This window comes from Gopherus flavomarginatus, chromosome 22 (assembly GCF_025201925.1).
Source record: "Gopherus flavomarginatus isolate rGopFla2 chromosome 22, rGopFla2.mat.asm, whole genome shotgun sequence".
Lineage (NCBI taxonomy): Eukaryota > Metazoa > Chordata > Testudines > Testudinidae > Gopherus > Gopherus flavomarginatus.
In genome coordinates this window covers 6,122,426-6,404,910 of record NC_066638.1, presented here as the reverse complement: position 1 = coordinate 6,404,910, position 282,485 = coordinate 6,122,426, and the positions used below count along the sequence as shown (strand labels likewise).

The window sequence follows — 282,485 nt, the reverse complement described above, 5'->3', positions numbered from 1 at the left end:
CCCCCCAAGATTCAGGGGGTTAATCCCAGCCACCTGGCTACTTGGGTCGTTAGGTTCTGCCTCCCCCTGCATTACGACCACAGACAGCATTCGTCACTTGTCATGCAATGCTCTGAAATGACTGCCCTGTCACACAGAGGGCTGCATTTCCTGGATGGAGAGTGCAGTGTGGCTCAGTGGATAGACCACTGGCCTGGGACTCGAGATCTGGGATCTATTCCTGGCTTGGACTGCTGGGTGACTGTGGGCAAGTCATTTCTCTGTGCCTCGGTTTCCTCATGTTTAAAATGGAGATAATGACCCTTTGTAAAGCACTTGGACATCTACTGATGTGCTGGGCTCTGTACAAGAGCATAGGTAGAGACCGTGCCAGCCAGGAAGAACTCCCACTCTAATCAGCCAATACAACCAAAGGGTGGAGAGGGGAAACTGAGGCACAGAAGACAGGATTTGCCTACAATCACATAGGAAGTGAATGGCAGAACTAGGGACAAATGCTGGAGATCTGATTCCTGGCCTTTTTTCTAACCACTGGCTGCCTGTTCTGAACACCTGCTGGTTTCACACGTACCTCATTACACAATGCCAAGCCCTTGGCTCCCAAAACCAGGCAGTGCGATTTGGTCTGTATTAGCTTCATACAGTGCTACGTCCAACTGCTCCTTCAAGTCAAGGGGAGTCTATCCGCTGACGGGAATGGGCGTTGAATCAGATCTACACTACCCATGAAACACACCCTGGGGATCCCCTTAGCCTTTGTACTGCGACGATACCACCCTAATAACGAGCGCAGATCCCAGTTCCCGGCGGTGGGGTGGGCTGGAGTTGAGACACTGCTTGTGACAGAAGAGCTTGGTTGTCTCATCAGTGCAGCTGCGAGGCTGATTAAGTTGCACTCTGGGGGACCCTTGGCCACCGGCAGAAGCTGCCAGCTGTGTTGAGCCAGCGTTGTCCTTGCTTTTACGATCGCCAGTGTCTTTGCAGGAGAGGAATGGTGCATTAGGGCTTTGATAGCCTTGGATGCTGCCGTCTTGTGCGCGCAGAGAGGCACTAGATTGTTCAGCATCAAGGACAGCAGGAAGTGGCTGACCACATTGTAAAGAAAAGAAGAAAGACAATTGATTTTCATGCCCAGGAATTCTTGAGTTGCATCAAATGGATAAACAAAGCAGCTGCAAGCAAGTGAAAGCCAGAGGAAAAGGTCCCAAACACATGCCCCTGCTAGCTTGCTGTGCAGCACTGCGTTAGCAGGGAGGAGAGTCTTGTGGTAAAGGAAGACCCAGGGCCAGATTTTCAAAGGGGCTGTGCCTATAGGGTTTCTTTTCCCAGCTGGCTTTGCTGCATGACCTTGGGCCATGTCACTTCCCTTGGGTTTGTTTCAGATTCTTCATCTGTAAAATGGGTCTCACAGGTAACTTCCCCGGTAAAGTGATTTGAGATCTGTGGATGAAAAGATAGTATAGAAGAGCTGAGTAATATTATTACTGCAGAGATAAGGTAGGTCTAGGAATCAACCTGGCTTCTATGCCTGACACTGTCACAGGCACACTGCTTCCCTCTAGACAGGCCACACACACACTTTTGTGCCTCAGTTTACCCATCTTTAAAGTAGGGTTAATAACAATACTTCCCTCCCCATGCATATTGTGAGGCTGAATTCACCAGTCTTTCAGAAGTGGTTCAAAAATCCTTACACGGAAGGTGTGAAAAACATAACAAAATATGATTATTGTCCATGATTTTCATATGTGACTAGTCATTGCACTTTACTCCATTTTGCAGTGACAACATTGAGACACCTGAAAGGGGCTGATTTTCAGAAAGCGTTGAACAGTGGGAGCACACCTATATAGTTTGTGCTAATAAGTTTTTTAAATTGTATTTCTTTAGGATAGAGAAATGGCCTTTTTTCAAAAAGGAAATTTTGACATAAAAAGAGATTGTTGGAAAATTTCTGGGTTTTTTTTTAGAAATTTTCTACGACATTTTTGCTAAAAATGTGTGACTCCATTATTGGCATTTTTCCATTTACCACGTCTTTGTCCTGAAACCAGGTTGTTTTCTGTCACCAAAAATGTTTGAAAATCATTTCAGTCAAAAGCTCTATGTCAATTTTTAGTCAAAAGTTTTGTGAAAAGTCACAGAATCACAAAGTCACAGAAAATATGGCGAGAAATGGGTCCATTTCAAACCAGGCAAAATGAAAACAACCAAATTTTTGTTTGGCAAATTTTCCATTAAATCCTTCCCCATTATTGAATCTGCTATACTGAGCACCCGCCCTATGAAAATCAGTCCCTTTTAAGGTCTCAATAAAAACTTTGGATGAGCTATTAAACCTTATACATCAGAGTTTAAGCCAATCCCTAAGTATTAGAGATCAGAGTGAGACCTATGTGATGGACAGATTATCCCACGTCTGGCTAGTGTGGGGTTCTTATCCCTTCCTTTGAGACATCTGGCACTGGCCACTGTCAGATACTGGAGTAGGTGGACCGGGGGTCTGAGGGTATGTCTACATCTACAATTTTGCAGCACTGGTTGTTACAGCTGTATTAGTACAGCTGTATAGGGCCAGCGCTGCAGCGTGGCCACACTTACAGCAACCAGCGCTGCAAGTGGTGTTAGATGTGGCCACACTGCAGCGCTGTTGGGCGGCTTCAAGGGGGGGGTTCGGAGAACGTGAGAGCAAACCGGGGAAGGAGACCAGCTTCGCCGCGGTTTGCTCTCGCGTTCCCCGAACCCCCCTGCAAACCGTAGGGAAGGAGACCTGCTTGCTCGGGGGTTCGGGGAACAAACCGGGGAAGGAGACCAGCTTCGCCGCGGTTTGCTCTCGCGTTCCCCGAACCCCCCTGCAAACCGTAGGGAAGGAGACCTGCTTGCTCGGGGGTTCGGGGAACAAACCGGGGAAGGAGACCAGCTTCGCCGCGGTTTGCTCTCGCGTTCCCCGAACCCCCCTGCAAACCGCAGGGAAGGAGACCTGCTTGCATGGGGGTTCGGGGAACGCGAGAGCAAACCGGGGAAGGAGACCTGCTTGATTACCAGAGGCTTCCTCAGGTATGCTGGGATACCTGCTTATTCCACGGAGGTCAAGAAAAGCGCTGGTAAGTGTCTACACTTGATTACCAGCGCTGGATCACCAGCGCTGGATCCTCTACACCCGAGACAAAACGGGAGTATGGCCAGCGCTGCAAACAGGGAGTTGCAGCGCTGGTGATGCCCTGCAGATGTGTACACCTCCTAAGTTGCAGCGCTGTAACCCCCTCACCAGCGCTGCAACTTTGTGATGTAGACAAGCCCTGAGACAGTCTTGCAGTTCCTGAAGAGTTGGGCATCTAAAAATGGAAGAACCCAAAATTATGCCTGGACTCATTGAATCATAGATTATTAGGGTTGGAAGTGATCTCATCTAGTCCAACCTCCTGCTCAAAGGGGGACTAATCCCTAGTTGGCCCCCTCAGGGATTGAACTCACCACCCTGGATTTGGTAGGGGAACTACCTCAAAGCACTGAGCTATCCCTCTACCCTAAAAATGTTTCACCTTCACTAGCAGGACCAAGTAATGATTTTGTCCCAGATGGGCCCCTCAAGGGCTGAGCTCACAACCCTGGGTTTAGCAGGCCAATGCTCAATCCACTGAGCTATCCCTCCCTCAACTGACTTTGATTGGCAGAAAAATATGCCGCCGATCTTCTGTTAAATAAGACATGAAGAGACAGAGGGTGTTTGTCAACTGGTTGGGGTTGCTAGAGAGAACCATTTTTTGCTTTCTCTGTGACAAAGTGTATTTATTCATTGCTGCTAAATTAAGTGCCAATTTGCACATGTAATTGTCTTTTAATTGCAATGTGGCTGTATTCAATTGTAGTTTAATTAGCAGCACACCTTATCTCTGGAGCAGCGCTTGAAAACATAGGGCTCAGCTCTGTGTGCGTGCAAGGTGCCTTTTCGGACCTCCTTCATTGTCAGATCCTTGTGTCAAATAATGTAATATTTGATCATCTAAATAGGATTATTTCTACGATCAAAATATTGCACCATACAATAAAAGAGCAACGTATCTTTGGGCTGAGAAAACACTGATACAATATGTGAAAAACCTGAATCGATCGTACCAGGAAAAAACATCAGGTGGGACAGGTATAGGAACTGGTGGTGGTGACCTGAATCAATGCCTCTGCAAGATGTTAGGGGACACTGTGTCTTAGATGCAAAGCTTTTTGGGAAAGAGATCATCTTTTTCTCCTATGCGTGTATAATGCCTAGCATAATGGGACCCTGATCTTGCGTGGGGCTTCTTGGCATAATAATAATAAATAAATTAGAGACTTGTCATGTGCTTAAATTCCTATATTATATATTTTCAAATATAGTGTCAAGAGAAAATGTTACAGAATGATGAAAAAATGTGTGTGTGTGTGAGTGTGTGTGTGTGTATATATATATAAAAACTGCTGAACAGTAGGGAGAATGTAAAGCAGGTGGTGTTTGCATTTTCTTATAATTAAGAACAAAGGCCAATCAATGGCATTAAAAGGCAGCACGCTAACAGAAGTGGCTAATTAACCTGTGAAAATCATTGCCATGAGACATCATTGACACATTGTAGAATTTAAGGTTGGGCTTTTCAAGAGAACCTAAAAGAAGGGAAATCTAACTCCCTTTGCCCTCTTTACAGATTCTAGCTTAACAAAGTATGGGATATTTATGTGTATAATGGGAACATTCAGATACATTAGGCAGGTGAAAACATTGTTTTATATAGGTGACACAGTGAGCCTCCACTATAGATAAGGTTGCCTGACATTTTCCATTATAAGACCCTGCTTTCAGTTGCTTGTAACTGAAAATTTATCATTTGGGCTGATATTTTCCATACCGGGTATCTGTCTCAGATTGATTTACTCTTTAAATGAAACAAATCGCTCAGTCATTTCTGAGAATGAAATTAGGGAAAAATACAGAGTTTTGCCCATGTTAAAAAGTTCTTCAAACCATTTCATTGGCAATCCCCTGCACCTCAATGCTTTGGAGAAGGACTTGAAATTTGGTGTGTGGGTTGTGGGGGAGGGAGTGTTGTCAGGGATGTGTATGTCCATGAAGACAAACTGCCCAAATTTAGCCAAGTTATGAGCCTCTGAAAAATGTCAGTTAGCACATGTTCAGTAGAGCCTTGTTAGAGTTTTGTAGCTTTAGTTTTCCAAGATTCTGTCTGCACTGAGCATGCTCCATCCAGGGGCTACAGGGGTTGTATAGGAGATTCTCTGAAATGGTTCCTCCCTTCACCCAGAGGCACCAGAACTGAGTGTTGGGAACCTGTCTCTCCTGTGCTTTCAATGCTGCCCTGGCTGGAATCCAGGGAGTGTGGAGGAGAAAGACAGCCTGACGTGAATGCAGAAGGGTAAGGAACTAGGGGTGGGATGTGGAAGGGAAAGAGATTCAGGGCAGGAGGAGATAGGAGGTTGGCCTGGGGAAGGAGAGGCAGGAGCAGAGGGGAAAAGAAGGGGTCTTTAGTATTTTTTTTTACAATGTGATCCTGTAATTAAAGACGGTGTCATGATGCATACACACAAGAGGGATGAATTAAGGTTATCCAGGCAACCTTAATTGTCATTTCCTAACTTTTGTGCTCTTAACTTTGTATTCTTATTCTTTTAACATCATTTTTGTGGTGTATTAAGGAATATAAACCCTCCTGCTTCACCATGAACAGACTAAGGCAGATTATTCCAGAATTGTCCATTATGGGGTTTCATTTATTGTCTTCTGCAGCAGCTGGTGCTGAGCACTGTCAGAGACAGCAGACAGGGTTTGATGGGCCACAGGTGTGATCTGAAAACTCTGACTGTTCCAGTTTAACATGGAAACCAAAACTTTAGCCATGCAATGAAATGCCCAGGCTGTGGAATGAAAGATTTGTTTGACACCAGTGTAACTGAGATCATCATCTAGCTCTTTGTCTGGGTCCTGATCTAAATTACATCAGTGCAAATCTGGAGTAGACCAACTGAACCCAAATGAGTTGCTGTGAATTTACACCAGTGTAAGTGAGATCAGAATCCAGCCCATGGTCAAGGATGGAATAAAAACAGAGAAAGGTCTTCTGGACTTGCCCCTCTGAGACTGATATCATAGGCCAGATCCTGGAGCTCCCCTTACACTAGCTGTGGATCTGGTGGTCCAGTGCTTGCAGTGTCCTTTAGAGATGAGCAGCCCTGTTCTGAATGCAGAGGATCATGTCCCCGTCCCCTTTCTAGACTGTGCACAAGTCCCTCAGCTGGAGAGCACGGCTGATCAGTATGCAGCAGGGCTCCTGGAGGAACCCATCAGAATGGCTTGATTTTCATCTCAGAGGAATCTGACAAGCTGAACTCTGGTCTTGTGTGTGTAAACAGCAAATTAATGTGAGCGAAGTGCCCTCCTCACACGCACCGTTCCCTGTATCACAGCTCCCTGCAATGTGATGATGAGGCAAAGGCTCGCAGCAGGCCAGCCATCTCCAGGAAGGCGGGGGAATCAGGTAGGACTGATAGGCAATTGTTTCCTGAGAGTTAACCAGGGAGAATGCAATCAGCTGCTTAGAGGCCAGGTCACCCCCTCGTGTGGGAAGACCTTGGGGGAAAGGGCTCCAAGGAAAGCCGTCTCAGCCAGCTGTGTCCCATCGGGGGTGGGGGATATGTGTGTGTGTGTGGGTTGCCTCCATATAACAGGCTGGCGGCCAACACCCCATCTCTGGGTCCCCAGAGATCGTGTTGGGGGCTTGTGTCTGGCAGCCCCCATCCCACTACCTGCCACTGGAGGCAGGTTGCCGGGGTCTCGTGGTGGTTATGGCTGTTCCCAATGTCCCCAGGGCTCTGTGGGAAAGAGTCTCCTGCCCCATCAGTTGGCCCACTCCTTCACCCAGCCCATCCGGTCCCCTGCAGGGACCTCGTCACCTGCAGACGGCTCAGACGAGCAACGGGCAGTGGATCAGTGCTGTCTCCCACTCCACACTGGAGGGAGAAGATCTGGGCCGGGAAGGTGCCAGCCATGGCTGGTGTGTGTGTGAGGGGTGCGGGGGTGGATGATCTGAGACCAGGGTTTGGAGTCCACATTCTCCATTTACTTGCTCTGGGCCAACCAACGGGGCCACATGGGTGTAAATGGGAGAAGAATCTTGCCCTAGGAAAAACTCTACCCCATTCTGAGCCAAAACCGGTCACTTGAAAAACGGCTGCTCCAGCCCCTTCACTTTGCAGAGGGCTTTGCTCAATCACAGCCAGGATTTGGGGGTGCCTGTGCATGCCTGGTGCTCCACCAGGACTGCAGCACAGAGCTGTCCCCCTCCCCCCACCTCAGGGAGATGGCACACAGGCTACAGGGCTGACTGCAGTGGCCAATTCCCAGCCCCCCACCCCCACCCCATGGGTGATCCCTAGTGCTCAGCCCCACACCCTGGCTGTGAGCCAGCTCCAGGACTTGGCACTAAATGAATGGCAGTTTCTATCGCGTTACCGTCTATTGGATGTGCCGGTACATCGCATAAGCACAAATGGGCTACGAGTACTTAAGACAGTGCTTTCTATTAAGTTCTGTTGGTCTGATCCTGCCGTTCTTACGGCTCTGTAGCTTCCAGTACAGTCAATGTAGGTTTGGTATGTGTCAAAATGGCAAGAGCGATGAATTTCTGTTATCCATCCCTTGGCATGGATCACAGAGGCAATAAATATGCTAAGTTTTTATCTACCTTACGCACTTTTATGGCCCTCATTACCATAGGATCTGAGCACCTCTCGGTCCTTAATGTATTTATCCTCTCAACATCCCGGAGAGGTAGGGAAGTGCTACCATCCCCAAGGTACAGCTGGGAAACTAAGGTACAGAGAGACTAAATGACATGCCCAAGGTTGTACAGGACATCTGTGGTGCAGCAGGGAATTAAATGCAGGTCTCCCAAGTCCCAGGATGGCATCCAAACTACTGGACCATCCTACTTCTTGAAAGGGGGAAGCCCCCAAGTCTTTGAATTCATTCACCCCTGCTAACTCTCAGGCCCTGAAGGCCAGCCCCTTCAGCTGGTGAAAAGCAGCATAGCTCCACTCAGGTCAGTCCGACATCTGGCTCCAAGCACAGTCTGAGCAGAGATACCTGATTGTAGATGCTGGCAGGTGATCCAGGGTAAGGGAGGGGGAGAACAATGGCCAGACGAGTAAGACTGCTTACTGCTTTGATTAGCGATGGGTAATGGTGGCTCTTTCTTTCTTTGTTATTGTCAATATACTTTAAAGCGCAGTGATAGTCGGGAATGTGACACTCCGAAAACCCCATCTCGGGGTTCTCTCTCCATTTCCCATCAGTAGCTCGAACACAGCAAATTTGCCATGTTTACAGAGCAGAAATCCCTCTAGCCTCCATCCTGCTGCCTGTGAAGCTGAGCTGGGTTATTTCTGACTCCTACATCATTGCTTACAATAAAGAGCCGGGAATCGGAACTTAGCTGGCAACTTCTTTGTTGATGCGTGAAGCAGAACGAGCATACATCTTGCTGGTCAGCAGTTATATCGGCTCCAGAGCACGGCTGAGCGATAATAACTGGGGGTTTTTTAATCAGGGAAGAGAGCGGGTACGGAGCACAAGGCGAGCAGGTGTACACTGTTACAACATGCCTTTTCAAGTCAGTTTTTGGAGCATAGCCACCAGTCAATGTTGCAGACGCAAAACTGACTTAAATGGAATCAGGCGAGAATGGCAAGGTACCTCCTAATGGAACTAACATTTCAGGGCCTGATGCTGCTCCTGTAGGAATCAGTAGCAACGTGCCCCCCCCCCCCCATGACTTCACAGATGAGACAGTAATCATGATGGGCAGGGGATTATTGGCAAAATGCAGTCAGATATTACAGCGGCTGTTACACATAGTGCTGGGAGCAAGTCTATAGTTAAGGGTGCCTGATACTTTCTCATGGTCATTGGCTCATTACAGTCCAATGGCTAGAAGTTGAAGCTAGACAAATTCAGACCGGAGATGAGGCATCAATTTTTAACAGCGAGAGTAATTAACCACAAGAAGAACTGACCAAGGGTCACTGTGGATTCTCCATCACTGACCATGGTTAAATCAAGATGGGATGTTTTTCTGAAAGATCTGCTCTAGGGATTATTTCGGGGAAGTCCTATGGCCTGTCTTACACACGAGGTCAGTCTGGTCCCTTCTGGCCTGGGAATTAATGAATCGATGAATTTCCTGTGGTTGCAGGGGTCTCGGGCACCTTGGTCCATCATGTTCTCGGCTTGTGGCATGCAATAATTTAGTCTCCTGAAGGCTGTAATACTTTGGTGTAATTCTGGCTGTGGGGATGGGTGTGGAGGTGGGTGGATGGTGTTCTGTGGTCTGGGATATACAGGAGATCTGATTCGATCGGTGTTGCTCACACCTCAGTGGTTCGGGAGCCAAATCAATGATCAACATTACCCCAAAGGGCTATTGTAGCATGAATCCATTGCTTCATTTCCTCTATATGTGTATAGCATTTGGTGGGGGAGCAGGGAATAGAGGTTACCGTGAGACCAGAGAAGTGTCTTTTGCTGTGCCCATGAAAATTAACCAAAATCTGGCCAAGTTATAGATTGGATTTCTGCATTTTGAGGTTTATTAATTTCAAGGGGGGGAATTTTTAGCAACTTTTGAGTTGTATGTAGGTGTCCAAAATTTGGGTTTTTTTCCCCTGAGGTTTTCTCTTTGTTCTGTCCTGTATTATCTACATTGTTAATTACCGTAGTGTAGCCTGCAATGAGTAATATCTTGGTAGTTTCCACTGGTACGCTTTAAGGTAGTTCTCTCTCACACAGCGCTCCATTAAAGCACGCTAGGGAACCTAGAGTGCGCACCAGCAGGGTGTACGCAGACCAATTAGCTGCCACATGTGAGCACGCTTTAGAAATCGCACCCCTGTTGTGTGCATCACAAGCCTGGGGATGCAAGGAACCATTTCCGGAGTTCATTGGCTGGGTTGATGGATTGATTTGTGGCAGGGCTGTGTTATCAGTGTTTACCCATTAAAATGTAACATCAGAAGCCCTACTTGTTGGCCTCTGAATGTCACTGTTCGTTCATGCTCACCAGAGCTTTGTTAGAAGTGGGCATCAAAAATCTCGGCCCATGCTGTCAGCACTGCTGCTGCTGCACGGGACTGGGGAGGCTGAGCAGGACTTTACCTGGAATGGCTCCTCTTAGCTGCAGGGCTCTGAGCTGAGAATCTTTCCTGTGCTCTCAGCACTCCCCTTGCTGATGCCCAGGCAGACGGGTGAGGGAGAAGGGGATGAATAGGACAGGAACAGGCTGGTTGGGGGGGATAGAAGCAGAGGGAGGATAGGGACAGAAATGTCTGGAACTACGAGAGGACAATCCCCTCCAGAACCCAGATCTGAACCCTGGATTCCTGAATCTCAATATTCCTCTGATGTCTGGTAAATAGCTGTGGCACCCACTGTCACTGCCCTCTAATGGCTGGTCCACATGGAGGAAAACAGCTTACTATTGCTACTGGTTCCTCTATTAGCTTAAGTGGTAGAGGTCTGTATTGTAGATAAAGCTCCCATTGGCCTGGGTGCTGGACAGACACAGAAGTGACATTCTCTGCCCCTAGGGGCTTACAATCCAAACCCTCAGTCCTACGAACTACTTTATGTTGGCAGACTTTGTGTCCTGCAGGGTGTCATGGTGAAGTCACTGGGGCTGTGTATGGGTGGAGGGATCAGCTAGTGCCGTGTGGTTTGCAGAACTAGGATCAAGAAGAGAAATGCGTTGTCGGCCTTGTTTATCCTTTGATGTGCTAACTTGGGGGTTGGACTATTTTTCCCTGCTGTGTTTTGCTGTAAATTATTTTAAGGCTTTTTCTACAGGGATTTGTCTACTGTGTTATTAACCCCTGAGAGCTGTTATGGTGCAAGACACTTTTAGTCTTTGTAACAATCATTTAAAAAAAAAATCAGGAAATCTGGGTCACTGCCTCTTGCTGCATTTTGGTTTCCCTAGTGGTTTTTTTTTTAAAAAAAAAAGGAGAATGAATCTTACCTATCTTTGTGGAGCGGTGAGGATGGAGAATTGTTAAGCATCACGTGCATTACGATCTGCATGACAGGAGCACTTAGATGCCCCAGCTGAGATCAGGGCCCAGGTGGAGACAATCCCTGACCTGAAGAGCTTACAATTGAAATAGATGAAGCATTATCCCCGTTGTAAAGGCACAGAGAGGCGGAGGGACTTGCTCAAGGTCACACAGGAGGTCTGTGGCAGAGCTATGAACTGAACCCCCTGTCCTGAGTCCCTGTCTAGGGACCAGGAGTCTAGCCTTCCTCTGTATGGCTTCCAGTCAGGAACACATCCTTATTCTAGACAAGCATGTGGCTTAGTGGCTAAAGAACTACACGGGAGCTCAGGTGACTGGATTCTATTCCTGGCTTTGGCCTGGTAGGTGACCTTGGGTAAGTCACGTCAGCATTCTGTGCCTCAGTTTCCCCATCTGTAAAATGGGGATAATGATACTGACCTTCCTGTAGGCTCCAGCAACCCTATGCCCCGGATATGGCCTGGTTTACCGCTCCTTCTCTTCAAAGCCCTGTGCAGCCACGGCCTTATTACCCACCTGTTTGCTACCTCACCTCCTTCAATTATCTCTCCATGCCTCTCCCTTTGCTGTGCCTGTATCTTTTGTTCTCTTTACTGCCCTGCTCCTCTCAGAGCTGTGGAAGGAAGCCTCAGCACAGTTAAGGCAGCAGCTAAATCAACATTGAAAGCCAGCTCCAGGCTCTTGACTTCTCTTTTAAGATTTGAATTTCATGCACAGCCCCGGTGCTTTGTTCCCAGGGGTTGCCTTGGCGATGCTGAGTGGTTTGGGGACCAGTGGGTGGGGCGGGGCTGGGCTGGGCGTTCTTTTGTGTCATTTCATGTTGCTTTAGAAATTAAGGAGCAAATCCAGTCTCCTCCCTCCCACTCACACCCCCTTCTCAGGCAGACACTCAGGATGGCCTAGGTGGGGAGAGGCCAAAGAGATGTCACAAGGGAAAGCTGTGAACCCCATTGCCCTGCAGTAGCTGTCTTCCAAGTGCCAGCGCCGTGGGTCTTGTGAGAATATAGACCTAGGAAGATGTGGGAGGGTGTAGATCTACCATCGAGGTGAATCCACTGTTCAAAACTCCTGCCAAGGGGCGCCTAGAGGACTGGATATACCACCGACCACCCAGAGTGACTGCATGGGTACTGTGTGCCTCGACTCTCTGCGGGGGATTCCGACACCCCCGGCCCAAAGCCCATGTCCTTGGGCACTGCGTGGGGTGCGGGAGTGGGGAAAGCTGCCTAACAGGAGGACTAGAAATATTTCTTTAAAAGAAAACAATGAATGCTGGGAGGACCCCTCAAGGGTGAGAGATTGGGCTCAGCTGGAAAAAGCATATTGGGATACTACCACTGTGGCTATGTGTGATGGTGATGGGCATATGGTAAATATTGAAAGATAGATTTAGCTAGCTAGCAAGATTACAGTGTAAGAAGCATTCAGTCAGGCCTCTCTCTCTCTGTCTCCTCACACACTTATCTATCTATCTATCTATCTATCTATCTATCTATCTATCTATCTATCTATCTATCTATCTATCATTGATTTAAAAAAAAGGCCTAATCCAATGATCCTTGGGGCAGGCACCATCTTTTTGTCCAGCGTCTAGCACAATGGGGGGCCTGGTCCATGTGGAACTCTTTGGTGCCACCACAAGGCAAATCAATAATAGTTATTATAATTAACAACCATCATGAAAGGAACCCTCCCATGACCACCAGTGGACTTGGATCAGCCCTGGAGAGAGAGAGAGGTTTGGCTGCCTGTCAAAACTGCCCAGATCTCTTCAGGCTGCAGGCCTATGGGAGATTACTAAGCTTTCTTGTGTCAGCTCAGCAGCTCCCATTCCAGGCCTGGCCAGAACTGGGAACTCCCAGGGCCTAGGGGCTTTGTTTTCCAAAGACTTCCTCCCAGTCTTTGAGAAAGGTGTCAGGGTTTGGTTCTCGGGGCTGACGCAGACCTCAGGGGCAGGGGGGCACAGGCACAGGGGGCTGCTTCATAAGCGTTGCAAATTAAATTGCCTAAAAAGTAGGAAAAAAAGGTGGAAGACGAGTGGCCCAAAAAGAGACGCAGCTGCCATCCCAGGGGTAACTCGAAGATACTTTCCCAGAGGCAGAGCTTAGCGCGCAGCCCTCATGGGCTGGCATGCCTGGGAAGATGGTAACCTGGGCTGGGGGTTCTGTGGATGAAATCACCAAGAGGAGCAGATTCCAGCCTTCAATTTACTGCTGGATTGTTTGAACTCACCTTGTCCTCTTACTCCCTTGAAATTTCAGGCATAGATCAGTCACAAAGGGGCAGGCTTGGTGGGGAGGAAAAAAAGCAACATCAAAAAGCCCCCGTTTCCCCCTCTTTTATAACCTACACATGCGTGACGCGTCAGCTGTCATTTTAGGCGAGTGTGTATTGTGCATGTGAGTCAGGACTACTTGGAAGGTGGTATCTTTATGCCTATAAATACAGCTGACTATAAATCACTGAACCTCACTTATTTCATCCTAACTCCAATGTTCTTCATTCCCACATTCCTCAGGGACCTGTGCACTGCCCGGTTCTTCTCAAGAAAACACAATTTGTATTTATTTCCCCACTCTAGGCATAAATAGTGATTCCCCTCTCCCCTACCCCCCCAATCTTGTAATATTCAAAACTTGCTGCCATCTTCAGAGATTGCTGCCATGTTCACCAGATTGGAAATGTCAAAGAAAACATTTATAAATGCAACATCCCTGCCCTGGGAATGAATCGATTCATTCCGTAGGGTCTATCAGCACCGACGATCTGCGCACAAGTGTCTACTGGGTTTTGTATACGTGTGTGTATTTGTTTTTCCTCCCCCCAACAAACTTTTTTACTACAATTACCCCATTTTTTATTTTTATGGCTGCAGAGGCAGCAGGAGATATTGGATCTGTACTGGCGTAAAAGAGGATGGAAAAAGAGCTGTTAACCATGGAGAGGAAATCCGTCATCCCCTCAGATGAAATACGCTTTTCCGATTAGGCATTCAGCAGGTAACCCAAGCATAATTTATGGCACTTAAACAGATGCACCGTGGATTGCATTTGGCTCCAACAAACATCTCCCTCAAAGCAAGTCGGTTTCATTGTAGCCAAGAAACAAATGAAAACTTAAAGAGGGTTGCAGCAAGGGAGCCCCAGCCTACTTCTGCTCAGGGGCATCGTTCTTATCCCCGCCCCAAAGTGGGGTGAAAAGGTTTTGGTGTGACAACGGATGCTGTCCCATTGGGTGCCCCTGCGACTTCACTTCTTATGTGAAGAGAAGATGAAGAAGTGAGTGAATCACCATCAATAAACACCACAATGGAAAGGGGGAACGAGATCTAATGGCTGGACACTGAAGCCAGACACACAGAGCTTGGAAATAAAGGGAAACGTTTTTAACAGATATGAAGCACTGGAGCAACTAACCAAGGGAGGCGATGGATTTTCCATCACGTGGAATCCTTGCGGATCTGGGTCACAATGGGACAGTTTCCCCTGGGGAACTTAGTTCCTTTTCTTTGGGAGGGGGGAGGGAGAGTCAACTTCTGAGTACGAAGGAATTTTTCATCAAAACACGTCTGTGAGAACGTGCAACTTGCAGAGGCCCTGCCTGATCCCAGCAGGGAAGGGGTTAATATCCTGGTAGGAATTGAGACCGATGTATAGGGCAGGGGCCGGACAACTCAATCGGCATCTCCCATCACACCGAGGACAACTGTCAGAAAGGCTGCCAGGGAAGGTGTCTGTAGAGCCCCTGTCATAAACAGATAGCTAAGGGTTAATGTCTCTTTCACCTAAAAAAGGGTTAACAAGCAGTGACCTAAAACACCTGACCAGAGGACCAATCAGAAAACAAGATTTTTTTTCAAATCTGGGTGGAGGGAAGTTTTGGGTGTGAGTTGTTTGTTCTTTGTCTTGGGTCTGACCCTCTCGGCTCTGAGAGAGATTTTTCCCCTGACTTCTTCCTCCCACCAATTCCCTGGTGAGCTGCTCAAGGGAAATGGTTTATTCCCCTTTGTTGTGAGACTCAAGGAATCTGAGTCTTGGGGTCCCCCAGGGAAGGTTTTGGGGAGACCACAGTGAGCTAGGCACTGTATAAATCCCTGGCTGGTGGCAGCATTATCAGGTCCAAGCTGGTAACTAAGCTTGGAGGTTTTCATGCTAACATCCATATTTTGGACACTAAGGTCCAGATCTGGGAAAAATGTTATGACAGCCCCCCCCTCCTTTCCTCTAGGTGTTAGGACCCCTGGAGCTCCCCACACCATCCCTGGCGCCCCCTCCCCTCCTCGGAGATTGTGGCCCAAGCTGGCGTTTTGCTGTTTGAGCCAATATTTTTGCACAAACCCTTCATTGAAATCTGGGCCCGTTCCTGCTGTGGAGTGAAACCCCAGAGAAATACTGCATGGGCGAGAGGCAGCCTTTGCACCACACCGGTTCACCTGACCCACCAGCACACGGGCCCTCTTTGGAGCTGAGATGGGAACTAGGTGTCCTGGCCTCTCTCTGGGACAGTTTTGCACCAGTCACCCCATCAGGGCTTCCCCAGTTGGGTTGAGGGAGTTCGGACCCTGAGTTTTTTTGGAATAGAATTAGATGCCCTCAGTCAAACCCACAGTATCCATTTATCATGGTCTCCCATCACAACTGCGCCTAACCCCACCCTGTGGCCATCAGCGATGCATATTTCATTCCAGCCCCTCCCAGATCACACCCCGCTGATGGGGACGGGGTCAGCAGAGCGTGGTGGGGCTGGGACTCCCTCCAGCAGAAGCGGAGAGAGCGCCGTCTCTATAGCTGTCCTCTCTGGTTCGCCTGCCGTGCCAGGCCTGGCTGAAGGCAGGCGGAGTGGGGAGGCACTAATGGATCCATTTCCTTGTAATGTGCAGGGAGTTACATGCATAATTCCATTGATCGTTAACATAACTCTCCTTGTGTCTGGCAGAGAGCGCGAGTGCAGGGCTGGGAGACTGAGAAGTCATTCAGCAGCAGCTAATTAAGTGGCCAGAGAGAGGGGATCCAAAGGGAAGCTGAAGAGCGAGAGGAATAATTAAGGACAGCACCATGGAACAGGTCTTAACCGGGTGTCCTTGTGACCCCCCCAGCAACTCCTGGCTGTGCAGTGACAGTGCAATGGCAGCATGGAGAGGATACGGGGGTGGGGGTCTGGCTGGAGGCTTTCTGTCTGGGACTTGTAGGCCCCTAAGATGTTTGTAGAGTGGTCCAGTGGACGAGGGGACAGGAGGACATGACCCCCCACCTTTTACCGGCTGTAAGGAGGCGTGACAGGTAGAGGGGGCAGAGAGGAGTGGGGCCTTGGGGGAAGAGGCTGTGTGGGGGCTGGGCCTCAGGGGGAATGGACAGCATGAGAGTGGGGTCTTGGGGAGAAGGGGCGGTGCGAGGGCAGAGCTTTGGGGGAATGGAGTGGTGTGGGGGGGCCACGGTTTAGGGGCCTGTGGCCCTCCCACTTTTAAGGTGCTTCCGCCGCTCCTGCCAGTGGGCCAGCCAGCAGTGTGGCGTTGAGGGGAACTGGGTTCTACCCTTAGCTCGGCTGCCGTGTGACCTAGCGTGCCTCTATATAGACTGTCAGGTCTTTGGAGCCAGGACCATCTCTTACGGGCGCCTCTAGTGGCTACTGTCATATAAATAATAGTACCCAGGTCCCATTGAACAGGCCACCTCCTTCTCCTAGGTTCCTTTGAAAAATCCAGCCTCTGTTCCCAGCTCCACAGCTGGGCGACCTTATGGGAATCGTACTGCCGCTCTGTGACTCAGTTTCCCCACAACTTTAAAATGGGGGTGATACGTGCCATGCGGGAGGCCTAACTAGCTAATCCCGCGAGCTCCTTGGATGAAGGGTCTGATAGCTGGGCCAGGTCTCCGTGGTCCTATCATCCAGCTGCCTGGTGGCGGCAGTGCTGGAGCAGGAGGGTGCCAGAGAAAAGCAGCCATGCCCGCTACAGCTAAGAAAGCCAACGCTGGCCAGCCCCACCCCCCCAGCAGAGGCCAGGAGGGAGGAGCAGGTTGGGGTCCCTGTTTTCAGGGTGCTGCTTTCACATGACCTCCCGGCACGCTGCCAGCCTCCTGCCTGGCTGGTGCGGGCACCAGAAACGCAGCTCGTTGGCTTGTGTAAAAGCTAAGCACTGAATGAACAGAGCAGGTGGGTGTCCAACCTCCCCTATCCTTCCCGGCAGCTTAGCATTCCCAGCTCCTCTGCTGTCACTCACTGAGGTCGCCGGCAATGCCTGCTGAGGACCTGATCCAGAGGCCGGAAGACGACTCACCCTCTGCTTACTGCAAACCCAGGACTCACCTCGCCCCCTCCCCACACCCTTCTGCCCTGCCATCCAAACGGGCCCTTGGGCTGTGAGCAGGTATCCAGCAGCCCTGGTCGCATGCTGCTCAAAAGGGTGAGATCACCAGGTGGGAAAGGACCATTTATCTTGGCAGTCGGGGCCTGGTTTACAATCCTCATACGTTGTGGGGTGTGATAAGGTCATTTGCAATCCCTCTCCTGCCTCTGTCTACACAGGTAATTGTACGGGCACGTCCATGCCCCTGGTGATGCATGGAGGTGGGGAGGGGAGGCGGTTGCATCCCATCGCGCTGGAGTGTTCATTAGATGGATAAAAAAATCAATAGCAAAGAGACGGCAAAAGTGACAGGCCCCATTCGTCTCCAGAGCAAGGAGTCAGGCGGCGAGTCGGGCTTTTCATGGCCAACACTTATTCAAAACGAGCGAGCTGCAAACCAGAGCTTCAGACCCCATAAATCAGCCCCAATGCGACAGGGTTCATGTACGCATGTCAGGGTCGCTCTGGGGCTGGAGGTGCCTCTTCTCCCACTGCCTTTCTTCCCTCTTGCTCGCGCAATCATTGGCTGGACAGAGCGATCCTCTCCCGCAATGATCCGTCATTAGACCACAGGAATTCACAGGAGTGCTCCGTTTAAAGGGACATCGATTTATGGGTTGGTCTTGCTGGCAAGGCTGGGAGATGGCAGGGCACGGATTGCAGGAGCATGGGAGATAACTCAGCAGCTGTATATTGATAGCATTGCAGCAGGGAGGAGGGATCACCTCCCCTACCGGACAGCGGATGCTGCTGGCTGGTTAAAAAGAAGCCACGTCGAATCCTCCAGGCCCACAAATGCCATCTCTATGGAATCCAAAGAGCCTCTCCAGCCACTCTTTAAGCGTGGGTCTATTTTCCAAACATCAATCATTGCCTGGGATGGGTTTTAAATAAGATCGGGGAGGAGAGGGAATGAACTCAACTTAATGTAGAATAAAGCTGTTTGTGCAATCCACAATAGATGATCAACTCCCCCCACCTGGAATGGGGGGCTGTAGGGTCAGCTCTTGAGCTGGTGGGAGCTGGCACAGCTCCATTCAGCTCAGTGACGCTACGCCAGTTTATGCCAGCTGAGGATCTGGCCCCTAGTTCTTGTTGCAGTTTTGTCATCAGATGTTTCACCTCCATCCCTTGGAGGGCCTGGCTCTGGAAAATGCATACTGGGGACGTCTGCACTGCAGAGAAAACCCCATGGCGCCGAGTCTCAGAGCCTGGGTCAAGTGGATCAGACGCCCAGGGCTAAAAATAGCAGCGCAGACCTTCCCACTCAGGCTGGAACCTGGGCTTTGAGACTTTAAGGCTGGAACGGACGACGATGATCAGCTGGTCTCCAGCCCATCGCAGGCCCCAGAACCTGAACTCCAGCACTGGGCCCATAACCTCTGGCTGAGTTCTGACGCCTGCCGAAGGGCGACGGTCTTAGAGACTATTTTCAGCCTCCCAGCTCGAGCCTCGTGAGCCCGAGTCCATTAACCCAGCAGGCTCTGAGACTTGGTGTTGCAGGTGTTTCTTGGCAGTGTAGACGGGTGGGTGTCCTCAGTGCCGACTGGTGGAAAGATTCAGAACTGCTCATCTGCGTAGGCCCTAGACAGCTACTAGAGAACTGACAATTTCCTATAGCTCTGGTGGTAGGGGCATGATTTTCTGGAGGAGGAAGAGGTGAACTCTAGCCTTGTGATTGGCTGTTATACGAGTCTCAAAGAAGCCCTGGATTTATCGCTGCACTCCGGTGTTCAGAGCGGAGTCATAGTTCAGAAAACCACATGATTGTCAAGCAGAGCCGTGAATTTATGCTTCAAAAAAAATCGGTGACACTGGCATGTTTGCTGGTGGGCAGGTGGATGTGCTAGTATCAGATAAACCAGCTGGGGAGAGAACAGCGAATGCTGCCAGCTCAGACTCTGGGCTGCCGGACAGGGTAATGAGGCATGATTCGACACCTTTGAGGTCAATGGGAGTTTTGCCCATAGAGAGCAGGAGCCCACTGCTTTGGTGACCCACTCCAGTGTGCGGCTTAATTCCCTAGTGATGGGGATGCTTCTCCATTTGCAAAGGAATTAAAAAGGGCTTGCAGAGCAGATCTGGAAATGCACTGATTGCATCTGACTCCACCTTTTGCTCCCGCTACGAGCACCAGGTTAGCTATTTTCACTGAAAGGTCGCTCCTGGGTGAAGAATGGAGACTGTGGCATTTCATGACGAGCGAGATCTGTTCCCATTTCTTCTGCCCTTTTAATCACGATCGCTCTATGTCTTCTCCTAAAAATGCTGTAGCAGCTGTGGATGCTGCATGGCAGGGCTGTGGGGACGGCTGCGACCGGAGACAGACAGCCATGTGGAAAATCATCCCGTTTCTGTCACTGAACTCCAACCTCGGAAAGGTGCGTCACCAGGTTTGAGCCTAGCGAGCTCTGGGTGGACACCCCAAAACCAAGCCCCGCACAGAGCTGCTGGGTGTGTGGAATTCCAGTTGGAATGATGGGGCCTGGGGTTCATCCCGCCTGCTGGCTAAACCTGGGCCGTGTTCTGAAAGAACCTCCATGAGCAATGGGTTACGGACAGTGGGATCATGGAAATGTCGTAATATTTGTTCATTGTTCACCTGGCGCTCCTAGGGGCTGGGGTAATGGAAATAAATAAAAACTCCTCTTGCGGCTTTCTTTCTTTTCTGAATGCTGATCAGGTCAGGCTCCATACTCAGGCTCATGGACTGGTTTGAACTCCAGGGTGGGCTTGGGCTCCCTCCCCCAATTGTCTTGGTTAAACATGTGACGTTGCGCCCTTGGGTAGATAGTCAGCAGAAGGAGTTGAGCCTGGAAGCTCTAGATCTTAAAGCCTGGGCTAAAGAATTAAAGCTATTATTGATTATTTACTAAAGTTATTATTTAGGATCAAATGGCAAAAATGGCAGTTGCATCTTCTGAGCAGCCAATGTCTCAGTTATGCCTTGAAGCGGATGCTCCATACATTTGGACCAGAAATATGATGCACATTTTGAACTGTCGGGGTAATTAATTTGGAGCAACTCACCAAAGGAAGTGGTGGATTCTTTGTCATGTGCGTCTTTAAATCAAGACTGAATATATTTCTAAGGGCGATGCTTTAGCTCCAGCCAGAAGCGATGGGCTTGCTACAGAAATTACACTGGGAGATTGTCTGGCCTGTGCTAGGCAAGGGGTCAGATTAGATGATCATAATTGTCCCTTCTGGCCTTAAATCCATGAATCTAGGCATTCCCAAGCAATGCTGCTGGGAAGCAGCAAAAGATTGCTGTAGATCAGGCTCTTAGATAATCATAATGAAAGTGATGAAGGGCTAATCTTCCCCTATTCTTCCACTGCCAAATAACCCTGATTTTACACAGTTTATTCGCTTCAATAAAATTAGAGGAATAGTTCTGTCTTTATCGTTTTAAATTGAAAGCTAAAGAGGAGCGCCTGGAACATAACTCACTCGAGGCAGACTCCTCATTACCCCCTGCAGTTTCAGTTGGATGCCAGATCTCATCTTTACTGCTGTTATTGCTATTATATATACAGTGTCATCGGTGGGTGGGGCACTTCATAGGCCAATCAAATGCCAGGTACCCAGCTTGGAGATTTACAATCTAAACTAGACCCACCCTGCTGGGGATGCCAATTAACTAAAGGAGGAGGGAAGGGGGATAGCATTTTATGGGTTAAACTCTAGCAACTGCAGTTTAGCTGGTGCCGTGTTGCACCCCAGAGCAGTCTGCAAGTCAGCAGGTGGTGGCATGATTCCTGTGCAATAGTTTGTAGAGATCTGACCCGGGACAAGAGCCAGTCTGTCCTAGATTATGGCTGAGTGCTGGGTAGGTTTGGAAGCAGAGCCATGATCCAAATTTAACACCTGGGCCCTGTCATAAGGGATTGAAAGAAATCCCCTGGATCTGAATGGCCTCTGAAATGTCAGGCTTGAAATCTGGCTTTGAATCTTGTTCTCTTGAAAAAACCCTTTGGGACTCTCCAAGCAGCCCCCTCTCATTCCACAGAGCCACTCCCCAAGAGAGCAGTGGCGTCAGTTCAGAGCCTCCATTGCTGCAGATGAGAGGAGGAAAGGCCTTTGAATCCCATCCCTGGGGTGGCTAATTGCCAGTGGCTATTAAGCAGCAGACGGAGCACCTGAAAGGCAACAACAGACTCCTCTTTGCCCGGTGATGAGTGGGAAAGAGCAGTGAGTTAACTGAGGATTAATTAAAATGAGCGGGCACCCGCAGACGGGATCAAGCTAGCCACAGGATCTAGCCGGAGAAGGCTGTTCTTTGCTATAGCAGCACCGACTGCTTCTCAAAGGCTGTGCAGTGTAATGCATGGGGTGGGGGGAGGAAATGAGGGATCCTCTCTAGATGATATCAACGGGCTCCCAAGGCCCATGTGGAAATGGTCTAATTTTGGCTTGGTTTTTGGAAAGGTCAGTGGCTCTAATCTGGGTCCCTCCCTGCATCTCTGGGCCCATAGGGAGCTCAGAGAAGGATCAGGCCCTTTTCCCAACAACCTCTCTTTCCACTTCTATAGCTTCCATTGTCTAGACACCTAACAGCCCTGTGAGACGGAGGGGGGAGAGTATTAGCATCATTTCGGTTTGACCGATGGGGAACTGAGGCAGAGAAGGACCAAGGCCCAGTGGGAGTTAGCTGCCGACCTACCTCTGAGGATCTGGGCTAAGTGACTTGCTCAAGGTCACTCACACAAAGCCCAGGAATGAAATCCAGATCAATGGACACTGTGCAAGACCTTCCTGTAGGCAGCTCTCCCAACCCCCACCCCTCTTTGTGCTGATGCTCTCTTCAAGAACTAGCTGCACTGTGAGGACGTAAGTGACTCTAGGTGTGTCTGGGAGGAACTGGGGGCTGGTGAAAGGACAAATCGGGCTCTCTGGGGAGGTTCCCAGACCCATCCCAGGGTGAATTAGCCACTGTCAGCTGAATTCTGCTCTCTGTCCCGCTGTTGCACTAAGTAAGTGCAAAGGACGGAGATTTCAGCCTGGAAGAGTGGAAGTCTGCCAGGCTGAGGTGAGGGCAGGAGATTTCCAGGGCCAGCAGCCAGAATCTCGTGAGATCAGCTCACGGAATCTCCCAGATCAGCCCAGCCCAACCTCAGCCCTGCTCCGGCCTCCTTGGCACAGCACAGATCTGGGGACAACGAAGGCATTTGGCCTCCAGCAAAGCCAGACAAGTTGCCAGCACACACCCTCTGGGTACCTTTGCCGACTCTGTAATGACCAATACTGTTAAAATGTAGTCACCTAAATTTGGGTCATTGCTGATTACGCGCTATATATATCTTACGACTTTTAAAGCAAACTTTGTATTTGTGGATAATCTAAGCACTATACTAGGGGTTCTCAGAGTTTTGTACTGGTGACCCCTTTCACATACCAAGCCTCTGAGTGCAACCCCCCTTATACATTAAAAACACTATTTTATATATTTAACACCATTATAAATGCTGGAGGCAAAGCAGGATTTGGGTTGGAGACTGACAGCTCGCGACTCCCCATGTAATAACCCCGACCCCCGGTTTGAGAACCCCTGCACTATACCCAGATGTACAGACACTCTTTTCTCAATCTGTGTACTGTAGTATATTATTTTTTAACATTTGTAAACCCTTTGGCTCCATGTATTTGTACAGTACCTAGCGCAATGAGGCTCCAGTTATGACTTGAGTCCTTGGTCACTTCTTGGCCCATCGATTTGATCATTATAGCATGCGTGATGTCCCTGTAACACTCAGGCTTAGCACCTTGGGGAGGAGGCACACAGAGCCCATGCAGCTGATACCCTAGAGGTCACACAGAGAGTTTGGGGAATTAAGACGCAGAAGTTCTCTGCCAAGATGAGAGGGAGGGGTCCGTTTGCTTAGTTTACCAGGTCTGACTGGTCCAATCCAAAAGGGTCCTGCCAACAGTGCTCTCCTTGGCCTTCGAAAGGTTAGTCCAATGAGATGAGAAGCAAGTAATTTGTCTTGTCCTCATTCTCATCAGTTCTGCAGTGCTGTTGGCAGAGAGACTGCTGCTCCAGTGTGCATCCCTCCAGGGAGCTGCCGTGGCTTTGAATATCTCCTCAGTAGCATGGACTCTTTGTAGAATATCCCTGATCTGGATGAAGGGACCCCTTTAGTATTCATTGCGAGTCCCGAGTTATCCTATAGGTGTTTGGCTGTCATTTAACATCAGTTAATGAGCACTTACAGTGTTATGTAAATTTGCTCTTCTCTCACCTAGATGACTCAAATAAGATTAAGGTTCTTCTTTGTTTAATCTCAGTGAAGACAATCTCAGTTTCTTCCACACACCCCCTTTTTTCTTTTCACTTAGCAGCAGACAGATCATAGCAAAAGGTTGGAATTAAAAACCATATATACATAGTGCGTCAATACCAATATAGTGGGAGTGTTACTGTTGGTTCGGTCTGTGGATCAGATGCGTTAGAGATGGGAAAGATCTATGAGCCTGACTTAATAAAATCAGCCTGCAGGTTTGGGCCCTGATCCAGGGAAGCATCGTGAGTCACGATAGCACTTAAGTGTGTGCTCAGTTCTACGCATGTGTTGAAATCCCATTGAAGCAGAACTATGAGAATAACAGACTTGTCGGTTCACTAGTGATTACAAAAAACAAACGACATTGTTTCAGGTCAAAACTTTTTTGGAACTTGTGGCAAATCAAAAAGATGCCAAACCGGGTTGTTTTGGGTCAAATGAAACATTAGTTCAACCCAAAATGGACGTTTTCATTTCAGTGTAAAGCATTTTAAAATATTTTTAAAGTGAATTGAAAAATCCAAATGTTTTGACTTTTGTCAGATTTGGTTTGACATGAATTTATGAAACATTTTGCTGTGGCCAAAAAAAGAAAAAATTTGCCTCGTTCTACACTGAAGTCAAAGGTTCTTCAGCATGTTCTGAAAGCTGAGCATGTGCTTCAAGCTACCCACAGGTTTCAGTGCCAGGCTTAGTAGGGAAGGATTTGAGCGTGTTCTTGAGTGCTTTGACAGACAGGTTTTTATTATGAACGTTTCTATGGTGGCAGTGCTTAGACGCCTCACCAGGTCAGGGCGCCATTGTGCAAACGGTCCTGTATAGTAATAGTCAGTCTCTGCGGCAAAGGACTTACTTGGGCGTGCAATTAATTTTTTTCATTATTTTGTGCCTCCAGTGGCAAGAAAACTGCAAGAGCAATTAACTGCAGGCCTAAACGGCAGCCCATGGCCGTCTAGCTACCTCACTGCGCAGGCAGCAGAGTGGCTGGCCCAGGTAACCAGAGGTCTGTGGATTGCAGCCATGCTGTGCTAGGGGCTGGTTCCCATGGCTGGGTGCTAAGATGTTAGGGGGCTGGGCACCCAGTCAGAACCCCTAATAGTTTGACATCTGAGTGATGTCAGTTGCACCTGTATTTTGTATGCCGCAAATGGACTGGGAGGGCAAAGCTGTCAGCTGGATTGAAATCCACCCATGAGGACACTGACCTTGTCAGCCAGGGCCGGATCGTTTCCCTCTGGCATGTTAACCAGCCCTTTGTCCTGTCTGACTTTAAATGTCCTTAGGGGTGGAGCTTTTACTGTGTCTCTGGCAGACCCCCCGCCAGCTTAGACCATCTCACAGGTCGGGACATCCTTCCTGATACACAGCCTACATTTTCCTTTCCTTCATTCCATCGCTTCCCGCCTGCTGGACTCTCGTTGATTTCAATGCAAATGCTGATCATAGGATCAGAACTGAGCCAGATAAGGGAATGGGCAGTGGACAAGCTATTAGTGAACTGAGATACGTAATGAGCAGGGACACACAACTGCAACATCGAGTAGTTGGCATGAAGTTTTCTAGCGTTGCCTTTATCTTGTTTATTGATGGCAACGTGTACACTGACAGAGCAAGGGGATACTGTCGATGTATGAATGACATCTCCAAACGGCTAAAAGGAAACAATCTCGCGGTTTGTATACATTCATCTCACAGAACGGCTTTCCGGTTCCTTTACATGGTAATTATTCTGCATATAAGAAAGTAACTCTGCCGTTCTGAGGCCTGTGAAGGAATACGCGTCAGTCATGTGATTTCCCCTCCATACCCCCACCCCAACCCCTTCAAATTAAAATTGGCTAATGGTTCACTTTGGAAAAATAATTGCCACTGATTTTCCCAAATTGCAGAAAATGTATTAATGACATTTTTTCAAGACTGAAATAACACAATTTGCATTTAAATGTGTCTAATCTTTTCAAACTCCATTCTGTATTTTCTAGTAGACCCATGAAACACAGAGCGTCTCAGTACATCATTAAGGACTCCCTGTAATTCTGGATAAATGGAAGGGGAAAGCATGATTCACCAGAGCTTGGAATTCTGTCATGGGCTCTTGTCAAAGGACCTCTCTCGCTAAAGATCATGGACCAGATCCTTAGTGTAAATCGATGTAGCTCCATTGGAGTCTATGAGCTATGCCCGTTCACACCAGCTGAGCATTTCTGCTGGCACACGTGACAGATGTTAGTCATGTTGCTTAGTGCATGATTGGCAGACATGTTGATACTACAGAGATGATGGAGGTATAAGAACCTATACAGAACAGAATACGATCTGTCCCTATTTCTCTCACTTCCTCACGCTAAGCCAGATTCTGATTGCTGCAATGCTACTGTCAATCTGGAGTGACTCCAGGGTACTCACTCCAGATTTACATGCCTGTTACAGAAGCCAGAATCTGCCCCATTGTCTCCTCCTCTCCTCCAACAAACTAGATTTCTCTCTAAGCACTATATTCATTAGGGGCCCAACCCGATGTCTAGTGGAATCCATGGCTGTCTTTCCATTGACTTCAGTGGACACTGTAAATTGCAAAGTGAAATAATTTTAAGGGTGTGTCTAATTAAATATTTAAAGTGCTGGGTCCAATTTTCAACCTGGGGCAGCTCAGTCAGGTGGGCTCAAGCCACACTTGCTTCATGTGGAATTGGGTGCCCCAATCTAGTCCACAAATTTGAAAATGGGGCTTCCCATAAGCTGGTTGAAATGAATGGGACAGTAATAATGAAACACTTCCATAGCACTTTTCACCAACCGAGCTCTGTGATTTATGCAGGCGGGGTCAGTATCATTATTTCCTATTTAATGGAGGAGGGGAAACTGAGGTAGAGAGAGGTGAAGTGACTTGCCCATCTGGGAACAAAACCCATGTTGTCTGGCTCCTAGTCACCGGACCATGCTGTGGCTATTTAAATGCTGTCTGGCTTGCTAGTGTGTATCGATTTGAACTTCACTTTTGTGCTTGCGTCTTGCAAAAAGTGAAAACTGATCTATCCAAAAGGCTGGGCTTAGAACAATTTAGCTTTATTAATTGTATTGCTTGGTCATTGTATTGCTGTCTCATTAGTAAGAGCCCAGGGGGGACTGGAAAACCAACAATGGCTTTATAAACTGTTTGGTTCAACTATTCAATCAGAGCAGACTCCTATCTAATCACCACAACAGACTCCACCTTCAACAGGATGCTCAGCCAATTGGCTGTGAGCTGGAAGCATTGTAGCACCAGAGCAACTCTCATTGGCTAAACATACCGTGTGGGCAGGTCACTCTTGCCTAACAGTTTCTGCCAACAATCCCAGAATAATTAGATGTTTCTGCAAAAATGATCAGTAGTAAAGTAGTTAAGCACTGGGTCTGATTCTGCTCCCACGAATAAAAGGCATAGGGGTGTAACCCTTGATCTTACACTATTGTATGTACAATCAGAATGAGACCCGTTGGATTTTAAATTGTCACACTGCCTCACTGAGAAAGGAGGGAGGCAGCTCTCAGTTATTTCAGGCTCTCAACAGACTCAGGCAGGCATAGGTCTCAAAGTGGTGGTGAGCAGTAGTATCCCAGCTCCCAGTGGAAATTAGAGCAGTCTCAAGGCTGCTCTGGTTTTTAATGGCCCTGGGAAGCAGAGACTAGCCATAGAGCAGCATGTTCTGGTCACACCCGGGTGTGCCCTTGACATGTGCCTTTCACTGATGAGTGCCATCAGTCCTACACTGGATGGAGAGGCAGACCTCCTGCACAGGGGGCCTTTGTGTAATGCCAAATCAGCTTCTTTGTGCAAACCCCCCCCCCAAACCAACGCTTGAAAACTTTTCTTCCAAACCCAGATCCTGCACTTTTTGCAGTGTGTGCTTTTTAACAGTTGTTGTGTTTTACCCCAGACATGACCACATTTCAGGAGCACTCTGGCCCAACGCTGCTCTGAAAGGAGTGAGAGGAACCCTGGAATTGCTGCACCAGATCAGAGCAATGGTCCATATGCCTGGGATCCTGTTTCCTATACAGGCCAATACCAGACACTTCCAACCTCCATAATAGACAATAATGTCATAACTTGTCCTGGAGAAATCTACTTCCTAATCCCAGGCAGTTAGTGTTGCCTTATGGCCTGAAGCAGGAGGGTTTACATCTCTTATAAATTTTTATTCAAACCAGCAGAAATGTGGGTGATGCTCTTATTATTCGTATTAATTTCTCTTTGCTTGGGACCTTGCTAAACTCTTGGCCTTAGTGCCGTCTGGTGTCGAGGAGTTCCACAGTCTAATTATGCACTGTGCATTCATACAGCTAACCTTACGAGATCAGAGTGGAACTCTGTGCCGGTGAAGTCTGAGTCCCATTTGGCTTTGGAAAGGCAGGAACCCTGGGCTGTGCAGAGAAGCTAAAGAGAAAACATTGGTAGCTTCAAAAGCAGGATGGAATGAATTAATAAGAAAAATGATGATGAATCCTTGGGTCCAGTTTTGGTCCTATTGAATAATAATACCTGGCCCTTCTCTAGCACTTTTCATCTGCAGATTTCAAAGCACTTTAGAAAGGAGGTGGGTATCAGTATCCTGCTATTACAGATAGGAAAACCAAGGCATGGAGCACAGAAGTGACTTGCCCAAGATAACCCAGCGGCATAGCCAGGAATAGAACCCTGGTCTCCTGGGTTCCAGCCCAATGCCCTATCTATTAGGAAGTCTATGGCATAACTCTAATGGGAATAAGGCTGAGTGGGAGAGGATGGATGGAATCTTTCTCACTGGACAAAACTGGATCTGAACGTCCCTGAATTTTGGGCCCGGATCTGAATCTGGGTCCAAGCCTGGTGGCTTGGTCCTATCCAGGACTTGCATTAGATCACAGGTTCCATCTCCCAGCGGTGAGAAGGAGACCTGTCCCCATTGGTGGCAACGTCTGAGTGATGAAGGCACTTTTATCTCAGGGAAATAAATCTCCTGTCTTCTCTGTTATCATGGCAGAGCCCCTGAATACATAATGTGCACATAGGGTTGTAGTTATGCACACTCCATTTTTCTGAACTGCCCAGAGACATATATAACTCCTCCTCAGCGACAAGACTCGGATAAATGGCACTTTTACCTGGGAGCTGCTCAGGGGATTGGTAACTAGCTATGGTGCTCTTTTCCCCTTAGGCTGTTGGATCGACTGCAAGGGACAGGTTCTGGTGCCTCTCCAGTCAATGGAAGGCTCCCATTGACTTGATTAGGAATTGGATCCGCCGACAGGTTGGTCCTGAGTGAATGTTTGTATGTCTGGTGGCCTGTTATAACTTAAGTGGAAGAGAGGTGCTGTGAGCCTGGGGATCTCCATCCCACTCCCAGTTGGTAAATGGCTCCGTCCCCAAAAGTGTCACTTCTAAGGGTGGGCTTGGTGCAGGAAAGGTCCTTGGAGAGTGAAATCTCCTCTCACTCCAGTGGGTGATTCCTCCAGAGCAACACTGCTGAGGATTCGTGGTGGGGGCATGAGAAGCAGCTTGTCTCTGCTGTACCTGGGCTTTGGTTTGACAAAGGGCATCAGTTTACAGGGACTGTCAGTCTGGGGTCCACTAAAATCCACATTAGAAACATAAGGATGAGCAGACCCCTGGCTAAAATTATTCTCTCCTGTATTCCAATCAGCCTTCCCAGTACAGACAAAATTCCCAGCGAGGACAGGCCATTCTGCCTGCACAGCAAGAAAACTTAGCATTCAGAGGGGTCTTTTCAACCACAGGTCACAAAGCACTTTGCCATGGTGGAGAAGTGCCTCTATTCCCATTTTACAGAGGGGGAAACTGAGGCACAGGCTTTCTTTATAGGCACCTATAGTCAAGATCGATTTGCCCGACATCTCTTGCACCAGTGGCAAAGTCAGGAGTAAGACCGTAAAGATTCACTATAAATCCTAGTGTCCAGTGCTTTGATACTATGGTGGTAGGACAAGAGGGATGCCTTTGATTAAGGTGTGTGAGGGGACAGAGAGACAGATTATGGAGCAGTGCCATAATTGCACCATAGTTTAGGCTGGGTTGCCATTTCTGTTTAAAGCTGATTTTTTCTTTTTTAAGTGCTCTAAAATCCACCTGTATAATCAGATTATTGGCAAAGGCGCTGTCAAGCCCGCGGACCCATGGGGAGAGTTGATGGCACTAATTTGAGGTCATTTGGCCAAGAGGTTCATCCCCAAAGAACCAATTCATTTTTGTCGGCACTTAGGCGAGAGAGAGCCACAGAACTAGATTAACAGACAGAGCCCCTAGCTGCCTTCGCTTGACTCATTGAGCTCTAATGCAGCGAGTCCAGGTTTAACTGGCTTGCTCTGAGTCCAATAGCTGCTCTGTCCAGTCATCCGCCTTTAGCCATTCACTTTCCTATTGCTTGGACGTGACTTGACGGGCAGCCGTCCCGGCCAATAGCACAGTTGTCTCTTCCCAGGCCTGAGGAGCATTGTCTCCCTAGTGTTAGGAGAATAAAATAAATTTCTTTGAAGAGTGGAAACATTTATTTCAGCAGCAGAAAAATAGCCCTATTTATTTTGAGCAGGCCAGTAACCCCGTGGAGGTATAAATATTTATACGCTATATATTACCCCAGTGCCACTCAGCCACAATTGCCGAGATAGTGCGTGTCAGCACTTCCAGGGGGCTCATTGCTAGGGGTTTATAGCTCAGCTGTAAAAATCAGACACGGAAAAAGAGCCGCTCTGGGCCTTCAGTTTGTGTTTTGCATCACTCTGCGTCTCGGGCTCGGAGGCAGAGAATGTTGCCTCGTGTCCAGGCCTAGCTCTTGTCTGGCCCTGTAGAGCAGGGCCAGCCTTTATGCTCTTGGCCCTGATTTTGCAGGGCTGCAGTTGCGGTGTTCCACCCCAGAGGTGGCTGCATTTCAGGCCAGTTTTCCAAGGACCCCCAATCAGGCCAGGTTTTTGCAAGTCCCCGGCAGCCCCTGGGGCGACCCCCTGCAGCCAGGCCTTTGCAATCAGCTCAACTCCTAGTGTGTACCCTATACTGCTCTCTTCTGAAAAGCTGGCCCGGCGGCTTCCTTACTTCAGTGCCTCAATAGGACTAGCACTCTGGAAACCAACCCTGAGGCCCCTGTGCAGGACCAGGCCCCTCTTGAGTCATAGAATTTAAGGCCAGAAGAGAACACCAGTATATTATAGTCTGGCCTCCTGTATGTAGCAGGCCACCAACCCCATCCAGCACCTGTATGTTGCCTTCCTCTCTGATCCCTCTCTCACAAACACCCTCTTTCGCCCGGTACCCCCCAAAACCAAGCATGTTCTCCATGTACCCCGCTTCCCATCTCAGTGTGTCCCACTAGCGTTTCTCCCCTGTACCTCTCTGCCCTGTGCTAATGAGCTGCCCGTTTCCTTCTGCGCAGTGACTGGAGTTGGGGCAGGGGGGAACCGTTTCCCATCCTGTGAAAATTTTTGACATTTGAAAATTTTTCCCTTCTCCTTGGCAATGAAAATTAAAAAACAAACAAACAAAAAAACCCACCAAAAATCTCCCAAAATATCAATTGGGAAAGATTTCCTTTTGATTTCAATCATTTTTCTTTCGGTTTTGGTTTGTTTTAAACATAATTTGCTTAAATTTCAAAACAAGCAGTTGTCACGAACTGGAAAACCAGAATTTTTCTCTTTTGAAAATGCCAGAATGGGATGTTCGGACAATTTCAAAACCTTTCTTTTTTTCCCTCCCTCCAGATGTTGTTCAGAGTCGAGAAATTTGTCAACACAGCCCCCATCCCGTGAAAAGTGCCCGTTTTGCCGAAGTGGCCTTTTCAGATACACACCAAAAAAAGTGGCACTGAAAAACTCCCAACTACCTCCTAGTGATGCAGCTGCTGCCTCTCTCTGAGAACATCACCTCCTCCCCTCTGGCCTCTGCTTTGTTTCCAAGCTGCTGCTCTGTGTTCCGGCCAAGCTGCTCTCCTCTCATTTATGGTGGGCAAGCCAGGAAGAGGGTTGTGTAGGGGAAATGAGTCCAGCATTAATAGTAATATCTCACAGGGAGATGTCCTGTGTGTGCCGCAGGCTGCGCTGACCCCGCTGATCATCCGCTTGAGCTACTGCCATGTGTCACACCTGCCCGGGGCTCTGTGCGCTGGCTGCCTATCGAGCGCTGCATTGATTTGAAGTTGACCCTGCTGCTCTATAAAGCCCTGGGGCCAGCTTTTCAACTGGTGTCCATCTGGTTCAGTGGAGCTATGCTGGTTTACATCAGCTGAGGATCTGGCCCTAGGTTCTGGCTATACTCAAAAGCTCTTTGCAGATCTGTGCTCTCATGCACCTGTGTTTGTGATGCGCTACCTTCCTCCATGCACGCGTTCAGGTGGAGTGACTTTGCCCTCAGATTAAAAGAGCAGCTAAGCAAAACAAAACCTGGAAATGACTCCTCCAGGGGAGAGCACAGGGTGTGTGTCTCACCTGGGACAGTCTGCACTGAGCTGCCAGGCTGTGCGGACAACAGAATCCTGTGAGACTGAAAGTTGCAGGGCACAGAAAGAGCCAGGATAGTGATGGCTGGGATTTCCAAAGAAGTCTAAGATGCCTAAATCCCCTGTGCCCTTTGAAAATCCCAGCCCATGTGGCTATATAGGCCACACACAGGTCCAATTACCTTGATGTAGGTCAGCAGGCCACTGGGTCTATTGTGTGGCCCCGCAGCTCCTTTTGAGCAGGGCTGCACAGAGGTTTTTGGGAGCCTGGGGCAAAATCTGAAACCGAGGACCCTCACCCTGCCAAAAAAATGGCCTCTCTGTGTGTGTGTGTGTGTGTGTGTCTGTGTGTGTGTGTGGTGGGGGGGACGGACGGACATCCAGTGTGTGTGTTGGAGAGTGAGCCCACCCTACAGCAGCCGTTCCTGTTCCCCAGAGCTGGGCCAGGCCCCTGGCCAGAGCATTGCAAACTGGAGCACAGAGTCGCAGCGCCGTGCATGTTTGGCCTGGCAGCCAGGCTGTCCTGAGGAGTGCCTGGGCCCAGTTTGACTGGTACTGTGACCCTGTGTGGCAGGTTGCAACCCCGCTGGGTTGGGGGGCCCTCTCAAACAGGGGACCAGGGGCCAAATGCCCCCTTTTCCCGCTCCCTCCGGGTGGCCCTGCCCTTGGCGTTCATCGCTGCCTCTCCCTCCCCTCTCATAGAAACCCCTGAAGGCCTGTCTTTTCCAAAGGTGTGGTATATCATGAGTGCTGTCAGCAATCTTGTGCAAACACTTTCCTTCCCTCTTGTGTGCACTGAGCACTCTGTTTCCCTCCGGCTTGCAGTTCAGCTGCTGGGTTGTGATTGCGTTGCCCTTTTCATTGCTGTGTAATATTTTACTGCAATTATTCTTTGCTGTGGACAGTTTGCAGCAACACTTGTTATTATAGGTACCTTCATCTTCAAGGATCTCCAAGCCCTTTCAAAAAAATCTTTATCTAATGCACAGTAGGTGCGTCGATATCTGTCCACATGCACACCCCTCCATCTCTCCACCTGCCTCTCCATCCAGTCCACAGTAGCCAGCTACCTACAGTACTTATGTAGCACGCATGGCTAAACATACACGCAGAAAAATCACCACTGGAATGCAGCCACTGCTGAGGTGGAACAAGGCAGCAGACAGAGCACACAGCAACATCAAGCTGCAGTACGAGATGGGGAGTGTCGGACTGAGCCGACTGATGCTGCTGGGGGCAGAATATGACGTGCCAAGACAGTGGGGTTACCACCAGCCCTTGCAAAGGGCTCAGCGCAGGGCTGGCCTGGGAGGTGAGGAATCGGGCTATTGGCTAAACCTCCCCAGGATGGTTGTAAATGTTCCATATTCTTCCCATTTGTCCCTGGGCTCAGCCTCCCTTGCAGAAGGTTCATCCCTCTTCCCTGCACCCTTGTCTGGTCAGCGGCAGAGGAAGAGACACAGCAAGCCAGACAGCCCTTGTAGCTGTGGGGCCTCGCAGAAGGAACTGGGAAGCGAAATAGATGGTTTCAATTACCCCCGCCCCTCCCTTCACCTGTAAAGCCATTCGGGGTTATTAATGAAAGCAAAAAAGACATTAGCCGGCGCTGGGATCTGGGAGCGACGCCTCTTTAGGGAGAATAATGATGCAGCATGATTAGAGAGAGAGGGAGAATGGGAGAGTGACTAGATTAAAGCTTTTCATAGCCCTTGTTGGGGGGTGGGGGAGAGCCCCCCCCCGCTCCCAGGCATTAAGGGGCCTTTTTCTGAATATTTATTGTGTGGGAGTCCCCCCGCTAGCTGCATGCTCTGACTTGTAACAATAATGGCCTCGTGGTGTGGAAGTATGGGGCAGTATTCGGGTAGTAGCCTAGGATTCCTGAGACTAGGTTTCAGTTCCCTGCCCTGCCACCGACTTCCTGTGTGACTGTGGGCAAGTCCATTAATCTCTGTGCCTCAGTTTCCCCTCTGTGAACTGGGGACCACAGCGCTGTGGGGCTAAACTGTGGAAAGATGACTAGGTGCTCAGATACTCAGGGGCCATATAAATACCACCAAGCGCTAGAGTTTGAAAGTCTCAGTCAGTATCCAAGTGGAGTTTGGGCAGGTGGATCCCCAGACGGTTTGCAAATCCCAGCTATCTCTGAGGTAGTAGCTCGTCTTGGTGCAGGAGTTCGGATCATGGGCGTGACTCTGCGAGGTGCCCAGTGTCTTCTAGTGACAAGTGTGGTACAAACGCTGCCCTACATAGATGGTCTGGGCCCTTGTGTTACTACAGCATGTCTTGTCATTTATGTCTGTGCAGAGCAGGTGCGAGGCTGGATCTCCTGGGTGCTGTGGGGGGCAGAATTTACCCCTTTGAACTAGCTCCTGGCAGCCCCTCAACCCCCGGGCCTGCCTTAGCCCTGATCCTGGACCTGGGATGAATCTGTTGCAGGCCTTGTTGCAGGCCGTGATTGGGTGGTGCTGCCACTCTGATGTGTCTGCCTCCTTCCCACCCAGGAGCGGATAAATCTCAGGGGTGGGGAGAGAGAGGAAGGTGTAGAGGGCAGCACCTGTTTGGGAAGAAGGATGCAAGGGAGGGGAATGGGAAGCGGAGCAGGGACGGGTGATTGATTGCAGCGATCGGGAGCAGAACAGCGGTTCAGCGCAGCTTTTCAAGTGCAATTTAAATTAAATAAATAGAGAGGAGCATCAACTAATAATCATAACCCCCTGGCCCTGTCTGTGCTGTCTCCCTGGAAGATTATTAAGCTAGTGCAATTCCACCTGCGGGCGCTGTCTCCCGGCTAGCACTGGCTTGCCTGCATCTGAAGCCTTCCGATGCAGATCAAGCCTATGGAAATTACACTGGGCACTGATTGAACCAGACGGGATGAGGGTGCCCTATTCATAATGGATGACAGGGGATAATTCCTCACTGCATTGGCACGCACCAGGGGAAGCGGAGGGGATGGGAGGGATCAGACACGTGCCGGCAATAAAGCGAAGAGTGGCACCAGAGCCTTGATATGAGGACGTCAATGTATCAGGGGAAGAGGAGGCTTTAATTAGTCCACGTTGGGCTCGCACAGACCCCTCATCGCTGGCTTGTGTGGAAGACAGCCCAAGCAGGGATGGAGCTTGTGCAGAGCATCCTTGGATGGGAGAGGCAGGCAGGATGGTCCTGCTGAACAGCTAGGGACCCCATCCCCTGGGGCATTCCCCTGACTGGGCCAGGAAAGTGTTTGCTATTAAAAGGCCTGATCCTGAGCCCGGCTGGAGTCTCCCAAAGGGCACATCGATGTCACCAGGGACACAGACTCCCCGTGGGCCCAATCCTCCAGTCTAGAGGGGCGCTTTGCTTGTACTAGAAGAGCAGGACTTGGCGCTGGGTCTGTGCCTTCGTTACGTGTAAGATGAGTAAGGGCTAGATCCTCAGCTGGTGGAGCTCCGTGGGGTGACATTCATCGACACTGGCTGAGGAGCTGTTCCTAGACTTCTCTCCCTCGTTCCATATAGCTGGCAAGCCACCGTCCAACAGGCAGGAAAGTGCCTCCCTCCAACACACCTGACCTGCATGCTTGCCCAGAGCCCGCCAAACTCCCTGTGCCCTCTGCACCAGCGGGGCTGGTGCTGGGAAGGGCTCACCAAAGCCAGCTAAGGCACAAGCCTGGCGCTTCCCCAGAGAAATGCCCCAGTAGTGCCAGCGAGTACTCCAGCCGTGTGAGCTTCCTCACAGCAGTGCCCTGCTGGGGCCACCTGAGTGTTCAGGGCTGGGCTCCTCCATAGAGCAGTGCTTGCACTGGAGCAGCCTGCAGCAGCGTGCGTCTCCACGGAGCTGCGCCCGGTTAGTGCCAGCGGGGCGACCTTTCTCCAGTGGCCGCCAGCTGTGCTTGCCTTGTGGAAGTGCCTTGCCCGACTCGCGTGGAAAGCGAGAACTACAGAAAGAGGAATAAAAGCCACCCACTGATCCGATTTAGTACCTGTCAACTACCTCCAGGGGCAGGTAGAGAGAGAGACTCTTATCAATCGAGCCAATTGTTCTTTACTGGATTCTCCGACGCACCAGCTCCATCTTCCTGGCGCTCTCCTCTGGCTGCCAACCCATTCCCAGAGCAAAACTCCGACCCCAGATCCATCTCTTGTCAGTTCTTCCCGGCCCCTTCCCTCGATGGCACCAGGCTGCTGGCTCAATCTGGAGGAGCAGGATGGCGCATCCTGGCAGCAGAGAGCCTGGTGATGGGTTATTTGCTGGTAAGAATGCTTGTGCTTCTCTCTCTGGATTTTTAATGCATCTGGTTTTGTTTTATCTGTAATGCACTTGGATTCTCACAGGGCCTCGGAGTCCATAAAAAGCCAAAGTCTGCAAAGGTAGCAGGAGGTTCGCTTCATCTCTGCCTCCATTTCTCCTCCCATCTGTATCTGTCGCTGTGGATTACCCTAAAGTTCTCTCTCCACCTCCTTTTCTGGCGCATTCCATGGCTGGGTGCTAGCGTCTCTTCAGCCAGACAGGCTCCCCTTGGGGCTCAGGCAGAGGAATGGCATTCAGGACTTCTGGGTTCAATTCCAAAGGCTTCCAGGGTGTTGCTGGGTGTGTCACGGGAGGGAGGCCAGATTTTCAAAAGAGCCCAGCACTCAGTGGCTCCTGTGCTGGCACTGGAAGCTCAGCAGCAGCTCCCAGCATTCTCGGGGTGTGTGAATCATGTTGGAAGGTCTGGCCATGCCTCAGTTTCCCAGCTGTGAAAACAGGGATAGCATCTCCCTGCTTCGCATGGTGGGTGGAGAGAGCCAGTCTCACATTCGTTTCCACGTGCTACTTACCCACTGCAGGGCAATGGGGAATTGGGCCCCTCACGATGCACCCGTGGTACCAGGCAGGGCTGCTGCCCATTCCTGAGCCACTGGGATCCCCGTCCTGTGATGCCCCCAGGCGAAGATGGTTCTTAGACGAATTCATTCATTAGCAAAGTGAGCAGACCAGGGAACCCTGGCCATGCCTGATAATCAGAAGCTCAGAGACTTCCATATAGCTCCTTGAGGTGAAGTGAATTCCTGTCTTGGATTGTTCTGTCCCCTTAATCTGGATTTCAGCCAGGGCCTGCATGGCACCGATGCTCGGCTCTCACCTCCAGCTGGTGCTACACCATTGCCCAAACCAGGAAGGGGGCAGTGAGCTGGAGAGGGGTTGGATGGGAACCCCCAGCCTGCCATCTGCACTAAGCAACCCTGTCCCCTGAGCCTGGTTGGAGAGGAGAGCCGGCGAGTTCTCTCTCATCCTAAACCAAACCTCGTCGGGGAAATTATCCACCCAGGAGCCTTCACTGGCCTGGGATCGGTTCAATTAGCATCTGTGTGTCACCTGTGGCTGGAAATGAGGCCCATGCTACGGTGTAGATGTGCATTTAGAGTCACCTTTGGGGTCTGCCCTCTGCATTCAGGCTCCTGCCTTGGGTGGGGAGCTCACACCTCTCGTGGATTTCTCTCCCAGTGGTCAATGCCTTCCATTTTCCCTCCTGCGTGGATCCAGCCAGCTCCCCCTGCTTCCTGGCTTCTTTCCTCCTGCCCCTGGGCTGGTAAGATCCACAGCAACTGGCATGGGGAGCGGAGCCCGGCTCTGCCCTCTGCTCTGTGAACATCCGCCCTTGGCCACAGAGACAAAGTTTCACCCTGCAGCCCCAGGTTGTAAGTAAGTTTCACCCTGCAGCCCCAGGCACAGAGAGCATGGGGCTTCTGAGCAGTGGGGCCACAGGGGCCAGCAGAAAGGGGGGACAAAGTGCGTGAAGAGCAAGGAGGCAACAGAGATTGGGGCGTGGGCGGGAGGAAAGAGTCATAGGTATTTTGCAGGGACAAGATCCATTGGGCCACCCCGGGCTCATTCCCTCCCTAAGGGAAGGGGTCGGGGGCAAAGTGGGGAGGAAGAGGCAGTGAAATAGGGAGGCAAAGAGGAAGAGCAATAGATTACAGAGCAGCAAGAAACCCAGTACCCTCCCTGTCCAGCTAGGCCCAAGCGCTAGGCTGACCAGGGAGTGCAGCTGGCTAAGAATGAAGGAGCTCTCCCAGGAACCGTGAGGCTCTAGGCGGTGCGGGGTGCGAGGGGGGAAATGGGCATGATGGGAGGGAACAGGGGAAGCAAAGCAGGAGACCAAATCCACCCCCTCCATCCTGTACAGTCGCCCTCCATCCTGTGCCTGAAACAGAGCAGCTGCTTCCTGGGCTGGGCACATGCTGCGGCTGTGCAGAGATTTGCTAGAGGGTCCTGGCTTTGCGTTCACCCACTGGAAGAGCCTTGCCCCAGCTCCCTCTGCCCCAGATCGCTTGCTCTCGGCAGCAGCTCTTTACTCCTGGCCTCGGGGACGGGTCCCAGCCAGAGGCCGCGCTCCCTGAGCTCCTGCATCCATCTCCATTCATTGACCCTTCCTGGCTGGGGTCTATTGATTTTCCAATGGAAATCTACATTGCTCCAGTGCTTGTAATGACAAGCTAGACACTGCCTGCCTCGACTTGGCTTTTTAATGGGATTCAATTCCTCAGCCAGGGCTGCAGAGCATGTTCTGAACACTTAATTAGCACAAACCTGGGAAAACTCTGCCTTGCCGCCCTGCCTTATTGAGTGGGTGTGCCCGGAGCTTAACGGGCAGGAATGCAGAGAGGGGAAACCAGGCTGGAAGACATACAAGATAAAGCAACCTCTGTCTCAGCACAGCCAGACTGGTCTGTCTGTCAAGGAGAACCAGCTGCTGCTCCGAATGAACAATAAGAGGCAGGCGCGTGCTGCTGTATCACCCGGAGAAGTGCATGGAGGAGAGGCCAGGAGAAAGACACTGAGATGAATATAGAGGAGGATGGGTAGGGAGCAGGCAGGGTAGGGAGGGAAATCAGGGCAAAGGTGGGTGAGCTGCAGATGGCTGGACAGGTGTCTATTGGCAGGGCAACGTGGATGGGTGAATCCACAGAACGGGAGAGAGAGAAGGAAAGGGAGGGAGCGAGGTAGGATGATCTGGGGGACCGAGCAGAGAGCTATGAGCCAGGGCGCCAGGGTCCTGCTCCCAGCCATGGCACTGATTGGCTGTGGGACCTTGGGCAAGTCACTTCCCTTTTTTTGAGCCTCACTTTCCCCGTTGGCAAAATGGGGCTTGTACTTCCCTAATGTGAGACCAGAAAACAGAGACCACGGGGGAAATCCTGGCCCCACTGATGTCAACGGCAAAACTCCCACTGGCCAGGATCTCACCCCACGACGCTAGGACAGGGAGATGAAGTAGGTATGCAGGAGGGGAGTGAAGGCGAGATGAGGTGGGGGTAGAGAACCTTGGAGATTCGTTGGGAAGGAAGGAAGAATGGACAGTCAGTGGTGGACTGCTGTGCTGGGAGACACCTAACAAGCAATACATAGTAATATCCCCCTGCCTTCCTAGAGGGCTTTTCCTCCCTAGAGGTCCCTCGGTATCAGCTTCCCTGCACCTAGCACTGAGCCAGTCTCTAGTGGGCAGACTGGGAGCTTTGCCATTGAGTCCTGGGAGGCCTGGCTTCCCCCAGTAGCTGCCATTCTCCTTGTACTGTCATTCACATTGGCACAAAATGTCTGGAAAATGCCACCCCCTCAGAATGGCAGGGCCAGATTCTCAGATGATTCTCAGCCTGTCTCCGTTCCCTTCAATGGAGCTTTTTCACCAGCTGAGAATCTGGCCCGTGGCCTTTCCCACCTGCTCTGCACTGGTGTAAATGACTGTATGGGCTATGGGGAATCGGGCCCACTGGAGGGCTAGGAGCTTTGAATAGACACACAGAAAGGAGTGGGGAGGGAAGTACGGGCTATTTTTTTCCTTTCCTTTTCGGGCCGGCCATGGCCAAGTGACAGCTGCAGGCAAAGCTGCAGACAGAACAGGTACTGACAGTTGCAGGCAGCTGTGTGCGTCCCTCCTGCTGGGATATTAATAACCGGCTAGGTGAAGAATTGCTGCCCGGGGCCCCTTAGGAAGGCAGCTGGCTTAGCAAGACCAGCAGTGTGGGAGCTTGGGACCCTTCTTCCCCTACTGCTTTTTCAGGCCATATTTATGATTGATGCAAGTTATGTCCGTGTACAGCCGCTGACGTGTGTGTATCACTCGGGCAGGTGCCTGCTTGGCTGCTTGCGTCGGCCCTGGGCGTACTCCCCAGGAGGGCTTGTGTCCATGTGAAGTGCAGTGCACTGGGGCAGCTATCCCAGCATGCCCCAGGCTGCCATCCAGCACAAGGCCCTTTGGAACATTTCTGCAATGTTTTGTTGTGTGAGGGTAATGACTTGCCCAAGGGTCAAAGGGGAGATGGGTCAAGTTCCCAGCATGCAACTTTCTCCGTCCCACAATACCATCCATATCCTATAATTGTCGCATCTTTAAAGAAAAATCCCACAAACCCGCACAACACTTTTCTGTGTCCGCCATCTCTGACAGAAGCCTGGAGCCCCCATGAATGTTGCAAATACAGGATGCGCGATTCTCCTGTATTTGCAGACCTGCTGGAAATACCCCAGCAACCGGGGAACATGAGAGTTTCTTGGAGGACAGTTTTCTGAGAGACATAGAGTAAAACAGTTTGAGGTGATGGTTGGCATTCATGGAGCAGCTGCAGAGGGTAGAGCATTGCTTCTGGGCACTGAGTGGAGGGATTACATTGTAATGCAGGTGTGGGACAACGAACAGTGGCTGCAAGACTTTTGGATGCAACAGGCCACGTTCCTGGACCTGTGTGGAGCTTGCCCCAGCCTGCCAGCACAGGGCCACCAGAATGAGAGCTGCCCTGACAGTGGAGACGTGTGGTGACTACAACCTTGGGAAGAAAACAAAACGTGTTACCATGAAACTTAGAGCGAAATCTAAAATTATAAAATGCTAAAATTCTTATAAATAAAGATTTAAAAGGTCATACACCGTGAAACCATAGATGATTGTGCTACTTGCCTTTTCCTTATCTTAGTGACTGAGTATGCGAACAGAGCAACCACTAGGGTCAGAGGTACATTGTCAGTTCCTAACAGAGATTCTGTTTTCTGAGAGGTCTCTGGGACAGAACCACAATAAGCCGTTTGGATCTCAAATGGTGCTAGAGATTACAGTGTTATAAATAAAGGGGTAGGTCTGCCATCTACCTGAGGGGCGATCTCACACTGATTTGCTGCCGGTCAGTGGGAAATTCTTCTGGAGTTGGAAAACCCACAGAGGGGCAAGTTTGCATAGCCATTAAATGTCTCCTGTTACGCAGGAGTGTGACGCGCAGAAATGTGCAGGAACTAGTGGATGGATTTGCAGCTCTGGGGTTCCTAAACTGCAGTGGGGTGATAGACAGCACCCATGTCCCTGTTTGGCACCAGCCTACCTTGCCACAGAGTACCTCAACAGAAAGGGCTACCTCTCCGTGGTTACCCGAATGTTGGTGGATCACTGGGCATGCTTCACCGGTATCAGTGTGGGCTGGTCAGGGAAGGTGCATGGTGCTTGCATATTTGAGAACACAGGACTGTTCAGAGAGCTGCAAGCAGGGATATTCTTTCCCAGTTGGTGGATTACCGCTGGCAATATTGAAACGCCAGTAGTGATCCTGGAGGACCCAGCCAGCTACTTGTCCTCCGGCTCATGAAGCCATCCAAACAGCACAAAGCTAATTCAGCTACCAGCTCAGTGGGCGCAGAATGACAGTTGAATGGCTTTCAGTAGATTGAAGGGACGCTGGCGGTGTTTACTCCCTAGCTTGGATCTCAGTGAGAAAAATATCCCTACGGTTATAGCTGCCTTTTGTGTCCTGCATCATATGTGTGAGGCAAAGGGGTGCAAGTTGCTGCCATGGTGGAGCAGCTGTCTGCTGCCTTTGAACAGCCAGATACAAGATTTCAACTTGGAACTATTTGGTTGAGGGAGGCTTTGAAAAAGCACTTTAACAGTCAGCCACAGAAGTGTTGTGTGCTGGAGTGTTCTCTGAGCCTGGATCTTTGGGTGCTGCTGGGACTTGGGTAGTGCATGCAGCACTTTTATAGACACGACTGGGTATTTTTCTCAAGTTGTGTGTTCTGCGGTGCTTGGTGTGCAATTACAGCTACTGTTTGCTTTGATAACTGCTCTGCATTCTGCAGTGTTTGTAGTGAACTAAGAAAGATAATTGGATTCTCCAAAAACAGAACACTTATTGAGTGGGAAAAAACAGTGCAGAAAATCAATGTGTAAAAAAACCAAAACCAAACAGCCAGTCCCCCCAGGCAATGTTACATGCATTGTTAACATAACTTAACAAAGTGAAAATTTCAAATTAGGAAGGAAGGAAACATTTCTGTCCATTTCACTGCACAAACACATAGTGCGTTGTAGCTATGCAAACCATCAGTGGTTCTCACAGATCAGCGTAGAGGAAGCTGTGGTTTTCCTTGCTGTCCCCTGGTGTGGAGTAGTCGGGGTATAGATCCCCCCTATGCTGCCACATGGTACATTGTGGGGTTTAGGGACCAATGACCATGGAGTTCTCTGTCTCATCAGGGTCAGGCGTTCTGCGATGTGCAGGGACACCCCTCAAGGCCACCATATCAGAAGCTGCTGATAAAACCAGACAGGTGTACCACTGGAATTACAGTCACAAGGGAAAGATACATTTCAAAACTCCATTCCCTTATTCCTGTAAACACTTTGGTAAGAAATGTTTATTGGCACTTCAGCTTTGGAGTGCCTGGCACAGCACTGCTCTCCAGCCCCAGCCCTGGTGAACGTGAAGCCGCTCAGACGAGCCTGACCCGTCGCTGTGACCCACCTCACAGAACAAAATGGTTATTTTGTCCCAGGCCACAACTGCGAGCAGCCCCCAAACGTCCCGGCTCCTGTCTCTGGAGGCAGAGTGGGGAGGATTGCACATGGGAGACCCTCTGGTCAGGGGCTTTGCTCACAACTCAGGTGGCTGAGAGAAGGGGCTCTAGAAAGCTCCTTGCTGGCTGCCTCCCCCTCTCCAAAGGGTGGGGGATGGGGCTGTCCTGGGGTCCTGGATTTGGTGCCCTGGGTCCTATCTAGACCAAGCATGTTTTGCATGAGACTCGTGAATTTGGAGGTGGCATGAGAACTGCCAAAGTCCCCTCCTGCTCTGAGCTGTGCCCAGGATGGTGCTCGACAGGCCAAGGGGCAGAGGTGAGGGCCCAAGGTGGCAGAGTAGCTGCTGCAGCACTGCCAGGAATGCTGATAACACAGGTGCAGACGGAACTGAGACCAAGTGAGCAGGCTGTGGACCCGGATTGGCCCGATCCCTCTTGCCTGGGGCAGTCCTGTTGGTGCCCCAGTCATCTACTTCTTCCAGCCCCTGGGCTGGCTGCTGTCCCTCAAGAATGGCTGGTGAGTTTCACTGGCATTTTACCCGGCTATGCCAGGCAACAGACAGGTGAGAGAACAGACGGGTACTGGGGCATTCTGCCCCGCATTGCTCACCCGGGCTTAAAGCCAGCTCCTGGCACTCCCTGGAGTGATTCATGGCAGCAGTCACACTGAGGGGCCATGGGCACCAGTGGTGCTGCACCCATGGGACATGGGGCAAGTATGCATGGAGCCCGTGACACGGGGAAGCATACGTGGCACGAGGATGCACACGTGAGATATGGAGCATGTGACACAAGGATGCACACGTGAGACGTGACATGACGATGCACATGTGAGACATGGAGCATGTGACCCAAGGATGCACACATGAGACATGGGCAGCACACATGGGATATGAGCCATGGAGAGACAAATGGGGTGTCACTGGAAACAGAACTCCATGACCTTTGCATACAAAGCCATCAGACTCTGCTCTGAGCTAAGGGAGCAGAATAATCGTGTCTGTATTCCCCTTTGCACCACAGCCTAGCCAAGAGAGGGAGCTGGTCAGGTTCCAACAGTACCAGCCATGCCTCTTCCCCTCTCTCTGTCCTTTGAATGAGAATTCAGTGCTGGCAAACAGCCTGGAGATCCAAGGCCCCTTTAACCACAGAGCCGGTGTGGCACCGGCTACCCTTACCTCATCCAACCAAAGTGGCAGGAGCTGCTGGGTCCACCCGGCTGGAGCCAGCCCCCATGTCAGCCCACCACTTGGCCTCCTTGCTGGTGGTGCCAGTATGCAGCAAAGAGGGAGGGGTCTGCGATGGGAACACTTGTGGTTTGGGAGCTAGGCCGTGGCCCTCTCCCCACCTTCCCCTGCTCATTTCACACCATTAACGCATCCACCTTGGGCTGGATTCAGACAGGTTTGCTGGCGGGGGGGGGAAGGATCCACAACCCCCACTCAAGCCCCTGAGATGTGGGGCTAGATGTTCAAAATGGCCCAGCTCCCAGCAGCTACTGTTCTCAAGGTGAGGGTTGGAGATTCTCCATTGTTCTGAATGAGACCTGAACCATTCATGCCCATGGTGCATGAAGGTGGCTGGGAGTGGTGCCTCCACAGAGGGTCGGGCGGGGGGGATGCTCTCTGTAGCAGGCACATCAATAAATCATTGCCTCCTGGGCACAAGGTCTAGGGCCTTTCTGGGGGCAAGAAAGGGCTAACTCTCCCCCTTCCTTGCACTTCTCAGGAGAAGGGAAGTGTCACAGAAACGGGCAGACCGACTGTGTTTGGGGATTTTACAGGACCAGTGATTGAACTCCTTGGAATGGCTTCTGAGATGCAATAAAATAATCAATTCCAGAATGGACCTCACGTGGTGCAGAATGAAAAGTGAATTCTTTCCACCGGTCAGACAGGTCTGAGAGACAGAGCTCAGACAGCAAACACTTAATTACCCGTTAGGCTTCAGGAGGAGAGTCTGTGTTGCTTTGGATTGCCGGGTGGATCAATAAGGATATTAAATTCTCCACCACCAGTACATGGCCTATCTCCATCGGGCCATCTCAGGGTAGGTTCTATCTAGACACAAGGATGGGGTCAGTGTCTATGGGAGGATAAGTGTTTATAATCGTTAATGATTAATTTGCTGCCAAATAAACTTTCCTGCCCATCTCTGGCCATCAGAGCAGCAGGAAACCATCCGGGCTGTCAGAGTCCAGCTTATGTTTGTTTTTTCTCCTCCGCTGGGGGCAAAAGTCAGTGTGATTGGATCCCCAGAGAGTTTAAATCCCCCTGTCTTCATCATTTATTTTAAACTGATCCTTCTGGTGGCCACCCTCCCATGTCCTCCATCACAGTGACTGGCCCAGCGATCGCCTGCTATTTCTATTTACTGTTTGTTGAGGGCTAACAATTTAAAAGAGATTCTCCAGTCACCTGAATCCCACAGCGAAATGGCTCCCTGCTGTCACGGTTGCTGCCCACCCACAACCCGCAGAAGAAAAGAAGCATTTCTCCTCCCCTGCTAATTCTCTCGCAAATGGCAAAGTTGAAAACACAGTGGCCTGGAGGTTTGAGAAACGATTATCGAGTTGGAAATTGGCGACACATGCTGCAAAATGCTGCCCCGTTTGACTTCTTCATGGCGTGTGTGAAAGCTTGTTAAAAATGTGCAGCATTTTTCCTACCAACGCCAGTCACACCCACCCTCGCCCACACGGGCGCTGCCAGGGTGCTACGCTGCTCTCGTTTACACTGCTGTAAATTTGGGACTAACCTCACTGGCTTTGATGGAGTTATGCTGGATTTACACCAGCGTGGCTGAGAGCAGAATCTAGCCTCTGGTCTTATCCAGCAGGCTGTGGGGAAGATCTAGATGGAGGAAGGGCTGTGTGTGTGCGTGTCTGTTACCGAGTTTTCAGAGCGCCTACATGGAGTCAGCCCCTCATTGCTAGTTATGGACTCACCGCTGAGTTTGGAGGTAGGCACAAAGTTGGCTGAGGTGAATGGGTGTGATTCAGCACTAGCATCTGTCTCCGGTGCTCCGAGCGAAAAACCAGTTGACAGAATTAAGGGCTGGTAACTTTACAATGCATGAAAGGGAATTCCTTAGACTCTGTTCTTAGCTGCACTGGTGTAAATCCAGAGTCACCCCATTGACTTCAGTGGAATGGCTCCAGATTTGCACAGGAGTGACTGAGATCAACATTGCCTCTGCAGCCTGTGCAGCGATTCATTGCCGGAGGGATCCTCCGGCGGAAATTCAGGTAGCTGGTTTTGTAACAAGGCTGGATCATTTCATGACTGGTAACAACATGGGTATTATAGCAATGATGCCACATGCTTCCAAGCCACCTTTCACCTCAAAGCAGCATCGAAATGCAGCCTTCTCTGGGACAGGAGGGGGCACGCTGCACCACAGCTAGAGGCTGGGAAGATGGGAAGTGTGGAGCGTGGTCACTGAGGCAATCCCCCTGCAGTTATGCAAAGTGCAATCAATACACAGATGGGAGCTAGGCTGGAAAGTCTCATGAGCAAGACCTGCCCATATGGTAAGTTGCATGCAACTCGGTAATGTTACTACAAGCCAAGAGGAGGGTAAATGCAAACAGGCTGAGACCTCCTTATTCTGCTTCCAGATCAGACCACCTACACTCTGGGCAAGCACCCAAGCTCCCCCTTTTCCCGGCCCTCTTTGTTAGCAGCCGCTGAAATAACAACAAGGCAGCATAAAGCTCAGCCTACGCTTCCTCCCCCAAGTGAACTTGTGCCTAGGATTTCCCTGCAGAATTTCTGTCCAGATCCTAGTTCCCCCAGCCCAGGCTATGGCTGGCACCTTCCTTGTACCTCAGGTGGGGATTAATGAGCTGCACCTGCTGCAGTGAGTCAGGCAGAAACCCATCAGCACTTCCATGCCAGGCTCCAACAGCTGCTGACAAGGCGGGGTCAACAGAAGACCCCACCCTTCCTGGTACGGTGAACCACCCTCATGCTCCAGGGCGCCAGCTGATCACCACATTGGTCAGGAGGAGCCATGTACCGTATTGCATGGAGGGCCAGATGCGTTATGGGAAAGGGGGTGGGATAGCACCTTCCCCTGAAGCATCAGCTTTTAGCCATTACTGGAGGCAGGACACTGGGTTGGCTAGACCAGCAATCCCTGCCCCACTCAGAATGCTAAGCTAGTGCTGCCCTTCAGCATAGGGCTGGCTGCGGGACCGTCTTCTGTAGCCTCTAGTTCTCCAGCAAACTTCCGACAGCAAGTTCTTCCACGGCACAGGAAGGGGCTTTGCAGCCTTTCCCTCCTTCCCTCTGGAGCCGTTATTCTTAGCAAGCTGGGAGTTGCTCCTTTTTTCTCTCTCTCTCCCCATCGGGCAGGCCCTGGGGAGCCAACAGCTCCAAGGGCTGCGATCTGTCTTTGTAATTAAACAAAGTCGTGCGAGGTTGCCATGGCACCCTGGCGAGGAAATGAAGCTGTACCTTTATTGCCAAGCTGGAAATTCTTGTCATTAATAAACCCGTCTGCTTGGGGGAAAATCAACTCTCGGAAGCCTAGGCAGCCCACCTTGTCCACGCCTGGATGCCCTCTCTTCCCCCTCACCCAGTCTGATTAGAAGAGCGAGTGACATGCTGACAGCAGCAGCATCAGCCACTGGACGACAAGCCACTGCCGTGTGTTGGGTTGGGGCTCTGTAGCCTGGTGCATTGCTGGAGTTGGGAGCTGGCTCGCTGGCTTTGCTTCCCTTTGTCCTTTCCCTGCTGAAGGGTATCCTGGGACACAGGAATTGGCCTTCGATTCCCTGCTCTGTCACCGTCTCCTTGTGTGACCTTGGGCAAGCTGGTGAGTCGTTCCGTGCCTCAGTTTCCCCGTCTATACAATGGATTTCTTTCTGTCTTGTCTACTTTGCTCGTGAGCCCTCTGAGGCCTGGTCGCTGAAGCTGGGTTTGCCCAGTGGGGCCATGATTTCAATCAGGGTGGCTAGGTGTGGTGGTAGTATAAAGAGTAACGATAAATGGTTCGCCCAAGCAGCAGATGTTGGTCTCCCCTAGTGAACAAACCACTGGCGAATTGCTGGGTTGTTTGGTGGGCTTGGTTCCAAGTGGTGGGCAAAGAGCCCTCGGTGCAGACGTCCCCTGTGTCTGTCACCTGGGCGGGGTGGCGCTGCTGAGTCGTGGAGGAGAGAAGCAGTGAAGATAAATTGGCACGGTGCAGGTCAGCACTGGTGGGAGGAGGCCGGGGCATGGGACAGAAACCCTGGTACGGTCTCTGCTCTGACTACAACACTCAGCATGGCATGTTGCCTAGGCAGGTTTGAAACCTTGACTGTGTTCTCAAGCCATGCAGGGAGCGTGCACCCTCAAGCTCCACTCGTCCCCTCTCTATCTTTTTTCACCTAGGTTCCTGCCCTGCCATCGAGGTCACTAGCCACGACTTGGCTGATCTCTGAACCCGACACTCCTGTCTGAAGTCAGGGGCGGGTGGCTGTTGGCTGCTGCGGGTCCAGTGGCATGGAACTCCCCCGCCCCAAATCCATCTCATTCCCTCCCTCTGCAGTTTTAAAAAGCCCCTGAAAGCTTGTTCTCTTCAGCCCCCCCGGGGCCTTTAAAGAGCCTCCTTTGCTGTGTATTTATCACTGTTCCCTTCCTTGTTTGCTCAGGTGTGTTTGAAGAGGGTGTGATTTTTACATTGCATTTGGGTTTATTCTGTTCTCCAGCACCCAGGTGCTTTGGTGCCATGTGTACAGTGATGTGTGTTAATTGTTATTTGTATTATAAGAGCACTATGAGATCTCAATTCAAGGTGTAGCTTCAATGCAATAAACAGCGTGTTTTTCACTTGAATTAAAAGAGCAGCGGAGACACAGCAACTCACCTTTTAACTTGGGGGTGGCAATCCCGGGCTCCAATAGAGGGTGGGTATACACTGCCTAGTAAACCTGGCTCTGTGAGATTCCTCGTAAAAGGGGCAGGGAGAGGGGGCGTTCCCAGAGGTGCTCTGAGGAGCAGCCTTCTGGGACTTAGTCCCGAGTCGTGTGATTTGCTCTCTGCATTGATCGCCGGTCTGGTTGATCCTCAGCTCCACCAGCTGCTGCAGGATAGCTTTGTAACCTGGATCATCGCTTGTGCTCTGGCCAAAGCTGCGTGACTTGGTTGCCTCGCACCAGAGATGAACCGGAAGCTGGCTGTGTTCCTCTGGCCGGCTAGCAGCATGCTTGCTGGCGTAGTTGTTGTTCGTGCTGGCCATAGCTTCTGCACATGAGGGGTTTGTGGGGAAAGGAAGGGTTCCGTGTTGAGCAGCTGTGTTTTGAGCCAGGAGGTTGTTTCCAGTAGGGCTGGGAAAGAAAGGCACAGGGGATTGTGGGATAGCAATGGTGGACTCTTCTGAGGCGTGTCTGGAGACCTGGGTTTGAGCTGTGTCCAGACTGTGAAATGCCAGGGGTTGGACCTGCATCACAGTGGGATACAGGCGTGGGTCCGCAGGCCCAGTTCAGACAGATTTGTGTGTGAATGGGTGCAGGGCTTGGGCTTACACCTGCGTCTGAGCCCAGGTTTACGATGCAGGGTAGACCCACAGGCTTCAACTCAAGCGGCTAAGCCGAGTTCAAACCTACTTGCCAGGTCTTCATGGCTATTTTAACCCCAGTTAAGAACACACCGCAGCTGGAACCTCCCGTCTAGCCAAGGCGTGACAGGTGGATGTACAAACACTAAAGGGCTGGGGCAGGGAGGATGCTAAATGGTGCGTAGCTGGGTTTTTAAAATGTGGAGCGAGAAGTCCATAAATGAGCTAAGAGTGCTCTTTGGGGGCTCCGTACGTTGCTGGATACACATGTGATGAGTCCAGAAGAGACATGAAATAATCACTAGCAAGCCACCTGCCTGGCTGTCATCATTAAGTCGTTTTCCATAGGCACTTCTGGGGCTTAAGAGAGCCACATAATGAATAACAATAGTAATTAGGGAAGGCAGGGCCTGGGGTATTAAAGAGACACCGAGGATGCAGCTTGGCTGGGCTGTTATTTCTTTGCAGGAAAATTGGGACATTCTACAGAACTGCGGAATCCCAAATGCCGTTTCACCTGTCTCGTGCCCTGCCCTGCTGCAACACCCCCTCTTGCTCCTGGCTGCTGCTCGGCGATTGCTTCCTCTCGGGCAGCCTCTGTACTTGAATGCACCTCGGCCCCATACCTTGGTGCCTGTTTTGCCAAAGCCGTGTAGTATGGAGTGCAACTGACAAGCGTCGCAACAGCAGTGAGTCCTGGCATCATCGTGAGCAAGTCGTGGCCCTGGAGCCAATGGGACTTATTTCGTGAGTAAGGCCTGCAGGATTTGCCCCCGGGTGGTAAATGCTTTGGGGGCAAGGACCTGTCCTTTGTAATCAGTGTGTGTAGCCCAGCTCCCTGCCTGGAGCCCCTGAGTGGTAATAATAATGATGAATTAGTAATATTGTCCTTAGTTATTATTAGCTGCTATGGATCCTTTTCCAAGCCCAGGCCCAAACTGATGTAGCCAAAACTGGATAACAAGTGTCCTGATCTAAAGAATTCGTCCTTTCTCCCCGTTATTAAAATGCATGCCCCCCCACCCCCACCCCCACGGCCGCATTTCTCCTGCATCCGAGCACCTGCGATTTAGGGCAGGCTTCAACACCGGCATTGAAAGAGCCAGTTCAAGGCCAGGGGTGAACAGATGTTCAAATTGCACTCATTTGGGGAACTACCCCTTCCCCTCTCCACACACAATTAAAAACCCCCTTGGATAAATCCACTGTGTGTGGCGCTGACATGCCTTTCCCAGCCCCTGTTCTCTAATTAGCCCCAAGTCAAAGGACAGTCCACTGAAAAAGCTTCCCCCAGGCCAGTCAGAACACGTCTGCAGGCAGCAGGAGCCTGTCCCTTTGCACAGCGAAACGTCCCCTTGCAGCTCCCTTTGCCTGCTGGGCCACTGAGAGATTCAATGTGATGCCTGATCCTAGGTCCAGAGCAAGTTGTCACCACCTTGCGGCTGCTCGCTGGCCTACCTGAGATGAGTTTGGTGGGTTTCAGAGCAGTTCCTAGTGGATGGGTGTCCACGTGGTAGAAAGACACCGGCACATCTGGCAGCAGTGGTATCCTTAGCGAGAGGCCTCAGGAGAAAGGCCGGGACGGTTATTTCCAAAACAGCCTAAAGGATTTAGGAACGCACATCCCAGGGAAAGTCTTTGGGTGCTTTTGAAAATCTCTCCTTGACTGAGTAGGACCTGAAGTTGAATTTACCCCATTGGACCTCCAGGTCGAGGGGCGATAGCCACTGGTGGGGCAGTATGTGTCTGGACCCGTCTGTGCTGTACTGTTCTGGGCACTGAGGTCCCCATTAACTTCAAGGCAGCTTGTGCTGGAAGAGGGGCCAGTGCCGAGAGGTTTGGCTGACCTGAGCCAGAGATAGGACCTCAAGATCCAAGGCTGACAGCGGACGTCTTTCCACCAGCACGGATTGCACTTCATGTTTAAAACGGACATTCAGGCTGCCAGCAGCACCAGCAAATAAATCACCGATTCTCTCTGGCATTCACTCTGCACTCATCGCAGCTGCTCCGGAGACCCTCGGCTGCAGGGGCAGAGGTCAATGGGCTCGGATGGAGCAGCAGCTCACTCCCGGTGCCGGGTTGGCTGCCAAAATGGTGCTTCTCCAGCTCGGTCATGCCCAAGGGTGGACAAGTCTCTCCCTTTTTGTATCAAAAAGCCAGTGCTGTTGGAAACGGGCAAAGCCTGACCATGGAATGGGTCAAATCCCCCGAATGCTGGCGGTGCAATCAACTTCTGCACACAGATACTCAGAACTGGGGCAGTTCTTCTCCGTCCTTGCCACTTTCCTTTGCCCCTTTTCCCCCTCCATGACGCCCTGATGCTTGGAACAGCCCCTACCTCTCCTTTCTGATCCCTCCTTCTGAGAAGGCTTTTAGTGATTCCATCAGTAAGTTGTAACCACACGGCCCAAATTCAGGGCTGCCCCCACTGCGTGATACATGTCTGAAAGGTTCCATTTGTGTCTACACTGGACAAGGCAACTGCAATGTGTTCTGGATCAGAGCTTCCTCAAGGTCTGAGTCAGGCCGAGATAGGAAACTTCATGCAGTAGAGGGCTGGTCTCCTATTAAGATTGTGAGTGCCAAGCATGTGGCCACCTCTCCGAAGGTTAAGAATTAAAGCTGGGCAGGAAGTGGTTTTCTTGTCCCACCAAAAAGCCCAGAAAGCGTTTTCAGTTTGGGTCCATCAAGCGGGTTTATTTTGAAATGTTTCATTTTGATTTCAACTCCCCCCCCCCCTTTAAACCTATTTTTAGTTTAATTAGCAGAAATTTCTAAATGAAAAGTTGTTTCGACCTGGACATTGTTTCATTTCAAAAATGTCAAAACAAAATGTTGTGACAATTTCAAAAAAAAAAAATTCAACCTCTTTTTTTCAAATTGGAAGCTTTGTGGAAACCGATCTTGTTTCACAAACCATTTGGGTTTTGACAAATCAGCATTTTACAATGAAAAAACCCATTTCTTTGAAAAATTCCCGACTAGCTCTGTTACTAATGATGCAGTATGCTAAGGAAGAGAGCTTCAGCTGCTCTGAACTGGGTGTGCCTTCACTGAAGCTAATGTACACCTGGCCGTGAAGTCGAGGCAGCTGCACCTTTTTACTGAATCTCTATCCGGTGATAAATACACAGGAATGAGCAGTTCCGTCATGACTGTGGGGTTCGTGACACCCACAAAAGGGTGACTTTTTGCAATGGTGGGTGGCCCTGCCTTCGGGGCCTGATCACTCAATGAGAGGTTGTTCTGGTGATGTAATGCTGCTGACTTGGTGTCTGATTGGCTGAGGGCCTCAGCAGTGCTGAACTTTGCTAAAGTTTAGAGTGGGCTCTGAGACCTGTCTGTGCTGGGTTCTGGAATCTGGCTCCAACTTTCCCAAAGCTGGGGGGTGACCAGATTTGGGCTGACAGCTTGGGCCTCATCGCTTGAGTTGGGTGGACACTCAGAATATTCCTCTAGATCAGCTCTTATTTAAACTCAGTTATTTTCCCAACTCGGTTTCCGATCCTTCGCTGCCATTGAGAAGAAGCAGCTTGAGGTTCTTCTGTCCTGGCTGGCAGGGGAGGAACTCAGCTGAAGCAACGGTGCTGCTCTTCAGAATAGCAACCCACCCCGGGGAGAGGCAGCCAGCTTCTGCAAGCACGGACTCTGTGCTCCATGCACCTAGGGGCTGAATATCAGGTCAGACAGTGGTTCTGCAGGCTACCAATGATGCATTTCGCAGTTCACGCTGCCACTGAGGCTTATTTGCTGTCTATAAGCAGGCCGCTTAGATCTGGTGCATTTGTGTTTTATTTTCTTTTAAAGATCCCCCTGTTACACGGCAAAAATTAATGGCGGGGGCCGGGGGAGGCTACACTCATGAGAAATCAACAGGCTGGTGGAAGGTTGTGCTGTTCTCCGGGAAACTCATTAAGATGGATGGATGCTATTGAATACACACAGAACAAGGGCAATTCTCCATCACCCGACCCCTCCCTTCGCTGCCTGTGTTTTTGGTAGGGCCTCGGCAGTTCGTCTTCCATACAAAATGCACATTCTGGCTGTGAAGTTGGGTATTCATAGTCCTGTGATGTTCTGCAGTACAAGAATTTTTCTGACATATGTTCTCCCCTCTGCTCCTCCTTCTACCCACCCCCTTTCCTTCTCACGTCCCTGGTGTAACAGGAAGAAGAAAAGCTCAGACATCAAATTGAACTTACTTTATCCTAATAATTAGCCAGATTCATTACTACTGTGTTTTTGGTGTTCGCTGTGTCTTGCAATGAATATGCATCTCTGCTACCCTCTGCCTCCCAAGGTGTCTCTCGCAGTTCTGGTCGGCTGCCCTGTTTTTTTCATCTCCTGCCTTAAGCTGTTGCAGTGCGCCGTTAAAACAGCAGCCGTCTCGCATTCAGAAGTAGCTGCATTTCAGTGCTGAGGGAACTGAGTCCCATGGCTGTCCAGGCTGCAGAGCGCTTTGAGATTCTGTGGGATGAAGAGCCCCATAAACGTGAGATGTTGGTATTTTACTGTCACGGCTGGACCAGATTTTCCAGAGTTCAGCACCCAGCTGTGACCCTTGTGCCCGGATTTTCAAAAGTGCTGAGTGCCCATCATGCACTTTTTTTAATGCAAATCCGGCTCCAACATTAGGCCGCAGTTTTCAAAAGTGATAAGTGCTTTGGGGGGATCTCAGCTAGGGTGACCAGATGTTTTGATTTTATAGGGATAGTCCCGATATTTGGGGCTTTGTCTTATATAGGCGCCTATTACCCCTGCCCCCGTCCCGATTTTTCACACTTGCTGTCTAGTCACCCTTATCTCAGCATCTCTGTGTCCAACCTGACAATTAAAACAAGCTTAATTTTCAGAGGGTGGATTTTAAGCTCTTTCTGAAAATCAGGTCCCTTTTAAAATGTCTGAAGCTGGATACTCCAAATCACTAGTTACTTCTGCAGAATCTCTGCCTGTTTGTTTGTTATACTGTCCTTTTTGTATATTGTTGCTCCATTCCTTAGCATAAAAGAGAAGAAATGAGAGAAAACAGAATGGCCAAATCAATACATTCCTGTTCTAAAATGCATGAATACAGCACAGACAGTGGAAAGTTAAATTCCTAGTGGAGGGGATTTTCCACAGCCCTCCGCCTTGCTAGTCTCCATGGCCTCCGACATGTACTGAGAGTGGTAGCTCTCCAAATTCTCTCAGATGCTGTGTCCCAAGACCAGATGTTCCCCCTTTGCCCCAGATTGCATGGATGTTTCTTGCCCTTTCACTGCCTTTGTCTTTCTGTTGAATTTCTGCTGGGGTTAAAAATAGCTAAAGAGATGCTAAAATAGAATTAAGGTGCTGAATAGGTAAACACAGTTTGGGCTTGCCCTGCTGCCTGCTTAATTTCAGCAGAAAGAGGCTTTCTTCCCAATTGCCTTCCTACGAAGGATATTGACGACTAAGAAATGCAAGGGCACAGCACCCGGGCAGTGCAGAGGGGAATGAGGAACGATGTTTCTTGGATTAGCGAGTTGTGTTAGTCACCAGGCTCATCTCACAGATCAGAACAGCATTGAGGAATTTATTCCCAGAAGTTCCTATAAACCCAGGCTTTGGACCTGATCCTGCGGTCAATGCTCAAACTCCTCCACTGAAGCCAGTGGGAGCGAGCATATTTCATAGAGACGTGAAATTAGCCTGCGGAGTGTTTTCCTTTCACAGCAACTGCAGAGTGCTTTCTTGTGCCCAAACAGCTATGTTTGTATGCAGCGAACAATAAGCAAAGTCATAGAAAAGTGTTGGTCACTGCTTGGTAAGAACCCAGGAATTTTAGCACTAATCACATAGGTTTCTTTCTTGTGTGCTATAGGATTCTGTTAGTTGTAAGCAGCAGGCTGTTGTAGATGCCTTGGCCTACCACTAGAGGGCGGAATGATCAGACGTCAGCATGTCATATTTACTGGCCCTAGAACTGATGCTTCAGGGCCAGCAGGGGGAGCCTAAAAGAGGGGCTTTCTGTGGGTCCTACCAAAAAAAAAAGTGGAGTTTAAAAGCTTGCAACTTCTTGATGGATTTCTGTATAAGGACAGAAAACAAGTGGCTCTTCAGAATATAGATTCAAACAAGGAAGGTCCCTTTTTGGATCTTAAAAAACCCCCAAACCTGTGGTTGATTTCACTTTGTTCCGGAAAGGAGGGGGTGTTTCAGAAACGCTGTCACAAATCTCTGGCTGATGTCAAGGAGGCAGAGAGACAGAGAAGGAATTAAGTGCTCTGAAAAGCTGGCAAAGGTTCATCTGGGAACCCTTCTGGGGACTCTTTCAAATCTATCTCCCCACCCCCCATAAAAAATTAAAATTTGCAATGACTGTCTGTCTGCCAGTGACAGCACCTGTCAGTTCTGGGGGATCTGCTCCCTCATTGCTCTTGCAAAGGTTCCCACTCACTGGCCCTTGGGAGTTTATATTTCTGGCAGGGGCAGTCATTTTGGCTTTTCTCAGTCCTCCTCCTCCAGGCCCGCACACCCTCCCCGATGCCCCCCATGTTCCTTGCCAACCGCTGGCTCTTCAGCCACAGGGCTTTGCCGGCTCTGCCCCCATCGTCTTAGCACCATGGTAACTGACTTCCCTTGATCTGCCGCTCCTATGGCAGAAAAATGCCTTGGAATTTAAAAGTAAATGTTGGGCCATGTTGTGCTGGGAGGTGATGTGTAGTTATGTTCACACACACACACGCACGTGCAGACACACCCCTCCAAACACATGCATGGCCCTATGCCCAGACCCATGAACACACACACACACGTGCGTACACTGCTCGGATTCACAGAGACGCTCAGGTGAACAACTAAGCCCCCTCTTCCCAGCAGCTCCTTCCCCACACAGCCTGGTTTATCTCACCAGCTGGGAGGGGAGAGCGCAGAGCAGGTGTCCTTTGCTGCCCACTGACAGGCCGTGAGAGTCGGATAAGGAAGGTTAATAGAAACACAGACAAGTCCCTCCGAGGCTCAGGGATGTCAGCGCTTTGAAGCTGTCACTCAGCCTGCGGAGATCTCCCTGGCCACGCTGAGGGGGGTCCCACTCGCTAGCTCCGCCCTCTGGATACTGCAGCCCATGGCCCTCATCCAGCGCTGCATGAATCAATAGAACATCCTCCGCTGAGTGCAGAGGGGAGTGTGTCAGACCCCGTGTAACTGGTAAAATGTCCGGAGACTCTTATGATAAGCAAATGTAACCCCTCCTCCCCCGGATGATGCTCTGTCTGCCTCCACTGGCACCAGGGCTGCGCATCGTGGCCGATGTTAGCCTTGCCTAACAGAGGCGGGTCTGTTAGCTCGGACAGTCAAGGCTCATGCTTTTAAAGCTAGAGGTCCCAGGTTCAATCCCAGCCAGCAGCACAGAGGAGGTTACATGACCTCCAGGATGTGTCCTCATCCAGACCCTTTGATCTTGATGCCAGGTGGAGCCCCTATTCCTCCCTTGGCCCTCTGTCTGCTAATACTCAACAGTCCCCTAGCCGTGGGGCACCATGTGCAGTAAAACTGCACAACCCTAACCTTATACAGAGACCGCCTTGTTTCCCCCCACGCGGCCTCCTTTTGGGAGCGCCTGCCCTCTAAGAAGGGATCAGCACAAGAGGCCTCAGCTGCTTCTGAAATGTCTTCTGCTTTAGGATATGGAAAACGTCTTCGGTCAGCCGATGAGGCCTTCTGTGCAGACAGCGTTCGACTGCATTTCAACTCCGGCTGAGCGGGGAGTTTAGTGCTGCCAGAGGCTTGGGAAATCTCAGGCAGTAAGTCCAGCAGCAGCAGGACCTAGAGGACAGCTTTGCAATGGTATGTCAGGGCCTAAGGATGCAGCAGGTGCCTCGTGAGATTGACAAAATCCCTTTGATGCCCAACTGCCAGTTGCCTTAGTAAATCCCCCTCGTCACCTGTCTGCATCTGCAAAGGCCTAAACATCTTTAGAGATCTGTCCCAAGATCAGAGTACTTGGCGCTGGCACGTACCTGCCCCCTGGGGAATTTCACCAATGTCCAGCCTGCACTGGTCAGATGAGAACTTCTATCTCATTGTTGGTGTTACAGTGGTGGAGGTCAGCAGAGTTAACTGTACCAGGCCCTGTCTCTTCCCCCCCAACCCATGGCCACTGACACAGACAAGACTCACAAAGGAAGGGTTATCATCTCCCTTTCATAAATGGGATGGGGAGACCCCAAGACCCCAGGGAAGTGACTCACCCTCTCGGTGCGTGACGTGGGCTCTGCCTGCCCGATGTGGAGTCAGCTGAATGTTGTGGGCTTTACTGCTGATTATCCTTGTGGGTCTGCTTTGCCTGCCAGCTCCCAGGGCTCTGTTGTAATGCAGGGATCATGTTCTGGCAGCAGGGGAGGTGAATAGACTCGGCAGGCCAGGGTGATGGCTTGCCGGGGGGCAGTTTTCCCTTCGCTGGAGGGCAGCCTCTGGAGATTCTCTCCAGGGTGCGTGCCCCTTGTTGATCCCGCAGTTAGGAAAGCTGTCGCCTCTCTAACCGACTCCCCGGCGTCACTGGCTGGGCACTGGAAGACGTCGCCTGACCAGAGCGCACAGTGTGGATGGGGATCTGACCAGCGCAGCTGGGAAGCTGCTCCCAGCCCACCGGAGGGTGGGCAATGCCAGGCAGGGCAGAAAGGTAAACTAGGGTGCAGGGAACTGGCTCTCACCCTCACTGTGGGGATCTGTGTTCAGAGCCTTGTGCCACTAGCGTTACTGTGCCATGGACGGGTACCCTCAGGCAGGGCCTCGACGAGCTAGCGTGGCGCTCCGAGTATCGCATGCCAGGCTCTGGGGCACCAGCCTGGGTCTCGGCATGGGCAGCATGGGGCTCAAGGTGGCTGGGTGAGCGGGTTGGCTCCAGCCACTGGCGGCTGGGTGTGGGCAGTTGGCTTGCAGGACACACTCCCCTTTGCAGCAGGCCAGTCCCTGGATCCCTGCACTAACAGCTGTGATCCCAGAAGGCAGAGCTGAGGCCTCATCCTAGCTTCTTGTAAGGGGTGTGGGGAGCAAAGAGGCCAGAGGTACCAGTACAAACTGAGCCCCCCACCCCCATCAGCAATCTGCAGCCTCTGGTCTCCCCCAGCTCCCGGTGAGCCTGCCCCTCATGGCAGCAGGGCTACAGCTTGAGACAGTGAAATCTGCATTTAAATAAGGCTATTTAAAGCCAGTGCCGGGCAGGGGAGTGAAAGAATCAGTTTTCTAAGTGGGAAGGCAGTGAGTTATTTTACGTAGGATTGGAAATAGAGCTTAAATCGGGCCTCGGAAATGAGAGGGAGAGGCGGCAGGGGCTGGGAAATGAAGCCCAAGCTATTTGCTTTGTGTCTAAACGACTCTCAGGGAAATAATTCCACCTCCTCTCTCTCGTCTCCCCCCTCCAGGGATGGTTTTCTGCTGGGTCTAGAAGCCAACTGTCCACTGAGACACTTCTTCTCCCCCACCCCCCTGGCCAATCTTTCTCTTCATTATCATCATATTACGACGGGGACATCTTTCTCTGGTGCTTGTACCCGGTGCAGGTGCCTCCACTTGTAGCCGGCAGGGGATGTCGCTTGCCCGTGGGCCGTCACTGCCCTGGGTCTGGTTGGGGAGGTGCCCCGATTCCGATGCCGCGTGAGACCGCCAAGGTCTAATGGAGAGGGCACTGTGCTGGGAGTAAGGAGAACTTCGTGTTCTATTCCAGGCCCGGCGCTGACCTGCTGTGTGCTGCGCCAGCTTCCCCATCCCGCCTGCTGAGGCTGCAAGCTCTTTGGGGCAGGGCATTTTCAATGGGAGGACGCTGCACCTCTGGGCAGTGGAGTTCAAAACTTTTACCAGACAGGTCCTTGCTGAAGGGAACATTGCGTCGTGGCATTGTTGCTGGAGGACTGCGGTCACCGGTACTGGTAGGTGCACAGCTGTCACTGGCCCTGTGCTGATGGATCTGTGCTGAGGGGGGTTGGTCCCTCTGAAAAGGGGAATTGTACGCTGTCCGGCACAGTGGGGTCCTTGGTTCAGTGTTTTGTTTGTATTGTCAATGTGCTGGCAGCAGTGGAGGGTTGGCTTGGCCGGACACACAGTCAAGAGGGGAACCTGCATCAGGCTGTGGCAACACACAAGAAGAGTTTTGTGGGTAAAGCTCTCTAGTGTAGCCCAGGCCTGAGCATACATGCAGGACCCAGCACAACGAGGCCTTGATCTCTGCTGCGATTGCTAGGTACCGCGACCTGGCAAACCTGGGGCTGGCTCTGCTGATTGAGAAGCTGCTGTAGGATAATCAAATAGACAGGGCAGCAGAGCGTGGAGTAGCTTAAGCCTCTAGCAAAGTGGCTAGTGTATACAGGTATGCTCATTGCTGCTGTCGTGGTGACCAGGTGAGCTGCATCTTAGAATATCGACCTTGCCACTCTCACCCCTCTCTGGGCAGAACCATGCAGTTAACCCCCCAGCACTGGATTTCTGGGCAGCAGCCCTCTGGGTTTCCCAAATGGGTTTGGCACAGGTGAGCCTGTTACAATACAAGTTTGCAGTGACACCCAAACAGCCTCTTCAGAACAAAGCATTATTCATTTACTCACCCAGAGGTACAAAGCGTGCAGAGCAAAGGGTAAAAGTAATACGGGTCTGGATGCATATTTCACCTCTACTCACTCTTGCTCTTTCCTTGAAGCATTGGTGTGTTCCATCTAGCCCAGTTACCTCCGTCTCTGGCTGGAGAAGCAGACTGTCCTGCTTACATGGTCTGTGCGTCTCCTTGCCTGCCTATCAGCTCTCACTGACCCTTCCTGGGCACACCACCACCTGCCCCAGGCCAACATCTTTACAGGTTAAATTCCCTTTGATCCTAGGGGAGTGTCAACCATGCCAGCCTGGTGGGGCCATTCCCCCCTTAATAGCTCCCCGCCACTTCCCTTAAGGAGCCTTATTTTGCGTTGTTTTGGTTCCTCTTTGCTTCCCTCTTCAAAGCTTCTTTTGATGTAACTCCTGGCAGTCAGGCTGGCTAAAAGGGAGGCAGTGTGGGCTAGTGAGGAGAGCACTGGACTACAACTCATGACATCTGTTCTTTTTCCCAGCTCAGCCACTGGCCTTCTGAATGACTGTGGGCAAGTCACTGCCCTGTGTGGTGCCTCAGTTTCCTCATCTGTGAAATGGGAATAATGATATCGACCTTCTTTGTAAAGCACGCTGAGCTCTACGGATGAAATGCCCTGTGTAAGAACTCGGTATTATTGTTAGTATCACACAAATAATCTGAGGGTCCTATAAAAATACTACCCATAATTCCCTCATTCTGCACAGCTGGCATCTGTTGGATGGAATTGGAGCAGCTCATCTGTGCTAAAGGCCCTGTATCATATGCAAGAGACTTGGGGTATTACTAGTCAGCACAGCTTCTGTATCCATGGAGTGGGCAGTGGGATACTTAGTGGGCAGTGGCATGTTTGGGAAAGAAGATGACGGACCCACTCTCCAGCTTGCCTGGGCAGGGATGGTGTCCCTAGCCTCTCTTTGCCAGAAGCTGGGAATGGGCATCAGGGGACAAATTACTTGACGATTACCTGTTCTGTTAATTTCCTCTGGAGCACCTGGCATTGGCCACAGTCGGCAGACAGGACACTAGGCTAGATGGACCTTTGGTCTGACCCAGTATGGCCATTGTTATATTCTTTGTTCTTTATCTTCCTAATTGAAGGAGGCTGATGGAAGCATCCCCGAGGCATGGGAGGGCAGAGCGGAGCTGAGTGAGTTGCTGGGGCTGGGATTAAAGTTAGATTCGATGTTGCAATTGCTCGGGGGTGCTTTGAGAGCACAGCAGGCTGGGGAGTAAAAAGCCCATCTCTCAGCATCAGGAAGGAAGGTCCTGTCGTGGCAAAGTGCTGTGGTAATGGACTGAGGACGTGCGTCCCGAATGCCAGGGGACTCAAACGCCAGAGCAGCCCTGCAGCGCTGAACAGGTGGGTGGGAGATGTGACGCCGGGAGCCCTCAGTGGGGCCTGCTGCGAATGGCGGGGGGGGAGAGCATGTGAGGATGAGTGAGCCGGAGAGGGACAGGAAAAACGGATTTGGTTTGCATCAGGGTCGTTATCGCCATCTCACAAAAGCAAGGCACGTAATCAGCTCCCGGCTCAGCCAGGATTAGCGGTTTCCTGAGGGATTCTCGGAGATTTCTGGGGGAGAAAGAGAGAGACTTTATCAGCAGCCTCAGAGCTTTAGGGAACGGCAAGGAGTGCATGCTGATGAGCAGCCGGGAGCCCCCCCAGTCCTGGCTCTGCGGCAGCCTGGTAAACTGTCTCGTATCTGTTGATTTTTTCTCCCCATCGCATGTCCCTAGTGGGAGCTCATGGGATGTTTTGACACTCAGGTGTCAAAGCTCATTGTTGCAGCCCTATGGGGTCCAGCACTGGGGGGCTCCTCCCAACAGGACTCTGTTGGTTGGGTGCCTCTGTACAGAGCTACAAAGACTTTCCATGTGCTGGGCCCTTAAAGCTCTACGCACTCTGCTTTCTGCAGCGACTGGTGGGCATGGCCACTGTGGCTCCTCTCCAGAGCAGACTGTTAGAGGGAAGACACACACACTGTGCTCTCTCCTGGAGCCTTCCCTTCTGTTCATCCTTATTTTGTTCTCACCTAGAAGAAGAGAAGTACATGCTTGCTCTTTGCGTCTGGAGAAACCGTATATGAGTGCTGTGAACACCACTGCAGCGGTGTCCTCTGAGGCCTAGAAGGTTTGACCGGTATAGCTATCTGTTCGGGGAACGATGGTTTTTATGGCTATAGCTATACCAGTATAAGCCCTAGGGTGGACACAGTTACACGCTTACACGGGTATAACTGTGTTTACACCAGGTTAGTTTATGCCAGTTCCCCAAACCACACCACACTCAGGTTGCTTCTAGTCCCAAGAGATCAGTCAATTGGCACCTTAGGTCTTACACCAGAGACAACGCCTGTAGCCACTCCTGTAAGAAACCATCTCAAGGTTTATTAATTAGGAAAAAGAAATGGAATTATTTACAGGTTAAAGCAAGCGAACATACACACACAATGAGTTACCATCTAAATCAGAGGTGGGCAAACTACGGCCCGCAGGCCACATCCAGCCTGTGGGACCCTCCTGCCTGGACCCTGAGCTTCTGCCCAGGAGGCTCACCCCTGGCCCCTCCCCTGCTGTCCCCCCTCCTACACAGCCTCAGCTCGCCCGCTTCACCGCTGGCGCAATGCTCTGAGCGGTGGGGCTGCGAGCTCCTGGGCAGCGCAGCTACAGAGTCGGCCTGACTCGGTGCTCTGTGCTGTGCGGTGCCATGGCTGGCCTCCAGCCAGGCGGCACGGCTGCCTGTTCTGGTACTCTGGGCTGCGCAGCTGTAGTGCTGCCAGCCACCAATGCTCCAGGCAGCGCGGTAAGGGGGCAGGGAGCGGCGGAGTTCGGAGTGGTGGTCAGGGGGGTGTGAGGATAGGGGTCAGGGTGCTCAGAGGGCAGAGAACAGGGGGGTTGAATGGGGGCTGGGGTCTGAGGGGGCAGTCAGGAAGGAGAGCGGGGTTGGATGGGGTGGTGGGGGGCAGTCAGGGGTGGGGGTTCTGGAGGCACTCAGGGAGAAGGGGTGGCTGGATGAGGCAGAGTTCCTGGGGGTGCGGTCAGGAAGGAGAAGGGGGCTGCGGGGAGCAACCAGGGGCAGGGGTTCTGGGGGGAGTCAGGGGACAGGGAGAAGGGGTGGCTGGATGAGGCAGGGGTCCTGGGGGGGCAGTCAGGAAGGAGACGGGGATGGCGGGGGACAGTCAGGAGCAGGGGTTCTGGGGGAGGTCAGGTGACAGGGAGAAGGGGTGGTTGAATGGGGGCAGGAGTTCTGGGGGGGGCAGTCAGGAAGGAGAGGGAGTGGCAGGGGGCAGTCGGGGGCAGGGGTTCCGGGGGCTGTCAGGGGACAGGGAATGGGGGGATTGGATGGGGCAGGAGTTTTGGGGGGGGGGGGGCCGTCAGGAGGGGTTGGATAGGGGGCAGGGCCGGGCCACGCCTGGCTGTATGGGGAGGCACAGCCTCCACTAACAGGCCCTCCATACAATTTTGGAAACCGGATGCGGCCCTCAGGCCAAAAAGTTTGCCCGTCCCTGATCTAAACCCTAAGAGTGACAGAGTTGTAGTGATCTGTCAATTCAAAGTGTCTTTCAGGGCAGCCCCAGGAGGCAGCCCCCAGGGATCTCTGGCTTCAGTTCACAGTCTCTGTCCCTTCAGAGTTCAAACACCCAAAGGAATGGAAAATTTTCCTTGTTTTATTTCCTTCTTTCAGCTTCCAAGCCCACAGGCCAAGTAGCATTTCCCAGGTGCAATAGGACCATCAACCAGCCCTTTGGATTGGGGTGATTCTTGATGGCCCATCTGAGGTGCATAGTTCTTCTGGATGGGCTGGGGGAAGTGGGAGATGATTCCCGTGCCTGAGTTTGCAAACATGTTTAAAGTTATGAAGCAGAACTTGGGTATTTTTTTATGGCCTGGAATGCCGATATTACAAGTGAGATCAGTGCATTCAGCAAGTTAGACAAGCGTTTCATAAGCACTAAATACGTTCTTATCGCACTGATACCTAGTTTGAGCAAAACTAACACGCAGGTGACCTGATCCAGGCTCCAACTAGGAGGTTGCCAGTTCTCAGCTAACGCCTGCAGCCTCGGCAAGAGTGGGCACTTGGCCTGCCAGCATCAAGCCTCCTGCATTATTCGCATGCTCTGCTTTGTGCTGTAACCCTTTGCCGTATGATCAGAAATGAAATGAGCCTAAATAGTTATTTCAGAGCTTGTCCCCACAGGGTCATCAGGAAAATTCATCTGAATTCACTATTAAAGTGGATTGCTGCATTAAACTCCAGTGTGGACTCTTGTCACGGATCCACATGATCTGTGCTCTGCCCCAGTGTTAAACAGTCCCTTGCAGAAACCCCTTCAGTGGGCCAGACCCCCCAAGAGGTCCCACTCTTACTAAAGGGTCGGCCACGGGGCCTCAATGCCTGTGAGACTGGGCTCCAGCACTGGGTCACTGACAGCTGCCTTTGCTTAAGAGCCTTTGGTGAGGGACTTTGTCAAAGGCTTTCTGAAAATCTAAGCACCCTGGATCCCTCTTGGACTCAGGAGATCTGGCTTTGATTCTCAGCTCTGTCCCGGACGGTGTGACCTGGGGCAAATCTCTTGGTGCCCTGGCCCTCCATTTGTAATGTGGGGCTAGTGACCCGCCACTTTGTGGGAGGTGTAACAATAAATCCATTCATCTCTGTGAGGTGTTTCCCGTGGACAGCCTACAGTGCTCTGTGCTTCAAGGTGAGGATGTGATTCCGCACTCGAGGAGACATACCCGCGCTAGCTCTGGTCGAGATGATGCGCTCAAGAGAGCGTGTAGCGCAGTGGTCCGGGCTGGCTGCTCGCGGTACATACCCCTCCAAGATGCTAGGTGCGTACGTGGGGCAGCTAGCCCCTTGTGCCACCGTGGCTGTGTTCTCAGCGTGCTAGCGAGCATGGATATCTTCTCAAGCTGTCTCAAACTGTAGCCATCCCCTGAGGTGACAGGTTTTCTCTAATGAGCTGTCCAATCTAGTATCAGGCAGATCTCTCCATGGGACTTCCCTCCTTTGCCTTGGGAGGCTTTCACTGAACCATAGGACATCATGGGTTAGCTAGGCTGAGATTGCTCAGTTTTCTCCCGGTCAGATTCTAACCCCCAGGTAATCTCCCTATGCTCTGGGGTCTACACCCTTGGAGGATGTGAAGGTAGGTAGCAGGTCTCCTCTTCCCCACCCCCATTGCCTGCTGCTAAATTGCGCTCAGACCCTTAGATTTGTTCTGTTCTGCTCTGCGTGCCCTTCGATGGGCCCCACCTTTCTGGTCTCGAGGTTCCCAATTCCCAGCACAGGCCGGCCGGGTGGAAAACGGACACCCCTGGGCTTACGGAGCGGGGAGGGGACGAGAAGCATTGTTAAAGGCCTGGTGATCTGAAACTGCCTAGGGCACCTGGTTGTGCCAACCAGGCTGGGGCTGTGGAAAGGGGAGCTCTATCCCTCCCAAGCTGCCCCCTAGCTAGGTGTACACGATACATGGTTCCTTGCAAGCCAGGAGCCAGACTCACCGCTGGGCTGGCACCGGGGCAGAGATAGTGAAGAGGCAGTTTTGTACCTCCCCTGCGTGGCAGAGTGGGGGCAACATGTGCCCCCGTCGCAATGGCCACCACAGAGTGCAGAACGGCCGTGGCGCAGGCTCAGCCCCTCAACTTCAATGAGCGTTGGGCCTATAGAGGAGGGCTGCCCTCCCTGCTGAGAGAGATGGGATGTCTTGGTGCACACGGCCTTTAATTCAGCTGGGTAACCCGGCTGCTCGAGCCTGTGGCAAGCCCTGATGTCACTTGCAGCACCCTGAACCATGAAGGCTTTGCAGCACGTCCTCCGTTTCAGCACTTTCCTCTTATTGAGTATTACGGGTTGCGTCCCGCATGCCCTATCGCACGCAGCAGGCAGATAATGCGCAGGACAGGTGTGTTTTGGTGGCACAATAGTGTCCCCTGTTGGCTAGTCACTTCATGAAGTTATTCTCCAGTAGCATAAAGGAGAAAGACAGATCTCTGGATTCTCTTTTAACTGTCGAAACTACAGCGACGCCAAAACTCCCAGCAAATATATCCCATAATGCCCTGAAATATTCCCTCCCCCGAACCATCCACTTTTTAGCTGGCAACCATGTAACTTTCCTTCCTGAGAAACTCTCCTATCTGCCTTTATATCGGAATTCTATGGGCCAGATCCTCAGCTGCTGTCAATTGGAATAAACACCAGTGACTTCCGGGGGTGGGGTGGGGGGTGGGGAGTTTGCTGATCTAACCAGGTGTGTGGGTAACTTCACAGACTGAGGAGGCTCAGAGATGGCGAATGCAGGACGCAGACGGTGGACTGTACAGTGTTTTGAACATCCGTCAGGGACTTGCCTTCGATCAGCTTTCTAGCTGTTTTGTACTTAATTAATTATTGTTTGTAAAGCTCTGAGATCCTCGGCTAAAAGGCGCTATTTGAAGTGCAAAGGATTATTATTAATAATTTACATAAGCCTTTCTGTCAACAGCATTCAGCTGCAACCTCTCTGCCCTGCTCCTGGATACCAATGGCCTAAAAATATAGTCACAAGTCCGGCTGCCTCAGCGGGCTTTCGGCTGGGTTTGGAACCGGCTCTCACATGATTAGGTCCAGCCGTTCACCTGGTGGGTTTGCGTTCAGGGAGGAAGGTCTGGAAGAGAAAATCCAGCAGTGACAACCATTAGAAATAATGTGAAAATGGGAATGTGTGTGTGTGGGGGGGAAATGTGTGCCCCCCAAAGGCCCTCAAACCTCCTGTCAATCCACTGTTTACTATAAACATTTCAGCAGGTCCTACCATTTAGTGATCATCCAATATCCCTTAAATCAAAACCTAAACCTAATTTCCCCTATACTAATTTTCCCCTACTGTTACTCACACCTTCTTGTCAACTGTCTGTAATGGGCCACTCTCATTACCACTTCAAAAGTTATTTTTCCTCCCTTGGTATCCTGCTGTCAATTGAATTGTCTCGTTAGACTGACCTCACATTGAGTAAAGCAACCCTCATCCTTTCATGTGTTTATACCTGCTCCTGTATTTTCTGCTCCATGCATCTGATGAAGTGGCTTTTAGCCCACGAAGGCTTATGCCCAATTAAATCTGTTAGTCTCTACGGTGCCACAAGGACTCCTCGTTGTTTTTACCTCTGGTGCATGCACTGGGGTGGCTCAAGGTAAAGAGAGAGACAGGCAGAACCTGAGAGAGAAATGCCAACATGACTCGTGCACCTGCTGTTTCCTAACACTCTGTTTACACACACACTCTCTCTCTGGGTTTTTGACTTTATTGGCAATCAGCAGCTACTAGGAAAATTGGGCTTCCCCGGCTGGAGACCAAAAAGGCTTCTGAGCATTACAGGGAGCTTAGATTTTGAGGGCGTGGGAGCCCAGCAGGCGGAGCAGTCATGTGTCAGGGATGAGCTGAGCTGTTCCTTAGCCAGCCCAGCCCTGGGTCAGAGAGTCATTCCAGGGGGATTTCCCCTCCGTCACACAGACCCCTGTTGATCAGTGGTGCTGGTGAGCAGAAGAGGCTGGGATGAACTGTTCTACTGGCGTAGAGGAATCCTGGAGCCATGTAAAGCTGACCCACCTCAGCACACGGGGGTGGTGCTGGAGCACTGTGTGCTCTGGCTAATCATTGATAGAATTGTGATGTTGCACTCTATGATTTTATGAAAATATGCTAATGAATGTGAATATAATGTAACCGGAATATGCTTCATGCAAAAGGTCTCTTGTAAAATATCATTACAAAGCTTATAATCTACTGAGTGTGTTCATCCTATTTGTATGTATGTATCACTCTTATATCTGAAACTAGAAATATGAAATATAACTCTGAGGGCCTATTGTAATTATGCAAAGTGTGGGTCATTAATGGTGGTTTGGAATCTTGATGGCTCCCATTAACCAGGACTATTGATTGTCGATGGCTCTGTTTTACTTGCAAGTCTTCCTGTAGACGTGTGTGCTGCCAAGTGGGTAATGAAGTCTTACGGTGACACATGATCATGTCACCTGAACTGGAATCCATCTTTAACCTGGTGCTTTTCCATTTAGAAGGAGGGGTGGGAACCCAGAAGGGACAAAAGATTCCCGCCTCATGCAAAAGATATATGAGTGGGTGGAACAGAACAAGGGAGGCTGTAATCATGAGAAATCCCCTAGCTACCACCTGAGCTGGAACAAGGGCTGTACTAGGGGAAAGGATGGGGCCCGGACTAGGAAGGCGTCTAATCTGTGATAGAAGCTTATTGAAACATCTCTGAGGGTGAGATTTCATCTGTAATCCCTTTCTTACTGGATTAGGTTTAGATTTGCGTGTTTTATTTTATTTTGCTTCGTAATTCACTTTGTTATGTCTGTCATTACTTGGAACCACTTAAATCCTACTTTTTGTATTTAATACAATCACTTTTTACTTATTAATTAACCCAGAGTATGTAGTAATACCTGGGGGGGGGGCAAACAGCTGTGCATCTCTCTCTGTCAGTGTTCTAGAGGGCGAACAATTTGGGAGTTTACCCTGTATAAGCTTTATACAGGGTAAAATGGATTTATTTGGGGTTGGATCCCATTGGGAACTGGGCAGCTGGGTGTTGGAGACAGGAACACTTCTTAAGATGTTTCCAGTTAAGCCTGCAGCTTTTGGGGGACGTGGTTCAGACTTGGACCTGTGTTTGCAGCAGGCTAGTGTGTCTGACTCAAACAAGGCAAGTTTCTGGAGTCCCACGCTGGCAGGGAAAGTGGGTTAGAAGTAGTCTCAGCACATCAGTTGGCAGCACCAAGGGGGTTTCTATGATCCAACCCGTCACAAGAATAATGTCCTTAAAGGGGGGCATTTCATGCCACGGTAAACCAGAGCAGGTCTTGTGCCCTGTTCTGCTGCCTTCTTCTCAGCTGTGCTGAGCTTCCTCACCAGCCAGTTTAAAAGTCCCTCCTCTGCTCACGGTGACACCCGGGGTCATGAGACTGGAGATAACTGCAAACACTTGGTTTCCTCTTTGCTAGCGGTGCCTGTTCCCTTGTGGCTCTTCGTGCCTCCTGGGTAGTGAAATTGGGCTGGTCAGTTTCATTTTCATGTTTATAATCAATTTCGCTTCCTTGTTCCCCAGGGACATTTAATATTGCACCTCTCATTTTGGTGTCCCAGTGCTTTGTCAGGGTGCTCGCTATCAATATAGGCCCTCATTTCCCCTCTACTCGTGTTCCCTTGAGGGAACTGGCATGGTAGCAATTGTAGAGAGGCATAACTCTCATTCACCAGCCCAGTTAGGATGAGGGATGCAGTGTAGTTTAACAGGTAGCTGGACTGGGACTCAGGAGAGACCTAGGTTCTATTCTCAGTTCTGTTACTGGGCTGCTGGGTGGCTTTGGGTATGTCGCGTCCCCTCTGTGCCTCAGTTTCCCCATCTTAAAACAATCAGACTGGCCGCCTTTGTGCAGCAGTTTGAGATCTGCTGAGAAAACCTGCGCCGTAAGAACTAGGTATTACTATTTATAATAGCCCCATTCTGCTAGCTACAGAACAAACACACAGAGAGACTGGCCCTATCCTCAAATACTTTGAGGGATTTTTGTGGGATTTGAGTTTCTGAGGCCACCGGAGAATGTTTAAAAAAACAATACCGACTACAGTTAATAAAAATGAAAAAATAATGAAAAGCTCCCGCTAATGCCAGATCTTGCAAAATTTGAGGCTAAACTCCCTAACGTCCTTTTAATTTCTGAAGTATTAACCCCAAGTATCTGTGCCAAAGAGAAAGAAGAGTTGCTTTCTTGCAGATTAGCCCTTAATCTGTGCAAGAAAACTGTTTCCTCATGCAGTCACCTCCCAGCAGCATAGAAACATGCTAGCGCTCAGAGAAGAATGGGCATTGGGACCCGCAAATTGGTACCCACAGAAATAAAGTGCTCCACGAACGTGGCTGGAGGTGTGGGGCTTTGGCTGGAGGGGAAATGCAGTGTGCGCTGCCTCTTGACAGCAAAGCATCCAGTGTGACTGGTGCTTGAGAGAAGGGATGGAATTGTGGGTAAAGCCCTGGACCCTGGCTCAAAAAAGTACATTAAAGCCCCATGTCTGCCACAAACTCACGGCCTGGCTCAAAGTGAGTCACTCCATCTGCCTTCTGCCCAGATTCTCCATCTGTCACTTTGGGCTAATGATGCTTCCTTTCTCCTACACCTCGTTTCTGGGCATGTCTGTGCTGCAAGCACCGCTCAGGTAGGGATAACTAAAGTAGCTTTAATCTAGCTAACTTGGGTCCCTGAGCAGTGAAACCACAGCAGCCTGAACTCCAGGCAGGGTCATACCCTGAGAGCCTCTAAGATCTTTGGGCCGAGGCTGATTTTTGGGGGGGTTCTGGTGGTGGGGCCTGATTTTTGTCTTCCACTAAGCCCCATGACGCTCTATTTCCCTGGCTGATAGGGCACTGGCCTTACCCCCAATGTCCCAGCAGAGGAGGCAGGGGGTAGGAGAGAGGGGTGAGGCTGGAGCACACTGCTCTACAGCTGTTTGCTGCTTCCCAGGGGCTGTGGGCAGTAGAGCATAAGTTAGAGTAGCCCTGAGGCTGCTCTGACACTGGAAAAAGATAGGGCCCTAAACATGTCCAGAGTGCATAGGTGTCTTAGTCACCTTAAACTCCAATCCTGCTCCAAGTGCAGGATGAGGAAAGCTGAGAGTTGGTCTTAAAGCTCTGGTCTGGTGCTGAGTCAGCTGGAAGCACCGGGACTCTCCCTGCAGTGCCTGTTCGTTTTCTGCCTCCTTTTCGGCAGAGTGGTCCGTGGCCCTCTAACCTCCCTACGGAGTTTCACCCCGGCCCATAGCTGAGTTCCACACACCCGTTGTACACAGCTTGGTGAGTGCTCTCTGTTGAGCAGATGCACGATCCCTGCAGAACTCAAAGTTGTTCTGTTTTTAGAGCACGGAAAGGGCTTCCTTTGTACTGATTGCTAATTAAATGGATTATTCAAAACTGCTAGTACTGTACTGTGCATTGTCTTCTAATAGGTTAGATTCTGTCCCTGTGCCAGCTCCCATTTAGCAACAAAAACACTTATCTTGTTCTCCGCTATCTCCTCCTTTTCCATTTGTAGCCTTTCCTCTCCCTCCAAGTCTTTTCAGTCCCCACGCTGCAATAATCATTCTACCAGTCATCATCTCCGTTGACAAAACATTGTTGATGTGACAGCTCCGAGCTATGGAATCTCCGTGTCGTCTCGATAATTAATTAACTCATTGCGGGCCCTCCCTCACCAGATTTCTTCGAGAATGAGTCTCAAGCATGGGCAGCCGGGCTTGGCCTTCTCTGCTTGATGTTTGCATGTGCCCCTCTTGGAGATGATGGCTCACGATGGGAGGTGGCCCGCCAGGGGCCCTAAACACTTCATAGGGTGTTGCAGCTGGTATTGTAGTTGCAGTGTGGACAGGGAATTTCCAAGTTGGGATGTCCAAGGCTAGGAATTCAGATGTCAGATGTGCAATGTGTGACGTATCCTCTTCCTAGATGCTGGTCCACCTAGAGGTGAACAGCCTACTACTGCTGGCAGCTAAAGCAGGTTATTCCTTTAGCTCAAGTGGTAGGGGTCTGGGCTGTGTTGCCCAGAGTTCAAACCCTGCTGCTGGCCTGTAGTAAGTGCTCAGATCTGGCGCGCATTCATAGTGAGCAGAGCCAGAGCCTGGGGGCCAAACTCCTCCTCTCCCCCGCAGGAATCTAGGAAGCTTCTGAGCAAGGGCTTCAGTTTGGGCCTGTCCCTGTCTCCGAGCTTTAGGGATGAGGCCTCAAAAATAGCCCTTAGCCTCTCTGAGCCTCTCCCCATCGGCCACACTTGGGCAGAGGGGAAGGGGGCTCGTGGAGCAATTGGAAGCCAGGCCCCCTCTTTGGTCATTCACATGAGCCGCTGAGACTACTTGCTGCCTCTTGGATGCAGGGAGCTTCCTTTCTAGGCAGGGCTGTTTCCTATTGTCCAAACAGCCTCCTCCTCTCCCGGGTTGCAGATTGGCCGGAGAAACCACTATCCGGGTTCGCTGCATCCCGGCGTCATGTGCGACAGCTGAGAACGGAGTCCTGAGCCTCCTACTTCCTCCTGCCTCGAGAGGGTAAATTCCATTGGCTGCCACCGAGTTAGGGTAAAAAGTCCCTCTTGGCCAACAGGGCAGGTGTGTGTGTGATAATCCCAGGCCAGGCGGTACTGCTTTGTTATGGATGGCAGTGCCTGGGATATACCCTTGCTAGGAGCCCTCCCACCCACTCGCTTTGGATTGTGCTGTCCTTGGGGAATCTACCCACATGTCTGCCTGGATCCTGCCTGTGTAAATGGGACGTGTCAATCACCATATGTCCTTTGTCCCCCAAGGACGGACGCTGCAACATAGCCAGAGTCGGGGCGCTGTCAGGGACCGGAGAGAGCAAACAGCCGGGCCTGGGGCTGACTGGGAATGAGTGGCATGGAATTAACGTAACAAATTCCCTGTCAAATGCTGAGTGTCCCACCTGCAGCCAGCCCACAGAGTTTACACCCCTGGGGAGTCTGGCCCACCTGCAAGAGAGATTGGCTGTGCATTTGGCTTATCAGAGGCAGGGAAACATGACGTTGTATTTCCTCCTCCCCCACCCTCTCCTGGGAGAAAAGTCAGGAAAGGGGCTTGGAAGCCAACTGCTCAAACAGCAACAAACTGCCAACTGTGGCAGGAGAGTCTGATGCGCCTGCCCTCTTACTGAGTCTCCACTGGATTCCGGCAGGCATCTCTCATCGATCACCACCAGCTCACACATTGCCTTGATCTTCCCAATGCTGCCTCCAGCCCAAACCTCCACCTTGGCTCCTGGCTCCTGTGTGAATGTTGTAACTGTCCTGTGGCCACTTGGGACATCACCCTTCGCAGGGGCAGTGAAGGATGGAGCTCAGCTCCTCCCGCTCCAGCGGTGTAGGCCCTTCCCTGCCACTCGAGCCAAAGGAGATGCGCTATTAGCATCCAAATGTGTGTTATGATCAGAATTATAATCCCAAGCTCTTACATAACCGTCTTCCTCATGTCTCCAATGCTTTACCAAGGAGAGCAGTATTGTCAGCTCCATCTTACAGAGGGGGAAACTGAGGCACAGAGTGGCAGCAACTGGCCTAAAGTTACTCAGAAGGCTAGTGCCAGAGCTGGGGAGTTCCAGTTCAGTGTGTTATTCACTAGGTGGTCATTGGTGAGTTTATTATTTTATTTATTCCTGTTACCCGTAACACTGTGGAGTCCTGAGCAGGGTCGGGACCCCCTTTGTGCTGTACAGGTGTGCAGGGATTGCTCCCCCGCACACTCCTGGGGCCGTGCAGAGAGCACAGCGCAGCGTCAGGCCGGCTGGAGGCACAGCGTAGCAGGAAAGAGCTGAATGCGCCGGGCCCACAGGAAATCAGCATCTGCAAGGCAGCCCATCACAGAGTAAGCCAATATAAAATACGTTTTTTTTTTACCCTGAAATCTGGTAGGGACTCCACCTTCCCAGATGGACGTCAGAAGCGAGTTTGAGGATTTAAGCCTCAGGAATGGAGCTCTCAGGCCTGATCGTGGAGCGACTGGTTCCTGCCTATTGGGGCATCCAAAGGAGGTGGTGGGATTTGAGCTGGGAGCCGCCGCAGGCCTTAACCAGTGAGCAGAGTAATTAATAATCCTGCCTAGTGCCTTTGGACGGAGGTTCTCAAAGCACTTTATAAACCCTCATTGAGCCTCGTGGCAGGACAGAGAGAAGTGTTGCGGGAGCCTTGCGGCTCACCTCCGCGAGCATTGCTGCCCTCCCACTTTCCAGGAGGGCAAACAGGTGCACGGAGAGATTAAGTGACTTGCCTGCAGAGCCTGAGTCTAGAATATAGGATCCAGGTGTCCTGGCGGCGGTTGTACTACTTCAGCTGCAATTCTCAAACTCGCCAACGGAGGGAGCCATTGAACAGGAGCAGATCCAAGAGGCTTCCTCAGGGTCTGAGGTTCCACGGGGTCCGGGGGGTGCCTGGCAGGGGCTGTGCCGTGGAGGGCTGCCGCGTGGCAGTGTCGCGGTGGAATACTGATCCCCCCCCAGAGGCCGTACCGGGTACAGTGGCCGGCGCTGGCTGCGTTTTGATCTCAGCAGCGGGCACATGGTTCTCTGGATAAACTATCACAGAGTGGAGCTTAGACCAAATGCCACAGCTTTTGAGTGCTCAGAGATACCCACTCCAGCAGCTGGCACTTGCATGGTCCAGTGCGTCTTACCACGCAACCCAGGTATAATGGTCTGATGCGATTCCAACTCATGCCTGCATTGGTAGCCCACAGGGTCCATGGCTGCACAGCTGTGATATCTGTCCGTAGGTCAATGCAGCTATGGGGTATGCAGCAGCTACCCCAGACACTTCATCTGTCTTCAAAGCACTTTCCAAACTAATTAATCAACAAATTGCAGGTTAACTAATTAAACTCTCTGATGAGTTAGGCACGGAAGTCTTAGCCCTGCTTCATAAGTTCAGGAAACTGAGGCACAGCGAAGTGTTTTGCCACAGAGGGAAACTAGTGTCAGCCCTGGGACTAGGAGCCAGGCATTGCTGGCTCCCAGCCCTGTGATCAGATGGGGAGGCCACAGAGCGACACTCCATTACACAACAGTAAGTAAGAGGCAGTCCAGGGTTTTAAGCCGCCTGCCTGTATCTCGCGTCTCTCTGGAACGAGGTTATATTATTTGATGGTAAAACCAATACAAAGTAAATGTAAGCGAGGGGGCGGATTGGGAACAAAGCCTTGTCAGGATTTAAATGTCAATGCCAGGGATTTAACGCAAACCCACCCAGCTCTGTAGTTCGTAGGCTGCGTGCGGATGCAGTGGGGGAATAGCTGCTGAAGGCTGAAAGCTACAGATAGGGATGTGTAGGAGGCAGAGAGGCTCCTTGGAAATGGGAGCCAGAGTCTCATGTGGCGTAAATTGGTGTAGCTCCATTGAAGTCATTGGCATGGCGCTGATTTACGCCAGCTGAGGCTTTCTGAGGGACAAAGATGAGAAAAACGGTCAGTGCTTCAGCTTGTAAAACTGAAAGCCCCGTCCGTGCTAAATAGACCCAGTTGTTGAATACAACAGGAGAGACGTTGTCCCATTCTATGGCTAGTTAACTTCCCACTTTGGCAAGTGTCAGTCATCTCCCAGCAGCGCTTTCATACTCCTATAAATCAAACTGTTTCTTTGAGGCATAAAATGTCTGAATCATCAGCCGTCCCATCGGAGAGCAGATGCAAAACCAGCTGATAGCTTGGAAGAGAAGGGCCCTGGCTGGTCTGTCTCCCGGCCGATAAATTTTGGTCAAGGGAGGAAAAAAAGATGCTTTTTCCCCCTCTCTTATTTTTTAATGTTTTATTGAGCAGCAGAGGTTCTGCGTTCGCCATTGTTCCACGCAACTCGGCTGCCCGGAGAGAGATAAGGCGGGAGGAAATAGAGGGAATGTGAAATGAAATTCTCCCAGGTTTGTAACCATCAGATGCCAGCTGCCTGTTTATTCACAACATGTAAAAGGCAGGAGATGGGATTTGGTGGGGAGAGAGGAGCATTTGAAATGTATCCAGGGAGAGAGGAGAAGCTCTTGAACATAGCAGGACTCTAAGTGTACTGGAGGGGCAGTTAGCAGTGTGTGTGTGTACACACTGGCAGAGGCAGTTAGTTGTGTGTGTGTGTGTACACACTGGTAGAGGCAGTTAGCAGTGTGTGTGTGTGTGTGTGTACACTGGCAGAGGCAGTTAGTGTGTGTGTGTGTGTGTGTACACACTGGCAGGGGTAGTTAGCTCTGTGTGTGTGTGGTGTGTGCACACTGGCAGAGGCAGTTAGCAGTGTGTGTGTGCGCACAGGCAGCGGCAGTTAGCTGTGTGTGTGTGTACACACGGGCAGAGGCAGTTAGCTGTGTGTGTGTGGTGTGTACACAGGCAGAGGCAGTTAGCAATGTGTGTGTATGTGTGTGTACACGGGCAGGTTCAGTTAGCTGTGTGTGTGTGTGCGCGCACACACGGGCAGGGGGCAGTTAGCAGTGTGTGTGTGTGTGTTTACACACAGGCAGGGGTGGGTGAGTGGAGCGGGAGTGAAGCAGGTGGGTTGATTTGGGGATAAGAGGGAAGCCCATGTCCGGCACTAGGAAGGCCGGGGGCTCTGTTGGGCTCTGGCTCTGCAAGGTTCTAGGAACGGCCTCGGCTGGGAACTTCTGGGTTTCCTAAATAGAGCAAAGCCCTGCTTGCTCAGTGCTGTGTCCCCAGAGAAGCGGTAACCTGGATCGACCAAAACCCACCTCCCCAGCTTCCTAAGCAGCCCCCCAACTCCTGAGCTTATCCCTGGGTCTCCTCAAATGCTGCCCCTTCCTCCTTCCTGGGTGGACCCCTCCCAGTTTGGAGAGACGTCCACCCCACCCCAGGCTTGTCGGAGCTGGACTTTGAATCAGACCCCGCAGCCCAGGGCCGGGAGATCCGTGGCCCCGTCCATCATGGCAGGAGGGGCAGCGGGGCTTTAAAAATGGCCTTAAAAGGGACCTGGGCCTGGAGTGGCTCTCCCTGAGTGGCAGGGCCGCAGCAGGTTGGCTGGCGTCCTGTGACGGCCATCGGAAGACGCGGGAAGCGCAGGGATTGATTAGCTGCCTGGAAGCCAAAATTGGGCCTTTATTCTGCGAGCTAAAGAGAAGAGCCAGCTGAGTGTGCAGCATCGAGGAGCAGCTCGGCTATACGGGGTGGGGAACAGGAGGGGAAGGAGTTACTGAGATACGCCGCGAGGGGCATCTTTCCCGAGCTGTGCTCTGGGCACCCCAGGCTCTCCCTTCTCTGTCCCACAGCCAACCTCAGGGTGCATTTGAGCTAAAGGAGTAACTCCCTTAGTTGCCAGCAGGAGACACGACACTCTCTCAGTATGCAAAGGGCCCAATTCTTCTCTCACGTTCTGCTTGTTTTACGTCAGTGAGTTCCGGGGAGTTTCTTCTGATTTCTGCCACCTGCAAGTCGGAAGAAAGGAGCCCGCCTACCCACACATCCACGCTGGGTCTGATTCGCCTCTCACCCCAGATGGAAACCGGAAGCGTTTCCATTGTAGTTAAAGAGACTGATGTGCATCACTTACTCCTGGTGCAAATCAGGAGCAACCTAGGACACTGACGCAAAACTAATGAAGTGGGGTCAAAATCAGGATGGTTGGTGTTAGTGGCATTACTCCTGATTTACACTAGCGTGAGAGCCAGAATCAAACCACATCTCCTTCCTCACTCCCCAGAACAGAGATAGGTGCATTGTGTCCAACGCAGGGACCTACACACAGGCATAAACTCTACTCACCATCGCCATGATGTAAATCCGGAGTAACTCCGCTGCCTTAGATGGCATTACACCATTGCAGCTGAATCTGGCACTTGCCTATTCACCAAATAATATCAAAGTTCCTTCCCATGTTCCAACCCTTTCCCAGCTCCTCCTTCCTTCAGTAAGTGGAAAATGTCCAGTTTCTAAAGCGTTCCGGGACTGTGTGGTGGGGCGGCTCCCTGCCCAGGACACAGATGAATCACCAGGAGCCAAGGCAGCGCTCACACGGCCTGTTTGTTCTCAGCCTTTCCGCAGGCCCCAGCACTTCAAAAGAGGGGAGGACAGGGGGTCCGTTTTGGAGCGATCGCCCCTGTTAGATTCTGCGCTGCTGCACTACCTGCCTCCCCTTGGTGCGGCCTGTAAGAACGGGGGCGACTGAGCGGCAGTGTGCAAATGTCTCTTCGGATCCCAGCCTCCTGATTGATAGAGGGAGCAGCTCCCCGCCACACCTTCCCGCCACGTTGCAATGCACGGGAATGAGAGCTCCCATGCACTGGATCGGGCGCTTTCATTTCATCTTTTGCCTTGAACAATTTACTTCATACTGTGCAGGTTCCCACCAGCTCCTCCTGCCTTCCCGTTGTCTCTTCTCCAGCGAGGCAGGAGGTGGAGGAGTGAAAAGAAAAGGGACGTTGATCAATATATCTCCCCCAAGCACCATTAGCCTGCCTCCCAGGCCACATGGCTTCTTTCCCTGATGCGATCTGTGGGTTAACATTGGAAGTTTTGGTGGAAAGGGGGTGTTTTCTTCTGCCAATTGGCTCAAAGATCCCCATGCCATCTTGGTCTCCTGTGCCTGTCCCCACACGCCAATCTCTAGAGACGGCGGAATTTGTTTTGTGCTTTCAGGAAAATTTCTATTGCCACGAAACATTTAACTGTTCCCGATCACAGGAATCAAAGCGAACGGTATTGTTTTAGGATGACTTCACGGAGAGGATGTTTTCCAGTTTGGCAGCTTGAATTGTTTCATTGCGTTCGCAAAAAACAAAAAAAAAAACTTTGACGCTTTTTGCTTTGAAGTTTCCAATTCAAAACTTTCTAGATTTTTTTTTTCATTTTGTGGAAAAAAAGATGAGTTTCCGACTGGGAATGGAATCAAATTTCCTCATGTCCTAATTTCCCCTGGGATGAATGTTCCAGGTTCTGAATGGCTCTGCTCATTGCATGGCGACGCTCCAAGTGATTTGTTCTCTGCAAGAAGTTTCCCTTCGCACTCAGCCATTCCAGCAGGCATGTCGCGTTTCCTCCACCACTTCACATTAGGGTTTCATGAATAAAGCCAGAAGGGTTCAAAGCTCATGTTGAACTTGCTCTGCCTCCTCCGTGCTCCCAGCTGCACCAGCGCTCTTAGGGGATTTCCTGCAACGAGCGGACTGCCCTTCCAGCAAATGTTCCATGCTCCTGAAAAACCAACTGTGGCAGGGTGCAGCGTTAAGGTGGCTGTGCAGAAAGTGCATGGAGGCTGCATCACTTGTGGGGGATTTGGGTTGTTGTGCCCCTTGTCTCTAGCATTCTTTCCAGGGGTGAGACCTTAACTGAGAGGTTTCTAGCTTTGTAACACTTGAGTCTCTATGTTTCGGGAGTATAGGGAGAGCAGAAGGTGCTGCTATGCAGTGGCAATCTTTGCTCCTGAACAAATGTTTTTTGTAAGTGACCAAGATAAAGGCCAGAATTTTATCTTGGGGTTTATGGGTCAGACCCAGTGTAGCCAATAATACCTGGTGTAAGCAGAAAAATCAGCTCCGGTAGCTGCAGCTGCCTGAGTGAAACGTTACACCTGAGTGGGCCTGTCATTTTTCCAGGCAAAGACAGCAATGTACATGCAGACAAACTGATAGATCTTAGCATCTCCAACCAGGAGAGCTCTAGGGTGACCAGACAGCAAGTGTGAAAAATCGGGACAGAGGATGGGGGGTAATAGGTGCCTATGTAAGAAAAAGCTCCAAAAATCGAGACTGTCCCTATAAAATCTGGACATCTGGTCACCCTAGAGAGCTCTGTCTGGCAACGGCTGATGGCTAAAAGACGGTGAATGTTTTAACCACCTGGATCTTTTAATCAGTGCTGAGTTGCAATGGATCTTTTCAGGAAGATGAGGAGGTCAGGCAGGACCGGCTCTAGGGGTTTGAGCGCCCTAGGCGGCCGGCAATTTTGGCACCCTGCGTGCTGGTCCTGCGGCTCCGATGGAGCTGCTGCAGTGGTGCCTGCGGAGGGTCCGGTACTCCACGGCTCCAGTGGAGCTGCCGCAGTCGTGCCTGCGGGAGGTCCACCGGAGCCCCGTGAGGAGCAGACTGCCCGCAGGCACAACTGCGGCAGCTCCACCGGAGCCGCGGACCAGCAGACCCTCTGCAGGCACCACTGCGGCAGGTCAACCAAAGCTGCCTGCCGCCCCCTCCGGCAAAACGGCACCCACCAATTATTCTGGCGCCCTAGGCGATTGCCTAGGCTGCCTAAGTGGTAGCGCCGGCCCTGAGGTCAGGACCTTAACCTGGCTTCTCTTCCAGTCTTGTTGCTGACTAGCTGGTGACCTTGGCCAACGCTGGAAGGGGAAGCTCACCTGGGCCTGTCTTGCAAGGGGGCTGGGAAGGTGAGTTAGTGTCGGTACAGTGCTTTGAGGTGCTTGGATGGCAGATGCTACAGGATAGCGAAGTACTATGAGACTGGGTTGGGAAGTTTTTGATGAAGCGTTTTGGTGGAAGATTCCCATTTGCCAAACCATGAGGTGCTCCTGGGGGAGAGGGGAGTGCTCCTGGGGGAGAGGGTTGCTTTGGATGCATTTCCCACTTCCAAAAAGTTTTAGGAAATTTTTTTGAACTGGTCAGTGCCCTGTTTTGACATTTTTAAAATGAAAAAATAAATAAATTTCAGGTCAAAACAATTTTTGTTTTGAAATTTGAGTTCATTTAGAGTTTAAAAAAAATATTGAATCTTGAAATCAAAATGAAATGATTCGATTGACCCCAATCCAAACCTTTTTTGGATGTCCCAATTACAAACACTTTCGGGACTTTGGCTCTTTGTCCTCATTTTGGACAGGAAGTTTTTTAAATCTCAGTTTCTCTCAGAGCTGGAAAACGATTTCCTGCCCAGCTTTAATTATCTTTGGTGTCGAGTGGGTATGGCGAGCTCCATTGTTTGTACTTTCCCAAAGACTTGAAGGTGGTTTATAACCATTGACTCACCTGATAGCGAAGCTGGTGCTCGTTTTCCCATTCTTAGCCACGAGTGTTGTACTGCTGCTTTAAAAGGCAACATTGTCTGGTGACTGGAGAAGAAAGTGAGGTCCAGGACTTCTGGGTTCTATTCCTGGCTCTGCATCTGATTCGATCCTGGGCAAGACTCTTCAGCTGTCTGGGTCTGTTTACCCCATTGTGGTAGGTGCTGTAAAAGATACTGAGAGATGGTCCCTTGCCCTGAAGAGATTGTTCTACACAGACAAAGAGTGGGAGGAGAAACTGAGGCATGGACAGGTTAAGTAGTTCCACAGCTGAGAACAGAACTGCCAGGCCAAAGACCACAGTGAGGTGTCTGCTGGCATCTCAGGTCTAGCATAGGAGGAGGGCTGATCCCAGCTCATCCGTACAAGAAAGGGGGATGGATCACTTGAGGATCCCCTGTTCTGTTCATTCCCTCTGGGGTACGTGGCACTGGCCACTGTCGGCAGACAGGATACTGGGCTAGATGGGCCTTTGGTCTGACCCAGTTCTTAGGCTCTTATGTATGTTCCTAACCACAGCTGAGTTAATTGCAAATCCACCAGCTCTGCTCTCCCCTCAAGAGGCTGAGTTGATGCGCTTGCTGCTTTTCTTGAGGTGATGTAGCTCTCACCTGGGTTATTAAAGCGTGAAATTTACATGGTTCTCAGGCTTTTTCTGCTGAGCTGGGAGAAATCCAAGCCCTGGATTTCTACCCTCCCTCTAAACAGGCCCAGCTGCCACTGAGTGAGTGAGAGACGCATTTCAAATTAACCTTTCCCTCCCTGCGATCCTAGACCCTAGGAGCACAGCTCTCCAGGTGATTACCATAAACGTGCTTGGAAGTTGGCCCTGTCTATGAAACAGGGCTGGGGCAGCTGAGAGAGGCCAGATCGCTCCCCCCCACTTAACCCCACCCATGTGCTGCTGGCTACTCCTCCACCCCACTGCCCTGGTCTGGCCATTAGAACATTAGGGCCTTAAGTGTCTCATAGGGTGCAACCCAGAACGGTGCTCATTAAAATCAAAATAATTCCTGAGCAATAGTTACTGGGCAGAATGACCATTTCAGCCCAGAAAGTGAGCTGGCCATGAAGGGAAACAATCTGTGCTCTCCCAGAGGCCTAATCACAGAATATCAGGGTTGGAAGGGACCTCAGGAGGTATCTAGTCCAACCCCCTGCTCAAAGCAGGACCAATCCCCAACTAAATCCCCAAATGGCCCCCTCAAGGATTGAACTCACAACCCTGGGTTTAGCAGACCAATGCTCAAGCCTAAATCATCTGTCTCCCAGATGCCTTCAGCATCTTCTGGCTGGTCAGTTGCTCGCTGTCCTGCAGTCTTTCTCGGCAGGCCTGGAGCTGCAGGTGGGTGGCTGGCACGGCAAAGTTTTCCTGCACTGGAAGGGACGGCTGTTTAATTACACGTTAAGTAACATGCAATGGCGTCAGGGGAACGTGCCGTGTCATTACAAGGTAAAGAAATAATGTATTGGCTCCTAAGCTGCAGAGCAAGTTGTGTGGGAGCTGCAATGACTGACCAATGTGGTGGAACAACCATTGGCCAGACGTTTGAGAGCACTTCCTGCGACACTAACACACTGTTGTTGAAATCCTGGCCAAAGCGCAGCAAGCCTCCAGGCGTGAGACAAAGGCAGTGTGGCCGACCAGGCGCCTGTATGCACAAGTCTGCCCACCGGCTGCTTCCCCAGTGCTGGGTTCCTGGCTGGCTTGAGAGGAAGAGTTGGTCATGTCAAAGTGCTGGATTCGGAGACCAGGGCTTCACCACTGACTCCCTGAGTGACCTTGGGCAGGGGACCGAGGCATGGAGAGATGAAGCCAAGTCAACCCCAAATACGCCAAAATCACACGCCAGGATCCCCTGATATGGCGATTGGCTTAAAACTCTTGAGACTTTAAAAATGCTATTTTTTTTTAAAATATGCCTTCTGTTTTTCAAATCTTCAGGTTCACGTTTTCCAGGTTTTTTCAGCCACCATGAGGGTTAAAAACAGACACTTAAAATCTTGTCTTGCATGTAAAAATAGGACATAACCTCAGGACTGCAGAAGCCTGAGACTTGAAGATCAAAACCAAACACCACGAGAGTTGGCAACACTGGTTCCATGTCCACTCTGTTTCGATTGGGACTCTCTTCGGGGCAGAGGCTCTCACGGTCTTTGGACAGCAGCTGGCACAATGGTGCCCAGATCTCAGCTGGGCCTCTGGGCACTACTGGAATATAAAGACTCCTCTAGATTCCATCGGGCTCTGGATAAGCCCCTGTGTTGTCAATGGTGTTGCTCTGGATTTGCGCTGTGGTAATGGGAGGGGCGGCTGGTAAAAGTGTCAAGGTCCACTGGGCAGCAGTGAGGTGGATGGGTATGAGAGGGCGAAGTCTGCTTCCAAGACTGTAGCTGTTTTGGGAACGTGGCCAATAACTCAAATGGGAAGCCATTGATCTGATCAGACTTGGGAAATTTGCTTTATGGGTGCTAGTGCAGAGGGAAATTACATTAAAAGCTGACAGGGTTTGAAAGCCAGGAGCTGGAGAAACTTGGCATGATCTAATCCTCCTTCCTCCACATAAAAATATGTAATGCGGCAATATTGCATTTCTAGAGCCCATTCTTGTATTTCTGTAGCCTTTAGACACCCCTGCTGGGATTGGGGACCTTTGGGCTAGGGCTGTACAAACACATAGTGAGAGAAAATCCTGACAGTCTACAAGCCAGACAAAGGTTGGGAGAAGGGAAGCATTATAGATGGGTGTGGCACAAAGTGGCTAAATGACATGGCCAGGGTCACGCTGGAAGGCTGTGGCAGAGAGAAATTGAAGCAAGGTGAAGTGAGTCTGAGTCTTTCCCTTCCAAGCAAGAATGTCAAGCCATTTAATCAATTAAACCTCACAACACCTCCCTTCCAGAAGGTGTGGATCATTATCCTGGCATAACGTGGGGAAACTGAGGCACAGAGCGATTAAATGACTTGCCCAAGGTCCCATAGCACGTTAGTGGCAGAGCTGAGAGTAGCTGTGAGCCATGCCATCTCAAGCATCCACTCCCCCTGACTAAGATGAGAAACCCAGCGTGACACATAAGGAGCCACACAGACCCAGTGCCGGTTTGCTCCCAGTAATAAATGAGAGAATTACAAATAGAGGGGAAGTGAGTGACAAACGCTAGGATTTTAATCTCCTCGCCCAGGCCCCATGTGTAAGTGGGATTGTGCATGAGTAATTCCATCCATTTTTAATAGCAGCCCTTAGAGCGAAATCAATCAGGCCGGGCCTTTGAGTTTCCCGAACATGATGCGATTTCATTTAAGAACACGCCGTTCCGAACAGCTGCTCCCCAAGGCAGGGGGCTAACAGCGCTGCAAGGGGGGTGGCGGTCGGGGAGGGGGGCAGGGGATAAAGGGAGGGGCCAAGGGCTGGTGAGAGACAGCACCTGATGGGAGAACTGGTTATGGGCAGTGGAGAGGAGGGGGTATTTGCGCCATCCATTTGAGGCTGAAGGATGCCAGCCTGGGACGCAGGGCTGGAAGAAAGCACTCAAGACGACTGAGAGGTTTTTAATGAAATGTTTTTTTTTCAGGAAATGCCCATTCGCCGGAGCTTGTCCACTTTGTATAAATAATTAAATATTCCTGGGGGCAAAGAAAGAGAGAGCAACTCTATTTCACAGCAGTCCAGGCATTTACCTAGGATATGGGAGATGCAGCTTCAAGCCCAGATTGGGCAGAGCAGGGATTTGAACCTGGGTCTTTCACCTCACCGGAGAGTGCTCTGCATAAGGGGCAAGCAGCTATTCTAGGGTGGGTGTCTCTTGCTCTTGTTTTTGTGTTTTTTGGCACAAAAGGTCTCATTTTCATTCCACATCAGAATGAAAGTAAATTTCGAAAGCTCAAAATTTTTCATTGCACGGAATTCTTGGTTTCTGGCCAGCCCTATAAATCAGCCAGAAAGACTTGCATTATTTAAGAGTGAGGGTCGCTACTGGAGCAGGGTCCCAAAGAATGAGATGGCAACCTTTCCATTCAGAATGGCTGTCGGTCTAAAATATCAGCTTCACCCACGAGGCGTTGGGCTCGGTACAGGAATCTCTGAGGACCCCCTGCCCCCTCGGGCCTGCGTTAAGGAGGAGCTCAGACAAGATGATCACATGATCCCTTTTGATTGTAACCATCTAGGAATGGGGCTGGATCCAGTTTCAGTCCGGCCGTTGTGAACTGAAACGCCAGGAGATTTCAGTTCCCCAAGGGGCTGGAATCGTTTGCGGCTCAATCAGATTCTGCCCTGAAATGCTGCTCAAATGTCAGCCCGGCTCCACTCACAGCTCTGGAGAGAGGGACACAGTGATGGGAGTTTCTAGGAATAGCTTTGAAAGGGGACTGATTGGTATTCTGTCCACTGCCAGCTCCATTCATGGAAGGGGATCAGAACACTTAATAAATATTAGCTAAGCCTTGTGAAACCCTTGGCGCGAGGGAAGGGATATATATGGATCGTGTCTTCTATTGCTGCGCTGGAAAGCGGACACCTCTGGGGTAGAATGGTGGCGCTCTGCAGCAGCATGTGTGAACTCTACACAACAAAACATGAAGAACATTGGATCCAGGGGGAAGTGCTCACGCCAGGCTGGAATCGCCTGAGCTGGAACTAGGCCAGGACCCACTGTGTTTATAATGTCACTAACTGGCATGAAAATGCCCCCTATAAATGGCCAAAAATATTGAGGACCTCGGATTTCTGTGTCCTGTGCTGGGACAGCACTACCCCGGTGTTACCGTTGGTAAGATCACACCCTTCTGAGTCAGCGCCCTCCTCCTGGCATTTCCTTTGGAGGTCTCTGAAATGCCTTGGGAGCACATCCTCTCTCCAGCTCCTCACCAGACTCCAGGAGAGCCTCTGTCGCTGGTTTCACACTGAGCCCAGCGCAGGCTGAGGCCGGGTGCTGGGAATGTGGAGTGGTTCCCCAGGCAGTGCAGGCATGTTGCAAATAAAGCTCTTTCTTATTCACCTCACCAGGAGTCTCTGGTCCAGATCCTCAGAGGTATCGCAGTGCCTAACTCCCATGGAAACCCCGATACCTTTGAGGATCTGGGCCCTCGTGCTTTGAGTTAAGGAGAAGCTTCTACCCTAAGGCTTGGTCTCTCATCCACTAACAATCCTGGCTTTGCCCTCCTTAGCTTAGGAGTTCTCACATGATCACTGCCCAGCTGCAGGGAAAGGCACCTGGGAGAGTGCTAGCTTCGCCCCCGGCTGCCTGTCATCCCAATGCACAAGGCTTACATGGACGTTACAGCCCCGGCAGCGTGGTGTAGATGTTTCCTGGCTGACTGCCCAAAGGTACCTGCAGCCACTCTCTTTATGTAGTACACATGGGTCTGGTTTGGCCCCTGAACCAGCCCCAGGTCAGCCAGCGGCGATCACCGTAACAGCCATCAGTGCCCACTCCAAGCGTAGGCAAGGAAAGCTGCATTCACACCAGCTGAATCTGTCCCAGTTTCAAGCGAGCATACCAGGGTAGTTCCGCTCAGAGTTTGCGTTTGTGCAGCTGCTTGGGTTGCTTGAATCCCAAGCAGAGATGTTCTCCCTGAGCTCTCCCATACCCAGTTCAGCCAAAAGCTTCAGGACCTTCCTTCCCATCCAGAGTGGTGGAAATCTCATGATCCTGCTCCTCAGGGGTCCTGACCCCGTTTCAGAGCCTGTGCCCTAGAGAGAGACAACTTCTTGGCCCAGCCCCAATGGCCCAAATCCTTAAAAGTGGGGAATGATGCCCAACTGGAGACTCTTAAAGGGGCCTAGAAAGGGCTGAGCCTCCATCCACTGGAAAATCAGGGACCCTTAAGTCATCTCAAATTGGGCCACTAGAAACAGAGACACTTGCAGGCCCCAGTCTGTGTGTGTGAGGCATCCCTTGCCTAACGACCTTAGGGGCTGTTCTTTCTACCCACCCACAATCCTCGGCAAACTCTGGCTAACGTGTCAGCCACTTCTTCAGCAAGGGGAGACAGGAAACATTAGCTCTGTCTGGTGGAAATGCAGCCAAGCAGGAGAGAGCAAAAAGCTAATGTTGGCTAGGTAGCTGCTAAAACTTTGACCAGGGCTCTATAACACATCATTTAAGATGATATTCTTTTTTAATGTTGAAATGGAAGAAAGCAGCTGCTCTCTGTACAAACAAAATTAGGGCAAAGGAGGAAAGTCATTTTGTAAAAGATACCAGGAGATGCAGGAGAGGAGATGGAGAGGAGACAGATGAATAAACACAATCTACATAGAAACAGATAAAAAATTCAATTTCTCCGCACACACATCCCCAGTCTCCGTTTCTCTTTCACACTGTACAGACACACTCCTACTTCGGCGTCAGTGCTCGGGCATCCATCTGGAACGTGGGAGGCAAATACAATGATCGTATTCTGTCGTTAACACGCAGCGACGTTTTCTCCAATTATGGTTCTATAATTCCTCAGAATTAGACTTGGTCTTGAAAAATATTTTGTTCTCTTTTCCCTGCTGTTTGAATTTTGTGCTGCTGGAAGGTGACAGAATGACATTCCTTACAGCCATGCTCACAGGCCCAAGTCAGGATCCGAGCCCCATTGTGGTTGGAGCTGTATGCACGACAGCTCTTGCTCTAGAAAATGTAACGCTCTAAATGGACAAGAACTATGAAGGCTGGGAGAAAGCCGGCCCAGAGATATGGAGGTCAGAAATCTCAGAAGGGCTCTACGGAGCTATCAGAATTGCTGATGATCATACAGAAGCCCTGCCTGGGGCGCCCTTCAGTGGCAGGCTGCAGCATGACAGTCACACCTGCCTCAGTTTCCCCTTCAAGGTCCCCAAAAATGGTGCTTAAAACCTCTCTCTGTGTGTGTAGATGGATGGATGGATGGATATCCTTGTAGGGTTAGCTTATTACAAATGTCCCCTGCATATAAATCATAACAGGCCCCACCCAGCATCTCACTGTGCCCCATCCTTCAGCCATCTCTGATCCTCTGGCTTCAGCTCTCTGGCTCAATGTTACCAGGTACCTCTCTCTTTCCAGGGAGGGCCTGAAAAGCTTTTTGCTCTGAGCAGGTTTCCCCAGAGATCTTCTCCAGTCTCCTGTTCGCTGGCCATCCCCTAACTCACCCAGTCTGTCAGACACTCCTTCAGGGACCCACCCTCTCTAGGGCCCAGGAGCCCTCTTCTCAGCCTAATTTGGGGGTAGGATGCACTGGCCTCTTTCCCCTTAAAGGGCCACACCCTGTGCTACCAACTCTCATTATTTTATTGGGTGTCCTGCGATATTTGGTGTCTTAAAGCCCCAGCTCCTGGACTGATACTATTATGTCAGCATCTCAGTTGCATTTAAAACAAAAATTATTAGTGCCCATTGTTGTAGAGAAAAGCTTGAAAACATGAATCCTAAAGGCTCAAAAATCAGAAGAGACAGAAAAACAACCCCAACACCATTGAAAAAAAATTGCATGGTTTTTGAGGTGCCTGGGACATGATTTTTGTAGCCGTGGGCTTGGCAATCTTGCACGGCGCCTCGTACCTTCCCACTTTTGATCCCCATCCCAGCGCAGCCGAGTTAGATGTTGCAGGGTTGGGTGATAACAGTTGTAAGGTAGGTCAGATTTTTGATTTTTGCATTCCCTGCACAGCAGCGTGTTGCACAAATCTAAGTTACATGTAAATGGGAACCTAACGAGACCAGCTACAAGGGTTCATTCAAACGATCTGATCTAGAAGTAATTCATTGGCTCAGGAGCTGTGTAATGGCCATAGCTGGGAATGGCACCGTGTCCTCTGCTCTACCACACACACAGAATAGGAAATTCTAGCTCTAAGCAAGGAGCGAGCTGGGTCTCAAAGCTGGCAGCTGGTATTTCAGTTAGGTAAATGGGTGGAATTGTCAAAAAGCCCCAAAATGATTTAGGAGCATGAGTCCGGTGGCCTTTGTGTGCTTAATACTGGCCTCTTTGTAAAGTGCTTTGAGATCTACTGATGCCAAGTGCTAACGAAGAGAGAGGTTTTACTCTAAAGTCACTTTGGTGCCTTTTGAAAATTTCGCCCACTGGTCCCTAAGTGAGTTAATAAACCCTGCCTCGCTCCATGGATATCAAGGCGCTTAGAAAGGAGGTCAGTGTTATGAGCACAAATCCCATTGACTTCTGCTCCTCGGCCACTTAGTCCTTTTGCAAACACCTCTGATATGTGCTTTTATTTTTCAGTGGTAGCTGCTGTAGGTTATTTCTCCTAGAGGCACCAGCAGGCTCCAGCGGAGATGTGAGCTGTACTGGGCTGGGCATTGTACATGCATGCAAGAGACGATCTCTGTTCCAGGCAGCTCACAGTTTAAATAGATCAGACAGACACAGGGTGAGAGAAAGGAGCTGATGGAGAACGGAGGGACAGAGAGGCTCACACAGGCAGTCTAGGGCAGAACCAGCAATCAAGCCCACACTGCCAGGCTACCAGCTGACCATTTTATCACCATAGACTACCTACGCTAGACAACGGTGGGGTATTAATTAGTAGGGGCCCCATTGTGTTAATTATTGTACCCGTAGTTTTTGCAACGGAGCTGAGTCTGAAGTTTGTGAAGGTTTTTGAAGAAGAGAAGTTTAGCTTGGTGGGAAGGGAGGTGTGGCCCATTCTAATGGCAGGAGCCAGCTCTGAACCTCAGCTGCCCAGTGCCTGTGGGGCAGGACTGTTTGGATCTGTGCATTTGATCCAGGCTGTCTCTGGGAGCAGAAGTCTTTGAGGCCTAGGCCTGGTGGTGATGCTTGGAGGAAGACGCAGCTGGGTTTCATCTCTGTTCCTGAAGTTTTGCTTTCCCTGTGCAGCTGCAGTCACCCTCTACAAGCAGGGCTAGAAGGGGCCGGAATGGAACCAAATGGAAATCAGGAAACCTTGTTAGAGCTGAGATAATTGATTTGCAATGGGTTGGGATGGTGGCTTCCGGAGCCAGCTGGAGACAACGGACTTTGTGTTGTCTTGTTATTTATTCCCCCACTCCCCTCTTAGATGACTGGACATCAAACCAGACAGGCACCGGAGAGCAACACCGGCCCCAGGGCCTCACCTGGCACCCATGCAGGTGGCTGCTTTTGTTGTCCGTTGCTTTCTGTTTGCAGGCAGGTCGCTCTTCTTGTTCCTGTGGTTTGTCTCAGCTCTTCGTGGGCAGGGTATAGCAACCTGTTGTTGTGTGTTTGTGTGTCTGTATGTGTATGTTTGTGTGTGTGTGTTGGGAATGGGGGAGGACCTGACAGATTGTGGATGAACCCGTGGCCAGTGGGACATACCTAGGATGGGAGCTAAGTGGGGCTTTGCTGGTTTTATCCTCCCCGCTGTGTGTGTGTGTGTGCCCCACATTGCACTCCCTGTCCTCCTAGTGCATGGTGCATGTGTGAGAGGGAGGAGCCCCATGGTATGCTCCCCCCCCCCCCCGCATGGGAAACTCAGAAATAAAACTCGATATTGTTATGTGCAAAAAATAAATTAATGAAACCAAAGCAACACGATTTTTCTGATCTGTTTAAAGGGCAGCGGAGCATGGAAATGAGCTCCCTCGGCTGGAAATGCGTGCCGTGTGCCACTAGGAAGGGGAGTTGTGACGACTGCCATCTTCAGGGCATGAGTGGCAGGGTGCGTGGGCTGCCTGCCGTCCCAGGGGAGGAAAGAGAGGGACATCGGGTTAGGGGGAAGGTTTGGGAATAAGGATCAGGGCTCTGCGATTGTCTGAATCTTTGCACCAAAATCTCAGCTAGGTCATGGCAGGGCTTGATTCTGAAAGGTGCTGAGCACCCTGAGTTCATCAGTGGGAGCCCCTCACCTGATCAGATCCTTAGGGTATTCCAGTGGGGAAATCAAGCTTTAGGGGATAGCTCAGGACTCTCCCTGCAAGTGCACTGCTAATAAGGAGCCAGGCAATCGCACAGAAGCTGGGCAAAGAGACTCTAGTCACTGGGTGAGGGCAGAACAGAGCAGGGAGCTGCTGTTTTCAGGCCAGGGTCTGCTTTCATTTCAGTAACCAGGAGTCTGGGCAGGAACTTCCCCAGGACCAGGATAGGGACCTGAAGGGAAACACAGGGGCTGGAGTTAAGAGTAGAAAGGATGCTCTAGAATCAGCGTTGCTGAGTCAAACCAGTCTCGTGACATTTAGTGTTTTTCTGAAAACTCCAGCTGCTGGAGTCATGGGATTTAGGGGGGAGAATCTCAGCTTCTGTTAAAAAAAAGAATAAGTTTCTAGCCCCCGTGGGTGCAGAGAAAAGCTTGAAAATGTGATCCTTAAAAGCTCCAAACTCTGACAGCCGATAGCCACAACCCAGCACTCATGATTTTTAAGCCAGTCGGGCCATGATTTTGAATGTTTGGGGCTGGCAGTGCTGGATAATAAAAGCTGCCTGTTTCCTCCTTTGCACAGCTTGGCTAGCCTGAGTCTGTGCGTGGGCTCCTAGGCTAATCCACGTGCTTCTGTTGTTGGTGGCAATAGTTCATAGAGGGGATTGGACGATGGGACTGCCTGCAATTGCATATGGCCCATCTGTGACTGCTTTGAGCAAATATCTCCATTGGCCAGAGAGGGGATGCTACTGGGGAGGGCTCTGAGTTACTGCGCAAATTCTTTCCCAGGCGTCTGGCTGCTGGGTCTCGTCCACGTGCTCAGGGTCGCTGTATTTGGGGGTCGGGAAGGAATTTCCCCCCAGGTCAGATTGGCAGAGACCTTTGGGGGGTTTTGCCTGCCTCTGCAGCATGGGCCGTGGGTTTGAACTTGAGTCACTGGTAGCTTCTCGGTAACTTTGAAGTCTTTACATCGAGATTTGAGGACGTCGGTAACTCAGCCGGAGGTTCTGGGCCGATTGCAGAAACGGGCGGGTGTGTGAGATTCTATGGCCTGGGATGTGCAGGTTAGACTCGATCATGATGGTCCCTTCTGGTCTTAGTCTGAGTCTGATCTCGTACGGCGGCTGGCAGGCACTGCGACCCTCTCCTGCTGTTCCAGTCCTGGGACTCTCTGCACCACTCTGCCAATAACTCCCCAATCCTAACTACAGCCCTCGCTGGTATCCCAGACCTGGACTTCCCCACTGCTCTGCCAATGCACCTCACTCTGGCGCACCCCCTGCTCCTGGGGGAAGGGTTCTGTCCTCTGGGAAATGGCCAGATGTTACCATGTGATTGAAGAGAGCTTCCTGCTCCCAACCCTGGATCCGGGACTCTGCTAGTGAGTAAATCCATTGCGTTCCCTGTTTCCCTTCTGTCTCTTGCCTTTGCCCCATCCCTTTGGAATCCACTTGCACCTGTTGCTCCTTGCGGGAAACTGGCTGATTTTTGGGGCCTGTGCAAGTGCTCCCAAGTGGTTCGTTAAGAGGCATCGGTATAATTAAAGAGAGGAGAGAGAGTAGAACCGTGTCAGCCAGAGGCTCCAGAACGCTTTTATCTGCCACGTTTAAAAAAAGACAAAAAGCCGTAATTCTACCCTGGCATGGAATTAATCACGCTGCAAAGTAGCCCTATGGGCATGAAGATATTACTGCTCGCTGGACATGGCTGCGGAGTGGCCCATCAGTGATGGTTTATGTGCAAAGGACAAAGACAGCAGAGCTGTGCCGAACTTGTGGGGTTTGTTGCTGCAGCTGGAGCTGTTGTGTAACCGTCCCCTTCTGTTCAGATCAGCCCAGGTTTGTGTGATAACCCCGGCTGGTCAAACATCTTCAGGCAGAACTTCTTTTCGATGGGAAATGGAAGTTTTGGATATCATGATATTTTTGCAGAAACCGTCTGCTTTTCTTGAACTGGGGTTTGGTTGGGAAACCATTGTCTGGAGACTGCCTGACGGTCATTTGAAAACGAAGTACTTGGGTTTAGACAAAAAATAACTCTGGCAGCAATGCACTTTGGGGTGTGTGTGTGTGTGTGTGTGTGTGTGTGTGTGTCTTCAGTTCTGTGATGGCTGATTTTTTCCCCCTCTTTATGTAAAACTAACATTTTGGGTGCAAATCTTTTGATCTCTGTCTGTTGTGTGCAGCCCAGGGTTCTTCTCAGGGCTCACTTTCAGCTGAGTGACTGACACGTCAGTGGGGTTGTAATGTGGCAACTTGCCCCTTTGTGTGCCTCCGTCTGAGGATACCACTCAGTCCTCCCTGCAAAATGCTCTTGGTTCCACTGAGGAAAAACCCTGGGTGACAGCTGAGTATTGATTTAATATTGCTGGTTAAAGTGGGCACCACTAGAAAGGCACAGTTCTCTGCTCCAAAGCCAGATGAGATCTAAAAAAGGGTGGTCCAGTGGTTAGGGCACTAGGCAGACATGGGTTAGAGTCTCTGCTCTGCCACAGACTTCCTGGCGACCATGGGCAAGTCATTTAGCCTCCCTGTGCCTCAGTTCCCCACCTGTAAAACCGGTATAGTAGCACTGCCCTGCCTCACAGGGTGTTGGCAGGGTAAGCATGTTAAAGATGCTCAGCTCCTGCGATAATGGGGGACAGATAAATACCATAGACAGTCAGTGGGAAAACGTGCTGAGCCTGGGATTAGCACGCTGGTGTTGGCCGTGGCTAGGCAGGGCTGTGGACCAGGTCTGCACGTGGCACTGGCTATGCTCGAGTTTAGTCGGGGCTCATGCTGTTCGTTCAGTTTATCTATAGGCTCTGGTAGCTCTGCTCCCTTCCCACTCAAAAGGGATTCCTGCTCTAATTCAGTCCGTCTGAGTGGGAAGGTAAGTTTCATTTTCAGACCCATCGCTGCTTTCCATTTACACCTCCGCCCCTGCAGCTCCCCACGGCTCCATCTTCCCTGATTCCCCCTCCGTTCTCCCTCCTTCCCCAGCCCCGACCTTCCCCTCCTCCTCCTCGAATTCAGCACCACACGTGCCAGGGAGCGAAGAGCTGTTTGCTAGGCTGCTAACGTGGAGAGTCAATAATTTCCCCTTCAAGCAATTAAGACGAAGCCATTTCTCCTCAATCAGCCTATTTGAATATGGAAATGATCTTTAATTACTCGGAGTCAATATCATTTTATCACTAAAATGTGTTTGAATTAGGTTTGCCTGTATTTGCAGGGAACCTAATAAGCTGCATGCACATTTGCTCCAATGCGTGGTTTGCAATGGTCTCATTACTGTAGGAAGGCTCTGCCCTTTGAGGGGGTGGAGCTATTTCATGTCTGAGCTCCTGATGGAGTGTGAAATATCGCCAGTTATTCCTTCTTTCTGAGCTAGGGCATCCCTCCTCCTCCATGCCTGGCGCTGAGAGGGCGGGGGACCCTTTCCAGGGTGGAATTTTCCACGGTCAGTGCTTTGTTCTCTCTGTCCCGCACTGGAGGGTGCTGTGTCCTCGCACCTTCCCACCAGAATCGCACAGGATGGAAATGGGGCACGCTGCCAGCTGGGCACTGTTAATAGGTGGCAGGTTGAAAACAAGCAGAAGGAAGTTCTCGCACCATGCACAGTCAACCAGTGGAACTCCTTGCCAGGGGATGTTGTGAAGGCCAAACATAGAGCTGAGGTCAAAAAAGAATTAGATGAGTGGATGGAGGATAGGTCCATCAATGGCTATTAACCAAGATGGTCAAGGATGCAACGCCAGGCTCTGGGTGTCTCTAAACCTCCAACCGCCAGAAGCGGGCAATGGGCAACAGGGAATAGATCACTTGATTACCAGTTCTGTTCATTTCCTCTGGGACACTTGGCATTGGCTGCTGTTAGAAGACAGGCACTGGGCTGGATGGACCATTGCTCTCTGACCCAGTGTGGCCGTTCTTATGAGGCCCCCACCCCGCCCTGGCAGGGGGCCATTTCTCTGCTTGCTTAACCTGTAAAGGGTTAACAAGCCCACAGGTAAAAGAAAAGGAGTGGACACCTGACCAAAAGAGCCAATGGGAAGGTAGGACTTTTTAAAATTGGGAAAGAAACTTTCCCTTTGTCTGTTGTTCTCTGGGCTGCAGGGATGGAGCGGCCATGCTGTATAAGGTTTGAACCAGGTACGAAAATTCATCTTCCATACCTAGCAGAAATGATTTGGATAGGGAATGGTTAGTTAGACACAATCAGTTTATTTTTTTACTTTGGGTTGTGGATCTCCTCTATGCTAACCCCAGGTACTTTTGTTTGTTTGTAACCTTTAAGTTGAAACCCCCCCCCGCCAAGCTAGTTTGGGTGCTTAATTTTTGGAATTGTTTCTTTTAAGATCTAGCAAAAAGCCTAAGTTCCAGATGTAATTTTTTCCTTTTTGTTTTTAATAAAATTTACCTTTTTTAAGAACAGGATTGGATTTTTGGTGTCCTAAGAGGTTTGTGCCTGTTGTTTAATTAGCTGGTAGCCACGGCTAATATCCTTTGTTTCCTTTCTCAGCTCTTCCCCGGGGGGGAGGGGTGAAAGGGCTTGAGGGTACCCCACAGGGAGGAATTCCCAAGTGCTCCTTCCTGGGTTCAAAGGGTTTTTTTTGGGGGGGGGGGTTGTATTTGGGTGGTGGCAGCTTTTACCAAGCCAAGGTCAGAGAAAAGCTGCAACCTTGGGAGTTTAATACGAGTCTGGAGTGGCTAGTATTAATTTTTAAAATCCTTGCGGGCCCCTACTTCTGCGCTCAGAGGGACAGAGTGGGGATTCAGCCTTGACAGCATCAGCCAGCAAGACAGGCGCAGTCTGCATGGCTTAGCCTCTTGCCTCAATATCTCCCAATGCCCAGCATGGCCAGCCAGCCAAATGTGCTGGGCAGTGAAGGAGAGCGTTGTACACATCCTCTGCAGCAGAGTGATGGTCTGCATGGTCTAAAGCTCCTTGTAGCTAGAGCACTGGGATCCAGGAGATCTGCATTCAGTTCCTGGCTCTGCCACTGCTTCCCTGTGTGACCCTGGGCAAATCATTGTCCCCAATCTTCTGTGTGTGTATTCCAGCCATTTCTCCCATCCTTTAGCTGTCTGGTCTATTTAGATTGCAAGCTGGGACAGGGACCATCTCTTACTAGATGTCTGTACAGCGCCTGGCACAATGGGGCCTGAAGTCAGCTAGGGGATTTCTAGGGCCCAGATTCACAAAGTTTAGCTGCCTAACTCCCATTGAAATTAATGGGAATTAAGTGCCTAAGTACCTTTGAGGATCTGGGCCTACATGCTACCAGAATATAAGCAAATAGGTGCATTTCTCTTGGCCAGCCGGGAAAGCATTACCCCTGTTTTACAGGTGGGGAAACTGAGGCACAGAGCTATGACGTGACACACCCCAAGCATGTGGAAGAAGCACAAACTGAGCCCAGACCCCCGCCTCTTAGCCCGGTGCCTTAACCACAAGACCAGCCTTCCCCACTTCTGCTTGGAGTAACTTTTGCAACATTTGGGATGGAAACTTTTCGGGAGTGAGAAGCATTTAATGGAAACACAGTGATCTTTGTTCCTAGAGTCTAAGGCTGGAAAAAAACCATTCTGACCATCTAGTCTGACCCCCATATAACACAACTTTCCTCAGTTACCCCTTTACTGAGCCCAGTTGTCGGATTGAAGGAGACTCGTGGGAGTGCTTCTATTGCAAAAACTACGCTGTTTAATTACAAGCCTTAAATGTCGGACCGAGGCCACCTTCCCAAGTCGCCTACAGGAAATTCAGACAAGCCAAGGGCAGGCAATGGAAATAACACCGACTGAACCAGCCTTTCCTTGCTCAGGTCTCTACGGTTACTGTGCCTGCGTTAGTCAAGGGCATTTCAGGGGGACCTAAGTGCTTTTGCAAACACATTAGGCCTGAGATGTGGAGAGAGTTCCCAAGGTGCTAGATGAAACCCAAATCCCTCTCCTCGTAAAAGGACTTTGGTTCATGTAGTGTCTTTCCAAGAAGTGCTCTCTGGAGATGAAACAGCCTTTGAGACAATCGAGTGGAGTGCGGCTTTTATATCTGCTGTCCCCTCTCTGCTCCTCCTGGGGGACCAGCTCTCTATACTCCTCTGTCTCCGGCCCTCCAGGTTCTTTGATCCTGTAGTGCAATTAGGGTTAAATAAGAGGAGGGAGAGGGGGCTTGCCCGGAGCAGAGGAAGCCGTTCTGGCTGGCAGGCGATTCAGGGAAGGGGCAGTGAGGAGCCCTGTGCCTGGCTCTGCAGCAGGCAGGTTTTCTGGGGCTCTCCCCGCCTGGCACTGGGGATGTGTGTGTGTGGCGGTCAGGCCTGTGCAGCGTGGGTGTGAAATGCTCCCCCGTCACAGCTCTGCACTCACACCATTTGCAGCCACTTTGCACAGGCGTGAATGATGCAGCCAGGCTGAGGCAGGGAGTACTCAGGCCCGGGGCTGGGCGGCAGGCTGGAGTGAGACCGGGGAGGGTTCTAAGAACAGGGAATCCATCCTTTTACTGGTGCTGAGAGCAGGCGGGAGCCTCCTCTGCCTGGCACGTGCATTGCGGCGCACGGTCAGTCCCGCGCAGAGCTAAGGGCACCTCCGAGCCGTTAGATGCTCAGCGATGGTCCCCTGGTTAAGTTGCTAGTTAGGTTCTCCATTTATCAAGGGGGCCTGGGAGGGATGTTGAAATGTCAAGAGTTTGTTTGGGTTTTTGGTTGCTGGCTGAGTGACACTGCTGCCGTCCTGCAGGGATGCATTTCTGCATGAGATACAGGGGGGCCTGAGCTTTTCTCCTTCCCCTACCCCCAACTAGCTACCATGTTAAAGCCCACGGGTGACACTGCACTTTGACTCACTTCCTGCATGATCCCACTGACTCCTGAATTCTAAACCATAACGGATTTGGCATTTCCATTAAGCAGAGACACAGCTCGGTGCCCACTCCAGACAGGGGATCCCAGAGCCAGATATGCCACCTCTGGGCTACCAACGCACTGCAAAAGGAGCACAGGGCAAGGGTGTTAACATCAGAGACCTCATTTCAGTTCTGAGCTCTGCCACAGACTCCCTGTGTGATATTGGGTAAGTCCCTTTGGGCTTGTTTACATGTGGGCACTCAGGAAAATCAATCCAAATGAACTTAAATGGATTAGTGAAACCGCTGTGTGGACACTTATTCAGAATTTGGAATAGGCAACTAAATTAAGGGCACTTCAATCCTGCATGAGCTACTCCACACAGGAGTTTAATGCAGTTTCACTAACCCACTTTGAATTCATACCTGTATTTAATTTGGATTAATTTCCCTTGTGCCTGGTCTATACTTAAAAGTAGGTTGACACAGTTGCATCAGTCAGGGCTATGAAAAACCCACAGGAGCTATGCCAACTTAAACCCCAGTGTAGACACAGCTATGTCCACGGAAGAATGCTCTGTCAATGTAGCTGTTGTTGCTTGGGGAGGTGGGGCTCCCACACCGACGGAAAAGCCTCTTTCATTGTAGGCTGCATCTACAGTGGTGCTGATGAGCAATGAGATGCTTGGATACTAAATCAGCGAGGGCCGCGAGGAAGCCTAGATACACAGGGTCAAAGGGCTCACCTCACTGACTTGTCTGCCTTGGAAAGAAAGAAGGCTGAGTTGACTCTTGCCTGATTTGATGGGCGTAGGTCAAGGTATGCGAGGGAGGTTTGAGTGCGGGGTAGCAGGGACCAAGTGGCCAGGTAGTGCACAGCACCCTTATGCAGTCTAGATTTACACCCCTTCTTGGTAGGCAGGTAGCGTTTTATGCCCGGGTAGCGTTTTATAACCGCTTTGCACAGGCGGGAATGACTATGAGGCGCTGGGCCACAGAGAATCAGGCTCATAGACGCATCCTGTGATCCAGTCCCTAGATGCAGATACAGCCCCATGCTGACAATAAGGGGGGGTTCCTAAGGAAATCAGTGGGCCACCTTGCGATTGAGCAAACCGGTGCCTAGGACTGTATTACTCTGTCCCAGCCGGCACCCAGATTGGGCCCGTCCCACTTTGATGCAGGCTGGAACAGAGCTGGAGAGAATCCGGGCTTTGGTGTACCTGGGAAACGGTCACAGGAAGGTTTCTCTGAAAGAAATCCCTTCAGTTGGAGGCTTGAAGGTGCATTTTCCCCCAGCGGTGAGCTCTGGGCTGCAGGGGGAAGGGAAAGGCTGCTCCTCCCAAACACTGGAGCAGCTAAAGCTTTGGTTTATTGCTTTGAAAATCTGCTGGATTTCTGCCTTAAATGTACAGCTCCAGCAACACAGAGCTGAAAAGATAACACTTCCCACCAAAGGCTTAAGCGGCGCTTGCTGCAGCCTTCATGTATATTAATTGAGATGAATATTTATGCAACCTTTCCTGCTCTCGAGCAGTGGCTTGTGTTGCAGACATGTTCTTTATCTGAATGATTCGTTCCTAGCACGGGCGAGAGAAAGGCTTAGATGTCCAGTCCGAGGTTGGATTTCTTCCCTTAGAGGCTAGGCGCTCCTGGTTTATTGCATTTTGGACTGCTGGAAATAGGTGTGTTGTGGGCTCTGGGACAAGCTGAAGAGAGAGAAGCAGGGGAATGAAAAAAGGAGCTGGGGGAAGATAAAAAGGGAGGGGGTTACTAGAGTGTTAGAGCAGAGAAATGGGTATCAAGACTCCTGGGTTCCTTCTGCCACTGACTTGTTGTGGGGGTTTGGGGGGAATCACTTCTCTCTCTGTGCCTTAGTTTTCCTGTCTGTAAAATGGGATGATAACACCGTCCTGCTCCCTGGGAGTGCTGTGGCATAGCTGAGGTTGGTAAAATAGTCCTTGATCCTTAGGTGAGAGACGGGGATATGAGAGAGAGAAGGCGAGTGAGGTAACGTCTTGTATTGAAGCAACTTCAGTGGGAGGAGAAGGACCAAGCTCCCAAGCTTCCAACCAGAGTGTCACAGCTAAACACAAGATTAAAAGGCGGCTACCACAACATGGCAAACCAAGACAGCGAGATGTTCTTAAACCCTGGAACGGCTCCAGGGAATTGAGGCAAATGAATCGTGACAAGCGGGAGCAAAGGTGACGGGTGAAGTTGGGCACCCCTTGGGATAACAATCTCCCCACACCCAGCCGAAGCGCGGCGCCAGCACCGAGAGCTTCATAAATCCCCCCCTTCTCGCTGCCAGCGATCGTAGCTATTTACGCGGCCCAGGGGCCTTAGCACCGCAGGCTCTCGGGAGGGAGAGCAGTGCCATTATCTCCCCTTTCCAAATGGGGAAACTGAGGTATGGATGGATGAGGTGATCTACTCAAGGCCAGACAGGGCCTCTGGCCAGTGCCCTAACCAGTAGACTCTCCTCCCCTCTAGGTATTATCTGCACCTTCCTGGACAGCACAGTAGGGATTTGTTAGCCTGCACTGCCCCCCCCCCCCGATTGCCTTTAATAGCAGGAGCTCTGCCCATGCCTGAATGAGGCTGCTAGAATCCCTCCGCGTTCACACCTAGTGTCTCTGCGCCGCTGTGTCCCACTCCCTATGGCCAGGCAAAATAGCTCCTTTTCCATCAAGCTTGAAGAAACATTCTTGCTTTGATAGACAAGCCACTTGGGTTTGGAAAGACGGGATCCTGTATACTGGCCTTGCTCGGGGGAGGAACTGTTGGGGCAGCAAAATGATCCATTGCCAGACACCCAGGCACTAGGGGTGAAATCCAGGTTCCACTGAAGTCTGCAGGGATTCTCAATCCAGGAGTCATGAACCCTGGGGCTGCAGACATGGATGGGGGGAGTTGGGACCCCCCCCTGCCCTGCCCGTATTGCTAAATGGGATTTTAAGGGGTGTCCTGGCTGGTGGGAGAGTGGTCCTGGTATGGAAAAGGCTGGACCCACTGCTAGAGTGAGGATAAGTAGCAGACATGCCCACGGTTGCCACCCTGTGCCTGCTCCAGCAGACACCAGGGGCCTTTTCCGTGGCCTTCAGTGGCACCAGCATCGGGCCCATAAGGTAACAAACAGAGCAAGAAGGGTCTTACTAAGGGCCTGATCCTGATTAATTTCTCTCCCTCCATGGCTCATCCTTGCTGGCAATGCCTGGAAAAAAAAATCCCCTCCATCCTGTGTGCACCCATCCCCCATGCTGTACATATCTCATTCTTTTCATCTCACCTGCTTGCTAAGTACTGCCAGCCTGTTAGTCATCTCTGTGGCTTGTGGCTGTGGTTAGCTGCAATCTCTCTGGCACCAAGGAAGCCTCGGCTGTAAATAGAGGGAATGTGCTACCGATAGCTCTGTCATTTGAGCCCGGTCCAGCCCAGTCTGTAGCGTAACTGCCTCCGTGTCCATCTGCATTAGCCCGTTTCACGGTCCCAGTTCTTCATTTAAAATCTGAATTGCCGGTTTCCCAGCACTGCCCCGCTGAGACAGTGTGAAAGTGGTTGGGGAGAACCAATGAGCCGGGGGTGGGGAGGAAGACACAAGGTGGGAGGCTGTAATGTGGGAGGGGCAGCCTTTCCGATGAGATGTAAAGCAAGTTCTGTCCGTGGGAAATAATTCAGGAGGCTGAAGGCACTTTTTGAAAGAGCAGGAGTGCAAACCTGGGGTCCGGGACTTATTGCAATTGGAGTAATTGCACCTTGTCTCCATATGCAGATTTATTTGCATACAGGGTTCTCTTGTAGCCTTGCCATGTGCTCTTAGGCCACACTTCAGGGAAGAACTAAACCACATGCTTAATTTTAAGCATGTGTTTAAGTCCCAGTGACATCAATGGACCTTAAGCATGTGCTTTAGTGAATTGGCAGCTTCATCAGCCGCCCGCCTTCATGCCAGAGGGGGATGCACACAAGTAGTGGGTTATGGGACTCCTCTGTACATTTGTGTGTCTGTTTGTTCAAAAAGTTTTCCAAACACTTTAGATCCTCTGTGCTGCAGCGCCTGCAACACACAAGCTGTTATCGCTACGTGAATTGTTATTCTTATCCTAGCCAGCCACGCGCTCGGCAAGCTGACCTCTCGAGTGAGGCAAACCACTTGGGAAGTGCTGGGGTGAAAGGTGCTGTAGAAATGTATGTCATGGTTGATATTTTATCCTAGCTAAGCAGGCGTACGACATAAACGGAGGGGTCCAGTCTCCCCGCTGATGTAAATCGGCAAAGCTCTGACTTTAATGCCAGGGAAAAGCGCTGGCTTCAGCAGAGCATTGCTGATTTCCACCAGCAGAGGATCTGGCCCGGAGGCGTGAATAATTCCCTTCAGGCCCGTTCTTGCGCTGTTTGTTTCCTTTCCCTTCAGCACAGAGGGCGGCAGCTTCAACGGCAGCCAGTTCTTCTGGTCATGCTGCACTTGGAAAGGAAATAAACCCTCCCCACCGCTGATATGTACTTTCCTGGCTTAAATGACGGTATTTATGTTACTCTGGAACCACTGGGGATACTGCTGTTGGATCGAGAACTGCAGCAGTGGTCCCTGATCCTTGACAAACACATAAATTGAAATTTATTCTAGGATATTTTCATATTACTGCTCCTCTGTTTAATGTGCACACTTGCACTTAAATGCCTTTGTTTCCCTTCATATTCCCCCTCCCCCACTGGAAAAAACAAAGCTTTAAATCGCCTTTCAGCTGACTTGTGGCCCATAGTGTAGAGCACTGCATGGAGGAGATGCACCAATTTGTATGCACCAACAGGCAGGGGAGTGGTAGTGACCGGGCATCGTAAATTTCTTTAAGGTGCCTTGCAGGACACCTTCATTGGGTCCTTATTACCTTTTTCCATTAAAACAGATAATCTTGCAAAACAAATCTCCCTTTTATTGCTGCGTTTGTTTCTTCATCCGTGCTATGTGGAGCAAAGTTTATGAAAAGAGATTCGAAGAGGAGGTTGCAATTGTTAGCGGGTGGAGAGGTTCTTGGGGTCTGCCCCATTATTGTTACGTCAACTGCAGTAGAGCGCAGAGAGGTCCCATCGGAGAGCGAGACCCCAGTTTGTTAGATGCTGACCTCTTCTGAAAATCTGGCTGCTTATTGCAGTGTCTAAAAGGGGGCTGAGTCCCAGATCCGCAAAGGTAGGTAATCAGTGGAAGTTAAGTATCAGAGGGGTAGCCGTGTTAGTCTGGATCGGTAAAAGCAGCAAAGAATCCTGTGGCACCTTATAGACTAACAGATGTTTTGGAGCATGAGCTTTTGTGGGTGAATACCCACTTCTTCAGATGCATGTGGTGGAAATTTCCAGGGGCAGGTATATATATGCTAGCAAGCAAGCTAGAGATAACGAGGTCAGTTCAATCAGGGAGGATGAGGCCCTGTTCTAGCAGTTGAGGTGTGAAAACCAAGAGAGGAGAAACTGGTTCTGTAGTTGGCAAGCCATTCACAGTCTTTGTTCAATCCTGAGCTGATGGTGTCAAATTTGCAGATGAACTGAAGCTCAGCAGTTTCTCTTTGAAGTCTGGTCCTGAAGTTTTTTTTGCTGCAGGATGGCCACCTTAAGGTCTGCAATAGTGTGGCCAGGGAGGTTGAAGTGCTCTCCTACAGGTTTTTGTATATTGCCATTCCTAATGTCTGATTTCCTCAGCTCTCGTCCACTCATGCCCCTTCTCTACCTACGCTACATTGATGACATCTTCATCATCTGGACCCATGGGAAGGAGACTCTGGAAAAATTCCATCACGATTTCAACAGCTTCCACCCCACCATCAACCTGAGCCTGGACCAATCTACACGGGAGGTCCACTTTCTTGACACCACGGTGCAAATAAGTGATGGTCACATTAACACCACCCTATATCGAAAACCTACCGACCGCTATGCCTACCTTCATGCCTCCAGCTTCCATCCCGGACACATCACACGATCCATTGTCTACAGCCAAGCACTGAGGTACAACGGCATCTGCTCTAACCCCTCAGACAGAGACCAACACCTACAAAATCTCCACCAAGCATTCTCAAAACTACAATACCCGCACGAGGAAATAAGGAAACAGATCAACAGAGCCAGACGTGTACCCAGAAGCCTCCTACTGCAAGACAAACCCAAGAAAGAAACCAACAGGACTCCACTGGCCATCACATACAGCCCCCAGCTAAAACCCCTCCAACGCATCATCAAGGATCTACAACCCATCCTGGACAATGATCCCACACTTTCACAGGCCTTGGGTGGCAGGCCAGTCCTTGCCCACAGACAACCTGCCAACCTGAAACATATTCTCACCAGTAACTGCACACCGCACCATAATAACTCTAGCTCAGGAACCAATCCATGCAACAAACCTCGATGCCAACTCTGCCCACATATCTACACCAGCGACACCATCACAGGACCTAACCAGACCAGCCACACCATCACTGGTTCATTCACCTGCACATCCACCAATGTAATATATGCCATCATATGCCAGCAATGCCCCTCTGCTATGTACATCGGCCAGACTGGACAGTCTCTACGGAAAAGGATAAATGGACACAAATCAGACATTAGGAATGGCAATATACAAAAACCTGTAGGAGAGTGTCACGGAGTGTGGGGGAGTCCGGCCCTGCACCCCTCTTCCTGGGACCCACAGTGACTCTCAGCCAGCCAGTAAAACAGAAGGTTTATTGGACAACAGGAACACAGGTTACAGCAGGGCTTGCAGGCACAGTCAGGACCCCTCCACCGAGTCCTTCTGGGCTTTCAGGGTGCTTGGATCCTAGCTAGGATACCCTGAATTCCACCCACGCAGCCCCAAGCCCAAACTCCAACTGCTTCCCTCCTGCCACTCCCTTCCTTTGTCCCCTTCCCGGGCAAAGGTGTTGACCTTTCCCCTCCCTTACCTAGCTCAGGTTACAGGCCCTGGCATCGTCCATCCCCTAAAGTCCTCCCCTGCTCTCCCACTCCCCACACAGACAGTCCCTACTGCATCACAGAGAGCACTTCAACCTCCCTGGCCACACTATTGCAGACCTTAAGGTGGCCATCCTGCAGCAAAAAAACTTCAGGACCAGACTTCAAAGAGAAACTGCTGAGCTTCAGTTCATCTGCAAATTTGACACCATCAGCTCAGGATTGAACAAAGACTGTGAATGGCTTGCCAACTACAGAACCAGTTTCTCCTCTCTTGGTTTTCACACCTCAACTGCTAGAACAGGGCCTCATCCTCCCTGATTGAACTGACCTCGTTATCTCTAGCTTGCTTGCTAGCATATATATACCTGCCCCTGGAAATTTCCACCACATGCATCTGAAGAAGTGGGTATTCACCCACAAAAGCTCATGCTCCAAAACATCTGTTAGTCTATAAGGTGCCACAGGATTCTTTGCTGCTTTTACAGTGGAAGTTAGGAGCCTACCTACCTTTGCGGATCTAGGCCTGAGTTCTTGAAACCTGGCCCCAACGAGCCAGGATTTCCATCAGCTCAGCTCCCATGGAGGTGGGCAGCTAAACGAGGGTTGGATTTTTAAAAGAACTTGGTATCCAGTGTGCTGAGCTCTTAGGAAAACCTGGCCCCTCCCTGGGTGCTGACCAGAGTTGGAGGGAGAAGAAATGGGTTTCCAGTTCCATGGCAATTTCTCAGATTTTGAAAAATTCTGGTTTGCACAGGGAGGAAACCAAGATATTCTGAAAGCTGTCAAGAAAAACCAGAGAGATCTGAGCTCCAGAATAACCAATAGCCCAGTGGGCCAGACACTCGCCTGCAAGGTAGGAAACTCAGGTGCAAGTCCCTGCTTCGTGTGATTCGGAACAGCGACCCGAACCTGGCTGTCCAACATGTCAGCAGGGCTGTTGATTGGTCTCTCTCTGGTTTGACCAGAAATTCCATCCTGGCCCCATGAAGCCTTCCTCACCGAAGTGGGATTGAATCTAGGACGTTCCCGTGACCAGACTGGGTTTCAACCAGTCAGCATTTTCTGATGTCCAAACAATCCTGACCAGCTCTGGTGCTGAAAATCCTGGTCTTGTCTTTCTGTCTGAGAGAGCCTGGGTGGCAAGTAAGCGGCACACGTTAATAGCAGAGCATTGCATGGAATTTGGATGGTGATGCGGGAACAAAGCAGGGTGGGGGCAAAAATCCCTCAGACCAGCGGCATCGGGGGGACACTGCTACATCTCACGTCTGCGTCCGTCTAGGAGTGCCCGCGTCATCCAGTGATGAGTGCTTTCGAAACGAGTGCAATGAATAAACAATAAAATCAATAAGAAATGCCCAGGCACCGAGGGGACCTGTGTAAACCTGGCTAGTGATTACTGCCTTAATGGACAGGTCCAATTTCCATTAGTCCTGCAAAGCCCTGATGTTACAACCTTTATAATCTCGGCTGCTGCTCTAATTATGCCCTTTGTGCCTCTCTGGTTACACTGGCTGTACAGTACCTTACAATTTGCATTAATTTGTTCATCGTGTGCTGCTGAGAACTTTAATTTTAGGAGGGGAGAGGAATGGATGAGTTGACAGGGGCTGGGAAGGTTATTGAGCCTTTCCTGTCTAGGTCACTAGTGGGAATTCAAGCCGCTGCTCTGTCAGGATGGAGCCCAGAGGGTGAGAGATGCTCTCCCTCCAGGCAGGAGATATTCCTTCCCTGGGAATTTCCTGGGGCTGCTCAAAGTCGAAGGCAAGACACTACGCTAGGTGGGCCCACACGTCTGATGCAGCCTGGCAGGTTCTAGTCATTGTCTAACAAGTTGCATGACCAGCGGCTCCTAGGAAATGAATTTGTGGGATTTCAGGCCGCACTTGGCAGTGTCCCCATCAAGCTAGTCACGCCAGGAGGAGGTGGTGGGGGTGATTTCCCTGCTGCCTCTGCTTCCCTTGCTCTGTAGGAAGAGAGGATGCTGGTCTCTGCAGTTGGCCTGCCAGGAGCGAGAAATTCCCTCCACGGCTGGTCCTAGGAGAGGGGTTTGCAATGGTTCTGAAACCAAGCTGGGACTCTGGAGCAAGCACCCCATTGTCCTGGTAACAGTGAGGATAGTGCAGGGCCCTTCCCGTGCCAAAAGCCACGGGTCCCTCCTCTGCCTGGCTAGGGGAGGGCGGGGGAGTGTCAGGAGGCAGAAATTAGCCTCCACGTCTAAGAACAGAAGGGAGGAGCCTGAGATCTGAGGCCCAATTCTCTCCTGGTGCAAGCTGGACCAGGTCCATTGACATTCTTGTGCCAGTTTGCACCAACAGGGAATTTGGTCCCTGGTCTTTTCTTGTGCTGTATTTCTATGTACATGCGGGGCATTGTGCCAGAGGCAAAAGTGAAGGCTTTGTGTTATCCTCATGCCCAAAGGCTCAGCACTTCCCTCCAGGAATACATGGGGTGAGGGCCTGATCCTGAATGGTGCTGAGCTCCCTGGCCTTGCACCACAGTCAGTAAGAGGGGAGGGTGCTCTGCCCTTCGTAGGACCAGGGTGCTAAGGGGGTGAACGTGAGCATGGATCAGGGACAAGAATCTCAATCCACTGGGCCGTGCCGTCAGCTCCCAGCTGCAGCCCTGGAGCGGAGCACACACAGACCACGCTGTACAATCACAGGCATTGCCTGCTGTGGTGTCATAATGCCTACTTACGGATGGATTTTTTTTTCAGTACAGAATGTGCACCAAATGAGCAAAGACCCTTGTACCTTGACTGAGGGATCATTAATGGTGAAGGCAAGCTGCAATTATCTGTGTGAAAGCGTATTTCTTCCGGGATATTCCCACGTACAATTATATTAATTGCAATGATCTGTATTTGGGTATATTTGTTATGGAGTATTTCCCATCTTAATGACTTTCTCATCAATGCAAAAGAAAGCATAACCTTCCCTGCCCCCAGTCAGTTCATCGTAGTTAGCTGCCTCCTAGGACTTGAAGGACCTCACAACCTTTCCTTCCCTGTGGCCTGCACCTTTGGCAGGCTTGTCCTCTAGTGATCCTGAGCTAGACGGGTCTCCGTCATGCTGCTAGCCAAGATCTGTGAAAAAACTGATTTAGTTGGGGCTTGATCCTGCTTTGAGCAGGGGGGTGGACTAGTTACCTCCTGAGATCCCTTGCAACCCTGATATTCTATGATTCTAGTAATGACCTGCCCTTTGTACACAGACCTCTTCACCCACCCGCCGGCTTGCCTGTCTTCTAGACACCCTTTATGCCACCACAACGGGGGAATCTGCTTGGCGCAAAGAGTGGCCAGTGACGACAGTGGTTAATCACTCCCTTGTCACTGACCCAACCAGCTTTTGATCTGCTAAGGCACCTGGTGTCATCTCTGAACAGGGCAGGGCAGCTGTGTGGCCAATCTCTCTAAATGGTTTTTTTCGAATGCCCAGCGATGCAGCTGCGGTCAACGTCAGACTGTCACAGATCCCTGACATGCGCCCACTGACTTACTTCGACGGCAGGCTACAGGCTCTCCACCTGGCTGATGCCAACATCATCAAATGACTGGGCACATTGTGCAGACGTTGAGAAAGACCAAACCCTGGGTAGGGCTCCCAAAGCTGGACAGGTCCAAAGGGGAGAGATGACCAGGTGCACAATAGGCCAAGAACCTCTCCCTGTCAAAATGTTAAGTTAGAGAAACCCACCAGTGTGGCCTCTCATCAGCCAGCAGGCTCGATGGGGAGGAGGGAGGCCTGGCTCCTGCTCTAAATGCTGTTTGAAGGATTTAAATGGTTGATTGCACCCTGTGAAGTGGAGAAGTACAGTTATCCCCATGGAGAGCTGGGGCACAGAACTTGACTAGCTCAAGATCACACAGGAAGCTGGTGGAGGGAGAAAAGAATCTTGAGTCCCTGCCTAGCACTCTAACCACTGTTCCAGCCTGTCTCTTGCCAGTACAGGGACCATGATACTATTGATCAGTTTGGATATTCTCCAGTAGAGGGCAGCAGTGCCCAGAAATCCCAGCTGTTTCTGTACGCCATGCCTTAATAGCGGTGCACGGGGTGTGACATGCCACAGAGGGAGTGCGGTTTTACTGTTCATCCTCCCGCTGCCTGTGAAATTACTGAGCGTTTCCCCTTGCCCAGCCGTCTAAGTGACCTGTTGCTGTTGGGCCGAGGTCACAAATGAAAGCGGTTTCAATCCGCTGGGGGAGAATCGCTCACACCGCAAAACCATCCAGCTGTGTGCCGTGAATAATCAACAGGGTTTGAATAGCATCGGCTGGGTAGCAAGCCCGGCAGATGAGATGGAGGGCTGGGAAGCTGCCAGCTGAGGAAGTCCTTGGAGATGATGGGGATCTGGCTGGGGATAAGGAATGGGAATCAGTCTAGTTTAAAGCCAGGCTGCTCCCCAGTGATGCTGTTGATGCTTGAGAGGTTTTTGGGCCCTGCTGCAGTGTGACTTCTGTCGCTCCATGTGGTCTGTGCTGAGTGGCCCAGGCACAATTCCTGGCACCCTCCTAGAAACATGCTTCCCGACTCCAGGCTAATTCCTGGCAGCCGGAACTCTGTGACCCTTGTCAGCATCCCCGCTGCAGGGCCGTGTCTTTGTCAGGGGATCGGATTTAGAATGATCACACAACACAAATGTGCACCTAGACATCACACTGATGCACACGGAGATGTTCAGTACATGTGCACACAACTCCGGGCATGCACACACCCCATGTGTGCACGCATTTCACCCTTGCACACCTACACACGTGATACAACACCTGTGTGCCTATCTAAGCACTCAGCACACCAGCTCTGCGCAGTTCACATTTACTCACCTGCGCGCAGCACATGTCAACACATCTGTGCCCCACAGCGCCCCCCCCAAAAAACTATGGGCACAGGCATCCTGTGTGCTCTCTACTTGCATAACCACACATGCTCCAGACCTCATGTGTCCATACATAATCTGCCTACATTGATCTGGGCCGTTAATAGTTACCCTCACCCCCCTCCCCCAACACATGTGGCCAAGCAAAGGCACAAGCCTAGACACATGGATGTGTGCACACACTACAACCGTGCACCCCCCAACACACTTGTGCCCCACAAAGCTCTCCATACCTGGGCACAGCTCCATGCACACTTTTGTGCGTGTGCGCGCACACACACCTGTGCACTGCAAACCTCTGCACACCTAGAGGTGCCTCCTCTTTATATGCACAGACATCCATGCAACACACCTGGGCACACCCCCTCGGCTCCTACAACACAGCGGTGCCCGTGTACACGCCCCCCGCCCCACCTAGGAGCAGAACCTGTCAGCAATCAGGCTGGGGAGGGAGGGGGAAAGGACCCCCTCCCCCCCCGCGGCTATAGTCCCTGCAGCGAACATGCCAGGGTCACCTTAAATCCTGCTGCCCCCTTAGCAGGGCAGGGAGCGAACTCTGCAGCCCGGGAGCAGGGGAAGAGGAGGAGCAGGGATGCACCAGCCAGGTCCCGGCATCTCCCCCGCGCCCAGCCTCCCCCTGCGCCCCGGGCACCCCCCGGCTCTGCAGTGAGCTGCCCGGGGCCTCCTTAAAGCCTGGGACTCGCCTCCCCAACGCTCCCCCCCTTACCGCGCAAGCTCCCCAGCCCCATGCCCGGCGCTGCCGCTGTCACACAGCCCGGCGCGAGCCGCATGCCGCAAGTGCCCGCCCGCCAGCCGCCCCAGCCCTGCTGCAGGGAGCCGGGGCCAGGGGCCCGCCCGCCGGAGGATGCAACCCCGGGCTCCGGGCGCCGACAGCGGCTGCAGCCGCCTCCAGCGTGGAGCCCCCCGCAGGGTGGGGGCGCGCGGCCAGTAGCGGGGGGACGCTGTGCGGAGGAGGGGTTTTTAATCGTGCCCCCCTCATTTCACACTGGGGGGGGAGAAGATCGGAGCGAGCCGCTGCGTCGCACGGAGCCCTCCCCGCACGGCCGGGGGCGCGTTCTCCCCCCTTCCCCAGCCACAGGCCGGCTCCCAGGGATGGCAAACTTCAGCTGCTCGGGCGCCTCGTCTTGCAAGGGCTTAAAGTACTGCTAGCAGAGATCAGGTGAGGGGGGGGAGCGCGCGTGGGGCCCCCCGGCCCCGCGGGGGGAGCGGGCTGCAAAGAGTTAACCCTCAGTGGCATGCCACCAAACTGTCCGCCTCCACCCCCAGCCCCCAGACAGCAGGCGGCCGCCATCACGCCCACTACTCAACTTCGTAACGATCGCAATGAGAGGCTGCCGCGATTTATTGCGGAATAAAGCTTCCCCCCCCCGCTGCTCTCCACCGCCCCCCTTCCTCGGGACTCGCTGGGCACGGGATGCACAGAGCTCGCGGCGTGCAGAGAGCGGCAGCCCCCAAGTTTACTTCCCAAATCCCCTTCGCCCTGGATAGAGGGGGCTGATTTTTCCTTTCCGTGTTACCCCCCCCACAAAAAAATCAATTGCTGCGTGTTCAGTGGGCTCCCTGGAGCGATGGAAGTTTTCCGCTCGGGTTCATTGCAGGACGGGCCGATCGGTTTAGAGGAGGGGGCTGAGGGTAATAAACACTCCCCTGGGGTGGTCCCCCCTGCTTATCCCAGAAGGCGAAGCTTGCAGCTGGCTCGGGTCTTCCTCCTCGCTGGCTCTGCTGCATTTGCCTTGTGCCGGAGTGATGCACCACCTCAGTTCTTTGCGTCCCCGTCCTCTTCGCATCAGCAAACCGCCCCCCCCCCCGCGCTTTCATGCAATGCGAAAAAACAGTCCTGATTTTTATTTGTAATGACTCGGGGGGGGGGAGAAGGGGAGACTGTGGGGGGTCGCTCTCTTAATGCAAACAGAATGCGAGGGGAATCGGTGTGTTTAACCACGCAGAGAACTCCCCCGGGCTTGCATTTTGGGGACGCACCTTCATAGTTTGCATGTTCTGCCGAGCTGATTTTCTCCGGCGAATTTTGGAAATTCCGGTGTAGCTGGGAGACAAGGAAGGATTCTTGCTTATTGCGTTGCTCAGCGACAGTCCCTCCCCCCCTTTCACTGAGGGCCGATGGCTGCCTCATTAGCTGGCTAAGTTTTAATTGGATTAAGCAGCCCCAGTAGTGTAATTGGTTCTCTTTGGAGGCTGAAATATACATATTGGCCTTTTCCGATGAAGAAGCGGGTGAGATGCTTTCCCGGTTTTTTTCATTTGGTTTTTGTTTGTTTCCGATCGGGGGCAAAACATGGAGGGGGCAGCTTTCAAGCAGATGGGAAGTAAAGAGGTGGAGAGAAGGGATTTAATGGACAGTGCATCAGAAGTGCAAGAGACACTAAACATTCTGTGCAGCATAAACATCAAAATGCGGTGGAGGAATTTTGTTTAGAAGAGTGTTCTCTGGCTCCTGCTAGAGGCGACCAGAGAGAGGACACACTCAGCTCTGCAAGGGTATTCTGTTTTTTCCGTGCTGTCCATAACCGCCCATCTGGAAGGGCTCTCATTAGAAGTATTAATCGGATACATTTCTGTTTTGAAAGCAAGACATATGGGAGTGTGCGTGGCCGATCCAGATGAACAATCCCTGGCACGTCACCCGGGATAAGAGAGGGCAGAGTTTTGACACAGCTTGAATCGGGAGTTCTCTGGATGCTTGTGCTTGTACGGCGGGGAGGTGTGCGTTGGTGCGGCGTGCTTTGGTGTGTGGCACCCATGTCCCGCTGCCTGTATGTAGACATGAGTTGTAGCGAGGCTGAAAGTGTCCTGGAATTGCTCTTAATGTCCTGGCACAAGATGAGACAAGGTCAGCCCTGTGTAAGGGCTTGGAACTAGGTTCCAGCCAGGGCTGAATTAGCATGTGCAACTAATTTTCTGTCGGCAGGTAATGTCTTTGCGATGCTGGGTCTATGTCCTTTGCAGCCTGCGTGTTGGAATTGTGGGTTCTGCTCTCATGCGCGTAGGTTGCTGGGTGCAGAGGCACTGGCAGGCAGGTGCGCTGCTGGGGCTGTTTGCACTGCTGTAGTGTGTAAGTGTGCTTTGCAGGGTCTGTACTAGCACCAGGGTGTAGGTGTATCTGAGTAAGTGTATTGTAGAATGAGCTTAGAGCCTTTCTGTTGGATGTGGCAGGTGTGTTTGGGTCCCTTTGCACTAGCATCAGGGTGTGAGTGCCTGGCTCAGTCTGGCCGGTACGTGTGTCAGGGGCATGCATTCCTGGGTTTGTGAATACTGGGTGTGTAAAGCTGGATCTGTTTCGCTGGGCACCATGGGCATATATGTTACCAGGTGTGGGCATGGTGTCAGGTGTGGATGCGGGCATATTGCCACGTGCATGCATGGTGTGTATGTCCGAGTGTGCATACGTATGTGGTGGATTTGTGTGAGCAGTATAAAGAGGGGGCAGGGATGGGCAGGGGAGAGTGAGTTCTCGTTCCAGGAGCGGCTGGGAGCAGAGAGCGATTGGACATGTGTGCAGATCCATCACTGTTTGTTTTCAAGACAGTAACTTGTTGCAGTGTCAGATGATTGTATTCCCTCCAGCCTGAGCCATGCCTGTGGTGAAAGGGTGACAACCGTGACCGCTCGCTGCTCCCGCTTGCTTTGCGGCAGGGATGCTCACTAACGTCTTGCCTGAGCGACCCTTTGGTTTTCTAGGCCAGATTTGAATGCTCTCTGTGCCAGCGCTTCCCAGCCCGCTGCGAGCTCACTGGAGTCCTTGACGTGTCTTGAGACGTGCCGTGTAATTGTGCAGTCAGGGAAAGGACGCTCGTGCACCTCGGTATTGCCCTTGGAGAGGACATCCCCTCCATGCGGGGTGGGGAGGGGGAATTCTTTCCAAAGGGGGGACGCTGTTATAGGTAAAGGCAGTTCGTTAGTCGCATCTTCAGGCTCCTGTTCGGTGCTTCTTAGTAGATCGTTGCACCCTGCACAGATAAGGGGACATGGAATTAACGATGCTCTACTCTGTGAAGCATGCAGCCCAGCTAAAGTGCAGTGCCAGAGCATGGGAGGCTGAAACTCCATCGGTGAAAGGTTCGGGGTGGGTGTGTGAATGTTTTAAACCAACCCTTCCCCCCTTGACAGTAGCAACATCTTGGCAAAAATGCACCATCTGTGCAGCATGGCTCTGGAATCGATTGGGATGGGGGATGCGGCGATCCAGAGGAGTGGGGTGGACACGAAGCGCAGCCGGAATCCAGGCTGGCAGGCAGCATCTCCCGATGTGGTCGCATCGAGTGTGGCTTCCTCACCCAGAGCTGTGACGCTCGCAGAAGCCTTGCGATGCGACTGAGCGTGTGGCCTGGATTACGAATGTGGTTCGTGACCCTGCTGCGTGGGGATACCCGAACCACCAGGGACTTGGCTGGCTGGTTTTCCTACCCTTGTCCCAGATTGGCAGTTGTGATTGGCTGGGGTGGGTTTGACTGGAGGCTGGTGGCAGCAGACCTCTGGCTCTGCGATTTGTCTCCCCTCACAGCCCAGTGGGGTGTTGTCCTAAGATGTGTGTGTGTGTGTGTGTGCTCATTTCCCGAGCTGGGCATGAGCTGGGGGATTGTTTGGCTGACAAGGTGAGTGGGAGAATGCAGTGGGCATGTGCCCATTGCCTTGGCATCTGGCCCCAGTAGAAACCTGCAAAGAAAATGAGGGTTCCGAGACTCTGGTGAGGCATGACTTTGATGGTGCGATTTTGGGGTGAGGAGAATGACTACAGAGGTGCTGGGGGGTGTTAGTCCTGGATGGTACAGTGAGGGTCTCTCTCTGCCTCTGCCGGACTGATAGTTTTAGGGGTTAATTCCTAAAAGTAGTGAGGAGCTTCTGCAACCCTAGCCCTCCCCCCCAACTCCTCCCTGAGGGGGACCCCATTCAGGGTGAGAGGGTGGTGCAGCCTCCAGGTCTCATTTGGCCCTTGGTCTTCTTTGGTGGTGTTTCTTCTGATGGAGACATCTCGCCATGGGCAATGTGGATTGAAGCCTTGCAAACCCATTTCGTATCAGCCACCAGACAGACATCGGATGGGAACAGGACTGCATCTGAGCTGTCAGCTTATTAATAGTAATAATACCTGCCTCTTACAGAGTGCTTTGGATCAGTTGCACTTTACAAAGGATGTCAGTCTCATTCATGATCCCCATTTTACAGGTTGGGAAACTGAGGCACAGGAATGGCAAAGCCACTTGCCCAAGGTTACGCAGCAAGCCATGGGCAGAGCAAGAGCCTCACCAATTTGTCCCTTTGCCCTCTTTTGCTTTCTTGACGTCCTGTCAGAACTTGACCAAACAGCTGGGTATAGCCTGTTTCGTGCAGGCCACTGAATAGCTCATCACAGGGACTTTTGGTCAGTGCTGTGACCAAACTGGGTTGTGGAATGCGGAGCCGTCTACAAAATATACCCTGGCTGAATCCAAGGGGTGCTGTGGGTGCTCTTCTCTTCTGCAGCTCAGCTTGGGGGTTGGTCCGCTCCAGGAATGGTTAGCCCAGAGATCAGCTAGTAGCTTCGGAATGACTCTGATGCAGCAAGCAGGTTCCACTGTTCTGGGGCCTACAGTCAACGGGAGTCTTTCCAACAACTTCTGTGGCCTTTGGATCAAGTCCTCAGTACCGTGTCCCGAGCTCCTGGAGCGGTGAAGAAGGCTTGGAAGATTTCCAAAGGAGGGGTGTTTTGGAGACACACAGAGAGAGAGAGATTATCTAGCTCCTGTGTAGCAAAGAGAATAGCCACATTTCATACAGTTCCTGCTAGCCTATACCCCTGCTACGGACTCTTGGTTAGATGGACCCCCTACCTCCTCCTGTAAATTACACCAGGCACGAGGCAGGGATGAATGGTGTGTTCTCTGGCCCAGAGTAATCCTGAAGCCTGGAGGGGATTTCGTCACTCCAGCTCCCAGCCTCGCGCTTGCAGTGGAGTTTTACCAACAGCCGCTGAGTAAAATAAATAAGAAGGCCTGTGCTTGCCAGTGGTAGCAAGTCTGATCCAGTGATTGGCAAAACAGCGCCATTAATTACCGCTTGGCTTCGCTGCTGGGATGCGTTGCTCAGGAAAGGTGGTGGCAGCGTGCCTGGGAAGCCAGAGGGAGTGGGGGAGTGAGAGCGGAAGGGATGAAAGAAGGAGAGAGAGGGGAAGCAGGCGCTTGTCTCCAGGCACCCTGGAGATACTGCAGTTCCTGCTGGAACCCCCACCGCAGGTGTTGTTCCCTGCCACAAGTACGCACACATGCTCTCCCCAGGGAAGGATGTTGCAGTTTTAGGGGTGGTTTCAGGCACTGAGAATTGGAGACACCAGGCCAGGTTCGCCGCTGGTTTCAATGGAGTCACACCAGAGATGGATTTGGTTCACCAGTAATTACGTCATAGAGCAGCTCTTTACCACGTTAGACAGGCTGTGGGGGTGAGAGGCTGCCCCCTGCACCAACAGCTTACAACCGAGGGTCCCGATTCTACAAAAGGATCTGATGCATGAGCCATTTCTGCTGAGTGGGGTCGGCTTGACCTTTAAGGACCAAGGCGTGTGAGTGTGTGTGTACAGAATGGGGCCCTAATTGACAGTATCCAGGCCAAGGTGTGGAAGTGGAGACTGCACACAGCATCAGGTCTGGGCAGAGAGTTGTTAGGTCCATCTGTGGTACTCGTACAATTGGGAAGGGGGATTTTTTCAGTTGTGCTGGAGGGAGGGAAAATCAGGGGTTTGGAAACTCAGCCCTGTAGGGAAGGCTGGTATGTATGGGCCGTTACCTTTGGACAGCCAGGACGACGGTGCCAGGTGCTTTCCTAGCACCTAGGGAGTTGCACTTCTTGCCCCTAAAAGCACGTTCACTTCCTGTCTTGTGGTAGTGTTGTGAAGTGTTTAACAGCCGAAGTGCTCCACCCCAGGAGGCTGCATTCAGTGGGGAGGAGGAAGAAATTTCTGCCAAGGCAATTTGGGATCCATCAGGATGAAAGGCTCGGTGTAAATGTGAAAGGACTATTAATTATCTCCTGCAACTTATGTCCTGGTCCCTAGTGGTCTCTATGTTAGGAAGTGTCATGGGCCATATATTTTATATGCACTTTAAAAAGAACACTGTCAGGTTAAAAGCTTTTCGCTTTGCTGAATGGGAACCCACTGGTCAGTTTCCCTTTTGTTGCTAGTCAGTTTCACTTTCAGGGTCTCCTCTGCTCCATACAGGAGCCAATTCATCTCCCACTGAAATCTTTGGGAAGGCCCCTGCTGAGTCGCTGGGGCTATCGCTCTTTGGGGCAGAGACCATCTTTGCGTTCTATGTTTGCGCAGCGCCTAGCACAAAGGGCCATGACTCAGACTCCTAGGCAGTCCTGCAATATAAAATAATTAATAATAAGGCAGTGTTTGGATTGCAGTCACTGCAGGACAGGGTTTGCTTTCAAGGGGCACTGTTGAAATAAGCATTGAGGTTTTTTTCCCTCCCAAATTGACTCATCTAAAAAAAATCCCAGTGTCTGACTCAACCTCTTGGACACAGTCTGTCCTGATTTTTTTTTTAAATCCTTAATTTTTATTATAAGAGTTTTTCTGCTCCTCGTGGAGATGTTTGCATGGGCCTTTTTTAGTTATCCAGGTCTCCCTTTCTAGCTGACTCTGACCCCGATCCTTCAAATGTTTCTGATGTCATAAGTAGCGTCTTACTCAAATGGTCCCATTGACTTTGGTCAGCCAAATAGTGGAGCGAGGTGCTGTTCATTGTCAGTATGCAGGCCTGTAACACATGAGTTGTGTCCTTGAGATCACTGGGGCAACTCACTCATGTAAAGTTACTCATTTGTTTGCAGATGTGGGGCCTGTGCAGTGAATCTGACTTGTCCCGTGCACAAATAAACAACATGGAGTGAGATTTGCTCTACCCAATTCCTCCCCTCTCTCTGGAGCCACTGGTAACAAGAGGAAACCCCAGACTCTCACATTGCTGACATCTCCTTAAATTGTTCTCACTGGACTTTTTAAAGCAAAACATCCTGGATGCATTTCTGTTGGTCTTCGCTTTGGTCAGACATTTATAGCACGGGATGAAGGGCATAAAAGCTGGGCACGAAGCATCCTTCTTCCGGGGTATCTGGCCGTGGAATGAGAGAATTGGAAATTTGTCTGTTTTCAGGAAATGCTGCAGAACCTTCCTCCTTGACAAATTCTTTGTGCTATAAGGAGGCTGACGCTCACAGTGCAAACATCCCCTCCTACCTGCCCCTTCTCTCCTGATCCACTTGGAGCTGGGTGTCTGATTCCCAGCTCCAGGGGACACAGCAGTGCTGGCTCTGATTGAGCTTTTGAGCTAAAAATAGCAGTGCAGCCATGGAAGCTTGAGTGGCAGTGGTGGGGGGGGGGACTGGCTGCCTGGAGTACTATCCTGTCCAAAGCCCTAGGCACGTATTTGGAATGCCCCAGCCCCTCCTATCGGTTGCGCTGAACCCCGGAAAATGGCAAGAGAGATGGATTCCTAGTCTGAGTGTGTTAGCTGGTGAGGTGCGCTGCACGATTCACTTTTTCTTTCTGACCCCTGACGGGATGGGTAGATCTGGGGAGTGACAGTGGGGCAGCTTGGGGGCGGGGGGGCATTTAATTTTTCTATATCGATGTGATTTGATTTTGATGGGTCTGTTTGTTTGTACCTGTGTTTTTCAAAGACTGTCAGAGGCACCCAGAGTGCTGACTGCGGCCTTAGTCCAGAAAAATCAAAATGAACCCAGAGGCTCCATGCGCAGCCAGATCCAAGTCCCTGGGGTCGGGGGAATCCCAACAAGCTGAAAGTTCATTGCTGCTGAGTTAACTTTGGGTTTCCTGTGGATGTTTTACATTTCTTTCTCCCAACAACCTCGTGAGTAACAAACCCTGACTGAGGCCTCCGTAGTCATAACCGCCCCTACATGGGAGGAAGGCGTCATCTCTTATTGGGAAGCATTAGGGAACCTCTGTGCAGTTTGAGCCGGAAGAAACCATCTTCTCTGCTCCCCATGCTGCAGCTGGGAATAATCATGTGTGAGGCAGGTATTTAACATCTTCCCTCAAGAGAGATGAACCCCAGAGACTTTTAACTGGTTTCAGAAGGGCTGGGTTTCTCTCCTCCTGGAAGGAGATCTCTGGAGAGATAATGCACGTGCATGACAAATAGTTTGATGATGCATTCTTCTGTCTGAGTCAGCCCTGCGTGATGCTGCTAGAATTGTGGTTCATTTTTGTTTAAAGATGAGATTTATACGGCCGACCTGACCACTTGCAGTCGTTAAAGATTCCATGACACTTTTTGCCGACGCTGGGGTTTTCACTCTCCTAGGTAATTACATTGTGCCTCCCTAAAGCCACCAGGCAGTTTCAGGTGGATAGACTCTTTTGCACTTTCTATGTTAAAACCCCAGTTAGCATCCTATAAAACAACTGTTGCGTTCCACCCCAGAGGTGGCTGCATTTCAGGAGCAGGTAATGAAATTCCTTAGTCTGAAAAGAGCTTTGGGATCCATTGGGATGTAAGATACTATGTCACTGAAGATAATTATACTATGTAATTAAAAGATCGTGAGCCAGATTCTGATCATACTTACGCTGCTGAACCTCTCCCGATGTCAGTAGAGTTACTCTGGATTTACACCAATGTAAGTGCAATATGGGCCTGATATTCAAGAGACTTGTGTGTAAACAGAAGCATCCCCTGATCCTTTTACCTTGCTGCTGGGATTTCAGTTTGGCATCTTGCCTCCTAATTCATTCCTGTAGAAGGTTGCATTTCCCTCCAGGATTTTAGGGAAGGGTGCATGCCTGATGCAGAGCTTCGGCAAGGACAACATAGACAGCTAGAAGTAGGCGTTCGGCCAGGGCACTGTGATGCTTGGGGGAAAAAATGCAGTGATAGCTTTAACGGCCCGGATTAGTCAGGACGTCTGTTTTGTGTCTCATCCAGAATATGCCTCTAGCTGCACCACGCCTCATAGCACTGCTCTGGGGCAGTGGTAGTACTGACATAAGACAGTGACAAGTTCCGCTCTGTGCCATCGAGTGCCACCTGGCAATGTACTGGGGTCAGCAGCAGGGACTCTCTGGGGCAGAGAGTCCCCTCCTGAATTGCTGGCCGTGAGGCGATCCACCCAGTTCTCCTCGGAGCTGAGTGCTGACGAGGCGGATGGTGGTGACTGCCACAGGCCATAATGTGCTGTGATTCTTGCTGTGCTTCTGGAGAGGGCCCAGGCAGCTTCTCATCCAAGTGGAGAATCACTGAGACTTTAGCATGCAGGGGCCTTCGCGGCTTTGCTGCAGACTCTGAGGAAAGGATTCACCCCAGGCACGGGGCCAGTATGAGGCCTGTGCACCTCTTACTGCCCACGTAAGCCTGGCTAGGGTGATGTACGTTGGGCCTAACCCTGGTGCTGCCCCGTGCGTGGGGATGAATTTCACCCCCAGTGCCCAGAGCTGAGGGGAGAAACATCTGCCCAGCCATGGCTCGACAACCCCCTGCCCCTCCTCGTGCTTGGAGCTCACATGGGGTTTGGAGTAGGGGAGGGTATTTAGCTCCTGCCGTGCTGTGATTTGAGGAGCCCACGACCTGCTGTATCACTGCCTGCAGCAGTGAAACTGGGGCGGGCTGGCGCGAACGCCTCATTGAGACGAACGCAGGGGGGTTCTCTGTGCTGCATGCAGACTCCAGAGGAAGGTGCTGCACTGGGATACGGCTGCGAGGTACAAATTCTGCACCAGTTGACGGGTAGGTTCTGCTACAGCTGCCTCTCACGTCACAACGTGGCAGGCAGCCCCTTGGCAGCCCCTTCTCTGCACCCACCTTGCGTGCAGCCTGCCGAGGCGCCGTGTGCGGTGCCCTGGCCAAGGAAGACTTTGTGTGTGCAGATGAGGCTCTTGTGTTTTGTGTGGGGTGTCCTTTGTCCGGGCGAGTAACTTCTCATGGCCTAGCGGAGGGCACGTCACGTCAGGGCTCCTGAGGGCTGCGCTCGGCTCTGCCACTGAGCTGCGGCGTGACCTTGGGCAAATCACTGCCCCGGGTGCCTTGGTTTCTTTGAAATGGGTTTAAAGACGGGCAGCCGCTGAGATCCTGGGGGCTGCATAAGGGCACAATGTTTTAACAGGTGATTTACCACCGTCCTTTTCGATGCGCAGACCGGGGGTCGTGTAGCAGAGCTGGAGAGTGGGGGTTAGAAGCAAGGCTTTTAATGGTTGGTAATGATTCTGGCCAGCCGGGCTAGCAGCACTCAGCCTCCTGGGACCTGCCATCTTTATGGGACAGATCGGTGAAGGGATGATGAGGCTGCTGAGAGCTTGTGTTGGGTCAAACCTCAGCCATGTAGCGTCCCTAGAACGGAGCCCACAGGCTAGGAGCGGGAGGGACAGAGCCCCACAGCGAAGGGGCGTTGAAGGGGCCACATCCAGCCCATCTGTTACACCCAGGCAGCCCTATCGAGGTCAAACAAGAATCTTCTCCTCCAGCATCATGTTCCCCTGTGCTGTCAAGTCCCGCGCTAGCTACCGGCTGCACCGATCCATGAGCTACAGACACGTCTTTAGGCCCTGAAGTAGAGGGGCAGGCCCAGTGGCTCAGTATGGACTGTGGGCATCCAGGATTGAAAGCGGTGGCTGGGGTAGCTGCGAGGAGCCCACACCGCTTATCTGGGTTGGATATTCTGTATGCAGCAGCCAGCGCCGTGGGGCCTTGATCCCGGCTGGAATGTCTGGATCTTTTGCTAATAGAAATAATTCATAAACTCTGGGCAGGTAACCTGGTCTTGCTGTGTGTGCTGCAAGGCTCCCAGCACAGTTTTTGGGCGTTTGCTTTGTGCATCATCGAGGGAGGGGCAGCCAGCTTCTGACGGCAGAGCCTGTGTCAGTGGCGACGTCATAGGAGGTGGAAAGAATCCAGGTGTCCGGCTGAGTTTGCGACAGCAACAAAAAAAAATCACCTTTTTGATCTGCAAACCGTGTGCTACTGATTTGCTCTGAAATTGCCAGAGCGCGAGGATAAAAGTAGAAACCCCAGGAAGCCAGTTTTACACAATTTCTTTCTTGACTCTTTAAATGGTTTTTTTAATTACCTCCCCAAATCCTAAACTGGCTCTGTAGCACAATGGGGAATGAGAGAGGCAGAAGCAGAATGAAAGATCTGAGATGAATTGCGACCACGAGGCAGCCAGCAAGTTCGCCGGCACTTCAGTGAGGAGCCACCGGTGTTTGGGAACTCCTCACGATTCCAGGAAAGAGCGGGCTTTGGTGGCCGTCTGAGCATTACAGCATCGAGGGGACAGAGAGAGCGTCGATTTTCATGCTACTGGGATGTTGAAGGTCAGGAAGGTTGGCAGCAGTTTCAGATTGTTGCTGCTCTGGTCGGTCTGCAGGCTGGGCCGGTTTAATAGATGGCAGCATGGAGAGAGACTCTCAAACGTGCAGGTGCAGGATCCTCAGCTGGGGTAAATGAGTGTAACTCCAGTGAATTGATTGGCGCTGCCTCTGATTTACACCAACGGGAGGGTCTGGCTCCTGGAGGTCAGCAGACTTGTGTCCACTTACGCCTGGCCTGATTCCGGCCCAGGTAGAGCGTTTGGAAGCGACTGGGAACTTTCATGCAGCATCTGAGTTGATTGCTGGTCGGTTTCCTCCGGGGAAGGGCTTTGGGTGGCTTTTTAGCTGGCCCCTCACTTAGGACGCCTTAAAGGGACAGGCCTCCCTCCCTCCAGTGCACGGGTCCTTCCTGCCAAGGCCCTTGCCCGGATCTCCAGGCCACTGTGGAGCTGATTTCCCCAGCAGCCTGTCGTCCCCACTAATGGGATAGTCTCTCATTACAGTTCACGGCATCGCGTAGTAAAACACCCTTTGGTTTGCTCCCCTCCCCCTTCCAGCTGGGCCTTCCATGGCCCTGGCGACCCCTCCAGTGCCACTGTGCATATGCTGTGGGGCTGCCAAGGAAACCCCAGAAATAAGGGGCAGCTTGGGGCTCCAGAGATCCTCTGCTTCCCCTGCTGCCTTGTAGACTCCTGACCAGGTTCCTGGATGTGGATTGGGTAGTGTATCCCTGGGTGGGGTGATGTCCAGCTGCCCTGCTTGGGCTCTCTGATCTTTGACCTTTGTCTGTGCTTTAGCTGCTGCTGTTCCACCTCCAGCTGCAATTTCCTCCAATGTTACAAGCTGAACAAGGATTTAGTTGGGGATTGGTCCTGCTTTGAGCAGGGGGTTGGACCAGATACCTCCTGAGGTCCCTTCCAACCCTGAATTTCTGTGAGTCTATGCTTTAGATCAGGGAGACCAGCTTCTGCAAAGATGATGTGGGTGGCTTGGCGAGGGTCACCCTCTCCTTGGAGTCAGTCGTAAGCACCAGGCCCCAGTGTGGTGCTCGGGGGCGCTGTGCTGCAGGGGAGTGGGGTGGGCGAGTCAGCAGGGGACGCTTTCCTCTGCGTCATTGCTGACAAATGCAAAGTGCTCCACTTAGGAAGGAACAATCAGTTTCACACATACAGAATGGGAAGAGACTGTCTAGGAAGGAGTATGGCAGAAAGAGATCTAGGGGTCATAGTGGACCACAGGCTAAATATGAGTCAACAGTGTGATACTGTTGCAAAAAAAGCAAACGTGATTCTGGGATGCATTAACAGGTGTGTTGTAAACAAGACACGAGAAGTCATTCTTCCGCTCTTCTCTGCCCTGGTTAGGCCTCAGCTGGAGTATTGTGTCCAGTTCTGGGCACCGCATTTCAAGAAAGATGGGAGAAATTGGAGAGGGTCCAGAGAAGAGCAACAAGAATGATTAAAGGTCTAGAGAACATGACCTATGAAGGAAGGCTGAAAGAATTGGGCTTATTTAGTTTGGAAAAGAGAAGACTGAGAAGGGACATGATAGCAGTTTTCAGGTATCTAAAAGGGTGTCATCAGGAGGAGGGAGAACACTTGTTCACCTTAGCCTCCAATGATAGAACAAGAAGCAATGGGCTTAAACTGCAGCAAGGGAGATTTAGGTTGGACATTAGGAAAAAGTTCCTAACTGTCAGGGTAGTTAAACACTGGAATAGATTGCCTAGGGAGGTTGTGGAATCTCCATCTCTGGAGATATTTAAGAGTAGGTTAGATCAATGTCTATCAGGGATGGTCTAGACAGTATTTGGTCCTGCCGTGAGGGCAGGGGACTGGACTCAATGACCTCTCGAGGTCCCTTCCAGTCCTAGAGTCTATGAATCTATGAATCTATGACCCTGTGCCCCAGCCCATTGCTCAGAGATACTGTGCTGTCAGTTTGGGAGGGACCTAAACCCAAGGTAATGCTAAGATGATTTAAAGAGCCCTTGATGCACTTGGCAGGAGCAGGGGGTGTGAGCCATGATGGCCAGTTTGGATAACTACACCCTGGTTGTCAAAATTGCTAGCGTGATTTCAAAGAGAGACTGTTTTCCTCTCCCTTCCTGCCTTAAATGGGTGGGTAGCATTGCTGTTAGAGCTGCCACGTCCCACCCCAGAGGTCGCTGCATTTCTGTGATGGGAGAAGCATGTGTGTGACATATGCACATGTGAGCAGCCGGTGCAGTTTGCAAGGCACTGAGTGACTGACAGGGGCTGTATCGAGGCAGGGTCAGGTACTTTCGGAGAGTGGCTCTGTGCTGCTTCAGACTGTACACCAGTATTATTCTGGGAAGGGGTATTGGGGCCAAGGGGGGTCTGCCCTGCCAGGATGCAGGAATGCTTCTATGCAGTATGGAGGCCAGGGGAGCCCTCTGCGAAGTACACCTCTAACTCGATATAACGCTGTCCTCGTGAGCCAAAAAATCCTACCGCGTTATAGGTGAAACCGTGTTATATTGAACTTGCTTTGACCCACCGGAGTGTGCACCCCCCCCACCCCCCCGGAGCGCTGCTTTACCACATTATATCCGAATTTGTGTTATAGCGGGTCGCGTTATATTGAGCTAGAGGTGTATATAGCGTGTCCCCGTCTGACTTGCTCGTCCTCAGGCTCTCTGCCGCTCCATGGAGTGAAGATGGGAAGTCATCCTGCCAGGTCCTTAATGGATTATTTAAAAATATAAAGAGAAATGAATCTCCTGTGCCCCACATTCCACCCTGTGAGTTCGCTTCCCATTATCGCTATAAAGCTGGCGCTTCCATAGCCATGCCGGGCTGGGCTCCCGTTCCCTTGCCTGCTGCTAGTGGCTGGTCCAGAGAGGTAGAGGCTTAAGGAGAAGTGGGGGACTTGAGAAGGAGGGGTGCCTGTTGAATCTTGAGGGTTGAATTGCAGATGCAAGGGATCGCATCTCCAGCCACCTGATTGGCACCCTCTGCTCGGTGGCAGAAGATGCGAGCGCTGGACTTGGCAACCAATTAAATTGCAGGGACAGCTTTCCCCCACAAAAGTGACATCCCCCCTTTGCAGTTGTACTCTCCTTAGCACGTTGGGGAAGGGGGTGCACGTGGGGGCGGTGCGCATGTGTGGGCAAAAATGTGCAAATCTTGCTGAGGCTCCTTCCTACCCACTGTTGTTATTAACATTGGAGTATTCCAGCTGGCTTGGGGCGGGTCTACACAACTAGACACCCGCAGCCGGCCCACGCCAGCCGACTTGGGCTCATGGGGCTCGGGCCGTGGGGCTGAGTCATTGCGTGTAGACGTCTGGGCTCGGGCTGGAGCCTGGGCAGTAGGAACCTGCGAGGTGCCAGTCCTTCAGCTCCACTGTACGGACATACGGTAAATGGTACGGCCAATGCCCCAAAGAGTCTACAATCTAAAACTAGCGTCCTGCCCACCTGTCTCCCCATCAGCCTGTGCAGTCGGCTGCAGGTACCAAAAGAGTTATTCGGTTTGAAATACACACATTTCAAACTTTGTTTTGTTGGTTTTTGTCTTGTAAATGGAAGTTAAGTTGAGGTTCTGATGCGATCCCGGAGCTCCAGGAGCTGGGGCTTGAAGAAACACGCCAGATATCGCAGGTGCTGTCAACAGTAGAGCGAGATCAAATGCAAAAGGATTTTTCCTCCCCTCTCCTTGGAGATCACCATTAGTGGATTACAAGTAACGGCTGTCTAATACTTAAGCTGTACTGTAATTATTTTGGAGTGGAGCGTCCACATGGGGAGATATTCCAGAATAGCTCTCGCAGAATAGTTCATTGCACTAGAGCTATGCTAGTAAGATTAATCATGTGACCAAGCCCTTAGTCATGGTTGGCCTGGGGGCATGGCCCTTCCTGCCCCTCATGCTAGTGGTTGTGGGTTCAACTTCCAGCAAGCCTTGTGTAGAGAGAAAATGCTGAGGTTTTGGCGAATGAGGCTGGCACCTCTCCATGGGCTTCTCCTTTCTTGGTACTTCCAAATGAGGACGCTGTTAACTTTGATTCAGACTGGGCTGGGAAGGATTAGCTTTCTTCTGCTAAAACACGGGGAATTGGCAAATCCTAAAAGGTGCCAAAGTAAATTCTTCCTTTTAAATAAAGCATTGTGGCCAGCGCAGCTGTGAACTGATGTTCCAGAAGTAATGGTAGAGCGCTTCCTGCACACTTGTGTTGGCTGCAGTTGTAGATTGGGCTGCCCAGGTTGTGTTGCACTGGGTGTATGTGTTGGAGTATACACAGAAGTGCGTGCTCATGGGTGTGTGGGGAGGGGTGGAGAAGTGTGCTTATGTTAGTGTTTGTAGTGGGTGGGAGGATGTGTGTTTGTGTGAGAGTGGTTGGATTTGTGTGTGTTGTGTTGTGTTGTGTTCTGCATGGTTTCTCATACTGGCTCCTCGCTAGAGCAGGGCACATTTTTTTGGCTAAAATCTTTAATTTTTTTTGTGCAGCAAAATGCACATTGGTTTTTGGCCGAACCATTTCACCAACTCGTGTCGATGTCACCAAACTGTTTTGGCCGCAATGAAAAAAGAAAACATTTCAGAACTGTGAAAATGAACCATTTGGATATTGCGAAACAAAAACTTTCCAGGCTTGATCTGCAAAACTAAGGAGGAGGCGCTGCCTGAAAACCGTTGGCCCAGTGGGAGACTTGGGTTCGAATCACTGCCCTGGAGGTGGGACGTGACCCCAGGCTGTTGTTTGTACTGGGGTCAGTCTCCCAATCCCTGCTGTGGAAGCTGTTCTGCTTTGCAGAGTGTCATGTGTGTGCTTGTGCTGACAACCACGAACCTGTTGCCGCTAACGAGGAGAGATGCCAGCCAGCGAGAGGCCGTTGCTCAATAGCTGGGTTATTTTTAGATTTATAAGGTGCCCACCATGGGTCTCCAGAGAAATAAAATCCAAGGAGGAGCCCTCCTGCCTGAATGCCTCATTTCCTGCCCCTCAGACCTGTCCCCCCTGGGCCAGCTCTGTCTTGTCTGGGCTGAGCCGCAGCCAGCGTGATCTCCCCCCAGGACCGTATCTCAGCTCCAGTGGCCAAAGCACGGTCAGCCAGTCTCTAGTCCTGCCAGACGGCAGCGAGGGCCGGGAGGCTTCACAACTGGTGCAGGAGGGGCACCGGCTCGCTGCGGGCGTCTTGTGCCGCTTTCCCAGCTGAGACACCAGACGCGGGAGAGGAATTTGTTCCTGGGTGGTTTGTTCTGTGCAGCACCCTTGGCCGGGGTACGCCAGGCCCCATGGCATCAAGGAGGGGCCTGGCTGCTGCCTTGTGCTGCTTGCCTGTGAGAAAACTGCTGCGCTCTCCTGGCAGAGCCCCCTTACCGGGCGGGGGCCAGGTTTGCGTTAGTGGCTCACTTAATATCTGCTCCTGCCTCGTCCTGTGCGTCCTCCCAGCCCGCCCGGCCTGGCTCCCTTCCTGGGGGTTCTGCCTGCAGCGCCCACCCCCTCCGCATGCAGCCTGGAGGCAGCCGTTGTGCTGCTCCGTGAAGAGCCAATAGCCCCAGCAGACCCCAGAGCTTGGGCGTGCTTCCCCGGTGGATGACGCCTCCATCAGCACAGCACCCCCTACTGCTCTTCTGGAGTATTGGGTCAGCACTCACTCGAAGGGGACAGCGCCTCCTGCTGAGCTCCCCGTCCCACTCCTTGCAGCAGAACACCCCCAGCGCTGCATTGGGCCAGCACGGCCGGAGGGGAGAGCGCCCCTGCTGACCCCCTGTGACGAACTGGGAATGTACTTAATGTTTTCTCTGAATACTGTGTTGGTGCCTCAGTGTCCCCATGGCAGTTCTTAATATCTAGGTGGTGGAATAAGGGTGTGTGATTGCTGCAGAGGAAGGGGCCAGTGCACCTAAATGCCTGGCACTCTGTCTCCTAGCAACTGATGGCCTGGGCCCCTTCTCTGCAAAGGTGTCAACTAAAGGTGTTGGAGACAAAGGGCTTGTCTACATCAGAAAGTTGCAGCGCTGGTGAGGGAGTTACAGCGCTGCAACTTAGGAGGTGTACACATCTGCAGGGCACCACCAGCGCTGCAACTCCCTGTTTGCAGCGCTGGCCATACTCCTGTTTTGTCTCGGGTGTAGAGGATCCAGCGCTGGTGATCCAGCGCTGGTAATCAAGTATAGACACTTACCAGCGCTTTTCTTGACCTCCGTGGAATAAGCATGTATCCCAGCATACCTGAGGAAGCCTCTGGTAATCAAGCTGGTCTCCTTCCCCGGCTTGCTCTCGCGTTCCCTGAACCCCGAGCAAGCAGGTCTTCTTCCCTGCGGTTTGCAGGGTGGTTCGGGGAACGCGAGAGCAAACCGCGGCGAAGCTGGTCTCCTTTCCCGGTTTGCTCTCGCCTTCCCCGAAAGCCCTTGAAGCCGCCCAACAGCGCTGCAGTGTGGCCACATCTAACACCACTTGCAGCGCTGGTTGCTGTAAGTGTGGCCACTCTGCAGCGCTGGCCCTATACAGCTGTACTAATACAGCTGTAACAACCAGCGCTGCAAAATTTTAGATGTAGACATGGCCAAAGAGATCAGGTGACCTCCTGGCCCGGGAAAGGAACTGAGCAGAGAGGGAGGGGGTGGTTAGTCTGGAGCTGGCTGGGGACGAGGAGTGAAATGCAGACGTGGAGGTCTGGCTCACTGCCCCCAGAATGGACCTGGCCGAGGGGTCCGGTTCGCGGTACCTACAAGCTCTGTTTTGGACCCTGTTCCTGTCATCAAATAAACCTCTATGTTACTGGCTGGCTGAGAATCACGTCTGACTGCGAAGTGGGGATGCAGGACCCGGTGGCTTTCCCAGGACCCCGCTGGGGCGGGCTCGCTGTGGGAAGCGCACGGAGGGGCAGAGGATGCTGAATGCTCCAAGGAGAGACCCAGGAGGTGAAGCCGTGTGAGCTTCTTGCCCTGAAGACAGTCTGCTCCAAGGGAGAGGAGGCTCCCCAAAGTCCTACCTGGCTTTGTGGGGAGCAGTTCCAGAGCATCGCCCAGGGACTCCGTGACACCCCCGTCCCCGCTCCAGGCAGCTGAGTGTGCACAGGGCCAGGACTTGTGCACATGGTCCTCTGGGGAGGGGCGCTTGGTAGATCTCCAGTTGCTGCTCTCAGGCGGCCCTCCAGATGAACGCCCTCCCAGCTCTTCTAGCGTGGCTGGCTGCCCCTTCTGCCCATCCTCCCTCATGGTGATGGGGGTGGGGCCCACCGTCTCCTGCACTGGGACCCTGCCCCCCAACCCTGGGCCTCACACCGGGCCTACAGAATCGGCCCTGGCAGTGCCAATACGGAGATGTCAGGAAGAATAAACGTTCAGGGCTCACTGTGCTGGAACTAATGAAAACGAAGAGCTGGGAAGCTGGAGAATCATGCCCCTGAGGGAGCACTTTTCTCCCTGCACGTGGGGCCGAGCGCCGGCCTGCCTGTCGGACGAGGAGCTGGCTACATCACTGCCTCGTTAGCTCTCGCATGGAGATTCCCTCCGCCTACTGCACAACCTGCGACAGGAGACTCCAAGGCCCTGCCTATCCTGAGCTGCTCTTGCCTGAAGCCCCAGCCATCGGGGTGGCAAGGGGCCTGCCCGGCCATTGCCTGATGGGGCAAACACATGGCATGTGATGGGTGCATTGGGGCTTGGCGTTGTGTGGCGTGGCCTTCTCCTCTCCCGGCGTGCCAGCATCACGCCATGGCGATGTCTCCTCTTGCAGCGCTGCATGGGGCAGCAGCCTTGTGTCGTGATGCAGCTGCGTGACACGGCAGGGTCTTGCGAAGCCAGGGGGATGGGTCGTGTGATGCCTCGTCACGTTCACAAGCACGAGCACTGTCACTAGCAGCGGTCATGCTGTCGTCGCACGATGCAGGGTCATGCGGGGCACCGTCCGGCTGCTGCAATGCAGGGGTAGCATGATGCAGTATCCTCGTGTCATGACACAAACGGACTCAGGGGTCACGTGGCCCAGAGCCCTCATCTTGGGGTGTGCGGGCTGCAGTGTGACACGATGGAACATCCTGGTTTCAGCCGTGCGCTGGGTGGGAGCAGCAGCCACTAGTGATCGGTTACAATCCCAGCGTGAAGGCTGCTGTGGACCGAGCCTCTTCCCACAGCAGCTGGTATTGCGCCGCCCTGACAGCGCACAGGGTCCAGTCATTGGCTGAACCAGAGGTCACTTCGGTGGGGTCCCTTGGGCGAGGGTGGGGACTGCCCTGCTGAGCCGTGGACGGGTTCGCTCCTCCATTGGGATGGCTGGCACTGGCCACTGACCCTTATAATGCAGCTCGGGGAGCTTTTATTCCAGTGTGTTTTCTCCCTCAGGGAGGTGTCTTTCCCATCCCGATGGCCAAGCAAGGGGTATTGCCTCCAACTGTGTCCCTGCCCCCGGGGTCCAGCTGGGAGGGAGGAGCCAGCGGAAGACTGGCCTGGGCAAACAGGCTGCGAGGCCAAGAAATAGGCCTGGCGGGTGGGTGGGGAGAAGGAGCTGGTGAGAGCTGACTGGCATCTGCCCACCCAGCAGTGGTTCTGGAGACCAGGCGAGGGAATGGAGTTGATTTGCTCCCTGGAGGTGGTGCCATCTCCCCCGCATTCCTGGCTGGTGCAGAGACAGCGAGGACAACACCGGAGAACAAAAGGTTTTGTTCCTGTGGAAACCACAGCAGCAAAGTTGCAGTCAGAGCTGCGTGGAGGCTGACGAGGACGTGTGCCAAGCGGATGGGGCCTTTGTTGTGCACAGCTGAACCCCCGGCCCCTCAGGAGTGTGGGTAGGAGGCTGGGCATCAGGACGGCTGGGTTCTGTTGCTCTCTGGAAGACAGTTCAATCTAGTGGCCGGCGTCTCGGGCTTCGAGTCAGGACTTGTGGTTTCTGTGACTCTCCCTAGAAGTTACTATGGGGTGGTTAGAGGCGGGTGCTGTGGGTCAGGACTCCTGGGTTCTGTTCTCTTTGGGGCAAGGACCATCTGTGTTCTGTGTTTGTACAAAGTCTAGCACTGCAGGCTCCTGGCCAGTGACTAGCGCCACTATGTGCTCCAGCAGTACAAATAATTCATAATAGTATTGCTGTGCCGTGCACTCGTTAGCGCATTTCACTGAGGCCTGTGAGCAGCCAGCCGCTGGCTGGGGTTTAAGTCTCAAATGGTGGCGGCTGGGGTTGAGTTTGGATGGGTGCACGGACGTATGTCTCAAAGGGATTCTTGAGTTCTCTTGCCACTGAGCTTGTCTGTGACCTTGGGGGAGTCACATTGCCCCTCTGTGCCTCAGTTTCTCCACGTGTCCAGCTGGGGTAATGCTGTTGCCCAGCGGGAAGGTCTGCGGACATGAGTGAGTTACGAGAGCTCTGGTAGCACTCTGACGCCAACCAGTGTACTATGGAGACCAGGATCCTCTCTCCCCATGCAGGGACCCTGTCTTAGGGGGAGCTGCTGAGCTGCATGACTACAAAGGATGTAGGGGAGAGGCGCAATCTAGGGCTCCAAAGCAGAGTTCCTTTCGGATTCATATGGCTGCTGCTGGCGGGCCCTTGATAGATGCATTCCCTAGGGTCACGTAACCAGTAAGTCTGTTTCCTCTCTTCTAGGGGGCCTTGGATCCCATGGGACCCACATCTAGACCGCCCCTGCTAGTGTTTTTGCAGCCCCCCAGCCCTATCCTGCATGGTGCTGTGTGGCCCCCTCTCCTTTTGAAATCACCAGGCGCTGATGGGGCCAGCACCTTGCAGGAAGAGTCCCCAGCTACCCAGCTAACCGTCTGTTGTTTTTGCTCCCCATCCTGCCCACCAGTTCTGCCATGAAGTCACGAGTCTCACATCCTTCTGCAAAGCTTCACCAAACCAGCCAGCCTTCCAGGGCACTTTCCCACTCCCTCCCACCTCCAGTCAGATCCAGCTCCTTCCCATCTACCCACAAGCTGAGGACTCCAGCATGCTGGGTTTGGTCCTGTGCTCCAGGCCCCATGCTTGGCAGCGGTTTCCAGACCCGCCAGAGCTCCTTGGACTCCAGCTAGCTTTGAGCCCTTGGCGCTGCAAACCACAATGCTGCAGCAACCATGCTGGCTTCCTCATTCCTGTCCTGACATACTTGCAGCAGCCAGAGTGTCTCCAGCTGCACGTTACAGGCAAGTGCGTCATGCCACCAGAGAGCTGGCATCTCTTTTGCAACGTGGGGCTCACGCTGGTGGTTCTTGTGTGATCGGATCCTGGAAATGGTCCCTGTTCTCTGCTCTGAGAGCGCTACGCTAGCACAGATAGAGCAAACCTTCATCCTCGCACCGGCGTGACTTTCACCCTGCCTTGCCCTGACCTCCTCTCCCGGATCCCCTGCCTCTCGGATCTCCCACCTTTGGCGTTCTACCCGCTACTCTGGCTGTATCTCAGATCACACGTGGGCTCCTGCTGCAGCCTCCGAGGTCAGCCCAGCTCACATCGCAGATGCAAAGCCCCTCTTAAAAGTGACTCTTCCGCCCTGATTTAATAAGTCAGCTGCCATCCGTTATTTTATTAATGAGTTATTAAAATCCCGTTTGAGGTGAAGCAGCTGCAGCTCTAGGATCATTCCCAAGAAATATGTTTTTAATGATCTGTTGGTTCCTAGTTAATGTACAACAAGTGTCCGCAGGAGCCTCCATGTCCTTGCAGAGTCCCGCTCTGATGAAGTGTCGTCCTGACTCCAGAGAGTCCCCCACGCTGTCTTGGCCCCAATGCCTTTGGTAGAAGGTTTCGATCCATCAGTCCCTGCTGTGCTCACTCGGGACAGGACGTGGGGAGTAGCCGGGAAAGTCGGTAGCATTCGGTCTGTTCTCCCCCTAGCTTATGACAAGCCCCATGTGGCTATCTGCTTGAGACCTGTAGGGATACTGGCTACATTTTCCCCCCCTCCAGCGAGAGGAGCTGAGATCCCCTCCCTGCTCTCCCATGGGGAGGGGGCTCAGACTCTGGGGACAGCCCGTTGGCTCCCCTGTGAGCTCTGTATCCGCTGTATCTGAGCGCCTCGCTGCCAGGAGTTCAGGTCTCTCTAGCTCACCCAGTCCTTGGCCATCAAGGCGGGGAATTTGCACCAACCGTGATGTGAACGGAACTGAGACCCAGCAGCCTCATTGCACGTGGGCCGCTCACCAGCAACCCGGCTGCCATGGGCTGGACTTGAACCAGCGACCTAGCAGCAGCAAGGTTGCTGGGATGGCGAGGGGGACGAGTTTACCCGTTTCCTCCTGCACGGCCATGGCCGCTTGCGAAGTGCAGCTCAGGATAACAGGCTCGTCACGGCGTCCCTGATCCCTGTGCCAATGTCAGCTATTAATTAAAAGGGCTCTTGCTGAATGGGGTGGGGGCACTTGCTCACCTGCTTCTCTCCCCAAATTAACCTATCACTTGTGATCTTTGCAGAAGGTCAGTGGAAGGGACAGAGGGGGGCTGGAGAGACGCAGCCAGTGTGTTGCATTGATTCCTGAGCATTGTCCCGGGGAGCGTCTGACAGAGCTAGTGAAACCCCGCCTAAAGCCGCCCTGTGAACATTTAAGAGGCTGTGGTGATTATGTCATGGGGCAGCAGTTTGGAGCAAACCAAGGGGTGTGGGGAGGGGACTTTCTGCTGTCCGTCCCAGGGCTGTGGGGAGGAGGCTTTCTGCTGTCCATCCCAGGGCTGTGGGGAGGAGGCTTTCTGCTGTCCGTCCGTGGCCGTGTGTGTGAATGCGGGTGTGTGCATGCAGCGTGTTTGCAGGCAGGGGCAGTGTGTGTGTGTGCAGGTGGGGTGTGTTCAGACGGGGTGGGGGTGTGCACGTGTGTTGCCATGGCCCCAGAAGCTAAGGACATCTTGCTGATCTGGTACCTGTTGCATCTGTGGGGAGGGACTGCATCCCAGGTCCTGGCTTGTTCCTCTGCCAAGCAGATGCTGCCTCCTTTGTTCTGTATTTAGCAGGGGGACGCGCTTTTGGTCTCTGATTTTTGGGGGACTGTTCTCAGCGCTCGCCCGGCTCTCTCACTCCTTTCCCCCAGGGCCGTGCTGCTATAGTTGGTGCCAGGTGGCTCTGGTGATGATGCCAGGTGGTTTGGGAGCCTGTTAACCTCCCAGTTCAGAGCTGGCCACGGTTCGTGAGAGATTCCAGCAGCCTGGCTGGTGCTAGCCAAGCTCAGCAGAGGAGACAGCTGGGTCCTCCAGTGCTGAGCTGATGCCTGTTGTGTGGGCAGTGCCCACTGGGACGTGGGATAGGCTAGCGCTGTCACAGCCTGCATGGCACTATGGGCATAAAGCCCCCAATTCTCCAGGGCTGTCATCACTGCCTCTTATACTAGATCTTAAATCAGCCAATCAGGATCCTCTCCCCATGGCCATTATACCATCCCTGCTATCCCTGACACCGGTAGGGCGCCCCTGGATCATAGAATCACAGGACTGGAAGGGACCTTGAGAGGTGATCAAGTCCAGTCCCCTGCACTCATGGCAGCACTAAGTATCTAGACCATCCCTGACAGGTGTTCGTCTAACCTGCTCTTAAAAATCCCCAGTGATGGAGATTCCACAACCTCCCTAGGCAATTTATTCCAGTGCTTCACCACCCCAACAGTTGAGAAGTTTTTCCTAACGTCCAACCTAAACCTCCCTTGCTGCAATTTAAGCCCATTGCTTCTTGTCTTGTACCCAGAGGTTAATTGGAACAATTTTTCTCCATCCTCCTTGTAACAACCGTTTATGTACTTGAAAACTCTTATCATGTCCCCCCCAGGTCTTCTCTTTTCCAGACTAAACAAACCCAATTTTTTCAACCTAGGTCATGTTCTCTAGACCTTTAATCATTTTTGTTGCTCTTCTCTGGACCTTCTTGAATTTGTCCACATCTTTTCTGAAATGTGCCGCCCAGAACTGGACCCAATACTGCAGTTGTGGTCTAATCAGCACAGCGGAAGAATTACTTCTTGTGTGGTACAACTCTCCTGCTAATACAGCCCAGAATGATGTTCGCTTTTTCTGCAACAGCGTTACACTGTTGACTCATATTTAGCTTGTGGTGCACCATGACCCCTAGATCCCTTTCCACAGTTCTCCTGCCTAGGCAGTCAGTTCCCGTTTTGTATGTGTGCAACTGATCGTTCCTTCCTAAATGGAGGACTTTGCATTTGTCCTTATTGAATTTCATCCTATTTACATCAGACCATTTCTCCAGTTTGTTCAGATCATTTTGAATTTTAATCCGATCCTCCAAAGCACTTGCAACCTCTCCAAGCCTGGTATCATCTGCAGACTTAGTAAGTGTACTCTGTATGCCATTAGCTAAATCGGTGATGGGGCAGGAGAAAGCTGCATCAGGCTCTGCCATGGCATGGGCTGGGCAGTTCTGTGTTAGGCGAGCATCGGGCAGCCTCTGATTCGGTCCTGCCTCTGGGCTAGGGAAGCTGCATTTGCTGGGAAGGGCTGTGAATGTCCCAGTGGATAGAAAACCTCTCTTGGGATACTCCAGTAGATGCAGATGCAGAGCAGAGATCCCAGGGTAAGTTTTCTCTCTGGGAGATGAGTGGGGAAGCTCCAGTCATTCACAGAGACTCTCCAACAAGACACTGGGCCTCTGGCACTGCCTGCCTCCATGCCAGGGGCACAACAGCCCTGGGGACCCAGTGGGAGCCTGAGGTACCAGCACCCACTCTGGGCAGGAGCACTTTGTTTGCTGGGCTGTCAGACTGGGATCCTCCCCAGTCCCTGACACTCTGGTCTCTCCCATCAGCTGCCCTTTGGCCTGCGGGCAGGCGATTGGCGTTCACACCCCAGGAAGGCCATTGGCAGCGCCAGGAATCTGGTGTGGAGGGCAGGGAAAGCCAGGGTGAATCTGGATGAAGGACGCTCCCTTGCCTGCTTGTGCTGGCGGGGGTTTCTGCTGGGATTATCTCAGAGCCTCTCTGCCATGGAGAATCTCTCTCTGCTTCCTAGCCCCCTTGGAGCAGTGCCATGGTCCCACAGGGCTCCCGAAGGCCTGGTGCTACCACATTACAAACCACGCCAACATGTGGGCACGCGTGTCCATAGTGGGCATAAAGTGTGAATTATCTCTGTTTCCCTGCCCGCAGAGGAGCAGAAAGAGCTGCTGGAGCGAGGCGAGCCCCACACTTCCATGGGGCTGGCACCGAGGAGTTGAAAGTGGCCGGGGGTCTCTGACCTGTGCTTAGCAAGGGCTCAGATGAGATGATCTGTGAGCTGGTGAAGCAGGGTCTGTGAAGGCTGGTAGGCAGAGGCTATGACCCTGGAGAAGGGGGTCTGTCACCGTCTGTGTCAGTTGTGCCGGGCTGGGTGCTGCAGGGAAACGCCAGCCCTTCAGCAGCGGGCATCTGGCCAAGCCACAGCGGTTTGGTTTGTGGTTTGGGATTAGCGCTGGGGAAATATGGCCGGTGTTCTCCTGCTCTCAGAGGAAAGCATGGCTGTCCTCCACCCTCCTCCAGCGAAGGGTTAACCAAGGGCTTGGCAAACATGAGCTGCCCTCCCAGGCGCCTTGCGGCATCTGCCCCATTGCAGGTGGGGAAACGGTGAGACCGGCCCCCAGACGGGAACCCAGGTGTCCTGTTCTCACCTCACCGCCCACTCCCTGCAGAGTCAGGGCTAGAACCCAGTGGGAGCAGGATTTGTTATTTGTATTGCCCTTACTCCTCAGCCCCAGCCACGGCCCAGGTCCTGGTCGCGCTCGGTGCTGCACAGAGCAAACCCAAAGTCCCTGCCCCATAGCCCCTAGGAAGCCCCTAGTTGGCACCTCTTGTCAGTGCCAGGTGCCCTCCATAGCTCCATGCTCCCTGGCCAGCCTGGGGGCGAAGGAGAAGCTGTGGGAAATCCCCTTGTTCCCCAGCTCTCGCACCCCCCGCTACTACGTGAGCTGCTGGATTCTTGGTGGGGGATGGCAAGGTGTGTGACTTGGGTGGGAGGCGGAGACGGAGACTGGGATGGACAGACCTGGGGGGCCTTGGATGGGAATCAGCCCCCTCAAGAGTCATAAAGCTCCATCCCCTTTAACTGCTTCAATCCCACTGGTGCAGTGACGCCCGCAGATGCGGCTGCCTGGCATTGCTCAGGATTGGATGCTCTACCGCTCCCCTGCCCAGTTCTCCTTTGTCCTCCCCCAGGCTGTCTGTCTGCGCTATCTGCCAGCAGAGCAGATGCTGCGTGCCCTGGGCAAGGCCAATCCCCTGTGTTACCGGCCTGTGCAACATCGAGCATAGCTCCAGGCTCAGGCTGCTGTAATGTATATATCTGGGGAGGGCTGTTTCTCAGGAATCCCTTGCTCAAATGTCCCCAAATTTAGTTCACTAGCCCTACCGCATGCGCCCACGAGGCACCCCAAGTTTCAAAGCAATATGGGTAAGGGTATGGATCTTAGAGCACTTGGAAGAGACTGCCCTAACTCCGGAGCGCTGGTGCTCTGCTGCGATAATGGCTCCTTGTTCTGCTGCAGCTCAGTAAGGCTCTGTCTGTCTGTCTGTCTCTCCCTCCTGCAGGGCAAATGACATAGGATGACCCCTGCTGGTCCCCTCTTACTGTCTGTGATATCGTCTCTCTTGTGGCTAACGTGGGGCTTCGACCCAGCTCCCAGCGCCTGCTCAGCTCTGGCCTCCGGGGTTCTCTACGGCTCGTTCTCGCTCCAGGACCTCTTCCCCACCATCGCCACCGGCTGCTCGTGGACCCTGGAGAACCCCGACCCCACCAAGTACTCCCTGTACCTCAAGTTCAACCGGGAGGAGCAGGTGTGCACCCACTTCTCCCCCATGGTGCTGCCACTTGACCATTACCTCGCCAACTACACCTGCGGCCCGCAGGGAGACGCGGGGCCGCCCCCCCGGGGCCAGGAGGACAGAGAGGAGGAAGGGGAGGCCCGACTGGAGCTGTGCCAGGGTGCCAGCCCCATCACCTTCCTGCACTTCGACAAGAACTTTGTGCAGCTGTGCCTGGCCGCCGAGCCCGAGGCCGCGCCCCGGCTGCTGGCCCCCGACGCCCTGGAGTTCCGCTTCGTGGAGGTGCTGCTCATCAACAACAACAACTCCAGCCAGTTCACCTGTGGGGTGCTGTGCCGCTGGTTCGAGGAGTGTCTGCGGCTGGGGGAGCGGGGGGCGCGGCGCTGCAGCCTCACCCAGGCGGGCTGCAGCTGCCAGGCCGAGGTCCCGCCGGTGCCCCGGCAAAACGAGACGCTCTCCAACGCCCTGCCGTCTGCCGACGCCCCGGCCGCCACGAGCAGCAGCCAGTGCTGCGTGACCGAGCTGCATTCTGGGAATGCGAATGATTTATACGCGTCAGAGATTAAATACGGTAAGGGGGCGCCAGGGTCTGGAGAAGGGCAGGGGGTTCAGAGTAACAGAGCCACAGCCGGCACGGGCTGCATTTGATCACTGGGTGCTGAGAGGGGGAAGGAATTTGGCCCCTTCCGCCTCCGGGAATCTGCTTTCCCTGTTAGCACTCTGGGGCGCAGATTGCCCAGCGCGGGCAGTTCTAACGCCATCCAGTAGAGGGCAGCGGCGCTCGTGCACGCTAGTCGTCATCTAGTGATTACAGCCGTGGGCTAGTGCATGGGAGGGGGCAAAGTGACCCGTCTGGCTCCAGTCTGTGCTGAGCGGAGACGGGGAGCTAGTGGAGTTGGTTTATAACCAGAGCGCTCAGCTCCAGTCCCCCCGAGTGATGCTTACAATGGCGTTTGGCCTGTTAGCATCGTGCCCTTGGTTTGCTGCGAGTTCATGCTGCCGCTTGGCCTGGAAGGAATCCAGCTCGAGTCCCATTCCAGTCTCCACCCCCGGCTCCCCGAGTAGGTGTGTGTGCAGGGGGTGTGTGCAGGGGAGCCGCTGCACCACCAGCTGGGTGCGATGTGTTGCTTTGCGATGCTCTGGTTGGGTTGTGAGGTTGTAGCGTGATGGGACCCGGCAGCTTTGGGGTGCACTGGGGCATGGTGAGTCTGCCTAGACGGCCCCAGCGGCAGCCCTGCACTCTGGCTGTGTGGAGCTGCCTGCCGTCAGGCTGGCGAAGGGGAAAGGTTTGATGGTTGGGCTGCATTGAGCATGTCGGTTTGCAGTGCTCCGCCAGCTTTCTTCATCCGTTGCGGTTCCCTGGCTCTGGGGCTGGCTCTGAGGCCTTTCTCTTGGATGCAGATGGCTCCGTGCGCTTCCCCCAGGGCGCATCGAACATACCGACCCGAAGGCTGCTTAGAACAGACCCCAGGCACCTTCCCCAGCGCTGCTTGTGCCTAGCGCGGGCTGCACAGGCTGCTCCGGGTGCCGTCCATTCTAGAGCGAGGAGGGGAGCGGCTCCCCTGTCCCCTTTGGCAGCTGGATTCTGGGATGGTCGAGGGAGGGGGGGTGGAAGGGGGAAGGCCACGGGCAGTGTGGTGCGAAATCCAGCAGGGGGCAGAATGGACTTCAGGGCTGGGGAGCTCCCAGAGCAGGTTACCCTGGGGTGCTTGCCCAAGGTTAGAGCTGGGGAGGAGTTTGCAGTTCACATGCCATATTTACCCCCCACCCTCCCAATCCATGGCATGGGGGCATTGGGCAGGGGATCTCATTGGCACCATCTTCTCTCTTGGCTGGGCGTCGGTGGGCGTGATCAGCAGCTGATTTCCCATCCGTCTCTGCTGTGCTGAGACCTGCATCCCACCACCTGGCTGATGTGAGCTCCCAGTCCAGACCCAGAAGCCTCTCCTGAATCCCAGGCCTTGGAACCCTCATCCCCATCACAACAGTCCCTTCCAGCAGCCTTTGCGGGAGGCTTGAGGCTGGTGCTCAGCTGCAAGGAGGAGAGAGTGAAAGGCCCCACGAGGCAGCTGCATCCCTAAAGGGGGCTGGAGTTTTGCCCATCTCTTCTGCGCTCCCCTCACGGGGGTGGATCCAGGACATCATCTGGCACACCAAGAGAAGGCATAGAAAAGCCACAGAGGGTGGAGGGAGAGGCTGTGGGTGTGGGGATCCACCCTGCACCCAGCCGGCGGCTGCATCATTCACTGCAGTCAATGGAAAGATGGGAATCCAAGGGCTTGGGTCAGGCCCCAGAATTCTGCCCCTGCCCCCCAACTTACCCCTGGGATGGGTGAATTCAGGCCATAGAGAATTCTCCTCCTCACTTCTCCCCCCGGCAATGGGAAAGTAAATTAGAGCCTTTCCCTGTTGATCCTGCCCCACGTCCCCAGCCAGTTAGCATAGCCCCTGCCTTCCCTCCTGAGGCTGGGGGCTTCTCCCCAGCTCTTTCCTGCTGCCGCGGCTGCCTGGATGAGTGAAGCACCTGGGGCAGGAGCCCTGTCATCCTGCACTGGTGGAGACGCAGCAAACAATTGACAGGTAAAATGACCCGTTCCTGTGACAAATTACCCCTGACTGCAGCACGGCAGGTGCCTGTTATTCCAGCCAGGCTGGAAAGGCGTGCGGCAGAGCTCTGCGGGCTATTAACCAGGAGGAATGAGGCCATTTGCTTGTAATAGAATCTCATGAACCTAAAGTGAAATTAAAGCTCCAGAGTGTCCCTTCTGGATGGCTGGGCTGGTTCTCGCGGCCCTGGCAAAGCAGAGCTGGGTGGCCCGTGCTGTGGGATGCCTGCTGCTTTGAGCCACTCCGCAGAGACGTGTGAGGGGATGCGTGTGCCCGGCTCTGCCAGGGCCAGTCAGCATCTGCCACGGCCCTCACCCTTCGAGCCAGGCTGGGGCAGCTCCACCAGTGCATCTCGGGCCGGACCCACAGCGCCCCCGGCTCTTCCAGCCCTGGGCCACCCCCAACCAGTTCCGCCAGTGCATCTCAGGCTGGACCCACAGCACCCCCTGCTCTTCCAGTCCTGGGCCACCCCACAGCTCCTCTAGTGCATCTCGGTCCGGACCCACAGCGCCCCCTGCACTTCCAGTCCTGGGCCACCCCCCAGCTCTGCCAGTGCATCTCAGTCCGGATCCACAGCTCCCCTTGTTCTTCCAGCCCTGGGCCACTCCCCAGCTCCTCTAGTGCATCTTGGTCTGGACCCACAGTGCCCCCTGTTCTTCCAGCCCTGGGCCACCCCCCAGCTCCTCCAGTGCATCTTGGGCTGGGCCTACAGCTCCCCCTGCACTTCCAGCCCTGGGCCACCCCACCCCCGCTGCTCTGCCAGTGCATCTCGGTCCGGACCCACAGTGCCCCCTGGTCTTCCAGCCCTGGGCCACTCCGCTGCTCTGCCAGTGCATCTTGATCCCGACCCACACATTCTTCAGACTCTTGACTCCTTGTTTCCCCTGCCAAGCTCTTCAGTGGCTGGTCCATCAACCCTTTGGGCCCCGGAGCCCTCTGGCCAGTGGCCCTACTGGCTCATGCACTCAGCTGCGTGCTTGCTTTTTAAGGGGTAGGAACCATCGGGCTGACGAGGGCTCTGTGTGTTTGGAGGGAATCGGCAGCATTGTGTAAATCGAACCGTGCGAGATCCGAATTGGTGCCAGAATTGGGAGCTGTGGCCAGGAGTAGCCGCCCCGTGGGCCAGTGCAGATGTTGCCCCAGCCTGACGGGAGCTGGGGCTAGCTGAGCGGGCGGCAGAGCAGTTTGGCAGGGACCTGTCCTTATCTGAGGCTCTGCTTCCTGCTGTTTTCATCGGCTCAGGCCTGCGGCATTACTGGCTCTTTACTGGGCTTCAGCATTTCTATCCGGAGCTAAATGTCTTCCTAGGCAAATCCCTCTGAATAATCCTTGCTCTCTTCCAGCCACGTGGTTATAAACCGCTTCCTTCCAAGGGAGATCTCGGTGTGCTTTTTTCAAATGCAAATTTAGATGGAAGGCTAGGAGCCGGTGGCCTGGCGCAGATGCTTTCCCTGGGCGAATCCACGCTTGGAGCCCTGCAGAGCCCACAGGTAGGGGACAAGTCCCTGCAGGGCTTGGGAGAGCCAGCACCCCCGGTGTGTCCTTGGAGCAGGCTGCCTTGACCTCTGTGTGTTAGAACTGGGGACCGTAGGCTGTCTGCGCAGTTCTGCCGCGATTGGCTTTGGGCTGCCCTGGGACAGTACGGGGTTCCAGGAGTGGGCGCTGATGCCCTGTTGTCTAGGGTTACGAGATGTGACGAAGTGGGGCTGTTCTTAATGTTTCCTCTGAATACTGGGTGGGTGCCTCAGTTTCTGGCTGACACTCTGTCTCTGTGGCAGCTAATGGCCAGGGCCCTTCCCCCCTGAAAGGGGATGCTAAAGCTGTGGGAGAACAAAGAGATCAGAGACCTCCTAGCCCGGGAAAGAGACAAAGCCAGAGAAGAAGTGGCTGGAGGGAGTTGGGAAGTGAGGGCAGATGTGGGGGTCTGGCTCACTGCCCCCAGAATGGACCCGGCTGAGGGGTCCCATTCTCTGGATCTACAAGCTCTGTTTTAGACCATGATCCTGTCATCTAATAAACCTGTTTTACTGGCTGGCTCAGATTCACGTCTGTCTGCGAAGTGGGGGTGGGTGCAGCACCCTCTGGACCCCACCTGGGCGGACTCGCTGGGGGAAGCGCACGGAGGGGCATATGCTGAATGCTCCAAGGAGAGACCCAGGGAGGTGGAAGCTGTGTGAGCTCCTTGCCCTGAAGACAGTCTGCTCCAAGGGAGAGGAGGCTCCCCAGAGTCCTGACTGGCTTGGTGGGAAGCAGTTCCAAAGCATTGCCTGGGGACTCCGTGACACATCCACAGTGCAAAAAGCCCCCCCAAACCCCAGCCAAAAACAACCCCTGTGGGTCTCTGAGTCTGGATCACCAGGCTTGGGCTTGTGCTACGGAGCTAAACAGAGACGTAGACATTCCTGCTGGGCTCCGAGAGCCGGCAAGGTGGGGGTGTCTCAGCGTCCAGGCTCCAGACCAAGCAGGAACGGCGACACTGCTAGTTTTGGCCCTGTACCACAAGCCTGAGTCAGCTGCCCCAGGCTCGGAGACTTGCTGCCCGGTGTTTGTTTATGAGTTTTTTTGCAGCAGAAAGGCGCCCTGGGGCTCCCTGTGAGAAGAGGCTGGCGAGCTATTGGCTGTCCTGTTGGGTAGCTGGCTTGGGCAGAATTCTGCCTGCGTGTGTTGATAATTTCGATGGAGACTGTCCATGCTTATTTGTAAGCAGGGGTTTTTACACGTGTATGGATAGAAATGTTCACAGTTGTGGGACATTGGGGGCGGGCGGGTCAGGTAGGAATTACTTAGAGGCAGTAAAAGTTCAGGCTTCTTGGGTGACGGGGTAAGTCGCTGGATCTCTCGGGGTTCAGGTTCTGCATCTGGGGAGGGCGGATATGCCCTTCTCCCACCCCTTGGTTGTCCGTGTAGATCATAAGAGCAGGGCAGGGGCTGTCTCTCCCTGTGTGTTTGTGCAGAGCCCGGCACAGTGGGGTCCTGCTCTGTCCTGAGGCTACAGCTGCGGCTGTAATACAAGTGGGTATTACGCAGCATGGGCCATGTTCAATGGGCTGGAGCTCTCCGGGTCCCAGGGCAGGCTGGAGTTCGGTGGACGTCTCCACAGTGCAGTCTGTCCTTGGTCTCTCGCTGCCAGCCTGTGCCTGTTGCGGGGAAGGCTTTTGCAATATGGCCATGTGAGCAGAGACCCCTCCAAACTCACTACAGGCCAGCTCCCCAGCAGCCAGCACTGTCTTGGGCCAGATGCAGGTGGGCGGTCTCGAGGGGAGGGGTGCCTGGCAGAGCTGCATGGCGCGATCGCCCGTGTCCCGTCCCCCTGGGGATCTCTGAGGCTGCTGTTCTGAGCAGGCTTCCTGTCTCTGTGAGTGCCCGAGCAGAGATTGTTCTGGAAGGGCAGTTGCCTGAACTCGGTTACCTTCGCCAAATTATGTTTGACATTCAATTAAACCCACAAGGCACCTAGATGTAAAATGTTATTGTAGAGATGAAGTCGCAGGGGTAATTCATTTTATTGGCAGGATCATCACGGGCAGGGTTGGCAGGGATTGCTGGAGACAGCCTGGGCCTTGGGAGCGCATTGACGGCTCGCACCACAGAGCATGCTACAGCCTGGGCTGAGCTGGGGTGCCAGCACGTGGTTCCCGGACCAATCAACTTTGCTCGTGGGATCGGCTGCCGGATTTGGGACATGACTGGACTGGCATATCACTGGGCATTGGCATGTAGTGCCACTGCCTCCCTCGCACGCCTGTCCTGAGCCCCCTGTTTGTGACCCTGTCTTCTCATGTCACGCAGCTCAGAGGCCCCTCTGCTATACAGATCCCATGGACAGATCAGCGTTCTCACCTTTCTAGGAGCGCCGCATGTTCCTGCACGCTCACGTGCGTGTGTGTGCTCACATTCTTGCACACTCACATGCACTCTTCATTCTCACATGCTTTCACTCTGTCTTTTACATTTGTACACATGTCCGTGGCATGGCACGCTGACACTTACACATCCTTCACTCTTGCGCACTTGCACGCAATGCATCATTTTTCACATTTACACACTTGTGCGTGCTATGCCTCCCTCACTCTCGTGCACGTTCTTCAACCTTGCATAGCTGCACACTTGTGCACATTGTCACACACATTCCAGCTTGCCCATGGGTGTTCTTTGGCTTGCTCCTGCACGTATTTATATTCCCATGTGCTCGTGCATCTTCTCCTCTGCCTTCTGCACTTTCCTTTCATGGCTGTATGCTAGTGCACGGTCTCATGCACACTCAGACACTCATGGCTGGGCATGTTTTTGTGCACTTAGGCACACACCTGGAGGCTGGACACGGACACAAATGCATGGGAGTCTCTCTATGCACAAGCAGAGAGCAGGGGGCAGCACATCCGGGAACTGACAGAGACGTGGGTTAATCTGGGGAGAGAAGAGCTTCTGACATGCTAGGGCTGATATACCTCTAGCTTGTTGTTAGCATGTCAGCAAGTGTGTGAAAAGGGTGTGTGTGTGTGTGTGTGTGTGTAATGAGTGTGTGTGCATGTGTGTGAGGCCACGGCTGGTGAGAGATGCCGGCCTCACTCCAGTGCTCTGCAGCGGGAAGCCTGCCTGGCCCTGGCTGATGAAGCAGCGGGCATCCCGGCAGACGAGAGGACAGAGATGTTCATGTTCCTGAATGCTGGGCTGTAGCTGAAGGTTGCGGGTTGGGGCTGGTAACCGCTAGCGTGCCCCAGCCGGGACTCACACCTGGCATCCCCCCAAGTCCTGTCTGCATGGAGACGCCGCTAAGAATAGCCCCCTGTTTGTCTTTCAGGTTCTCTATGGCAGGCTGGGCCGGGAGGCTGAATGCTGGGCTTTGATTCTGCATTGGCAGACGCCCAGCCGGGATCTCATCAGGCCTCCTCCAGGGACCTGGAGCCACACATTCCTCCTGGGGCTGTGGGGGGATCATTGCCCGCTCCTGCGTGCTCCCAATGGGATCAGGCCTGGCTCCTCCGGGGGTTGAAACCGGCTCCAAGAGCTGTGAGGCCCATCACCCTGGCTACCAGCCCCCAGGGGTGTTGGACCATCTGTACAGGGAGCTCTTTGGGGCGGTGCTCGGTGGTGAGCGTGCAGCTGCCTGTCGCGTCATTACTTGGTTGTGCCCTGTCCCTGGACAGGTCTGGGCTGTTGTGCCAGGGCAGAAGGCTCTCGGTGGAGGATCTGCTGCAAGCCTTCATTTCCTGGGCAAGCACAAAGACACGGGCACGTGCACTCAGCCAGCCTTCCCTGCACGGGGGCGTGCACACCCCCACCCGCCCGCCCGCCCTCTCTCTCTCACTCTGCTGTTTCACCCTGCTTGCGCTGCGCACACACACGCTTCCTTCCGGCACCTGTGCGCTGCCCACGTTTGCATGGAGCTTTATCATCCGTAGGAACCTGGCAAATTCCGTGCCAGCCCAGAGGCTGTGGGCGAGTGTGAGTGGGAGATTGGAGGAGAAGCTGTGGGGGGGGGGTGGCATTTTAGCTGTGATCACGCCTGGAGCCTGTTCACAGCCGGCTCCCTCCAGAACACAGTCAGGATCTGTGCCATGGTGAGAAAACATTGGTGCTTGCAAAGGAAGCATCACATGCGAGGGGCGTGGGGAAGGGGCTGCCAAGGGACCCCAGCCCTGCCCTCTGCAGCAGCCCCGATCTGCAAAGAGCTGCACAGGGGTTGGAAAGTCCCCATGGGAACCGAAGCCCAGCAGCTCCCTGGGTGGAAGCTGAGCCCAGGTAGAACAGGAGCTGGGTTTGCTAACCCTGGAGGGCTCACGGGCCAGGGCTCCGTGGAGCGAGCCTGGGCCAGGATCTAGTTAAGCCACCCAGGCACATGGATTGGTGTGTTTCTGGTGGCTCCACGTCAGAGCCAGCTGAGCACGGCGCATTCTGCTTCGAGTTTGCTCTGAATTTTTGGGTTCACTTGCTGCTGAAATGGGGAGGCACCGATCTGGAGGCGTAGAAGGGGCGGGCGGCGAGGTGTGATGGAGAGGATGCTGGAGTGGGAGCCACATGGCAGCTCCCAGCAGGGTGAATGGCCACGACAGGCCTTGTCCACCCCACAGCTACCTCCTCTGTAGGTCCAGGCTCACAGATGGGCCGTGTGCTCCCAGCAGCCTGGGACGTTGTCACGGACTCACAGATCATGCCCATGCTTGGCCCTGTGTGGTCCGTGGGGGGTGCCCCTTTCAGTGAGACAGCCCTTCTGGGGGGTCCACTCTCTCCCAGGGTCAGGCCCCTCCACCTCCTGGAGCTGCACCTCTCTGAGGCTTAGCACACCTGTTTCTTGCTGTGGGCCCCCTCAGGGAGTCCACTCGCTCTGGACCCCCAGGGTCTCCACCCCCAAAGGGCTTGATGGAACCCTGTTCTCTAGATCATAGTGACTCCCAACCAGCGTAAAACAGGAGAGTTTACTGAGCACTGAACACAGCTCAGGAAACTCTCAGGGTCTCAGGCCTGGCCTCCCTCAGCACAGCACATCCCAGTCTCCCTGCATCCAGGTGGGCCCTGCCTGCTCTCCCTCTCCAGCCCCAAGCACCACTGCTTCCCAGCTGGGCATCTGATATCAATGGCCCCAAGCTCTGCCTCTGTCCATTGTCTTCTCTCCAGGTAAGCAGGGTCCTAAACTGGGTCCCTGGATCTCCTCTGCTCTCTTCTGTCCTCTGGCCCCTCTGGCTGGAACCAGCTGGATAGGTCACTGGGGTCCTCTCTTTACAGCCCATTGTCCTCCCTCTGGCCAGAACTGGCTGCAACTCCCGAGCTGGGTCTCCGGGTCATCAGGTCACCAGTCGCTGGGGTATCCATCCTCCAGGCCATCGGCTGGGGTCCCGAGTTCCCGCGCCAGTCCTCTGTAACAGCAAACTCCCTCTCCCCTCACCTCATTAAACCAGTAACACCCAGAGATACTGAGTCCTACCCCTCTGCATGCAACCCACTGGAAAACCAAGGAAAACACAAGAAAATCCCCCACTTTGTCACAGACGCGAAGCCCTTCGTCTCGGTGGGAGACCAAACTTCCCCACGCGCCTGCGGGGCCAGCATGCTGGGGGGCGGAGCGCTGAGTGTGAATCCTGCTGGGCAGAAGAAGCTGGCTGTGATTGTCCTCCCGCCCCCAAGCCCAGCCCCACCACCCACGCGGGAGATCGCAGCGCTGCCAAGCAGGATACAACAGAGGTGGCTGAAAGCTGTTGGGTAGCCATGGCAACCGCCGCGCTGCGGGGAGCTGGCTTCAGCAGGGCGATGAACAAGAAGGGAAGCGTGTGAGATTTGGGCAGGTGGCATCCGGGCACGGGGGGTGGATGATCGGATGCAACGGACCAAAGGGAGACGTATCCTGGTGGGGTGGGCTAGGTGCAATCCCCAGGAAGTGGCCAGAGCCATGTTACTTGTGGAAGAATGGCCATGTGGGCAAGGCTGTGGGCTGGGACATGTGTGACCGGGTACAGTTCTTTGCTCGATGTCTGCCTCAGTTTCCCCATCAGTAAAATAGGAGGTGATGCTACTGGCTTGTCTCAGAGGGGATGTGAGGATACCTGCAGTGCTAGGCAGGAAGGGCTCAGATACCCCAACAGCAGGCTGGATCAGGCAGCAAACAGATCTCCCGCTAGGCTGGCCGGCTGAGCTTGTCTCTGTCCATCGTGTACATCACTGCAGAGGGTCATTGCCTGGGTGGTAGGAGTTGCTACCGGGTGAAATGCTCTGGCCTGTGTCACCTGGGTAGCCAGGCTAGATGCTCAGAGCGGTGGGGCCTCTGGGTCTTAATAACTCTGACTGCCCTAGACAGTCCCCCTCCTTCCTGGGGGAGCGTTAGCCAGTGGAGAGGGTGTGGGGAGCACAGGGTGTGTGTTTGACTTGCCTTCTTCCCTGTGGGGATCTCTCTGGTGTCAGCATTAAGTGCTTCTCTGCCTTCCCCTGAGCAGAGATGGGTGGGGGAAGCAAGATCTTCTCTTGGACCCACTTCTGCGGGTGGGAGAGACCAGCTTTCGAGCCACCCAGAGCTGGTCTGCAGGGCTGGGGGAGGTACTCCCAGCTACACGCACGGTGGAGCAGCTGGTTCAATGATCACACCCCTTAGTGCCGGAGGTGAAAAGTGAGCGGATTTCCCTGGAAGCTGAGGACTAAAGAAAGCGCCAGGCAGAGCGAGCCAGGAGGGGGCAGATGGAGATTAACGGGGGACAGGCAGAGACCTCTGGGCTCCAGCACTTCACACGGGGGCCTGGTGTGAAAGGTGTCTGAACTGGCCTGCCTGCAGGGAGCCAAGTGGGCCCAGCTGGAGCGGGCTGCTTGACACTCAGTGTGGGGTGTGTGCAGGGCAGTTGGAGTCGGGAGTTTTGTGGGGTGCATTGGGGGCCCTTGTCTGGGGGAGCTCTGGGGCCCCTGTCTGGGAGGACTTTGGGGGGACAGTTTTTGGGAGGCTAATAGGCTGCATGGAGGTCGGGGGGCGCTCTGTGGGTGCATTATTGTGTTTGTCCCAATCACAGCCCTGGCTGTTCATGGCGTGAGGGTTTTCACAGCTCTTGCCTGGCCGGGGTTTCGGTTAAGCAAATGTGGACAATCACGGTCACAGTTTGTTTGTTCCGCCCCCTGTTTCGGGGCGCCGCGGCTGGAGAGTCCTGGGGGATTGCTCCCCCTTTGCACTGTTTTACCTTCCTTTGCCTCTGCTTGATGTTTTCTCGCTCCTTATACACCATGGACAACTTCTGCCCTGCAATACGCCCCACAACACCCATTAATTCAGGGTAGCATACTAAAACTCTCCTCTGTCTCTCCACTCTAATCTATAGACAAATCCAAATCTATTGGCTTCTCCCACCACTGAAATGCAGCCACCTCTGGAGCAGAGCGCAGTAGCTATTTAACAGTCCCATTGCTTTAGGATAGGACGTGAAGAGTCCAAATATCCAGTGGGGCCCACAGAAGGGATTTGCGAGGCTGGATGAACTTAGCCGAGGTCGCTGGAGTGGGGTGATTTACCTGCATGTTAAACTATTTAGATCAAAATGACGGAGACCCACTGCTGCGGCGTCCCTGGTAGTTCCTCTGGTTCGTGAGCATGGCGGCTCCTATGGCCAATCAGTTCTGTCTTGGCGGCCCCGATGCAAGGTGCCTGCTCCCAGGCTGCGGTGCCAGCCCTGGCGGAGGCAGCTGGGTCACTTCGCTTGTGATTTGGGGAGGGAATCTGCTGCCGTTTCCTAACTTGGGAGCCAATCGTCTCCCGTGAGACCTTGTCCCTTCTGCTCCTCGCCTTGTGCTGCCCACGGGACGAGGCTCTGCCGTGGGGTCACCACGTGCTCCTGCGCCAGGGCCTCCTGCCAGCTCCCCTGGGCCTCCTCTTCAGCTTCCTGCTTGTTACTCACACCCGGTGAAGAAATTAGGGCCCCAGCAGATGACTCTAGGCATGGTCCATCTTGCTTGGTCTTCCTCCCTCATCCCGGTATTCCTTTCTTTCTTTCCAGTGCTGTCCTCGGCACAGCTCCCTCCCTCACTCCCAGGTCCCAGCCCCGTGGCTCTGAGGGCAGAGCAGCAGAGGAGAGAGGCGGCTCCGCAGAGAGCCATTAGCCAGAGACCCGAGGTACAGACTCTGCCGGGAAAAGCCCGAGCGAGGGGGAGCAGAGCCAGGATGTGGCAGGGGAGGGACCCGAGAGGGAGGGGAGAGGCTGGGCTGGTTCCCTGGTGCAGGAGGCTCTGTAGAGCGGCAGCCTGGGATTTAGTACTTTTCGAAGGAAATTTAATTTGGTTTCTTAGTCGAACGTAAGTGGGGAAAGTGCCTTCGTATATCTTGTGAATTTATTATTTGTTCTGGGCACTTGCTGTGCTGTTCATAATTCCTGAGCGTTTCGAGTGGGGAGGCGGGCGGCTCTGCCCAGCAGCGCTCCCCCAGTCTGACCCGCCCTCAGCTGGTGGCTTTATCCACCTTCCAGTCTCCCCAGAGCTGGGCAGATCTTCGCGGGCTCCCCGCTCTTGTGTCCTGCGGCTCCAAGGAGCCCTTTGGGCGCGGATTAGATTGAGTCGGAAGCAAAAGTCAGTAAATTTGGGTCCCTTTATAGCACCAATAAGTGTCAGCACAGTCAGCGCTCAGGTCAGCGGACTGCATGTGTTTCATGCACAGCAGAGATACTGTCAGGGCAGGTGCCTAATCCACCTAGTGGCAGCATCTGCCCCACGGGGAGGCAGGGTGGGGGAGGCCAAGGGTCCCTCTCATGTGGGTATAGGGCAGGCACTGGAATGAGCATCTGACAAGTCCAGTTTTGGTGGTGGTGGTGGGGCCTCTGAAATGGATTCACTCCCAGTTCTGCCCTCCATTGCTGCCTCGTTCTCACAGGGCACTGCTGGGAGGAAGTTCACGTTATCCTAATCTCAGCTGCCATTGCTGGGGCAGTGCTGCGAGGAAGCTCGCACCACTCCACTCCCAGCTGGCCTTGCCAGGGCAGTGCTAGGGGGAAGCTCTTGCTGCTGGAAACCAGCTTTTCCAGGGTGGTGGCCCTGGGGCCGTCACTGGCAGCAGATGGGAGCCCAACAGTTCTGGAGCGGGAGGTTCCTCCACTTTCCAAGCGTCTCTGCCCAGGACCATTATCCGGGATATTCGTGCTAGTCAGTGTCATCGCTGGCGCTCCCTGCTGTTTGTTTCCTGTGGTGCGAAGCACCGGCAGGCCAGCGACAGAGCAGTGTGCCGGGAGCGCCGCAGATGGGAAGGTGCACACAGCAGAAAGCAATAGCCACTGCCAGAGAGCCTCCCCGAACCACCCGGCGCTGGGCCAGATGGGATAACAGGAGCGGAGCAACCCGCATGCCCCCCTTGACAGACAGGGCTTGACTTCGCTTTATGCACCAACTAAAAACTGCAGGCACTGCCTGGTTCCTATTAGCTGGCTGGGTAGTGCAGGGAATGGCCTTGCATCCGTTCGGGGTGGGAGTGGAGGAGATTGTTAGAGCCAGTATGCTGACCTGCACATTTGTATGAGCGTCTGTGTGTGTGTTCATGTGTGTGTGTCCGTGCATGCAGCAGTGCATGTCCTGGCATGTCTCTGTGTGTGTGTCTGCATGTGCTTTGTGTGTGTGTGTTCACGGAGGACTCCTTTTTAATATCCCCCTCCCCCCTGCGGCTGCACAGAGGGAAGCATCCTGCTCGGGGAACACCCAGGGGAGAAGCTGAGGGGCTCTGTGTGCTACGTCTGGCAGTAGCTACACAGGCGGGCCTCTGCTGGGAAAGGACCATGCTGCACGCTGGCTGAGTGCCACGTCGCTCTTCATCGGCTGCTCCACAAAGGAATGTAACAGCCTACTACCGCTGCTAGCTTATGGCGTCACACGCGTAGCTCAGGGGATCAGCTCAGCAGAGCTCCTGGCATTGAGGCCTGCGGTCAAGGGAGTCCTGCACTGGGAACGTGGTCCTGTCTGCGTGCTCCCCCACTGTAGGCTGGCACAGGGATCCACCAGCCGTGGCACAGAGATGTCTGCTGTCTGCTGTCTGCTGTCGTCCTATGGGTGGAGGAGGGAGTGGACTGAGGAGGAAGGTGTGAGGGGAGAAAGATGAGTTGTGGGGAGGGTGGGAGAGCTGGGAGGGGGTACTAGGAGTAAAAGGCGCCCCCCCCACCCATGGCTGGCATGTGTCTTTGATGAGCACATCCACGTGCCTGTTAATTTCACGCTAAGCACCCTTGATGGATCTCTTGTTATTTTTGGTGAGCCGAGCCATCAGTTTGTGGCACCTCGCTGCAGCAATCTGTTAGGTGGCGAGTGAAGAACACCGCCATCAAATCAAACCCCGGCAGGCGGGCACGGCCCCCTTCTCGGCTACCAAGTCAGCGTGGCACATGGGGGGCCCGGGCGGAGCAGCCGGGATGGGTGGCGAAGGCCCAGGGCCGCCCTGCGCTGCGCAGCGTGTGCTACCGCAGTGAAGTACTGCGAGCGTGCAGCAAGCTGGCCGTGGGGTTAGCACCTGGAGAACGGGCATTGGTGCTCCCATTTTCCGGAGTGGATCTGCTTACGGGAGCACCTCTGATCCATTGCACAGGGGCTCTGGGTTGTGGGGGCAATGAGCGTTGCCGGCTGCCTGGCCTCCAGAGGGAAGCGTGCAAACCAGATGAAATCGCAGGGATCCGCAAAGCGATTTTGCAGCAAACTAGATGGTGCAAAAGGGTCGAATCACCCTATGGGGGAAGGGAGCCCAGCTCGGCACAGGCAAGATCAGCCTTCTCCTGGAGAGTTTATTTTAACATGGGGTCTCCTAAGTGTCAAGAGACTAACGCTCTTGCCCGGAGTCAGGCTCGGTGGGTGTAGGGGCTGGGTAAGCATCCTCCCGTGCGGCTGCGTCAGTGCATCTCAGACCTGCCCTGTAGCAGCACCTTGCAGAGCTGGCCCCCAACTCTTCCAATACATCACAGTCAGGCCCCACAGCTCCCCCTGCTATTCCGGGCCTCGTCCTCCCCCACACCTCTAGCTCTGTTGCTGCATCTGTGCCCATCCCCCTTGTGTTCCACCCACGGCACCTGGCTAACCTAGCCCTGTCTGGCCTGAACTCATGCTGGGGCTGATGTGGTGCCAGCTCAGAGCTGGATGGAACGAGAGGGTGCCAGTGAGCAGCACGCGGCGCAATCCTGCACTGAGGTGATGGATTGGGATGCTGTGAATGCTGCTCAATGGCAACACAAGGCAGTGGGTGATGTACTGAGACGCAGGCTGTATGCCTCGAATAGTGGGGCAGAAGCAGAGTGCAGTGATGCTGTGACGGGGCAGTGCGGTCAGAAGCAGAGCGCAGTGACGCTGCAGCAGGGGGAAGTGCCCTGCAGTGAGGCAGTGAGGTTGGAGGCTGAGGGCAGTGAAGCTGCAGCAGGGGCAGTGCCATGCAGTGGGATAGTTCGGTCAGAGGCAGAGCGCAGTGACGATGCAGCAGAGGGCAGTGTCCTGCAGGGAGACAGGGAGGTTGGAGGCTGAGGGCAGTGATGCTGCAACAGGGGGCAGCGCCCGGCAGTTCGGTCAGAAGCAGAGCGCAGTGACGCTGCAGCAGGGGGCAGTGCCCTGCAGTGGAGCAGTTTGGTCAGAGGCAGAGCGCAGTGACGCAGCTGAAGTGGGCAGTGCCCTGCAGTGGGATAGTTTGGTCAGAGGCAGAGCGCAGTGACGCTCCAGCAGTGGGCAGTGCCCTGCAGTGAGGCAGTTCGGTCAGAGGCAGAGCGCAGTGATGCTGCAGCAGTGGGCACTGCCCTGCAGTGAGGCAGTTCGGTCAGAGGCAGAACGCAGTGTGCTGCTGTGTATTAGAGGCTCACACGTCACTGAAGTTCCTTGGCCAGGGCAAAAGCTGTGATGTCTGCGGCTGGGGACAGGAACGTTTCTTGGAGATCTGGAGGTGGCTTAGCCTGCTCCCCGCCTGTCTGCCCTTCTCCAGCCTGGCCCTGAGTGCGAGGTGTGTGTGCTGGGGGAGGGAGGAGCTGGGGGGGCAGTTAAGGGAAGTACATGGGGCTTTGGTCTAGTGGTGAGAGCACAGACCTGGCAGTCAGGACTCCTGGGTTCTCTTCCCAGCCCTGCCCCCAGTTCACTGTGACCATGGACGAATTGTGGAAATCTCTCTGTGCCTGTGTCCCGTCTGTAAAATGAGGATAATAATACGATTCTGGCCCCCAGTCCCGTGGCGTGAAGGACCCACAAGTGACGGGGGGGGCGGGAGGATTCCCCCAGTGTAGGGCTGCCATGAGTGGCCCTCGCAGACCCCTCTGGCAGCCCCAGACTCCTGTAGGCCAGGGCACAGACACCCTCCCTCGCTTTCTCACCAGTGTCTCACTCTCCTCCTTTCAGGCGATGATGTGGAAGAGAACCAGAAGGTGAAAACTCAGTGGCCGAGGTCGGCGGACGAACCTGGGGTTTATATGGCCCAGACAGGTAATGGTGGTGGGTGAGGTGGTGTTTAAAACCGGGGATGGGTAGCCAGGGCGCGAGCTCCTTGGGGAGGTACCACACCCTGCCCGATGCTGGCTGGAGAAGCAATGGTAGCCAGTCCCTGTAAGGCATCATGCCCGGGCACACACAGGCCTGTGCTCCCCTCAGGAAATCCGGGGTAAATAGACTTGCAGCCTCCCCTGGAGGCAACAAATCTACCTGCAGGCTGGGGAAGACGTTCCAGCATCATCGGCCCTTCCCTGAGTCATGCCAGCCCCCGAACAAACACAGCAACTGCCGGTGGTGCTTGCTGGGAGTGGAAGAGGCTTGGCTCAGAGCCAAGCGCGGTGGGACTTCTCTAGCCAGACGGTAGGGCCAGGGCCCCACCCACCCTGCCCCGAGGGATAGCGGGGGGGAGTTGGGGTTGACGATGATGATTTATTTGTATTACTAGGAGTCCCAGTCAGAGACCAGGGCCCCAGTGTGCTGGGCACTGGATTGCGCTCCAGCAGGCCTGGCTTCAGTTCCCTTTTCTGCCCCTGACTCCCTGAGTGACCTGGCCAAGTCACCTCATCTCTTTGCACCTCGGTTTCCCGTCAGCTTCTTGTATGTTCTATCCCTGTCTCACTGTACGTATGTACAGCACCTACCGCACTGAATTTGGATGGTCCCAGGGCCCTGCCACAATAAACATGATGAATAATAATATGTACAGCACAATGGGGCCTTGTTGTTGATTGGGACCCACTGGTCGTTCTAAAAACGCAGGAGGCCCTGAGGTCTAATCCCAGCTCTGCCACTGTCTTACTGTGTGGCCTTGTCACCTCACTCTGAGTTAGGCACCTCAGTACCTTTGGGGATCTGGGCTGTTGCCCCTCTGCCTCAGTTCCCCATGTGTAAAAACAAAAAATAGCCAGGGGGCGATACTGTTTTTCTTCCTCTCTCCCAGGGCTGAGGTGAGATATAATTAGCTCATGTCTGCACAGCTCTTTGAACATTAAAGTGCTCTCAGAATGCTAAACGTCGTAAGGCAGCCACCTCTGGGGTGGAGCAGGAGCAAAAGACCAGCCTCAGCAGCACTCTGCAGCAGGCTACGTGTGACGGGAAGCCAGTTCTCCACTGGGTTGTCCCATAAATCAGCCCAGGGATGATAATAGTTCTGTGCATTTTAATTAAGAAGAAAACCCTGACGGTTTAAAAACAACTGCCTGGCTTCCATTTACACGTGCCCTGTGCTGTCTCTGGAGCAGCAGCACCCGTGATGGAGATGGAGCGAAGTCCTTTGTTCCCAGCCCGTGCACCTACTTAATTTGCTCCATGTCTGTATTTTCTTTGCACCTTCCTTAGAGGATTAAAAAAAATCTATTAATTGTTTAGTTCAAACGTATTTATTTAGCTAATTCAATTGAGTCATTTGAGAGCCTCTTGCTCCCCCCTCCCTGATTTATGGGCTGTGAGCTGCTCCGTGCCTGGCAAGGTGGATGGAGCCTGAATTGGCAGGAGTGATCAGGGTGCAGTGAGTCTGGCTTGCGGATCTCGGATACTGCCATGCCCATGGCTTGGAGGTCGCTCCCGTGTAGGGGTCCGATCCTGTTCCTGTTGAAATCCAAGGGGGTTTTGCAGCTGGTTTTGGTAGAGGGCAGGATCAGCTTTCCCTTGCAGGACTTCCTCTGTCCTGGCTCCTGCTCGTCCTCCTGGTACCCAGGTTGGCGTTGTCACGGAGTCACCAGGCGATGCTCTGGAACTGCTCCCCACCAAGCCAGGCAGGACTTTGGGGAGCCTCATCTCCCTTGGAGCAGACTTGTTCAGGGCAAGACGCTCACACGTCTTCACCTCCTGGGTCTTTCCTTGGAGCATTCAGCATCCCCTTCCCCTCCCTGCGTTTCCTACAGCGACTCCGCCCCAGCGGGGTCCTGGGGAAGCCACAGGGTCCTGCACTCCCACTTTGCAGTCAGACGTGACTCTCAGCCAGCCAGTAAAACAGAGATTTATTCGATGAAAGGAACAGGGTCTAAAACAGAGCTTGCAGATACAGCGAACCGGATCCCTCGGGTGGGTCCATTCTGGGGTGCAGTGTGCCAGACCCCACGTCTGCCCTTCACTCCTCGTCCCCAGCCAGCACCAGACTAACAACCCCTCCCAGCCCCTCCTTTCTGCTCCGTTCCTTTCCCTGGCCAGGAGGTCACCTGATCTCTTTGTCTCCAACACCTTCAGCTGGCACCTTTGCAGAGAAGGGGCCCAGACCATCAATTGCTAGGAGACAGAGGGTCAGACATTTAGGTGCACTGGCCTTTTGCTCTGCCAGATACTTAAGAACTGCCTAGGTGACACTGAGGCACCAAGACAATATTCAGAGGCTACGTCTACACTACAGCATAACGAAATTACTAAAACCGGTTTTATAGAACAGATATTATAAAATTGATTTTATGCGTCCACACTAGGGCACATTAATTCGGTGGTGTGCGTCCATGGTCCTAGGCTACCATCGATTTCCGGAGCGGTGCACTCTGAGTAGCTACATTAAAGGAATGAGACCAATAACTGCTATTTCCGTCCACACTAACCCTAAATCGATATAGTAATATCGATTTTAGGGTTACTCCTCTCGTTGGGGAGGAGTACAGAAATAGATTTTAAGAGCCCTTAAAATCGATTTAAAGTGCCTTGTAGTGTGGACGGGTACAGAGTTAAATCGATTTAACGCTGCTTAAATCGATTTAACTGTGTAGTGTGGACCAGGCCAGAGAAAACATTAAGAACGTTCCCAGTTCATCACAGGTGTTAACGAGCCCTCCTCCCCTGCCAGTGAGATCAATGCCTGCCAACCGGCTGGGCCCGCAGCTGAGCCCTGCTGTCCTATGGCGGACACCTCCTGGCCCCTTTGGATCCTGTCCCCAGGGAAGACAGCAGCCAAACTCTCAGTGACTTTCCTGGGAGCAGGATCGGGCCCTTATTATCCTGTCCAGGTGTCTCGCTGGCTGTGAGACCTGGACAGACCCAGATGCTGAGCGAACACGCACTGAACTGTGGGTAAGTGAAAGCTCCCGGTTTGGGACTGGAACCTCCGCAGCACTACAGGAGTGTTTGCAGCCCTGGCAACCCTACGATAACAAACCATCCAGCCCTGCAGTGTTGCGGTCGGCCCCAGTGCTCCTGCCAAGAAGCTTCATAGCAATGAAGTGGTGCGTATGCGCAACCCTACAATAACAAGTCAACCCGATGGGCCCTGAGATACATGGATTAAAAATGCTGCCTAGGGGCCATGGATTGTAACAGTTGTTGTAAATTGAGGGCGCAGCCCCACTGTTCGCCAGCAACCCTACAACAATAAACCACTCCAGATAATACGCCAGCGTGCACGTACCATGGAGCAAAACAGGTGGTGTGCCAGACCCCATGCTGCCCTGCATTTAGAGGGCCAGATCCCCAGCTGGCGTAAGTTGCCAGATCCCCACTTGGTGTAAATCAGCGCAGCTCCATGGAGGTCAGTATTTATGCTGATTTTCACTAGCTGAGTCCACTGGCTTCAGTGACGTTACTTCTGATTTCCACCGGTGGAGCTGAGAGCAGATCCCAGCCTGTAATGAGTAATAACTGCCTAGAATTCAATCCCACCCTTTAATTTTTGACTAAGTACGTGAGCACCTCGCTGGGGGGCCCGTTCCAGTAATCTCCGCTCTCTCTGTCTCCAGCAAATAATAATCCCCTTCCCATGCCTCCTGCAGACGTCCCTCTTAATTGAAACTGATATCCCTACAGCTGGCCCATCCAATGTCTTCAAACGGATCATCAAGCTTAATAAGAGCCAGACTCTTGTAAATGTCAATATCACACCTGCTCATGGGAGAAAGAGAGATGGAGCCCTGGGCCCGCACAGCTAAACAGCTGCTGGGCCTGCCAGCCCAACCCCCACTGCCCTTGGAGCTTTCCCAGGAACCAAACCAGACTGGATCCAATCCGGGCCCAGTGTCCTGCTTCTGACTGGCCCACAGCAGCTGCTTCAGAGGAAGGTGCAATAAACCCTGCAGCTACAGGATAACCTGCCCCCTGAGAAATTCCCTCCTGATTCCTATTAGTTTAGAACCGTTAGAGGTTAGGTCAAGCCCTGGGGCAGGAGGGCTTTGAGCCCTTCCCAAAGCTTCTGTGTTTTATTGAGCCTCTCCAGTGTAAACCTGGCTCCTCTCGCTCTCCAGATAAGTGTCCAGTCCCTTTATTTTTAACCCTGCTCAGCTCAGTGACCTCACGTAGCAGTGAGTTCCGCAGGCCAGTTGTGCATTGCGTGTGTGTGTGTCTGGCGGGGGGTGTGCTGCGTTTTGAAGGAGGCCGGTTGGCCAACACGTCTCTCCCTCTCTCCCCACAGGAGACCCTGCCGCGGAGGAGTGGTCCCAGTGGAGCGTCTGCTCCCTGACGTGTGGGCAGGGCTCCCAGGTGCGCACACGCTCCTGCGTCTCGTCTCCCTATGGGACGCTGTGCAGCGGGCTGCTGCGGGAGACGCGGATCTGCAATAACACTGCCACCTGCCCAGGTACGGGGGGGCAGAGAGTGTGGAGGGGGGAGTTGTGGAGCTTTGTTCCATTTCATAATGAGGGTTCCCTGCCCCCACCCGGCTGTGCCACGGACACAAACTGGCCCCATGGCGGTGCAGAGTTGCTGCATTTCTAGGAGGAGCAAAGGTGCCCGTCCCAGGCTGCAGGGTGACCCCAGGGTTCCCAGTGAGCACCCAGCTTGTGGGGCAGGCGAGATGTGGGGATCAGGACCCTGATGATGAATTGGTGGTAGGGATGGGGTGGCCCTAGGCTTCTCTGCCCTTCTTCCTGAGCTGGAGTGATTGTCTCCCTCCCCGTGGGGACCCACCCGCCCCGTGAGCTGTTCCTATCCCCCCTGGGGGTGCAGGGGCAGGGCGTCCTAAGGGCCAAGTGAGAAACTCCAGTCCTTTCTACGCCTGGTTTCCTGCTCTGGGATCCACCCACTGGATCCTGGTCTCAGCTGGAAATGGGGTGAAACGCCACTGGCTCCAGGACAGCTACTTGAGCTGGGGCATGTGAGACCGGACCCCGGCTCTGGGGCCCCTCATGAGGTGCTGGCACGGGGCAGAGATTCTATCCTGGGGCAATGCAGAGTGGGTGGGGATAGATCCTGATCCAGCTGTCAAAAGGGATGCGGAACTGGGCTTTGAGCTGTGTCATGCTGATGTTGGAGTGACTGTCGCGATCAGGAGAAGTTATTTCTCATTTACACCAGATTAGTTAATCCTGTGGCCTGAGTGAGGGACGTGCAGGGCGTGCGATGTAGCCCATAGACTGTCCCCCAGGGGACACCTCTGTAGAATTGAACGTTGGCCTCATGCATGAGGCGCTGATGTGTGTGAGTGGGATGTATTTATCTCTAATGTTATGCTGACCGGCCGGGATCTTGATATTCTTAGCTGGGGGTAGGCAATTTATGGCACTCGTGCCGAAGGTGGCACACGAGCTGATTTTCAGTGGCACTCACACGTTCTGGGTCCTGGCCACTGGTCCGGGGGGCTCTGCATTTTCATTTAATTTTAAATGAAGCTTCTTAAACATTTTAAAAACCTTATTTACTTTCCATACAACAATAGTTTAGGTATATATTATAGACGTATAGAAAGAGACCTTCTAAAAACATTACTGGCACACGAAACCTTATATTTTTGAGCGAGCATGCAAAAAACTGCGCTGTGTCCTGGCCATCCAAGTACAGACCCAACCGACCCCCTGGCTACGTACTGGGCTTGCACAGCTGCCACCCGGGGTACTGTTGTCTTTGAGAGCTCAGGAGATAGGCAACTGCTCCCGAGTGGGGGTAAGTCTCCTTGCCTGGCATGCACCCAGGCCCCCTGTCCCAGTCAGCTCAGTGCTCGCCCTCGGCTCGGGCTCAGCGGCCAGCGGTGCAGGCAGCCCCTTGAACTGCCAGGGGTGGCAGACCAGGCCCTGAGCATCTTCCACTCCCATGGACGTCAGCTGAGAGCTGGGGATGCTGGGCACCATGTGGGATTGGGCCCAGCATGGCGCTGGTCTGGGGCTCCAAGGCTGGGAAGGGCGCTGGGATGAGGGGGCAGCACGAGACCCAGGCACCACTCTGGTCCCACTGCAGCCCTGTGGCTGATGTGGTGCTTGCCTGCCCAGGGGCCTTGTCCAGGCCAGCATCTGAGGTGTGACCTTACAAGCGAGGGCCTTTAACACGTGCTAAACTGGGTGAGGAGCCTGGCCTTTAATTCAGCCGGCCTGGCACATGCGGCCCAGTGGGTAGAACCCTGGGCTGAGATGTTGGAGACCTTCATTTTATTCCCAGCTCTGCTGCTGGGTGACCCTGGGCAAGTCACTTCCCAGCTCTCTGCCTTGGTTTCCCCCTCGATACAGAGGGGATAATGATGGGAGCTAGGGCCGAAAAGGGCTCAGGGTTATTTTTATGGTCCTCCCTAGATTGTCATGTGCATTAGTATGTGTGCTAAGACCACGCCTTGAATCCTAGGCCAGACAGGGTCATAGCCAGCGGGGGCCTCCCCCTCTTCTCCCCTTCTGGCCCTTCCTGATCTTCCCAGTCTGATTGCCAAGCCTGGCATCATTTCATTGCAAGGTTTTCTGTGCTAGTGAAATAAAAACCCCAACAGCCTTGTCATGGGCTCAGTCCCCACAAGCAAGCGGAGGCCACAGGGGGGCAGGGGTAGGAGCTGCGATGAGAGTTGGCATCTTCCTATGCCAAGGCCTCGGTCCCAGAACGAGCTGCAGGTGGGCTCAGGGAGCCAAGGTCATTCCAGGATCGGGGCCTTTGCTTCTGTGCAGCTTGTCGGCTGTCACAAAATGACAGCGTGGGCAGAAGGAGTCTGCTTGTGATGTCATAACTCCCCTCTGCACTCCCCAGCCACGGGCTGATGCTGGCTGTGTCGCCTCCCACAGTCCAGGACGAGATTTTTCTCCAGGCCGAAGGCTTTTATCTCAGTGATGGCTCGGTCGCCTTCGTCTTTTCCTCATCTTCCCGGCGCTTTCAGGTTATCCCTCCGAGCGGCCGTTTGATCCTCAGAAAGCTCTGGGCTTCCCTGAGGGCTAAAGATGCTTCGCAAAGGCTTGAGGATGGGCGAGATGTTGACATTGCAGGCAGAGCCAAGGACATTTAAAGCATGAGGGCTGCCTTCCTCTCCGCACCCCGCCGTGGCATCGTGTTTCTTGGCTCACGCAGCATTAGGAGAGCGTTGCCTCGCAATTAGAGCTCGGCGGGCTGAGAGAGCTGTGCTTATTTCCCACGTCTGCCAGGAGCAGGAGCCAGGACTCCTGGGTTCTATTCGCAGCTCTGCCACTGGCTCCCTCTGCCACCTTGGGGAGTCACGTTGCCTCGCTGTGACTCGGTTTCCCCAACTCCCCGCTCAGGGCCTTGGGAAGCTCAGTCCACCTTCCCGAAATACTTTTTGGTTCCTCAGAGCAAAGAGGTGGAAGAGGCAGGAGTGTTTCTATTAGCACTGGGCTCAGGCGAGGGCAAGGTGGTGAAGGGACAGCATCAACCCCCCAGAAATCCCATTTCTGTCTGAAAATGCTGAGCCTGCTAGTCCCAGGGAACACCGGAGATCGCTGCAGGGTGGGGATGTCTCTCTCTTTAGACCAGCTTGTTTAACCTGTGCACTTCAGGCCAGATTTTCCAAAGGGACCGGCACTCACTGACATGGTGAATGAGGGGATGAACAGGGCTGAGGGCTTTTGAGAATCTGGCTCTGACTCCAGGTGCTGAGCCAGAGGAAACTTGGCCCTTTACAGCTAGTCAGTTTTGCTGTTTTCCCCTCCATGGTTCATCAGTTTCACCGTGATTGGCAAGACCCCTATAAACATCAGCGGAGGAGCAGGAACACCCCCCACCCACCAGTGCAATAGTTCCGTTACTGACTATTTGATTTTTAACAAACCTGAATTCTTTTTAAAAATCAGAAATTGGAATTTTGAAAATTAACCAGTTTTTTTTATAATTCCCAAGCGGCCCATGACCCTGTAGCCCGATTAGTGTCTGCCATCGGAGTCTGTGGCTGGATTCCCACAGCCAGGCAAGGGTAACCATTGGGGTCCCACGTGGATCCATCCGCATGCATCGGATTGCAGCTGGACATTCAGGTGCAGTTTTTCAAGGCCTTGTCTGCAGGGGAAGGTGCCACTAGCTCGACTTATTTCAGTGAACTTCTCTGGCTGGTACTACACAGGAGGGCCGACTAGAGGATCACAGAGGTCCCCTCTAGCCTGAGACTTTATTCATCTAAATAGGTTCTGAAACCAGTTTAGTTAAACTGGAGCAAGCCACATGTGGATGTTCTGATTTCAGGTTATTCTGGTGCAACTAAACCTGTTCCTAATCGACTTACGCGAAACTGGACTAAAGGCGTCTGCAGAGGGGTTTGCACTAAATTGGTTTTGGTTCACACCTTAGGTTAAATTAGTTTCTTGTGTAGACAGGCCCGAAGGGCGTTGGGTGCCTATTGTAACCCAGTGGGGTGCGTTTTACAGCTCCACCCCTGTGCATTGTCCCCAGAGAATGTGGGTCTGTTATAGGCTCAGCTAGAGAAACTGAGGCACAGAGAGGTGAAGTGACTCCTCCCAAGTTGTATGGCGAGTCAGTGGCAGTGCTGGGAATGGAACCCAGGAGTCCTGACTTCAGCTTTGGTAGCTCGTGTGGTTAGCTCAGGAGGTTCAACCCCTGGTGTGGTGGCCATCACCCAAAGATCCCCTGGGCCTTGGGTTCTACTGCTCTCCCACCATGTCGCGCGTTCATCGGTATCTTTTAATCATGCTTGGCCCCACCTCGCTGCCACCGCAGCCAAAACGCCCTTTGAAATCAGCCCTAAGGACAAGGCTGCCTTTGGTTAACCTGCTCTGGCTAGGAGGTTATACTAGGGGGTGTCCGGTAATGGGGCTAGGGGTGAGGGTGAGACTAGGGACTGGAGGGGAGTCGGACCTGGCTGTGTGGGAGACAGATCCTCTCTCCTCTGCTGTCTCTGTGTCCCCCCTGCCACCTTAACATTTCTTTCAATCTTCGAGAACGTTTCTGCCTCCTGTTGTCCCTGCCCCATAGATCCGAAGTGAGGATGCTCTGTTATAGGGGGCAGAGCTGAATAACACCCTCCCCCCCTTGGATCTGCTGAGTGGTGCAGCAAGGGGCTGGGATGGTAGGTGGCGGCTTCTGATTTGCTTGCTGAGGCCTCGGGGTGGAGGGTGGGACTTAGGCAAGCCTCCACCCCGGGGAGGGAGGAGAGGTCCAGTGGTCAGAGCAGGGAAGTGGGAGTCAGGACTCCTGGGTTCTGTTCCCAGCACTGCCACTGTGTAGCCTTGGAGGAGTCACCTTGCCACTCTGTGCCTCGGTTTCCCCACCCGTAGAATGAGGGTTGTGATGCCTCCCAGGCCGCGGTGGGATTTGAGCCCTGTATCACAAATGCTTCCAGGTCTTCTGCGCAGCAGCTCAGCCCTCCCCTCTGCTTTGGGTGCGGGGCTGCACTGCTGGGACGGAGCGCCCCCGATTCCCCCCCCCCGCCATGCTGTATGCTGCGCGTGGCCTGGGCCCGGGCTGGGCCGGAGGCATGATTGCTGTGTGCTGTGTTGCAGTGCACGGCCTGTGGGAGGAGTGGTCCCCGTGGAGTCTGTGCTCCGTGACCTGCGGGCGAGGGGCCAGGACGAGAACGCGGCAGTGTGTAGCCCCGCAGCACGGCGGGAAGGCCTGCGAGGGCCCCGAGGTGCAGACTAAGCCCTGCAATATCGCAATCTGCCCTGGTTAGTAACTCGCGCCTTGGCTCTCCTCCGCGCTTTTCCGCTCGGCTTTCTTGCTTGCCTGCCTTCCCTGGCCGTCCCTCGAAGCCTCGCCCTCAGCAGCAGCCCCACGCCATGCTCAGAAAAGGCAGCCCTCCTCCCTGGGCGGTCTCAGGGCACTTAGGCTCCGATCCTCAAAGGTATTTAGGATCCCAGCTTGCCTGAAACCAAAGGCAAAGATTTTGATGTTCTGTGCGTTAGGTTCCCACAGGGCTGGGAGCCCTAGGAACAGCCTAGAGAGACTGATACGGAGGTCATTGTCCGTCCCCCAGCTCCCCCTTGGCTATCTGCTAGCCGGCTCGGAGCACAGGGAGCAGTGTGTGTGTTGGGGGTGGATTGTAGGGGGCAGACTGATGGGGCTGTGGCACGGGATGCAGGTGTTGTGCTGGAGAGGGATGGTTTGGGGAGCAGACGAGGCATGCCCCTTTGTTCCCTCCCCTGAGCTAGGAGAGCGGGTTGGAAGGGGACTCAGCCGGGAGATTGGTCAGAATGAGGCCGGCGGGGTGTGACCCAGGTGTGAGCGCGAAGGGAGCAGCGGGGGTGACTGGGGGAGGGGGTACATGAGTCCAGCTTAGACAGACACACCCCTACATTAAAGCCCAGGTTCCCCAGCTCTGGGGCTGAACGGCCTGCGTCCAGCTCCCGACTGGGCCGGTGCCTGTGATCCGGGGGCTGGTAGCAAATGCTGCTGTCTCACTAGATGTCGCCGCTTGGCTGAGGCCCCAGCGGGCTCAGCAAGTGGCATTTCTGTGGGCGCGCGGGATGCACGTGACGTGCACTGAGCGACCCCAGGGGGTAGCCTTGATTCCAGCCCCTTGTGGGGAGGGGGAGAGCCCCAGGGGCTGAGGAGGAGGAACGGGAGAAGGCAGGACTGTGACGTCTGGGTGGTGCATTGTGAGCACACAGGGCCCTGGGGCGCTGGAGGAGGGACGTGTGGGGGCAAAGGAGGGTGATGTGGTGGGTCTGTAGTGAGGCACGAGACGTGGGTAGGCAGAGCTCCATGGGCAAGAATGGAGTTGTGGGATGGGGCGAGTGGGGACTATAGGGCAGAGTAAGGGGGATGCATGGGACAGGAGCTGTGGGGGGTGGGGTATCAGAGAAAGGGCCCCATAGGGGCAAGAACATGCTGTGGGTCAGCTGAGATTGTAAATAGAGCCCCTCTGAGGGCAGTGCCAGGCATGGGGAGGTGCCGGGCCTATCCCGTCAGGGGGCTTTGCTGTCAGTTCCCTTTTGGCAGCCAGAGCTTCCAAGCGGCCGGGGGCTGCAGGCGGACGTAGCCAAGGTGTGACATTGCCACAGCCGCCCCATCTGTATCTGCTGCTTTAAAGTAGGGGCAGCGAGTAGCTCCGTCAGCGGCGACTCCAGCCCGCCCCGTCGCTGGCTGGGGGGAGCAGAGGACGAGGAACTCCCCCTTTCTGTGGAACCCCACCTCTGTGCTGAGTCCTGACATGGCCCCTTGGGAACTCCCCTGAGAGGTCGGGGACGTGGGGGCTCTTCCCCCTGCACATTGTCATTTCTCCTGGGTGTCTCCCTAGCTCAGAGGCCTGGGGTGGAGGGTTGCCACCCCACAGTACCTGGGCTGCCAGCGGGTCACTCCGGGCTGTGTCTTTGACCCAGCGTGATGGGCAGGTGTCACCCAGCTCTGTTGGGAGGGAACTAACGAGTAGCGGCACCAGGCAGGCTGCAGGCGGGTCGTTTGTAAGTAGCTTTGTGTTGAGGGCTAACAAGCAATTCCCTCTGGGGCAGAGCTGGCAGTGACCTGGGGCGGGGGATGGCGTGCCAGGGTGAGAACCCTCCCAGAGCCCCATGGTGCCCGCCAGGAGCCTGCAGGAGGAATTGGGAATGAGGGGAGGCAGAGAGCAACTGCCCCAGCTGGTGTCGAAGGGAGTGAGTGGGCTGGATCCCCTTGCAGTCGAGCGGTGATGGCCACACCAGCTGCAGATCTGGCCGAGAGCACGCTCTCTCTCGCTCTCTCTTTTATTCAGTTACTGATTCTGCGGCAGCAGGTTACCAGCTGACTCTTTTCTGCCCCATTGGGCAGCTGACTGGCCAGACAGGCTGCTACCAGCCTGTGGGGTGGGGGAATAGTGGTGTTATCCCGACAGGGGTCTGGGGCCAGGAGTACATCAAGGGGAGGAAACATATTTGCTTGTTTCTGAGCCTGCACGCTGCCCCGTGTAGGAGCCAGGCCTGCCTCCCAGATCCCACCCCCAGCTGCTCGTCCTCTGAGGCCATCCCTGAGCCCCACATTGGTTCCTACTCAAAGGCGGACGGGGGCGAGATAGCCTGCCTGTGCTCCTGCAGAGCCAGCCTGCTGCTCTGGGAGCTCTCCCAGGTGCTGCATGGCACGGGGCGGCTCTTTAACGCTCCCTCCCCGATGGGCCTGGGCAAGATCCAGGCTGGCTCAGAGCTCGTGGAGCCACTGGGATGCCAGTGCAGGTGGCTGCCGTGCATCCCCAGCAAGGTCCTAAGGGCTAGCAGGAGGATTCATTGCTCATCTGGTGTAGGGGGCATAGTCAGGGCAGGATCCTTCCGCTCTCCTGCTGCACGGCAGAGCTGAGGTACTGCTCACCTGTCTCAGGCCAGGGTCCCCAGGCACAGCTGTGCTGATTCCCACAGACACCCCTCCCCTACATTCCAGCCTCTCCTCCACGTTTCCTGTACAGGAAGCTGCCGGCAGCAGGCTGAACCGTGCCATGGCCTGCTATCCACTGAGCCTCTGCAGCAGGACCACTCATGGAGCTAAGGCAGATAGTCCCCCTACGACACGTGCCCCCATGGCTGCAGCCTGGGAGGAGCCTGGTGCCCTCTCACCGTAAGCGCCAGGCTATTACCCAGTAGCATTGTGCAGATCTGTAGCACCATTGGTGCACGGGGAACAGTAACCACCACCCCTGCTGTTCAGAGTGGGCCAAGTCCTGGTGACACCTGCCTGGGCGGCACTGCCGTAACCACTGTGGGGAGGCAGGATGCGAACCCAGAACCCTGAGCACCATAACACAGGCAGCTAGCGTTTCAGCTCTAGGTGCAGCTGGTAGCTGGTAGCAGTAATAGGCTGTTACCCTCTAACCGGCCAGCCACTAGAGGCGACATGATGCACACTTTGCCAATGTGTTGCCGAAGCCCATAACTGTGGATAAGGGAGGACGAGGTTCGTGCCTGGATTTGGAAACCGGGGCCAAGAGGAATGGCCCCTGCCCACCCCCCCATCTGCCCAGCTCCTGTTTGCACTAACCACCTTCTCTCCTGTGCTTTCCCTGGCAGTGGAAGGTCAGTGGCTGGAGTGGGGCTCGTGGAGCCGGTGCTCGGTGTCGTGTTCCAATGGGACCCAGCAGCGCACGCGCAAATGCAGTGTCTCGGGTCACGGCTGGGCGGAGTGCAAAGGAGCCCACGCCGACGCCAGGGAGTGCACCAGCCCTGACTGCCCAAGTAAGGCTCACGCTCGCTTCTTACGCTGTATGGGGGCAGGGGGCTCGGGCGGATCTGGGAGAGGCCACAGGGAAGGTAAAGAGCTCCGAGAGGTTGGGGACACGGTGCTGGGCATTGCTCTGGCGCAGACTAGGCCACATGTGGCAGGTGCTGGCATGTTGGGGCCCAACCCCTGCACAGGGACTCTAGCGGGAGAGCAGGAGCACCTCTGGGAGGGTAAATGCCCCCTTGCAGTAAATGAGTGTGAGCAGGGGTGCCGTGTCGGGGGATCCCCGTGCATCCCTGTGGGTGTGAGCAAGGGTGCCGTATCGGGGGATCCCCATGCGTCCCTTTGGGTGTGAGCAGGGATGCTATGCCAGAGTCGGGGGAATCCCATGTGTCACTATGGGTGTGAGCGATGATGCTGTGCCGGAGTCGGGGGGATCCCCGTGCGTCGCTGTGGGTGTGAGCGGTAATGCTATGCTGGGGTCGAGGGAATCCCCATGTGTCACTATGGGTGTGAGCGGTGATGCTATGCTGGAGTTGGGGGGATCCCCATATGTCACTATGGGTGTGAGCGGTAATGCTATGCCGTGTCGGGGGATCCCCGTGCATCACTGTGGGTGTGAGGGTGATGCCATGTCGGGGGATCTCCGTGCGTCGCTGTGGGTGTGAGCGGTGATGCTGTGTCGGGGATCCCCGTGCATCGCTGTGGATGTGAGCGGCGGTGCCGTGTTGGGGGATCTCCGTGCGTCGCTGTGGGTGTGAGCGGTGATGCCGTGTCGGGGATCCCCGTGCGTCGCTGTGGGTGTGAGCGGTGATGCCGTGTCGGGGGATCTCCGTGCTTCGCTGTGGGTGTGAGCTGTGATGCTATGCCGGAGTCGAGGGGATCCCCGTGCGTCGCTATGGGTGTGAGCAGTGATACTATGCCGGGGTTGGGGGGGTCCCTGTGCCCTCGCACTTGACCGGGTTTGCCCAGTGAATGGGGGTTTGTTCAGTGCAGCTGCCCCCAGCTGATGTGCAGTGAGAGGAGCTGGCGCTGCCCATGGCTGCCTGACCCTTCTGTGCAGCGTGCCCTGTCTCCAGGTTTGTGTGGGGCTTGCTATGGAGTGGGCTCTGTCCTGCTCACTGAGCCAGGTGGCAGTTGCTGTGCTGGGTCCTGGGTCTCTGAGCCCAGTCTCAGCTGCTCTCTCGGGATCTCTGCATCCAGGAGCTCTGGCTGTCCCGCGTAGCCTGATGCCACTGCAGCAGGGGGCATCTCTGCTCCATGGCAGGCTCCGGGCCGGGGCCCAGACTCAGCGTAAACACATTTAAACTGAGCCACAGATAGGCCCCGTGAACCCATCTGGGGTGCCAGCTGCGCTCCATAGGAACGCTAATCCCCAAGCAGCGGGGACAGACCTGCCTGTCAGCAGGCGACAGTGACATGGGCCCCGGTCACCTCTCCCTGCCATAGAGCTAATCTGTCAGCTTTTAGGATAACGAAAGCAGAGGAGCTGGAGGACAGGGAACGTCCAGAGCTGGGGGCACTGTCTCCTGGGCACTAGGGGCTCCCACTCACGTGGGCTGAGCTCAGACATGCTGCCATGGTGCTACACACTCACATGTGCTTCCCCAGGGTCTGAGCATCCGTGATCTGTGCCCCGGGATGGTGGGAAGGCTGCAGGTCCCTGTGTGGGAATCGCTGCCCTTCATCGCCTGTGTGCTTGGTGACGTTTGTGGCTCCCCACTGGGCTCGAGCGCTAGCCCCGGGGCACGGCGGAGTTGTGGGGCCATGGCTCTCGGGCGGGGGGGTTCACAAGCATCTGTGCAAGCGCTCGTGATGGCACCGGGAGCTAGGCGACCCATGTGCACGGACTTGGGACGCAGCTCTGGGAATGCGTCCGTGCACGAGCACTCCCGGCAGCATCGGGAACTGAGCACGTAGGCATGAACCTTCACGACCCCTCAGAATCGCTCGTGTGCGCACGCAGGGACAGATGCCCTGCTGAGGGCCCGTGGCTGGTCAGTTGCTGCCAGGACCAAGCACACATCCAAGGAGATGCCGTCCTGGCTCCCACGCAGAGGTTTAACCCTGAGCCGTGCCGCTAGCCAGGGCAGGTTTGCTGTCAGTTCAGCGGGCAGAGCCAAAGACCCGGGGTTCTCTCCCACTGCCACGCCCGTGGTCTGTGTGCGTGTGCTTCAGTGCAGTCGGTACGTGCAAATGCAGCCTGGGGAAGTGCATGAGAGTGTTCACAAGCGAGCACTAGCGCAGGGTGGAGCTGGCTCATAGACTCTCATGCACATGGAGGGAGCCAAGGACCTTTCCCGAACCTTGGTGGCCCTTCAGTGCTAAGGATGGTCCTTTCCTGCCGGCCTGCACCTGACAGCCAGTGCGGGGCAAGCAAGTCTGCGCGAGGCAGCCTTGGGATGGGGGCAGACAGGTCTTCTGATCCTTCCCCCATCCCCAGTCAGTCCTGGCCCCTTGGGTGGTTCCAGCCAGGCCCTGTGCACCCAGCCCTCGAGGGAGGGCGGGTGTTCGGCCCAGTGCGAAGCAGTGGCAGACGCTGTCACGCGCCTGCTGACCTTTAAATGTCACTTGGCTGCCGGGAGCTGCCTGGAAAGGTCGGAGGTGCTGGCTCCTGGCAGGTCACGCGGCTCATCCAGGCTGCTGTGCCACCTCAGTGGAGAGAGGAGAGAAAATCTGGGGAGGGGCTCCTCCCTTGCAGAGACCGGAGCCCCCCAAGGGTCTGAGATCAGCGTGCGGTGCTGCAAACCTGCCACTCTCTGGGCCAGTTCGAAGGGCACCCGCTCCCCCTCCTGGATCTGGGTGCGAGTGGCGAGGCTGGGTGACATGACCCAACGGCTGGGGCACTGAGCTAGCAGGCAGGAAGCCTGGCTTGTTCTCCGCCTCTGCTGAGAGTCCCGGGGCGCATTGTTTCCCTGCTCCGTGGTTTGGTTTCCCCAGTGATACTGACCCACCGTTGTGCAGTGCCGGGAGGCCAATGCCTCGAACCTCAGCGGTGTCTCCCTGGACTCTGCGGTGGCATCGGACTCTGACCCATTGGGGTGGGGGTCCCCCTGGCCCTGCGAGGGTGCAGCAAATGGACTGAACAAGGGAGCATTGGGAGGGGAGGCACGGGGGTGGGGATCTGCATAGGTGACTGGAGCCCTGCACACAGGGGCCTGGCAGTGGACAGAGGGGGTCCTGGGGAGGGCAGGCCGGCTCTGTCTGGACCCCCCTGGATTGGCAGGCAGAGGGCAGGAGTGTGGGCCTGGGCTGGGGGGTGGCTGGGTGTTTTGGGGCTGAAAGAACAGGAATACCGGGGGTGGCTCTAATTAGCCGAGGACACCCTGAGACATGAGGGGACATTTGTCTTGTTTGGTTGAAATGGGGCTGAAACGATTGATTAATGGGTTTAATAATCCGTAGAATATTTGATTAAAGTCATTATGGGCTGGCGCAGCCGTGTCCTGGTCTCTGGCAGTCCCTCTCACTCGTCTATCTGTCTGCTGCCCGCGCCGCCCAGAGCAGGGCCTTAACATGTGTCTCTTGCTCCCCCGGCAGCCGACGGCAAGTGGGGCCCGTGGAACCACTGGAGCTTATGCTCCAAGACGTGCGACACGGGCTGGCAGAGACGTTTCCGGATGTGCCAGGGCACGGGCATGCAAGGCTACCCGTGCGAGGGCTCCGGAGAGGAGGTCAAGACGTGCAATGAGAAGAAGTGCCCAGGTACTTGGCAGAGAGTCTGCCGACTCCTGCTCAGCCTCCAGGCCAGCACACGGGCTCCCCCGCCTCGGCCTGTCACCGCGATGGGACCCAGGGACTCTGCCTCTCTCTGGCCAGCGGGTTTGATACCCTTCCGTCCAGCCAGCTCCTCCTCCTTCTATCCTGCCCTGACACCCACCCAGCAAGCCATCCATCTGTCCTTCCACCCACCTGCTGTCTCTCCATCTGTCCGTCTGTCCTTCCACCCACCTGCTGTCTCTCCATCTGTCCGTCTGTCCTTCCACCCACCTGTTGTCTCTCCATCTGTCCGTTTGTCCTTCCACCCACCCGCTGTCTCTCCATCTGTCCGTTTGTCCTTCCACCCACCTGCTGTCTCTCCATCTGTCCGTCTGTCCTTCCACCCACCTGCTGTCTCTCCATCTGTCCGTCTGTCTTTCCACCCACCTGCTGTCTCTCCATCTGTCCGTCTGTCCTTCCACCCACCTGCTGTCTCTCCATCTGTCCGTTTGTCCTTCCACCCACCCGCTGTCTCTCCATCTGTCCGTCTGTCTTTCCACCCACCCGCTGTCTCTCCATCTGTCCTTCCACCCACCAGCTGTCTCTCCATCTGTCCGTCTGTCCTTCCACCCACCTGCTGTCTCTCCATCTGTCCGTCTGTCCTTCCACCCACCTGCTGTCTCTCCATCTGTCCGTCTGTCCTTCCACCCACCTGCTGTCTCTCCATCTGTCTATCTGTCCCTCCACCCACCTGCACTCCCTCTAGCCATCTGTCCTTCTACCTACCCACCTTCTGTCCGTCCTTCCACCCACCTGCTGTCTCTCCACCTTTCCTTCCATCCACCTGCTGTCCCTCTAGCCCATCTGTCCTTCTGCCTACCCACCTTCTGTCCGTCCTTCCACCCACCTGCTGTCTCTCTGTCTGTCCGTCTGTCCTTCCATCCACCTGCTGTCCCTCTAGCCATCTGTCCTTCTACCTACCCACCTTCTGTCCATCCTTCCACCCACCTGCTGTCTCTCCGTCTGTCCACCCGTCCTTCCACCTGCCCGCTGTCCTTCCATCCATCTGTCCGTCCGTCCTTCCACCCGCCTGCTGTCCCTCTGTCCATCTGTCCATCATTCCACCTACCCTCCTGCATTCCTTCCCTCTGTCCTTCCACTCTCCTGCCATCCATCCAGCTCCTCTCTCAAGCCAGTCTGCCTGACACAAGCCAGTCCTCCCTCCACCCAGGGTGACCTGCTACACGCCTGCTAGTCCCGCCCAGCACCCCCCTCCCCGACCATCCGTGTAGAGCAGCCACCTGGGGGCCCGTCTCACCCTCGCATTCCCTTGGCAGCCTACCACGAAATGTGCAAGGATGAGTACGTCATGCTGATGACCTGGAAGAAGACAGCCGCTGGCGAGATCATCTACAACAAATGCCCACCCAATGCCACTGGTGAGCGGCCGAGGCACCGTCCCTGCTCCAGCTCCCACCCGGGCTGAGAGCCAAGCGGGGAGGGCGGCGAGGCATGTGGGCTACAGGATTCACTTGCCAGCAGGCTCTTTTCTGTCATGCCCCTGCCTGCTCCCTGGGACCCCCTCGCACTCCCCAGGATGAGCTAAGTTAAGGCTGCTGGGCCCCCGAGTAGTTCTGCTGCCTTCTTAGAAGCATTGATTCCCCGGCCCGGCTTTGCACCCCAGCTTCCCCATGGCACCTTGTTGGGTGGGGTTTGGGTGGCTGCAGGCTGCTGCTGGGGCTCGGAGCCTGGGGGCAGGTGCTGGGACTTGGGGGAACCTGTGGGTGTTGGCTTGGGGGGGCTGCAGGCACTGGGGCTGGAGCTGGGCCTGGGTGCTGCGGGCACTGGGGGCAGGGACTGCATGTGGTTTCTGGGGCTGGAGCTCTACCTGGGGGCTGTGGGTTCTGGAGCTGGGGGGGCTGGAGCTGGGCCTGGAGGCTGTGGGTGCTGGAGCTGGGCCTGGGGGCTGTGAGCACTGGGGGCCAAGGACTGCATGTGGTTTCTGGGGCTGGAGCTCTACCTGGAGGCTGCGGGGGCTGGAGCTGGGCCTGGGGGCTGTGGGCTCTGGGACTGGGGGGCTGGAGCTGGGCCTAGGGGCTGTGGGCTCTGGGGCTGGGGGGCTGGAGCTGGGCCTTGGGGCTGTGGGTGCTGGAGCTGGGCCTGGGGGCTGTGAGCACTGGGGGCCAAGGACTGCATGTGGTTTCTGAGCTGGAGCTCTACCTGGAGGCTGCGGGGGCTGGAGCTGGGCCTGGGGGCTGCTGGCACTGGAGCGGGGGACTGGAGCTAGGCCTGGGGGCTGCGGTCTCTGGGGCTGCAGGCGCTGGAGCTGGGTCTGGGGGCTGTGGGCTCTGGGGCTGAGGGGCTGGAGCTGGGCCTGGGGGCTGTGGGCTCTGGGACTGGGGGGCTGGAGCTGGGCCTAGGGGCTGTGGGCACTGGAGCTGGGCCTGGGGGCTGCGGGCACTGGGGCTGGGGGGCTGGAGCTGGGGCTGGGGCTGGGGGGCGGCATGGGGGCAGGGGCTGCAGACGCTCGGGCTGCACAGGCTGGGTGCTCCATGCTTCTTTTCCCCTCTTCTGTCTAGGATCCGCCAGCCGCCGGTGCCTGCTGAACGCCCACGGGGTGGCGTACTGGGGCGTGCCCAGCTTTGCCCGGTGCATCTCCCATGAGTACAGATACTTACATCTCTCAGTAGGTGCACACTCCAGCGGGCCCACACGCTCTCTTCCACCCCTCCTCTCTCGCCGGTGCCACCTTCGCTGCCTTTCACCCCAACGGCCTTGGCAGTGCCGGTGGCTGTGATGCTTTGAGAGTCCCTCGCGCAGGGGCAGAGCCCAGCCAGCCCCTTGCCCCCGTCTTGCCAGCTCTGTGCCCAGTGCCAGCCCCAGCCCCTCTCTACCCGGGTGCAGGGGCCATTTCCTGGGGGGACTCCGGTTTCTTGGCCAGCTGGGGGCTAACAGGCCTTGCAGTGGAGCTTGTCCTGCAGGGGGTTTGGGGGCCTGGTTTGAAGTGGCTGGCGGAGGGTGGGGCTTTGAAGCCGGGTGGCCCTCGGGATTGGCAGGCCCAAGCTCCCTCAGTACAGAGCAGCCAAGCAGCCCATGACTCCCCCCAGCCACCAGCTAAAATGCTGCTTTGCATGAGTATTTCCTCGCAATGAGACCTAATTAACATCCTTGCCCCCGGCTCCTTCCCCCGCCCGCCCCGGGTTCGGAGAGGGGGCTGATGCTAATTATCCCTCTGTGTTGCCATCTTTCCTGTTCTCGCTGTCTGTCCCATTCCCTGGCAAGGCCAAGCGCTCTGCTGAGGTAGATCAAGGAGCTGCCTTAACTAGCGTTATCCCCTTATGACATATGGGGAAACTGAGGCACAGGATAGGGGAGTGTCTCACCCTGAACAGCGACTCAATGGTGAAGCTGGACTAGAACCCAATGTTCCTGCTTTCCTTGACCCCTACTGTAATCCACCGACCCCAAGCCCACCTTTGGGGGGCCATGGGGGCTCAGGGGCTGCGGTGTGGGGCCAGGAGAGGGGTTGGTGTGAGTATGGCACCTTCCTGCCTGGGGGAAGAGGAGCGAGGCCCTAGGCCCTGCATTGATGGCTCCTGGGATGGTATGGGACACGGGGAACTTCCCCGGGGGGGGCCATGGTGGGGGGCTCCTGTGGATGTCTGTGCTATTCCCAGACAGGAACCCTGTCTGGTTGCTGCCTCAGGGTGGGTTGGGAGAGGGACCTGGGGAACCCTCTGCTGCTGGGTAATCTTTCCCCTACCCCCACCCCATCTCTGTCCCTCTGTGCGGAAAGCTGCGGGAGCACCTGGCCAAGGGGCAGCGCATGCTGGCGGGCGAGGGCATGTCGCAGGTGGTGCGCAGCCTGCTGGAGCTGATGGCCCGCAGGACGTACTACAGCGGAGACCTGCTCTTCTCAGTGGAGATCCTGCGCAATGTCACCGACACCTTCAAGAGGGCCACCTACGTCCCCTCCTCCGAGGACGTGCAGGTACCGCCAGCCAGCCCCTATGACGAGCTGGGGCCCCTGCACGGTCCTGTGAGGGAGGCCGAGGCACCATGGAAAGGGTCTTTGCTGGCTGCCTTTCCCTGCCCTCTCTCTGGCATTGCTGGGGTGGGACTCAGCCCTAGTGTCTTGGCACGACCCCTTTGGTGTCTGGCTCTGAGGTTTCACCTGCCATCTCTGGACCCATGTGCATGGGTGTCACTCTGTCCCCAGGCTGGTGCTGCCTGGCTAACAAACAGCAGCCGAAGCTGGCCTGGATCCGAGCTGGTGGCGGGGGGAGCTGTGTAGATGCTCAGCTTCCACCAGGAGAGTTGGGGGAGTTGGGTGACCCTCGGTTGGGAGTAAGCAAGGTGGTCGTAGCAGGGCCAGGAAGAATCCCAGCTGGAGCTGGGGTGGTGGTGGTGAGGTCCTGTCTAGGTGGGTGTGTGACAGGGCTTCCTGGGTGCAGATGCAGGTACTCTCAGGGCAGTGGAATTTCGAGGCTCCCGGACGTGCCTGGAGGAAGCCCCCTGTCCCATGCCCCCCATGCGTCACAGAGCCACCCCTTCACGCCCCCTCTCCTCTCCTCCGCTCCCTGCAGCGCTTCTTCCAGGTGGTCAGCTACATGGTGGACTCGGAGAACAGAGACAAGTGGGAGGATGCCCAGCAGGTGAGCCGGCTGCTCCGGGACGAGCGCCAGCCGGCCAAGGAGGCAGGCACTCGGCTGGCGCAGCGCGACTGGGGCCATGACAGGCTCTCGGCAGAGCAGGGGGCGGCATGGTGCCAATGCTGCCAGCCCAGCTCGTGGGGCTGCCCTTCCAGTGCCCTGCCCAGGCTAGAGGGACAAGGAGGAGCCCCCATCAGCAGATGAGGTCTGGGAGCTTTTCTGGGGCCTTGTCTGCTGCTGTGGAGGTATGGGCTGTGGGGAGGGGTCTCTGGCTTGAGTGGCCCTGGGGAGGTGGGGCAGGCTGAGGGGGAGCCGTGGCTCAGCAGGGTCATTGATCACCCCGCAGCCGGGACCGTGCAGACCAAAGGGGTCCAGGCTTTGGTGGGGGAGAGGAAGCCCGTGGGGCGGGGTCTCCGAATAGCTGTACGCAGGGGAGAGGCGATTGGGGGTAGGCTGTCTCTGCCAGTATCGACTCAGTGGCCCCGTGGAATTGGGGGAGCCCAGCTCCCTGCCTGTGGGTGGCTGGAGACGCCTGGAAGGTCAGAGCAACCGGGGTGCGCTGGGAGCAATAGGGGGCAGGTCTGGCACCACTGAAGGGGAGGTGGCTCTGGATGAAAGGGTTGGGGCCGGTGCCTGGGCATGGAACCCCCTCCCCACAGAATCTTCCCCTTCCCCTAAGGCTAAGCATGGCCTGGATCAGTGCTAGCTCTTGTTCTCCGCTGTCCCCCATGCTCTGGGAAGTTTGGGGGGTCCCCTGCGGATCACTTGAAGGGACCCTTTGGAACCATCCAGGTCCTTCCTGCCCCATGCCCTGTCAGTGGGGGCATGTGGCAAGGAGCTACTCTCCCCCATGACACACCTGGGCCCCTGTTTTAGCCCCCTTCCCCTGCCATGGCTGGGGCCCTGTGGTAGCCTCTCGCCTTCTCTGTGCCCGCAGGTGTCCCCCGGCTCCGTGCACCTCATGAAGGTGGTGGAAGATTTCATCCACCTGGTGGGGGACGCGCTGAAAGCCTTCCAGAGCTCCCTCGTGGTTACCGACAACCTGGGTGAGTGGCCGGGCTGGGATGGCCCCGCGGAGGCGGTACGGCCTGGGGCTGCTTTATTCTGAGGGGGGTATGAGGGGTCCCAGGCCAGTGCAGTGCTGGGCAGTGCAGCATCAGAGAGGCTGGGAGCCCTGGGGAGTGGAGGTGGCAGGAGGCACGTGGCCCCTGCAGGGCTGCGCCAGGTGGGCTCCCAGGAGGCCCATGGGCAGGAACGCCGGGGCAGCCTGAGCTTGGCCAATGGGCCCAGGCAGGGGTGAGCTGGAAGTGACCCTTTCTCCCTGTTGCCGCCCTGGCAGTGATCAGCATCCAGAGAGAGCCCGTCTCGGCCGTCTCCAGTGACATCAACTTCCCTATGAAGGGGCGCCGGGGCATGAAGGACTGGGCCCGCCATTCGGAGGACAAGCTCTTCATCCCCAAGTCGGTGCTGAGCCTCTCCTCCTCTGGTAAGGTGGGGGCAGGACCCCTGGGGAGGAGAGCAGCAGGGGCGGCTGTGTCTGCATGTCTGTTCCATGTGATTATGTGTGTTGGTTTGGGTATGCACATGGGCGAGGTGTGCGTTTGCATGCAAGTGTGCAAATGCACATGTGTGTCTGCATCTCCATGTGTGTGTGGGTATGTTTAGGAAGGCACATTTGCAAAGTTCTCATGGGAGCAAATGCACATGTGTGCATGGTCACGTGATTGTGTGTGTGTGTGCGTGTATATTTGTGTGTGTCCGTGTGCGTGCAAGCTGGTTTGGTCACTGGGACGGTTGTTTGGACGCGGATGAACGTGGATGCAGACCAGCGGCTGCAGTTGATTTGCCGTTATCTCCATGGCTGCTCTCTAAAGAGGTGCAAATAGTGGTTCCCAGCCCAGCGCATGGAGCCTGCGAAGGTTTTAATCTTTCAATTAGCTGTTAATGTTGATTAAAAATCTGAGTGGCAGCAGCTGGGGGGTGATCACAGGCTGCCCTCGACCTGGGCTTTGCGGACGTCCTGTGGCCCTCTCTCTCTTTCCATGGGGGACACACCCCGGGCTGGACTTGGGTTTGAGACCCTGCTGGCTGGGGTGTGAGATGGGCCACTGGAAGAAAGGCAGGTAGCCAGGTGCACTCTGGGACACAGACATGTCGGGATTGGCACGCCCTGGGGCCGGCTGCTGTTCCCTCTGCATGGTGGTGCTTTAGCAGGGCTCCCAAAGCCCTTCCCCTTCCCCTTCCCAGCTGCGAGTCGGCACCATTAACCCCCGTTTACAGGTGGGGAAACAGAGGCACAGAGCCATTCAGCAACGTACCCCAGCAAGTCACAGCAGGGAGGGAATAGAACCCAGGACTCCTAGATTCCACTCCCCCAATGTAACCTCTTCCTCTGGATGGAGCCACCCCCAACTCCGGGAGGGCATCCCCAGGCTACGGGAGAGGTGCGCATTGGAAGAGGGGGGCACGTAACGACTTGCAGCCCTTTCCAGGAGGGCCACGTGTCCCCGTCCCCAGGGTGGGGTATGAGCGGAGCCGGGCCCCAGGGACGGATGCCAGCCCCTGTTCACCGTTGCTCTGCCCCCTTCCCCTCTCTCTGCAGAAATGGACGAGTCGTCGTACTTTGTGATCGGGGCCATCCTATACCGCACGCTGGGGCTCATCTTACCTCCTCCCAGGTGGGTGGCTGGCTGGGGCGTGGGGGCAGTAACCAGGGCTTCCGAATGGGGCAGGGGATGATGGGGCCCCAAGTCGCTCGTTACATTGAAATGCCGCCATCGGGGCAGGGAGGATACAAGCCTGGGCCCTGCATGGGGGCGATCCACAGCCGTGTGCTCTGATCTGTGACCCTGCTGCAGTTATTGCTACATGTCCTTAGCATGTGTGGGGAGAGGGGAGGAACTGAGCACTGGGCAGATCTGGTTCCTGGATTCAGGATCAAGTGTGGGTAAGGGAGAGGGTGGACCCTATTGGGGCTGGGAGACCAGGCTGGGGGAGGGTACAAGACAGCACAGATGGTGCCCTATGTGGGCAGAGAGTTGGTTCCTGGAAGAGGGTGGACGCTGGAGGTGCAAGGGGGCAGCAGATGAGAGCAGGCACCTGTCTGGGTTTCTGTAGCTTAGCATCCCCCGGCAACGCCTCCCCGCAGCCCGTGTCTTAGCCGGCTGCTGTACAAGCATAGGCAGGAGAACGGGGTGAGATGCAAGGCAGGGAGCCAGTGCCACTCAAACCAGGGTTTCTCCAACCTGTGTCTGCTGTCAGTAGCTGAAAACAGGAGGGAGAAAGGGGGAGAAGCAGCAGGTTTGTGTGGAAAGGGGAAAGTTCAGGCCTGAAATGTGGGACAGCCGAGAGGGCTGTGCGCACTGGGCGCGCACGTGTGTGTGTGTGTGTGTACACACCCCCCTGTACACACACACACTTCACCCATGCACAAACAAACCTGCACCTGTGCACACTCTCCACCCCCGACATACAGAGAGGGGTGGTTTATCCACGCACATGTGCACGGTCAAGGGGTCAAACATTCATACCCAATGCCCAGGCACAAGCAAAACCATCTCCAGTTGTGTATATGCAGCAACATGGCGAGAGGATTGGAAAACATGCTTTACAAGGTAGACTCCCGGCCCTTGACCTGTTTGGCCTAACCAAGAGAATGGGAAGGGGCGACTCAGTCGCCGTCGGGAGGTACCTCTGCCGGGAGCAGAAATTTGATAATGGGCCCTTCTGTCTAGCAGACAAAGATCGAACAAGGTCCAATGGCTGGAAGCTGAAACGAGACAAATTCCGACCGGAAAGCAGTGAGGGTAATTAACGACTTACCAGGCTGGTGGTGGATTCTCTGTGCTCGGCAATTTTAAAATCAAACTGGGAAGTTTTTCTTAAACGTGCATTCTAGATCAAACAGGAATTACATTCGGGGAAGTTCCAAGGCCGGAGTTATGCCAGAGGTCAGGTCCCTTCACTGTTTATCATTTATACACACCATGTTAAGGGGATGCACACTCAGATCATACAACCTGGTGCGTGAGCAGACAGTCCTGCAGCGCTGTGTGCGCACACACGCTCTCACGCACACACACGCAACACACCTGTGACCAACAGCAGGACGTGCCAGCACCCAGAGAGCCCTGTCCTGACACCTGTAACGTCCTGCGCTGCATCCTGGCTCCAGCGTGTTCCCTCGTCTCCACAGGAGCCCCTTGGCCGTCACATCCCGAGTGCTCACCGTGACCGTGCGCCCGCCGACCAAGCCCACGGAGCCCCTGATCTCAGTGGAGCTGTCCCACATGCTCAATGTGAGTGCTGTGCATTTCAAGGGGGGTCTCAGACATCCGCCGGGCCCCATCGTGAGGGCAGAGAAATGTTCACCCGTCGCCCACCCCTGCATGCCTTGCTATTGCGGGCCCCTGCTCCATGCCCAGCCTTCCTGCTGTCCCAGTCCTGTGTGCCCACCCTTCCTCACAGCCGTGCAAGTGCCCTGCCATCCAAACCCATACCCCCTGCTATGCCAGTCCTCAGGGTCCCTCAGTCCCCACCCACAGAGGCTGGCTTGACCTTGGGCGAGTGGGGCTCAGCCCGGAGCTGCTGCTGCTTCCCCTGGCTGGGGGCTGCGGGGGACGTTTCCAAGGCCACGTGTTCCCAGTCTGCCTGGCTTCAGTGCTGCAGAGACACCAGATGCCGCGGCTCCTGCTGGTGCCCTCCCTTATGCCACTTTCTAGGGGCCCGTGCTGTGGCGGGCAGGTAGTCATGAGGCTAACGGGGGCAGCAGGCCGTGCTCAGATCGGAGACCATCTCCTGCCCACCACGGCTGGAGCCAGAGAGAGGCGGGTGAGAGCGGGGGCGGGGAGAGAAGGAGCGTCCCTGTCCCTGCCCCGGGTGTCCACTAACCCAGTTCTGTCTGTCTTCAGGGCACCTCACACCCGCAGTGCGTCACCTGGGACTACTCCAAAGCGTGAGTGCAGCTCTGGGCCCGGCGTGTCTCTTGGGGGGCTCCCTGGATGTTGGTGAGGCCTCAAAGAAGGGGGCTGGCTCTGTGCCATGGAGGAGAGCCTGCCGCTCACTGGCGCCAGAGCTGGGGCCTATGGAGCAGGTGCATTGGGCCCAGTGTGCTGCCCTCCCCATCCCTGGCCTGCCCCACAGCAGCACCCTCTGCCTGGAAACAGGAGCCTGCCCACCCTTGCAGCCAGCAGGGGATGGAGAGCAGAGGCACAGGCTGTTCCTTCCCCTCCAGCCGCTGCCAGCTGGGCTGTATGCCAGCCTGCCCTGGGCTCTGTCAGGGTGACCCCTGGGATTTGCTAGCCCCTTGCTTCCCATGGTGAGCCCCTCTGCTCTCCAGCCTCTGGCAGGCACATGCACCAGGACCTGGGCCTGGTCCCCTGCAGGGTCTGGAGCTGGCACCCACCTGCCTTTCCTGGGTAGCTGAGGGCTCTGTGGCAGAGGCCGGGCTCTCTGTAGGGCGTTCACTACACGCTGTCCTCCCATTGCAGAGCGTGGGAGATGGATGCTCCTCTGGGGTGATGAGAGCCACCCGCCTCCCCTCCCTGCAGTGTCAGCTGGGCTGTGGAACGGCTGGTGACATTGAGAGGGCAGGTGCCCAGCCTCCCTGCCTCTCCTGCAAACCTTCCCCGATCCCCCTGCGCCACACACTGCCCAGGCCCCCAGCCGCCCCACGTGCACTGCCCACCCACCCATCTTGGCTGCAGGGCCCCATGCAAAGAGACAGGTTGACCGGGCGAGGGGGGTCGTGGGTGAGCCAGGCGAGCCTGTGGTTTCTTGGCAGGGAGAGAGGAGGATGAGAAGGGGACCCCAACACCCCCACACTTGGAGAGTTAATGGGGTGTAAATGCCTCTGCTGCTCTGGTGCTTTCCCCGCCGCAGCCTCACTAGTGTTCGGGGAGGGGACTGGCTGTTGGCTGGAGGGAGCCAGCGAGCCAGATGGCGGGGCCCTGTGTGGTGGTGTACGCTCCCCTGAGCTGAAAGCTCCCGTTATCCCAGGCAGAGCCCCAAGCCATGCTCCCCATCTCATTATCCTTGGCGCACGGGTTATTATACAGCAAGGAGAGATCTAATGGGCTCCTCTCCCCGACCTGGCCGGGCGGTCACGTCCGCATTTAAAGAGCGAGGAGACCAGAACGAGGCCAAGTCCCCTGTGGCCGTGGGTTAATTTTGCTAATACCGGTATTGATTAGCGCCCGCTTGAAGCCGGAGATTGAAGCCTGCAGCTTGCCAGATGCAGGTTGTTAGCAATGGGCTGGAGCAGAGAGCCAGGGCCATGCAGCGCTCGGGCGGGAGAGTGATAAAGTGGGGCAGATTGCTGTGGTGTGGGGGAGGCGGGAGTGGGGGGGGCAGTGGCCTCCAGTGGTCCTAGCCGTGTGCTCTGACAGCAGTGCTGCCTGGGCTGGGGGCCAGTAGGGCCGTGCCAAGGGGTGAGGGGTGCTCTTGGCCTTAGCACCTCATTATTATCTGCTCCTTTCTGTCCCTGTTGGAGTGGTTGTGGGGGGAGTTCTGTGGCCTGCGTGGCAGAGGGTCGGGCGGGATGATCCCGGGGGTCCCTTCTGGCCTTGCAAACTCCGGATCTAGCCAAGCGCAGCCTCCTGGCCCTGCAGCCTCCCTTCAGGTTGCCAGAGCAACTTCGCTGTAGCTCTGTCAGCCGTGGCACATTGCAGCAGCCACGGCTCGCGCTCCGCCACCTTCCATGATATACAGTCCCACTCCAGCTGCCCCCTGTGGACAGGCCGTGTCGGCTGTGATGCTCCGACACCCCTCACGCACCCCTGAGGCCACTGCCGGGGCCCTGAGGGCATGCAACAGCTCAGGGGTGGGTGACAGAGCCTTTCCCCCTCTGGGTTACTGGTTCCTGTGCAGCCCTTCTGGGGAGGGACTCGAGATGGGCCAAAGGCTGGACTTGACCAAAATCTGGGGCTGAGCTTTCGGTTCCGGTCTCCCCGGCTCGGAGTTGGCACACGCTGTGCAGCAAAGAGGGTGGGGCACAGCCAGTTCTCGGGGACGCAGGACTGGGGCCTGATCCATTGACACCCTGGGTAAGCGGCGCCTGCCCTTTGACATTGGGAGCCGCAGACAGAACCACCGCCATCCCAAGGAGCGGGTATCGCTGGCATCTCTGAAGTGATGGGCCAGGGCCTTTGCTAATGAGCACCCAGGAAGGGCTCTCCAATGCCCAGAGTGGGTAGTTGCCAATACCTTGACGTGGCAGGGGGGCTGGGCTGCCAGTGGGGTGGGAGCCTTGGTACCAGCTCAGAAAGCCCAGAACCTGCCCTAGCTGCCAGGAGATCCCACAGCTCTGGCTGCCTGCACTCCCGTCCGGAAGCAGTAACGAGGGGCCCATTGCCGCAGGCTTCCAGGCGGGGATACCTGGCTGGAGGAGGGTAAAATCTTCCCCAGCCATTGCCATGATAGTGCTTGGTGCCCGGGTGACAGTTAACCCAGCAGCCCTGGGTAGCTCTGTGCCTTTATTTTACCCCAGCTGGATTCAGCTGCCCCAGCCCCGAACCGCAGTGAACCCCCCGTTACCATGTGGCTGTGCCTTGCTGCGGCGTGAGGGGCAGTCAGGCCCGGTGCCCGTCCGTGGTGCCTGCTGTCACAGAGCTTGGTCCCTGGAGGGGCTAGGCACCCGCCATGTCAGTAGAAATGAATGGGCACTGCGGTCACCTGGCATCTGTGCAAATGCCAGCAGTGGGTTCTGGGAGTGGGTGAGCCTGGGGGCTCCAGCCCTAGGCATGGTAGGGTGTGGCTCAGAGTGCCCCTCACTGCTGCCTTTGCATGCCCAGATGCAGGGCTTTGCACACCCGCCTGACACATGGGCCCGTGGGCCCTTGGTGTCCTGTGGTTCAAAGCTGATGCTGTTGCACGTTTCTGCCTGGGCACCAAGGCATGGCCTGGTCACCAGGAGACCCTGTGCAATGGCCCCTCCAGGCAGGGTAGTGCTTGCAGGAAGTTGGGTACGTTCAAAATGTATCTGCCAGAGACAGTCCCACCCTCAATAGCGCCAGTGCTCTTGAGCCTGCGCCTGGCCCCGGCAGCATGTGCAAGGCAGGAACGTGAGTAGGGCGGGCAGACTCCTCGGCCCAGAGAGTTGGGAAAGGCCTGGTACAGCTGGCTCCATTCCCTCCCATTTCCTTTCCAAACAGCAGAGCAAGGTCAGGGGGCAAGGAAGAGAGGGGGGTGAAGGGGCATCTCCCAGGCCAGTTGGCTGCATTGGTGGCTGGCTAACTCAGCGCAGGGTGCCCCACCCCCTGCAGTTCCACGGGAAGGCAATGCCAGCTGTGCCATTGGCTAAGGCAGTGGTTCCCAAACTGGGGTTCGTGAAATGTTACAGGGGGTTCTTGGAAGAAAATTCCCTAATGGCAGACAGAGCTGTCCTAGGGACCCTGGGCAGCCTGGGGCCAGCAGCTTGGAGCCCCTGGACTTCCAAGAGCTAAGCAGATCAAAGCAAGCATCTCTATCACACTGGGGAAAATTAAACTTCAAGACTCCTTGTAAGAAATGAAAAGAGAGATGGATATATTTTGCTGTTTTTAAAATTAAATAGACAGCTAGTCTTGTTTTTAAAATTATTATGAAGAGCAAGTTTAAGCTTTGTTGTAACGTGCGTTGTTTGCCTGGACTGCTCAAGACCTGAATACCTGTGTAAGAGGAACTCTTTGAGTTGGATTCTTAAATACCTTCCTGCTGTTCCACATCTGATACTCCTTGATGAAATATAGGAGCCTTGTCTTATAACAGGCTTATTCAAAGTGACACAAGCTACGAAAGTGAGACCTTGGAAGAGTGTTGCCATTTTCATAATGTAATAAAAATACTGTAATGATAAATAATAATTAATAATAAATAGTGTGTAATAAGCATGTCTTAAAAACAAATTTTATATTTCCAAGGTCACTGCTTTTATAATTTATACTCAGGTAAAGGAGAAAATCCCTGGAAATATTCATTTTTAGGAGGGGGTTTGTGAGACTTGTCATTTTAGTGAAAGGGATTCACGGGTTGTTAAAATTTGGGAACCACTGGGCTAAGGTAACCAGAATGAGTGAGCGTTGCTCAGGCCGCAGTTGGGTTTTCCAGGGGTGAACTCTGGGCTGATCTGAGGTGGAGGGGTGTCCCCGGTTGGCTGGGAGTGGCAGCTTCACACACCTTTGTGTGACCTGGCATGCAGTCAGCCACGTGTCCGTGAGCCCGCGTGTGCGGGGAATGGTGCCCCGGATCACACACGTGCCCAGCCTCGCAGGTGTGCTGTTCCGTGTGCAGTTGCTGTAATGCCTTGTTGCACGGGTGCTCCCCGTCCTGGGCTGTATCACTCAGGGCTCAGTTGCCTGGATCCTGCCCTGGCTCGTTTAATTCCCCTTGGTTCTCATTAGCTTTCAGTACAGGTGGGTTGAACAAAAAAGAGGCCAAAGCCAGGTGGGGTGGTGGAGAGCCCACGGATGAGAGCTGGCTCTGACCCCTGGCTGGCCTCCATCCACCCTTCCTGGGACCGGGCTCCCCTCCCTTCCTCGCTGGAGACCCCAGCCAGCCTGAGCCTTCAGATTAAATCAGGCCTGTGTGCAGTGTTCAGCCCCCCAGGGATCAGTGTCTGAGGGAGGGAGAGCAGGGTAGGGGGGGATGGAGCTGAGCTGGCTTTCGACAGTGCAGCCCGGGGCAAGGAGTGGGGAAGGGCAGGGTTCTGCTCCAGCATCTGGGTCACGCGCTAAAGCAGCTGCCCAGACCCTGCCCCGGCGCCGCTCAGACCCTCCCCCCCCCAGGACCCAATGCGGCCGTTGGGTGGGCAGCGCCAGCGAAGGGTTAAGTCGGCACAGAAGCCAAGGGGCTGGGAGCGCTCTGTGTTTGATCATTTTAAATCACTCTCTCTCCTCTCCAATTCCATTAATCAGGGATGTGGGCTCTGGAAACTGGGACACCGAGAGCTGCCAAACGCTGGAGACCCTCCCGGCTCACACCAAATGCCTGTGCAGCTACCTCTCCACCTACGCCGTGCTCGCTCAGCTGCCCAAGGAACTGGTAGGTGGCACCAGCCCAGCGCCCTCCAGTTTCCCTTCTTGTCTTTGGCTGTCGCTGGGCCCGAGCCGAATGGGAACCGGCACCAGGAGCAAAGTGGGATTGCGGGGCGGGGAATGCTAGCTGGAGGGGGCCTGATAGTGGGGGTGGTCCCGAGGCGTCACGGGACACGGCCACGCTGAGAGTTGGGACCCAGCGCTGATCTCTGGGGTTCTGTAACAATAACCTCTCCCTGCTTGGAGAGCGCGGGTGGGACATGTACAAACTCCACCAGCCATCCCCACCCCAGTGGGCTTTTTGATGCTGTGGGGGCCGGGGGGGGGCTGTCTGCCAGGGCCTGGGGGAGGCTCCGGAGACAGCTGATGCTCTGGCTGGAGATGGGATGAGATGGGGGGTCCCTCGTTCCTCATGACAGGTTGGAGTCGTGCATGAGGGAAGAGCTTGGGAAGGAGACAGCTGCTGCTTGTGCTGGGCTCCCGAGATCCCCCCTCCCCATCTCTCTGCCTCTCCTCCACTGACGCTTTCCCATTCTCCTCTCCTCTCCCCCTGCTGCTCTCACATTCCCCAGCTCTGGCTCTCTACCTGTGCCAGGAGCTGGTGGAGAATCTGGGACTGAGCTTGGTGCTCCTCGCAGGCCCCCGCCTGTCGCCAGCCCGCGCTGCTTGATCCTGTGCTGAGAGCGATGGGCCCAAGCTGTGTGGCACCCAGGAACCCATTGGTGGGGATGCGGCACCCACAAAGTGCACCTGCTGCTGCTCAGCCTCCCCCCAGGGCTATGGGTACAGGGGTTGTGGGTGCATTCGGGCCCTGTCTTCTCCTAGGGTAATGGGCAAATGGTAGCAGAGGCAGGGCATTGTGTCCCTGTCCTCCCCGGGGTTATAGGTACAGGAGGGGGGGGGCAGGGCACTGTGTCCCTGTCTCCCCTGGGTTATGGGTACAGGATGGGAGGGGGCGGGGCATTGTGTCCCTGTCCTTCCCGGGGTTATGGGTACAGGATGGAGGGGGGCATTGTGTCCTGGTTCTCCCCAGGGTTATGGGTACAGGATGGAGGGTGGCAGGGCATTGTGTCCCTGACCTCCCCTGGGTTATGGGTGCAGGGTAGGGGGCAGGGCATTGTATTCCTGTCCTCCCCGGGGTTATGGGTACAGAGTCCTGCTTGGCTCTGTGCCGATGGCTTTGCTCGCCCTAGGGCCAGGTGCTGTCTCTCAAGCCAAGGCCCTGAACGTTGGTCTCTCCTTTGCCGGCTGAGTGTGAGCCTTGGCACAGAGGGCGAGCCCAGGGGTGGGGCAGGACACTGGGGCACTGGAATTCAAGCCAAGGGGCATTGCCCTGTCGCGGTGGTGAGGGCCGTAGCGAGAGGGGAGCCCGCTATGGTGAAGGGGTCCCATGCCTAGCTGCCTGGAGATTTCCCATCATGCAAAGCCCGGCCCCCGCCCCCCATAAATAGACCCCTCCCCGGCACAGGGGCGGCTGTGCAGTGAATGGGGAAGTGCCCCACTCTTCCCTCCCCCCCGGCTCTTCTCGTCTCCCCTTGGAGCCCCCCCTGCACTGCAGTGTGTGCTGAGCTCAGGGCTCTGCAGCAGTCACGGGCAGGCTGCCTGGTGGGATTTATAAGGCTCATTAGCAGATCTTCCAGGCAGCAAGGCAGGAGGAGGGAAGGGGTGGGAGGGGATGTGAAAGGAGCCATCTTGCTGGGAGTCCTGCTCCCCCCGCCAGCGCTCACAGACGGGGCGTTCTCCCTCCCCCCCGAAGCCGAGCGCCACCCAGCTCCCTGCGGCCGCGCCGGGCCGTTGGTATTCTGGGAGCGTGCCCAGTTGGCAGGACGACGGAGAGGCGCCCCCAGGAACGTGCCTTGGCAGCCCAGAGGCTGCAGTCAAGCCCCCACCCCCACCCCCACCCCACTCCCGAAAACTCCAGCACGCAGGCCAGTGGGCCCCTGGGGTGGGGGCAGGGAAGAGAGGCCTGGTGCCAGGGGCTTGGGCTCTGCCCCGCTCACTGGGGGTGGAGCTTTTGAGGTGTGTGATGGGGCACGTTGGGATTTCCAGGGATTGGGGTGGGGAGGGAGCAGCCTCTGGGGTCCCAGGGACACTGGCTGTGCACGTGAGTGATACAGCCCTGGGGCAGCACTGAGACAATGGCAGCAACGAACCCATCCTTCTCCCCTCCCTCCACTGCCCCCCACTGGCCAGCTCCACCCCCTGTGGCTCGGGGGAGCTCCCTCCTTCTAGCTGCTGAGCCCCCCCCTCAGCCCCGTTTTCAGCACCTCCTCTCTCGGGCAGGCCATGGACCCCTCCGGCACTCCCTCTGTCCCGCTCGTGATCGGCTGTGCCGTCTCCTGTATGGCCCTGCTGACCCTGCTGGTGATCTACGCCACCTTCTGGAGGTAGGTCGGCCCCATCCCCGGACCCACCTTCTCCCTCGGTCCCTTTGGCACCAGCCCAGAGGCCAGGGCATCATTCCTTCTCGCCAGCCAGGTGGAACGGTTGGCAGCTTTTTGTTCGGTAGATGCCAGCTGAGCTGGGGGCACCGGAGCAGTGTCAGTCTCTGAGCTCACGTCAAGGTTTTCTATAGTGGCCAAGTCAGCCATAACCTGCCGGGACGTGGATCCGAACATCACCACTGGCATCCTGGGGGCAGAGCAAGGCCCAGAGATGGGTGCCAACAAGGACCAGGGCCATGCTCCTTGAGCGGGGCCCTGGGCAGCTGGTGAGTCCCAGGCTGCCGGCTCCGCTTTGCTCCCCGCGTGCGCAGTGGGAGAGAGGCCGCGCTGGCAGGAAGGCACGTGCAGCAGGAGGGGAAGAGGCCAGGGTTGGGCAGCCAGGAAGCGTGTGCTGAGAGCAGAGGGAGGAATAGAAGTCAGGAGTGGGGAGGAAACAGACGATAGCTTATCCGCTGCATGATTGACTGTATTGTTCCAGGAAAAGAACAAAGCTCTTAGAGCATTAAAGACAATGGTGGGCATGGTAGTGCCCTGCTGGGGCTGCTATCCTTTTGCTGCCACAAGCACGAGGCACAGACAGGAAGGCTCTGCAAGGCCTGATCCTGCCTCTCTGGCATCAGTGCCGCTCAGCGGAGTCACTCCCGATTTACACCAGCAAGAGGGACAGCAGAATCAGGCCCTCCCTTGCTGCAGAGGCATGAAAAGGTCTGAGATCCCCTGGCGAGATGCATCAGAGATGTAGGGGGAGGGTTCACCCAAGGAGAGAATCAGAAGGCTGTTAATGTACAGTGGCACCGAACAACCTCGGGCAGGACTCGAGGCCCCGTTGTGCTAGGAGCTGTACGGGCATGAGGCTTTCAGTGCTGATGCCATTCCCTGCAACGGGAACCAGGAGTCCAAAACCCTTCGTCAGCTTTGCAAGCTCCACCTAGGGCAGGTTAGCTCCCAATCCTGCAGTCCTCTCCACACACATACACCCCTGCTAGGGAATGCAATGGATCCTGGGTGCATCAGGAAGCATGCATGGAAGTGTCTGCAGGAGGAGCACCTCGGTCTGCGAAGGAAGAGAGGAAGAGACGGTTAGGGTGGAAGTTTATCAACAAACAACGCCCGGCGCAGAGAAGATCTGTGGGGTTCGCTGCTCTGTCCTGGAATTGAAAGTAAAAGGGCTCAACACATCTGAAATGGGGGGGAAAGGAATTTGTTTCTTCCCCTCATGATGGATTGTTCACCTGTGGGACTCTTTGCTGCTGGATGCTATTAAGTCAAAGAGCTGAAATTAATATTTAACGTTTTTACATCTCAGTTTAGGGAAATTTTATAGGCTGCTTCCCTAAATCGCCTCTGAGCCATGTTGGTGGGCACCCTCACATGACTGCCACGTTCTGCCAGAGGTGAAGCAGTCCCTGTATCCCTCAGGGTACGTCATCACTGCAAAGGGAAGTTGTGGTGGTAGCAGGGGCAGACATACCCGTGTTAGCTTTAATCTCGCTAGCATGGATGTCTGTAGCAGTGTAGATGGGATGGCACAGGCTAGTAATTGGAGTACAAGCCCACCAGAGACCCTAGGCACTGTCTATATTAAAGCTGGCCCAGGTATGCCTAGCTGTGCTGCAGTCATACCTTCGCTTTGCAGCAGAGACCTATCTCACATACCTCACGGGGATGTCGGAAGGCCTAACTAGTTCACATTTGTGTAGCATGTTGTGTTCCCCAAGTGCTGTGGAAGTGCAGGTGTTTCATCCCAGTGTTGGTATTTGTTATATGAATGGGGTAGCCCCTGGAGTCACACTCCCTGGAATAAAATAAACTCCATCCTCATGCTTCAGGGCATAAACTGATCCCCAGACGGGGGTCAGGAAGGCATCCTCTGCCTGCTAACACACTCCATGCACTATATGAAGGTCTGTGCTGCCCTCTAACATAGCCCCATTGGCCACTGTTGGAGACAGGCTACCAGACTGATTAGGCCATTAGTTTATTGTGTCATAGCATCTCCTGCATTCTCCACCTTAGGTCTAGAGAGAAACCAGGCCAGGATGTTTGCAAGGGGCCCAGCCCCAGGATCCCTTCAACCTGCCTCCCTCTGCCCTCCCTGCAGGTTCATCAAGTCAGAGCGCTCCATCATCCTGCTGAATTTCTGCGTCTCCATCCTGGCTTCCAATGTGCTGATCCTGGTGGGCCAGTCCCATATGCTCAGTAAGGTGAGAATCTGGCCTAGGGCTTCCTGGGCTTCTACCCCATTACAGCTGCCAAGGGGCGTTGCCCGGCTGGGCACCCAGTGGGGACACGCCAGGTGTGACACAGTAGGGAGCGGCGGATTGACCTGGGAATGTCGTCCAATTTTACTGGGGCTGTCTGCATGGGGGTTGGGAGAGCAGGGGATGACTTTAGTAGGTGAGGGACGGTACCTGAGCCTGTAACCTGAGCAAGGCAGGTGGGGGGGTGAGTCCATGCCTTTGCCCAGGAAACTGGACAAAGGGAGAGGGGGAGAAGAGGAGGGGGCAGAGCCTGCTGGAGGGGTTTTTGGTTTCAGTTTTGGGCTGGCTGGGAAGAGGCAGGGAACCCTAAGTCTGCAGTCTAAGATCCTTGCCCCCCAGAGGGACCTGACTGAGGGGTCCTGGTTGTACCTACAAGCCCTGCTTGGGACCGTGTTCCTGTCGTCTAATGAACCTTCTGTTTTACCGCCTGGCTGAGAGTCAGGGTGAATTGCAGGAAGTGGGGGGTGCAGGGCCCTGACTCCCCCAGACTCTGTGACACTGTGTTCCTTGAAGAGGTCAGGGAGAACGGGAGAGAGACAGGCACCGGATGGACATTTCCTTGGGACGTTACAGCCAGAGAGCTGTGGGCAGAACAGCCTGGAATGGCAGGATATGGCCTTTAAATCGATGCATCCTGCTGTTTCAGCTGAACAGTTCCCTGTTCTGAATTGCTTTGCACTGTTGCTGCGTGCTGTTAGAACAGCTGCTGTGCTTTGTCCCAGAGGTGGCTGCATTTCAGTGCTGACTGAAGTCTCTCCTGGACCAGTAGAGCTGGTGAAGTGCTCTGGGATCCTCTGGGCTCTAGATACAGAGCTCTCTGTTGTCCTGTGGCCCAGAGGATACAGTAGCTTGCTTGGCCACCCCAGGTGACTCTGCATCAGTGAATTCATGGATATAAATATTGAGGAAAGGGCAGATGAGGCCCCAGCCCCAAATCCCTGCAGCATGAATGATCCAATCCCCCACCCGTCCCCCATCCCCCAGCTCTGCTGGCTGCACTAGCTGGGCAGTGCCTGCTGCATGGGTCGCCAGGTGTAGCGGCGTTCTGTGGGGCAGTGCCCTGCTGTGCTCCTGGGAACGATGAAAGCAAGCGGCAGTGGAGTGGGGGTGAGTCGCACTGTGTTGTGTGTGCTCGTGGGATTGTGATATTTGCTGGCCCCCCGCCTGTGGGAGCACAGTTAGCGCGAATCTGGCTGCTGCTTACAGGGACAGAGAGAGGGATAGAGGGACAACGTGCAGCAGAGAAATGAAAGGACCCATCCCCGGTCCCCATCGCTGGTTTGGGATTCAGAGGAACTGTTTTTTGTCCCCAGATCTGCCACTGGGTTGCTGTGGGGCCTTGGCTGAATCACTGCCCTGCTTCATGCCTCAGTTTCCCCAAATGGGGATAATCCTTCCCTGCACAAGGAGTGTGAGGATAAATCCATGAGGGTCTCAGACCCTGCCGCGATGGGGGCCAGAGAGCAGCCCCTGGTCTCTACTCAAAGGGTGGACTGCGCTTCCTTGTGGCCGAATGCTCCGATGTGTGTTTATGGCATCACCAAAGAGGTGGCCCACAGGGATTAGGAATGCACCATCTACTCCACCATAAACACAACGCCCTTGCAGGCCTGCGATGTAGCTGCCTCAGGATCCCTGTTGCACCCCAGATCTCATGCCAAAGACGACGCTTGTAGCCAGTCCTGTAAGAAACTAGCTAAAGGTTTATGAGCTCAGAAAAGGAAACCAGAGCGGCATTGACGAGGTTAAACAGACACACAAATGAGTTACAATCTTAAGTTTCAAAAGGCAATAAAAGCTTCTATCATGAGCATGTTCTGCTCATCCCTTACGGCTAACCCAGGCCGAGTCGCTGGGGATCCCTTGCATGTGCCTAGAAACGTTTGGTCCCCAGATTCCAAGCAGCACAGAGAGACCAAGTTCCTTTTGTCTAGGGGTTTTATCGCCCTCCTGCCACGTGCCCTGAGCTGTAAACATGACTCATCTTCCTGGGGAGGAGAAGGAGAGCAGAGCAACAAAACTCTTCTGTTCTCTTGCGGAGGGTAGGCAGGGAGACGCCAGCTGCACCATCCCCCAGTGATCCATCTGGTGTCGCGGGACCTCTCCTTTTGGGAAGATCGGCCTAATTAATGTCACACTAGTTAATGTCTCTCTCCTGTCTCGTGATTTACACAGTCTCATAGGCTCAGAATACAGATAATTACCTTATATAGCGTGGGATATGGATGTTATAAGTGAGGTTAATTCAGGCAACGACTCACAAGCTTTCTTACAATCTAATATCTGTTTGGGCCCTGCTAACACGCAGGTGAACCAGACGGTGTCCGGCTCTGTAGCTGTCAGCGTTCGACATGGGAGCCTTGCCAGGAGCTGGCACCTCGTCTGCCAGTGGCATGCCTCTTCCCAGAGATTGACGTGCACGATGCATCCAAGCCATAAGAGCACTGGGCTGGGCTCCCCTCTGGCTTATGCCGCCCCTACCCATTAGGTTCAGCGGAGTTGTTCCTGATTTACACCATTTAATTCAGGGGGAATCTGGCCCATTATTAACAATGCCAGGGAGTGTGGGATGCCCGAGGGCTCTGCTAGGGCCATATCCTGAGAGGTGCCAAGCACCCCAGGCCTCCGTGCGGCACACCTGTATTGATTGCCGTCTCTCTCTCCTTGCAGGGCGTGTGCACCATGACAGCCGCATTTCTGCATTTCTTCTTCCTCTCATCCTTCTGCTGGGTGCTGACCGAGGCCTGGCAGTCTTACCTGGCCGTGATCGGCAGGATCCGCACACGCCTGGTCAGGAAGCGCTTCCTGTGCCTGGGATGGGGTAAGAGGCCTCGCTCGCCTTCCCTGCGAGCAGTGGGTCCGGCTCAAGGAATGGGCGGGGTCTAGTGGTCAGAACAGAGGGAAGCACCTTGCATGTGTGAGTTAATGGTGGTCACACTCAGACCCCGCCTCCAGGCGAGCTAAGGATTATCACCCCCATTTCACAGGTGGGAAAACTGAGGCACAGAGCAGGAAAGTGACTTGCCTCAGTGGCAGAGCTGGGAATAGAAGCCAGGAGTCCCTGCTCTGACCCTCATCCCAGCCCCTGAGCTGTGTGATGAGCCCCGCTCTCATCAGGGCAGAGGGAACCCAGAGGCGCGTGGGTCGCTGCGCTGTTTCTTGTCTAGATGTGCTGCTCGGTGGCTTGGGCCCCCCTGCTGATGCATCAATCACTGCATTCTGTGTCTCTGCTCTCCAGCTGCTGCCCTGGGTCTATAGACATGGCCCCTGCTGACCTGCGGGGAGGCAGGGGCAGCTCTTCCCCCGGACTCCGCTCCCAGCAGCTCTTACTGTTCAGGGGGGCAGCCGGGCACTCTCCGTTGTTCGCCATGGGGGCGGGATGCTGCACTGGTGTCAGTGGGAAGGAAATGGAGGGAGGTTCCCCCCGTGTCAGTGGGGCAGGTGGGTGCTGAGCCCCTCTGCAGATCCTGGTCATTGTCTCGTCTCCCCGCCAGGTTTGCCGGCCCTGGTGGTTGCAGTCTCTGTCGGCTTCACTCGGACCAAAGGCTACGGAACAGCCAGCTAGTGAGTGTTGGAATGAAGCCCGGCTGGGGGTGCACGGGGGGCTGGGGCCCCAGGGGCTCCCCTGCACACCAGACTTGGCTAGGGGCTGCGGGGCGAGGAGCCAGGCTCCCTGGTAGGAGATGGGACATGGTCAGTGTGGGGAGACAGGGAGGGGATTCCATCTGCCCACCCCCCCTAATGGCGCCGTGTTCCCTCTGCAGCTGCTGGCTCTCCCTGGAAGGCGGGTTGCTCTATGCCTTCGTCGGCCCCGCTGCCGTCATCGTGCTGGTAGGTGTTTGCCCTTTGGGAGCACGTCTTTGGCTGAAGAAAAGGGCCAACCCCTGTCTGTTGCCGTCTCTCCCTCGGGCCCTGGTGCCCCCCGGCTCCAGGGAGCCCCTCCCCCTCGCACCCCACAACCCTGTTTCTCCTCCCCTGACCCCAGCCCGTTCCTAGCCCAGAGCCTGCTGCTGCAATCTCCCCACAATCTCTCTGAACTCCCCACAAAGCCCAGTCCCTCCCTGCCCCCGGGGTGGGGATGGAGCAGGAGGGGAGGGCTCTGCCCAGCACTGGGTCCCCTGTGTGGGGTCACCACCCCGTCCCTCACCCGGGTTCTGTCTCTCTCTCTCCCTCCCAACTCAGGTGAACATGCTGATAGGGATCATTGTCTTCAACAAGCTCATGTCTCGGGACGGCATTTCAGATAAGTCCAAAAAGCAGCGGGCCGGGTAAGTGCCCCCTGGGGCTGCCCCCATGTGGGGCAGGCGAGCGGGAGGGCACACGCAGGCAGGTAATACCCTGTGCCCCTTGGCGGCCCAGGTGCAGTCCGGAGGAGCTGGGGCAGGGCCAGGCAGTCCATGTCTCATTGGCTCGAGGAGGCTGGAGGCTCAGGGTGTTAAGAGCCCCCCCATCTCACCTTGGCTGTGTCAATGCACCCCCCGGCTGCACCTGGGCTCGGCTCTAGCCATTCATAAGTGAAGAGAAGTCTGCCCATTCCTCAGCAGGCTCCCAGGGCACATAGCTAAGAGGGGAGTGGTGGTGGAGTATGGATTTCCCGGGGGTGCCCCCAGCTCCAGCAACACACCATCCCCACCCTGCAGATGAGCCTTCCCCCCATCTAGAGAGACATCCCCCACCAGATGAGACACACCCCAGCCACCTGTCGGCACCCTGTACCCCAGCCACGCCCAGCAGGCTTAGCTGGAGGCCTGGGGAAACAGAATGGGGGATTGGTGCTGAGCTGATTTCTGCAGCAAGGGGGCAGCTTGTGCCCCATTGTCTGTTACCCAGAAGTGCCCACGGCCCCTGCCCAGGCCCTGCACCCATTACCAGCGGGGTAGCCAGGCTCCCGAACCTCTCCCCCACGCCCAGTGCTGGGATTGTCATTGTCACAGAGCTGCACTCAGACCAGAGAGGGGCATGCCCGTCATACAGGGAAGGAGGGGATCCTACTGCAGAGCCCCACTGCAGAGCCCCCCAGACAAGGGGCTGAGCCTCCAGCCCCCAGCGAGAGCTGTCGGACCCCATGCTAGTCAGTAACCACCCAGCGTGCCGGCTTGCAACTAACAATCTCTCTCTCTCTCTCTCTCTGTTTTTCTCATTTGCTTGGTTTCTGTGTCTGTCCGTCCCCTCCCGCCTGTCTTATGCCTCGTGCCCTCGCTTCCCGCCCCTCCCCACACCCTGGCCGGCGCATGGCTCTCCCATGGGGGTTGGGGTGCTCAGCTGGAAGCAGCCCACCTGTGGCCGCCTGCTGCTGAAATGCACCAAATGCGGCGTGGTGTCCAGCACCGCCCTGACCTCTGCCACCACCAGCAGCGCCATGTTAGTCTCTCAGCCTGCGCCCTTGGTGCTCGCTCGCGCTGTCGTGTGTGGCTGTGGTGCCCGGGACTTGAGAGCGCAGCATTCTCCCGCCGGCCGGGGCACCGGGGGCAGGAGGAAGGGGGCATTGCCTAATGGGCACTCAGCCTTTCAACTCCCTACCCGGGGCTGGAGAATGCCGTGTGCTCAGAGCTGTTCCGGGTCCTGCATCTGCTGCGCTCCCCGGCTCAGCTCTGTGTCTGGGGCTGTGTCTCGCAGTGGCTGGCGTGGGGCCGTGTGTGTGTGTGTGAGACCCGTCACTCCTGCCCGTTCACTGCCGCTCATCAAATAACACATTGCCTGGGGCAGGTCCCTCGTGGGGGTGGGAATGGGGGAATGCTGGTTCTGCAGCCATTAGCAGCCAGCTCCCCAGACTGCGTTGCTCTGTGTTCCGTATGTTGGGACTTTGCAGGGTGGGATCCCAGGCCCAGGGGAGGGCACAGATTGTGGGGCAAGAGGGATCAGTGAGGGGGAAGAGGGGATGAGGAGAGGAGCAGGGGCAGGGAGCCAGGACCAGCTGGGGGCGAGTGGAAGAGGGCAGCCAGTCTGGGAAGTTAGCAAAGAGCTAAAAAGCTGGGTGGGGGGACTGATACTCTGCACATCCCTGTCCTTGCTGCAGGGAACCTGTACCCCAGGTGGTGGCAGGACATGGGGTTCAAGGGGGGCTAGGCAAGTTCCTTTTCCATGGCTCAGCGGGGCTGGCAGTGCCTTACAGAGCCATTCCCCTCTCCTCTGCTGCTTTGAATCCTGCCCATGGCAGCAGACAGTCAGTTTCTGAGGATTGGCGGGTCACAGTCCAGAAGCCGAGTGGTTCCTGCCACCAGAATCCCCAGGGTGATGTGTCCTTGGCAATCACAGCAGAGAGGTGGCTGCGGGCAAGTCCCATGGGGGGCCTGGCTGCCCTCTGAGGGAGGGCAGCAGGTGGGGAACCCAGGGAAGCTGAGTCCAGGCTGGCTCTGCTGGGATGCGGGCTGGTTCCAGCCACCCCAGCGGGAGGGGGCCCTCGCTCTCCGTGACCGGAGGTGGAACCCAGCAGCTGATGAGAATGTTCCCAGCCAGGCCCCGGGGCAGGGCTGCTGGTGCCACTACCCCTAACGCTGGTGACGATGGTGCTGACAGCAGCCAGAGACCCTGGGGAGCGGCACAGCCACACTGTTGGGAAAATCCCCCAAAAGCACAATTTTAAAAATCCATTTTTTAAAGACCAAAATCCTTGTGCTTGGGCAGAGAATGCAGGAATTGGCGGGGACAGGGGGAGTTCAGGCTCTCAAACCTACATTGCATCCACATGCGCCCCCATACACCTCCCATAGCCCCCTGCACTTCCCCATGCATCATGCGCCCTGCAGCCCCCCACACACTCCCCCTCACACACTTTCTAACTCATGCGTCACCCTCTCACATTGGGCTCCTCTCTGTACCCACTGATCCAAAATCCTCATAGTGCTTGTGGGATCCCAGCCCAGCCCCAATGAAGCCCTGCCAGCCTTTCAGGAGAGGCCTGGAGTGAACCCCTGGAGACTCCCCGCGCGGGGGTGGGGGGTGCTCTCCGACCGTCAGTCCGCGTGCATGGCTGGGGTGCAGGGGAACTTCTAGCTGGCTATCTCCATGTCGGAAGCTGCTCGCGTGGTTAATCTGTCTGCGTTCTGTCATCTCGTTCCCCCGCATCCTCCCCCAGAATCCTTTCTCATTATTCTGCTGCTATTCACGGCGAGAGAGAGAGGCACGTGCACCCACTCTGTGCCGGCCCCTTGCATCACTCTGCTAACAGCATCTGGCATCAGCGTTCTGCCTGGAACGTTGTCTCAGCAATACAGAGCTCAGTGGAAGAAAGGCCAATAGCCACCCGTGTTATACCAATGTAATAAAAACCAGCAGGATCTTATTAAGAGGGATAAGGCAAAGATGCCACATTGATTGTAAATATAATTATAAGGCAAAAGATAAAAGCAAACAACATTGTTTTACTACTTTTTCCTATCACTGCTTATTCCTTACACACACACACACACACACACACACACACACACACACACACACACACACACACACACACACACACACACACACACACACACACACACACACACACACACACACACACGTATATATTCATTCACACAATCATTCATTCAGGTTCTGTATAGGTGTTATAGTTACCAGCTTAGAAGTTGCTCATGCCAAGTTACTGGCCAGGTATCTTGGTCATGAGGATGGAGCCGAGTGTGTGTCAGATGCACCTGATGCTCCTGGAGGCTGGCAGCAGAACCAGGGACTCAAAGTCCTCAGTTTTTAGAGTCCATTTTTATAGGAATTAATTCCTATGTTAGTCTATGGGAACCGTTTCATCCTGCTGTTGTTGGCTCAATTAGCAGGTGGCACATTCCTGGTGGCTCCACACTGTCTGAAGTGGCACATTCCTTCCAGGTGTTTGGGGTGGATCCCAGTTTACCCTCCGGGAGTTGTCTGGTGGTCCACTTGACACATTATTTGGCGGATGGATCCTTTCCAGGCTGGCACTGCCCTAACCATTCACGTACATCAAACATTCATCAACATACATTCCCTATCTTAACCATATTTTAATTTACTGTCTCCACCACTTTTGGGGGGTGTGTTAATTCCTATGAGATTCCCGGTCCTGTAATCACAGAGGGTGGGTGTCTGTTTGTTTACATTGTATCAATTACAGCTTAAGGCTCACAGCAGGGGTGGTAGCATAGTGTTTACTTCAAGAAAAAAGTCAATTAACTTGTTTGTAAATTTTACATAGTAATAGAGTATCTTTCACAGGACAGATACAGTCAGTGTTTTCTGCAGACAGGAGCTTAGAAGTTTTAACATAAGAACTTAAAAGATTTTTGTACTTGGTGAACCGGGGGTGGGGGGTCACTGTCACTTGGGGGAATCACTGTTAGGCCATGTCTACATCTAAAATTTTGCAGCGCTGGTTGTTACAGCTGTATTAGTACAGCTGTATAGGGCCAGCGCTGCAGAGTGGCCACACTTACAGCAACCAGCGCTGCAAGTGGTGTTAGATGTGGCCACACTGCAGTGCTGTTGGGCGGCTTCAAGGGGGGGTTCGGGGAACGCGAGAGCAAACCGGGAAAGGAGACCAGCTTCGCCGCGGTTTGCTCTCGCGTTCCCCGAACCACCCTGCAAACCGCAGGGAAGGAGACCTGCTTGTTCGGGGAACGCGAGAGCAAACCGCGGCGAAGCTGGTCTCCTTTCCCGGTTTGCTCTCGCGTTCCCCGAACCACCCTGCAAACCGCAGGGAAGGAGACCTGCTTGTTCGGGGAACGCGAGAGCAAACCGCGGCGAAGCTGGTCTCCTTTCCCGGTTTGCTCTCGCGTTCCCCGAACCACCCTGCAAACCGCAGGGAAGGAGACCTGCTTGCTCGGGGGTTCGGGGAACGAGAGAGCAAACCGGGAAAGGAGACCAGCTTCGCCGCGGTTTGCTCTCGCGTTCCCCGAACCACCCTGCAAACCGCAGGGAAGGAGACCTGCTTGCTCGGGGTTCGGGGAACGAGAGAGCAAACCGGGGAAGGAGACCAGCTTCGCCGCGGTTTGCTCTCGCGTTCCCGGAACCACCCAGCAAACCTCAGGGAAGGAGACCTGCTTGCTCGGGGTTCGGGGAACGCGAGAGCAAGACGGGGAAGGAGACCAGCTTGATTACCAGAGGCTTCCTCAGGTATGCTGGGATACCTGCTTATTCCACGGAGGTCAAGAAAAGCGCTGGTAAGTGTCTATACTTGATTACCAGCGCTGGATCACCAGCGCTGGATCCTCTACACCCGAGACAAAACGGGAGTACAGCCAGCGCTGCAAACAGGGAGTTGCAGCGCTGGTGGTGCCCTGCAGATGTGTACACCTCCTAAGTTGCAGCGCTGTAACTCCCTCACCAGCGCTGCAACTTTCTGATGTAGACAAGCCCTTAGTACCTTCTTTAATATCCCTACACCCGAAATGGGGAGGGAGGCTCCTGCTGGTTTCCCCAGCGGGCCTGATTCTCTCGCATGCTGGTGCAAATCAGGAGTGACTCCACTCAAACCAGTAGCCACACCAGTGTAAATGCAGTGGGTCTCATCCAGCCCTGCCCTGCACCTTACCCATGGTTTTGCATTGGCGCAAACAGCATTTTTGTGCCCATTTTGCACTGGTATAAATGATGACTCGGCTCATTGACGTGCGCCGAGCGCTTCCTTGCACATCGGGCCCAAGGTGCAGAGCAGCTGGAAATTGGAGCCCAGCACGTTCGAGATCAGACCCGGCCCTCAGGTTTCATTCTCCTCCCGCTAGCTCAGCTTCCCCCTAAAGCTGGAGGAGAAGGACCTTTTAGCTGTAATCCAAGCCCAGGATCTGAGTACCTTGGGCCATATGCAGCCCTGGAGCTAGTCGAGACCCGGATCATGGCAAGGCAGGCCAGGCGCTCCGTCCACAGCTCTGCAACTTCTCTTCCTTAAATCTCCGGGAGGCTTTGCCTTCTGCCTGTCACTTAATGAGCTTTCAGCTGCTGAACGGAGCAGCAAGAGGAGAGGTTCGAATGAGAAGATCCTTAAATCTAATGAGCCGAGTGCATGAGCCTTTCTCCCTGCCTCCCTGTCCTCTGCATGCACAGCCTGGCTCACTTCTGCAGGAGTTTGCATGCTTCATCCACACAAGCTAGGGCATCGGCTAGGCAAAGCTACAAGCTTCCTCAGTTGATACAGGTCTTTCTCACCCCAGGAGGTGACGGGCTCTTAGGCCCAGATTTTTAAAGATGTTTAAGCATTGCTGCACTCAGCATTGCAACACCTAACTGGTTTAGGAGTCTCAGGCTCCTTTTCAGAAGGGATTTAGGCACTGAGGAGCCAAAATCCCTTTGACGGTCAATAGGATTTAGACCTAAATACCTTTAAAACACTGGCCTTAATGCAGTTTGGGAATGCAGTGCTGAACAGCTCAGGGGAGTGGGATTCAGAGCCTGGATCAAATCCAGGTCAGTCTGAGAACGGCGGTGATGTCCTACCTGAAACGAGTTTGCTGGGTCTCTCTTCTGTGCCCCCATCATGCAGTCTGGCAGCCTTGGCAGAGAGGCCAGGAACTGGCCGGGCTGTGCCTGAAGGGGCGGTGCTGGGGGGCTGTGTATGCGAGCGGGAGATCTGTCAGGCGACAGGCGGGATCTCTCATCTCTCACCAGCAGTACTGCAGTGAGGGCAGGCGGAAAGCACCGGCTGGTTTTCCTAGCCCTGTGGACACTGGCTCAGCACCCCAGAGCGCTGGCAACTGGGCTCCCACAGCTCCCTTGGGCAAGCGAGCGTTCCTTTTAAACAGCAGCCTCCCCCCTGATTGGCTCTAGGGCTCATCTGTCTCACCCTCGTCCCTCCCTCTCCCCTCCCAGGGCGTCGCTGTGGAGCTCCTGCGTTGTCCTGCCCCTGCTGGCGCTCACCTGGATGTCGGCCGTGCTCGCCATGACCGACCGGCGCTCCATCCTCTTCCAGGTCCTCTTCGCCGTCTTCAACTCGGTGCAGGGCTTTGTCATCATCACCGTGCACTGCTTCCTACGCCGAGAGGTGGGGCCCCACGCGCCTGCCCTGCCCCCAGAGCTCACGCTCACAGCCCTGATCCGTGCTGCTGGTCTGATCCAAGGGCTGAGGTTCCATCTGCCCTTCTCTTCCTCCAGCTGTCTGTGGCTCATCCTGCCCCCGGATTTCTACACACCAGGGGCTGCGCACTAGTTTCCACTCTTTCTGCAGAGAAAGGGGTCTCAGTGGGTCTGCCCCCACACACTTGGTGGAACAAGTAGCCCTGCGCTCTTTGCACACCCTGTTGCCAGGGAGTGAGGGTTTTCACACCCACTTCGCTGCCTGTGCAAAACAGCGGGTGGGAATGCAGGGGCGGGACGGGGTCCCGCTGTGGAAAGGAGGCCCTTTGCGTATAGAGCACAACGCGCTGTTGTGGAGATGGTAGGCAAAGCGAATGCACCTCGTAATCAAAGCCCACGGTCCTGGCTGGAGGCGGCTAGCACAGACCAGCCCAAATTGCACCTTTAAACTCCAGATGGAACACTAAATCTTAATGGAGTCGCCCAGCCCTGGAGGGTGGGAGGGGATGGAGTTCTGTCCATCACTCATCTGGAGAGAACCGCGTCCCTCTGAGCCCATCCCTCTGCATTCCGGAGCTCCCTTGGGTGCTCGTTTATCTTAGCGTGATGCACTGCGAATGGCAGCTCTATAAACACAGAGTGCGTATGCAAGGTCCATCGTTACGAGCTTCTGGCCCATCCTGTCGCAAACCAGGAAGCGCCCGATGGCTCCGTCCTTGCAACCGCCTGGGAAAGTTAGCAACAGCAGCCTCGCATTGGAATGCCAAGCAGGGCGGCCGGAGCGGAGGGTCGGGAGGACAAGCCGAGGGACGTAGGATTTATAGAGTCTAGTAAAGAGGAGTCTCTGGAGAGACGGGGCCAGTCTATAAATATCTCGGAGGTAACAGCTCACATGGCGGCAGGCGCTGGTCAGAGCGTTACAGTTGGGCACAGAGCTAGGAAGGGAGAGATTGTGGCCGGCTGCTGGCTGAAGGTTCCCATCAGAGCGGAGGCCCAGCGGCTGGCACTGCCCAGGTGCCAGGAGGTCATAGGAAAGATGCTCATGGCAGTGCCAGGGCAGAGGTCCCACAAGATGCAGGAGAGTGAGAGGGGCCTGTGAGGGCTTGGCGGTGGCCTGGGGTGAAGTTCCCCCTGCATAGAGGGGCTAAGGGGGCCCTGCCCTCACGCTGGCTCCTCTGCAGGGGGTGGGGCTCAAGTGTCCACGCCCCTGGATCCTGAGCTGACGCTGTGCTGTCAGCTCCAGCCAGGGTCCAAGGCCTCAAAGGGCAGAAGGAGACTGACCTGCCCTCGCCCCCAGTTACTGCCCAGCACCCGGCTAGGGGATCAGATGGGCAGATCGGGACAGGGCGTGAGGATTGGTGGAATGGATCCTGGCAGGACGCAGGGATTGGATGGGGGCAGGGTGGATCTGGGCAGGGCGTGAGGATTGGTGGAGTGGATCCCGGCAGGACGCAGGGATTGGATGGGGGCAGGGTGGATCTGGGCGGGTGTGAGGATTGGTGGAGTGGATCCCGGCAGGACGCAGGGATTGGATGGGGGCAGGGTGGATCCCAGCAGGGCGTGAGGCTTGGCTGGGCAGATCCAGATGGCTTACGGACCCCAGTAATCATTTGTGAGAGGCAGGGCAGCAGGGGCCCCCCCTCGCTGCCAACCCCCAGGGCAGTAACCGCAGCCTCTGCCTCGCCCAGGTGCAAGATGTCGTGAAGTGCCAGATCGGGGTGTGCAAGAACAACGAAAACGAGAACTCTCCCGACTCCTGCAAGAACGGACAGGTGCAGATCATGGTGAGTGAACGTCAGCCAGGTGGCACTGGGCGAGCAGGCGGCACCAGGCCAGCAGATGGCCCGGGATGGGGCGGCATGGGGCGAGCAGGTGGCATGGAGCGAATGGGCATCACGGGGCTCAGGCTGGGGAGTACGGGGCAAGCGGGCGGCCTGAGGCCCGGGCTGAGGCGGTAGCTCAGACTGGCCACCCAAGCTTGTTCTCAGCGGGTCGGGAGGGCTCGGACTCAATGGCTAGCCCGTGCCACCGCCAGGTCTGTGACATCCACACTGCGAGCGTGTGTCTGTCAGCCCACACTGGGAATCGCCCCTCCCAGCTGCAGTGTAGCCAGACCCCCTGGGCCCCCGCTGCGTGGCCCCTTTAACCCTGCTTGCCGCCTGTGATACATTCATCCCTCTGGGTCTCCCTCTCTCCCCCCACCCTTTGTCTCTCTCCCCCTCTTTCTCTGTTCTTATAGACAGACTTTGAAAAGGACGTTGACCTGGCATGTCAGACAGGTGAGGCCTGGTCCCGCTCCCCTGGGGGGGGGTTGGGAGGGAGGCCAGGAGGGCAGTGCTATGTCCCCTCTCCCACCCCTCCAAGCCAGGAATCGCCACAGATCCAAGCCATCCCTTTAACAGAAGGGGTGGGGCTTAGCATCAAGTGGGAGGAGCTAAGTGAGGAAGCACCAGCGGGGCGCTGTGGGTGCGGGTATCCCCCCGTATGGGGCTAACAGCCTGGTTTTCACGCCACTTAGGGCAGAGGTAGTCCCCTTCCCAGCCTGACCCCATCCCAGAGTCCCTGGAGGTTGGGAGACACCTGCACATTGACTGTCCACCTCTGACCCACGTCTCCTCTTCTCCCCACCCCGACCAGTCCTCTTCAAGGAGGTGAACGCGTGCAACCCCGCCACCATCACGGGCACCTTGTCACGCATCTCCCTGGACGGCGACGAGGATCCCAAGCTCCACCCCGGCTCCGAGGGAAGCCTGGGCTTCTCCAGCCTCCCGGGGAACATCCCGCCCACTGGCATCCTGGTGCAGGTGCCCACGCTGACGCACAAGGGCCTGAACGAACTCAGCGACCCGCCCGCCAAGAAGGATGTCAACCTGGACAGCCGGGGACCCGTCTACCTGTGCACGGACAGCAACCTGCAGCAGGCCGACTACGGCTGGATGCGGGCGCCGGAGCCGGCACTAGAGAGCGACTACATGGTGCTGCCCCGCCGGACTGTGAGCCTCAAGCCCTTCGGCAGGGAGGAGGGCAGGCTCAACATCAAGGTGGATGAGGTGCCACACGTGGGCAGGGGTCGCCGTGGGGCCGAGGCGGAAGCCTACCCCGGCTTTGTCTCTGTGGACCACATCAATGTGAACTTAAACCAGCCCTACGGGACGGTGAAGCACCCATACGGCCTTCAGTTCAAGCAGCACCCCACAGTCCGGCAGATCCTGGCCTCGGAGCTCACGGAGCGAAGCCGCACCATGCCACGCACGGTGCCGGGCTCCGCCATGAAAGTGGGGTCGCTCGAGGTGAGCCCAGAGCCCGCTGCCCTGGGTGGCTGAGGGGGAGCGGGTGGGCCAGGGACTGTGCGAAAGTGCGCACATGTAGCAGGGTGTGTGCATGCAAGGGGCTGCACAAGCGTGTGTGTTTGAGAAAGTGCGTGCGAGTACGTGTGTATGTGCAAAAGAAGGTGTAGGTGTGCAAGTGCACAAGCGGTAACTGCATGTGCAAGACAGCAAAGAGTATGTGAGAGAGATAGTGAGTGTTGGTGAGCACGTGTGACTGACCGCATGCACGAGCGTGTGAGAGGCCACCTGCAAAGGTGTGTGTGAGAGTGAGCGAGTGCACAGCAGGGTGTGCGAAGCTGCGTCTCGGGGGCTGATAGTGCTGTGACGCGCAGGGGGCCCTCGTTCTTTCTCTCACTGGGATTCGTTTGCACCCAGGACTGTCCCGCCCAGCGCACATCCCTGCGGTGACCTGGCTTCAAGCACTTCCTTGCCAGCTCTGGGCTGTGTCTCACCCCTGGGGAGGAGCCCAGATGCAGCGCTTGTCTCTTGCTGCATTTACTTTCCCTTTAGCTCACTTCTTTTCCCCAACGTATGTCTGAGCAGGAGAAGGAGCCAGTGCGTTCCCCTGGCTAAACCCCCGTCCCATGGCTGGTGTCCCCCCTCGAACAAAGGCCCACGCTGGGAATAGTGTGTGTTAATTAACTGCTGGCTGCAAAGCACCAGGGGGCGCTTGCACATCCCTTTTCTGTGTGACATGTCAAAATGATGGCGGCTGTTTGCTGTTGGGAGTGGGGTCTGCAGGAGTCAGGGCTTCTGGCTTCTAGTCCTGGCTCCGCCACTAATTTTTCTGTGCTGGCCACTTCACTGCACGGTTTACCCGGCTGCAAAGTGGGGATAATGTTCCTGGCCTGGCTGGGGAGGTTCGGTTAATACCTGGCTGGTGCTTTCACCTCCGCCGAGGAGAGGCACCAGCACGGTGTGAGTACCGGGTTAGTATTGCTTTCAACTTCTTGGTGACAGAGTGACTGATGCCAAAGAGAGACAGAAGCCGTGCGGCTGGAGGACATTTCCCCGCTGGATTCTCTCTTAAAGCAGGTCCAATGTGGGGCCTGGCCAGGTCCCTAGCGTCTCTCCCAGCTAGTAACGAGGAATCACAAAGCCCCGAGTGATCCTCACCCCAGCACAGGGCACATAATTTGGGCGCCAGGCTGGGTCGTCCCGGCTCTGCTGCAGACTAGGGGTGTGACCTGGGGCCAGTCACTCAATCCCCAGCCCTAAAATGAGGTAGTAGCCGTTACCCGCATACCCACATCAGAGTGGGCTTGGGAGGCTAACTGCATTCAAAGATGGTTAGGTGCTATAGTAACGGTTGCCATAGCAGTGGTACCCACCCCCTAACACTTTGGGCAGCCCAGGCATCAGCTAGCCTACCAGGGCTGTGGCTAATTAACATATGCAGATAAGGGCAGGGGAGGAGCCTCGACAGCACAGTGCAGAGGGGCCATCGCGCAGAGGGAGCAGCTATGGGAAATCCAGCCAAAAGGGGGAGCTTGGCTGCCCTCCGCCCCTGGGATCGAGTTTTTGCAGACTGGGGTGTCTCCTGCTGAAGTCAGTGAGAATAGCGCCCACTTTAGTCAGGTCTCATTTGGTGTCCTTCTCCCAGCCCCTCGCACCAGCACTGCGGCATGTGCTTTTCCCCCTCTTCGCCGGATAAACCAATAAAGATCTTTCTTTTTTCCCCCTCCCCCTTTTTGGTTTTCTTTGGCCGGCGCGTATATTTCACCCCCAGAGGAAGCGGTTACGATACTCAGATCTGGATTTCGAGGTAAGCACCGCCGAGACCCTCCCCACTTCTGCGGTTGGTGCAGTGGTTCCTGGTGCCTTGGCACCAGCACAGTGACGGGGACTCCAGGGGACTCGCAGTACCGTAAGCGCCGCCCGGCCAGAAGCAGAGAGGGATTGAGGGTGGCTGGTGCTTGGTCTCTGCAGAGAGATGGGGGCTGGGGAGGAGCCCTGCAAGGAGCTTGTCCGGGTTTGGGGAATAAAATCTCCTCTATTTATTTCTCTCCTGCAACCGCATCCCTGGCCCGATTTAAGCAGAGCTGAGCTCTGAGGAGTTTTATACCAGGGAATAAAGAGCGATCACAGTTGATTAAAACGCCGGAGGGCTGCTGGGAATATTTTCGCCAGGTTCATGGCGGGAGCTGATGCTCCCAATCAGGCAGTGTCATTTCAGCTGGTGGGAAGGGGGAACCGCCGAGTTATTTAAGCCCCTAAATTTTGCCCTGCTGCACGTGTGTGATTGTTTCAATCTGCTGGGTTGGTGACGGAGGAAATCTTGAAGGGGGGCTGGAGTCCCTCCCACCACTCTGTTACCAAGAAATGTCAGACACAAACCAATGATAGCTACTGTTTCTTGTGAGTCCTACAGAAATTCAGTGTGTGAGCTCCCCCTGCTGTAGCAAGTAACAACCATTATTCCCATAGCCCAGGAGCAGGCTGCGAGGGGTGGGGGATGATGCTGTGTGTCCGTGAAGCGGCACTGACTAGAAGTACGTATGTTCCCCCCTGACTCCAATCCCTTTGCAGAAAGTCATGCACACGAGGAAGCGCCACTCCGAACTCTACCATGAGCTGAACCAGAAATTCCACACGATGGATCGGTACCGGGCACCTGCTACCAATGCTGCCAAGGTAAGGCTGTCAGTGTTGGGCAGGGCTGAGCTGTGCCTACGTCCCTGCACAGCAGCGGATGGGATGGGCACAGAGCTGCGTTACCGACCGAGGCAGCTGCCACTCGTCCTTTGCGGAAGCCCTTGGCTGTCGCTCCCCGGCTGGTGTTTGCTGTCTCGCACGGACGGCACCGTGGTCAGCCATACCTTGATGGTACACAGTTAGCCGTGCTGCACAGCGCCTCTTGCTGGGGGAAACCTTGGCGCTCTCATGGAACTAGTGCATTTAAAACACCCCCACTGCATTTATTGTGGCGGCTAGGGCACCTGTGAGCCCGCTCTGCATCCACTGCACATACCGCAGCGCCTCCTGCTGGCCAGAGTCGCTTCACTGCAGCCAGTTTTGCCAGGCCGTTCCCTTCTGGGAAGGCTGGGACTGCAGAGGCTGGGGGGTCTTCCCGGGGTGCCTCACCCTGTTCCCTTCATCTCCCCCTGCTGCGAGGGACCCCTTCGCGATGGGCTTAGGCAGATGGTCAAATCGAGAGGTCAGTATTGTTGTGCTTCACAGCCCTCCCACCCCACCCCAAGCCGAGGGGCTGCCTGGGGGCCCATACCACCCATAAGGCACCTAGATGGGTGACGACCGATAGCCGGTGCCATAGGGCTGAGCTGGGGGATGAGGGGGCCTGTACCTTAGTGTCTGACGCTTCCTTTCCTGTCCGTCCCCCCAGAGAGAGAAGCGGTGGAGCGTCTCTTCCGGCGGCGGGGAGAAGAGCACATCCAGCGTAAGTGCCTGGACACCCCAGCCGCGGGAGGAGGGTTTCCTGGGGTTAGCGGGCTAGAGCGGAGCTGCTGCCCCTCAGGAGCCCATTGCCCCCCGTGGAGTCGTCACGTCTGCTCGCAGGGATCCTGGCATGTCGGCATCTCCACCCCATCCTCATCCTCGCGCTGTCCCTTGGAGGATGAAGGCCTCCCGCCCACGTGACCCTGTAGTTCATGCAAAGTCTCCCAGCTTCTCTGTCCATCCTCCTTGCCCCCCACCCCATCTCCACCCCCTCGTAAGTGTCCTGTCCTCCCCTCCCCTCGCATGCTGCCCCTGCAGCCTCCTGGCTCTTGTCCAGGGGCCCTCCCCAGGCTCCATCTTCATCTCGTGCTAATGTGCCTCAGTCTCAGAGATACATGTTGTTGTCCCATGGTTTGCTCCCAGCCCCCCGCCCACCCTCAGGCACGTGCCCCGTCCTGCCCGCCCACCCTCAGGCATGTGCCCCATCCATCCTGCCCTCCTGCCCTCAGGCATATGCTCCATCCATCCTGCCCACTCGGCCTCAGATACGCGCCCCGTCCATCCTGCCCGCCCACCCTCAGGCATGTGCCCCGTCCATCCTGCCTGCCTGCCCTCAGGCATGTGCTCCATCCATCCTGCCCACTCGGCCTCAGATACGCGCCCCGTCCATCCTGCCCGCCCACCCTCAGGCATGTGCCCCGTCCATCCTGCCCGCCTGCCCTCAGGCATGTGCTCCATCCATCCTGCCCACTGGGCCTCAGATATGCGCCCCGTCCATCCTGCCCGCCCACCGTCAGGCACACGCCCTGTCCTACATGTCTGCCCTCAGGCATGTGCCCCGTCCATCCTGCCCCCCACCATCAGGCACACGCCCTGTCCTGCCCGCCCACCCTCAGGCACGCACTCCATCCTGCCTGGCCGCCTTCGGGCACATGCCCGCTCGCCCTCAGGCATGCGCCCCGTCCTGCCCACTCTCCCTCGGGCATGCGCCCCATCCTGCCTGCTCACCCTCAGGCACATCCTGCCCGCCCACTCATGGCCATGTGCCTTGTCCTGCCCGCCCAGCCTCAGGCATGCACCCCATTCATCATGCCTGTCGGCTTGCCTTTGCGTGCCCCTTCTTGCCCATCCACCCTTAGGCATGCACCTCGTCCTGCCCAGCTACCCTTGGTTACACTCTCTGTCCTGCCCACCCTCTGGCTGCACACCCCAGCCTCCTGTCCATCCTCTGGCTGTTCTGTGTGTCTCGACCACCCAACCGCCCCCTGGCCATGCCCAGGCCTTCCACCCACCTGCCTTCTGGCCACGCACCCCGGCTGCCTGTCCACCTGCCCTCTGGCTACGCCCAGGCCTTCCACCTACCCGCCCTCTGGCCATGCACCCCGGCTGCCTGCCCTTCTCTCCAGGTGGCTTCCAAAGCATCTGCTCTCTGGCCCTGAGCCTGCTAGCTGGTCTTTGCACAGGGAACAGGAACACCGAGGGGAGCGGGGGACTTTCCAGCCTCCTCTTGCCCAGCCCTGGGTCCCCGCCTTCCTGCCCCTTATGTGTCCCCTCGAAGCTGCGCAGAATGGGTGCAAAACATTCTGCTGGCAGCATTTCATTCCCTCTCTGCCCAGGGCCATGCTGCCTCTCAGGGCTCCCTGTGGCCGTGGTGCGGTGCACTCTTACGGCAACCCTGCACGGGGGCCTGTGCTAGTGCAAAGCCCTTACGCCAGCCGTGCTTTGCCGTGCCCTGCCCTGCCCTGGGTGGCTCTCTGGGCTCCCACCCAGCCTAAGGTCCCTTTACACTGCCAGGCTGGCACAGGGGACCTGCCCCCGAGTTCTCTGTTGCAGGTACTGCAGGCTGAGTAGCCACACTATTAGTAATAGTGACTGTAGCACAGTAAGTCCCAGGGAGACAGCCTGCCCCAGCCCCGCAGCCATCACAGCCTGCGGAGAGCAGGCCAAGGGTGGGAAAACGGAGCTCCCTTTCTCCCCAGGCCCAGAGGGGGAGTGGAGCCCCAGCGGGACCGGTGCTTTGGCTCCGATACATCCCTGACGTGTCTCTTTCCTCCGCCCCGCACAGGAAGTGACCAGTCCTGAGGAGCAGCAGCAGCAGCAGAAGAGCTGGAGCACCTTCAAGGCCATGACGCTCAGCTCCCTGCCCCTCAAGAGGCGGGAGAAGCTAGAGCTGCACTGCGCCAACTGGGAGCCCCCATGCATGAACCTGGACGTGTCAGAGGGGGATTTCCAGACGGAGGTGTGAGGCGGGGGGAGCTGGGCCTGGCCCAGGCAGCCCCACGCTGCAGAAGGGAAAAGCAAACGAAAGGACAATCAGATTTTGTTTCCCTTTTGTGGGGGAGTTTGTTTTCCTCGTTTGGCTATCGGACTCTGCTCCCCCTGCCAGGGGGGCCGGTGCCCTCCCTGGCGCACCCCCTCCTTTCGCCTTTTGTTGTGGGCTTTCTTTTCTTCTCTTCCCTTCTGACGTCGTCACCGCCGGGACGCACGCACCCCTGGAGCCACCCCCACATGCCCGCGGATGTAGGGTCACGCACCCCTGGACACGCGCACGCCAGCCAGCCTCCCGCCAGCCCCGCTCTCGGCGTGTGTGTGGCGCGTCCTGTCATGGGGGCCGGCTTGGAACTCTTTTGTACCTGGGCATCTCTTCACGCAGTGCACCGTGTGCACCTGGGAACGACGCCCACGCCCATCGCCGCAGCCCCATCTCCTGCCTGCCGCGGGGGGCACCCACCCTGCCGCTCGCTGCCCCCGGCACTGTTCTTCCTCGTCACACCTCCGCCCACCCTGCTCCCCCAAGGCGGGAGGGGGCCCTCTCCATCCCCTAGACTCTGGAGCCCACCTTGGGGGTGGCCCCTCCCCTCCCCTCCCCGTCCCCCTCCTCCCCTTTCTATCTCATGGGGCAGGCGCTGTCTTTGTTGAAAATAAAAGTTCACTCTCTGTGGATCTCTGCTGCTGGGGGGCACTGGCCTCCTTTGCTCAGCGTGGGGCATCATCTGCTGTGCTGGGGGGAGGGGCCAGGCGCCTGCACTAGTTAGTTGGGCACTGCGCGGGGTGGAGCAGGTGCTGCTGCTGAGGCTGTTTTCCTTCCTGCAACACGCCAGCCTCATGCAGTGCCAGGCAGGGGTGGGGGGAAGCACAGCCCTGGTTCACTGCTCAGGGAGCCACTGCCCGGCCAGGTGGAGGGTGGCCTGCTGCATGGGTGGAGGGTGACCTGCACGTGCTCCCGTCTGCAATCCAACTGCAGGCGCTTCATGGGGTACGTGGCCTGCCGCTGCCCTGCCACCTTTTGCTTCCACAGGCTGCTCTGCATCCACCCCCCCGTAAAGGCCCAAGGGCTGGCGTGGGAAGGGGAGATGCCCCCTGGTGCTCGTGTGAGAGGGCGGCGATGCTTTCCACAGCCCTAGCCTGGCAGGAAACAGCTCATGGCACGTGTCCCCTTGCAGCCCACACCCATTTCCAGCTGCCTCTGCTGGGGTCAATCCCAGGCTGTCCAGCAGCAGGCAGGCCCAGGCGCATCCAGCTCCACCCACGGCTGCTGAGGGTGGGCACAGGGATCGCGCTGGACACCCCCTGCCTGCCTGCGGAGCCCAACGGCATCTTGCCAAAGGGGAGAGCGAGGGAACTCCCAGCTTGGGGCCTGAAGCTGAGACTGGGGAGGTTGTGGCTGAGGCATGCGGGGGACAGAGGGATGTTGTCAGCCCCCCACCCAGGGGTGCTGCCCCCCGATAGTGCCTCACCTGAGCCCGATTGTGGGGACGGCACCAGTGAGCAGCCGGGCATTCCACCAATGCTCTCAGTGGGCCCTTTGCTTCCTTCGGAGATATAGGCCATGTCCCTAGGATCGCCATGAGTGGGCAGGGCCTCCCGGGAAAGATGGCTCTTCGGGCAGGGTGGCACGTCCGGTGCCATGCTGGGGCAGTGGGTCTGGTACCGACCTGGGGGAAGGCGCCTCCTGCTGAATCATCCGTCCCACCTGCGCCACTGTGCCAGCTAGCACTACACGAGGGCATTAGGGTCAGCACTGGCTGAGGGGAGAGCCCCCCCAAGAGCACTCCAGCATGGCACTGGGGCATTGGGGTCAGTCCTGACCGTCTAGGCTGATGTCTCAAGATTCTCAGTGCTGGTGCAGCACCTCCCCTTCCCCACTCCCTCCATCCCTCTGGCAGTGCCGTCGTGTGTTTGAGTGGAGGAAGACTGGCCCAGTGGTTAGGGCTCTGCTTCAAGTCCCTACGCTGCCCCACATATCCTGTGTGACCTTGGGCAAAACACGTCCCTGCTACATGCCTCGGTTTCCCCATCTGTACAGTGGGGATAACAGCACTGCCCTGCCTCCCAGCGGCACGGTGAGGGAAAATGTGAGAGGCTCAGAGCATGAAGGCTATATAACCACCTCAAACAGATAGATACCTAAGTAATCAGCTCAAGTCAATGATATTCTATTGGCCTTACAGACTTTACAGGCCTAATACCAGAATGATGGGCATGCTACGACTGCCTAGGCTGGACAGATAGACACTCAGCAGTGGCACAGGGCAGAACAATGGGGGGGGGGGAATGGGAAACCCACTCCCCAAATGGAGATGAGAGCTCTTTTTATATAGAAACCCCCAAATAGACCAGAGACCCTTCAATAACTAACCCCCCAGCGATACATCCACAAGGGAGGCACCCCAGTCCCAGCAGTATTGATACCCTGCTGTCTCTTTAAAGACTGGGGTCCTGATTCTGATCTTATTGACGCTGGTGTAAATCAGAACTAACTGCCTCGAAGCCAGCTGGGTCACACGAGAGGCAGGGCCTAATTTTTCCAGCCATGCCAGCCTCCCATTTCCTTCCTATGACATTGCAGCTGGTCAATACCCCAGTCTCACCCCACCTGTGTCTTTTAAATATGGTGGGTAGCCGTCCTCGCCTCTTCTAGCCAACAGGATCAAAGAATCTGCCTGTTTTAGTTTTCTATTGGATGGCCTGCTCCAAGCTCCATCCTAATAGGCGGAGCCTTTGCTAAGCAGCCTGGATAAAAGGATAGCAGTTAAGGTGACCTCTGTCCTTACAAGTCCTGCCTGTCTGTGCAATGAGCAAATGGTCTCTTGAAAGTGCCTTGACCCCCCAAACTGGGCGAAATGCAGATGGTCCAGCAGAGCAGACAGCTCTGGGTGGAAGCTGCAGGTAAGCGAGAGGCTGGGCTGGAACGGCGGGTGAAATGTCCCATGTGATGAGTTACAAGGAGAGTAACTCCTGCAGTGGAGTGAGGCTTGAGGGCTGCAGGCTTTGTAGCTTTTGTTGCCTGAGCTGGTTGAACGTGCTTGGGCTCCGTGCACCCCTCTGTTCCTCAAATGAGCTCTCTGGGTACCACCCTCCTGGCTCCCTCTATTGTAGGGGCTCCCTACAGCTCCCCCAGTCCCCCCATTGTCCTTTCCCCCCATTTCTACCTCTTCACGGGTTCTGTGTGTTGTGCCCCCATTCATGGGTCCCCCATGGCTGGGGCTTTGCTGCACCCCATGCCCTGCTAACCTCACACCTGTGTCCCCAAATCCCCCCCCGACATGAGAGGTTCTATGTGCCTCCCCTCCATAGCTCCCCTTCCTCTGTGATACCAGGGGCTCTGTGCACCCCCTTCCCCCGCCATAGTAGGGTCCCCTTTTGCCACTCTGCCCCCACACAGTTATTTTTGCCTAGGAAATTAGTCATTCAGGGTGTCCACTCTTGAGAGTCTGAGCAGGGCTATTGTTATGCTGGGCGGCATTCGTGACTCTAGAAATTGTTTCAGAGGCACATGAAGCACCGGCTGTGCTAATCTGATGGCAGGGGACCCTGTAGGTCCCCCCATGGTTTTCTGATTGCCCTCCCCCCCGAATCAACACCGTTTGGCTCATCAGTTCCCAGAGCGGCCCCTGGAATTTAGGAATTGGTCACATGCAGGGCTCCAAAGGGATCACGTGCTAGACACACCGAGAAATGCCATCGAGTACAAGGTCTGGGTGCTAGGAGCCCCTCTGAGGGCTACTCCCTGGTCTGGTGTCAACGTCTTCTGCGCCCTCGAGCAAGTCACTTCCCCCTGCCTCGGTTTCCCCATCGGCAAAAAGTGAGCAATGCCTCCCCGGTGTGTGGAGGGGGCTGGGTGTGTCTGTGGAGAACCAATCAGCCAAGCTTGGCACAGATGGAAGGTTCTAGAAGAGCGCTGTGCTGCTGGCAATCTGATGGGAAATGGAGCGTTCATAACAAGCCATTTGTTGTTTCCATCTTGCCTTAACGTGGGTGGGAGCGAGCTGCAGTGTACGTGTGACCTGCTGGAAGGGTGTGACAGAAACATGGCTCTGGCTGAGGGGTTGGACCCTCCCTTCCATCAACCTCCCCCATTCCCCGCACCTCCTACGGCCCGTGTTCTTTACACAATTCCCTGAGAGCAGCTGAAGCGACTGGGATTGCAGTACCTCCACCCCAGAGAAACCCCTCGGTGCTATCTGAGGATGGGTGAGAGGAGGGAGCTGGGAGCCAGGACTCCTGGGTTCTATCCCAGTTCTCTATGACCTCCTGGGTGACCCTGGCCAAGTCACTTCACCAGTCTGTGCCTCAATTTCCCCATCATTAGTTGTAAGGCTGGTGCTTAAATAAACCTTCCATTGTCTCTAGTGATTTATAGCCAAGGATCTCAATGCACCTGCCACACCTGAATTAGCATCATTATTTCCTTCTCTGAATCCACCCATCCCAAACTGTCCTCGATCCCTAGCTCCCCAGCACAACAGCCTTCACCAGCGAAATGAAGGCTCCCAAGGGGGCCAGCTTGGTGTCTCCACTCTGCTGTCCCATGAAGCAGGTCGTCCCAGGAGCTCAAGGGTTAACCTAGCTGCAAATGACAGTACGAACGCCTCCTTGGCACTCGCCTTTTGGAACCCGGCTAGGCCAAAGCCCCTCAGCCTGTTTCCCTCTGGCTGGCCGGATCAGGAGGCAGCTGATGCCTGCAGCCCTGCTAAGCCATCACTCGTGGGCCTGGCTGGCAAACTGCAGGTCTTCCATCTGTCTGCAGGGGCTGCCTCCTGATGAGATGATGATTTGGTCCAGGGCCTCCTTACAAATGCTCTCCACGCCCTCCAGCATGATGAATTGCAGGTGCTCCTCGCAGCAACATGCCACCAGCTGCTGTAAGCTCTCTTTGCACATGGGGAAACTGAGGCACAGAGGGCGGGTTTGGTGGTCCAACCAAACTGCATGGCAAGTCAACTGCAAAACTGGTGAGAACTCACCACGCAGGACTCTTCAGCTGAGCTAGAGGAGATTCCCCCTCAGCTGCTAGCCATAATAAGGCTTTATCCTCCCCTATAGGGTTCTGTCATGCCCATGTTGCGAGGTGACCCCCTGAAAGTACTGGCTGGTGCATGAAGTTACTTTCTGGGTGCAAGGGGGAGGGGGCCCTGGTTGCCAGGCATGATGTGAACTGGTGGCCTGCTAAAGCCATGGGGTCCCTTCTGGTCTCTGTGCAGGATCCCTAGCTCTTTCCATGTGCTACCCATGCAGGCTCGGTGCAGCAGGGAAGGGTACAGAGAGTGCGTTGCATGCCGCAGACCCACATCTCAGGGGCCTGAACTGTCATGCTCCAGCTGGCCAGCCCCACAGAGCTGAGCTTGAGCCGCGGGTCTCTCTCTCCCCAGCAACCTCTGCAGGAGTAGGGGGTGCGGGTGGATCAGCCCAGGCCTGGATGTGGATGGAGACGGGCTGATTGCAGCCCTGCCTACAGCCAGCCCAAGTGAACGCTGGCTCCCGAGCCCGCCTCCTGGGGACTCTGGCTGCTCACTGACTTCACCCCGGCTTCCCTTCTCTTCCCAGCATCCATGGGTCCCATAGGTACAAAGGTTCCCTGGGGCTGCCTGGCTGTGCTGGGGAGGAGATCTGCCACCAGCCAGGGACTCTCGAAAGGTGGCTGGTGGGGCAGGGCTAGGGTCTTGGTGATGGTGCAGGAGTGGATGATTTTTCCAAGGGTGTCTGTGCAGGGGGCGGGTGGGGGAATCTTTCGTGAGCTCTCAGGGCTCCGCTCTGGTGGCCCCAGTATAAAGCTGGCGCTTGATTCTGCTCGAGCTCGGAGCTCTGTGCGTGCAGCACAACCCCCTCGCCAACTCCAGGCACCGCCAGCCAAATCTCGCCGCCTCTGAATGAATGCAGGAGCTTCCTGCTGCCCCGCCGGCCCTGCCGCTGCTCTTCTCGGCTCGTTTGGCCCCCAGTTCAGCAGGAGCCTAACGAATATCCCTACCCCCTACGCAGACAAAAATAGCATGAAGTGAAGAGCGGGGCCGGGGTGGGCATGACTCCAACCCCTGTGCTGACAAGTTAATAAGCTTCGGTTTGCTAAACAGGGCCTTAAAGTGTTGACAAAAGCCTTTTTCAGTGCCTGGCTGCCTGAAGCACCGGGAGATGTAACCCGGGCAGAGGAAGTAATGAGGAAGTGCTAATTACCAAGGAAACACTAAGGCTTGTCGGAGGACATCATGTTTGCTACCAGCCCCGGCGGGCCTCCAACCAGATCTTACTCCAGCTACTCAGCAGAGAGCTGGGAGCTCAGCGGGCAGCGGGGTGAAGTTCAGGGGGTGACACAACACTTGGGGCTGCGTGCTGGAGCCAGCGGGCTGAGATGGAGAGGTCCCAGCTCGTTAGGATGGCTCCGAATTAGTGCCAGGGCTGCTAGCTGCCCCCATAATGAGCTGGTCCTTGCTCAGTCCGTTCCTGGTAGACGATTTTCCCCTGTCGCTTGCCCGTGGATGGCAGTCCGAGCAGAGAGGTGAAAGACAGACCAGGCCAGATGCCCACGAGGCCCTAGGCTGGGTTGCCTGGTTTCCTCTGCTCTGTGATGCTTTTTGAGAGAGCCCCACACGTATCCCCATGGGAGCAGCGAGCTTCAAAGCAGATGGTGCTCGCTTCCTCCACCACGCAGGGCTGAAATGGGCCATAAGCAGAGCCAAGGGCGATTCCCTTTGTTCCTACGGTGCTGTCCCCTGCTCCTCCGTGCGTGCTCAGTTACCGTCTCTTAACACTGTACCCAAGGGAGGCTCCGTAGCGGAGGGGATACGGAGCCCTGCCTCATCCCTCCCCTCTTCAGATTGTCAGGTAGGCGCTTTCAGTGAGCACATGGGTGCCAATCTGAGCACTGCAATGCAGAGCTGGCGTCCTCCCTTGGGCAGAAATCTGGGCACCTGCTGTATAAGACCATCTACAAACCAGGGAGGAGGGGAAGCGCAGCCTTAGACTGCATTGGCATCTCGACTTCGCATGATGGTGCCCATCCCCAGCTGCCAGCTTGCACTGGGATTTGCCCTGTTCTGTGACCAGCTATTGCCGGATGTTTGATTTCACACACAGCAAATCTTTGCAGCGGCTTATGTTTGTCCAAACCCTTCAGTTCCATGGGGAGCGAGCCAGGGTCTGAGGGAGCACGCCCTGGTATGGAGCACCGCATCCCACAGCAGTTACAAGTGGGCCCCAAGTTCTCGTGCATTCCCATCTGGGGTTTGGGCTCCGCTCAATCTAGAGAGCTCCCAGCCACGGAGTTCAGTCTAAATTCCTTCTCTGTTTGCATCCAGGGCACTGAGCTGTACGTACATGGTAACACATTGGGCCAGCTGCTCCTGCTGATCTACCCCACCGCTTAGGGTCTGTCTTACTAACTGCAGGGACAGAGATCAAGCTGCATCCCATCAAAGCCCAGCAGCTCCTCCTCCGAACCGCAGAGCCCACGCTCCTAATCCGATGGTGCACTCACCCCTGACCGCCACGCTGCTGTGTCAGTGGTGGGTGAAATTAAGGCAGGGGACACATTAAGGTGTTGAAACTCCCTGACTGAAAATGTCCCAGTTCAGGCTCCAGTCCAGCTGTTACAATTCCCCAGCCTCTGTTGGGTTGTCATTGTACCCTCAGTGCCCTGTTAGCCTTCCTTAGCTTGCAGGTGTTCAGGGAGGCTGCAGGTCTCCAGCTGCCTTATTGCACCCATGGATTGGTGAGCTGTGAGAACAGAACAGCCAGACTGGGTCAGAACAAAGGTCCCTCCAGCCCAGTATCCTGTCTTCTGATCTGCCAATACGAGGTGCTCCAGAGGGAATGATCAGAACAGGGAATCCATCTCCTGTTGCCAATTCCCAGCTTCTGGCAAACAGAGGCTAGGGACACCATCCCTGCCCAGCCTAGCTAGTAGCCATTGATGGACCTATCCTCCAGGAACTTATCTAGTTCTTTTTTGATTCCTGTTATAGTCTTGGCCTTCACAACATCCTCTAGCAAGGAATTCCACAGGTTGACTGTGTTATATAGAAAAAATACTTCCTTTTGTTTGTTTTAAACCTGCCTATTTCATTTGGTGACCCCTAGTTCTTGGGTTATGAGAAGGAGTGAATGACACGTCCTTAGTTATTTTTTTCTCCACACCAGTCATGATTTTATAGACCTCTGTCATGTCCCCCATTAGACCGCTTTTCCAAGCTGAAAAGTCCCAATCTTAATCTCTCTTCATATGGCAGCTGTTCCATCCCCCTAATCATTTTTGTTGCCCTTTTCTGAACCTTTTCCAAGTTCAATCGATCTAGTATAGAAGCAATATGATATTTTCTGTCTTATCTATCCCTTTCCTAAGGATTCCCAGCATTCTGTTGGCTTTTTTGACTGCCGTTGCACACTGAGTGGGTGTTTTCAGAGAACTATCCACAGTGACTCCTGGATCTCCTCCTTGAGTGCTAACAGCTAATTTAAAACCACTTCATTTTGTAGGCATAGTTGGGATCATGTTTTCCAATGTGCATTACTTTGCATTTATCAACATTGAATTTCATCTGTCATTTTGTTGCCCAGTCACCCAGGTTTCTGAGATCCTTTTGTAGCTCTTTGCAGTTTGCCTGGGACTTAACTATCTTGAATAGTTTTGTATCATCTGCAAATTTTGCCGCCTCACTATTTACCCCTTTTCCCCAGATCATTTATGAATGTTAAATAGGGCTGGGCCTGGGAGGGGAGGGGGTTGGCTCCACTGCCGATGGTTCCATGTCCATCTCCATCTAGCCAGAAGCGAACGGCCAGGTGCATGAAAAGGCCTTGGCCAATTCACTCCCAGCTCTGATCCTGGCAGCGAGCCAGGGGAAATTGCCCACAGCACCATGGAGACGGAAGGGGAATATTTCCTTTAAGGAAGCTGGCAGTGATACTGCTGCCCAATCGGGGCATTTGAGAAAGGGGGTGGGAAGCAGCCCCCAACGTGAGCAGGGTTTGCTGGGTGGCCCCTCTGTCCTTTGCCAGCAACTCTGTCCCTGCACTTAGGGCAGGGATTGGGGGCAGGGGAATAAATTGTTTAAACCACTTCTGTGCTCTCTACATTGCAGGGCCCTGCACAGCCCCCAGTGTCACTTAGAACCGCCTCAGGGCTGCTCTAATGTAGGCTAGGTAGAGTGGCCCAGCTGTGGTGCTGTAGCTGTGCCACTCTAGTGCTTGTGTAGACGCTCACTACAGAGCTGGGAGGGGCTCTCCCAGGCTGGAGTTAATCCACCTCCCCCAGAGATGGGAGCTAGGCTGCCAGAAGAATTCTTCCCTTGCCCTAGCACTGTCTCCATGGAGACACAGCTAGGTGGATCTAAGTTCCTGGTGTCGTTCTGCTCCCCAAGCCCTGCGAGGCCAAGAACAAGCCCTGGTCCTGGATGTAAGGCCACGGGACAGACCGTATGCCAGCTGGGGAGACCACCTGCTCAGGAGGGGAATGTGCAGGGGGCCCTGTTAGGTGCCAGGGCAGAGTCAAGGGGCCCCTGATTCTCCAGTCTCCTTGTTCCTAAGCACTGGCTGATACAGATACAGAAGGACGTGCACCCTCTAGTCACCAACGCCACCAGCTGGAGCTCTCCGGGCCAGGCTGGCACCTCTGGAGGCAGCAGGCCCCTTGTCTAGCCACAGAGCAGAGCTCAGCACCAACGTGAGCCTCCCCATCGGCTGCCCAGCCCCTCCCTGAGGTGTCAGCCAGCCTGTCCCCATGGCCGATATAGTCCCTAGCTTCCCTGCTCAGGCTGCCAAACGCGGCCAGTTGTGGCTGTGGCATTTTAGGGGGATATCTGCCCCACTGGGGAGGGGGCTGAGACCCACTGAGGGGAGTCCATGTTGGTCCCATGAGCTGGCTGGTAGGTGCTGCCAGCTCCAGCCATGCCTCTGCCTGCTGTGGCTAGAGCAGGTGGCCATATCCAGTGGCAGAGCCAAACTTTGGGGGTGTTTGGACCCAGGGGGTCTAGCTCTGATGCCGACAGGAGTCGCATGGGATCTTGCCTGGAGGAGATGGGCCTGGATGTCTCAAGAACTGACCTGGGCCTTTGGCCTGAACTCCGCTTACCACGTTGAGGGCTGGGGCACGTCAGCATTTTCCATTTCCTCCCTCTCCCCTGCACTTCCCTAGCTCTGTGCAGGGGCCAAAGCACTGACCAGCCCACCCTGGCAGCCTCTGCAGCCTGGCCTCAAGCTGGATGCTGTGGCAAGCTCCTGAATGGTGCCTGCCCTCAGGGGGTCTCCAGAGCAGCTTGGCAGCTCCTCAGGGGCCTGTTTCTGGGTGTGCAGCTGAAGTGCTGACCCCCTCTGCATTTCCCCCTCACCTGCTGTCTGCCCCAGAGCATGTCTGGCTCCCACCTCTGCAGGGCTCAGCTCCAAGCTCCCCTCTGCTGTATAGACAAGTGCACCCCAAGGGGACCCGGTTCTTATCCAGCTGCAAAGCTCTCAGGAGGGTCCCCAGCTCAACTGCAGTAGCCCCTATGCGGACTGGGAGAGTGACCTGCACAGGGTTTAGCCCAGAGACGGGGAAGAGCTCAAGCCAGTGCACTCTGAGGTTGCAGTCCCTGTTGCACAGTCAGGCTAACATCTCCACTGGATCAGCCCCTCAGCAAGTTTCCCCTGCCCCCCCTCCATTTCTTTTTTCCTCCCTAGCACTTTAACTTTCCATCCCTGGCCCCCGTCTCCCCTCACCCCGGGGGGCCCTTGCAGGGCTGGCGGGTCCCTGTCCAACTACAGAGCCAGGCTGAGTGCGTTACTGGGAAATGCAGTTGCGGGTCATTGCCCAGGGAAAGCGCTGACCCCTCTCAAGTGGCAGAGGAGCGAGCGGCTCCATCTCAGCAGTAATGGACAGGTCGGCTCCGCGGGGGTAGCTTGGCCCGGCTCGTTATCTAAAGAAACATAAGTGCATTTTGCGCCTTGAGATATAATTGCATTGCTGAATATTTCAGAGGGTTCTGGGATAGAAGGGGACAAGAGGCCTGGAACCGTGTTGCTTTTGTTGGGCTGTTTCTTTTAAAGAAAGGAAAGGGATTTTATTTCAGAGCTGGGGAGAGAAGGTGTCTGCCTGCTGCAAGGCCAGCTCCAGCCTGGATAATGGCTCATCTTGGCAAGCCTCTGCCACCTGGTCCAAAGCTCCTGGAACTGCCTGCTCCTGGTGGCTGCAGTGGGGCTTGGGCCAGGCGCAGGATGATGCCATGCTGAATACCCGTCCGAGGCTGCCTGCACAAACTCACTCTACAGCAGTTGCCATTTACTGCAGAGATGTCAATAGCTGGTCCCCATCACGGTAGTGTCTGAGCACATCACCGTGGGAACAGAGGCTAAGTGACTTGCCCAAGGTCACACAGGAAGTGGCAGAGCAAGGAATCGAACCCCTGTCTCCCCTGTCGTAAACTGATGTCCTTCCCTTGGAGCATGTCATGCACTACATGGAGCTGGCATACAGAATCTATAGCCTGCACGCGCACCCCAACAACACACTTAGCTGTCACCTAAATGTACACGACAGGCTGAAACGGAAGAGCTGAGATTAGCATGGGCGCCTTGTGTGGACAGAGCTGCACCTCCCTGTATCGGTATAAAGCTGCTGCCCTGTTGTGTTCTCTGTCTCGGCTTAGACTCGAAGTGCTGTAGGAAATCCTGAGCATTTCCAAAGGGCCCCCTGGGGTTAGTGGACAGCACAAGGCTGTGCACCAAGTTACTCCCCACGGGTATCAGAGCTCCGAAACCAGCGAGGCCCGAGCTCTGTCTGGCCAGCTCCAGGCCCTTCCATCCGCTCTTGGTTCTAGGGCTTTGTCCCATCCGCTGATGGAAGGTCCCTGTGATGGCCCCGCAGGTCCATCCGGTTCTCCCCTTTAATGGCTGTCCCACAAGTCGCCCTAGTGCTCTCTGCTTATAGGTGAGGTCGGCTTAGCTGTGGCCGGCAGGGGTGTGCAAATTCCAAAACTCTCTCACCCTCGCTACGCTGCTCCCAACCCCAGGGTAGAGGCAGCTGGGCTGGGGGAAGAATGCCTGCCCCTGCGGCTACCATCCTTGGAGAGGTGAAGTTTCTGCAGGGAGGGGGATCTCCCCCTCTATTCCTGTGCCGTAGGAAGCGTCTCTGCTCCAGCACAGCTGTGTAGACATGGTCTTAGAGAGCCCCGTCATGGAATTTCCCTTGACGCTGAAGTTCAGGGGAAGAGCCTAATTCCTAGTTTAGTTTAATTAGGGCAGAGATTCCCCCCCACCCCGCAGCCCTAGTTACAAATTCCCTGGTATCTTGGGGCGCTAGGTGTGTGTACTGCAGTCGTGGCTGGAGGCCCCAGCCAGCCAGAGGGGCCCCGCTGCAAAGTGGTTACAGTCTAAAGCTGAAGGAAGGATTGTCCTGAGCTCACCGAGGGGGAGCTGAGGCCCAGAGCCTCAGGAAATCTGTGTCCAAGCTGGCCCCAGAGCCCAGGTTCACCTGAGATCCTTCCAGTGCCTTGATCACAAGCCCATCTTTCCCCCCCCCCACACCCTCTGCTGGACATGTGGCCCCTGCAGACATGAGTGAATGCAGGATGGTGTCCCTTGGGAATAGCTGCCCCTTACTGTCCCTGCAAGATGTGGTCAGATTTGGACAATGGATGTTCATCTCTGACGCGAGCCCCTGGCAGCTCTGCTGCAGCAGCCAGTTATTTCCCTTCCCCTCCCGTGTCTCCCCCCCGCCCCGACATTGCACACTGCTCATCTGGCCTCTGCAGGGCTCTCTGCAACTGGGGGCAGCTCAGAGCGCCAGGCATTTTGGGACCCCCCCCCAAATGCACAGACTTGTCTCTGGCTTGCAGGAGTGGCTGTCTGGCTCTTCTCCCCAGTACAGAGCAGAGCTTGAGCTCTCAGAAGATGCGACACCCCCCCCCCCAGCTCCCTCCTCCTGCATTCAAAACTCATCCCCTTTGCATTAAAGTTTCTTTGCCGAAGAGCAATTAGATTAGCATCTGGACTGAAAAAAGGAGCCAATTTGCAGTCAGGTGGTGCAGCCGCATTGGCTTTCAGCTCCGTAATGGGGCTGCGATGAATAAGCTGGCACTGAAGGAGAATAATGGGGAGAGAGGATGCTGAGGCCAGAGCTGATGAGAGGGGAAGGCGGGTGGAACAGGGAGACTCAGGAGACAGGCTTAAGGAGCTGTGGGGGTGGCTGGAACTGGGCCCTCCTCCAGATGATGTTGGAGGGAGCAGAGGCTTGGGTGGGGGTAGGGTTCCTGGTGATGAGGGGGAGCTTGGGGTCCTGAGTTAGTGAGGGGAAGGGTGCAGGTGATTGATCTCTTGATGACATGGGGGGAGGAGGGACACAGCCCATTAGAGAATCTGGCCTGTCGCTCCAGAGGGTGATGGGTGGATTCCCAATGGGTTCTGGCTCTTGGCCTTGGAAGTCTTTGGAGACTCCCATTGGATTTGTGGGATGGGAAATCCCTGTGCTGGGTTGGGGTTTGGCTCTAGGGCCGCCTGGAGTTCAGACAGGTCGCAGGATCCATATCAGTGCTGCATTATGCTTCTGCAGCCTGGGGTAATGATCCAGGAGCGTGCTGACTTCCTGCGGGTGGAAAGGGCACAGCTCCACTGCCTTCAACAGAGCAGCGCAGAGTGACCCCAGCAGGGCGTCTGGCCCCGTCCCTGTCACAGCTGCATTTAAGTGAACGCCGGCAGTGGACTCAGCCCTCTCTGCCCGGCTCCCCTTCGCTTCCCAGGCTGCGGCAAAGGGTCCCAGGGCCAAGGCTATGCAAATGGCAAGGAGACGCTCACTGGTTATTTCCGCCTTCTCAAAGGAGCTAAACACTGCAAATCTCATGGTAATTAATCTATGAGCAAATTAGTGACGTCAGAGGCAGTTTCTGTATAATCTGCAGACACATGCAGGAGTATGGTGCATGGCTTGGCCGCCCCTGGGGTATCTCTAGCTGCTGGCTGGGACACAGGCCGGTGATTCTTTCCTCTCCTCGCAGGGAATCACAAGTCGTTTGGGGGGTGGGCTGCCAATGCCCCCTGCTCTTGGAGACCTGAGACCCGCCCGTGGAAATGTTCAGCCATAGGGATCAGAAATTGAGATACAAGCGAGGTAAGGAAGACGGGGGCTTTGGAATGGGGCTGTTTCAGATGGCAGGAGCTGCAGGGGAGAAGGTGCTTTTGCCACCAGGGATCAGAGACACGAGCTGATCTGTGTGGTTGGCCGGAGCGAGTCCAGGGAGGGTTGTTCAAAGCATTCCATGGTTTTAAGGGGTGTCGCCGGCTGAGACCAAGCCCTCTGCACCCAGAGTTTGCGCTAGCGAGGAAACGCCTGAGGAAAGTAGGCCATGCCAGCGCCAGCCGGAGGTTTGAAGTCATTTTGTCTCTGAGCCAGCCTGGTGGGCGCGTGAGGTCTGGGCCCAGTGGCTGCTGCAGAAACAGAACCTCCCACTTTCAGGGTGTCCTTTAATCCTCTGTGGGGCTGGGGATGGAGAAGCCTGGTGGGGGGGCAGAAATGGGCCAGGGGAAGCCAGGCCTTGCCATCACCTGGCACTGAGGGAGCTCTGCCCCCTCCAATTCTGCCTTGATCCAGGGGCTGGCCGCAGCCTCCCTTCCCTGATCCCCAGATGGCTCTGGCATCCTCCCACTGTGCTGCCAGCATCCTAGCCATAGCTGTGGGATTCACGTCCCTGTGGCTCCATGCTCCACCCGCCATCAATGTCCCATCCCGGAGCTGGGGAGAGTGACTGGCTGCTCAGGGAGGGGCCGTGGGGGTAGAATGAGAAGCAGGCAGGTCTCTCATGCAAGGACATTGTCATCTGGTGAAGACAGCTGCAGGGGAGTTTTTAGGGGGCTGGGGAACATGGCCTGCCCCTTCCCTCCAGGAGCCTCCCCTGCGGGGTGTGTGAGAACTTCCTGGGCTGGGATAAAGGGAGTGGAGTGAGGTCAAGTGGTCAGAGCAGGAAACTGGGGGTCAGGACTCATGGGTTCTTTGTCTGGCTCTAGGCAGGAAGTGGGGTTTGGGTCAGAGCAGGGGCCTGGGAGTCAGGACTCAGGGGACCTATTCCTTGGGCACTGTATGACCTGTGGTGGAAGCCTCTCGGTGTCTGTGCCTCAGTTTCCCCTCTTTGGTGACAGGGATTAGTGCCTCTGTCTCACAGCGGGGCTGGGAGGGCTTGTGCTGACCCTGTATGAGAGGCACGCTAGGCTGCACCAGGTGGCCCGACACCTGCTCCCCCCTCTGTCCCCAGCTGGCGAGGCTCTACGTGTAGGGCGGGCAGGGATGCAGCAGACATGGGGGACTATGTACACGCTGGGGGTGTGGCACAAGGAGAGTGTTACAGACACATGCGCCAGGGCCCCTCCGTCTTCCGCAGGCTCATTACCCTCCTATTACAGCTTCTTCACATCCCTCACTGGGCTGGCAGCCTACCTGCTCCTCGAACACAATTGCTTCGAGTGCAAGTTGGCACAGAGCCCCTGCTCCCCTGGTCTGCCCTCCCCCCCTCCTGCTGGCCAGGGCAGGGCCCCCTGCTGCCCCTTCACCCCCTGCTGCTGCTCTGTGTAACCAGGCTTCCGCTTTGAGCCCCTGTGGGGCGGGGGGAGACTTGAGTTCTCTGGCTGTGGCAGATGCTCAGCACAGCCCAGCACCTAGCCCTTAGCGCAAGCAACTCCCTTTCACATGCAAAGACCCTAAACCACCTGGGGCTCCCAGTCCAGTGGGAGTTGGGCATCTCCCTCCCGGCTGCTCCTTTGCCAGATCCCAGCCTCTGCCCTCACTTAGCTGAGTGTAAACCTGCAGCCCCTTCACAAAATAATGGGGTAGCTCTGGATTTACACCCTGAGATCCAGCCCTGGCCTTGTGGGAGAAAGATGCCTCCTACCCCCTCGCTGACATGCAGCCACCTCTGGGGTGGAGCTGGGAAGTCTGTGCAGCACTCTGGGAAGGGGTGCAGGGTGTGGTGTGAGGAGGCGGAAGGCAATGACCTGAGCTGGAGTTAGGGCAGGGCACGTGAGCTGTTTCCCTCTGCCTTATGCAAAGGGCCCCAGGATATTTAATGATCACACTGAGGTCAGGGCCCCACACATGACAGTTCTTTGAAGCAGGGACATCTCCTCTGTAAGGCCTTGCAGAGTGAATGAAAAAACCCAGACGCTGTCACCCCTCCCCTTGGAGTTATGCTGCAGAGAAAGCCCCTGGAAACAGGCAATGAGCGAGCAGATGACAGCAGTGAGAAGTGCTTGCTGTGCAAGCCCCTGCCAAGGGAAACCCATCGAATACGGTATTGCTGGGGCTGGTGTCCTGGTGCGGTGCTCAGAGGCAGCTGTGCGGTATTGGGGAGATCAGGGTGACCTTGATCAGCAGAGCGTATCGAAGAGTGAACATCTACTACGGTTGCAAGCTCCGTATTCTCTCCGGCACATCCCGCCTTGCTGGTGCCCCGTCTCTCCAGCGCAAGGGGTCAGTGGATGTAGCTGAGAAACATTTTCAGACCAGAGTGGGGGTTTCTCTCCTGGCCCCCGGTCTGGCAGGGAGCTAGAGAATCCAGTAATTAAGGTTTAACAGGTTAAAGAATTGATCAGCGCCCTTGACCTGCAGATGCTGGAGAGGGTTGGTTTCCTCCATGGGCCAAGGTTTTAGAATCAGTGCTCGGGGGGGGGGGGGTCCAAGCCGTGGCTTGTATCTACTCAAAATGGGGACAAACAATGAGGAATCCTTGTGGCACCTTAGACTCTTAGTCTGACCTGGTCACTGTCCCTGTAGCGTCCCAGCACCCATCTCCACCGGCTGTTTGGAGGGTTCACAGGACACTCACCAGGTGGGAGGTGAGCGTCTAAGGCCTGTTTCTTCCTAATGGCTCATTAACCTGAATGGACCCTTCCTGGCCAGCCATCTACACTGAGAGCATTTTGCCTAGTGGGCGTTGCCCAGGAGTAGCTACTTGTGAAATAGATACACAGCCAATATTCCTAACCTCAGATACAAACCTGCTGCATGCATGCAAATAGGATACAGACACCCCCCGACTGACGCAATGGCTCCATTCTGGAAGCCTCGTGTAACTCGAATGTTGCGCAAGTTGGAAACGTAAAACTGTATGTTATGCAAAAATGTTCTCAGCTCGAAAAGCCTATTTCTGCTGTATGGAACTTTTTCTGTAAGTGCGAATTTGTTTAAGTCGGGTCTTGCGTAACCCGGGGAGCATCTGTAATCATATTCAGCAAATCCATAACCTTTCCAATGATGTGCCTTATTGTGTATAAAGCAGCAAAGAATCCTGTGGCACCTTATAGACTAACAGACGTTTTGGAGCATGAGCTTTCGTGGGTGAATACCCACTTCCTCAGATGCGTTTGGAGCACCCACGAAAGCTCATGCTCCAAAACGTCTGTTAGTCTATAAGGTGCCACAGGATTCTTTGCTGCTTTTACAGATCCAGACTAACACGGCTACCCTCTGATAATTGTGTATAAAATACATCATAATTATGAAGAATATGGGGTGCAGTATCTGTGTGTTAATGGTTAATCAACGTTATTGATTGTCAGAGAGTCCAACAGCTCAACAGGCTGCTTATAAGGACGGCTTCTACCACCTTCCAGTGGGGTGTTCCTACTGGTCTCGAACACACGTCACTCATGCTTGTAACGTGCCTCTGAGTCCTGCATTCACCTTGTGTCAGCCACTGATCAGTGCAACCTTCACAGGAGGTGTGACCCAGAAAAGGTGCCGAGTGATCTGGGATCTGTCTCTTTGTAAAAACAAACCAACCTTTCCCTCTGGTTTTAATTTCAGCTCGAGCTGGGCAGTAAAGCCTGGCAGAGAAGCATCTTTCAAAGCTCGCTGGTCAGGCAAGTCTTGCAAAGCTTAGCCAGAGAGATTTTCAGGCTGATGGCCAGCTAAGGCTGGGGAGGGGATTCGCGCACCCTGTGGCTTTGGCCCCAGGCCAGGAGTTATGTGCCTTCCTTTGAAGCATCTGCCATTGGCTGCCATTGGAGAGAAGCTGCTGGATAAGCTACAGCTCTGGCCTCCTCCAGCATCCTGCTCTGTGCTCCCCGGAGCACCCCATCAGCTGGTGTCCAGTGCTCTCAGTTTCAGTGGGCATGGACCCAGCCTCCTTCTCCCATGTCCGTACTGCCTGAGCTTTGAACACCCTCGGCCCTCTGCTATGCATGCAGCCCTATATCTCAGAGGGTACCAGCTGGGTTCGTCTCTAGCCAGCCCTTCCTGAGCTAAGCAGTGCTGGCTCTTTTTGGCCCTTGGATGGGAGACCTTCGGTGGAAATCTTGATTTCTTTTTTTTTTTTGGTCCATTTGGAGACTTGGCCCTGGATCGGAGAAGAGGTTCTCAAATGCCCCAGCCCAGGCGCAGGGCTGTCTGGCTTGAAGGGGTTGGCTTGGGGCTCTCTTCAGTTAGGCTGTTGTAACAGGCAAGAGCAGAGGGAGGCAGAGTTTCCTTTCATTGCACATAGGCTGCTGGTGCCCATGTCCTCCCCAGCAGGGGGACGGTCTACGTTCTCAGCCCCTGGCTCTGGAGTCGCTCACCGAGGGCCCATCCCGGGGGCGAGGAGCAAGGCAGCCCCAGGCAGCCTGGTGACGGGGTGTTGTGATGGAGTAGGGGCTGTCTGTGTGGGGAGCGGGAGAGCAGGGGAGGACTTTAGGGGATGGACGATGCCAGGGCCTGTAACCTGAGCTAGGTAAGGGAGGGGAAAGGTCAACACCTTTGCCCGGGAAGGGGACAAAGGAAGGGAGTGGCAGGAGGGAAGCAGTTTGAGTTTGGGCTTGGGGCTGTGTGGGCGGAATTCAGGGTATCCTAGCTAGGATCCAAGCACCCTGAAAGCCCAGAAGGACTCGGTGGAGGGGTCCTGACTGTGCCTGCAAGCTCTGCTGTAACCTGTGTTCCTGTTGTCCAATAAACCTTCTGTTTTACTGGCTGGCTAAGAGTCACTGTGGGTCCCAGGAAGAGGGGTGCAGGGCCGGACTCCCCCACACTCCGTGACAGGTGTATAACCCACACTAGCCCCCCGAGGGTTAATGAGCTGCTCTGGGCTCAAGCAGGAGAGTCAGGCCGGGAGGGAAGATGTAAAAGGGAGAGCCCCAGCTCAGATGGTGGCAGCCTGGGAGAAGAGCAAACCTCAGTCCTCGGCAGATGTAGGCCACAGTTGCCTGGGCGATCGCTGCCTGCCGAGACCCCTCTGGGAGAAGAGGGGGCCCAGCACCAGGCTGTTGCTTTGGGGCTACTACCAGAGGTGTGTCTGTGGGCACCACGCTGGGCTACAGCCCACCAGTGACTCTCTGAAGGAAGAGAACCCTGCCCCGATCAGCGGTCGTTCGCCTGGGTTTGGTTTTGCTTTTGATGGCTAGTGGCCCCTATGACTCTTGTGTCTGTGGGGCACAGGAGGAAATGGATCTGCTGGAAGGCAGGGGGGTGAGTCTGCCAGGAGATACCAGCTCACCCCTCGGCTGAGCAGGGTCCCTGCTGGGAGAGGACCCTGGGAATTCCCGGTGAGCCCAGCCAAAGCCCAGGTGGGGCCTGTATCCAGGGGGGATGGAAAGCCGCCCTACAGGGCAATGCTTTAAAGCTAAGTCTGTGCAGAGCCAGGACTGGGGACTTGTTTCATTGACACGGTGCAAGCAGCACAGCCTCCTTGTCGGGGGTGGCTGAAGATTTAAGTGGTTCCAAGTAGTAACAAACAGAACAAAGTGAATTATCAAGCAAAATAAAATAAAACATGCAAACCTATGCCTAATCCAGTAAGAAAACTGAATAGAGATGAAATCTCACCCTCAGAGGGGTTTCAATAAGCTTCTCTCACAGACTGGACGTCTTCCTCGTCTGGGCACAATCCTTTCCCCTGGTTCAGCCCATGTTCCAGCTCAGGTGATGGTAGGATTTTTCTTAATGATTGCAGCCTCCTTCATTCTGTTCCACTCCATTATATAGCTTTGGCACAAGGCAGGAATCTTTTGTCTCTCTGGGTCCCCCTCTCCTTCTAAATGGAAAAGCACCAGGTTAAAGATGGATTCCAGTTCAGGAGACATGATCACGTGTCACTGTAAGACTTCATTACCCACTTGGCAGCACACACATCTACAGGAAGACTTGCAAGTAAAACAGAGCCATCGACAGTCAGTTGTCCTGGTTAATGGGAGCCATTAAGATTCCAAACCACCATTAATGGCCCACACTTTGCATAATTACAATAGGCCCTCAGAGTTGTATTTCATATTTCTAGCTTTAGATACAAGAACAATACATTTATACAAATAGGATCAACACACTCAGCAGATAAGTTTTGTAATGATGCCTTACAAGAGATCTTTTGCAAGAAGCATATTCCAGTTACATTATATTCACACCCATTAGCATATTTTCATAAAATCATATAGAGCCACCTGTCAGGAATGCTGGGGCTGATGGGTGGCAAGACAGCTACACTTTTCCTTACAGATTATGGGTGTCTGCATTTTTGGGCACCCAACTGGAGATGCCTTAAAAGCAGCCTGCATCTCTGAGGCTGGGTGTGCAGCCATCACCAGTAGCCAGGTCCCTTTAAGGTGTCTTAAATCAGACCCCTAGAATCAGAAAGGGCTAAAGAGTCCAGCTGGGCAGTTGGCCATCAGAATTCAGGAAGGCTTGGCAAGTCATGGTGGTGATTTCCTGGATCAGCACCATGGAGCAACCCGTCTCTCACCAATGTGTGTTTAGAATTTCCCAGGGCTCTCCCTACGGAAAGAAGAAACTTATAAAGAAAAGGAAAAAGCAACAATGCTTTTTTTTCCTCTCTGGCCCCTAAACTAGTCAAGGTGCATAAATATGTTTAATAAACGAGCACTTAGGAAATTTTCCATTAAGCTCTTTCTGTTATGATTAATTCTGGGTCAGTAAAAAGTACCATTCACAGCTCCCAGGGACTGATTGGTCCTGACATAGTGGGGTTTTTTGGCTGGAGTTTGATTTATAAATAAGACTTGGAGGTAGAGCCCGGGGGACTGGGGAGCAGTTTGTGCAGAGCAGAAGAAGCCATTTACTAATGGAACAGAAAGCTTCCTAGCTCTGAGGGATGGCACGCTGAGGGGCTGTTTGTAATCCCAGGGCTCTGCTGTGTTGGGTTGTGTTAGCAGCACCTCTGCCCTCGCATGGCCCAGCGAGCCAGGACTCTGTTAGGGCTGGGAGCTGACCCCAGCCTTCCCCCGAAATTCTGATTGACCCTTTTGAGGTACGCGAGTCTGAGTGGACAGCTCGGTGTGTCCAAAGGAAATAGTTTTTCTGCACAATGCCGAATGAGCCTGTGGGAGTCAGCCTCCGTGATACATTGTAGCAATCAGAGCTTTGCAGGGTTCAAAACAAATAGACATTTCTATGGATAAAAAGAATCTAGACAGTAAATGTTGAAGTGGCGGGGCAGGGGTGGGGAATAACCAAGTGTTTGGGAAGAGATCGAAACCCTCCTGCTTCAGGGTTTGAGCCACTTCCAGCAAATAAGGGGTCAGGAGCAAATGTAGCTCCCAAATGTAGCCAACAGGCTGGAGAATTTTCTGGGATTCGGCGGTCTCCAGGATCTCTGCAGGGGGGACTGGCTGTGGATGGCAAGTGAATGGAACTGGGCATTTCCAGGGGAAGATGGGGATCTGCGTCCTTGGCAGCAGGATTCAGCCCTGCCCTGGGAGTAGTGGCTGTGCTGCAAGGCGTGTCTCCTTGAATGAGCCGCGGTGTTCCCTTGTGTGCTCATTTGTGTTGTGCTAATGAGCCCATTACAGGAGAGGAGCGTGTGTGATTTAACGTTGTGGGCCACTTATAACCAGGGAGCCAGGTGGCACACAGCCCCTGTCTTCATTACCCAGGTTTCGATGGGTTGTTTAAATACATGTTAATGAAGACAGATGCAGCCTGGGTGCCGACATGATGCAGAATCCTCTCTGCGGTACGTGTGGGGATGGGATCTGAGCTGACCCTTTCCAGTCCAAGCCAGGGAAGGGGAGCCCCTCTGCACTCACCTCGGAAAGGCATTTCTCTGCTGTACATGGTTTAATTAAGCTGGTTGTGCGTGGGTCAAGCAGCTGCTGCTGTAGTGTGTCTGAGCAGCTTGTTATCTTCACTGCCTGGAAAAGCCTGATCCAGCCTTTCCCAAAGCTGGGGCCTTGAGCCCCCACGTGGCTGGCTGGCTGCCGAGGCTTTGTGATTTGCTAGCTGGGTTGGAGATGCTGGGCCATTGCTGCTAGAGAGCAGGGTGCCTCTGACTAGTACATGGGGGTAGCACTGGGGAAATGCACCCACCTTTGAGTCTCTGGGAGCAGGGGCAGCTCTAGCCATTTTGCTGTCCCAAGCACGGCGGCACGCCATGGGTGGCAATCTGCCAGTCACCGGTCCCGCGGCTCCAGTGGACCTCCTGCAAGCGTGCCTGCGGATGCTCCACCAAAGCCGCAGGACCAGCAGACCCTCCGGAGGCACTCCTGCGGGAGGTCCACCGGAGCCGCCTGCCGCCCTCTCAGTGACCGGCAGAGCACCTCCCGCGACATGCTGCCCCAAGCACGAGCTTGGCGTGCTGGGGCCCGGAGCCACCCTGCCTGTGAGTGATGGAAGCTTGCTCGGGAGGGTGGGGCTGGGTGCTTACCCAGGCCTCAGCCTGGGAAGCTGGGATGTATATCTCTTCAGAAACGGGCTGACCTGACATTGGCCCATCCTGTTCTGATCCAGCTCAGAGCATCATGGGGACACCCCCACCTGCATTGCCAGTCCTGCTCTGCGCCTTCTGACCAGCGGCCACAGCAGCTAAGATGGGGAAGTGATTTGGGTCGGCGGATTTATCCCTGCCCATAACATGGCATAAATACCTCCAGCCTGTGCATCTGTGGCATTGGCCATGGGGCTGAATCCCAGCTTGTGCCCATGACAACGGCCAGGCCCTGCTGTCACTGTCCAGGGTCTGTGGTGCTGAGCCTTCACCTACCAAATATTACAACAACCCCCCTCTTCCCAAAACACTTGGCATTTGGGGTTAGGGCTCACTGACCCAGTGCCCTCTGAATAGTGCCATTCTAGCCAAATTCCCTCACCGGTCTGCAGGGATCCCTGGGACCTGGACTGTGGCAACCTCCCTCCTGCCTGTTGGTTAAACGTTAAGCTTGTGCGACATACGCTCTAGCACTCGGCAGCTTGCAGCTCACGGGGACAGGGGCATGCCTGCAATGCATTCATTAGCAGTACCCTGCTGCTGCTGTCAGGATAACCCCCGGCCGCTTGGCTCTATCTGCTCAGTGACTTGATTCCTGCAAAGCAGGACAAAGTTCCCATTATCACCTAGCTAAATCACCACCCGTCCTGGGTGGGAAGTGGCCTGGCCCCTGCCATGGTAATGGATCCAGCACTTCTGAGGGGATCTGTTAAGTACTAAAGAGGAGAGAAGCCCTGGAGAGGGAAAAGCTGCAGCTTTCTGTTCAGTAAGATGGGTTCTTCCTTTCACAACCTTTGGCATGCAGCCGAAGCTGCTCAGAAGGGGCTGCCAAGCAACAGCACCCTACCCAGGAAGAGACGTCTCAGCAGGAAATGACTCTTCCCTCACCCGCTTGCTATGAGGCAAGGTGGGGTAGCGGCAGAAGCCGAGGCCTGGACATCAGGATGCCTGGGTTCCAAGCCTCTGTCCGAGGCTTCCTTTGTGGCTTTGGGCACGTCCTGCAGGCCAAGCTTTCCAGAAGGGATTTTGGGTGCCCCAGGCCTAAGCAACTTGAAATGGGATTAATCCCCCCAGTGTGGGCACTTGGCACTTCCCGAAGATTGGGCCTCGTTCGCACAGCTCAGGAGAGCACCCTGAAATCAAGGCATCTAACACTAGTGACTAGGAACCTTAACCTCTCTGGGCCTTCGTTTCCCCTTTTGAAAATGGCCTGGTGGCTGGTCAGCCAGCGCTGGGAGAGCTGGTGGGAATGGTGCACCACAGCCGCTGCCTCATCTCAGGGGCTGCATGGGGGGTGTCCCATTCTCATAGGAGCATGCGGCTCAGCCATCTACAAGGCAGCACATGAGGCTTTCAGAGGCTGTGGGGGTCGGCCTTGCACTCCTGCCCTGCCTGCCTCAGAGGGCTAGTGAAGTAACAGGCCCAGGCTCCTTCCCATTGCGCCCAGCGCACGTACAACATGACACACTATGGCAGGGACATCGCACCAGTGTTGCCTGATGGCTCACCCTCCGTCTGTCTGTTTGCTGACTGCTGTGCACAAAGGGAGGGGCGTACGTGCACACACAGAACTGAAATCTGTGCCCAGTCTGTAGCGTAGGAGGTTTACAGTAATCTATTTTCCTGCTTGATCCTAGCATCTTTCTGGGGTGGAGTGCCAGGTTTTTGCGCACACAGCCTTCCCTTCCCATGTGGCTTTCTTCTAGTGGAGCCCCTTTCTTTAACCTGGATTTGATGGTATAATGTGTTCCCATTGCCTGGCATTTAACATAGAGATTGCTGCTAGAGGCACGAAAGATGATGTCTGACAAGGTGCTGTGTGCTTGATAATGCTTCCCTAAGGATTCAGGTGCAGTGAATTCAGAGAATTTCATTTCTTCGCGGCTGCTGGAATATTACTTACCAAAATAACAGAACCTGCCAGACTTAGGAAGGGAGGAGAGAAATGGAGCAGACTCACCGGCCCCCCTCTGCACAGCCTCAATATTTTCAGGACTTAAACACCAAGGATTTCACCCCGGGGATGAGATCACACCTGCGCCATAGGCAGTTCTTGTGACCTCCTCAGCTCCACAGCCCCTTCTTCAAAGCCACAAATATTCTCGACCCTGTTATATGTACTGTAGCGGCCAGAGTCAGCAGTGGAGAGACGAGCGCACTGCTAAGCGGCTAGCATGTATTTGCATGTGAGAGGTTGATGAGGATTGTTGGAGCCTGCAGTGAAGGAGTGGATGTGCGGGGAGGTGAAGGACTAAAATTTTCTTTGCTTTAGATTGTAATAACGTTCTCAAAGCCTCAGGATCCCTTTACACACCCAACCCAACCAGCTGAGCGACTCTGTTCTAGCGGAAAGTCACGGGCCTGGTCTTAGCATCCATCCTCGCTCGCGTTTCCCTTGTGGGAGCTCAGCAGCCGAGCTCGATGGCTCATCTGTGCCAAGCCCAGCCCCTTAACAAAGCACAGAGAGAGGCCTTAACTTTGCTAGGATTCCTCATGAGCTTAAAGTGAGCTCCATGCTAAGGGCCTGGCTGAATGAACTGAGCACAGCAGTGAAGCCACATGCATCCTTTCCCTTAATGGCTGCTGTGGCTCAGCCTGCATTAGCTAATTGAATCTATTCCCGCTCGTCCTCACCCCAGTGCTGATCTCTGAGTACTTTCCCAGTCCGTCAGCATTTCCAAAAGTACTTCACCAGTACCGCCCCACAGTAACCTTTCCTCGGGGCCCTGTCGGCGTTACCTTGAATGTTCTGGGGCAGGTGGGGAGATGCTCAGCCTTCCCCTCCCAGAAGCACAACCCTCTAGAGCACCTGCCGTTTGGCTCTCCTGGGAGCCTTGTTAAACACACATTTAACAGTCAGCAAAACTGCTGCTCTCTTTGGGTTTACCAGGTCAGTTACAGTGTGTTAAATAAACGCTGCCACTCTGGTAGTGTGTGGAGGCATTCGGATCCGATCAGTATTAAACTATGGAACAGCTGCAAGCCAAGCCCTGTTCACGTTTTTTTCTCTTATTCCGTTCTCCTTCCACCCAAGCCGAATATGGCCCCCCATCACCTCCTCCAGGAAGCAGGGGGGTTCGTGCTTCTGTTAGCAATTGTGCCTGCAGCATAAATGGATGAACAGGGTGCATGTGATGGGAGGAGCGGGGTGGTCTCTCTCTAAATAGTCAGTGAGCTCTCTAGCGGCACTCCCTGGGCTCTGTGTTTTGGAAGCAGCCAGAGGAGCTGTGTCTGTAGCCAGCCCTGGCATCTTTTGGCAGAGTTTGGAAAGATGGTCATTTGGGTCCTAACTGAGCCTGTGTTGTTTCTGCACAAAAGACGCACATGCAGAATGTGCTGCCGTTTCGTCTGCCTCCATGTCGCTCTCTCGCCTACGTCCTGAGAGAGACCCACAGAGTCCACAAGATGGTACTGTGCAATTCTCCCATCCCTCCCCCCCCATATCCAGCCCCCTTTGCACAAAACAAGCCCTAGACCTTGTTGTCCCACAAGCTTACACAGGATTGTTTTAGGGGTTAAGACAAAGATGCCACACTTATTATTAATTCGTAACTATTAGCAAATACCCTAATGCTTATACACATACACTCACACACACGCGCACACACACACCAAAATGTTCTGCAGCTGCTGGATAGTTACCAGTCCTGATTGCAGTTTGAGTTCGCAGCTTGAGATCGGAGCTCGTGGCAGCTAACTGGCCAGGAAAGCTGAGCACGAGGAGGAGCCAGGTTTCTGTTGGGCGTGCACCGATGCTCCTTGACGTTGGTAGCAGAACGTTACCCAAAGTCTCTCATCTCACCCTTCCCTTTTTATAGGAGTTTAGTTTGGATTCAAAGTTCCTAGGTCTCGCTGTGTCACGCCGCCTCTGGGTTTGCTTGATCACCCTTCAATTGCAGGCGTGACTGTCAGCCTGGGACCTGGCTTTGATCTTCCTTCTGTTGTTTCTTTTTAGGGTGGATGCTTCTTGCTTGAGTTAGGACTGTTGTCTAGTTCTTCAGCTGTTGGTATTTGAACTTCATCTCATCAGGATGGGCTGGTGCTGGAGGTTGATTCTATCACCCATGCATACCTCATTCACACATCTCCACTAGACTAATAAAATTACAGTATGGCTTGCAAAAATGGGGGCTGCAGCACAAGCCTTCTACAAAATGGAGTCAGCATTTTAAAATGGGTTTTGAGTTACAATATTGCACAGAAGTTACAATGTTACAATGTAGGCAAAATGGCAAGTGTAATGAAATGGTGAACAGAAGTTACAATGGTACAATGACTAACTAAAAACAATTTCATTCACATTGGTTCTACAACCTATGGGGAGCAGAGTCCATGGGCTTTGCTGCCCCTTGCCTGGAGCTGCCCCTGGCTTGTGATGCCTTTTCGTTATCACGAGGAGGCGCCTGTGGTGAGCTGTCTTGTCACCATAGCAACTACATCTCTGTCCAGCTCGGCCTGGACTTGAGGGTGATGCTACAAACTGTCTGGTTGAGGCACCTTTGGCCCTGCACGACTCTGCTGCTGGGACGGCTCTGGGGATTCTCTGGAACTTTAAATCCTGACTAGAGGATTTGGGGAACTTCTGCCAGCCCCAGAACTCACCCCCTGGGAAGTAGCTAACGAGGCGCAGATCCAAGATGGAGCCCAATGCCCTTGGGCCAGCCCGCCCTGGGACAGATGACAATCCCTGAAGCGAGGCTGACACAGGGCGCTATGCTCTTTCTCTCTGTCCTGACCTCGCGGTGTGAGCGTTAGGAGTGCCAATCAGGGGAGCGGAGAGAGCGCCCCGGCTGACTCCCCCACCACTGGGTTAATCTTGGCATGCCCCATGCAGTGGGAGCTGGTTAATGGCCCTGAAATCCCTGCACTGCCCTGCCTGCAGTGGCGCTAGAGTCAGATACAGCCTTCCAGGGTGACCAACGTCCTCCACCCCTGCCCAGAGAGCTCTGGCCCTGCAAGGGGTGAAGCCCCTCAATCTCCTGTTGACTGCACTCAGCAGCTTGCAGGATCCGGGTGAGAACAGACACAGCACTGACAGCAGCTGCCCTGGCCCCCACACTTGGCTCAGCAGGGATGAGTCAACCTGAGTCCACTGGGCCCTCGGTGCCTCTTCATAGGATTCGCCTGTGCCCCTCGGCTCATTCCTTATAAGCATCACAGCGGCCACTGTCCTGTTGATCCAGGCTAGATTCAAACAGGTGCCCTCCTTGCCAGGAAACTTTGTGTCCTCTTCCCACATTGTCCCCTGTTATCCCTGGGGTAACGCCAGGAATTGGAGACCCCTCCACCATTCCCTCCCTTCCACCCCAGTGAAAACCTCCTGTCCTGCTCGCCTGGAGTCTTCTGGAGACCATCAATGCTTCTCACACACTGAGAGGGGCAATACCAGTGGGGCTAGACTCTGGGCTTCCCCAGAGATATTGCATGCCCTGCTGCCTTAGCATCTGAGGCCGAAGAGAAGCCCCTGGCTTCCATCAGGAGCTGGGCGCCTGTTGTGCCAGGGCCTCTTCCTTACAAGCTTTTCCTGCTCTTGTTAAAAATCTAGCCAAGAACTTAGAATGCTCTCCAGGCTCTGAGCTTCCCCACCGTGCAGGATTCGAACCCTTGAGGTGGCATGAGCAACCACGGAACATGGTAGTGTGTCTGTGCTGGTCAGTATCCTTCAACATGGGCCTTTCAACACAAGTTTGTATTATTATTATTATTATTATTTATTATTATTCATAATCATCTTTGTTATGGTGCTGCTCAGGGGACTTCTGAGAACAGGGCCCTCTGGGGCTAGGTGGTGTAGATGGTCCCTGCCCTGACAGTTCACAATCTAAACGCACAGGGCTAGGGAGGGAATATAACACCCACAGAGTGAACAATGGGATGGTGGCCAATGCCAGTTTCATGGGGGAGGGGATTAGCTAAGTAACTGTGTCGATCAATAGCCTTTAATATGTGCCTTGCCGCATGAGCTTGTTTCTGTGCCAGTCAATATCCTTTAATATATGCCTGGCAGCTTAGAGATGTATCTGTACCCGTCTGGCCATGTGGCCTGCACAGAATTCGACTTCCCTATAATTAACATCAAGAGCAACAACAATAACAGAGTGGCAGATTTAATTTACTCCTGGCAACTCTGAACCAGCAGAACACTAAAAAAAAAAATTGCAGTCATGATTCATTGGCCCGGCAAGTTGGCTCGATGGCAGCTCTCCGGATCCCTCCAGTAAACTAACCTTCATCTTCCTTCCCCTCCAGTGCATCTGTGCATCTCTGCTGTTCGGTAGGGCACACGTGGTACTGGCTCGAGTGCGGTTCAGCTCGAGGCAGTTCAGATCTAGCCAAGCGGTGCCTGTGTGAACAGACCCACCCTTCTTTCTCTGAAAGCAGCATTCTACTGATGCTGCAGGGCTAGTATCTGCTGAATACTTGGAAATAAACCTCGCTGTCTGGAAGTGCCTGGTGGGACTAGTTATTCAGCTGGGAAGTGTGTAAGTGTGGTGTAAATGAAAGTCCAGCCCCGGTGACGTTAGCGGAGTTCAGGATTTCAATTTTCTGCAGGTGCATGAGTTGCTCTTGTACAAATATTGACCAGGGCCTAGAATAATAGCGCTGAGACATGGCAGTCAGTCAAACAGCTCCTTCGATTGTTTCATTGACTCCTCCTGGCAATGGTGCACAATGTCAAACTATTTTAACCTTCAGGCAATATTTTCCTGGTGCTGCTGTCTGACTGCCTGGGCAAAGTTTGGGTTGAGGATTGTTTGGTTTTCATGGGAGTTGGGGAAATGCTGGGGCAGCTCTGGTGAAAGCCAGAGGCCCGGGCGTGGTACGTAGATTCTTTTAATATGAATAGCAATGAGAGCAACTTGTAAGATGGGGCCCTGAGTTGGGCTGGATCTAACCTTGGAACTTAGCCTCATACCAACGGCAGAAAAACCATAAACGATTGTCCTTAACATTCAAACAAGTAAACCTAACCAATGGGACAACAGCTCTCACCGCCTCCACCCCCACCCCCCACCCCCAGCTGGATATTATGTCACTAAACAGTAAATAGAACTGGGGTATGATGGTGCTCCTGATTCACCATCTGTAAAATGGGGATAATTATATTGACCCACCATGGGAAAGTGTTTTGTGAGCTCTGACCGAAAAGCTCGGAGTGTGAAAGTCATTGTGAAAGCCTCAAAAAGAGGCTTACTAGGCGTGCAAAGCATTATTAAAAGTAACATTTAAAACCCACCCTTCTTGAAGCAGTAAAGGCCAGACTTTTAATATCTTTAATTGAAGTCTAGTCTTGTTCCCCACACCTCATCCCCTCCTTATGTCAGTATAAATATTTATACTGTGTCTCTGCAGAAGAAGAGAGCTCCTGATTTCCTCTCTCTGATAACTTTATCTGCAGGAGTCAAGAGTGAAAATGTGCAAAACCCGCAGTTCTTAGGCAGCTATCCTGTGACTTCTAGCAGTTGAAGCTGGAAGTCACATCTTGCCTGGCCAATCAGGGGTTAGGGTTAAGCTCCTTGGCTGCTCTTTTTCTTGCACCAATTTCTGTGGGTGCTCCAGCCCCTATGCCTGCTGATGTCAATAGGCAATGGGATTGTCAGATACACCTAACTCCCATAGCTTTCTAGGTGCTTTCAGCATCCCATGAGGTGCCTATCTGCCTCTTGAGACCCCAAATGTCTTTGAAAACCTGCCCCTTGGTCCTGTCTGCTGGGGCAGAAGAGTGAAATTGACGAATCTGACACATTTCTGCAGTGGGAGGTGTTGTTTCAGTGAACATTGGATTTAATTAGTGGATTTCAGAAGTGGGTGTGGCTTGCATCAATTGCCAGGGGTGCACTGAACAGGGAGCAGATAAAACCCCCTCCCTACATAAGACATGGGGAGAACCAGGCAGGTGGAAGCTCCCTGTGAATGGGGGAGTGGAGAGGGAGGGAAGGGAGCTACTGAGCCTTGTAGGGGAAGCAGCCGGCTGCAGGCTAGGAAGGAGGGTCCCAGGAATTCCAGCCTGTTCTCTGGCCCAGGACCACCACAGCCGCTCCAGCCTTTCTGGCTCCCAGCCTTGTCTCGGTTCCACTCCTCCACGAGCAGGGATGGTGTAGGCCATGTACACACAATGACACCTGTTCATCTCCAAGCTCCACTCCAGTCTACCCAGCCATTGCGTTCACCTCTGAAATGTAGCCACTTCTGTGCAGCGGTGCTGAGCAACCCTGCCAGCTCCTTTGGGGCAGGGAGTGAGGAACCATGTAATCCGTTGAGAGGAGAGTAATTTGTATTGCTGTGGCACCTAGGAGCCACGGTCCTGGACCAGGCCTCCTTCGCGCTAGGCGCTGTACAGACACAGAACAAATAAGACTTTGCTGGCTGGCCTGACATCCAGGATGAAGAGGGGACAAATGAGATGAGCCCACAGAGCTCCTCCTCCTTGATACCTTCAGTACCGACCCACAAGAAGCATCCCAGCCAGGGGCTGTTTCTGAAAGCAAACATTCAGTGTGCAGCAGCCAAAAGACACACGGTGAAAGAAGGGGGGGGCAAGGGGAAGTCTTTCCTTCTTTACGCTGACCAGCCCCGCTCCCCCTGTCACAGAGGTCAGCCTAGCAAGGCTGCAGTGGGTGCTGAATTCTTGGGTTGTCATCCACACCAATCCTCCATTGGTCATAGATTGCTCAGCGGACTGGTGCTAGGGCCCCTGGGATCTAGTCTTGACTCCGGGAAGGAATGTGGTCTCGTGGTTCGAGCAAGCTGGGGGGAGTCTGGCTTCCTGGGTTCTGTTTCAGGGTCTGCTCAACCATATGTGAGTTATTTACCCTCAGTGACACCAGCTCAAAGTCTGACAGAAAAGGGGCACCTATGGGCTTGTCTAGACTCCACAGGTGTCCCATTTCTTTCTGAGTTTGCATTCACTGGGGGACAGAGGGTAGATAACTCATCTTAGTTGAACAGATCCTCCAGGAGAACCCAGGAGTCTGGACTCCCAGCGCCCTGCTCAAACCAGTGGGCATCACTCTCCTCCTAGAGTCGAGAATAGAACCCAGGTGTCCTGTGTCACGGAGCGTGGGGGAGACAAGGCCCTGCACCCCTGGCTTCCTGCAGTTCACCAGGACTCTCAGCCAGCCAGTAAAACAGAAGGTTTATTTAGACGACAGGAACACAGTTGAAGACAGGTCTTGCAGGTACAGACAATAGGACCCCCTCAGGTCCATCTTGCGGGGGGCGGGCCCAGGGAGGCCAGAGCCCCGTATGGGCTCCCCTCCATTTCCCCCAGACAGCTTTAAATTAATCCTCTCCAGCCCCTCCTCTCTGGTCTTTGTCTCTTTCCTGAGCCAGTAGGCCACCTGCTCTCTTGGAGAACAAAGACCTTCAGTTGGCACCTTTGTAGAGGAAGGGCCCAGGCCATTAGTTGCCAGGAGACAGAGGGTCGGCCATTCTCTCTGCAGACAGTATCACAGGGGCGTTCTTGGGCTCTGCAACAATCATACACCCTGATCCCCTTCACCTAGATACCTAAGAAATGCATAGGGGAAACTGAGGCACACACACAGCGTTCAGACAAAACATTAAGAACATTCCCACTTTGTCACATCCTGACACCCTCTCTCCCTGCCTCAATGGCTGGACAAAACTCCCCTTCCAGAGCTGGGAACAGAATCCAGAGTACTGGATTTGTTCCCTGTCTCTTATGCTTGACCCCTCTGCTCCTAGCAGTTCTCAGGGCCCATCCTCACTGCAAAGGGAGGATTTTTCATGCCGGAGGTATAGTTCCGCCTGGCCCGCCTTGCTGCTCTGCGACGGTGGATGTTAAGAATGGCGGCGTCCCTGTGCATTTGCTTGCCTCTGTAATGAGCATGCCAGCAACCCGGTGACCCAGCCAGCTGCAGTTCCTCCCGCCTTGGCGTTAATTAGTCCTACTCAGTGGGGAGCCAGGGACACGTACAAGGATTACAAGAATAGGCACGGAATGAGAAACGATAACGGAGCATTATTAACTTCAAACTTCCCTAAGAGTGAGGGAGAGGCAGCCACTAACGCCGCTGGAGACAAAAGCTCTGTCAGGCGGGGCTGCGGGATGTGACTGGGACCACAGAGACAATGGAGGAGCCGGGATGAACGGGGTTGTTGCTTGGCTCCCGGGGACATGCTCTCGGGATGGGCTGGGGGGTCTCTGACTTGCAGGGTGAGGTGGGTTGGAGCGGTGCCAGGCGTCCTGCAGGGCTCTGTGAGGGGAGGGTGATTGTAATGCAGAGGAGACACACATGGAAAAGCCCCTGCTGGGGCTGGCGGTGGGCCTTGAGAGCAGGCCCGTGCAGAGCTAAAAGCCAGTGCTACATGGTGAAGTCCATTCGCTGGCAGCAGAAGTAGACTGTGAATCAGCTCCTAGGAGCAGGGTAAAATCCCCACCCTGCGATACAGAGGGACAACAGGCTGCCTCTCGGGGGCCCAGGGCTGGGACCCTTCACAGCCAATGCAGCAGCAGCTCAGCATGGCAGGGAAACCCCCTTGCCCATCCCTCTGGGGAAGGCTCTGAATGCTGCCTGGTGGCAGGACAGGGCCGAGGTGCCCACAGCACGGCCTCCCTCAGGGCGTTGCAACATGTACTGCCATGCACGTTACAAGTCATCCCATGCACCCTCTGCATTGCAATCTCCCTAGAGTGACCAGCCAGCAAATGTGAAAAATCAGGAGGGGGTGGGGGTAATAGGCACATATATAAGAAAAAGTCCCCAAAATCAGGACATCTGGTCACCCTAAATCTCCCTCTGCTGGAAGAGCCTGTGGCTGAAGGCAGGGGGAAGCCACCCAGCCTGGGTCCTTCCTGCACTGCAAGAGCAGAGAAGCCAGGCGCTCTGTGATCGCTGCAGGCGGGGGTGGGAGTGGAAGGAAGAGACTGGGGGGAGATGATGGAGCACCTGGATGGAGAAAAGGAGGAGGATCGTTTGTGAGAGACCCAGGCACAGCTTCAGGTGGAGAAGGCTGCTGTCTCGTGCTGCTGAGGAAGGCAGTCCTAGTTGCTGTCTGTTTCCTTTAGCCCTGGGTGGGTCCTGCTACAGGCTGTTTAGCAGCTGCCCCTAGGCAGAGCCCTGACTGGCTTCATTCCACACCTGCCCCATGGCAGCCCTCTGCTGTATGTCTCTACCGGTGCCTGTAGCCCCCTGCCTGGCCTGCGGGCTGGTGATCGTTTGTATCATGGTCATGTCCAAAGCCCAGTCAGCAGCCACGCGCAGAAGGAGACGTGATCCCACCCCCCCAAGACACATGGTAACTTGGCCCAGCTCACACAAAGAGGCAAGACTGAGTATTGACCTCTGATCTCCTGAATGACCAGCCCCAGGACCTTAGCCCAGAGCAGCAACTGGCTCCAGCAGTGTTGCCTGCGAGGGCCTCCATCTTTGCTGCCAGTGCGTGGGGATGGGGGAGGCTGGAACGCAGGCCACTGCCTGGACCTCTGCGCCTCTTTTCACGTGTGATTCCTTCAACGGTGCACCCAGCAACCTCCGTCCCTCCCAGCCCCTGCAGGCCTGAGTGGTTGCTATGGGGATCGATCTGCGGACTGTGAAACCCTTCCCCAACTAACCCAGACATGAACATCCCCTGGTAATTAGGGCGAGACTGGTGCCTGGCTAATTGGCGTTTCCTGCCTTAGTTAAGCAGCTGTTGGAATGGGAACAAGAAATCCCAGTGGGCCACTTGTGCACTGGCTAAGTGGGCGCAGAAGGCAGATTAACTCAGGCAGAGGTCAAGAGCGCTGGGCCAAGGGGTGTGATGTCTTGACGGGATGGGGGAGAGCCCTGCCCTCTGCACACGGCCCCTGCCGGCGAGACACAGCGTAGGCACAGGAGCTAATTGCACATGCAAACGTTTCTCTGTGAAAGGCCGCGGGAGATCACAGAGCCGAGCCGTGGCATCGTGCACAGACCGTGTGGGACTGAGATCAAGGGGTGACTCGGGCAGGAGGAGGCAGCGTAGGCGGGCATCTGTTTGCACGCAGAGCAGCAGCCACCTCTCTGGCATGGCGCAGACGAGCCTTTGAAGACGAGATGTGCCCCCCAGCTGACGTGTCCCGTTTCTCGTGTAGTTTTTCAGGGATGAAGCTAGAGGGAGCTGGGATGCCGACCCTGCTCCGTAACCCCCGCTGGGTCTCATTCTGCCAGCACCGTGCCCTTAATGCCCTCTCCTTCCCTCCGCCCCCTGGCAGCCCCTCGGCCCGTGTGGAGCTCGCTCTGGCTGAGAGGGGTGTGGGCCATGCTCCCAGGCAGGCAGGAGTCGCAGCTGGCTTGGTCTGATGAGCTGGGCCATGAGAGTTATACAGCAAGGCAGGAAACATTCGGGTGGGTAGGGATGAAGTTGTGCCAGCATATGGAACATTAAACGCGATTAGATTATACTGTGCAAAGGCAGAGTGGAGGAAGTGGAGTGTACAGACCTATGAAAGGTCTGGGGGGAGGGGGAGGCAACTTCCTCCAGTACCCCATAGCAAATTCCTCCCTGCAGAAAGGGGGTAGAATGCAGCACTGGATCCCCACTCATTGGGGATATAGAGAAGGGCCCCCCCATGCCCATGCACCCCGATGGTCGCTTTCTCCATAGAGATCCGCTGGCCGGTGTGTAATAAACTCATCAGCCTTGTGCCGGTGCAGGCAAGGGGATGGCAGGCCAGGCCCTTAACACTTGTCCTTTCCAATTGGTAACAGCTGCCTTTTAGCAGCCCTGCCACTTCCAATCACGTCAGTGCGCTGCAGCTCCAGCTGCCCGTGTTGGGAGGCGAGGCGGGGTTCCTCGCCCGAGCCCTGCTGACGTTTCTGCTGACTTGAGGCTGGAGGGATGGGTTTGTGGAGGCAGCAAATGGCTCTGCCCTGAACCCCGATGGCTCGGTGTTCACTCTGCTGACTCCGCCTCTCTGCTCTAGGATCACGCTTTCTTCTCCCACCTGCCTCCATTCTTGCGATATTCAACAGTTAGTGTAAGTCACAGCTCCTGGAGTCATGGGATTAGGGAGACTCTCAGCTTCCTATTTGTTTTTTTAGGTAAGTTTCTTTATCTCATAGGTGCTGAAACAAGCTGGTAAATGTGACCTGAGATTCCCCCTCCCCACTGGGTCAAAAGCCAGCTGGAAAGAGAGAGCCCCCAAATCTCACTTTTTTTTTTAAAGTGACTCTCCTGATTGTGTGGGCCTGAGTCACCCTTTGAAATGCCTGGAGCTGCGATGGGCCCAGCTAGGGAATGGAGATCCAGAGGTCAAGTGCCCCATAGCCCAGCTTCCCGGCAGGCTGGGTCCGAGCCCAAGGAGGGTGTTTGCTCTGCTGATTCCTTGTCAGCTCTTCCAAGCTAAGCAGGCTCAGACCTGTTCAGTGCTTGCATGGGAGACTGGTAAGGCCCCTACTTGCTGGAGGAGCTGGTCCTGTGATATGGCAGTGGGGCAGCTGGTGCCACAAATCAGGGGAGGTGACAGAGTCTGGGGCCCTGCTGGGCTGTTCTACATCCTGGGCTCTTTTCGTAAGAGGCAATGCCCTGTTATTCTGGTGAAATCCCCTTTCATTTCCAGGCTTGTTTGCAGCTGGGGATGGCTGAGGGGCTTGGTAAAGGGGTCGTGGGTGCTTTCAGCACCAGTTAAAATCCAACCCCAGGTAACTGCAGCTAGAACAAATGGCTGCCGGCCTGTCAGTGGCCTCTGTGAAATGAGCCTGCTCCGGACACTCTCCCACCAGGCACCATGCAGCCCTTGCTGGCTGTCCCAGCGCACGCGTCGGGGCGCTCTGTGCAGCTGGACTCGCCGGCGGTTAAACCAGACGACGTTGCAGTGGCTGAGCAACCCCCAGTGCTTTCTGCAAGTCAGGTGTGGGGGGGGGGGAAGGGGTGATGACACATCCTGACCCACCTCCATCAGAGTAGTGACATTTAACCCTCCTAAAATCCACTGCTTCCGCTGGAGGCCCTGATCCTCTGCGGCCGCTGTGTTGCGGCAAGCTGGTAAAAGGAGCTACCGGGCTCCTCCTCAGAGACACCCAGGTGAAGAGATCCCCATAGAAACCCAGCAGTTTGTGAACAGAGCTGAGGGGAGGGGGGATTTTTTTTGCTCAATGTTAGGCTGTTTTCTCAAGTGCAGGGTGGAACTTCTGGTCAAAACCAGACAGAGACTCACCCAAAATAACCAATAGCCCCCTGGTTAGGGACTCACCCGGCTGAACAGGTAGAGCAGGGCCTTGCACCTGAGTCTCCCACATCCCAGGTGAATGCCCTAACCCCACCAGGCTGTTCTGGGGTGCTCCTCCATCGTCTAGTTTTTCATGAAAAATTCGGACCAGTCTCAGTTTTGTCCCACTGTGGAAAAAACCCTGAGAAATGTTTGCAGGATGGGAAAACCATCTCCCCCTCCAGCTCTCGTGCAGAGTCCGGGTGTTGGCTTGCCAGGGGCAACACGCTGGTTCATGGTCACTCATTATGCTGAGTGTGGACGCTTCTCAGGGCAATTGTCACTGCCCTTCTTGTGTGCTCAGCACCGTGGGGCTGAGCCTGGAAGGGGGATACCGGGGGCAAGAGGGACCTAGCGAGAGATCCATGGTGTATTGAGACACTAAGATGCAGGCCGGCAGGTCTGATCGGCGGCGATGCAGTCTGAAGAGTGGGGTGCACCGTGCAAATGGCCTGAGACATCTAGGATTGGAAAGGAGACATGGGCAGGATGGGGGAGCAAGGATGGACCAAGGATGCATGGGCAGGGGAGCAGGGATGGGCCAAGACCTGTCTGCATTTTCCTTTCCTAGAGGGGGACTGAGCGGTGCAGCATGTCTCCCCTCCGACCCCAACTTAGCATGGGGCTCCTCCGTGGGTAGCCGGCGTGCTGCTCCCTGCTAATGCTGCCGGCGAGGGAAACAGAGCTCCATGGCAGATCAATGCAAAGTTCTGCCTCGGCCCAACACAAAGCAAGTCAATATTTAATTTCTTCCAGCATATTAAATAGCATCGATCCTGCCCGGCTCTTGCTGGCGTGTGATCTGACAGCGGGTGGGGATGTGGCATTTGCTGGTGGAAGGATGGAGGGTGGGGGGGAGTGGCAAGCAGAGGACACAGCGGTGGAGTTATGTGCCTAGTGTGGGGTGGCGGTGGAGGGGGACTCATCTTTGTGACACTAGGCTGTGCTTTCTAGTTCTCAGCTTGCCCTGCTTCCCTCCTGCCGAGGAAAGCTCGCGGCATGAAAGGGTTAACCCGTCCGCGCAGCGGGCTGCTAAAAGAAGAGGGGGTTCGTGCAGCTAATGAGCTGGAGAGATGTAGCTGGGTCAGTGTGATCCTCAAGCAGCCGCTGTCAGAGCATGCCACTGATCTCTCTGGAGCGCCTCTGTACTGCCAATGACGGAGACGTCCTTGTTAAGGCAAGTTGGATTTACAGGCCGTTGCTGTTGGACACAACCAGACAGGCTGGGGCCTGTCTAAAGAGGAGAGTGTCTGCCCGCCTCAGTGCCGGGGGGGCTACCCAGCCTGCCCCAACAGTAGGATTGGGGAGATTGGCACTGAAATCTCCCAGCTGTACATCTCCAGATGTCAGGCTTGAGCTGGAGCCTTGCAGGGTCTCCGAGCCCAGGCTCCAGTCTGAGCCTTTACCCTGCAATGGGAGAGCCCCACAGCTCAAGCCCCATCAGTCTGAGTCAGCCGGCCCAAGCCAGCCATGGGTGTCTTACTGCAGTGCTAGACGCCTCCAGAATGGGCCAGACTCTGTGTGCGCTTAACAAGCCTCTACTCCTGAGAGGGCCCCCAGTGCAAAACCGCAGCCATCACCATGGGGAACAGCTCCCCTTTACTGTTCGTAAGCAGCAGTTTGCAGGCACACCAATGGCAGGCCACCCGGGAACACGCCAGCACAGCATCCTGCCTTCCCCACACCTCCTCTACACCGTTTTCATCACCTCGGCCTGGGCTTGTTTCTTTTTCCACCTGCGGGAAAAAAAATCCCCTTTTTGTGGAAGGAGCCAAAACACAAGGGGAAACTCTGGGATACGTTCCATTTTTCTAGAAACTATCAAACTGATTTCTTCCTCCCTGCCCTGCCTCCCCGCGCTGGCTTTGCTGGGGATACCAATATTTTACACAGCTCCCTGGACGGGGGAGAGGAAAGCAGCTGGGATTCCTCTGCCATTCCGGAGTGGGTTTTCTCCAGCTAGCCTGGAGGGTGTTATACAAATACAAATGAATGAAGATTTATTGGGGAGCAAATGGGAACGGACTGCTAAAATTCCCCAGTGGTAGCTGCAGCCACTTCTCTTCCTAGCAGCCACCCAGGTCGTGCCTCATGCTAATATCATGCACACGCTAGAGGCATCAAGGCATGCTTAGTTGCAAGTCAGGGCTTTCTGGGACTAGCTGGCTGACCTTAGGAACCTCTGTATGCAGCAACTGGGGGAAGGTTCCAACCCAGACACAGGTCCCAGCCCCCTTATGGTTCTGACCTTGACCCAGACACTGGAGGGATGGGAGAATGGCACAAATCTCAATGGCTATATTGTGGCTCAGGCCTATCTCCAGATGCTCACAGTCTGATCCCCAGTCTGCTCCTGTCAAGGGGAGACTTTCCATTGGCCTCCCCTGGGCTTTGGATTGGAACCCTGTGCTCAGAAAAGCGTGGCCGTGGCTGGGATCGGCGTGTCCTGAGACGGATATCGACAGTCTCCAATGTCAGAAGAGTGCGCTGGGAGCGAGGATCCCTGCAGAAGGGGCCGAGGGGGCCAAGCTGCAGAGTTTGCAGTGTAGCCTCACTGGGGATGTCACTGCTGGGAGTGAGCCTGCGTTGGGGCTGGGGGGCTCGAGCCCACCCGCCCCCTAGGCTTGACAGCCTGAGCTGCAGTGTCCACACTGTTTTTGGTGCACTAGCTTGAACTCTGCTCGAGCGAGTCTGTCTTCACTGGCTGGGAGGCTCACGCCCAGCTGCCATGCAAACATACCCTTAGGTTGCCCATTTGTCTGCTACCCGCTGTGGTGTTTAACCAGTGTTTGGAGCCAAGGCAGAAGGGACCACCCCCCTTCCCCCTCCCCACTGCAAATTTCTGTTTTCTCCTCCGACTGGGCCACTAATACTCTGAGATTAGACAAGTCATTTCCCCCTCTCTGGGCCTCGTTTCACAGCTGCCGATAGTTTTATTATTGCTTCATTTAATACTTAAAGCTTCCCTGGCTTAAAGCTTCCTTGCCTTGTGGACCCCCTGGCTCCCCAGAATCCTGCCTCACTGGCCAAATAAATGAGCACTCTGTGGCCACGAGAAACTGCCTTTCCTTCTGTTGTGCTGATTGGAGCTGGACAGACAGAACCCAACTGAGGTTATTTCCATCCTAGCTTTCTCAGCTGTCAGCTGTTCCCCTCATTAATTAGACTCCTGTCAGCTTTCGTGAAAGGCTGCTGCGTTCTCCCATCCCGGTTTGATGTGCTTAAGAAAGGTGATGTGTCAAATCTGATCAATCCTCCTTTGGCAGCCGACAGCTCTTCCTTGGCGTGGTTGTCGGAGTGGAAAGGACGACTCCATCATTCCACCGCCATGTTGGCACCCCAGGGCTCTGGAGGTGCCTCTTTTACCAGCAGCATCCTGTGGAGACCATAGAATCCGGCCTTCAACCCCCATTGGGGCTGGTAGTTTGCAAACACCTGGAGCTCGGGAGGGTCCAGCTGATGCAGTTCTGGAAGTTGCTGCACTTTGGGACATCGACACAACACGTTGCTCCTTCCAGTTGGGTGTCAGTAGGATCTGCTACGGGGACTAGATCACTGCGCTTGTGGCACTTCAAGCAGCACTTGGGCAGGTCAGACCAGGATGTGTTCTTTGGTGCACCAGGCAGAGCTTGTCTTCTGGCTGGTCAGCTTCCTACTAGGGGATGTAGACCTCCAGCTGGATACGTTCTTCCCTGCAGCCTCTGATCTGGGGATGGGCTCATACATTGCAAGGTGCTTTTAATCATATGGCAGGTTCCTGCAGTGGAACTTCTCCCAAAGTCATGGCCCCGTTAGCAGCAGCATGGTCATTAACGCCAACCTCTGACTGGGGAAAGACAATAGTACTAGGCTCCTTCACGGCCCCCATGCTGCTCCGATGCCCCACAAGATGCCAGGTTTTCATAAGTCTCTCCCAACAAAAGCAGCTCCCCAGAGAGCTGCGAAATGCATGCTGGATTGTGACACCATGGCTCCAGGCATGGGCAGCGGGTGAACCCCCATTCAGGGAGGCTAGCTCCGCCCCTTCTGCCTGAGGCCCCACTCCTTCTTCCCTCTCCCCCGCCAGAGCCCGGAGGACCCTACCCCAGTCACCCTGAGTCCTGAGCAGCCCAGGCTGCCACCCCCCAGCCCTGAAGCACTGGCCCCAGCTGCCTCAAGTCCTGGCCCACCCTAGCCTCAGCCCCTGGGGGGCTTTGAGATGGAGTGTGGGCAGGGCCACACCTGGCTTAACCTCCCCTTGCCTTTGATACCTGCCGCCCCTGGCTCCAGGCCAAGGTGCGAGGGACACAGCAGGTTGGCATGAGGGCCTGAGATCCCAGCCTGTTAAAATTCTAGCTGGGCGAAGTTCATTGAATAGTGTGGGGATTTTAATGGGCCAGCGTGACTTTCCCCTGTGGCTCAGAATTTAAAACAACCCGCTTTGGAATTATCGGGGAGCCGTAGGGAGGGTTGTGCCGTTCTCGGCTTCATCAAGGGCTTGACAAATGACGGAAGTGAATTAACGCGATTAATGCACGGGGACGTGTGTCCCTTGAGGTGACATGTTTGCTGGCTCTTTGCTCATTAGCTGCGCAGGCTCTGGTGCAAACATCCCTCATCTCATCTCCTCCGCTCACAGACGAGCGCGGGGGATCTTTAATGCCAACAAGTGGCATTTGCACTTGCCGCTCTCCGGCCCCTCCTTTTGCATTTGGCTGCAATTAGTGCCGCGTTCTCGGGCGCGCTGCCTTTCGCATGACAGCTGGACCTTTCCCTTGGGGTTTTTTTTAATTACTCCTTGCCCCTCGGTGGGTGGTGGCCATGACTTGAGCAAGCGTAGTAGCACCCCGAACAACAAACCCCATCCGAACGGCTCCAAGCTGGGCACGTCTTTGGTTAATGGTGGGAGCGCCCAGTTCTCCTTGCGCAGTAGGAGACAAAGGAAGTTTTGCTGATGGATGTTGCTTTGGCCCATTTCTCTCCAGCCATGCATGCCAGTAGCTATTTTTCTGCAGCAGGCGCATGGGGGTGAATTTGGTGGCTCACGTTTCACGGCAGAGAGAGCTGCCCATACCATGGGCAAGTCCAGCAGAGATTTTTGCGTGTGCCAAGCTCGGCCGATGCACCTCAGTTCCAGCCTGCAGCCCCCCTGCTATCCCTGTCCTAGCCTGACGTGCACACAGCTCTGATGAGACCTCTCTCTCCTTCCCCACGATCCATCTGCTGCTCCAGTCCTGGGCTCCCTCCTCTGTATGCCTCTGGCCTCATCTGCAGCACCCTCTGCTACTCCAATGCACCCCATCAAACCAGCAGCTCCGCCACAGCCCCAACTATACCAGCCCTGCCTCCCCAGACAGCTCCAGTGCTGACTCCTTCCCTGTGGGATCTCAGCCAGCACCGGAGCCCAGCGAGAAAGGCCAGCGGCCTTGGCTTAAACCTCTCCTGAGCTCCGCGGATCTCTCTGCTTTTGCTGTCAGGCCTCTCCTGCAGGGCCAGGGGAGTGCGTGTGGGTGGGGTGGGGAGTCGATGGGACACCTCTCAGCCTCCCAGCTCCTTGCATCTCATCCCCCATCCTTCGCATGAGCGAGCTGCAGCCTGTAGGAGGCTGGTTGGAGGCTCCCTCAGCTCTGCGCAGACCTGCACTGCCCTTGGCTCCTTAGCCTCCCGAGCCCAGTGCTTCCAGCAGAGGAATCACTGGTATAAACTCTTTCCTGCTGGAGAACAACAGGCTGACACAGCACAGCGAGGGGAGGGCGGAGTGGCGTCTTCGGTCCAGCTGGGAGACCCAGAGGCCCTTCGGGGTTTGACCCAACCCAGGGTCTGCAGCAGGGTGACTTGGGGACCAGCCTTTCACAGGATCAGGCCCTTGCAGTGAAAACGTGCCTGCTTCTCCACCCCTGTTCTCATGAGAGAGAGTCATGTTAGGGTCAAGGGGCCAGATCCCCAGCTGCTCAAAACGGGCATGCTTCTGTTAACATCACTGGAGCTGCGCGGGTTTGTGCCAGCTGGGATCTGTGCCACCGACTCCAATGAGCTACCCCCATTTACACCTGCTGTGGCTCTGGTGGAGCGACACTGCGGGACACCAGCTGGGGATCTGGTCCAGCAGTCTTGGGCTGCTGCAGGGCTCCTGGTGGCCAGCCTGGCTCTTTGTGGGGATCCTGAGCTCCCAAGGGGGGAGGGACATTGGAGGTGATTTGCCTTTTCTCACAACTCCTGTCCTGGCCAGAGAAATCGAGCATTGCTGGCCTAGTAAGAGACGTGGGGCTCCCAAAAGAGCGTGGCCTGGAATAGCAGTGGGAGTGGAGGGGCAGTTTGGAGCGAAAGGCATTAGAAGGGATGCGAGTGAGGCTGGGACCTAGAATAAGTTGGGGGGAGGGCTGCAGGTCAGGAGTAAGGGGCACCAGCAGAGCTGTGCGTGGAGAGTCTAGGTTTGGAGTTGGAGGGCAGCTGTGGGGCAGGAGCAAGGTGAACTGGCAGAGCTGTGTGCAGGGAAAGACGCCCAGCACTTGCCTGCATTGCTCTTGGCTCTGGCCCAGTGTAATTAGTCCATGACTTTCATGAACACTCAGTCCATGAACAAACTGCATTAATGAACCAAGAATCAAACCAAAACCAGGATCCGGGTATGGGACATAAAGGGCAACGGGACACAGGCAAGACATCGCCCTAGGGGGCACCTGTCTCACTGATCACCTGAATGCCCTGTACCAGTTGCAGCCCAGGGGGTACTCGGTAGAACTCTCCAGTCATGCCCCTTCTCTTTTATATGGGGGTGTGGCCAGTGCAGACTACCGGCCTCCTCCCAGCATGCATTGTGGCAGCACCTCCAGTGTGCATTCTGGGAAATGCAGTCTCCACTGGCCGTGCTCTTGAGCTGAAGATGAGTGGAGCCAAAACTAGTTGGCTGCAACTAGGACAAAGGCCGGACACTGCTTCTGAGGTCTGATATTTAGGGACCCGCCCCTGCAGCCCGGCCTGGGCCCTTTTGAGAGCACTCCTTGTGGGGCAGAGGAGAGAGAGAGGGCATGGATTTGGTGGTGATGCTAGAAATGGCAACTCCACTGACGAATGCTTTATTAATATTTAAGGAAAGATTATGAAACGCAGCCACTTTCTCTAATAACTTATTATAGTGCATCTTATAAAATGCATTGGCTGTAAATTATTCCCTGATGAGGCCTTGGCAGGCTGTTACAAAGCATATAATCAGATATTGACACTGTTTTAACAATTTATGGGGCACGTGTGCTTAATAAGGGACGGCACGTTCTTACGAGCAATGGCAGCCGACCCTCCCCCTGACCAGCACAGGGAGATGAAGAATCCAGCGGCTGGGTGAGTGAGGCTGTTGCCTCTCTGGGGGCCTGGTTATTACAGATCCCTCTCGGGTCAGAAGAGCAATATAGACTTGGTGGCCTTACTTTGAACCCTTCATTTGTGCCCAGTTTGGAACCACGGCACGTGGCTAATGGCGGCTGCTCGTGCTTAAGAGAGGATCAGGCTGGAAATGACAAATGGGTGTTGGAGGAGGAGTGGGTGGAGGTGCATTGGTAGAGTTGTAGGGGGGGAACCGGGCAGGAGTAACGGAGGGCTGAGGTGCGTGGGCAGAGCTGTGCCGTGGGCCCAGTGCTGTTGGCAGAGCGGAGGTGAGCTGGGAAGCGAGCTGCCTCCCCATGCTGCGACTCTCCCCAGTGCCAGTCGCTGCCTGAGCATGAAATTCGCTTACCGGTGTAATGAGATGAGAGCGAAGCGTAGCACTTGCCCTGTGTGGACACTGATGAGAGCTCCAGGAGGCTTATCCCAGCTTCCAGGGGAGTGGGGAGTCCTGTCGTTGGGGATGACCCTGGCTGCGGGTAGCATGAATCCAGAGCTGTGGGGCAGACCCAGGCAGCACCTGCCTGATGCTGTTTAAAGGCTGGAGGCCCAGGGTACCCCCGAGCCGCCATCTCCTCTGCCAGGCAGAAGCCAGGGTATAACAGATCATGCTAATTTCTACTAAGGCTCTGCACCTGTAGCACTTTCGATCAGAGACTCTCGAGGGACTTTACAAAACCAAGGATAAGGCTTGTTCTTGTTGTTTTATGGGGGAAACTGAGGCATGGCATGGGGCAGTGACTTGCGCAGCATCACACAGCTGCTCCACAGCAGAGCCGGGGGTAGATTTCACAAGTGCCAAGTCCCCCATGCTGTGCCTAACCCACAACCCCACACTGCCCCAGCTTCCATTGGTGAAGGGAAACCTTGGGAGACGCGATCAGCCTTCAGGATGCTGCAAGGAATCAGTCCCGGGCTGCAGAGCAGGCAGGACGCAGAGGAATGAGCGGTAGCAGAGGGGAGGTCCATGTGGACTAGACTGCGGGAACTGAGCAGCCTTGCCACTCTCCAGCAGTGGGTCCTGGCTTGTCAGTGTCCCCCCATCCCATCCCTTCCCTTCCCCCTCCCCGCCCCCGGATAGCAACAGCAGGCAGCTAGAGCCGCCTAGTGGCTAATCGGGTGGGACGAGTCAGAACATCACAACCCCCCCAGCCGTGTTTCCAAGGGAGGGTGATTTTTTTCTTTCATGGGCACTCGCGGCTGCCCAGTGGGGTTCACGCTAATGGGGGCAGTGAGTGAAGGCCAGGCTTGGAGCTGGCAGTGGGGTGTTCGCTGCATGGCCAGATGAGGCTCCGTTTGGGCAGAGGCCCATCGTCAAGGCCATCGGTCTCCCAAGCAGGGATGGCGCAGCCCCAGGAGACAGGGCCTGGCTGTGATGAATGTCCAGGGGGCTCCCTGGGGAGGTTGCTGGACACACGCACCCACCCACCCTGGAGTTCTTCCTGGGCCCTAGGCCCCTGTGCTGCCTTGTGCATCCTCCCGGATCACACCCTGATGGATGGGCTTGGTGACTCGCTGGCGTGCTAATCCCTGGCTGACGGTGATTTGCAGCAGCTCTGCGCCAAGCACCCATGTGGGCGAAACTCCCATCTGTTCGAGAGTGGGGTCACTAAAGAAAGAAGGCTAAGTTTGCCCAGCCCCCTGCCTGGCCCCAGGTGTAGGAGGCAGGGCACAGCTGCAGCCTGGCATAGTGCGCACTAGCCCTCCCTGGTGCCAACTCAGGGATACACGTGCAATGGTTCAGTGCAGATCCTAGCTCCGACTTTGGTGAACGTGCTGTGACGGACGTGTGTACGGGTCGCGGCTGGGGGCACGGGCTCCATCCAACCCCGCCTGACAGCAGCTGCAGCCTGCAGAGCTACAGTCACCACATGGGGCATCCCTGCATCCTGGTCCCAGCTAGGCACCCGTGGCATGGCCTTTGTTAGACGTGATCCAGGACCGGGTACCCGGGAACAGCAAGGAGGAGAGGGAGGCTGACTGGCCAGGGCAGGGGGGTCTGTGTGCTTCTGTCTCTGTCCCACAGGGGTTGTAGGGATCCCAGCCTGGTCCTGCATTTACCCTTCAGTGCTTCCCCTTCTGGTCCAGCGACTGTCAAGCCGAGTGGTGTAAATGAGCATTGCTCCATTGAGCGGACACCGAAGCAAATGGAGCTGCCTCCGTTTACACCCAGAGGGGAGCTACCCCTCTGGGCCATGGTGCCCCCCCGGAAGATGAGAAGGGACAGCCAGGCCTTTCCTCCGAACCGGTGGTCGCTGCCTCTCCGCTGTGCTCTGTCAGTGCCGGGGAGGCAGGATCTCCGCAGCCTGTGCCCAGGTGGCTCAGGGATATACATAGTCCCTTTGCATCTGATTCGTGGCTTGGAAACAGGTTTGCACAGCCTGGCTTTGCTTCATCCTTCTGCTGCGCGTGGTTTTTTCCGTGCAGCTTCCCCACCCTGCAAGCAAAGAAGGGAGCGGAAGGGGCTGGATTTGCAGAGGCAGTTCCCAAGATGTTCCCCATCGTCCAGGCCCCAGCTGCGATGGGGGGTGTGCAGCTTATGTGATGGAGGATCTGGGGGGGAACAGAAACCCGTGCATTCCCCCTGCAACCCAGGCAGCTACGTGGCCCCTTCTTGCTGCAAAGCAGACCCCTATATTTGCCCTCAGCTGGCAGCGCAGACTGTGCTGATCCCCACGCTGTGCAGTGAGCCAGGTGGGCACAGCCCGTCCTCTGGCTGAACTCACTGGGGTTACTGGGTAGGGAGGTGCAGGCCAGACTCAGCCCTGGGGCAAGCAGCTGTCACCCCGCTGACCTGAACAGAGCTGCACCCCTGGCAGCTGGGGCTGTGCCTGGCCCCCGTTCTGTTCTGCCTTCTGCCTGGGGGCCTGCAACGTGGGTTGCAGATCTCCACTAGATGGTGCCACAAGAACTGGCTGCATTAGATGAGCTGCGCAGATCGCTGGCGGGTCTGTCCTGTGCCTTCAGGAGGGCGGGGCGGGCGGCTCAGGCTAAAGGCCCAGAGAGCTTGGTGCGAGGACTGGAGGAGTCAGCCTCTTAGGGAGCTTGGACTTATTCCTACTTTGCTCGTGCTTGCGGCTTCCTGTCTTTGTTAGCAGCCTTGTAATACGTAAGGGCAGGGCCCTTGGAGCTAGGGTTACGGTTCCTGTGGGTAGGGCCCTTGGTGCTAGGGTTAGGGCTCCTGTGGGTAGGGCACTTGGAGCTAGGGTTAGGGCTCCTGTGGGTAGGGCACTTGGAGCTAGGGTTAGGGCTCCTGTGGGTAGGGCACTTGGAGGTTAGGGTTAGGGTTCCTGTGGGTAGGGCACTTGGAGGTAAGGTTAGGGCTCCTGTGGGTAGAGCCCTTGGAGGTAAGGTTAGGGTTCCTATGGGTAGGGCACTTGGAGCTAGGGTTAGGGTTCCTGTGGGTAGGGCACTTGGAGCTAGGGTTAGGGTTCCTGTGGGTAGGGCACTTGGAGGTAAGGTTAGGGCTCCTGTGGGTAGGGCACTTGGAGCTAGGGTTAGGGTTCCTGTGGGTAGGGCACTTGGAGCTAGGGTTAGGGTTCCTGTGGGTGGGGCACTTGGAGCTAGGGTTAGGGCTCCTGTGGGTAGGGCACTTGGAGCTAGGGTTAGGGTTCCTAAGGGTAGGGCCCTTGGAGCTAGGGTTAGGGTTCCTGTGGGTAGGGCACTCGGAGCTAGGGTTAGGGTTCCTGTGGGTAGGGCACTCGGAGCTAGGGTTAGGGTTCCTGTGGGTAGGGCACTTGGAGCTAGGATTAGAGATCCGAAGGGTAGGCCACTTGGAGCTAGGATTAGGGTTCCTGTGGGGAGGGAACTTGGAGCTAGGCTTAGGGTTCCTGTGGGAAGGGCAATTGGAGCTAGGGTTACGGTTCCTAAGGGTCGGGCACTTGGAGCTAGGGTTAGGGTTAATGTCGGTAGGGCACATAGAGCTAGGGTTAGGGTTCCTAAGGGTAGGGCACTTGGAGCTAGTTTTAGGGTTCCTAAGGGTAGGGCACTTGTAGCTAGGGTTAGGGATCCTGTGGGTAGGGCACTTGGAGCTAGGGTTAGGGTTCCTGTGGGTAGGGCACTTGTAGCTAGGGTTAGGGATCCTGTGGGTAGGGCACTTGGAGCTAGGGTTAGGGTTCCTGTGGGGAGGGCACTTTGAGCTAGGGTTAGGGTTCCTGTGGGCAGAGCACTTGGAGCTAGGGTTAGGGTTCCTGTGGGGAGGGCACTTGGAGCTAGGGTTAGGGTTCCTGTGGGCAGAGCACTTGGAGCTAGGGTAAGGTTTCCTGTGGGCAGAGCACTTGGAGCTAGGGTTAGGGTTCCTGTGGGTAGGGCACTTCGAGCTAGGGTTAGGGTTCCTGTGGGATGGGCACTTGGAGCCAGGGTTAGGGTTCCTGTGGATAGGGCACTTGGAGCCAGGGTTAGGATTTCTGTGGGTAGGGCACTTCGAGCTAGGGTTAGGGTTCCTGTGGGGAGGGCACTTAGAGCTAGGATCCCTAATCCTAGCTCTAAGGGTAGGCCCCTTGGAGCTAGGGATAGGGTTCCTATGGGGAGGGCACTTGGAGCTAGGGTTAAGGTTCCTATGGGTAGGGCACTTGGGCTAGGGTTAGGGTTCCTAAGGGTAGGGCACTTGGAGCTAGGGTTAGGGTTCCTGTGGGTAGAGCCCTTGGAGGTAAGGTTAGGGTTCCTGTGGGTAGGGCTCTTGGAGCTAGTGTTAGGGTTCCTGTGGGTAGGGCACTTGGAGCTAGGGTTAGGGTTCCCGTGGGTAGGGCACTTGGAGCTAGGGTTAGGGTTCCTATGGGTAGGGCCCTTGGAGGTAGGGTTAGGGTTCCTATGGGTATGGCCCTTGAAGCTAGGGTTAGGGGTCCTATGGGTAGGGCTCTTGGAGCTAGGGTTATGGGTCCTATGGGTAGGGCACTTGGAGCTAGGGTTAGGGTTCCTGTGGGTGGGGCACTTGGAGCTAGGGTTAGGGTTCCTGTGGGTAGGGCACTTGGAGCTAGGGTTATTGTTCCTGTGGGTAGGGCCCTTGGAGCTAGGGTTAGGGTTCCTATGGGTAGGGCACTTGGAGCTAGGGTTAGGGGTCCTATGGGTAGGGCACTTGGAGCTAGGGTTAGGGTTCCTATGGGTAGGGCACTTGGAGCTAGGGTTAGGGTTCCCATGGGTAGGGCACTTGGAGCTAGGGTTAGGGTTCCTGTGGGTAGGTCACTTCGAGCTAGGGTTAGGGTTCCTGTGGGTAGGGCACTTGGAGCTAGGGTTAGGGTTCCTGTGGGTAGGGCACTTGAAGCTAGGGTTAGGGCTCCTGTGGGTAGGTCACTTCGAGCTAGGGTTAGGGTTCCTGTGGGTAGGATACTTGGAGCTAGGGTTAGGGTTCCTGTGGGTAGGGCACTTGGAGCCAGGGTTAGGGTTCCTGTGGGTAGGGCACTTGGAGCCAGGGTTAGGGTTCCTGTGGGTAGGGCATTTGGAGCTAGGGTTAGGGTTCCTGTGGGTAGGGCACTTGGAGCTAGGGTTAGGGTTCCTGTGGGTAGGGCACTTGGAGCTAGGGTTACGGTTCCTAAGGGTCGGGCACTTGGAGCTAGGGTTCTTGTTAATGTGGGTAGGGCACATAGAGCTAGGGGTAGGGTTCCTAAGGGTAGGGCACTAGGAACTAGGGGTAGGGTTCCTATGGTTAGGGCACTTGGAGCTAGGGTTAGGGTTCCTATGGGTAGGGCACGCGGAGCTAGGGTTAGGGTTCCTGTGGGTAGGGCACGTGGAGCTAGGGTTAGGGTTCCTAAGGGTAGGGCACTTGGAGCTAGGGTTAGGGTTCCTGTGGGTAGGGCACTTGGAGCTAGGGTTAGGGTTCCTGTGGGTAGGGCACTTGGAGCTAGGGTTAGGGTTCCTGTGGGTAGGTCACTTTGAGCTAGGGTTAGGGTTCCTGTGGGTAGGGCACTTGGAGCTAGGGTTAGGGTTCCTGTGGGTAGAGCACTTGGAGCTAGGGTTAGGGTTCCTGTGGATAGGGCACTTGGAGCCAGGTTTAGGGTTTCTGTGGGTAGGGAACTTGGAGCTAGGGTTAAGGTTCCTGTGGGTAGGTCACTTCGAGCCAGGGTTAGGGTTCCTGTGGGTTGGGCACTTGGAGCCAGGGTTAGGGTTCCTGTGGATAGGGCACTTGGAGCCAGGTTTAGGGTTTCTGTGGGTAGGGCACTTGGAGCTAGGGATAGGGTTCCTATGGGTAGGGCCCTTGGAGCTAGGGTTAGGGTTCCTGTGGGTTGGACACTTGGAGCTAGGGTTAGGGTTCCTGTGGGTAGGGCACTTGGAGCTAGGGTTAGGGTTCCTGTGGGTAGAGCACTTGGAGCTAGGGTTAGGGTTCCTGTGGATAGGGCACTTGGAGCCAGGTTTAGGGTTTCTGTGGGTAGGGCACTTGGAGCTAGGGTTAGGGTTCCTGTGGGTAGGGCACTTGGAGCTAGGGTTAGGGTTCCTGTGGATAGGGCACTTGGAGCCAGGTTTAGGGTTTCTGTGGGTAGGGCACTTGGAGCTAGGGTTAGTGTTCTTATGGGTAGGGCCCTTGAAGCTAGGTTTAGGGGTCCTATGGGTAGGGCTCTTGGAGCTAGGGTTAGGGTTCCCATGGGTAGGGCACTTGGAGCCAGGGTTAGGATTCCTGTGGGTAGGGCACTTGGAGCTAGGCTTAGGGTTCCTGTGGGGTGGACACTTGGAGCTAGGGTTAGGGTTCCTATGGGGAGGGCACTTGGAGCTAGGGTTAGGGTTCCTGTTGGTAGGGCTCTTGGAGCTAGGGTTAGGGTTCCTATGGGTAGGGCCCTTGAAGCTAGGGTTAGGGGTCCTATGGGTAGGGCCCTTGGAGCTAGGATTAGGGTTCCTATGGGTTGGGAGCTTGGAGCTAGGGTTAGGGTTCCTTTGGGTAGGGCACTTGGAGCTAGGGTTAGGGTTCCTATGGGTAGGAGACTAGGAGCTAGGGTTAGGGTTCTTGTGGGTAGCGCACTTGGAGCTAGGGTTAGGGTTCCTAAGGGTAGGGCACTTAGAGTTAGGGTTAGGGTTCGGGTTCCTGTGGATAGGGCACTTGGAGCTAGGGTTAGGGTTCCTGTGGATAGGGCACTTGGAGCTAGGGTTAGGGTTCCTAAGGGTATGGCAGTTGGAGCTAGGGTTAGGGTTCCTGTGGTTAGGGCACTTGGAACTAGGTTTAGGGTTCCTGTGGGTAGGGCACTTGGAGCTAGGGTTAGGGTTCCTAAGGGTATGGCAGTTGGAGCTAGGGTTAGGGTTCCTGTGGTTAGGGCACTTGGAACTAGGTTTAGGGTTCCTGTGGGTAGGGCACTTGGAGCTAGGGTTAGGGTTCCTATGGGTAGGGCACTTGGAGCTAGGGTTAGGGTTTCTGTGGGTAGGGCACTTGGAGCTAGGGTTAGGGTTCCTGTGGGGAGGGCACTTGGAGCTAGGGTTAGGGTTCCTGTGGGGAGGGCACTTGGAGCTAGGGTTAGGGTTCCTGTGGGTAGGGCACTTGGAGCTAGGGTTAGGGTTCCTGTGGGGAGGGCACTTGGAGCTAGGGTTAGAGTTCCTGTGGGGAGGGCACTTGGAGCCAGGGTTAGGGTTCCTGTGGGTAGGGCACTTCGAGCTAGGGTTAGGGTTCCTATGGGTAGGGCACTTCGAGCTAGGGTTAGGGTTCCTATGGATAGGGCTTCCGCCGTTAGGGTTCCTATGGGTAGGGCACTTGGAGCTAGGGTTAGGGTTCCTGTGGGTAGGGCACTTGTAACTAAGGTTAGGGTTCTTGTGGGTAGGGCACTTGGCACTAGGTTTAGGGTTCCTATGGCTGGCATTCCCGCCCTAGAGTTCGGTTTCCTATGGGTAGGGTTTCCGTCCCTAGGATTCGGGTTTCTAAGGAGCGTACCAGTGGACGCACACAGGTGCAAAGATGCCTTCCAGCCTCTGGCCTGTGCTGTCTCTCTTTCTGGGGCAGAAACGTGGCTTCCTGGCTGCCTTCTGTTCCCACTTCCGCCGTGAGCTGTTTGCAAGATGCATCCTCCAAATGGCTGCCTCGTGAGATGGCCCTCTCCCTGGGACACACACTGTCCCGGACCAACAGGGAACAAAGACTATGCTGTCCTTGGAGTATCTCTGGAGTTCAGACCCTAATGAATTAAGTGCCCTCCTGGCTAAGGCCAGCAAGGATTTACTTTCTCTGCCATACAGCTGGGGAAACTGAGGCACGCAGCAGTTGCCTAGTGAGCAAGTGGCAGAGCCAGGTGTGGAACCCAGGAGTCCTGGCTCTGTTGTTTCTCCACTCCTCTCCCGGCAGGCAACTGTTGTGTGTGCAAGGCGGGCTATTTTCGTTGATATGGGAGGACGCACTCATGGTATGATGGGCCTGGGCTGGCTTTGATTTTAGACAGTCTCACTGATGAGGTATTTGGCCTCATCGCTAGCCGCGCTGCTCCGCCCCTGCTCCCAGTTCTTCATGTTCCATGTTGTCACTCGCTTCACTTGTCTGCAGCTCGTTATGCGGGACCGTCGCCTTGTTCTCGCCTCTCGGACGGCCCCACTGTTTGCGAGAGGGCCGTGACCCCCGTTGTCCCCCCTGCCAGGTTTCCTTAGGCAATCCTAGGGCTGGGAGGAGATTGCTGCACGCTGGGATCTCCCTGCAGGGGGAGTTCTGGGGCACAGGCAGCCCCACAAGCCAGCCAGGTGCGATTCGATGGTTTCATGCATAAGATTTTGTCTCCCTCTAGTGGCCAGTCCTGGTGATGATGACAACCTGCTACTTAGTCAAAGGGAGTCGCTCCCTCAGCTTGATATCTGCGGGTGTAGGAGCTGCTGTGGGGTCCCTGGGTGTACCGGCTGCCATGTCCACTGTGGGGGCAGGACACAGTGTGTGACAGTTTCCAGAGCTACTGGAAGCTGCTCTCCTCCCAAATCCCAGCCCTCAGTGGTGCTGGGTTGAGAACATGCCCCCGTCACAACAGACAGTCCCGGCTGGTGTTCCAGAGCCCAGTGGTGACTGGCAGAGAATCCAGTTCTGCTGCTGCAGCCCCCAAAGCCCGTCACGCTAAGGAGGAGCTGGGGAGCTCCTTCTAGGTACTAGGTGGCTAGGTGAAGCCAGGATGTCCGGCTACTGAGTCCCCCTTCCTGCCCCTTGGCAGCTGCCTCCCCCTCCTCCACCACTGTGGGGCTAGCAGCACAGGGCAGTCTCCGTTTCCTTTCTCCTGGGCAGGGCCCCCCCTGTCCCCAGCAGCAACGAACAGAGTCTGATGGGGTCAGCAGGGCTGCAAATAAGTTCTGGTGCGTGCTGCTTTTTTGGCTTCATTTTGTGGGAGACTCGGCCCTGTCAGTCAAGCTGGGGGGAAGGAAATGGAGTGGCCCCTCTGGGGACGAGCCAGGGCAGGGCAGCGCTGCCAGCCAGGGCACCAGAAAGTGGGAGAAGGGGAATTTGCTTTAGCAGCCCATGATTCCCCTTCTGGTCCAGGCATGGGGCTGGGATGCAGGAGGCTAAGGTTCAGACCCCTACTCTGCCTAACCGTAACCCTGGGTGAATCACCTGCTCTCTGAGTCTCCATTCTCTGTTGGCTAAATGGCCACTGAAAGCCCTTGTTTCCCCTCCCCGTCCCCACACCCCCTTGAACAGGGAGCAGCATTAATTTGATGAACTGATAAAATAGGAGCTAATTTCTGCAGTGGGTCCTTGTTGTTTTCTGCCCCTCTCGGGCCGGGCTGATTTCAATCCCAGAAAGATGCTGCCACAGTGAGTGGAATTTTTGTGCATGAGAGAGAATGAGCTGCGCAGTGTGAAGACGCCGTGGGGACTCGGCTAGGGCCACGTTCCTGTCTGGACACAGCAGCATGGCGCTGCCTTGGAGGGCCGGGGGGACCCAGCCGGGTGACAGGGAGCTGGGAACAAGGTGAGCTGCACCTGGTGCTGATGCAAGCTCTCTTGTTGGGAGATTGGCTGGGTTTGGCTTTTGTTTCTAGAAGTTGCTCCCATCCTCCTTGGTCGGTTGGGTTCATGGCTGGCTGGCCCCCTCCTAAAGCCCCTGAGAACTTTGGGACCCAGCACGCTGGAGCGTGGCGTGGCTGAGGCTGACTGGGAGGATGCTTCAGCTCCCAAGGAAGTGCAAGTTCTGCTGCAGCACCAACCCATGCAGCTCGTCTGGAGGTTTGGGGTGCTCCTCGGGTGGGGAGACGGAATGGGTCTCTGATCTCTCTCCCTAGCTCACTGGTGTGGTGGGATGCAGCCAGAGGCCTGGCTGTCCCATCTCCCTTTGACGTGCATTTCTCTCGTGTGCCCCTAGCTGACACTGCCTCCTCTGTGACCCTCCCAGCAATTGGGGTTTGACCATCCACCCTTGGCTCAGCCCTGGGCCCTTCTTGCTGTTTTGCTGCATGGTGAGATCAGTTGGGCTGTTCAGAGCCAGGGCTCCAAGTGCCTTGTGCGCCCCCCCCCCACCCTCGGCATTGAGTTCCCTGGCTCCCCAGATCTGCTATTGGGGCCTGAGTCCCTGCGTCCGCGTTGCATCCTGGCATGACCAGGGTGAGAGCCAGATGGGGCTGATGCTGAGGATTCTCCCCTCTGCTCCCACAGGCAAAGCGAGCAGAGTGGTTTTCTCTGATTCCTTCCTTCCCATTTATCTCTAGCGCCAAACCACCCAGCCGCCACTGGCACCGCCAACCGCGGCTGACTGAGGAGCTGAACGATTCAAGGAAGATTCAGCTCCCCCATCTCCTGATGGAAAGGAGGCCAAGCTGAGCGGCTGACTTGCCATGTCCATGCAGTACCGGTCTAGTGGGACTGGGCATATCTGAGCTGGGGAGCTGAGCCGGATCAGCAGATGTGCTCGCCTTGCATTGAGGATAGGAGCAGTATTAAGGGGCCCTGACCTTGCAGTCCAGCAGATCCCCACCTAGGGAGATGGACAGGGTCAGCACGGAGGAGGAGGATGGGGCCTCATGTCTGGCAATGCATCCAGGCTGAAGTCCTCCTGAGTTATCTCTTGCCCCCTATGCTGCCCCTTTAAGACCCAAGTGCTAATTACGTAACCCAGCCGTTCCCAGCATCATCTGGTTTGGGTTTAGAGCGACTCATGCAATCACTTGGCAAAGATAAATGGCTGGAACGGAGGCTTCAGTCCTCGTGGTGGGATCATCCTGCGAGGAAGGCGGCTGGGTTGGACAAGGCCCTACAAAGCTGGTGGTGGGGAGGGACACTTAACTTCAACGTCCTTTTGGCCGGTGAAGAGAAGTAAGTCCCTCCGCACTCGACTCCAGCTCCAAGTGAAACCCACTTGCCCGCGTGGGCTCCCGATTCCCGCACAAGGAGAGAGAAGGGGGAAGCCCCTGCCAGGAGGAGAACCCCATCCACGGAGCAGCACAACGGCTCCTCAGCCAGCTTGGCTCTGGTGCCTTCCAGGTTGGACTGAGCAGGGTCAAGACTGGGCCTTGTCTCCACTCCAGCCAGCACGTGGGCAGCAGGACTCTATTGCTGGCCTCTTGGTCCCAGCCACTGCCCCAGAATGGACCAGCATCTTACTGCCCCTTTTCCTGCGCTCCCCCAGTGGCTCAAGGGCACGGCACCTGCACCGTACCCAGTGCCCCCGTTCCACCACTTTCAGACGCGTGCTCTGCCTGGCTTTGGGGTGCCGGGAGCAGGGTGGCGAGGGAATTTCTTCTGTCACTTTTCTGACAAAACCCCCAGAACGGCTCCTGAACGTTCAGCCAGGCCGGCTGCTCCAGAGAGTCCTAACCCTATAACTTCAGCCAGGGAGAGCGCCCCCTGCGGTGGGTGCAACTCGGGGCCCTTGCAGAGGGTCCTGCTGTCTGTTCCACATTCTCCCCTCCTCCTCCCTGGCTTGGGGCTGTGGCTGCCACGTTTAACTGCTTGCTGGGCAGGACAGAAGTGTGGGAGCACCAGGGCAGTGAGGGGAGCGACCAAAAGCTGGAGGGGAGAGATGAGCGAGGTGGATAGGGTGACCAGATGTCCCGATTTTGGGGTCTTTTTCTTATATAGGCTCCTATTGCCCCCCAGTCCCTGTCCCGACTTTTCACATTTGCTGTCTGGTCACCCTAGAGGTGGAGCCTGTCCCTTTGGCTTAGCGCTCGGCCTAGACTGCAGGAAACTGGCAGAGACACCGCCGGGGGGGAAGGATGACTCTCACAGTTGTGGGGGAGGCTTGACAGTGGTAAGGACCAGCTCAGCGCCAGCGGCTGAGTTAGGGCCTGCCACAAATCAAGGCGAGTGTAAATAACCGGCTTGTTAAATGTCAAGCCTCGGAGCAGCGAGAAAATCGACTCATTCCTGACGCAAGTCTCCGGGGCCTGCGGGGAACCGAGACCCCCTCTGGGTTGGGATCTCGGTGATGCCGGGGGTGTGACAAAGTGGGAATGTTCTTGCTGTGTTCTGTGAATGCTGAGTGGGGAGTATTGATCTGGGAAGGTTGCAGGGGAGTTGTGCTGGGACGGCCTGCACTGGAGAAGGGAGCACACCTGAGTATGTCACTTGAGAACCCAGGAGGGGGGTAGAAGGCCAGGTGACACCTCTGCCCGGGACACTGAACAAAGGACGCAAAGGCTGGGGGAGGAGCCGGGGGGAGGCTGAGTGAGAAGCTGGGGGGAGTTTTGCAGTTTGGAGCTGGCTGGGAAATGGAGAGGGGCGCCCTGATGGGGCTTGGGCTTCCCGACGGGGCTGTGGCCTCCCTGGGGGCCCCGAATGGACCTAACTAAAGGGGGTCCTGTTGTCTGTACCGACAAGGCCTGTTTTGGACTGTGTTTCTGTCGTCTAAATAAACCTCTGTTTTACTGGCTGGCTGAGAGTCACATCTGACTGCGATGTGGGGGTGCAGGACCCTCTGGCTTCCCCAGGACCCTGCCTGGGTGGGCTCGCTGTGGGAAGCGCATGGAGGGGCATATGCTGAATGCTCCAAGGAGAGACCCAGGGAGGTAGAAGCCGTGTGAGCTCCTTGCCCTGGAGACAGTCTGCTCCAAGGGAGAGGAGGCTCCCCAAAGTCCTGCCTGGCTTTGTGGGGAGCAGTTCCAGAGCATTGCCCGGGGACTCCATGGCAACTGAGCCGAGACCCCTTCTGGGTTGGGATCTCAGCGGTGCCGGGGGCTGCAGCCAGAGCTGTTGGAGTGGAGCCAGTTTGGGCTAGCGGAGCGTCCAGCTCTGGCTCGGCTGTCGATAACTGCTGGCCTGGGGCCCCGGGTCTTGCTCACACGCTCAGGGTCAAAGTGATGGCCAGATTTGGGGCTGGGAAGGACTGGCCCCCAGCAGGGATTGGCAGGGACCCCCTTCCTCTGCAGCATGGGGTGGAGATTGCCTGCTTGGACCCCATGGGCATGTTGCCCTCAGTCAGTTCCCTGCCGTTGCAGGAAGCTCGGGCACTGGGGGCACCTCAGTCAGCCCTGGGGCCCACAGCGGGTTAGGCTCCTGAGGGCTTAATCATAGAATATTAGGGTTGGAAGAGACCTCAGGAGTTCATCTAGTCCAACCCCCTGTTCAAAGCAGGACCAATCCCCAGATTTTTTTTTTACTCTAGTTCCCCAAATGGCCTCCTCAAGGATTGAACTCACAGCCCTAGGTTTAGCAGGCGAATAGAGGGGTAAGCTGGTGAACCTGTGACATGAACTCTGTGGGGAACAGCACTCTGGGGATACAAATGCTGAGGCCCGAGCTCAGAAGGGACTGAATCCTCTGGCCTACATGGCACGGGCGGGGGAAAAACAGGCAGCAGCCGTTAAAAGAATTTCACCCCATGGCACATTTGTGGGCGAAGGGAGCACTGGGACATCGGGGGACTCAGCAGCGTTCCTCTTGAGTGCCGCCTTCTGGGCTGGGCTGGGGGTGCTGAGAGCCCAGCGGGGGATCCCACATGCTGACAGAGCAGGCACAGAGGTGGCTTTGGGGGGTGGAGGAAGGTGTCTGAGATGGGGGAGGGAGGCAGCTGAGAGGCGTCAGTGTAGGCGGGTGGGTAGCAGAGATGATGGTATATATTCAGGGGAGTCTGGCACGAGTGGGCCGTGTGCATGTGGGTCCAGAGGGAGGCGGCGTGCTGGGGGTGGGGAAGCACTGTGGGGGCCAAGAGGGAGGTGTTGGAGGTAGGGTGGTGCATGCTGGTTTGTATATTGCAAAGTGAGGTGCATGCAATGCTTAATTTGTGCCACCCCTGGACCCGGCAGTTCAGGGCCCCGGCGCCCTTGGGTTTGCCATGTCAGTTGTGAAAGTAAAAACCATGCTTGAGCCTGGCACCTCTTTCATTACAAATTAAGTCCTGGGTGTGTGGGGCCGTCGCGGCAGCGCCCCATCCCGCTGCCACAGCAAGCGGAGGCCGCCCGTGTCCCTGGCCACGTGCTGCCCATCTCGGGGAGCCCGCTGGAGCCCAGCTGCCGATGAAAGCAGTGCTTGTCTGACAGGTCAGACCCCGGCCCAGCGTGGAGCCGGTCTCTCCCCAGCCCAGAAAGAAGCAGCCTTGGTTGGAACCGCTGGCTGTTCTGGGCCTGTGGCTGATTTTTCTAAGAACAGTCACTGCATTATCTCACTCCAGTTCACATCTCCTCTCTTTGATGTCCTGCGTGAGAGACTTTGCCTTTCTGTCTGTCTGTCTGTCTGTCTGTCTGGCCTCTCTTGGCCCAGCCCCTGCTCCAGGCCTGCGGCCCCATTAGGATGGCCCCGTTTGGTTGGATGCATTCCTGGAGGTTTCACCGCATGACGTCATCTTCAATTGAAGATGGATTTTTAATTCCTGGAGGGTTGGCAACCCTCGCCTAGTACTGCCAGCAGCACAGGGTGCTGGGGAGGGAGTTCCCTGTCGTCTGCCTAGTGCCCTTCCTCTGCTCACACAGGCAGGTGGATTCTGCTGAGGTTAGCGGAGAGCAGTGGGGCCACTAGCTACTTATACCCTCTGAGGCCACCCCTTAGTCATGCTGCATTTGGGTCCAGGGGCTCCCAGCTGTAGCTGAGAACAGGGAAGCCCCCTTGCTGCCCTTCCCTGCCAGGCACTTCTGGGACATTGCATCGCCCCCATCACCATCTCCATGGCAGTGCCCCGAGCCTCCCCCTGCTTCCAGCCATTGAGCGCTGGGGGTCCCCTGGGACTCTGCGTCCCAGGGTGGCCACCGTCTTGTTGGGGTTTGCTGTCCCTGGGCCTCCACGCACACCCGGTCCCCTCGCTGCAGGCTCAGTGGAAAGGAAGCTTCGGCTCAGAGATTTCCCAGGGCATCTGTTGGTAATTAACAGCCTTTATTCCCTCCCAGCGACTCCATATGTGGCGAGGCCGTGGCGCCCGCGGGGAGGAGGGATCCGGGGATTTATAGCGATTTCCCCAGGGCCGGAGAGCAGATGGAAAAGCAGCGGGCGGTTCAGCGAGCCGCAGTGGGCCGGCGCCTGGCTGGGGGCAGCCAGGAGGGCTTGGGCTCAGCGGCTCCTAGCCTGATTAGGGAAGAAAGACGGAGGCTGTTCTTGGACCGGGTGATAGGAGTGTGTGTGTGTGGTGGTACTGGGGACAATAACAGTGCCCCCGGGGGTGATCGGGAGAGTTTGTCCATCTACACATGTTCTCCTACAAGCCCCTCCAGGCCCCAGCTATGCTGTGTTGCTTGGAACACCTTGGCCCATACAGCACCCCATGTCCATACCCCACGATCAGGCCAGGCATCTGACCAGCACTGGGTCTGGTGGTTGGTTGTGATGCCAGGGACAGGGCCTTTAGATCAGGCCCAGTTGAAATGGAGTAACCCAGGAGACTTCTCCCCAGCAGGGATGTGAAGCAACCAACTCCGCTGAGATTTCCATGTCCCACAACACAATGGGGCCAGTATCTCAAATCCCTTGCTGCTGCCAGGAGGGCCTGGCGGGCCAGCTGCACCGGGGCCGGGGAGGTGCGAGCCACGTGCCTGGCACAAAGCATTGTCATGCGGGCCCAGGGGGTTCTCCAGGACAGCCAGGCACCTGCCCATGTCCTGCTGCTCCAGAGTCCTGTAGTGCTCCTCCCCAGCGCTACAGCAAAGGTTGAAGCAAACCCCATGTCGGATGGGACCCTGGCGGCCGGCTAGTCAGCACAAGATGCCTCTGCTCTGGAGCCTGACAGAAAGAAAGGTGGCTTTGCCAGGAGCTGAGCTCCACAGGCAGCCGGCAGAGCGAGCCTGGGCGTGAGCGGGTCTCTGGCACTGCGGTGGCACCTTGTCTTGGAGGATCCCGAAGAACTTTGCATGGGCGGGCGAATTCGTGAGCATGGGAGAGGCTGTGGGCTTCCTACATGGAGGGTATCAGTGAGCTGTGTGTGGATGGGGCTGTTTGCTGATGAGAAGGGGGGGGTCATGGTGAGTTAGCACACGCGTGTGTCAGTGTGTGTGTGTGAGGGGCATGTGTGTATGAGGGATTGTAGTGTGTGTGGCAGGGTGGCTGCTGACTGAGCGCCCCCTGGTGGCCAGAGTTCACTCTGGTTCCTCGCTACCAATTTCTCACCTCTTCCAGGCCCTTCATTACTCACACTCACAGGTAATTAAAACATTCCCGTGCCAGGGTCTCACTTACTTGTTTCCCCTTAAAACGACCGCTCGTGCGGGTCAGTGTGGACACTACGCCAGCGGGAGGAATTCGCCCCGCGGCGTAGGTAAGCTAGCTCCTGGAGAGGGGGTAGCTAGATCAATGGAAGAATTCTGCCGCTGACCTCGTGCTGTCTACACCGGAGCTTAGGTTGGCTTTGCTGTGCTGCTCAGGAGTGGATGTTTCACCCCCGTGAGCGACACCTGGAGCTGGCTGGAGCTCAGCTCTCTGGCTACCAGGCCCCCAAGCCCTTCTCCCAGTCGGGGTCTCTAGCAGGAGACTCCGGCTCACTGCAGCTCCTCTCTGTCACGCCTCCCTTGGGCTCAGGGGATCCCTGCAGCCTGTCACACTCTCTGCAGTTGCTCCACCCTTCCCTGAGTGTCCCCCCTTCATTGCAGCCTCCTGCTGCTCTTTCTAGGTTGGTCACCCTGCTCTCACCCAGGGGTGGCTCATCCTGTCGCCCCAGCCCTCCAACCCCTAAGTGGCAAGCAGCCGCTGGGTTAGAGTGTGTGAGAGCAAGTCAGAAAAGCTCTGATGGGCCCATTTTCCATGGGAAAATTCGAATCTGTCAAAGTCTAAATGCTTCAGGAAACCACATTGGTTTTGCTGAAATTTTGTTTTGGAGAAGAAATGGGAAGGGGGAGGAGGGAGGATGGGTTCCAGCAACATTTAAGTGTGACCGTTTGGATTTTAAAAGGACTTTTCATTTTTAAATTTGCGATTGTGTTGTATCATCCTAGATTTCCGAAAGGTGAAACTGATGGTTCAGTTTTGTCAAAACTATGCATTGCGATGGGCCCAAAACGAGTGTCTTTTTCTGGAATTGTCTTATGCAGAGAACTTGGAAAAGCTTCAGTCTTGTTCCAAATTGGAACAAAGACCAACATCAAAATCTCAAAATCCTTCAGGAGATGGAATTTCTGTCCTCCCCCCAGCTGCAGTATGTGGGCCTCAATTCATTTGAGGTTGTGTGCCAGTGGGGAGGGGTGTGTGTGTGTGCGCGCGTGCGCATGCAGGGGACAGTGATCATGGCATGTGTGTGTATGCATGAGTGTTTGTGTCCCTGTGTATGTGAGGGATCAGAGTGTGTGTGTGTGTGTAGGCAAGGGTGTGGGGGAGGGAAGTAAGGGTGTGTGTGTGTGTGCGCGTCTAAGGGGATCTGTGTGTGAGTATATGTAGGGGGTAAGGGGGGTGTGTGTGTAGGCAAGGGTGTGGGGGAGGGGAGTAAGGGTGTGTGGGTCGGGATCTGTGTGTGAGTATGTGGGGGGGTAAGGGTGTGTGTGTGTAGGCAAGGGGCTGTGTGTGTGTGGAGGGGTAAGTGTGTGTGTAGGCAAGGGTGTGGGGGAGGGGAGTAAGGGTGTGTGTGTGTGTGTGTGTGTGTGTGTGTGTGTGTGTGTGTGTGTAAAAGCAGCTGGACGGCTGCACCAGGGCACTCTCAGTCTGTAAGCTGGGTTGTGCCTGTCTTTCTGGGCCTTGCTTTTGCTGCTCTCCACAACACCCTAGTTCTCTGCCTCTCCTTGTGTCTTCTCTCCATCAGCATCTAATTACGTGTAAGCAAACGCGGTCTGCTGGGAGCCCTTCCACCAGGCACCAGATGGAACATTAACCCCCAAGCCAGGCCTCTGCCTCTGTTCCAGGGAAATGAATCTAATTCTCTGCACAAAGCTTTTTGCGGGGGAAGCAGGGAGATAAATATCCCACCGCAAACTGCCTTTCCACGACATTTTGTCTCAGAACCTGAATGTCACAAGCCCAGCAACTGAAAGGCTCAGCTTTGATTTGTGGTTCTTGGCTGCTGGAGCTTTGGTTTCTTGGAAGATGAGCTTGCCTTTTAATTTCCATGTTAAATTGTTAGGTGTGGGGCAGGAGGGGTAATTTTCCTGTCCTTTTAATGTTCTGTTCTTTATTATTTGTGTTACAGCAGTGCCTAGGCTTTTGCGAGGAGCTGTACAACACAACGTTGAAAACAGTTCTTCCCCCAGAGAGATTACACACTCTTAGTAACACAGGCAATGAGTGGGAGAAATCCCCTCGAATTCCCATTTTACAGCTGGGGGGACTGAGGCCCAAAGAAATGAAGTAATTTGCTCAAGGTCACATGGGAAGCCTGTGCCAGAGCTGGGAATACAACTCCAGTCACCGGGGTCCCAATCCAGCACCCCAATGGGATTAGGGGCTACCTCTGGCTTTCTGAGCCCAGGGGTTCCTGTTCCACTGTGTGTTTTGAGGGACCCGCATCTCTTACCCACCCCCCCGCTCCCATCCCCACTCCACTCCCTCACATACCAATGTTCATTCACACTCACTAATCCTGTGCATTTGAGCATCTCCCAGAGCCTTCCAGACTAACCTCCCCTCCCTTGCCAAGTGAGCCGCTGCTTTGTGGTCAGGCATAGAGGGAGGATGTGACTTCCCCCTGGGGGTCCTAGCAAGCATTAGAATCCAGCTCTCCTGCCTGCTCGTCTTGTGCTTTAACCGCAAGGCTGGTCTTGCCCATAGAACCCAACATCCCAAAAACTGAGGGGCTCCTCTGTGGTGTGGACGTGGACTACCTTGTTTGGGTCACAACCTCCAAGTTCCCATGAGTTTGGGAAAGCCCAAAAGGTCGGCAGAAGTGCCTTATCAAATCTTAGCTTCACATGGCTTGACGTAAGGGAAAACCAGCCACCGCTACAAGCAACTCAAACATACCTATGAGGAGCCGTCACTTTTGTGTGAGTCAGGGACGGTCTCTTTGTTCTGGACAGCACCTGGCACAATGGGGCCTGGTCCATGATGGAGTTTGTGGCAGTCCCGCATTGTGTCACTGGGAAAAACTTCATGCCTGTGTGCCACTTGTCTGGCACTGAGAGAGGGGCATGCTGGAGCTTTCTGAACGCTTACCAATAATAATCCACCCTCTCCCCAGCTTCACTGCTCTAGCCCGGTGTTCAGGGGATCCTGCCGTGATTAGCACGTGTAGAACATCGCGGGTGAGACCCTGGCCCCACTGAAAGGGTAAAATTTCCCCAGGGCCAGGATTTTTATCTCTGTGAGATGACAAGTGCTGTAAGTAGCCGGCACCATTCAAATCTCGACATTAACCATTTCCTGCTATTGAAGTGACTCCGATTTGGTGTTCGCGCTGTCCCCCGCGCTAGGTGTCGATGCAGATGCTAGGATAAAGGTTTCCACTGCCCCTGCACGTTACGTTATTGGCATGTATCGCGTGTATATGCTTTGCTGCTGCGTCTGCTCATATTTGCCCACTGGGATGTTGCTGTTCACCGGGCAGCTGGAGACCCTCCAAAGCCCCTGCATTGGGAGTGTGAGATCCACGACGAGAGGTGTGTTTGGAGCTGGTTGTGTCTCCCGGCTGCATCCCCCCTGGGCGTGCTTTCTTCCCCATCTGTGGGCTTTGAACTAACCCCGCTCCAACACTGGGTTCAAAACTCGTCTCTTACCGTGTGTGCAGCAGAACCAGTGATGCTGCTGGCTCCATGATTTGGCTGGGCTTCGTCACGCCTCTCAAAGGAATAAAGGCTCTGGGGTTGTCGGAGCAAGGAATCGCTCTCCAGATCGTGGTTTGTTTCATTCAGAGCCTTTTGGGGCAGGTTACAGAGGTACCCAAAGAGCATCTTGGTCCAGCTAAGGGCCATGGACACGAAACCGGAGGGTTTTTTCTGTTTGTGAGAATCCAGGATTCTTTCCAGGGGTGACATCTGGACTGTACTACGTTTCCTCCTGAGAAATGGGAAGTTGATTATGGGCCTGCCACAAAGAGAGATTTATAATGGAAACGATTGCCAGCCCAGAGCCAGTGCGCTGTGAAGGTGCCCCTGGCAGGGAAGATAGAAGGGTTTCGTGCCCAGAGCTGACAGTACCTGAATGTACGTGTGAGAGAGCAGGAGGGATCTGGGGTTGTTTGTGTGCAGGGCTCTATAGTGAGCAGTATGGCCTAGTGGCGAGAGCAATAGGCTGAGACTCTGGAGGCCTGGGTTCTGTTTCTGCTACTGGGTTACCATGGGCAAGTCACTGCCTCTCTGTGCCTCAGTTTCCCCAGCTGCGAAAGGGAGAGAATGCTATTGACCCTTCTTTGTAAAGCGCTTTGAGCTCTATGGATGAAAAGTGCTAGATACGAGCAAGGTAGTATGGTATAGTTAGTTGATGCTGAAGTGGTGGGTGCGTGCTTTGGGCTGGGAGTCATGAGACTTGGCTTCTAGTCCTGGCTCTGCCTCTGCCCTGCTGTGTGCCCTTGGTCATGTCCCTGCCCCACTCTGGGCCTGATTCCCCTACCAACATCGGTCTTTATAGATTGTAAGTGGGCTGGGCGGAGGGGTGGACTGTCTCTCACTCTCTGTGCTCAGTGCAATGAAGCACCGATCTCAGCTGGGCACTACTGTAGTGCAAATAACCGTGCATTTGCGTGCAGCTGTCTGTGTGTGCTGGTGGCTGGAAGGAGCGTGCGTGGCAGTGCCAGTGCTGAGCGTGTTGGTACACGTGATAGTGAGCCAGCGTGTGTGAAAATTAGAAAGGGTGCTAAGCATCTCCCTACCCTGCCTCCTGGTGTTCGATGAAGCAGTGGAGCTGGATGAAGATCACCCTCTACTAGTCTTGCACAAGGAAATGCTCCAGGATTCTTCACCAGCAGCCCCGTGCACCACACTGCTAGCGTGTCAGCCTAGTGCTGTAGAATCTTGCAGTTCTATTTGCAATTTAACAAAGTCTTATGAACTCCACCCCCTGCTGTGACACTCTCCATCACCACGTCCTGCTTTCTCCTGCCAAGCGCAAGCGATGGATGTTTGGGGCCTGATCTCCCTGCACTTGGGCACTCACACCTCTGGGCAGCGGGTGTCGAACCGGTGTGCTGGAACCAGGATTCTCCATTGCCCCGGCAGTAGCATTTTCGTCCCCTTTGTGCAAAACCTTTGCACAGCTGCATGCAGCAGCCAAAGGAGCGAGGCAGGAGAGAATCAATGTCTGAGTGACGGGTTTCCAGGGACCCTTTTTATCGGCACTGGGGATTTACGCTGATGTCATCCATTATCCATTGGGTAACTGTATGGGCGTAAACAGCCTAGGAACGGTGTCCTACTGGGTAGGGTGGTGCTAGCCAGGTTCAAACGCTTGCTCTGCCACAGACTCTCCGTGTGACCTTGAGGAAGATACTATCTGTTCCTCAGTTCCCGACCTGTACGATGAAGCTGACGCCTCACAGGGGTGTTATGAGGCTGAATTTACAGATGGTGAGTGCTCAGATTGATACAGAACGTATCTCAGTCTAGAGGCTCGATGGGCGGAGCTGCGATAGGTCACAGTTTGCACTGGGGATATCCTGCCCTTCCACAGTGGCGGCGACATCGGTGCAAACCTACTGATGGCCAAGCCGGGGGTAAGTCCCTCAGCACCCACACGGCCTGAATTTCCACGTGTAGATGCTGAGCTTGCGGTTCTCTTAAATGCCAATATCTGCACGTGTGCAGACCATGTATCATTAGCTGACCTCGGAGAAACGGCGCGTTATCTGCCTTGTCCATTTGCTTTTCCTAAGGACAAGCCTCGAGTGAGCTCTCCCGAAAGTCATGTTAAATGGCCGATCAGCTGTCTTTCGGGCCTGGAGCAGCAATCGACAATGCTGCTCATGTGTGCCGGCGCCTTGTCACTTGTGTGTAGTGTTTTCTGTTTAATAATCCTGTGCAGGCGCGGACCAGCGGCCTTCTGGGAACTGCAAAGTGCCCAACGAACTCTGGATGTTTTTTATATCTAGGATTTGTGTGTGGGCAAGAGTTCAGAAAGCAAACCCAAACTCAGCTAACTGGTCTGAGCCAGCCAATGGACTTGGAGCCAGCAGTGTTCAGATCTCTGGGGAGCCCAATACTTCAGCAGCAACCATCCAGCATGTGGGCAGCATTGTGCACCGCACTGCAGATGCGTCGTGGGCTGTCCTGGATACCCCAGGCCTGGTGGATTGAGGGGCAGCACACCACACCACACCTGAACCAGTCCAGCTGGCGCCAGGGGTGTCGTGTGAGCCCACAGCCAGGCAGCATGCATCGAGGAGGGTGATGGAAGGGGAGCTCCTGGTTGTGGCAGAATCTCTCCCCCAGGGGGTGATGTTATCAGCTGGATGGAGAGCATGCGGCATGTCCAGACAGGATTTCTGCTGTGCAGTCAGTGGCAGGGTACATCCCCAAATCCCTGAACAGGGGCACGTGTGGCATTTGCTGTGCCTTCGTGATCCGTTTGTTAGTTGCTTGCTGACACCAGCTGTTAGGTGAAGGCGTATTGGCTTGGACTAGTAACCATACACGTTTTGCTGGCTTTCATGTGCCTGTGATTCCCCTGGTAGCATTAAGCTGTGTGATCACTAGTCTAGTGTGGACGGAGTTTAACCAAACGGGGGCACCGTATCCGCACAGTGAGTAGCAGCAAGCGAGCCCTGAATGATGTGGTATTTGCACATTGGGTCGCCACGTGGATCCTACCCAGTTTGTTCATGGGACAGTTTCTGTTCTTGATCATTTGAGCTGCTTTACTGAGATGGTTTTTGTATATGAATGCGACCGTAGAAACGCTGGCTTTGGGTTGTGCGCCGGCTGCTGACCGGTCAAAGCGATGTGATGCTCAGTTTGGGGAGATGAGCACAGTGTAAGTGGAAGCACGTTGACTCGGCTTCCAATACACTTGGTTTCACTCTCCATTTCTTGCAATAGTCACTTTTGGCAGCTGTGTCTGCAGGTTCTTTTCAGTCTCTCAGAAGTCCCAGTCCCGTTAGGCCAAGCAGCTGTACGTGAGCCGCCTGGCGATGGTGTTTGGCAGGTCATTGGTGAATCCATTAAATGAAGTGGGTGCCAGGCTAATTAATTAAGTTTGGCAAACCTAGTGATGGAAATACGTGGTGTTCCTGTTTTCTTGGTGGGGAAGCCGAGGCAGCCAGAGATGCAAGCGATCTGCCTCCTTAGTCACAGCAAGCAGTGGCAGAGCTGAGTGATAACAATGTTGAATTAATTTAGATGGAATATATGGGCCCAAAGAGTTAAAGATGTTTACATCACTCCATCGCCGTCCAACATTAAACAGCGTTAAACCAGGCTCAGGGGTTGGTATACAGACCTCTGCCTGCTTAGTACCATGGGAAACACCCCATACAATTCATGCCAAAGGTTAGAAACTTATTGAGTGAAACACACAAAAGGAGAAGAATCCAGATGATGTAAGCAGCACCAAAATGGAAATTGACGGGTTGTGCAAAACCAGTCAAAATCCATCAAAGACCCTTTTTTGGAGACAGTGAATATTGTTAAAATCTCTTATTCAGTCAAACAGCCCTCCTGGCTGGGGCGGGGGGAGAAAGGGATTAGTTTTGCTCAGTTCTGAGTTGGGAATGACTGTCACGTCCCTGCTTTAGACTGACAGTCAGACGCGGGAGAGAGAGAAGAGTTGTGATAGGTGGTGGTCTCAGGATACAGTGTGGCTGGTCAGTCATGGACAGGTTCTTTGGGTTGACGGGTCATCCTCAACTAAGATGATCAGATAGCAACTGTGAAAAAACAGGACATGGGGTAATAGGCGCCTATATTAGAAAAAGTCCCAAAAAAACAGGACTGTCCCTTTAAAAACGGGACATCTGGTCACCCTATCCTCAACAGCTGTTGTTCTAGCCCCAGCTCACCTGGTTGGGCTGCTCAGGTCCCTTCCTCCTGGCCCTTCTCAAGCCCGGCAGAGCTGGATGGGCCACCTCATCTCACTGTGCTCGCTGTGCAGTGCAGCAGATTTCCGGATTGGGTGAAAAGCCAAGAGAGAGGGGACTGGAAGCAGAATGGAGCACATGAGGGGAGGAAGACAGAGCAGGATCTCACATGTATCAGGTTGGGATCCTTTCCGGTGCAGCAGTGATGATCAGGTCCCCCCATGAGCATCAAGGCCTGGTGTCACGGCAACCAGTCGTTCCACTGCGGATGTTTTCTTTTTTCCTCTCTCTCCTAAAGTCTTTTTTAAGAGCCCCTAAACGGAGTTGGGCGGAAGCATCCATGCACATACTTCTGCCCACCAGTTAGGCCTAATTTCTGACACCCCAATTTTCATTCATTGATTTCCAATCCTCTGCTCCTCTTGTTTCATAATCTTAACTCAGCCTTTGAGTGGTACCAGTGGACACTGTCTGTCTAAATTAGGTCAGCCTTTGTCTCCTTCTCGCCTCTTTCCTTAAACAGTTTAATATACCAGATCACTGTAACAATTCATGAACTTTGCCAGTGAGGCTAACCAGGCCTGCTGGGCTGAAGTATCACCACAGAACCCAGGAGTCCTGGCTCCCAATTCCCACCTCTGCCCTGCGTTAACCACCAGATCCTAGTACAAGACAGCAAAATATACCAGAGTGGTTGGTGCAACGGCTTTCTATTTCCCAATAATTGGAGGATAGGACTCCCTGTGTCTATCACGAGTACAGTAGTAATTATTTGCCGACTTGTGACTGGGACCCAGTGGAAGTTTAGGAGGTGGTCGAGTTCTCAGCTGAGATCAGTATGCTAGCTGGGACCATCTCCCTCCTGTGCGTTTCTTACGTGGCAGACGTTTGTGACGTTATCGTTCATGCTATTTAAAAAGTAAGTCCTAGGTCAGATCCTCAGCTCACATAAACCTGTCTCCTCTCTGGTTACTTCAGTTCAGGAGCTGGCTCTTAAATCCATCTAAGCAGGAAGTCCTTCACCTCTGCTTCAGCGTTTGTGCCTTGAATTAGGGCTGGCCGTGCCAGTCCACCGGAAGGAGGGACGGAGTGGCAGGGCTCCCTCACTTAGTGGTCCACACACTTGACGGTTGCCCAGGTGGAATATTCTGTAACTAGAGCACCAGGTGGCGTTTCCCTCTATGGTTCGGCGTCCACCTCGGGCGCTCCCTATTGGTGACCAGTGGGGGTTTCGGGAGGACTCCACAGGTCATCTGGGTGTGGCGGCTGCATCCTGCCAGTTCAGCCCATCTCCACTGGTACCTGGGCAGGGCTACTGCATGTTTCCCCTGCGAGTAGGATGTTTGTGTGGTTCACATCTGGGACTTGGCTGATGGTTGTTAGAGCAGGGAACTGGGAATCAGGACTCCTGGGTTCTATTCCTGATGGTGCCTTCCTGTGGGACCATGAGCAAGTGACTTGATCTGTCTGTGCTTCGGTTACCTCATCTGTCAAATGGATATAACAGCCTCGCCCCTTGGGCACACAGTGGTAGGTGTCTGGGCCTTGCAGCTCCCCGTGGAGGGGAAATCAGTGAGATCTGGGTACTTCCTTTGCGTAGCTTGTTTATTCTCCCTCAGTGCGCCAGCCCAGGGACAGAGGTAGTCACAAACAGCACACAAGCAAACTTCTCTTTCAAGAATCTCAGCCCAACACCAAGCCCTAGTTTTCAAGGAGCAACTCCGCTCCGCCCCAAGAATTGACCCCCATTAGCCAGATGGGTGCAGAGTCTTGCTGCTTGCAACAGCTCCCCCAGCAAGACGTGGCCGCGTCAAACGGACAACAACACGGCAAGTCTTCAAAGACTGAACAGTGCTCGCCTGCTCAGAAAAAGAACTTGTAAGACTAAGTGTAACAGTGACACCTGTTTGCACCTGCCGTAACTGTACTTCCCACTGTACACAGGTGCCGTGGGGCTCAATTAATGAAAGTCAGAGGGAGGAAGGGGGCTAGCTAATAAGCACAGTTTATTATCTAATCCGTTCATGCCTTATGTTTCACTTTGACGCGATACCAGATCAGTCTCTGCTGCTGCTATTTCCCCGCTGCTGAGATAGAAGCCATTATGCTATATGCACAAATCACTGTCATTTTTACACATTTATTCCTAAACTTGTTTATTTAATAGCCTTTGGTTGGTTTAAACAAAGAGCAGCTTTGGGAAAATAATTGTCCAATAAAAAGGAATGATAGAAGTTTGGTTATGTTTCATACCCAGTTGCTTTAATTACCCCTTAATTATCCCTGTGTGTAACTAGCTAAGGAATAAATACCCTGTTTTGGAGACTGTCGCCAGAATAAATGAGGAGGATTTGAACTGAGCGCCGATTGCACCATTTGGCTCACTCACGATGGCTTATTTACTGTGGACTGAATAAATACCAGTTGTTAACAAGGAGCATGTTTATTGAGATGCATGCATCTCTAATGCTAATTTGTAAAGCCTCGGTGTAAATAGGTTTGTCATCGTTAGAGAAGAAACCAGTTGAATGCAGTCAGTCCTTACCATGCTCTCCTGTGCGGGGGAGAAAGGATGGAAAAGCAAGGGATGGGTCAGTTAGGAGCTGAATTTCTCAGTCCCCAAAGTTTGTGGGCATTGGAGTCTGGCACAGCCATCCTTATTGGGTAGAACAAATACAAGGAAATTATTTGTATTTTGGTCATCCTTGGAAACTCCAGCTGAGAGCAGGGCCCCACTGCACCAAGCACTGTACAGACACAATGAGAGCCAGCCTCTGCCCCCAAAACCTGTGATCTAATAGATGTGAGGTGGGAGAAAAGGAAGAATTATTACCCCCATTTTACTGATGGGGAAACGGAGGCACAGATTTTTTTTGGTATTGTAATAAACCCAAGATCACACAGGGAATTGAATACAGATCTCCAGAATCCCATGTCAGCTCCCTAGCCACAAGACTATCCTTCCTTATAGACCAGGCTTTGCCTGGTGGAACTCATTGCCACAGGAGATTCATAGACTCATAGACTCTAGGACTGGAAGGGACCTCGAGAGGTCATTGAGTCCAGTCCCCTGCCCTCACGGCAGGACCAAATACTGTCTAGACCATCCCTGATAGACATTTATCTAACCTACTCTTAAATATCTCCAGAGATGGAGATTCCACAACCTCCCTAGGCAATTTATTCCAGTGTTTAACTACCCTGACAGTTAGGAACTTTTTCCTAATGTCCAACCTAAATCTCCCTTGCTGCAGTTTAAGCCCACTGCTTCTTGTTCTATCATTGGAGGCTAAGGTGAACAAGTTTTCTCCCTCCTCCTGATGACACCCTTTTAGATACCTGAAAACTGCTATCATGTCCCCTCTCAGTCTTTTCTTTTCCAAACTAAATAAACCCAATTCTTTCAGCCTTCCTTCATAGGTCATGTTCTCAAGACCTTTAATCATTCTTGTTGCTCTTCTCTGGACCCTCTCCAATTTCTCCACATCTTTCTTGAAATGCGGTGCCCAGAACTGGACACAATACTCCAGTTGAGGCCTAACCAGCGCAGAGTAGAGCGGAAGAATGACTTCTTGTGTCTTGTTTACAACACACCTGTTAATGCATCCCAGAATCACATTTGCTTTTTTTGCAACAGTATCGCACTGTTGACTCATATTTAGTTTGTGGTCCACTATGACCCCTAGATCTCTTTCTGTCATACTCCTTCCTAGACAGTCTCTTCCCGTTCTGTATGTGTGAAACTGATTGTTCCTTCCTAAGTGGAGCACTTTGCATTTGTCTTTATTGAACTTCATCCGGTTTACCTCAGACCATTTCTCCAATTTGTCCAGATCATTTTGAATTTTGACCCTGTCCTCCAAAGCAGTTGCAATCCCTCCCAGTTTGGTATCATCTGCAAACTTAATAAGCGTACTTTCTATGCCAACATCTAAATCGTTTATGAAGATATTGAACAAAGCCGGTCCCAAAACAGACCCCTGCGGAACCCCACTTGTTATACCTTTCCAGCAGGATTGGGAGCCATTAATAACTACTCTCTTGAGTACGGGATATCCAACCAGTTATGCACCCACCTTATAGTAGCCCCATCTAAATTGTATTTTCCTATTTTATTGATAAGGATATCATGCGAGACCGTATCAAATGCCTTACTAAAGTCTAGGTACACCACATCCACCGCTTCTCCCTTATCCACAA

General features: G+C 54.6%; 1 protein-coding gene across 9 annotated transcripts; it reads left to right on the top strand.

Annotated features, from left to right (window-relative positions):
* The first annotated feature begins 47,758 nt into the window (after window positions 1–47,758).
* Window positions 47,759–210,615, top strand: ADGRB2 (adhesion G protein-coupled receptor B2). 9 transcript variants are annotated; one of them, XM_050932409.1, is made up of 32 exons: window positions 47,759–47,828; window positions 136,971–137,775; window positions 153,606–153,689; window positions 158,050–158,214; window positions 163,286–163,450; window positions 166,751–166,915; window positions 170,442–170,606; window positions 171,938–172,039; window positions 173,180–173,286; window positions 174,397–174,591; window positions 175,187–175,255; window positions 176,190–176,298; window positions 176,592–176,738; window positions 177,855–177,930; window positions 179,448–179,550; window positions 180,163–180,206; window positions 185,143–185,269; window positions 187,546–187,649; window positions 189,808–189,910; window positions 192,638–192,788; window positions 193,462–193,531; window positions 193,732–193,798; window positions 194,150–194,235; window positions 195,230–195,328; window positions 200,744–200,915; window positions 202,636–202,731; window positions 203,187–203,226; window positions 203,585–204,237; window positions 206,006–206,041; window positions 206,806–206,910; window positions 207,620–207,673; window positions 209,738–210,615. In XM_050932409.1, exons 2-32 carry the CDS (start codon window positions 136,986–136,988, stop codon window positions 209,915–209,917), a joined length of 4,629 nt encoding a protein of 1,542 aa, XP_050788366.1. In that variant the 5' UTR covers window positions 47,759–47,828; window positions 136,971–136,985; the 3' UTR covers window positions 209,918–210,615. The 9 variants fall into 9 exon arrangements, with proteins under 9 accessions (XP_050788366.1, XP_050788362.1, XP_050788371.1 ...); XM_050932405.1 differs by lacking the exon at window positions 47,759–47,828 and adding an exon at window positions 110,048–110,352; XM_050932407.1 differs by lacking the exon at window positions 47,759–47,828 and adding an exon at window positions 111,527–111,689.
* Window positions 210,616–282,485: the final 71,870 nt, after the last annotated feature.

Excerpts from the sequence above, each read along its gene's own strand:
- ADGRB2 (XM_050932409.1), top strand. The coding sequence starts at position 136,986 with ATGACCCCTGCTGGTCCCCTCTTACTGTCTGTGATATCGTCTCTCTTG. Across the intron at positions 193,799-194,149 it reads CCGCTGCCGTCATCGTGCTG|GTGAACATGCTGATAGGGAT; the intron begins GTAGGTGTTTGC and ends CTCCCAACTCAG. Across the intron at positions 204,238-206,005 it reads TGAAAGTGGGGTCGCTCGAG|AGGAAGCGGTTACGATACTC; the intron begins GTGAGCCCAGAG and ends TTTCACCCCCAG.